The 288358-nt window shown below is 47.6% G+C and overlaps 1 protein-coding gene and 1 long non-coding RNA gene across 2 annotated transcripts; one reads left to right on the top strand and one right to left on the bottom strand.

Moving 5' to 3' along the window:
* Positions 1-28389: 28389 nt before the first annotated feature.
* Positions 28390-29562, bottom strand: LOC138521643 (uncharacterized). The gene is made up of 3 exons (XR_011283087.1): positions 29503-29562; positions 28968-29062; positions 28390-28788 (listed from the first exon to the last, which is right to left on the bottom strand). It is a non-coding gene; the product is annotated as an uncharacterized lncRNA (long non-coding RNA).
* A 26980-nt stretch (positions 29563-56542) lies between these two features.
* Positions 56543-272867, top strand: ERF (ETS2 repressor factor). The gene is made up of 4 exons (XM_069640954.1): positions 56543-56678; positions 172556-172790; positions 218180-218295; positions 269080-272867. Exons 1-4 carry the CDS (start codon positions 56657-56659, stop codon positions 270366-270368), a joined length of 1662 nt encoding a protein of 553 aa, XP_069497055.1. The 5' UTR covers positions 56543-56656; the 3' UTR covers positions 270369-272867.
* Positions 272868-288358: the final 15491 nt, after the last annotated feature.

Below are 288358 nucleotides of genomic sequence, written 5' to 3'. Positions count from 1 at the left end.
GATTGGCTCACAACACCCCAGTGGGTGGTGGGAGCTTGTTTCAGAGTGACAGGCCCGTAAAGGGCACAAGATTCTGAAATGTAAAAAAAGCATTTCCATCATGTTTCTATGGGCTAGAAATGCAAGTGTGATCGCAGCATTGTATATCACTGCTATAACACCTTAGAAAATGCATAATGGGGTCAGAAATTACCCCTTCGTGCATTGTGCATCCCTATGCAGCTGTTCCAAACAAGCGCACAGTGAATTTGTTTTCCCATTTGCGAATTCGGGATTTACGTTGAAATACACACTAGCACCCCCTTACTTGTGCAAATGTGACACAGATGTCAGGGCAGATGTGTATATTCAAATGCCCTTTCTGAATAGAGCAGATATTTCTGGTGCAAGTAATGCAATGCGCTAGGTTTAACAAACTGGCCCATTAAAGGCATGGTCTAGTAAAACATTGTATTGTCCCTACGGGTCGGCCATGTTTTTTTAAGCCTAAGTGGCTCGATTTTAGAAAACTTTCCTATGGACCTTACCCGAGTTTTCGTCCATTAAACGCACGGGAAAACAAGCACCACGGAGCCGCCTTTTTCTGATAATCCTATCTTTTCCCCGATCGCCGTGGCTGACCTGCTTTTGCGGCACTAAATCAATTCCCCCGCCCCTGAGCCTGTCATCAGCAGACTCGTACCGCCCATTTCCCAATGCCAAAGCACGTCTCGTGTCAACATTCGCTGCGCTTCAGGTAATGACGTGTCGCCATGGAAATGGCAGGACGCCTCTTTCCTCAATAAGTATAAACAGACTGTTTCACAACACACAGCAGCAGATTTTCGATTCCATTCCTCTCTCTGTGTTACTTTGAGTATTCTGTGACTCGTTTCAGTGCTCTGGTCAGCTACCTTCGCCGCTTGTAACCCGTGTGAACAGATACCAGTACCACCGCTATAAATTATTTTAGTTTGTTTAACACACAATGGCTACAATAATGCCCTACATGTACGAGCCCGAGTATACTGAGGAGGAACTACTGGAAAGGGAAGCACGCGAAAACGATGGGGATTCGGACGGCAGTTGGCAGGACGAATCAACAGATGAAGAGCCTGGGCCTGGTCGAATGGACGGCGTCTCCACCTGGTGCACATGCAATCGGTGCGAGCTAATGCCAACTGAGGACAAGAACTGCTGCTGCCGAGAAAACTCGGGATGCCTGGCCTACATTTCGGAAGGCGAGCCACGACCGCAATGCATCACCGAGCTGCCAGACTTCAGGGCAGCCTGCCTCACACGGGCTGTGTTGAGAATAATGATGGTGCTTATGCACGAACTTCGAGCAACTGTTCGTCCTCGTAATCCGAGTAACGAGTAAGTATACTCTGCTTGTCATGCCACTCCTATTTCATGTTCTTCTACTATATCCAAAATTACATCTACATATCATTGTAACGCATGTAAGTCGTTCAATAGTGTGCATTGTCTAGATAGCATTTGTCTGTGTAAAATGCCATTAGTTACAAGAATTGTCATTGACAACAAACGTTTATTAAACTTATCTTGGTCATTTAAAAACAGTTTGTTTCATTCCTTTTCACAGGTGGTACAGGCTGGTGGCCTATCGTTCCTTTACATGTTGGCTTCACGGGAGGCTTGGACACCGCGTTCGAAGAGTGATACCCGCCTGTGCCTTTCGTGCCATTAGAGAAACGTTCCCGAGTGACAGCGGTCAGTACAGGGGATTTTCTCTCGCTGTGCTGCAACCTGACCTGTATAATCTTTAAAGTCTTGTATTTTTGTGTCATGAAAATAAAATACAAAATAAAACACCACATATATTTTAACAACGGTTGTCTCGATTTTTTAAATGAATCAAGTGTGTCTCCATTCAAGGATGGACGTCAGACACCTGTGCTCCGAATGGGTGAAGGTCTGGTCGCTGTGAAGCAGGGTGGTCACTATCTATCTAAGCTAACATAACATATTCTCGATAATGCATGCACTAAATAACACTTGTTCAAAGTCTTTCAGTAGGTTATGTCTCTATAAAAGTCACACATATATCTATAATAACAATTACCATTGGATTATACAGGCCTTAGGGTCTTGACCAATATAATACACCGGTTGAAGTGTGGGTCTGTGCTCACAAGAATCTCCGGTATTTGGCATTTGTTATTGATAGGCAACGATATACTATCATTGATATAAAGACGATATACTGTATATTGATATAAAGGCGGTTCGCGCTGGTGGATGCGCGCTGGCATGGGGGGCTGTCAGGGGCGCGAAAGGCCAAGGTGCCAAACTACATGTACACTTCAAAAGGTGTCCCACGCCAAGGGGCCATCGGTCACATGGCCTCCTCAGACCCCGTGTCTCCAGCCAGGCCTCCCCTTGAAGCAGGCCGCCCCCCTGCTATCCACATAAGTGTGTCTCCATTCAGCAGTCTTCCTGTGCCTTATCTGCACGCCCCAGGGCCATCCATCCCAACCCCCTGTATCAAAGGCGGTTCGCACAGGTGGATGCGCACTGGCATGGGGGGCTATGACGGGCGCAAACGGCCAAGGTGCCAAACTACATGTACACTTCAAAAGGTGTCCCACGCCCAGGGGCCATCGGTCACATGGCCTCCTCAGACCCCGTGTCTCCAGCCAGGCCTCCCCTGAGGCAGGCCGCCCCCCTGCAATCCATATAAGTGTGTCTCCATTCAGCAGTCTTCCTGTGCCTTATCTGCACGCCCCAGGCCCATCCATCCCACCCCCCTGTATCAAAGGCGGTTCGCGCCGGTGGATGCGCGCTGGCATGGGGGGCTGTGACGGGCGCAAACGGCCAAGGTGCCAAACTACATGTACACTTCAAAAGGTGTCCCACACCCAGGGGCCATCGGTCACATGGCCTCCTCAGACCCCGTGTCTCCAGCCAGGCCTCCCCTGAGGCAGGCCGCCCCCTGCAATCCAGATAAGTGTGTCTCCATTCAGCAGTCTTCCTGTGCCTTATCTGCACGCCCCAGGCCCATCCATCCCACCCCCCTGTATCAAAGGCGGTTCGCGCCGGTGGATGCGCGCTGGCATGGGGGGCTGTGACGGGCGCAAACGGCCAAGGTGCCAAACTACATGTACACTTCAAAAGGTGTCCCACGCCAAGGGGCCATTGTTCACATGGTCTCCTCAGACCCCGTGTCTCCAGGCAGGCCTCCCCTGAGGCAGGCCGCCCCCCTGCAATCCACATAAGTGTGTCTCCTTTCAGCAGTCTTCCTGTGCCTTATCTGCACGCCCCAGGCACATCCATCCCCACCCCCCTGTATCAAAGGCGGTTCGCACCGGTGGATGCCCGCTGGCATAGGGGGCTGTCAGGGGCGCGAAAGGCCAAGGTGCCAAACTACATGTACACTTCAAAAGGTGTCCCACGCCCAGGGGCCATCGGTCACATGGCCTCCTCACACCACGTGTCTCCAGCCAGGCCTCCCCTAGAAGCAGGCCGCCCCCCTAAGACCACGACATACATATGCCATTCATTCACAAACACACCCCTGTTTCTAATACTTTATAAACCACTTGATATGTCTCATGAGAACATCTTTGTGCTTTGCAAGTCAACTCCTGAACGTGTTACCTGGCAACCACTGAGATCTATGCTAATCTGCTCGTCGTCGTGCTATCCGTGAACTTCTGTGACCGCTTAGAGCAAGCTCATCAGTGTGCTACCCGTGGCCACCCACCTATTCTCCTGCAACATACTGCTCTGCTTGCTGAATCCAACTGTTTGTTGGTCAAGGTAAGGCCATGTATCCTAGTCATATTTCGCAGATTTTTTAATTTCTATCTATTTACGAGTTGAGTACACAAAAGTGCTAGGTTCATTGGTCTCATTGCTATTGACTTGAGTTTCCATTGCTATGCTATCAATAGATCTATTTATTTTCATCTGTGTCTATTGTCATCGAATTGCACCCTTCGGGGGTCCAGTCTATAATGTAAGCATGTTTCCTTCTCGTGCAATACAGAACATCCAAGGGATGAGTCACATGTTCAGTTTTTAGTCACATCATTTATACATTTCTGCAACTTATGCAAATACTAAGCCGCACATAATGAACTGGTATAGTTCCTGCGACCAAAAACAAACCTTGCATTGATCATTGTATGATTCAATTACTTTTGTATCAAATCTTTATTCTTGAAGATTGTATAATAATGTTGATATTTACTTTTCAGATTTATCAACAATGCCTGCCTGTTCGATTAGCGGTTGCCCTTCGAAGACCCATGCTAAATCTGAAGGCACTACAATGCATGTATTCCCGAAAACTGTTGATCGAATAAGAGAATGGGTCAGACATTGCGGATATCCACTGGATGAGCTGGAAAGTAGAGTCCTACAAGTCTTACAGGACAAGAGGGGTGATCGATACCGCATCTGCAGCCGGCACTTTTCCTTGGACATGTACACAACTTCTTGGGTAACAAAGAAGAATAAACGGCGAACGACACGGAAATTGCGCGAAAACGCTATTCCCACTCTATTCGTCCACATTCCGCCACCAGTGAGTCAAGTGTCCGGATTTAGCTTTAGGCCTTGCGGTAGTGTGTAGGTAGCCGAATGGATTAATTGATATTATAGGTGTTCTATCCCTTGTAATAATTTCGATATTGATATGAGTGTATAGTTTTTTGAATAATGACATTTATCAATATATTCTTTTTCGATTTCATAACCCACAAACGCAATGTATATATATATATGGGGACAGGGAACTGTGCTGTATTGAGCATTTTTCAAGTGTTCTGTCGGCTTACATGGCTATTTTTAATATTGGCATTTTATTATCAATCATTAATTGACCTTTACAACTTCTTGACTATCCCTTCAATCTGAAGCAAGAACATTCTACATCCTTGACGTGGTCGCAGTTATCTTCTTCTAGCGCGCATCAGGTAATCTTACTAGGCTAATCCGCTACATACCTATTTTATGCATGTCAAGTAATAGTTTTATTCTATCATGTAATTACTTTACCGAATGTTTGGTTACTGCTTTCCAATTGATATACACCTTAGTTATCGTCCACTGGTGTTTGTTTTCAGTTCTAATTAGTGTTATCCATACTAATGCAAGTACTGTCTTTCAGGGAGATGCTGAAGCGTCCCCCACATCTACAACATTTCTAGATGTTCTTCAAAAGCAGGAGGTATGGATACTGACAGCTCCATCGAGCGTCATCATCAGAGCTGGAATTCTTGTCGTTTGATTGTTCTACACAATGTTTCATTCGTGGTTAGCCGTTGATATGTACCTGTGCTGTCGACCCCAGGTGTGTGTTATGTTTTCACAATTGTAATCCTCACTAATGCAAGTACTATGTTTCAGGCAGTTGATGGAGCGTCAACCCCTGCACTTGATGCAGAGCCTGACATTCAAGTATACGAATCGGCGCAACAGCTTTCGGAAGTGCGCACTACATTTGCAACATCCAAAGATATTCTTCAGCAGCACAAGGTATGGATAATGACAGCTCCATCATGCGTGATCATATAACGTGATTCCATTTGCTATACTTTCTTCCCTATTAGCGCAAGTGCTGTGTTTCAGGGAGACGACGAAGCTTCCACCACAATCACAACATCTCATTTAGATGATGCAGATGTAAAGGAATCGTTGAAAAAAGTCGATGAAATGTGATCATATTTAGATTTTCCTTGATTCTTTTGGACAATGCATCATTTGCGGTTATCTCTTTATATGTACCTGTGCCGTCGACCCCAAGTGTGTGTTATGTTTCCAATATTGAAAACCATACTAATCCAAGTACTGTGTTTCAGGGAGACGACAGAGCTTCCACCACAATCACAACATCTCATTTAGATGATGCAGATGTAAAGGAATCGTTGAAATAAGTTGATGAAATGTGATCATATTTGGATTTTCCTTGATTCTTTTGGACAATGCATCATTTGTGGTTATCTCTTTATATGTACCTGTGCCGTCGACCCCAAGTGTGTGTTGTGTTTCCAATATTGAAAAGCATACTAATGCAGGTACTGTGTTTCAGGGAGATGCGGATGCCTCCTCTCCAATACAACCATTCATGGCAGTCCATGCAGAGCCAGAGGTATGGATACTGACAGTTCCATTGAAATAGATCATCACTGGTCGAATACTTGTCGTTTGATTGTTGCACACAATGTTTAAATCGTGTTTGGCTATTGAGATGTACCTGTGTGTTCGTCCTCACGTGTGTTTTATGCTAACAATATTTTGATACATAGTAATGAAAGTACTATGTTTCAGGGAGACGATGGAGCCTCATTCCGTGCTGTCTATGCGGATACAGAAAATATAGTCGTTGCAGCGCAAGAGGAAGGGAGGACATGCGGAAACGAATCGGAGCTACAGCGTGCAGATGTTGAAAGTCGAGTCAAAAAAGTTGCAAAGAAAAAAAAACTAAAAAAGGTTAGTTACAAACAGTTCATAACTTTCAAAAAATGTTTGTGCTGGGGACTATTTTATGTTTTTTTCCAGTCAATTCTACTACACTCCATCTTGTGTTTAAACTGAACATTCCTTTTCGAATCTCTCCTCCAGTTACCCGTGGGTGTCAGAACTATACACACACAGACAGTGAAGCGAATGAGAGATGTGGCTTGCCAGACCGTGTACACTATGGAGGAACTATTAATTGAGGCGAGGCGTGTTCAGGCTCGAGATGCTCATGTCCAATGGCCAGAACATGAATTAACTGTGTTTGGAGACTACAGCAAAGTTGCATTGATTCATAGCTACAATGCGACCGCACCACCACAAGAAGATGTTATTGAATGTATTGAAGATAGCTCTGAAGTGGTTGCAGATCAATTTACACAATCTACACCCGCCAAAAATTTGCCACCAAGAAACCTGTCGACATTGTTGTGTTCTCCCATCAATGTTGAAGTAATAGATGTTGAAATGACAGAGAATGAACCAGCCGCAGCATCCATAGACGCATCAGAACTTGATATCAGCAATATTACTTTCCAATGTGTTGAAATCTCCACAACGTCAAAGGCTGAAACAACGTTGACGCAGGATGACAGTCTAATGAAAGAGAGCAAATACATTGTATTCGACAGTTGTTTGATGGAAATTATAAGTATGCTGAAATGTGTGCATTCCATTAGAGGGAAAGTATGTGGGAAGCCATTGATTAATGTGACTCGTCAAATAAAAGGCAGTAACGTCAAAATAAATGCCGCCTGTAGATTAAATCATAGGTTCTCATGGTCTGCACAACCGATGCTGGGGAAACTGCCAGCAGGCAATCTACTGTGTGCAGCTGCATCACTTTTTAGTGGCTCCAGTTTTAGAAAGTTAGAGGCTTTCTTTCAGTTTTGGGACTCCATTTCATTTCTAAAGCGCTGTAATACATATACCAACGTGATTACCTGTTTCCGGCCATTAGTGATGCTTGGAAAATTGAACAATTGTCTCTAGCAAGTACATTCGAAGGCAAACGATTCAGGCTAGCCGGCGATGGACAGTGCGACAGCCCTGGATTTTCTGCCAAGTACTGCACCTACCACTTTCAGGACATGGATAGTAAGAAAATTGTGAGTTCGGTGGTCGTGCAGGTAACACAATGTACATCCTCAGTGGCCATGGAGAAACTAGGTTTTATAAAATCAGTGGAATATCTACAATCGAGGGGAATGCACATCGACCTCATAGCCACGGATAGACACGTTTCAATTGCCAAGACAATGAGAGAGCAGTTCCCACATATTAAACATCAATTTGACGTATGGCATCTTGCTAAATCAATCAATAAGAAAATCTCGGCTGCAGGGAAAAAAAAAGGTTTTGAAAGTATTTTGCAGTGGTCACATTCTATCACCAACCATCTTTGGTGGAGCTCAAAAACTTGTGAGGGGTCAGTGGAAATACTACTTGAAAAATGGCGGTCACTGATGCACCACTGTACCAACGTTCACCGCTGGACAGCAAATGAACATTTCCACCAATGTAAACATGGCCCTTTGTCCCCAGAGGAGACACGGAAGAAGAAATGGTTGATTCCATCTTCACCGACACACAAAGCCATTGAGAAGATTGTTTCCGACAAAACTCTATCAAGAGATTTGAGAGGACTGACAGAATTCTGTCACACAGGAGATTTGGAGGTGTTCCACAATATGTGCCTAAAGTACAGGCCAAAGCGCTTGCATTTTAGCTTTCGGGGCATGAAAAATCGCACTCTACTAGCGGTCTTGGCCCATAACAGCAATGTCCGACGTGAGCAATCTAGGACTAGGGGTAAAGTAAGGATGCCTCGCTACACTAAGGTGTTTTCAAAACAAAGTAAGCAATGGGTGATCAAACCAGTCTATGATGAAATGCAGTTCGACTTTGTGAAAGGCCTTATTGTTGCTGTGTTAGAGAAGCACAGATATGGAATTTTGGACGTTTCTGTGCAGAGCAGTGATCCATTGCCACCGAACATTGCGACTGTGCCATGCATACCCGAAGCACAGCTGATTGTGAAGTACAAATCCTGGTTTAAATAATTGCAATACGATTGTCTTTTTGTAAATAAATGTTATTGTACAGTGTACCTGTAAACCTAACCCCTACCTTCACCATCATGGGTGGCGAACAAGCTGGGTGTCATCTTTGAATTCTCTCTATTCACCTCACATATGTGTATGTATATACTTTTCTCATGTCTCATCTCATGTAAATGTAAATGCTGCGCACTGTTAACGGAGGGGAGGCTTGCGTATTGTAAATGATAAAACAAACAAACAAACAATAAATCTCACTTTTAACGCAACTCCTGTGGTACTTTATACTTTCTCTGACCTTCCGCCAAAAATTAAATGTCTCAATTTGGTCTGCAAAGCTCGCAGACAACGGGGACAAAATTGGGGCACTTAGAACGCGCCAGCCAAGCGGGCCGTGGCATTTGGGAGAGAAGCCAGTTCGCATTTGCACATTGAGGCGCACTACATATACGGATTCTAAACTTCAAGTTCTCACAGATGCCTATACTACGTGATGTTGCAAATAAAGAATGCGAAGGACAGCGCCCAGATGAGGCCCACAAGTCGCACTGGAGTATAAGGGTCTATTGTTTTTTGACCTTGAGACAGGGACCATGCCGAAAGAACTACATTTGAAGGGAGTGCGCAATAACGTAAGAGACGATAAGGCAGAAAATTCAGAAACTAGACCGAGTTTCATTTTAGGTCAGTATACGAAAAATCGTTGTCAAGAGCACGGTCCGTTTTACAGACTGCTTTACGGAAGAGACACAATGGACATTTCAAATATAATGTAAGTAAATCTTTACACGCTTTTATACCGGAATGAAGATTTAATGAATGGATGCATGAATAAATGAATGAATGAAGAGCTAGGAAAAGCAAGTAAAACTGTTCGTAGTGGGCACATGGGCATGCAGGTCCACTGACCTTACCGATCTCGGTCCTTGGCCCAGCCACTTTTCCCTGCACTGCCTACCTGCACTACGGGACTGTCTCTGTATCCTTCAGCCCCTTCTCCCGGCATTTACCTTGCACTTGCCACCAGCTGGCCCTATTATTTAATTTGTATTCAACTAACCATGTACAGCCCTTCCCCATGCGCGATCAGAAAGACACCTGGCCTAGTAGGATCGTTGTCTGTCTGCCCTTGTTCCCCACCTGCCTCGTTACACCTAGAAACACTTGAGTATAGGCGTGTTACAAATGCCATATCATATATCATATAATTCCTCACGCATGTAGACTAACTGTCGTTTATCATTGTGTGTTGGACTCGATTTATCTCGTTACTTTTCACATTGATTTTAGAGACGAACATACTCCATTGAACTATCCTTGCAACCAAATAGTTGCTGATCGGCCGTAATAAATAAAATGAGTAATATTAATGCAGTTCGGCTAGCGAGACTAATTATCATTTTTTTGTTTTCGTAACAGGTATTTGATCCCATTCTGCCACTGCCATCTGTTTGAGACACCGGCGGATGGATTCTTCAGCAGACACCTGCAGCTTTGTGTCAACAACTGGAGCACGATCACCATATTATGGGACGATCGCCAAGGGCCCACATGCCCTTACGCTGTACTAGTGGCTAGAAGCAACATAACAACCTTTAGGCTGGACTAGTGCCTAGCTGATGGAACAGCTTTGCGGTTCACCGTGCTTCCAAAGTGATTCTTTTTACGAAAATGAACACCCTGTGTACCATAAAGGAACAGCGCGTGACTCAAGATGAAACGGAACAGTTATTGCGGATACAGATAAAAGAAAATAAATGGCTTCCGGAGTTCATATGGCAATTGCTGAATATTCTCTAAACATTTAATGTCAAATAAATGTACTTTACCAAATGTACCGTGTTGCTGTTTCATTTTAAAGTACAGTTTCATATTCAGAATTGTGGCGCGCTGTGTTGTGAGTTGATCTGTGTTGGTTTCCGGGTTCTGTGTGGAGTCGCGCAGAAGACGACTGGGCGCGTTTGCCTACGCAGCACAGTAACGTCACGGGGAGAGGCGGGGAATATGAATGTTTTGATAATGTCAGGCTCAGGGGCGGGGGAATTGATTTAGTGCCGTAAAAGCAGGTCAGCCAGGCCGATCGGGGAAAAGATAGGACTATCAGAAAATGGCGGCTCCCTGGTGCTTGTTTTCACGTGCGTTTAATGGACGAAAACTCGGGTAAGGTCCATAGGAAAAATTTCTAAAATCGAGCCACTTAGGCTTAAAAAACATGGCCGACCCGTAGGGACAATAAAAAATGTAACTAGACCATGCCTTTAAGTATATGTACGGGGGTCATTTTGTAAGTCCTGTGTATTGGGAGATAAAAGGTGTAAAGACAGGCGTCACACATTAATGCCTGTCGTAGCACCATTTTGTCCCAATTCAGGTGATTTTCTTTTTGTTTTCAGGCAGAGGGGACAATGAATGGACTAATTATGTCAGTCATGCATTCCTGCTCTGCCTCAAAGCAATACCTGGTTTAGATTTCTTTTTAACAAAAGTTTCGTTTTAAAAAAAAAAAAAGAGTAATTTAAGTTTAGCAAGCACATATTAAATGTATCAACATAATCTTATGACCCAGTACAGCTATTACATTACAGACCATTTGATTCACCTGTAGTAGTATGTATTTATGCCATTGATGTACACCTCCACTAGTCCTCAGCAAGGAATGCTTGGCATTCACCCCATATATCTCTAGGGCGCGACGAGAGCGGCTGCATTGTTACATACGTGTCTTCACAATCATTGACCCATGTTAATTCCCTCAACCAGTCACGTTCATCTGGTGGTTGCTGATCTTTCCATTTCCATAGGATACACCGCTTAGCTACCATATATCCAATATTTTAAAAAGTCCTCTGCTGCCGTTCTGGGACACCTCCTCACACTCCAAAAACTACACTTAAAGGGGGTTTCTCCAGTCGTTTCTCAACTATAGTGGCTAGTATTGTATACATCTGTTCCCAGAATCTCCCAAGCTCTGGGCAAGTCCATAGCATGGGTGCCTACCCTGCATCCTCACATCTACATCGTGGGCAACGACCATAATGATCGAGGTATATTTTCCTCAGTTAACGCAGTGTATAATGTAGCATAAGTAGGCTCTTAGTACACAGCCTTCCACTGCCCGTCCATTATATCGAACTCCAACTCTGCCGCCCACTTCCAACAAGTCTCATCTACCACTACCGGGGTCCCATCTAAAATCCCTTTATAAAGAGTAGCTAGTATTTTCCAACAACCATAGGAGTATATAAGGACAAGCGCATCATTTTCGGGAGGTTCTATCGGGTAGCATTCCCATCGCTTTTGCACCGCAGCACTAAATCTATAAAACTGAAGTAGCTCCGTGGGTGTACCCTTGTGCCCCTCCATCCAGGTGTGTGGCATCAACATCTTCCCTTCCAGGAACAAATACCCTATTTCCTAATACCCAAGCCGAAGCCAAATGGGCAATTATACTTATACTAATATCTAAGACCAGTGATTTTATGCCTTTTCCAACTTGCACCGTCTGACCCATACCAGTAGGTTGTGTACTGTGCCTTTGCAGCCACCCAGTATACCTCCATGTGTGGATTAGTAAAGCCTCCTCTGTTGTAGGGTTGTGCCATACCTTCCCATCTTTTCATATCAGCCCAGAGCGCCACAGAAATCTGCACGTCACTTTGTAGATCTCTTTTAAAAAAAACTGCCTACCCGGCCACATAGGTGCATTTACAAAAAGATACAGCAATTTGGGCATCAATACCATTTGAATCAGTGCTAACCAGCCTGCCAACGACATTGGCACGTATGACCAGTGGCTCGTTTGTGTGTGTACATATGATGCTGCGTGGGCGTAAAAATTATCAGTCATCAGTGTGTTTTTGCCCCTGGAGACCATGGGCCTCATTACACGGTAGGCGGTAAGGGTTTACCGGTACCGGTATTTTACCGGTACCGATAAATCCTTACCGCCTTTTACTACGAGGTCCCTTCGCGGGTTGGGGAATTTAACGCCTGCTTTTTGCAGGCGTTAAAAATGCAACCCGCAAAGGGACCTTGGTGCTAATTACGGTACCGCAATTTGCGGTACCATAATTAGCGCCTTCCCCATTCCCATTATGCCCTAAGGGGCAAAAATGGGAATGGGAATGGAGGAAGGAGGAATTACTGCCTTCCCAACCTTGGAATAGGGCGGTAATTCCCCTTTCCTCCAAGGCAGTACCAGTAAATTACCGGCATTAACCATGGCGCTACTAGCGCCATGGTTTACCGCCTACCGTGTAATGAGGCCCATTTCAACCATTTGGTTCAAATATTTAGGAGGTGCCCATTGCAGAGATCGGGATGTGTTGTTGGTCAAGGGGAAAGCTTCAGATTGATCATAATTCACAGTGAATCCAGAATATTTATCAATTTGGGTAATGTCTTCCATGATGGGGTGCAAGTTATTTTGGGGTTCTCTGACGTACAACAGCACGTCATCTACATACAACGAGATGATCTCTGACTGCCCCATTATCCGAATTCCCTGCCTCCGGTGATGTTACCTGATCAAACCTGACATGGGCTCAATCGCTAAGGCAAACAGTATAATTATGATTGTTCTTTTATAACGCGCTTAATACAGGGGACGGTTTCTCAGCACGAGATTGTCTTGCTTCCAAGACAAATGCATTGCCCCTGAGCTATCCTACCAGCCCAGTGGGCAGCCCTGAGGTGTCCTCCTGCTAAGCTCAGATGGTGTAGACTGTACTGCATTATCCTGAACAGTAGCAGTCAGGTTTAAGTATAAGAGTTTAATATATTGAATTTGTTGCTCCCCCAGGTTACATTTGCGCAGGACGGCAAACAGAAATGTTCATGACACCATACTTAATGCTTTTAAGCGTCCAATACTACCACCACCGCTTGAGCCGCAGGTGACATACGGGCCATAATATTAAACAGTCGTCTGAGGTTTAAAGACGTGGATCTTCCTGGAATAAAACCAGCCTGTTCATGGTGGATTGGAGATGGCATCAGGCACAGCAACCTATTAGCTATGACTTTAGCGTACACTTTGGTGTCTACGTTCATGAGAGACAATGTCCTGTACAAGCTGCATTCTTCACTAGGCTTCACAGCTTTCAGGAGTACTACAATAGTGGCTTCTTGAAGCGCATTCTGTACAGATTGCTCCCACACTTTCAACAGGTAAGGGGCACCACGCTCAATATAAAATTCTGCTGTAAATCCATCCGGGCTTGGGGACTTGTTTCTCGGATGGTTTTGTATTACCCTCAGTGTTTCTTCTACAGTAAAGGGGATATTTATTTGCCCTTTGGCAGCCTCTGAGGAACAGACATAGGCATAGTCTTCAACAGGGCCTGCAAACCCTCCTCGTCACTCACCCCCTGCACCTAACATAGCGCCTTATAGAATTGTACCAAAACATTATTGATACTCGGGGGGCGTGGCTAACTAGCCATGGAATAGGACGTGCTCCGGGATGAGCTCCTGATGATCCGACAACATTTTATCAATTTACGCTTCTGAAACCGGCACTCATTGCTTTGAATTTATAGGAATGTGCTTTGGAATGCATAGACTACAGGAATCCTGAAGGAGAAGGGAGCCGGGCTTGCGGATCAAGAGAAAAATGAACATTTCGATCGCTGCCAGAAGATACTTTCTCGCCAAAATGGCGGCGCACAAAGGAAATGCTGAGGTGAAACGAAACTGACTCTTTTCATTGTATCGAGCATTTGCAGGCGGCTGTCTGCGCCCGGAGATGGAGTGCTTCATTTTATTTCATTTCGGTTTGTGTGCCTCATGGACATTTTATGTTCTGGTGAAGTTATATGGCTTTTGCTGCAACAAGCTACCCTGGGGTGGCTAGGAGGCACACACGGTGTGGCCGGACCCCGTGACGTGTGAAATTGGAAAGCACCGCAGCGATCGTGGAGGGAAGACGATTGACGGGTCCTGGACCCCGCATTGCAGGGGCGGTGCACGGGTGCGCATCTGCCAAGGACGTCCTGCTGCCCATAGCCGGAGCGGCTGCCGGTAAGGAACGAACTCGGCGCCGGCCTTCGTGAAGAGGGACCACGCTCGCGAACGAAGGACAGTTGGCAGCACAGAAGAAAAGGGCCGCCCGTGGGATGGAATAGTGCTACATGGATACAGAATAGCACGGCAGTGCTGAGTGGCGAAGAAGGCACTGCAGACTGCGGAGGTCAGGCCCCGTTGCATAGTTCATGAGATAACTGTGACAAAGTGCTGCCGGATACGCATAAATAAGCCCGCATTCGCGTATCACCGAAGGTGGTGACCATCAAAAGCGTAATATTAGTTGCAGAAGTTGCTGCTAAGGCAGGACACGTATGCGGAATAACCTTATACGGAAAGACCTGTGCGATATAAGAGGTTGGTGCAGTGCACGTGGGCGCACCACTAATAAAATCACAGTGGAGCACCGAAATAAGCTGGGTGCTGATAGCTAAATGCAAGCGACATCATTCACTGAAGATACCCAACTCACATGGCACATGGGCCCAAGTAACTCGACCATGGAGGCCTAGGTCACTGTGAGGGAATACGTGGGAGGCCGCAACCCATTTGCATGGCGGTTGCATGATGCGCATGCAGACACAATCAGTGGATATGGACCCTAACATCGGGCAAAACCTGTGAAGCTTACAACAACACTGACCGGTACTACCCACGTACAGACGGTGACAACATGTCGGTGAAAACTGCTAAATCTAAGATCAAACAATCTACAATGGAAGTCTTCACAAAGACGCAAAAGACCCCTACTATGGTAGCGCAGAGCAAGGATGCGGCTTGCACAGAGGAAGCCCCGGAGGGAGACAAACAACAGATCCTTGAGGCTATAACGGAGCTGAGCACGAAATGGGGCCTGGCAATGGCAGACCTACGGGTAGCCCTGGAAACTAAGATTGATGCTGTGGGGACTGAACTCACTCTGTTAAGGCAAGATGTAAGAGCGCTCGCTGACAGAACCAGTGGCTTGGAAAGCGCAGTAAAGACCAACACGGAGGTTAGCACTGGCAATGCCAAAGAGGTCCACGTGCTGAAACAACAGGTTGCCAACCTTGAAAATAGAGCAGAAGAAGCGGAAGTGAGGGCGAGAAGAAACAACATACGGGTGGTTGGCCTGCCGGAGGGAGAAGAAGGCCAGGACCCTACGAACTACGTTGAGAACATGATCATTCAAGAGATTGGAGCAGACAAACTATCACAGGGGTTTACGGTGGAACGGGCGCATTGTGCATTGATGAGGAAACCACAACCTGGGGCTCCATGAGACCGATAATTGCTAGGATTTTGAATTATAGGGACAGGGAGAAGATCCTAGAATTTGTTCATAAAGGCAGAACAATCGGGAGAGCATCTGCTACCGTCACTGCATACCCAGATTATACGATGTTAGTACAGAGGCAGAGATACAACTATGTGACTGTCAAAAGGAGGCTCCGCGATGCAGGCATTAAATACATGCTCTTGTACCCGGCGAAACTTAAAGTGTTGCATAAGAACAAGGCTCTCTTCTTTGAAACTCCGGAAGATGCGACAACATGGTTGGATTTGCAGGGTTGCCCTGAGAAAGAGGCGGGCCGTGACCGGCGAGGTGGTGATTCTTGAAGGACTTAAGCCATTTGCACAGGGGGGTAAGTGGGTGGGCGATCCTGCTTACACTGGAAAATGAGACTGATTGAACATTGATTAATATGCGGGCCTTGGCTCGTTATGGACTAGAATATAGTGTAAATGTATTTATGGTTGTCTAAGCATTAACACAAAGCATAACATTTGTAGGAACAGGAGTAACGGAACTGGAGCAATCCTCCCCCAAACATTGTTAGTTAAGTGGCCACTAAGCCTATTTGGAAGAGCTAGAAAGTTGTGTCTGTATTGCGTGGGTGGGTGGGCGTGGATGAGAGGCAGGGAGATGAATATTAACGAACAATGGGAGATCTTAAGATAGGGACGTGGAATGTCAGGGGACTTAACAGTTATTTAAAGAGGAACAAGGTCATGCTGTACTGAAAAAAAAAAAATAGATATTGCACTGTTACAGGAGACGCATCTGACACGGGAAAAGATGGAGCTGGTTGGGAAGAAGTGGAAAGGCACTGTGGTGGGTTCCTCTTACTCTGCTTATGCCAAGGTAGTATTGGTTTGGGTGGCACAGCACGTCCCGTTCCAGCTCATCCAGGAAGTAAAGGACACTGAGGGGAGGTTGGTCATAGTGAGAGGGTTGGTCGAAAATAGAGAGATGTGCATTGCAAACACGTACGCCCCCAATCATAATACGGTGGCATACTTTAGGACACTCTGCACCAACCTAAGTATGTGTGTGGGTAGGAGGGTTATCTGGGGCGGGGATTTCAACTGTGTGCTAAACCCCAAAGTAGACAGGTCTGATAACAAAATAGACAGGCCTGCCCCAGCAGCTAGAACATTGCAGACGTTTCTGGACCATTTTGGGTTAGTAGACGTGTGGAGAATGAAGCACCCTAATGAAAGGCAATATTCGCATTACTCAGCCCCTCAGCAATTGCACACTAGACTAGACTATGTGTTTGCCACGTCATTTAATGATAGAGATTACTCAAGTAGAATATAAAGCGAGGGTCCTGTCGGATCACTCGCCCCTGGTCCTGGGGTGGCAGTACTGCCGCCCTAGGGCACGGATTTCGACGTGGTGCCTCCGCGCAGAGGCGCTTAAAGATCCAGTTTTTAAAGAGGATATCAGAGACGAGATTATCAACTATTTTGAGGTGAACACTGGCATTGTTGACTCGGCGGGCACGCTATGGGAAGCCTTTAAAGTGGTGATGCGGGGTGTGGCCATAGCTTAATCGAAAGGCCTGCAGGGCGGGGTTCTGGCAGACCTACAAAAAGCGGAAGAGGTACTAGAAACTGAATTAAATAAAGGGAAGTATAGACACGGAACGGGTACTTAACCTACAGCAGCAGTGTGCGGAACACTGGGAAAGGCTCTGTAACCTTAATTATAGAAAATATGTTGAGAGACAGCATGCGGGTGGGGATAAAACTGGGCGCCTCTTAGCGTGGCTGTACAAGAGTGAAACCCCTAGGCCCCCGATTAGGACAGTAACCAGTGAAGATGGTGAGATAGCGGACACCCAAGAGGAAGTCAATAGGAAATTTGCGCATTACTACAGGCTATTGTACGAGGATAAAGGGGAGGGCAGCCAGGAGGAGAAACTTGAAACTCTGGAAGATATAGGATTACCCAAAATCAGTGCAGAAGAAAGTGAAGAGCTGGATGAACCAATTACTTTAGAGGAGTTGGAGGAGGTGGTTAGGCAGATGCCTACTTGTAAGACCCCAGGAGCGGATGGGTTCCCTAGTGAATTTTACAAGGCATATAGGGAGGAAGTACTCCCCCCAATGCTAGACATGCTAAACGAGGCGTTTGAAATGGGACGGTTGCCGGAGTCGCTTAGGGAAGCAATCATAATACTGCTCCCAAAACCTAATAAACCAGGGCATAGCTGTGGCTCATACAGACCGCTGTCGATGCTGAACCAGGACAGCAAGATACTAACGACAGTCCTGGCAAACAGATTGCGGAAAGTGATTAGCAAATGAATACATCCAGACCAGACATGCTATGTCCCGAACAGGAATATAACCCACAATCACAGGCGACTCCATAGGATAGTTGAATGGAGGGGTGACAATGAAGGTGAAATGGCAGTTGTGTCTCTAGACGCAGTAAAGGCTTTTGACTCGGTTAGGTGGCCGTGGCTGCTGGCGGCCCTGGGAGAGTATGGGGTGGGGCCGGGGTACCTCAGGTGGGCGACGATGCTGTATAGTGAGACGCTAGCGAGGGTTCGAACAGGGGCGGTGATATCTGAGAGGTGGCAACTTAGTAGGGGCACTAGACAGGGGTGCCCCTGGTCCCCGATGTTGTACATTCTGGCTCTGGAGCCCCTGGCTGTATACCACAGACAACAATACAGCACGATAGGTATCGAAGTAGGAGGGGAGAGGCACCTGATATCCTTATATGCGGACGATTTGTTGTTATATTTAAGATACCCGGAAGAAAATCTTCGGTATATTTTGGAGGTAATGGAAAGGTATGCGAGGCTGTCCGGTATAGCTGTGAACCCTCAAAAATCCAGCATATTCCCGCTGGGTAGTTATAAGGGAATCCCCGTAGAAAGATTACCAGTGGTGCCAGTGCCATGGACTGTCGGCTCCTTTCGCTACCTTGGAATAGATGTGTATCACACAGTGGAAGAGGAACATAAACACAACACTGAGGTAGCCATTGGTAAAATCCGCAAGTGTATGGGGTTTTGGGAGAAGTTGCCCTTATCTATGATGGGACGAGGGGCGATGCTTAAGATGGTAGTTCTGCCTCGGCTCTTGCATTACTTTAGTAACATCCCTCATATGATTCCCAAGAGGTTTTTTGTTCAACTGAATGGTATGTGTAGAAGCTTCCTGTGGCATGGTACCCGGAATAGAGTGGCGCTATGGAAGTTGCAAAATTTTCACGAGAAAGGGGGTATCAAGATACCTAATTTTGAGGCTTATTATGTAGCGGGTCAATAACAATGGGCCTCATTCCGAGTACGGCGCTAACCAATGGCGCTATTAACGCCTTGGTTGATGCCGTACCAGGACCGGCAGCGCCTTGGTGGATGGCGGAATCACCGCCCCATTCCAAGGTTGGCGGGCGGTAATTCCCCATTCACCAAGGCTCTTCCCCATTCCCGAATGAGCCCCCATAGGGCTCAATGGGAATGGGGAAGATGCAAATAACGGTGACCGTTCATTACGGTCACCGTTATTGGCTTGGAGGCCCCTTTGCGCCCTCGACTTTAACACCTGCTCAAAGCAGGCGTTAAGGGCGAGGGCGCAGAGGGAACTCGGAGTATGGCGGTAAGGGATTACCGCCACCGGTCTCGTTACCGGTGGCCGCTATCCCTTACCGCCATACTCGGAATGAGGCCCAATATGTTGCCAAATGGCTTTCTGATGAAGAGACCCCTGAATTTAGGTTGTTTGGGCGAGACTGTACCCCGTTTTACCTGAAGGAAATTATCTGGCTGCCTGAGTCAGAAATGAAAGAATGGCCTGGGATGTTGTTGCTGGGGTGGAATATGTGGCGTCGAGCATGCCGGATGATGGGAGACCCGCACCCGTGGTCCCTGCAGGTACCGCTGGTTGCTTTGGCGGATGGAGACAGACAACTGAGGATGATAATCAGAACCTACTGGGAGTCGGTTGGGCTGGTAACAGTAGGGGACATCTGGCAAGAAGGGACCATCAGGGATTTTGAGGAAATGGGGGGAGAGGCAGGATTGCATGGGGGCCAATATGTTACATATCATAGGCTGGTGCAGAACATTCGGAAGAAGTGGCCTGAGACAGTATTGGCGGAGGAACCAGATGCCATTATAGGGACAATATATGACATAACGGAAGGGGGGCACAAGATCTCTAGACTGTATGAGATGGTGATGACTAAGGTTGGGAAAGAATTGACGCATTTGAGATTGGATTGGGAAGCAGAGGTGGGGGCCCAGATGGAGGATCGGGTATGGGAGCGTGCCCTGGGATACCACAAGAAAGTATCTAGGAATGCTAGATTGAAGCAAATACAGCTGTATGTAACGCATAGAGCGTACATGACCCCTTTGAGGATATCTAAACGCCACAGACGTGCCCTAAGTGTGATGAGGAAAATGCAGATATGACACATATGTTTTGGTCATGCCCAGTAATTGAGCGTTTCTGGAGAGAAGTGGCACAAAAACTGGCAGGGAAGGGGGTCACGCTCATCGTAGACACGGCCTGGGCCTGCCTGCTGGGAGGGTTTCCCAGGCCACGGAAGCTTAAACATGTTGGGAAACTGAAAGACCTGGCATATGTGCTTGCGAAACGGAGGATTGCTATGGGATGGAAAAGGTGTCACAGGCCAAGAGTGGAGGTGTGGTGGAGGGAATTGCAGAAATGGGCAGAGGTTGAAACGGTGGTATGGCAGGAGGCAAGTAGCATGAGTGGGGAGGAAGAAGTGGGTAACCTGATGGCGTGGAAATCACTTATAGCTAGATTGTTCAGAACAGTATTGGACTCAGCGGAATCCGAGGAAGGTGATGCCCTGCCACGAGTAACAGATACTGAGTGTGAAAGACAAACAGGCTCGTAACAGGGGGTGGTATTAGGGGGGCGGTGCTCAAGGACTAATTGATTCTAATGTAACTATTGTATAGTGCACTGCTTGTTTGGTTTGTGTTTTTGGTTGTGTTGTAAAATTAATAAAAATAGTTTTTAAAAAAAAAACAAAAAAACATTATTGATACTCTGGTCTGAATACTTCATATTCTGATGTTCATCACACATGCCGACTATATAATTCAGATCCCTTTCCATCTGAATGAAGTTGGAGAGTGCTCCACCAGGCCATCAGTTTGCTTCACAAAATATTTTACCTCCCTATCCGCATGCTGCTTAAACACCTCTAGTAGGGTCTTAATGTCTGCCAGTGTAGTGCGGTTTGGCGCAGCCACATATTTGCTTTTCAAAACTTTGAGTTTGTCTTCACTAAGGGCTATATACCTACGGATAGTCTGAAGCACGCCAAACTCCCTGGACATGGCCATCCCCCTAAAGAAAACCTTAAACGTTAGCCAAAGAGTACCTTGTGATACTGTATTGTTTTCATTAGTTTGAAAGAAAGTGCTAATGTCATCTTCAATACTCGTTTTGAACACCAAGTCTCTCAGTGCTAGCGTCCTTGAATCGCCATGTTGCACGGTTCTAAGGTTTGCCACCCCATCTCAAAGAAAGCACTATCGGCGAGTGGTCCGAGTATGTACAGGGAAATATTTCGGTCACCACTGTTTGTCCCACTAGGCACTCCGAGATTAGGAATAGGTCTATCCTAGATGAGATATCATGTGATGATAAGTAGTAAAAGAATCCCTGTGTCGCCCGGTGCAAAGCCCGCCATATTTCATAGTTTAAGCCTATTTATTCAGTTTAAAATACAGCCTTCTGCCTTCGAAAGTGATCTGGGCGTTTTACCCGTGCGGTCCAGGTCCAGATTCAGTATTCTATTCATACCCCTCCATATAATTGGTATCAAGGGATAAATCATGAGGTTATCTGCTAGGTTTGCATTGAACTCCGGGTCATCTATGAATTAGCCAGCACTATTCAACAACTTACAGTGTACGACAACGTAACGACTGACCGGGTCAACTCAATTTTCACATGTTTATAAATTAGGTCAGGACCTCCCTGGACTGCATCGAGAAATTAGTGTAAAATCTATTAGCCCCTATCCCTTAGCGAAAGCATAATTCACAGTCTCTTGCAAGAATAGTGTATGCAGATTATGCCAGTTTACATAGGACGTTATTCTCCTAGCTCTGGAGTAATTCCCGAGTGCCCTTACACTCCAGCTCAAAATGTTAACAGTCCCCATTGAGGCCTAAGATAGAATTGCATAGCACAGTCTCATTGCATGCTCCCAGCCACATCAAATATGAGCTACAATCACTAATGGCCTTTACATTGTGCCTGCCAAAACAATTTTAAAATAATTTTTTCCCAACAACCCCTTCACCCCCACTCCCTCATCACCCCTCCAACCAGGGCCATGTCAGTGCCCCCTGACCCCTCTAAGTAATCCCAACATTAGCGCAAGTACCATACCAGCAACCTTGCAAGGGAACATCGCTTCATCTTCCGTCTGCCAGTGTCCGTCTCCGATACTATCCCGCCCATCATTACCAAGGATGTATGAAAAATAAACCTGACTGTCCGCTATAGGTTTTTTCCCAGCACACTAATGAAAACTTCATTACCCAGTAAGGAGTGAATAAGTGAATGAATGAATGAAAAGTTTCTAGCCAGTATTCCCCAATGTTAGACACATCAAGCATGCCAGGTCCGCAGTATAATACAGTACATTCAACGTGTGGAAGAAGCCGCCATCTCCGACTCCCCACTGGTGTCTCGCAGGGGCTCGATGGGCATATTGGCCTCTATGAAGGCCATAGCTTCCTCCGGCATCGTGAAGAAGAGGACTTTGCCACAATGCTGTATTCACAGTCGTGCTGGGATGAGCATTGCATGTGGGATTGCTCTTACCCTAAGCAGTTTTTCTGACTCTCAAAAAAGATCTATGCTCCATTTACACAGCAGTAGAGAAATCCGTGTAGATATGTTTAGTGGTGTCTTCATAGTGCAGCAAGCCCTTTTCTCTCGCCAGCCCCAAGATTATGTCCCGGTAATTCAGGAGTTTCACAGTGACAGCCCTAGAAGGGGCACCCGGTTTAGGTTTCATCGACGGTGTTCTATGTGCCCATTCAATCACAAACGCAGACGAAAAGGCCAGGTCTCCAAGCAGTTCTTTTAGTATGTGTAGAAGAGGAGCTAGTGCCTCTACCGGAGGTCCGGCCCCTATTATGCCTATATATTGGAAACCGGAAATTGCGAAATGCACAACACCAATAATGGTTCCTATACCGCGAAGAATCCTTGAAACAAGGTATCCATTAACAAAGCCCTACATATGTACCCGCAGAGAAATTACAGTTTTTTAAGGAGGTTCCGGAAGAAGTGTGAAGATGAATGAAAGAGAGAAGTGGTGACATCACATGAAGCAGAAATTACGCACCCAGAAGAGATGCCAATAAAGAGACTATATGGACCTTATAGAATCTGATGGCAAAGTGAAGAATTGAGTAACATTTTATGTGCGGAATGAAGATTGCACGTGTGAAGGGCACTGAAGAAAATGCAAGCTGTTTTATAATTGTACAGATGCTGAAACGCAAGTAGACTGAGTAATCATGAAGGCTGGCTATACATAGTGAATAGACTGCAGGTGGTGCCACCTCTATACACCTATGTGTATAGAATCTGGATGTTCTACGATGTGTTTTAGCAAACTAGGACCCCATGAACAGAAGAGCTGAAAGTGTGGCGCAGTTGAAGAAAACAGCTGATAAAGGAAGATTTGAGAAAGGTTGTCTGGCTTAGTGTCAATAGTTGGGGCAGCCAAGAAACTGGTTATCTATTCGAGAAGATGCAATGAACGTGAGAAGCGAGGTGTGCTCCTGTTGAGGTGTAATGGAAAAACACTAGAAGTGCCAGGTTTTATTCATTTAATAGTGTTAAATGCAAATAAGGAGCTCAAAACACGGTCTCCTGCCACATGGTCAAGATGAAAATAGACTTTGGGCAAGCTACACTGAGACATGATGATAAGACCATGCTCATACTCTCTTCTATTCTCAGGCGCAGTGATACTTGCAAGGCCGAGGTCAAAGACTAATTCGAATGGCAGACAGCAGGAGTGATGATGGATGATGGGCTAATTTGGTGGGGAGATGTGGTCAAGCCCAAACCCTCGAGCACCTCGGGTACCAGCTTACGTGCTGCTATCGAGTGGAATATTCCAGAAGGTTACAAGTGTGTCAACCAATTGTAGAGGGTCACGTAGCAAAGATCCCTATAGTTTGAAAGCCAATGAAATGTGTATTTTATGACAGCGAAGATGACTTGCACTATGGGTGGGCATAGCACTCCACCTGACCTTAGAGACCAACCACAATCTCACGTAGGTTTTCTTATTTTGTCACATAGTATGATGTCACGTATGACGAATTTTCATTATAAAAGTGTTGTTTTTCATGAAATGCTTTGAGTGATATGCTGTGAGACGTCCGTTGATGTCCATTGTACTTCCTGTTTTAGATAATTGTTAATAAAACAGCAAAAAATTCAATCTTATCATTGATGTATGAGTAACGTCTGCATTCCCATAGAGTGCTATCTCACTTAAAAGGGCCTACGGGTTCAGATGGGTCCACGCCCAAATCCCTCAGGGAGTCCCACAATGCGGATGTTTTTTCTCCTCGACCTGGATTCCAAGTCATCACATTTTAGTAAGGCCCTCTTCAAGTCTTTGGCCAATCCAGACACTTGGTTTTTAAGCGTTAGTATGTCGTCCTCAGTCATGCTGATGCGCGCCTCTACCTCTGTCACCCTTGAACACACCTGTTCCATTTTGCCGTTCAGGGTACTAATATTAGTAGAAATACCATCTAGCTTATCCGTCATGGTGGCGAATCCCGCCTGCATACTCTCCATAAACTACCTGAGGTTCGTGGCATCTTGTTCTCCTTACCCCGGCTGCTAACTCAATACAGCAGATTGCTCAGCTCAGGGTCCAGGTTCCTCTGCTTCATTTAATTGCCCCCCCTGTTTGTCATGTTAGCAGTGGGGTACAGTTCAGCCATATTACACAGTAAGGAGGTTGCCCAGGGTAGAGCCTCAGAATATAGTTTACACTGCCTGGGCATCTGACCCACCAGGACCACACACTATTGCCACAGGTATCAAGGAGTATGCACACAACACAGCCAGCAGTCGCACCATGAGTGTTATCCAGGTGAGCACTGGCCAAAGACACCCCCAGTGTGTTATATAGAAGGCTCCTGGTCCGTACTCACTCGCAGGTGGTAGAGTGTGCCTCTCCTATTTAGTAGCAACTCCCCCTTATCAGCAGTATTTCCCGCTGGCAGCAAGAGCCATAGATTGTATCGCACAGGGCTTCAGCAATCTTGCAGTGCAAACATCCAGGCCATCGCCAGTCTCTCCAGTACCCCTACAATATCAGGGCTGCAGGTCGGCAGCAGGACGGACGCTGCCCACCAGCGCAGGCTTGCAAGGGTCACTCAATTATCACCAGGCTCCCAGTGCTCTCCCAGCGCAAGTCATTCTGCACTTATACCAGTGATCAAAGCTCAGGTCGCAAGAAGCCACCAGATCCGCAGCAGCTCCTCGCCGTCTAAGGCACTGCCATTCCCAGTACGGAGGTGTCATGGCCGACTCCGGCCTCCCCAACACTCATGCAGCATCCGTGCTGCCAGTGACACGCAGCTTGCCATGTGCAGTCTGCAGAACACACACAGTTGTTACCTGGCCCCCTGTCTGTATCCTGCTTGGGCACGTTCAGTGGTATGGTGACCAGGGCCCAGTCCTCAGGCACCACCACGACTCACCTGGCTCCTGTGGCCTCCGCAGCTCCTCCTCCCACTCCAGGCCTTCACAGCCCCGCACAGAGAAGGCACCAATACTCTTGTCAGGGAAGTGGACAGAATCTTCAGCCTTTGTCGGGAGGCACTCCAGCCTTTCCAGCAGTGAATAGTCCACTTCACACTGGGCAGTCAACCAGTTTAAGCAGCAAGCAGGCCAGATGATTGCGAGGCAGTCATGGAGGTTGAAGAAAGTGCAGCCGTTTTGCAGTCTGCTCTGCAGCGCCCCCATGGGCCTTATTTGCAGTACAAAAGACGCCCCTCCCCTACAAGATACTCTGGGATATTCTCTGTTTAAACATCTCTCTGGGAGGGAACCACGACACATGTTTGGATATGTTAAAGGAGGCGTGGGAAGAGAGGGAAGAGGCTATCCTACCAATCTCTCAAACCGCCCAGAAATATGATCTCATATGGCAGCGGTAAGAAATTGTGCGGAAACATCTGGGACAAGCCTGAGAACATCAGGCTAATTATAACAAACATGCCGTACCCCATACCTTCTCCATCAGACAAGCAGTACTAGTTCTGTTAGACACTTCAGAAAATAAGGTGTTCTCCAATTGGTTTGGACCCTATAAAATACTAGAAAGGAAAGGCCCTCTAAACTATTTTATATCAGTGTTATCAACAGTGGCCAAGGGATATTCTATCAAATTCCTGGAAACACCTTACCATCATCCACTGAGATCAAGAAGGATGACGCAAGAGCATCACTTGATTCTAAAAACAGAACTACTAACACTAATACAAAAGGGAGCGATAGAGCTGGTTCCACGCCTAGAGGTAAACAAAGGTATGTATTCAATATACTTCCTTGTCCCAAAAAAGGATTTGAGCATGCACCCTGTTTTAGAACTGTGTTCTGCAAACATGTATTTCAAACCACAAAAATTCAGCATGAGAATGCTGCAGGAAGTAATTCCACTTCTGAAGCAAGATGATTACATGGCAACATTGGACATGAAAGATAGACACTTTCATATTTCAATGTTGCCAGCGCATAGAAAATACCTAAGGTTCAAGCTAGGTAATACCCACTACCAGTTCACAGTATTTCCCTCCGGCATACGAAAACCTGGGCTGAGGTGGAGGAGGACAATGAGTTGCATTTTAATTATTTAGAGGTGGGCAATGCATCACTGTCAGATGCATTTGTGGGGAGAGTAGGCTAGATATTACACTTTATTTATTTTATTTATGGTATATTTATAAGGCGCCTATACAACAAATGGTGGTTCAAGGTGCCACAACACAAAAAGAGGGGACAAGGGAGAAAGATAACAATAATGGTCCTACTAGGCCTTGTGACATTCGAATTGTGAAAGTGCAGTAACAAGAAGTGTAGGGGGGGGTGCCGGTAGGGCAAAATGTGAAGTGCTAGGGTGGGCAGGGAAGTGCAGGGTAAAGTGGACAGTGTGCAAGAGAAAGGGGGATGTGGGGGAAGTGGGAAGAGGGCCACAGGGGCTAGGCGAGTGCTAAGGGGAGGTCAGGAGGGCAAGTGCAAGGGATTGCATGGGGTGTAGGGAGTGAGGGTCCACATGCTAAGAGCGAGGAGGGGGTAGACTGGTTGTGGGGGCTGGTGCTTATAGAACTGAGGAAACCAGGCAGCCAGTCACTGTGGCAGAAGGGGGTGTTAGCGGGGGAAGGGGAGAGGGGAGGAAGAAGAGAAAAGGAGGTTCTTGAGGAGCTTCCGGAATTTAAGGAGATCCTGCTCAAACCTGAGAGGGGCAGGGAGACCATTCCAAAGGGATGCTTATACGGAGGAGAGAGATATACCCCCCACTCTCTGCTTAGAGAAGCGTCTGATCTGCCAAGAGTTGCAGCTAGAAGACTGAAGGGCTCTAGCAGGGAGGAATTAAGGAAAAGAGAATCGGAGGTAGCTGGGTCCCAGGTCCCAGAAAGCCTTGTGGATGATGCAGAGGGTCTTGGACTTGATCTTAGCAACAACCGGGAGCCAGTGAGGAGAGTTTAGGGCCAGAAAGCTGTGGTCACTGGGCTTGTGGCCAAGGATAAGTTTTGCATTCCTACCCTGGATTAGTTGCAGGGGGCGAAGGGAGGATAGACAAAGATTGAGGAAGAGGCTGTTGAAGTAGTCCAGCCTAGAGAGGACCAGAGCTCTGGAGACATTGAGGTTCTGGGGGAAGGTGAGACAAGGGAGAATGTCTCTGATGAGGTGCAGCTGATAGTGGGCCTTCTTGGCAAGGTACGTGATGTGAGAAGAGAGAGGAGTCAAAGATAACACCAAGGGTTTTTTTGCCTCATAAAATGTGAGGGGAGGGAGCCCATAGGGGGCGGCCAGAGGGTAGGAGGGAGTTGGACTCCCAATGAGAAGGATCTCAGTCTTACTGGCATTACGGCAGAGATCATTGGCAGCACACCATGCCTGAATAAAAGTTAGCGATGAGAAAGGAGGCAGTAGAAGGAAGCTTGAAGGAGAGTTGTGTGTCATCTGCATAACACTGAAAGTGAGGAGAGAAGGAGGAGATCAGGTGGGCCAGAAGCCCTCCCCACTTCCCTCCAACCCACAACAACAACATTAATCCCCAACTTGAAACTCCCCCCACCCATTCCTCCCCCTGAGGAGGGCCCAGGTTCCTAGTACCGCTCGGATGAAGTGCCCCCCGCACCTGGCCCTCATACAATCCCAGAGATAACATTGTGGGGAATACTAAACCCCACTTAGGATTCCAAGCTCCACCCTCCCTGGGCCACAATCTTTATGATAAACATGTATGAGTCTTATGCAAGACAGAAGAATGAAGATCCAGGATTCTGCGCCCAATAGTATCAATACGTGTTTTATTGAATTGCCCATAGATAACACGTGTTTCGGCCTTCCTTGGCCTTTCTCAAAACGGGGCTATAATGTTATTACAGTTCACTACATTCGTCAATTGGTAAAATTATCATCATTAAACCAATATATTCGTTCACAGTATGCACCCAATCCAAGCAATAACAACAAGTAGAGAAAAAGCAGGTGAGCGTCCATTGAGAACCATTATAGAATCACAGAATAGAGAAATACATATAAAATGTATCGACAACAATGGGTTAAATTCACCATAGACAGAGAAATACGGGTTGGCGTTGGGAATGGATGCATAGGGTAAGAAAATCATCAGAAAAACAACATTATTGATATACAATGTATCAATGTCATATCAGTGGACATATGCAAACTAAAAATATTAAGAAACAATTGTTGTAGGGGGGAGAGGTCAGAGAAAAGGATGGAGACAAGGTCATCAAAAAACAACAAGGGAGAAAGAAAAAAAGAAAATATGGTAAGTATAGTGTCATGAATTCCCATTTCCGGTAAAGTATATGAAATTATATCGTAATGCTATCATGAACTTACCCAGTGTAGGGTTAGTTGGTTAATTCTTAGCCTAAATGCTTGCACTTTCGAATTACGGGTACAATCCCATGCTCATTTTTCTGGTGGGGTGTTGTCTAGAAAAAAAATCATTAGTTCCTATATTATAAAGTATTTTTGATCTAGTGTTCTGTGTCAAACACACTGATGCTAATTAGGTCCAGGTTAGGAAAGCAACAATCAAAGAAAGTGTGCCCAAATGCACAAATGCATCGATGTCCTACTTATATTAACAGTATGTAAGCCAAAATACCCATTCATTTGTCAAAATCGTATTTAACAGCCCAAAAAGAAATGCTAGCACTTAAAAGTGTCTTTGCACCGTTTCAAAAAGCAGAAAACAGAACCCCCGTATACTTAGATTCTGTGCATACTCGTACTATTCCCTCAAACTCCCGTGATGCTGTCATTCATCAATGTCAAAAGAAAACAAGCAAGAGCTGATGCTAATCTCCTTGCGAAAACACTTAGTTCCGTAACGTGTGTATTTCCAAAGTAAAGTTTGTATGTTACTTACTGGTGCTACAGTCATCTGCGTGAGCCGCCATTTTGGGACTATTTATGTGTTGTCATGGTGATACCATGCAACAGATTCCATCAACAAGAGAGAAAGGGGGAATAGTATTATTCTTCATTCTTTTAAATTGTGTCTAAAAGAGTAGGTGATATTATATATTAGCGATCAGACTCCTTACATGTGAAACAATTCTGTAATTTATTTTTAAGTTGCCCCTGACGTAAAATGCTTGCAATGCATTGTGGGCAACGTAGTTTAAGGTTTAGTCATATCTAATTTAAAAGGGCCCCTGACATAACTAGTTGGGGCAATGAATTGATGCAACTGCAGTTATGTTATTTATGTTTAAGTTGCCCCTGACGTAATACCCTGGAGCAATGCATTGTGGGCAATGTAGTTTAATCTTTTGTCATTAGTAAGTCCCTATCCTAAGTAGCTGGTGTAATGTATCGATGAAACCGTGGTTGTATCGGGACTCACATAAAGTCTCTATAATTCCTATTTTCAAAGTTTTGGGATAAATATGATACATGTAGACCATATTACCGGTGTACTTACAACCTTGACAGTCCATAACTGCTGCGTTGTTGTATACAAATACACACAAATTCTTTTGCAATGAAGTATTGGGCATCCCATTCACTATTCCATTATTCATCAAGCTTTATCATGTAGAATAGTTCTTCAGTATTCATCAAGAGACATCATATTGTTGTTGTTTAGCAAAGACACATTTTTTGAACTTGGCATTCAATTGCTATCATCTACTGATTCCAAGATAAGAAACGTCATACTATATTTGTCAATATTAGAGACACATAACAAAATTACATTATTACCACATTCTTAGACACATGTTCAACATCAAAATATATCTATCATTGCCTTCACATTCTGTCTTTCATCCAGAAAATGTTTTGTACATATACTGAAGTTTCCTATGATGGTGCTACAGGAACGACACCATTTCTGTATCAAAATTTAAACCTAACACTGTTGTGTTAAATAAATAAGCAGCAAATCAGTCTAGCTTCCGCTTGGCGTAGTGCTTTCACTCTATCGCCTCCTCTTTTGGATAATGCTACTTGTTTTAAGCCCACGAATCTAATGAGGCTCGTATCGTCCAATTGGTGATTATTCTGCCAATGCATGGCTAATGGTAACGTCGACTCTTGGCTGCCAATCTTCATTAGGTGCTCCCGAATCCTAGTTCTGAGCTCCCTTTTGGTGCTACCAATGTACATTCTTTTGCAGATGCAAATAATTCCATACACTACATACTTTGTTCTGCAATTAATAATTTGTTGTATTACAATGTTTTTACCATTTGGACCTACTACTCCCTTTGTTTTGTCCATTGCAAATCTGCACATTGTGCAAAAGCCGCATTTTCTGAAGCCTGGTTGTTTAGTATCCAGCCATGGGTGTTGGGATTTTCCTTTTGCGTCTGGTAACAGTGATGGGCAAATAATGGATTTCAAAGCGTTTGCTTTCTTGAAAGTAATAGCAGGTCTGTCCTCAATATAATGATGTAAGTGTTCATCCAAATGAAGTTTGTTCTGCAATTAATCATTTGTTGTATTACAATGTTTTTACCATTTGGACCTACTACTCCCTTTGTTTTGTCCATTGCAAATCTGCACATTGTGCAAAAGCCGCATTTTCTGAAGCCTGGTTGTTTAGTATCCAGCCATGGGTGTTGGGATTTTCCTTTTGCGTCTGGTAACAGTGATGGGCAAATAATGGATTTCAAAGTGCTTGCTTTCTTGAAAGTAATAGCAGGTCTGTCCTCAATATAATGATGTAAGTGTTCATCCAAATGAAGTAGATACCGATGTTTCTGCAGGATCTTCCTAAATCTTTGGTGGTCCTTGTTTTATTGGGTTATGAACACTGTTGTCCTGTGTTTCTCTTTTACTTGATTTTTTGGAGATAACTTGTCCTGTTGTTTGAGATTCTTAGTTTTTTAAAAAGCCTTCTGCAAACATTGATTTGGATATCCTCTTATTTTTAAAACAATTTCTGAGAAGATTACATTCCTGTTGGAATTTCAAGTCATCTTTACAATTACGTCTCGTTCTAATATATTCCCCAAGTGGGATGTTGCGAATGGTTGTGCGTTGGTGACAGCTGTTAGCATGCAAAATAGAATTGACTTCAGTTGGCTTCCTGAAGGTGTAAGTTTCCAAATGGTCATCTTTAACATGTATGGTGAGGTCCAAAAAGTTAATAATGTGGGCATTATTCTCTCCCGTGAAGGTTATGTCGTATGAATTCTGATTGAGTCTGTCTGTAAATTGGTGAAGTAATGAGTCTGGTCCATCCCAAATCAGAAATATATCATAGATATATCTGATCCATAATTTAACTCTCTCCTGAAAGCATGGATCTTGGTAAACTGTGAATTCCTCAAGCATGCCCATGAAGATGTTAGCTAGTGCAGGTGCATATTTCGTCCCCATTGCTACTCCTTTGAGTTGTTGGTATAAACTATTATCGAAGGTGAACAAATTAGAATCAAGTGTTATTTGTAACATCTCTTTGAGCATGTCAATTTGTAAATAATAAGAAGCAGAGTCGTTCCTGAAAGTAAAGTCGATGGAGGCAAGTGCCCATTTGTGTTGAATTGATGTATATAGGGCTTTGACATCTAGAGTAGCCAGTCTAAAAGAATCTTGCCAGACAAACGATTGAAGTATGTTAATAATACTGGATGAGTCCCGTAGGTAAGAATTCACTTGACTTGCTCTTGGTTTCAGAATAGAATCTAAATATTCAGATACATTTTCAGTCACCCATCCTATACCACTTAGGATATGGCGACCCTCCGGGATGTTTTGATAATCTTTATGAATTTTCGGTAGAAAATACATAGTTGGAGTCACTGGATTTTTAGTTATCAGATAAGATCTTTCTTCATCAGTGATTAAACCTTTTTTATGCCAACTCATTATCAATTCTTCAGTATTAGCCAGTATTGCTTGATGTACTACAAGGTTGATTAACCTGTAACATCCTGGTGTTGATAAATGATTTGTAGTCATGGTTAGGTAATCCTCTCTGTCCATAATAACAATATTGCCCCCTTTATCTGCCTCTTTGATAACTATAGGGGTATCCTCTGAAAGGTTCTTAAGTGCTATCCATTCTCCTTTGGTCAAGTTATCTGGTTCCGAAATGGGGCATCTTGTATCATATGTGATATGTTGTGAAAGGTTGTATAGATCTTGCGTAACTGCTCTATAAAATGTATCAATGATAATCTCATTCGATAACTGAGGGATGAATTTAGATTTGGTTTTCAACCCTTTGGTGGTCAAGAGATCTGGTTTGATTCGGAATTCATGTAATAATAAGTTCTGTATCTCAAAGTTCTCATCTTCTGTCAGTGATTGTAATACAAAGGTGTCTTCAATGTCTTGTATGGGTAGGTCACTAATTGGTGTCAGTATTTCTTTAGCTCGGTAATCTCCTGGAGCCTTCGTGGCGAAACATTTCTTGAGTTTATTTTTACATATAAACTTAAACAAGTCAATATGGATATCAATATCTTGCAAGTTTTTTGCTGGTGCGAATGACAATCCCTTGTTCAATAGTTTTCTCTCATCTATTGTAATAGGTCTTTTTGAGAGGTTCATAACCAAATCTTGGTTTATTTGTTCTTGCTGGTTTCCTTTGAACTGGCCCTCGCATGTCTTTTGTTTTCTGCTGTGATTTCTTGTCCTCCGCTGCCTGCGCCCCCCACTCCTTGGGGCACATTGGGGATATTCACTATTAGTGATAGCTAAAAATGGACTGTCTTCTGTGTCGAGTTTCTTTTCCCTTTTTTATAGCGTTTAATCTGGTTCATATATCCTTTATCCTGTTTACCTAGTGAGGTATCCACCTCCACAGTGTCAGATTCGGAGTCAACTTCTGAACTAGCCGAAGATGTGTTCGGTGTCGAACTTCTGGAAGATGTTTTAACATTACTATCGTATTCTGTATGGAAGGTGTAGACCCTATCCTCCCTGTAATCATGATCATCTCGATAGCTTTTTCTTAGTTTTCTAATTTTCACTTCATCCTGGTATATTTGTAAGATATCATACATTTTCTCATAATTTTTAACTTTGGTTTCTTCATTTGATTTCATCTCAGTGATTTCTTTTTTGATGTTTTCAATCCCCTCTACTGCTCTTTTATGTTCTCTTGTGGCATTTTTCGATTAATAAGTCCATCATTTTCATTGAGCTGTTGCAGAGGTTAGCTTCCCATGCTTCTGCCAAATCATTGTCCTCATTACTGTGGAAGTTAGGAAATATAAGTATTCTTAGGCCAGGTGGTACTTGGTAATTCTTAACATATTTCTCCAGGGAAACTTCCTCCCAGTATTTGTCTATTTCTTTCTTCGATAGTCTTTCTAGACGTATGAATTTAGAATGAAGGTCTTCTTGTCTTTTATTGAGGTTTGAGAATGCATGTGTTATGTCACCTTTTTTATTGAATAGATTCTTGGTTTCTTCTTCTTGATTCCTTAAATATGCTGCCATTGTTGTAAGGTACGTCCACCAGTCTGCCTGGTAGCCAAACTGTAATATTACAAAAAGTATACACTATGTCAGGCTTGGGGATACAGTTGGTCTGTATGGCGACTTTAGTGTCGAATCTTGGCGGTGGCACTACTTGTTTACTTAGGTAGAATATGTTCAACCAGGTCAAGGGGAGTAGGAGACCCTCACCTTCCCTGGGATTTAATATTTAATTAGGGTCGCAGTTCACTGAATTAACGGTAAGCCTCTGGAAACCCGTCATAAACTATGCAAAACAGAAGAATGAAGATCCAGGATTCTGCGCCCAATAGTATCAATATGTGTTTTATTGAATTGCTGATTAGATAACACGTGTTTCGGCCTTCCTTGGCCTTTCTCAAATCATTTCCTTAAGCATTTTACGTCAGGGGCAACTTAAAAATAAATTACAGAATTGTTTCACATGTAAGGAGTCTGATCGCTAATATATAATATCACCTACTCTTTTAGACACAATTTGAAAGAATGAAGAATAATACTATTCCCCCTTTCTCTCTTGTTGATGGAATCTGTTGCATGGTATCACCATGACAACACATAAATAGTCCCAAAATGGCGGCTCACGCAGTGTTCTCACAGTAAGCAGCCAACGCAGATGACTGTAGCACCAATAAGTAACATACAAAACTTTACTTTGGAAAAACACACGTTACGGAACTAAGTGTTTTCGCAAGGAGATTAGCATCAGCTCTTGCTTGTTTTCTTTTGACAATGATGAATGACAGCATAACGGGAGTTCGAGGGAATAGTACGAGTATGCACAGAATCTAAGTATACGGGGGTTCTGTTTTCTGCTTTTTGAAACGGTGCAAAGACACTTTTAAGTGCTAGCATTTCCTTTTGGGCTGTTAAATACGATTTTGACAAATGAATGGGTATTTTGGCTTACATACTGTTAATATAAGTAGGACACCAATGCATTTGTGCATTTGGGCACACGTTCTTTCATTGTTGCTTTCCTAACCTGGACCTAATTAGCATCAGTGTGTTTGATACAGAACACTAGATCAAAAATACTTTATAATATAGAAACTAATGATTTTTTATCTAAGCAACACCCCACCAGAAAAATGAGCATGGGATTGTACCCGTAATTCGAAGGTGCGAGCATTAAGGCTAAGAATTAACCAACTAACCCTACACTGGGTAAGTTCATGATAGCATTACAATATAATTTCATATACTTTACCGGAAATGGGAATTCATGACACTATACTTACCGTATTTTCTTTTTCTCTTTCTCCCTTGTTGTTTTTTGATGACCTTGTCTCCATCCTTTTCTCTGACCTCTCCCCCTACAACAATTGTTTCTTAATATTTTTATTTTGCATATGTCCACTGATATGACATTGATACATTGGGCCTCATTACACGGTAGGCGGTAAGGGCACCAGTAATCCCTTACCGTCCTACTACGAGGTCCCTCAGCGGGTCCCGTCCTTAACGTTCTACCTAGGTAAACAAGTAGTACCACCGCCAAGATTGGACACTAAAGTCGCCATACAGACCAGCTGTATCCCCAAGCCTGACATAGTGTATACTTTATGAATGAGTCTTACTCCTTTACTGGGGTTCATCTTCCATCCTCTTTTCCCCTTCTATACTTGTTCACCTTGCTAGAGTGCCTCCAAGCGGATCCGCCACTTCCTTCAGGTTTTATGTCCCCATTTCCCTTTCTTCAATACAGTTTTCCATTCCCACAGCTTCTTATAACCCTTGTCTCCTCTCGATTGTTCACTTTGACTGTCTGAATTTTCCCCTTGCAGGTTCAAAATCAATACACCTTCCTCACAGGTCGTAATTCTATGTTGGCATCCCTCCCAAGGAAAGAGTAGAGAAAAGGGAAATGTCCATTTATACCAGACTTGCTTGTTCTCTAAGAATTTCGACACCGGGCCCATTTGTCTCTGCTTTAGAAGTGTGGATTATGCAGGATCTTGATTCAACTGTACTTCTTCGTGTTAATTTGCACTTGTCCGACTGTCCTAGCCTTCTGCAGGGTCTGCTCTTTCTGGGCGTATGATCTTATTGCCACCAGGACGTTCCTTGTACATGAACCAGGCTCCACCACTCTTTGTGGGCCTACACGATGTAATTGATCTACCAGGATCAAGTCTTCGGAACTATCTTCAAATACTTCTGCAAACATTTGTGGAATTTTTCCCTTCAATTCCTTATCCTCCACTGACTTTGATAGATTCTTTATCCTGATATTCTAGCTCTGTGAGCGGTTTTCAAGATCCTCACACTGGATCGCCAAGTTATGTGACAGATGGGAGAGATGTTCCAGAGCTTCATCACTCTTCTGCGTATCCTCCTCCAAACTTTGAACAACCTTTTCCAATATGCCTGTCCTCTCTTCTAGCTTGTTCATATCAATTTTTAGCTCCTATACTGACTGTTTCATTTCCTCTTTCAGAGTCTCGAACTGAATTTGAAAGGAGGCCATGAACTGGTCTTGAAATTCTTTGAAACAACTTTGCATGTCCTCTTTATGTAGCACCATTTCCCCTTCTTCTCTGATCCCTTGCGGCGAAGGGGGTTTGACCGGCGCCTCCACTTCTAGCATGCGTAGATGTCCCTGAATCCCACAGCTATTTGATACACGTCTTTTGTCTCGTCTGGGGAGTTTGATGGGCAGCCGGTGTGGCCTTCCCGCTCATTTTAGACATGTGGATACTGCTGGATTCTCTCTGAGGTACACCAAATGTCAATTTCCACACGTATGTTCAGTATTGGGTGTTCAAGACCTTCCCTTGATTTCCCGCACCTCCTTTGACACCAACCCGTCTATTTCCGTCTTCAAGGGGGCTTTAATTGCCATTTCCTCTCTGCCAAACATAGAATGCTCTCACAGAGCTCACTATCTGTCACCAGGCACAGGTTTACCCTGTGGCGGGATCATCCTCATTGCTGCCTCAGCTCTTTCCTGATTACCACTGGCCTCTGTCACACTCCTGGTATCTTCACTATGGCAACAGGCCACATCCCCTTCTCCTCCGGGCTACGTCCTCCTACGCGCCCACCTGTGTGTTGGTTCACAGTCTTGTGCTTTTCTCACCTCACCTCCGGCCCTTTGTGCTCACCAGGCCTGGATTCTGGAATTGCTCTCCCGGCCCTTTTCGCCCCCACTCTGTTGTCAAACAGTTTCCACATTTTGAGGTATTTCAGATTCCACTTTGCCCTGTCTCAAGGTTATTCTCACAGGGCTTCTTTTAAGTCCCTGAACACTGTTTATGTTCTGTGGGTGGATATTCCTCTCCGCTCCCTCAGCTCTTTTTCCCGATTACCTCCTGGCCACTTTTATGCTACTGATATCTTCACTTGGGCTATCCAGCCTCTTCCCTGTCACCTCAGGGCGTTGTCCTCTTGGCTCCCCACCTGTGTAGTGGGGTGTGGTCCCGTTCTAGCAGTATCTCACCTCAGGCCCCTTTATGTACACCAAGCCTGTATACAGGAGCTGCTCCTGATCCTTCCTTGCCTCCTCTCTGGCGAGTCGCGCTGTCTCCCTTGTCTGTTTACTTTTACTTTATAACATTTATAACATGCAACCAAGGGAACCGGAGGCTTAAGGGCGCACAAGTAGGAGACAAACAAGTATATATAAGAAAGAAAAGATAAAACAATAACCTAAATCAGCGGGGGCCTAAATGTTTAGATCAATAGAAGAAGTCCTTAAAAGAATAGCAGCATTTAAAACAAAATTCTGAAGACTGCTGTTGATTTTGTTTCCTTAGGTCAAGTGGAAGGGCATTCCAAGCCCTCGGTGCATCCTTAACAAAAGCCCCTTTCATTGCCTTACTGGAGTTGCAGGTTGGTATCTTCAATTGATGTGTGTTATTAGATCTAAGAGACCTAGCATTGGATTTCTCAGACAGCAACTCCTTCAGGTAGACCGGCATAGGTCCGACACATTTGTGAGTAACCAAAAGCAAGCAATACTGTAACCTGGAATCCACAGGCAACCAATATTAACAAAAATCCTGTATGTCAGGATGGTGTATGGCCTAACTTGCCTTATGCTAAGGTGGGATTTTCCTACCTAAAGAAAATAAGGATTGTCTGTGTCAGTAAGTTCAACATACACAAAACAAACACTGGACGTTGCCGACCAGTAGCCCAAAGCTGCACTCCCAAGGGGATGAAATCCCTAATGTAATTTAACAACCAGGTGGGGTTAGTAAGCCCCTCAAAAAGAGCCAGTAAACCCAAGTAGTTGGTGGTGTTAGGATGTTTTTTAGGGCAAAAATATTTATGTTTTTGCTTTCATTTCATTCAGAATTCATAGTAAATAAAACATATCCATGTTTACAAATGCCTGTCCACCTGCTGGAATGTAGTAAGGGAAGAAACCAAACTGACTCGAGACAGGTAAAGAACAGTGTTTATATATCAGAGTCAATTGAAACCACACTGTTAAGCACACAGTGCGGGGTATAAATTATAGCAAACAATCTACAATATAGTGTTTCAAACAACAATAGCACAATTGAGCTGAGATAACGCTCAAATATACCTAAAGGAATATACAATAGTTGTGTCACAATTCCATCATTGAACATAACTCTTTTGTTCAGAGCAACATCGATCGCCTGCTCCAGCCTATGAGACCGGAATGAAGGTGTGGTTTAGTTACTGCCCTGGGATTCTCTGCGCAGGTGGCCAGGGAAAGGCCATCACATTTGGATCCTGACTTTAGGGGTGGACAAACGAGGGAGGATCACCTGGCTGGAGGATCCTTGGAAATTGGAAGTTGGGTACTGTGAGAAACCAGAGGGTGTCTCACTTACTAGTCCTTGGGGATCTTTCATCCAGGTGGCCAGGACACGGCCATCGCTATTGGATCCAGTTCCTGGAGGTAGATCAGCGGGGGAGGACCACCTGGGCAAGGGGTCTTCCGGAGTGGAAGTGGGAGACCGAGGGTTGAGACGTGGTATCTAATTTCCTGTAACACCTTTTCCCCATTCTACCCTGTAGGATATTTAGAAGCCATACCCCCTCTTTTCCCACACAAACACTTTCTTACACGATAACATACAACAAACTAACACCAGAGCCGTTTACCTGACATGTCCTAATACACGGGTCAGGAAGAGTCAGGCAATTGACAATAATCACGCACACCTGACGCCCCTTTACCTTCCCTGCAGGGATAAAGGGTGAAGCACGAAAGCACACTTTGAGCAAGGTCAACCGCACGAGGAAGCAGCTAATTCAGGACAGCAGTTTAAACGGAGACGCAAAGCAACAAAACCTGAAAGTACAAGAAGGAGGGAGATGCCCTTGCCCTTTTCACCCAAGACCCGCGAAGCCTCGGAAAGAGAAAACATAAGACCGGGATGTACAGCTGCTGTGTGGATTAGCAGATGTCAATGGTGCACGGGGCCTCCCGCATTGATAATCCAGGCCGGGAGGTACGCTGGCTACTGTGATACCGTCGTTGACTCCAGAGGCGAGACAGACCAATGGGTTCCGCATAGTCGGTGAGTCAGAAAGAGCTGATAGCGAACCAAACTGTGTCGAGCCAAAGGTTGCAATCAGCAACATAGTATGAACACAAGGAACTGATGAACAAAGAAAGCCCAGTTAAGATCCAGGTGCAGAGGGGTCCGGTACAACGTGGACACTCATTCGAAAGACTCTGACCGAGACCCGTTTTTGAAACTGCAAGTACCAGAAAGCCCTAGGAATGGATAGCGTGAGGCGTCAGAGTGGTCCTACAAGGGTTACGTCAAATTCCTTGTACAATCGAAAGTCTCTGACCCGTTGCCAGAGGAAAGCTAGGAGAAGGGAACCCTGCTTTCCGATAAGGTTGTGAATTGTGACAAGTGTGAACCGGACAGAGGGATACGGAGAGAAAGCTAGGAGAAGGAAAACCTTGCTTTCTGATGAAAATGAGCAATGCATGAACTATGTTAAAATACCTGAACTGTGTTAAAGAAAGGCCGTAGTGAATCCGACGGAGGGAGGCCCAAATTGAAAGAAGGATCTGAGCACAACGGAGGAAGATCATGGGGCAAAGAGCAATTACCCAAGGTGCAAGATCACCGAAAGAACTTTTTGTTCGTTTGTCATTGTGAAACGCCACATGCCTTTTAAGGCAAGAGTCTTTTGCAAAAAGAAGGCTTAGCCTCTGAAGGTATTTGATATCATTGAACTGAACTGTGAACCTCGTGCTGAGGAGGCCGTGGAGTGTGCTATGCTTGAGAGTCCCGCCTTGTTCCATGCTTCAAACATGAGGAAGGGAGACCCAGCCATAACATCCCGACTTATCATTTTGTGAACACTTCTTTCTTTTCTGGTGAACATTATCCCACACTATTTTCATAATTTAGAAGCAAGGCTTGGCAATAGGTTTTTTAGTATAGGCCCTTTTTATTTGATAAGACGCCACTAGGACTGCCTTATTAGTATTTGAGGGTAGTAGCTTGCTCCCATTTTAGACTTAGGTTTAGGCGTTTATCTCACCCATTCTAAAGTTCAATAAACACCTTTGACTTGTGCTCACTTGTGTCTGTCTTTACTGTTGCCACCATGAGTTCCTACAGGCTCCCCTCAGTCGGGGGCACAGCTTATTTCCAGTTTTCTCCATGTATTTCTTGTCTACACAATATCACAAAGACCTTCGATTGTACCGCTTCTTAGAGTATGACCACTTTGCTACTTGGTATCGCGTTGTGCCTTTAATCACGAACAAGAGTCTTTAATCGCTTTCCTAGCGCGCAACCTTTGCTTGCCACTTTGTTGCTGCTACAATCTTTGTTTCACACAGAACAGTCTTTCAGGGCATTCACTTCACTGGCTATGTGAACTCCTTGCGTTTGCTCGCAGCTCTGTTTCAGGAATCAAGGTTTGCAGTACACAGTTGGTGAGCGAGGGCCACAGAAGCCACGGAGCAGAGCCAGCAAACCCAAACAGAGGGAGTGGAATGCTGAAGAGCCGCTGCAGGCTTGCAACGGGAGAGCCAACGCACGTTATAGTGAGACGGTGAGTGCACCCGAGGAAGCAGGGATAACAGTGCATTTCGGCAACCCTACTGAAGGTAAATGAAAGTAAATGAAGCATATGAGGAAAAACGAGAGAGTGAATATTTCTTAAAGAGACAGAATGAAGTAAATACAAAAGACTGTCAAGTTTGTAAGTGTTGAGAGGTGTACCTATGAGAGAGGCCCTGGCAGGAGAGTATATTAGGCAGATCCAAGTTGTAAGTGTATTCTTATGAGAAGAGCCCTGGCAGGTGAGTATAGCAGGCAGGTACGAGTCGCAAGTGTGATCATATGTGAAAGTCTGGCAAGAAGTCATACCAGGCAGGGTCAAGTTGGACAGTGTGTAAAGTACATCACATGAGGAAGTCCTGATAATGTACATCAGGAATAGCCAAAGACTGGGTTGAAATATATTAAAGATGAGCAACCTGGCAGGAGAGTACACCAGGTATCCTACCCAGACTCAAACTAACAGACAATTTGTTTTGCATACCAGTTGTGTTATTGATCAAAAGAAACTCAAGGAACTGATATTCTTAAAAGTATGACTCATAGTGAAGAGAATCCAGGGGAAGGAAACTATCGTCTGGAAATGTGAACATTATCTTTCTAGACGTTTTGTGCTGGAGTTGTGCAGAATGTTTGTACACTACTCATGGCCAGAGACATTTCCTTTTTCACCTTGCAGTTAATTTTTAGAATGTGAGGGCCAGAATAGTGGTTTGGAAACAGGACATTTTGCTTTGGACATCTTTATTTTATGTATTTATTTAGTGCGTTTTTATAATGCGCCTATACACAATATGTTTCAAGGCGCAACACGACAAGGGGGGACAGGGATGACAAATCAAGTGCAGTAAACAGAAGTGCAGGGGGGAGAGGAGGAGGAAGTGCTGGAGGGTTAGGCGAGTGCCAGGGGAGGCCAGGTGGAAAGATCCCACGGAGAAGAGTGCAGGAGCAGAAGGTACATGTGCTAAGTGTGAGCAACGGGGCTGAAAGGGATCGGGGTGCAGTCCTAGCCAGGCTAGTGCAAGGGGAGGGTGTCCAGAAGGGCAAGTGCAGGTTTGGGGGGCAGAGGAGACAAAGTGCAGGGGTAGACTGGGCAGCGAGGGCCTGGTTCCCTGTAAGAATCTGAAGGAACTAGGCAGCCAGTCAAGAGTCAATGGGGGAACATTAGCAGGGGAGGGGGGAGAGGGAAGGGGGAAGAGAGAGACGTACCCCCCACTCTCTGCTTCGAGAAGCATCAGATCTGCAGAGAGTTGGAGCTAGAAGACTGAAGGGCTCTAGAAGGGGGGTATTTAGGGAGAGAGAATTGGATTTAGGGGGATCCCAGGCCCCAGAAAGTCTTATGGATGATGCAGAGGGTTTTGAACGTGATCCTCACAGCAAGGGAGTCAGTGGAGAGATTTTAGGGCTGAAGAGATGTGGTCCTTGGGCTTGGGGTCAAGGATATGCCTTGCAGTCCTATTCTCGATTAGTTGAAGGGGTGAAGGGAGGAGTTAGGTAGGTTGAGGTTGCAGTGAGTCTAGCCTGGAGAGGACCAGAGCTCTTGAGACATTGAGTTTCTGGGGGAAGGTGAGGAAAGGGATAATGGGAGGAGGTGCAGCTGAAGCTTGGCCTTCTTGGCAGGGGGAGGTTGAGGTTAGGCTGAGAGCCCCATTTAGATAGACATTAATGATGGCCCTAGAAGACAGGAAGGATGCCAAGAGTACTTCCGAAAAGGGGCCACCATTAATGGGAGGGGAAGAGAAAGGGGAGAGCACTGCAAATATCTTGACATTGGACGGACCCTTTGTTTTGTTTTAGGTAGGGAAATACCTCTTACAGTAGAGCAAAGGAGGCATTTTCCAACCACTTTTCTTTTCAATAAATGTTTATGGCAACACCATAAGTACCCTGTGCCTGCATCTCATTCCTGGCTCCTCACAACACACATACAAACCTTCAAATTCTTCTTCACTGCTGCTACAATGGGGCTGATCCATTCTGCTGATTCAATACTCTCAATTACTCCTTCATTCTTCAACCTGTACAATTCTGCTTCAACGTATTCTCTTAGGGCGATAGGTATGGTCTATGCTTATGCGCAATTGGTATTGCTCTCCGTTTCAACACAATTTTGTGTGCAAATCCTTTCAGTTTTCCAATGCTTTCTTCTTGAACCTTCGCAACACCCTCCTGCTGTAGAAAGTCACGGGAGACAAAGAAAAGCAAACCCTACTAATGCTGAACCTTGGCACGCTTGTGCTGCGGCTTTTCAACATGCTCCCAGACAGAGGCCTAGAGAATATTTACCAGGCGGCAAGGACCCCACTCAATGGGAAGTTCTGCCCCCAGCTTAACCCTGACTAGGAACGGTTTCAACTCAGCCTAGCCAGCGGCCGTCGGAATCCATTGACGATTCCCACTCGAGAATCTGTGAACTGGCCATAGTTATGTTATGTTACTTTGCATTTATATAGCGCCTTATGTACCGTTGGTATGGTCTGAAGGCGCTGGTAGGTTGAACGCCCTTGGGAACCGAAGTTCAAGTCAGTAGAGAGAGTAGAGAGAGTCAAAGGTGCGTGTGAGCACCGGATATGTGTGCAGCTGGTGTGGCATTAGTGTAATAGCTGCTTCTTAGCGGTAGGTGTGGTGCTTGAGAGATCAAGAGTATGTGTTCGTTCTGGCAGGATTTATCCAGACCGACTGTGGCTGCGTTAGGAGGAGAACGCCTGGAAGGGGGGGGGTGTAACCAGCAGTGTTTAGTTAGAGTGATGGGGAGTATGAGGTGGATGTTGGTATGAGAACAGCTATACCGAATGGTGTCATAGTATCTCTGTGTTCTATTTGAATGGTGGTGTAAAGAAGAGAGTAAGCGTGGTGATGTGATATGATGGGTTACATGCTCTTTCAAACATTCCATGCATTGCAGACCATTCTATGTAGATCGCGCAATTCCATGCACTCCGGTCCGCTCTGTGCACTCCAGTCTGCTCCATGCAATCCCGTCCGTTCCATGCACTCCCGTCCGCTCCATGCACTCCCGTCCGTTCCATGCAATCCAGTCTGCTCAATGTACTCTAGTCCGCGCCATGCACTCCAGTCTGCGCCATGCACTCCAGTCTGTTCCACGCACTCCAGTCTGTTCCACGCACTCCAGTCTGTTCCACTCCGATCCATGTCCAACGATCAGTTATGTGTATTTCTAAGTTGTTTTATGCACTCTATCCACGTATTTCACCCGTACCATCCACATATTTCCCTGTACCTTTCACTTATTACACCAGTATCTTCCACACTTCATCCATCCCATCCACATACGTCACCCGTTCCATCCACATACGTCACCTGTTCCATCCACATACGTCATTCGTTCTATCCACATACATCACCTATTCTATCCACATACTTCACCCGTTCCGTCCGCTCTACGCACTCAATGGATCTACGTACTCATCTGCTCTACGCACTCATCCGCTCTAGGCACTCATCCGCTCTACATGTTGTACGCACTCATCCGTTCTGCGCACTCATCTGCTCTGCGCACTCATCCGCCTTATGCACTCGTCAGCTCTACGCACTCGTCAGCTCTATGCACTCGTCCGCTTTATGCCATCTCGCGCTCTAAGCATTCATCCGCTCTACTCACTCACCTGCTCTACGCACTCACACGCTCTTATGCACCCCTCCGCTCTTACGCACTCATTCGCTCCATACACTCTTCCGATTTACCCCTATTGTGTTTTACCCATTCATCCACTCTACACACTCCTCCGTTCTTACACACTCCTCTGCTCTACACACTCCTCCGTTCTTGGTGCTCTTCCGCTCTGCGCACTCTTCCGCTCTGCACACCCATCACGCTCTGCGCATCATCCGCTCCATGCACTCATCCGTTCCACACACTCATCCGCTCTATGCACTCGTTCTTTCCACCCATTAATTGGCTATATGCACTCATCTGCTGTACAAAGTCGTTCGCTCGTACGCACTCATCCGCTCTATACACTCATCCGCTCTATACACTCCTCTGCTCTGCACATTCATCTTTTCTATGCACTCCTGTGTTCTACACATTCCTCCGCACTTACGCATTCATCCGCTCTACACACTCATCTGTTCTACAACTCATCCACTCTATACTCATCCCCTCTGCACCTTCATCTGCTCTGTGCTCTCCTGTGTTCTACACAGTCCTCCGCACTTACGCACTCATCAGCTCTACATACTTGTCCGCTCTACACGCTCATCCACTCTACACCCCATCCGCTCAACACACTCATCTGTTCAACGCATTCATCCGCTCAGCGCACTCATCTGTTCCACGTGCTTCATCCATTCTAACGATTTCATCCGCTCCATTCACTTCGTTCCTTCGTCATGCATTAGCGATTACAGGCCATGTCACTTGTCAACCGTTCCGTGTTCTCTATCTGTTTCATGCACTACACTCGTGTCATGTACTTGAATCGTCTATTCTGTACTTTCTATTTATGCCATGTACTCACACCGTCGGTGTCAACTGTCTGTGTATTCAATTAGTCTCTTGTATTCATCTTTCCATCCTCTTCTCTTTATTCTTTCGCCCGTTTTGTTCATTTTGTCCATTGCACTCATTACATTCATTTCATTAATTTAAACCTCATTACTGTTTTCGTACGATTTATTCTTTTTATCCGCTTCACTGCTTTGATCTTCCTTACTCGTTCTATTCTGTTTGTCCTTTTAGTTTACATTGGCGGCTATTAGTTGTCTCGCATGGATCTTGATGTTGTATTGTTATTTGTCTTATTGTTATTCAAGATCTAGTAGTTTGTTGGGTTGGTGTCATTGAGATACTGTTAATCAGTTTGGGTTAGTTTGCGTACGCGGTTGGTTTTTAGGGGAAGAGCCAAGTTTTCAGTAGTTTGCGGAAAGACATTAGATCTTCAGTTAGGCGGATGTGGGGTGGGAGTGCGTTCCACAGCGTGGGTGCCAGGCCGAGAATGATGATCCGCCTAACCAGACTGAGTTTGTTTTAGGTATGACTAGGAGGCCGGCTGAGCTTGATCTTAGAGTACGTGGAGGGTGATAGGGTTTTAGTTTGTCTTGAAGATATTGAGGTCCGGTTTTATGCAATGCTTGATGAGTGATGCATAGGGTTTTGAAGCTCACCCTTCAGGCCAATGGAAGCCAGTGTAGAGTTTTAAGGGCTAGGGAGATGTGGTCTCTCGGGCCGAGCGCTAGTAGCAGTTTGGCTGCGGCATTTTGTGCTCTTTGCAGTTTATTCAGTTGGTAAGCGTGGACTCCGAGGTAGAGGGGGTTAGCGTAGTCCAGTCTTGATATAACAATTGATTGGACCGCAGAGAGTCTGTTGGGAAAGGAGAGATAGGGAAAGATGCGCCTAAGAGTTTTAAGGTGGTAGTGGCAGGACTTTGAGAAGTTGTTGACTTAGCGCGAGAGTGTTAGGTCAGAGTCAAGGGTGCATCCAAGGTTTTTTACTGAGTTAGAGGGAGTCAGTGAGTTGCCCATGGCAGATGGCCATCGTAGTGGGTGTGGAAGAAGTTCAGAGTTGCCACATAGCATGATTTCAGTTTTGGAGGGGTTTAACAAGAGGTGGCTTTGGGTCATCCAGAGCTCTATGTCGAGGAGGCAGGAGGTGAGGTCAGGTCGGCGGTTGGGTTTTGAGTTCAAGAGTTTTAGAATTAGTTGAGTGTCATCAGCGTAGTTGTAACACAGGATGTTGTGTGAACGAATTATTGGTGGGAGGGTGATCAAGTAGAGATTGAACAGGAGGGCAGATAGGCATGCTACTTGAGGAACTCCTGTGTCAACTGGTCGGGCTTGGGAGGAATAGGTGGAGAGTATAGTTATTTGGTACCTATCTTTGAGGAAGGAAGCTATCCATTTGAGATCGGTTCCACAAATTCCTAGGGAGTGGAGGCGGTCAAGGAGGATTGAGTGATTGTGTCGAAGGCGGCGGATAGGTCAATAAGGATTAATGCGGCGCATCCCGCGGAGTCTGTAGTTATTTTAAGGTCATCCCAGATTGAGGTTAGGGTGGTTTCAGTTCCGTGTCGGGCTCTGAAACCTGATTGTGCAGGGTCTAGGAGTTGTAGGCTTCGACAAAGGCATTTAGTTGGGAGTGAGCGGTTCGGTCAATGAGTTTGGCAAGGAACCTGGTGTTTGAGATGGGTCGGTAGTTTTTGTGCTCAAGAGGGTCGAGGGAAGGTTTTTTTATTAGAGGTTTGACATGAACCGTTTTGAATGCGTCGGGAAAAATACCTGGGGAAAGGGAGTCATTTATGATGGATCTTGCGTGTTCTCCTGCGCAGGTAGAAGCGAAAATTTCTTTGAGGGTTGTGGCCGGGCAAGGGTCTAGCGGAGAGCCGGATGGTTTGCGGGCAGTGAGAAATTTAAGAAATTGGTCGGATGATATTGGACTAAAGGAGTCGAACGTTGGTTGCGCAGTGATCGCAGGCGGTGGGTTGGCCGGTATGAGGGGAGGGTTGCTTGGTGGATGTAAGAGAGCTAGTTTGGTGGTTAGCGCATTTGTTCTTTCGAGAGCCATGGCGTAAAGGTGGAGAGAGAGTGAGTCGCACAGTGATTGTGATGGGGTCGGGATGGTGGTAGTGCATGCCGGTTTGGTGAATTCAGTGATGATTTTGTGAAGTTCTTTGCTGGGGTTTTTGCAGTTTAGGATTCGGGAGTTGTAGTGGGCTTTTTTTGCTTTCCGGATTTCGGCCTTGTACTGATGGAGGTGTTGGGCCAAGGTGGTTCTGCTCTCTTGGGTTTTGTCTTTCTGCCATTTGCATTCTAGGAATTTATATAGTTGTTTAGTGGCCTTTAATTTAGGTGTGAACCATCTAGGGGACGGGCCACAGTGGCTGATGGTTTGCAAGAGGGTGTGAGCCGCATTAGTGAGGTGTTGAGCCATGAGTCAAAGGCGTCGGGGTTAGTTGTTTATTGAGTTGGCAGGTAGGTGGAGGAGACTGGAGGAGTGCATCGGCTAGGCCAAGAACGATTATTCGTTTTTTCCAGCATTTGCTTAGATTCAGGGGTTCAGGTTCGAGTACGGGAAGCGGGTCGGGTGAGCGAATGGTGAAAGAAACAATGAAGTGATCGGACCAGATGATAGGGGTGGGGGGGTTTAGATGTATCTGATTGTGGGAGCTAAAGATGGCATCAAGAGTGTGTCCTTTATAGTGAGTCAGGCCGTTTATGTGGGGTTGGAGGTTAATCACGTCTAGACCATCAACCAGAGAGTGTGTCATAGGGTTGGTGGGGATGTCGAGCCATATGTTGAAGTCTCCAAGAAGGGTGAGATGGTTTAGTTGAAGGGTGGCAATAGAGTCGCAGAGGTTGTTTGAGAATTGTCTATCGTAGCCAGGGGGTCTGTAGATTATTAGGAAACTGTGTGAGAAAGACGGGGAGAGGGATACGAGGAGTGATTCGCAGGAAGGAATGGAAAATTGAGTGTTGATGATTGAGGCGTGGAAGTGAGACTTGAAGACGAATGCTATTCCCCCTCCTCTAGAGGGACGGTTCAGTGGGATGAGGGAGTAGTCGGGGGGGGGGAGGCTTAATTGGCGATCGGGGCGAAGTCGTCAGAGAACCAAGTTTCGGTGATGAAAACCAGGTCAGGTTTGTCAGAGGCAAGGAGGTCAAAGATGCTGTGTCGGTTTTTTGCTACGGATCGGGCATTAAATTGGATGCAGTTCACTTTGGTGGGTGAGGTTGGTGCTGGAGCGGAGGGGGTGGGGGTAGAGGGTGGAAACTGGAGAGGGAGAGGGGTGGGGTGGTTGATGATCGATGGAAAAAGTGGGCAAGCAGAAAAGTTGGCGGGTTTCGGGTGGGAGTGGATGGATGCATGTGTTAGGGTGATTGGGTTTGGCACGAGGGGTTTGAAGGTGGGGTGTGTGCGGTTAGGAGTTTCAGTTGCGCTTGGTGAGAAATCGAGGGAGAGGGGTTTCAGGAAGGGTGAAGCAATGGGGGATGGTGGTGATTGGGGGAATGAGGTGGTGGGTCGAGATAGGGGAGGCGATGAGTGCTGAGGCGATGAGTGCTGAGAGATTGAGGGGGACCAGGTACGTTTCCTCTTTAGCGTCTGTTGCGATTGGTGTGTGCGTGAGGGTAGGGGGGTCAGAGGGGGAGAGGGATGAGGCTTCTGTTCTTGCTAGGGCTAGGCATGCGGTTTTTAGGGAGGGGAAGGGGTGTGGTCGGTGGGGATGATGGTGGGGGTTAATGGGAAAAGCGGGGGGTGCATGATTGCAGGGTGGGTGTGCCCGGGATGTTAGTGAGGTGAGCGGGCATGATCAACGTAGGCTGGTCGGTGGTGGGGTTGGGGGAGCAGTGGTTTTAGAGTGGTTGGCACGCCATCGGGCTCCTCTGGCTTGGTGTTTGGAAAGGGGATGGGTAGGGAATGTGAAGGAAGATGGGATGATTTGGGAAGGGTGGTAGGGGGAGCAAGGCTGACCGGACAGTGGTGGCGGTCCACGGTGGTCGTTTACGTCCGACCCTGGTGGATTTGGTGCACTCATGGTTAGTACGTGCCATTAGGTGTAGTTTCAGGTGCAACTTACACTTTATGTTGGACTTTATAAGTTTGGCTATTTCTCTGGGTGAGATTAGTCTTGGTTTCTGGGTTCCGCTAAGCAGGATGATATTATTCACTTATTCTAGGTTTTAGTGTACTAATTGTAACTAGGCCGCAGAATATTAGGCCGTTTTGAAGTGTAGCTACACCTTAGGATATGCTGTTAGACGGCCTATTTAGTTGCAGCTACAGCACAGTTACGCTGTTGGGTAGACTTTCTTCTAGAAAGCTGGAATACAGGTAAACTATTAGGGAGAAATTGAATGTAGCAACGCCAGATGTATGCTTTTAGGTGGACTTTTAAGTGAAGTTTAGGAGGACTTTATATTTGTAGTTCTAAATTCAATTGGGCCACGCTATTAGGCAAACTTCTAGATTCAAGCAGGGGCGCTATTAGGCTCACTTCTAAATTTGACAGATAGGATATTAGGGATGCTTCTATATTCAACTAATAACTCAATGCTAATGGGCACACTTGGACAGAGAGGGATATTATGTACACAGAGAGGATATTAGGTACAATTCCTAGTTCAATTTGCACAGAGAGGGTATTAGGGACACTTCTGAATTCAACTAGGGCACGCTATTAGTTACACGTCTAAATTTGGGCAAGGTGCGCTATTAAGTCTATTTCTAAATTTAGCTTTGCACAGAGAGGATATTAGGCACATTTCTAAATTCTACATTATACAGAGATGATATTAGGCACACTTCTAAATTAAACTTTGCACAGAAGGGATATTTAGGTACGCTTCAAACTTTAAATTTTGCACAGAGAGGGTATTAGGTACACTTTTAAATTCAACTTTACACAGAGCGGAAATTAGGCACTGTTCTAAATTCAGCCAGGTTGGTCTATTTGGGCGCCCTTCTAAATTCAACCAGGGCACGCTATTAGGGACACTTCTAGATTCAACTTTTTACAGAGAGGCTATTAGGGAATACTAGTCAGTTGGACTAGGACACGCTATTAGGTATGCTTCTAAATTAGACTTTGCACAGAGAGGATATTAACGACACGTTGTCAGTTCAACTAGGGCACGGTATTAGGCACACTTCTAACTTCAACTTTGCAGAGAGAGGATATTAGGCACAATTCTAAATTCATCAGGGCACGCTATTAGGCACACTTCTAAATTCAACTAGGACACGCTATAAACTCACTTCTAAATTCAACTTTGCACAGAGAGGCTATCGGGGAGACTAGTCAGTTCAACCAGGACAAGCTAATAGGCACAATTCTAAATTCGACTTTACACCCAGAGGATATTAGGCATAATTCTAAAACCAGCTTCACACAGAGAGGAAATTACGCAAAATTCTAAATTCGCACTTTTAACTTCAAATTTTGTACGTTTCTAAATTAACTTTGCATAGAGAGGATATTAGGGACAGTTTGTCAGTTCAGCTAGTGCATGCTATAAGGCACACGTCTAAATTCAACCAGGGCACTCTATCAGGCACACTTCTAAATTAGGGACATTAGACAGTTCAACTAGGTCACGTTATTAGGCACATTTCTAACTTCAACTTTGTACAGAGAGGCTATTAGGCACACTTCTAAGTTCAGCTTTACACAGAGCGGAAATTAGGTACAGTTCTAAATTCAAGTAGGGCATGCTATTAGGCACAGTTCTAAATTCAAGTAGGGCACGCTATTAGGCAACCTTCTAAATTCAACCAGGGTACGCTATTAGGCACACTTCCAAATTACACTATGCACAGAGAGACTATTAGGGACATTAGACATTTCAACTAGGGCACGTTATTAGGCACACTTCTAACTTCAACTTTGTACAGAGAGGCTATTAGGCACATTTCTAAGTTCAACTTTACATAGGATGTGAGTCCCCAATGAGGAGTTTTCTGTGAGACAGCAAGTCAAACACGCAATATTATCTGAGTAGCTCTGGAGGGACAATCTGTCTGAACATAACATTTCTCTAGACCACACTCTAGAGCTAGGGCACCACAGGGAGAGAACAGACTGCCAAGCAGCCGTGATGGAAGCAGCTGTCAGTTGGCTGCTGATCGATGCCGAACAGAACTCTGCCGCCGTTGCCGTAGTAGATACCATATGACGAGCAGCCAGACCGAACCCGGTCGTACCGCCCGACCACCACGGTCATGCAAATAGTGTTGAGGCACATGGCACAGCAATGAACGCTGCCCAGCCATTGGGGCCACGTGTGGAAAAGGTGGGAAGCTAACCCATTTTGACTCAGTCTGCCTCAGTTCTGGCAAGCGGCTGGAGACCTCAGAGTCCCACTCACGTGAACACACTATGCTGAAGGGAGGGCGACAACTGAGCTGAAAAGGCAAAGCGAGGACAGTTGAGCAAGGAGTGCGTGCAAGCAGCAGTGATAGCGATGCGTGTGTAGACTCAGCGGATGAGTCATCCCAAGAATGACATGCCTGTCGCCGCAAACGTCGTAGTGAAAGGGTGCATCTCATTTCTGTGGTGGAGTCACACGACAAGTCAAGAAAGAAGTCACGCAAATCCCAGCCAACCTGCACAGTACTCATGAACAACACCCCAACCAAGGTAGTCATCGAAACTGGAGCAACAGTGAATGTGATGCCACTCTACAAACTAGAAACAGTGTGCACCAAACCAACAATCCAGTGCAAAATTGTTTGCCTGTATGCATACGGGAGTGAAACACCCCTTCACGTGAAAGGGTCATTCAAGGCTGACATTGTATACAGTGGGGAGGCCTGCCGGACCAGGTTCTACGTAGTGGACCTACTGAGCTGCAGAACGGCAGAGAAGATGAAGATCATCCACTTAGTCCTCCAACTCGAGCAGCCAGAAGTCGACAAAATCCTTGCCGAACACCGAGATCTATTCAAAGGTATCGGCTGCTTTAAAAAAAAAAAAGGACAGTGACACTCCATATCGACTTGACTTGAACCCAAAGCTATCTGACATCGGAGGGTCCCTTTCCACCTCAGGGTAGCCATCGAGGAGGAATGCAACAAGCTGGAAGACCTCTGCATCATAAACAAAACATCTGGGTCTCGTCAGAAAAAAACCAAAGTAGTCAAACGCAGTCAGAACATGCATTGACATTAGGCTGCCGAACTAAGCAATTGGGCGTGAGTGTCCCATCACCCTGATGATTGATGAGCTAATTGTGGACTTGACCAGTGCAAAAGTGTGAAGTAAATTAGACCTCCAATCTGGCTACCACCAAATACGATTACCAAAGGCGTCCAGATACATAACATTTTCATCACAGCTGGGGCTCAGGAGGTACCGTTGGCTGAACTTGGCATCTCGTCTGCAGCAGGTTTTCAAAACGAAATTCGCAAAGTTCTGCAGGAACTGCCGGGCCCAACAAACATAAGCAACGTCATCCTGGTGTATGGCACGTCCACAGAGGAATACAACTCATGCCTATCAGCAGTCCCGAAGCACCTAGAAGACTCTGGCCTCATGTTACACGCTGAAAAATGTGAATTTGGTAAGGCTGAACTGTCTTTCTTTGGCTATGTTTTCAATGCCAAAGGAGTATCGCCAAACCAAGCAAAGTTCGCTGATGTGCAAATTGCCCGCCTCCCCAAAATGGGTAACAGAGATCCAGAGCTTCATGGGGATGGCTTCATACTGCAGCCACTCTATAGCAGACCTTACCACCATTGCAGCTCCACTCAGACACCTAACAAAAAAAAGAGGTTCCCTGGACGTGGAGGCCCAAACAAGAGGACGCATTTCAGAGAATCAAGTCGTCCCTGATAACCAACACCACCATGGCATTCTTCAACACAACACACAAGACAGGGCTACTAGTAGATGCCAGCCCAGTGGGACTCCGAGCTGTGCTCACACAAGTTGACCAAGAGGGGAACACACATCTATAGCGTTTGCCAGTCGAGTGCTGACCAGCACAGAATAGAACTACACTCACATTGAGTGGGAAGCTCTTACCATCCTGTGGGGCTGCTGCCACTTCCAGGTATACATACTGGGACACCATGTAACAATATTTACAGACCACAAACCCCTGGTACCCATCTTCAAGGGGTTGGCCCCACACCCACGGCCAGGCTTCAGTGCTGAATGCTCCAACTCCAACCATCTGACATCGAAGTAGTGTACCGCTCGGGAAGCGACAACCCAGCAGACTACCTGTCCCGACACCCCTGTCCAAACACACCAGAAGAACAAGACAGCACGCACAAAATAGTCTAACACGTTTGTCATGTAATTGCGTGCGCCAGGCCGAAACTGATGAAGTTGGAAACAGGGAAACAGATCAAGACCCTTGCCTCCAGTGAGTCAAGGAATCAATCTTGTCCGGAGACTGGAGAAACCTGTTGGCAGCAGCAACGAATCAAACCCCAACAGCTCAGGAACAGTTGCAACATCTAATAGGGATACAACATGAACTGTCAATCTCACCGGAGGGGATTATAGTGAAAGGACATTGGATTGTTCTACTCTTAACTTTAGAAGAGCGAGCACTGGGCCTAGCGCATGAAGGGCATCACTAAAACTCAAGCTTTCCTCAAGTCCAGGGTGTGGCTGCCCAACATCCAAACAAAAGTCACAGCCTTAGTAACCACATGTGCTGCCTGCCAAGCCACGCAGATACAAAGCCCTCCAGAGCCCACTGCGAGCCCTCCTCACAGTCAACAGAGGTGGGAAGCGATAAGCCTAGACTTCTGCTCAGAAGCCAATGAAGCGTACCTAATCGTCGCTATCGACGAGTTCAGCAGGTACCCAAAAGTGGAATAAGTCGGGTCCACAGATACAACCTCCATCATCACTGTCCTGGAAAAGATGTTTGCGATACACGGAATACCCACCAAAGTCAAAAGTGACAATGGCCCGCTGTTTAAAGGGCAAGACCACTGCAACTTCCTAGAAAACCTGGACATCCAACATCACTGCGTCACCCCATACTGACCACAAGCGAATGGAGATGCAGAACGCTTCATAGCATCGCCCAACAAAGTAATTTCCATCGCAAGGAGCAACAGACGTTGTGGCTTCCAGAGGTATACTGGTTCCTACGAACATTCCGGCAGACGCCTCATTCACCAACCCAAGTCTGTCCGTCCACCCTAATGTTCGGGCTCCTGATACAAGTAGGACTGCCTGTCCACCACAGCTGGTCTGCCCCATAGCCATACAGGGAACAAATCCAGAATCAAAGACATGCCCGAAACGACAGAGAAAGCCACAACCGACGTGCCGTCAACAGCAACCTGAACCCCCTTGTGACAAGAGTGCTAGTTAAAAACCGGGCACCACAAACCAAACTAGCCCTCCAATATGAACCAACCCTGTGGACAGTCACCCGCAAGGAACACTGTTTCTGCCCGGCGAGGACAAGAGTGTGTAACAAGAAATGCCTCGCACTTATGGAGGGTGCCGCTAGCAATGAGGAAGGAGATGCCCCATCAGCTGAGGCTCCACACGTTCTCCGACTTGACCTCCAGGAGATGTTGGACAGAGCGGGAGGAGACGAGAGGGACATGGCCACCACCAGCCCGCCAGGTGATGCAAGCGACTGCGAGCAGACGCAACAAGAGCCAGGCGCACCCCTGACAAATTGGCTGCAGCGCAATGGGTCACGCTACGTACTGCGGGAGAGATGCCCAACATCCATGAGACAGAGAGGGTTTGTTCTACACAGCGTCTACTGACGAACGCTAAGCTAACAAGGCACCCGATAACTGATATAATATACTCACATTATAGCACTGCACAAGCCTGTTAAAATTGTCATGCAAATTGGGGAGGGGTGTGGTATGTAGAGGAAAGATCCCTAGGGCGTTCTGACGGTGCTACGTCAGAACGCAGGAAAGATAATAAAAGGGACGGACGCCGCACCAAAACGGGACAGTCGGGAACGCACCACCATACTGACGTGCCTGTGTCTTATTCCTCCCTATCCCTAACGAACCATGCCAGGCCCTCCCTCCCGGAGTTGGGAAGGCAGGGCTTCCGGCAACACCACAACCTCCTCAACTCATTACAAGTGTGGCGGTCTGGAAACAAGGGTGCCGGTAAGCAGACCAGCACTATTGTTTCCTCATTGCCACAACAAGAAGTCTGCCTGCCAGGGCCGCAGCGCCCGGCAGGTCATTGCGCCCTAGTAGCCAGAGTTGTCATGGAAGCACTGTTAGCAACGGTGCTTCTGAGTCCCCATTGCCGTGGAGTCCTATGTGACTTCACGGGAATGGGACTTACCAAATCCCCTGCCTGACTCCATGCTCTGTCCAGACTTGTAATGTCCTGGTAACACTGGGAAGTCAGGCGACTGATTCAGTGTTTCGAGGTCGGCAGCAACCCACCGGTAGGACCGCCGGCTTACCGCCGACCATCGTAATGAGGCACATTGCCTCCTCTTTCCATATTCATTATGTTCTCCCCACTTCTCTACTTGCCATCTGTAAATTCTTTGCCCATATATTCCTTGTCACTCATCTCTTTATTCCTGCGTCTACTCTCCAATTCTGATTTCCTCTTTGCCATTATTCCATTGCCTTATTTTCCCATCTTCTTTGCCACCCTGTCATACCTTATCACCTCACTCCATATGCAGTGTGTTCTTTTTCTCTTCCATGTCTCCTCCCTCTTCCTTGCCACTATCACCATCCCTTCCTCGTCTGTCCCTATTGCTTGAGTCCTTTTCACCTTTGCTTGTCGCTTTCTTTTACCCTCTTCCCCTTCCTCGTTGCCCCTCTTCATACTCCTCGTCCTTGTCATCAAATCCTTGCTTGCCGTTCTCTTCCTTCCTTCCTGCCTCTCTATATTTCTTGTTTGTCTTCCTTGCTCCGCCGCTTCCGCTACTAGGGCACAGTTCCCCTTCCTTTGGGACAGTAGTTTGTTGCCCTATTGCCCCCAGTCCACGTCCCGGGGTAGATGGGGGCCGTAGGGGGTCTCCATAGCGACGCGGCGTTCTGCGGTGACGTCATGAGTGGGCGGCGCCCCGCGGCGTGGGCGGCCCGGGAGTGAAATACTAAACGGGAGGCGAGCGAGGAAGCGGCAGCAACGGCATGAGGAGCTGAGCGGGGCCGGAGGAGTCATGAAGACCCCGGGGGAGTCAGGTGCGCCTGGGGGGGGCTTGAGGGGAGCGGGTCACAAGCCCGGGGCGCCCGGGCGGGCTGTCTCTGGGGCTAGCGCATTCACTGTCCCGACACTGCTGCAGCCTGAGTTCACGGAGCCAAGCAACACGCGGACCACAAAGAAACTTCTCTGGGGTGGGGTATCCTGCTCCCGCCCAGTAGTGGCTATGTCGAGGGGCATAAGCAACACCTGCCCGCGCGCCCCTTCCAACAGCAGGAACTCCATAACGAAACTTTGTATCCGCAGAGCGCGGGCCCTAGGAGGGGAGGGGAGGGGGGGGGTTGTTTAAAGCAAAATACTAGTGGCCTTCCGTACAAGGGGTGTTCAGATTGTAGCGCAAACTACTCCATGCTACCCTGTACTTGAGATCGATATATTTGTGCACACAGAGAAGGGAGGAGAAGTGTTGACTTAATCCGCGGGGGGGAGGGGAGGGTATGATAACTTTTTAAGCCCCTCCCCAGGCGCTGTTTATGCACACTGTCTCATGTATGCACACTTGGGAGTTGGGGCAGATGAACTAAAAACACCCTGCTTTAATCCGCACGGAGGGGTGGTGTTGCGTGATAATCTGCCCCACCCCTTCCCTGTGGATGGGAGGACACTGGGACCGGGGAGCCGGTCTCCGGCCGCCTTGCTTTATTCGTCCCGTGGGAGGATGATAAGTTTCCCAGCCCCTCCCCCACTGCCTGATTTCCCCCTTTGGCGCCACCTTAGCCCCCGCCCGGAATCCTAGGCTCTGTGTCTGCTTCTGTTAAAACTTGTTTCCTCCTCTAATTAAAGCCGCGGCAGTCTGGGCAGAGCCTGAAACCTGATCGAAGCAGGCACGGCCCTGTAACTCTGGGCTGTCCCAGGAGTGCCTGTCGCGCTTTGCCTGCACAGCCTTGCCTGTCATTGCACAGCTCTGTCTGTCCATGCTGCCCTGTGCACCCCCGCCTGTTTCCACATCGCCGCCTGTGTCTTTAAGTGCTGCCCTCGGCAGTGATGTAATGTTAGTTTTTGAAGCTCGGATTGAATTCCAGCCTTTTAGCTTTTGGCTCGTGGGATTAGTCAGACAGGGTGGTGTGGGGGCTTTCGCGGGGAGGCAAGGGCTTTAGAGTCAGACGCCATTTACAGACCAGGCCCTCTCCAAGACCTGTCTGGAGAATTTTACAAACAAATGTTGTGTTTTTCTTACAGCTTTTCACTTACCGAATTTCCGTTTGGCTCACTGGACGACTTGTGTAGGTAAACTCCCTCCAGTCGCCTTGCACTGGATTCAGCTGTCCGTGAGCCTTTAGCACCGAAAAATGCTTTCTCCCTGTTTTTTAAAACTAGGTTAATACACGGCTTATTTAAGGTGCCCATGTTTCTTGGGGATGGGGTGCCAAAGGTCCCTGCATGATTTCGTGTCTCACGGCAACGGGAGCACTTTGTACTGTACAATTAAAGGCCTGGGGGCGCTGTTACTGTAGAGCAAGTGGTGGTGTCCTGGGTCCACGTTTTATAGCCTTGTGTGCCCCTATCTTGTATTTCCTAAACGGGGGGAGCTGAGCACTAGCGTCCACAACTGAAGATCTGACTCGCGCTTGTCAACTCCTTATTTTCCTCGCTCGACCCATTCTATGCTTTTCCCAATCTTAACCCTTGCTGTTTATTTCAGAGGCCCTCCACGTGTACATCGGTGTGGCAGAGCCTCTTCTAGGAGTTGAGTTTTGGTCTGGCCAGGAAGCGCCCCACACGTTGTCTGCCTGGGGTGTAGGGGCTTTTGTTTACTTGGGTGTACGGTGAACCCCTGCGTGTCAGTGTCCCCGCGTTATGCGCAATCGCCATGCGATGTGTGCCTCTAAGGGATTTACTTTGTACCCACCCTGGGTGGCCTGGCATCTTCACCAGGGATCGGCATGGTGGGGAGGGAGAGAGGGGGTGGAGGGGTCAGTGTTGCCTGGCTGACGTAGTTCAGACTCGTGCGTATTGCCCCCACGTGGTTAGGAGATGCGGGGGAGGTCTGCGGCTTTCACAGCTCGAGCCGCGGGGGTGCTTTTTGACAGGATGCGCTCTTGAGGGGGCTGAGGCGCGGGATCTCGAAAGACTGGGATAGGGTGGGTGGATTCGAGAACACTTTCCCACTCAGAACAAATGCGGCTGTTGGTTTCTGGTGCAAATCGGAGCCAGCGTGACATAAGAGGCTTCTGTAGAAACGGAACCTGCTCATGGCGTAGAAACGTGTTTTTGCGTGTGTACTACAGTGTTCGATAGGACCATGTGACGACTCCCTCCTGCAATACAATGGAGGGTTCTGTGCTTAATGTGCCGGGTAGTTTCACTTGAGTTCTATGACACAAACACAATTCCTTTAGTTGTACTTTTGGTTGACCACCCGATAACGATTTTTTCAGGGGCTAGAAAATGGGTTCCCTGAATGGTCATCTTCGTCTACTGCCCGCACTCTGCGTTTTACTGGAGTACATCTAATTCTCGGCTCACTTTGTAGATTGTGTGTTGGCATATAAGCGAACTATGGCATTGTTTCGAATCCCTCATTCGTTTCTTAGACTACTCACCAGATTTGGGACCAGAAACCAAATTAATGCCGTTCAGTCCCCGTGCCACCCACTATCCATTTCGACTGTGGAACGAGCTTGGGTGTTCGCCCGCGTGCAGTTGTTCCTAGTTTCCCACGGCCTGTTGAAACCGAGAGCTTCAAGCGTTGGATGAATTTGGCTCGGGATGTGCAGGGCCACATGTTGTGCGTTGTCTCAATGGCCTTTTGACTTGTTCTCGGTGGCATGGCTTGCCCCTCAGCTGGGTATGTCTGCCCAACAAGAAGTCGTGTTATGGTTCAGTCTCTCTCTTCGTACCAGATTCTTGGGGTAACATGGTTGACCTTTTATTTGTTGCCTACCGTGGCTAAACTCGAGTTATGCCTGGGAACGTCTTTTTCTCAACCTTTAGGTTTGTTTGTAGTGTATTCTATCTACATGGAGGTCGTTCAGACAGTGCAAATTCAATATATTCAGGCAGCCAATTGTTGATGCTCTAGCACTGATAGGACGGGGCTCTTGGCGTTTTCGTGCATCATGGATGGTCTTCACCTTAATTTTAATACCAGTTTCGCTTTGCACGTTTTAATGTTTAGTCCCCAATTAATCTGCAGCCTAGAATCCTCCACCACAGGGTATCTGGGACAGACTGACAAATAACCTCATCAAGCTCCTACCCTCAATTTAAAAAGTCGAGACCCACCTCTTCAAGGAGTCTCCTCAACACCTAGGCCACTGCGTCACTCCCTACGCCACCTGACTTTCTAGACTCCATCCACCCCCTCTCCTCCCTGCACAGCTGTACTCCCTCACACCCATGCTGTATATTCGTTCCGTTGTTACCTTTGAAAGAAGCTCTGTTGCTTCTGGAAGCTAGGTCTGCGCTCAATAAATACCATAATAATGATGTAACTCTGACTGCAGTACTGCGTGCTCGTTGGGCCTGTGGGTGTAAGGACCCAGTTGTTTTGCGAGTTATGGTCTTAGGCAGCGTAATGCTACATCTGGGCTAAAAGTTGCTTTTGTCGAAATTCTTACATGGAATATGTTTCTGGTGTGCACTGAGAAAATGGCAACAATCTGACTTAACACGGGTCTCTTTTCCCCAAATACATTTCACATGTCCAAAGATCTCTGCCGTCTAGGGAATGTGAAGGCTGGCGCCGGGCTGGTTCGCCACATAAGAAAACGCATTGGGTCCTCCTTCCTAGTGCCCTTTGATAAGGTCAGTGGGATGTGTCTTTGACGAGGAGGGTCATTGACACCTGGCTCTGTAATCACAGTGAACTTTTGAGATCAGATTGTGCCCCCTGTTATATAATTTAAAAAAAAAATGTAGTTTTTTTTGTAAAACTGTTGCGAAAGTTGGTACCCGTTAGTTCTCGTGCCTTGCAGAAATCCCATGGCATGCGGCTTCCAACTTGTACTTCGTGTAGGAATGATCTATGCTGGGTCTAGGATTTTTACAGTGACAAGGGTTTGGGGGGTCATCACTTGTAATCTCCTGTGGTCAAAGCTCGTCTGCTGGATTGGCCTCATCCCATAATGTTAAGAGAGGATGGATCTTCTTGAAGAGGGGCCCGTTCTTGCTGCACGCCTTTCCCGCCTATGGGTTGGGACTTGTCAGATGCACTTCACCTGTAGCTTCCTTCAGGCGCATTAGTCACTGTGTGACTGTGACTGGTCTTGAGGAATTGTAAGAGGTGTGTGCTTGGTATTTATCTTGGATACTTCTCTACTTGAGGTTCCAACATGAGATATCAACTTATAATAACCAGGCATTGTGACGTTTCTTGGTGGCCCCAGGTTTGGAAGCTATTGGAGGAAGATGTAAATGCTGTGCTTTCTCTAAGAATGGATATTACACTCGCTTGCACCACACCCACTGGGACACTTCTGGTTTCAGGCTCCTTACCCTCATCTCCCTGGGATACTTCTTTCACAGGTGGTTTTGTCACAAGCTGAGTGCGAACGGGGTATTGTGGTTCCCCCTCAATCTGATTTTGCGGGAGGGATTCGACAGGGGTCGTTTTTTCACTCGCCCTCCTTCACTAAGGTTTCCCCAGTTTGGGGACCTCATGCTTGGACACCCAACAAGCTTACATAACCTATTCTTAGCGCCCCCACCCTGATCTCGGCTATTGGGTGGTGTTTGAGCCACCTTAAAGCTGATGCTGTCGGATTAGATTACAGATGGGGAGACATTGCATATGAGGGACACAAACCTTGTATGTGGTGGTTATTTGCCCACTCACTGACTGCCCATGCTAAACCTTATGGCCATTCCCACCCAATTCTGCCCGAAACGCTGCCTCAAACCTTGCCATTAAAATGTGCACTTTAAAGTGCCTGTCACTGTTTTTCTAAGCCATCTTCTGAGAGTTATTTGATTGGACCTGTAGCTAGTTATTGTTATTGTTATTTTGCATTTATATAGCGCCTTATATACCATTGGTATGGTCTGAAGGCGCTGGTAGGTTGAACGCCCTTGGGAACCGAGGTTCGAGTCAGTAGAGAGGGTGGAGAGAGTCAAAAAGGTGCGTGTGCGCACAATGTATGTGTGCAGCTGGTGCGGGGTTAATGTGGTAGCTGCTTCTTAGCGGTAGGTGTGGTGGTTGAGAGGTCAGGAGAATGTGTACGCTCTGGCCGAATTTATCCAGTTCCAGAGTGGCTGCGTTAGGCCTGAGGAGAGACGCCAGGCTGGGGGTGTTAAACCAGCGGTGGTTACTTAGAGTGATGGGGAGTGAACGGGAGATGTTGATATGAGAACAGTTATACCGAATGGTGTCATAGTATCCCTGTGTTCTATTTGAGTGGTGGTGTAAAGAGGAGAGTAGGCGTGGGGTGTGGTATGATATATGTTGATTCAAATTTACGCACACCAATGCATATTATGTAGGTCATGCAATTTATGCGATCAGGAGCACACTCGCGCGTTCATAGTTCGTCTTGCGTGCTCTAGTTAATCCCTCATTTTCAGTGTGCTTCATGCATGCTCTCATGAATTCCAAATGCATGCATTCCCGTCGTCCCCGCGAATGCACTCCAGTCTGTCTATGCGTTCATCCGGTCTGCACGCTTATCTGGTCTGCTCTACAGAGGCGTCGGCTCCACGCAGGCGTCTGCTCCACACAGGCGTCTGCTCCACGCAGGCGTCTGCTCCACGCAGGCGTCTGCTCCACGCAGGCGTCTGCTCCACGCAGGCGTCTGCTCCACGCAGGCGTCTGCTCCACGCAGCTATCTGCTCCACACCGGCATCCGCATCACATGTTCTCGTCCGCTCTACATACGATCGACTGCTACATACAGTCGTCTGATCTAGACACTCGATCGCATCCACACCCGTCAACACCCTTGGTCAATCCGCATGCTCATTGGATCTTCACACTCATCTGGTTTATCGACTTATCGGCACAACTCGTACGCTCTGCTCCCAACACTCGGCCATTCTCCACACTCGGCCATTCTCCACACTCGGCCATTCTCCACACTCGGCCATTCTCCACACTCGGCCATTCCCCACATTCGGCCATTCTCTCCTCCGCCCTCTTATCATCCACATATTCCGCCCTCTTCATTCATCAGCACTCGACACTCATCCATTCTCGACACTCATCTGAATCCGCGTGCTCATGCGCTCTACAATCATTTGCTCTCCAGACTCATCCGCTCTCCACATATTCCGCCCTCTTCATTCATCAGCTCTCGACGCTCATCTGAATCCACGTGCTCATGCGCTCTACAATCATTTGCTCTCCAGGCCCATCCGCTCTCCAGGCCCATCCGCTCTCCAGGCCCATCCGCTCTCCAGGCCCATCCGCTCTCCAGGCCCATCCGCTCTCCAGGCCCATCCGCTCTCCAGGCCCATCCGCTCTCCAGGCCCATCCGCTCTCCAGGCCCATCCGCTCTCCAGGCCCATCCGCTACTCACACTCATATACTCCCCACACTCATATACTCCCCACACTCATATACTCCCCACACTCATATACTCCCCACACTCATATACTCCCCACACTCATATACTCCCCACACTCATATACTCCCCACACTCATATGTTCCGTACACTCATATGTTCCGTACACTCATACACTCCCCACACTCGGTCTGCACGATCATGCGCTCTGCACGTTCTCCAGGCTCATTTGCCGACAGAATTTTCCCTCACATTCGTCCATACTCATCTATACTCATCCATACTTAATCTTTCTTTCCAGTCATCCGGTCGTGTCCTCTATGCTCATCCGCTCTCCACGATCTCTTCTTTCCATTATTCAGTGGTTCTTTCTATTTAATCATTTCCCTGTTTAGATCTAGTTTATTCGTTTCAGTACTTTTTCTTAATGTCCGTTACAATCTAGTTCGGTTATTTATTTATTTTTTTTTTTTTGGTATGTTAGGTTGGTGTTATTGTGATGATGCTGGTTTGGGGCTGGTTGGTTTTAGGGAAAGAGCCAGGTTTTCAGTAGTTTGCGGAAGGCCGTTAAGTCCTGAGTTAGGCGGATGTGGGGTGGGAGCGAGTTCCACAGGGTTGGGGCCAGGGCTGAGAATGATGCTCCGCCTAACCTGACTGAGTTTGTTTTAGGAATTACTAGGAGGCCGGCTGAGCTTGATCTAAGGGTGCGGGTAGGGTGATAAGGTATTAGCTTTTTTTGAAGATAATGGGGTCCAGTTTTATGTAGAGCTCGATGGGTGAGGCATAGGGTTTTGAAAGCCACCCTACGGGCTACCGGAAGCCAGTGCAGTGTCTTAAGGGCTGGGGATGCGTGGTCCCTTGGACCGAGCGCAAGAAGCACTTTGGCTGCTGCGTTTTGTGCTCTTTGTAGTTTATTCAGTTGGTAGGCATGAATTCCGAGGTACAGGGGGGTTGCCATAGTCCAGTCGTGATAAGACGATTGATTGGACCGCGGAGACTCTGTTAGGGAATGAGAGATATGGAAAAATGCGCCTAAGGTTTTTGAGGTGGTAGTGGCAGGACTTTGAGACATTGTTGACTTGGCGCGAGAGTGTTAGGTCGGAGTCCAGGGTGCACCCAAGATTTTTTACTGTGTTAGAGGGGGTCGGTGAGTTGCCCATGGCGGGTGGCCAGGGCAGTGGGTGCGGAAGAAAGAGTTGCCGCAGATCATGATTTCTGTTTTGGAGGGGTTTAACGGGAGGTGGCTTTGTAATAATAATGTCAGAACCAGGTCGGTCTTAAACTACTCTATGAGCACCATGCATATCCTGTACTGAAGTCCTGTGAAAAATAATCCTTGGCAAAGCCAACAGTTTTGGGTTGTGTATAAATATTAGGCATTTATTTGCCAGGCACTGCTATTAGATTCCCGGGTACTCCCTCCATTTTTAGCACCTGCTACCACCAATGGCCAGTTAATAACCTTATGACGGTGCCTCGAAAGCCCAAACTTTTAACATTAACCATGCCTTTTTCACTCGTGTTAAACTGTTGCATTGTTTTCAGCACGGCCACTCAAGGTGAGCAACTTCCACAGTGATCCGTGGAATTTTGGTTTTCCCATGTGGGGATTTAGGGTTGGAAACTGTCAGTACGAAAAATCTTAGAAGACATGCCAGCTTTCTGGAGCTGACGCTGGTTTGGTACTGTCATTTTTACCACTCAACTCTGTATGCTCTCCACCAGGTACTTTCCGAGACAGTCTTCCTTCCAGTACTCCTCCACCTGTGCCCTGGAAGAGCCCAAGCCACGCGTTGCATGTCCTCCAGGGAGAGCTTGTTTATTTCTCTCGAGGTTTGGGGAGCAGTACACATGCAGCGATATCTGGCAACGCGCGAATCCCCGCTGGGGTCGGTGTGTCAGACCTTGTTTTGTTCCTCTGCACGGGTTGGCTGCTGCCTCCTTTTCTCCCCGGACGTGAGACATGGCAGGAATGCACCAACAGAGCGCATGTGTGCATTCCAGGAAGGGCGAAACAAGATGGGAATGTGCACTTTGGAACCGGTGGCCGGGTGGAGGCCAGTTGGGGGCATTGTCTATACTGACAGCAACGCTGTGTTGCTCGCACCTCCGCAAAACTTATTTGCCCCCTTTCATTCATGTTGGGCTCTGAAGTTTCATGTTGGTGTACTCTTTCAGACTGCGTTTGTTTGCAGAACAGAACTTGATTTGCTCGTTCAAACCTACATGCTAAAAGAACACCATTGTAGGAAGGTAAAACCGCGGCTGTTTTTTTATTTATTTTGCTTTTCTTTTGGTACTTCTCCAGTCTGCGCATTTTATGAATCGTCCTGCTAGTGCGCGTGCTCTATTCTACCGTCACAAGCCGAATCTTAGTCTGCAGGCCTCGCTGTTTTTGTGCCATTGTATTCAGCAGCATGTTTTGACATTCTTCCGTGTCAGAAATATGACCCTGCTAACTTTTGCTACGAAACTTGTTTTGATAAGTGTCTCAATGGTGTCTCTTGGTTGATATTTATGTGGTTGACAGTGAGTTTTAAAGTGGCCCCAAAGCAGATGGCTCATTGGCTACTTTTCTCCCCAGTGCGTACTTTCTTGCCTGGGTTCCTAATTTCCTTGGTGATTTTAGAGGTTCTTGTGATTTCCCCAGTTCGGATGATTGGTTTTGTTGCAACACCAAATACCTCATCACTGTGCTCCTTGGTGGAAACTGTTATGTGGCCATACCATGTTCCCTTTAGGGTCTGCCTCTGTGCAACACCTTATGTCTCGGTATTCAATGTTAGTGATAATCCAGCAGAGTGACAGTAACAAACTGGCTGTTAACCGAGTTGTTTGGGCTGCAAGATGACCATTGTACTAAGAATTGAACCTTGGCCCGGTGCAGGAAAGGAGGAGAGTGTTCTTAAATCAAGAGTTACAGTTCGCATTAACATCTCTGTGGTGGTGCTACTCCATTAAGCACTCATTCTACTACTTCACTTTCTTGGAGTGGCTGCACCAAACCAGCAGCAGCTTCTTGATGAATGTTGTACTCATCTAGGAATGTGTCCGTTGGGAGTGGAGGGGGAAGGGCTTGAGGAGGGCCGGTTGGTGGTCGTGTGTGTGTGTGTGGCTTGATTAACTGGAACAAATAATATACTAAATCTGTGTGAAAGGAAGCGTGCATGGACTTTATAACCAAGAGGCTCTCAGTTTGTCTATCTGGAGTACCACCTATCCTATTTCAGTTAATAAATTGGCAGGGTCTACAAGACGCAAAGAGTGCTGGGAGCTGGAGCAGCGGCCGGGTCGAATAAACTGACCATTGTTAGACGGAAAAGTATCATTTTAGTTAACGACTCTTTTGTAACTTAATTGGTGGTACCGGTAATCATGTGTCTGTATTACTTGTTTTCTCTTCACCTTTTCATTGTACTTATTCCCCTTTAGCTTGTTTCCACCATTAGAGGCCAAGCCGCCTTGGTGTTCCTGGGCAGCCGGGACCTAGAGCAAGGAGTGCTTTAAATACCAGCAATTTGTAGTAGTTATGACATCTGGGGCATGTGGAAGTCTGCTGCGGGGAGGGAGAGCTAAAATTGGTCTGTTATTTGGGAAGCTGAAACCAGTCTTCCTCAACGCTATGCCCATGTGTTGGGCGCAGGAAACTCTGGAATTAGATTGAGCTCATGGGCTATATTAAGGGGACAAGAATGCTCAGCCGCTCGTCAGACACGCAGAAGGAACAGCACTATCTCAAGTTCATCGTCCTGGGTGCGGTGATGGCTCCTGGTGGATGCAGAGCATACTGGGCTGCCCTGAGCCCATTGCAAGTAGACTGTTTCCAAAACGGAGTGCCAAAGGAAAGCGGGCATTGCCGGGTGCTTCAGCTGGTGAGAACTCCTGCTTGCATGGGCTGTGCTTCAGTTTGCAAGGCAGGAGCCCTGATTTTTGGGCCATTTCTCCGATTGGAGAAGGGGGGGTGTTGAATACATGTTGGCAAAGCTGTATCAAGTCATTGCAAGACTTGATGGTTGGGGTTCCACCTCCGTGTGAATCCGCCTCGTTTACATGGGACTATCAGGGCAGTGTTTCAGAAGTGGGTATTCATGTCTCTAAAGAATGTACAGAAGGGAGGGCCTACGACTGATTAAACACGGTACTAGCATATGTCCACACACATTGGGCAAACCACTGTGTGGATTTTTTTTTTGCAACACACCAAACCTACATCCAAAAGTGAAATGACAGAACAACATTTTGCTGTGAGGACTGTCGGTTCTAACAGGACAGGGATAGGATCTATCCTACGATCAGATGCTTATCACGTGTCCTTCCCGGATATTATCACGTTCCAAACGTGACGTGCATACACTAGTCATTTTCGGGCAACGCTGCTCTTGTCCCTATCTGACTACAAACGAAGTGCCGGATCTTCCATTATGTGTAGCCATCAGGCAGCTAATTAATCTGATGCATCATTGCTGCAACGTGGCATCTCTTTAAATTGGTCCTCTTTGTTCTAACACTTAGACCGGAGGTAGTAGTTTAAATATTCTAGCGAGGCCACTAGAACAATTGTGTAGGCTCGCCACTCCTTGGATTCCCCACTGTAACTTTTGTATAAAGGAGGTTCTGTGCCGGCAGTTATGTGCTAGTCATAACCTTTCTGGCCAATGCAGTAACACCTGTCTGAAATGGAATTGTCATAGGTTATGTCTCGGACTATGTGAAAGATGCTGTCTTTTAGGAAGGAAAATGGTTGCAGGGCATCTCATTCCCAAACATATCCACAAGAGAACCAGGATTGGTCAAACTGAGCAAGAACGCAAGCAAGGTGGGGGCCTCGTGGGAGCCATCGTGTTCATGAACACCTATCACCAGATTGTCTTTGCTGTAGAACAGCAACAACTATCGGTATCGGACATGTGACCCAACTGCTAATTGGGGTATAGTGGAAGAAGCCCTATGCGACTGGGATATATGCCCAAAAGAAGCCTTCTATGCCCTCCTGGAGATAGAGGGATATTTCCCTCCCCCACCACCTTCCAGGCTGTGCCATTGTGGCGGGCATCAATTGCATCTTGGAACTGTCCCAACTAGTATTTTCTTTCTCTCAATCCGGAGTTTAAAAAAAAATGCAATCTTAAGGACACCACTGGCTTACTCCATATGGTGAAAGAATTAAGCAGAACACCCACATTTTGACTACCCTTGATGTAGAGTCCCTCCATACACAAGCATATTGTCTGGGAGGATAGCTCAGCGTCAACGTGCTCACCTTGGAAGCAAGATGACACGAAGCAACACAGGTTCAATCCGCGCTTAAAAACCTCTTGCTATTTAAGCGCGTTTATAAATATGCAACTAAAACAAACAATTCCTGTAACACCTCAATGCCTGCTGGCAGTGTGAGAAATAAAAAAAAAAAATGATAGACCAAGTCTTGGATGAGCGAACACCAGCAATGGAAAATCCATGTTTTTATTCGTTCTCCAACTTGCTGCAATTGCCCTCACCAAGAATGTCTTTATGCATAAAGCAGAGATTTGCACACAAATGCTCGGGCACCTCTATCGATGCAACATTTGCACTTTCTTTAGCAGAGGTGTACATGGCAAACTTTGAGACCAGGAATATATTTGGGCAGGTGAATCGCTTTAAAGAACACATCACACTTTGGACTAGATGATTTTTATTTACTGGTGACCAGATAGCATTCAAGGAGTTTATTAACTGGCTGAATAGTAGAAACAGATGACTAAAATTCACTTGCACACTAAAGAGCTGATCCGCCGTGGGGATCCAGGCAAAAGATGGGATCCTGATGGCTTCCGTCTTTAGAAAAGAGACTGATCACAGTTCCCTCCTACAGTACAGCAGTTTTCATCTGAGAACCTTATGGGATAGTTTGCCCTTTGGGCAGTTCATTAGGTACAGAAATAACTGCTCCGAACTGAGAGAATATGACTCTCGGCTGAAGCCCTCACCACATGTCTCAGGAGGTACCCCAAGAAATTGATTAAACATGCAAAAAAACGAGCATGCCTCATCCCTCGGGATATGACTTTACAACAAGACAGATAACTCAAAGAAGAAGAACAGACAACAGCTGTTTTCGGTCACTCCAGTAAAATTTAATAGAATTATTTTTAAATATATATATATATATTTTTTTTAAGTCATTTACCAAATGTGGGTACTTCCAGTCTGCCCTATCCACGTTTTGCCATCAAAAGAAGAAAAAAAAAATGTACTAGACACATTAGTGCACTCTTATCAACCACTCCCAGTTGTTGAACATCGGGGTACGGATGGACCACAAGGACACTTGCCCTGCACCCAGTGCACTGGGTGCCCTGTAACATCATGCACAGATTCAATCTAATTAGTCCTTGAACATATGTCCTGAATCAGGTCTGGGTGAGACAACGCACCACTAGTAGAACGCTTTCAAAGACCCCACCACACGGTCATCTCTGCTGGACCATCATCGATAAAGTGATCTGTGCCCATGAAGTGGGGAGGAGGGGTCCCTATAACAGCAATGGATATTTAAGCTGAAAACAGATCGAGTTGGTCTAAATGAGTTGATCGCCTGGCGGGCATTAGTCGTGTTGTAATGATCTACGACATAGAGAATGCCTCTTTACAGAGTCTCTGATAAAACCATTATGGCCACTCCCTTGAGAGTCCCCTGCCGCCAAGGAAAAAAATTGTTCAAAGGGCAGCATCTTTCACACATTCACAAGACTTATAACAAATATGACCAATGCCGTTACAGATGGGTGTTACTACATTGCCCAGAATGCAACAGGTTGTGATTCAACTGCAGGCACAGAACCTCCTTTATTTAGTGTGGAATCCAAGGAGCGGCAAGCCTACACGATTGTTTTAGTGGCCTCGCTATAATATTTAAACTTCTACCTGCGGTTTAAGTGCTATAACAAAGGGGACCGATTTAAAGATATGCCACGTTGCAGCAATGATGCCTCTGATTAAGTAGCTGCTTGATGACTATACACATGGTCTGATGTAGGATCAGGCACTTAATTTGTAGTCCAATGGGGACAAGAGCAGCCATTACCTGACCATGACGAGTGTATGCACGTTGTGCATTTTGAAGGTCCTAATATCCTGGAAGGACGCGTGGTGAGCATCAGATGATGCTTTGTCTGTACCGGCAAGAGGCGCGCGAACAGGGAAGCGGCACCAGTAGCACGTTACTGGCAGCCATGGATAGAAGATCTTGCTACAATTGCAACCTGAGCGGTAGGTGTTTAAAATCAAACGGTAGATGATAAGTACAGGTGTAGCTGGGCAAAAGCATCAGTATTTACTGAGCGGCTACACAAACATGATTACTGTTGTAGGGCTGAGAAGGGCATGCCAGCCTTTACAAACCAGCTGAATTTCAAGCAGCGACTAACTGCGCAGGCCAGCACCTTTCAGAAGGTCCCACATGCAGCGCTAAGGTCGGTGTTAAAGAAATATGTAGTGTTACATTATGATGACTTAAGTTAATGCCATGAGAATGGAGTGCACCATGAGTAGCCAAATCAGTGGAACTAGTTTTCTAGGTATAATATACCCACAGAAAGTTATGGGCAATGCTGCATGGGCATCCCACAAGCGAGGCAGGGTAACTGCTGTTACCATCGGCAGCTGGGAGAGGGGCAGCCCCAACCCCCCGCGCCTGCTCCTCTCCTTCACTCCCTCCCCTCCCCCAGCTACGGAGACACGCAGTCTCGGCAGCACAAAAGCCATGGAAGGGCAAGGTGTGAACAGTCAGCGCACCCTTCCTCCAAACGGCAAGGTGCTAAGCGCCATAAGGAAACAACCATCAGGCAGGGCCCCGGTTCAAAGATCTGCCCCCACCAGGGGGTCAGAAGTCGGCTATCCGGCCGGGGGTTGCAACAACAGCGGCCCCCACCACATACACAACACACACCCAGGGCCTCCCTGGGTCCTATAAATGAGAGCAGCATGCTCAGAGTAAACGCAATCCGTTTGTGGACCCTGAACGGGGACCCAAGCAAACGGGAGGTTCACTGTTGACTCAGTGTCTTCCAAATCTTCTTGCTTCTTTACCACAGAACCCACCCACCCTACAAAGGGGTCGAAGAACAAGAAGTACAAGGCGCTGTACGGTGCCCACAACAAGTCGTGGGACACAAGAAGGCGGCACGGGTCCGAGGGGGTAACCTCAGGACCCGGTGCCCAAAAGTATACCATCATGATATGTGATATTGTCATAACCCATATCTGTACAATAAAATCCTACGGCCTTTTTATTGCCAACACTTGAAACAAGTTGTGAGTTTATCATTATGGGTGAGGGTTTGGGGTTCGGCCATTACTAATGCATGCATATGCTGTGTGCAAAGTACTTGATACCATGATTATGCTTTTTCAAAGTCGTGGGCCAAGAAAAACGAAACGCCTGATATTACCATCATGTGGCAGAACGAAAAATCCATAAGCCTCAGTAACAGGTAATGGTGAGTATACCATGCTGACATTAAAAATACCGTCCTGAAGAAAGTGGGTATAAGCAAAACTGAATCGGTGGACATTGACCATTACTGGATAGGCACCACAGTGTTAGCTGGGGATATTCCCAAGATAGGCAGGCGAAGTGTAGATCCTCACCCTGTCCTATGTTAGTACTGACAGTTGAGTAAGTACTGTCACTTCACTTTTGCATGTATTTGGTGTGTTGCAAAATATTATAACGTCATCCTGTCTCCGATATACTTTTTTTGCTATTGACTCTCCTGTTACCTGAAACACAACGTTGTGCGTGTGCCCAGAGAGCATGGAAGGAGATGGGAGGAAATGAACTGCCTGTTTGGGCTTCCATCACTAATAGATGGAAGGGTGGCACCCTGCCTCTTCCTTATTTTTTGGGCTCTGCCTGTAAGCCCCTCACGGAAGTTCATAGAAACTATTTTGGCGGGAAGGGGCTTCCATAAACAATTTGTCCAAGGATGTGGGCCGCCTGCACAGTCGGTATTCTGTGTTGCACTGCTGTTCTTCACAGACTTGTAGGAAAGGCCCATCACTTTTATTTTTTTTAATAGGTAATTATTTTGCTCTGTCTGTAACTGCGGGTTGCTTCCGGTGGGGTGGGTTGGTGACATAACCTTCTTCGAGGGCACGGTTGGAGATGTTTCTTTCTCCCTTTTTGGCTGTTGCCTGTTATTAATTTTGTCATTTCGGTCCAGAACGCGCCATTCATTACGTTGTACAATGTTACCATCGCAAATGATCGGGGGTTGTAAACGAGTTCCACCTAGGCTTTTGTTGTGGATTTGACTCCACTCGATGCCAGTGGCCTTTGCTTCTGACTGGATGGAGAGCGAGGATGGTTGCCAAATGATTAGCAAGCAGAAACTTAGCTGAGTTAATAAACTTCTGTACTTTAGCCAGGTTTAATATTTACCGAATTTCATCAGTTCTACATGCTGGGATGGGACTATGGCATGCCATCAGTGGGTATATTCAGATTCGTTCTTTGGGGCTACAATGTTCTGAGGTGCCAGGATTTCACGGCAAAAGCACTTGCTTGGTATGGGGCATAGTTAATGGCCAAATATCACCCAAGAGGGCTTAGGCGGCTTTCCTTCTGCTGCTCAGTATCGCCTGCTCCTTCCTGCATCCACTGCCTAAGCTGACGCCACTATAGATATGTTGCTCCGTCTTTTTTATTTTCTTTTATTTTTTTTATCTTTATTTTTTTACATTTTATTTTCTTGTAGCCTGCAGATTTGCCCGGTCTGGTAACATAGGTTCCTGGGCCATTGACAGCGGATGTAACCTGCATGCGCAGGATAGATTTTAGTGTTAGAGAGAAAATGACTGCTTACTGGAACAGCAAGAGGTAATGGTAACTTGCATTCCACACCAAGAAATTGTCTGTGGTATGTTTCAGTTAGCCTCTGACTAGCTGTACAGAGTGTGGGTAGCTGGCATTTGGGCAGCACAGTACTGTGAAGTGTGCGTTGGTATGTGTGTCCATGGGAATTGGTCCTTGTCAGGTGTGTGTATATAATCACCAGTAAAGTTATTGTGGACTTCAAAAAGCTTTGTGAAAACACTTCATGTGAGTAAAATATTTAATTTGAGCCAACTCACAAATGCGAACTAGTGCAGGTGAACTCCCAGCCAGCGATGGTTACTAGATGGCATTGTGGCTTAAATATTTCACATTTCAGGTGAAAAGTGTGCGCCCCCCCCCCCCCCCCCCCTCAAGCCTTTTTAAACCCACCATAACTTTGGAAATGCTGATCCACCATCCCATGTCAAGCTCTGGGACAAGGTCAACATAACCTCAGATCTGGCAGACTCCCTCCCCCTCCCTACCAAAGGAGGACCACTGTCAATTGACCTCTTCGACGCATGGCTCTCCAATGCCCTACTACCACTCGCGCCCACCCCCCAAGATCCACGCCTGTGCGATGTGGTTCAATTTCTCCACCCCCCCCCCCAAATCATGAAATCGCTTCCTAGAAAGTAGATGGCGACCCAAAATAAATCGCCCTATGCCCATCAACATCCGATCATCTACCAAGCTGAAATCCATAAGAATCCTTTGACCTGAATAGAATAGCCAAATCCCATAACAATACAGATCGTAACAAGATAACAGAGTTCATGCCCTCCCCCCTATGTGTCCCAATCCCTTGCAATGCCCTCTCTGATAATTTCCATAACACAGTGCTAGAAAGAACACACGCCATCAACGCACAACTGGCAGCACTCCCACCCTATACCCACTTTCCCCAACCACCTTACCCCACCTCTTATCTGTAGTCCTGAGTTCCTCAAACTACGGCTGCCCATCAGGATCCCTGAGTGACCCATGACCTCCCTCAAAGAAATCTTTGCCTTGACATGTGCAGGAAGCGTCGATTGGATGTATCCTCAAACACCTCCCTCACCTCAGGCATTTTCCCAGAAGACTTCAAAGCATCCCAAGTCAAACCCCTCCTTAATAAACAATCTCTTGGTCCCCTCCGACTGTCAAACTACAGACCGATTTTTAACACTTGTTTCCTAGCTAAACTCATGTACCACGCTGCCTACTCCCAACTCGCTGTTTTCATGGAAACCAACCACCCCTGAGACCTCCCACCCCCTCCTGCCCAGTCCGGTTTCAGACCCCCTTAACGGAACTAAATCATTCTCCCTACTACTTGACCTCTCTGCATCATTTGACACCACCAACCACGGTTTACTCATTGACGGGTTCCACTCCCTTGGCATTAGGGACACAGCACTGAAGTGGATCTTTTAATTCCCCGCAAATGGACACCAAATCACCTACCTCCATCCTTTCACATCCGCCGTTTGACCCGTCAGTAACTGAGTCCCCCAAGCCACCTGCCTAATCCCCCCCCCTCTTCAAACTCTACATGAGCCTTCTCCCTGCACTTATACGCACACACCTCACCAGCTACAACTACGCTGACAGTACCTAAATCATTTTCAGAATCCTTAAGTCAGTCTCCACCCTCCAACCAGACCTCGCATCCTGCCTCTCAGACCTTGATTGCTGGATGACCCCTCCTGCTCAATCCCGGGAAAACGCATCATCTGTGGGGAAAATGGCCCTCTTCCCACAACCTACCGCCTGGCCTCCCTCCTTGCACCCACCCACCAGTCAAAAACCCAGGGATGCACAATGGACACTGACCTGACCCAATCGCAACACAACACTGTCAAAATAACACATTTCCCCTTCTCCTATTCCCCCAACCCACGCAATCGTGTCCATTGTCCTCTCCTGGCTAAACTACGCAACCTGTCTATCTGGGCGCCCCCGCCTACCAACTCAAAAGCATCAGAGTCTGGAACTCTGCAGCCCTTCACTGGCTCCCAATCGAACGACGGGTCACTTTCAAAGTCATGTGCATCACTCACTGAGAACTACACAAGACGGGTCCCCAAATACTTGCAACAGAAAATCTCCAACTAGAAACCTGTGATCGGGCACTACACTCCTTCTGATTTCTTCCTTTCAAATCAACCATAATTGGAGGCACCACTGACTCTCTGGAATTCTTTGCTGCTTAACATTTGATGTATAGCGGACCACCTGACCTTCCAGAGGGCCTGCAAGACATGACTATTCTCATGGCTTTTCTCCTTTGCACCATGATTAACCCTGCCCTCTCCCCTGAACTAACTAGTTAATCCCAGGAGGACCAGAGAGTGAGCAAATCAGAACAGTGAGCCAGTGTGTTGTATTTGGAGGAGTTGTGAGGGTGACCTGTGTATTGCACTTGAATTAACGGTGGTGCATCTGGGTGAACTTTGGGGGGGTGGCTGGGAGATTGGATTCTGATAGATTTTCATGGGTGGCCCAGGTATTGCATCTATGAATTGTGAGGGTAGTTAATGTACTGTATTTAATTACAGTCCGATGAACTTTGAGGGTGTACAATGTTTTGCACTTGAGTCTGGGGGCAGCACATGTATGACACTGAAACACACTTGTAGGGTGGCCATTACGGAAGCCATGAAGATGACCAATACTGTATTATTCCAAGGGAATCGCCCCAACCATTAAAATGTATCTATACCCCACACCAGAATTCTCACATTGTCTTTCTTGCATACTGTCCTGATTACCCCCTATGCACTACCCAAGACATTTTGCACAGCACCTCTGCCACTACCCAAGACATTTTGCACAGCACCTCTGCCACTAGAATGCAGCCTGCGTCCTCCCCCCACCCCTTGATAACTTTGGCCTAGTTGCACACATAATAAAGATTGCCCATGCTTTCAGCGCAGGGTAGTCTTGATTCTAAAGACATGGAGGCGAGCATTATGCATATCTTTATTTGTTACTGCTCTCACAGCATTTCAAATTTCTTAAAACATTTAAAACTTTAAAAACTCATGTTTTTTGTTGCCCCCGAAGCTCTATATAAAAGGGGGTGGGGTGTAGAGTTTCAAAATAAATGTTCCATGAACTACAAATCCCCATAATACTCTGGTTCTGAGTAGTTCGGGGCTGCTCCTGCTGGCCCTTCAGGATCTGCCCTCACCTATAAATAAGCTGCCTACTCCTTTCTTTGGCAGCGAACTGCGCCTTAATCTGAAACGCAACAGTCAAACTGTAACCATAACTTAACTGTCTCTTGCCATAACCAATGCCCTGTCATGTTGACGACAAAGAGGTACTCTCAGAATTTCCACCAGTGATCTGTGCTCTGCTCACCGCTCAGGTCGCCTTCTGTTCATCTTCTGAAACAAACGAGATGCTATCATAAGGGTGGGAAATACGCAGACCTACAGCTCAATACATTTCACTATATGGACCCACCTGCGTATTCAGGGTGGGATATAATGCCTGCCTCTGTCTTTAATAGAATCAAGACTACCCTGCGCTGGAAGCATGGGCAATCTTCATTCTATGCAAAGACCGGAGGCGAGCATTATGCTTGTTCAAAGCCATCACCCTATTCGCTATCTGAGAAATAAGGCTTAAAATGGAGTGTCTTAATGTTGATTCGTTAAACCAATCTGCCGATTTCATGATCTCTTGTAAGGGTACCCCTGTCGTAAAGGTTGGGTGCCATTGCGCCCCTTGCAGAATGTGCGCCAAACTTCAATACGTCAATACCTGCCCAATGCATAACCTCTCTGACCCATCTAGCATATTGTGGCTGGTGCTACTGCATGATGGGGCTTACTGCATGCAAATCGGAGCTGTGTGACCCCTCTCTGCTTCACTTCTGCCGTGGCTAGCTCATAATCTTTTATACGCTACGCATAGCTTGCTATTGTTAGGGGAAATGCAGGCATGAAATAATTGTAGTCTGACTTCATTCTGTTGAAGGCCACCCCTGTCTATCTTTAGCGCTTGTCGTCCGAAACTCTTCTGCATGCTGTTAAACGGAGAACGATCGCTAATTTCCTCGAAAGTCGAGGGTGAAAATCTCCTTTTCTCCGGCCAAGTTAAGAACACCTGAAATACTACATGGACGTCGCAGAGAACGGCATATCTAAGCTCTGGCAGCTTCCACAATTTGATGACTTGGAGCAAACGCAGCACCACTGGGTGTTTTCCTACCGGTCTACCATAGCGTGCCCTGATGATATAGGTGACCTATAAACTGACTGTCCTGTAGGTGTAGCCATCACAAAATCTCTGCCAAAAAATTCAGTATGTGAACTAGAGGGGGCCGACACGGGATGAACACCAAAGCTCGCACAGTAGATTAACCAGCGTGTCCACACAGCACCATAGCTCCTAATGGTGGAAGGCGCCCATGAGTCTCTAACACAGTCGGCAGCGAGTTGTGAAATGCCTGGCAGTTCCCATCACTGCCTGAAACCCTGCATGCCATCAGGCGCAGGAGGGTGAAGTTGTCCACTCAGTCCCTGCTGGATGTTCTGCCTGTGAGGGAGTCTCCTTGGGGAAATTCGTGGAGTTCCATCACTACTGGAAATCATGGCTGGGACTTCCATAACGGTACTACTAGCACCAGATCTGCCCAGTCCCTGCAGACTTTCGCTAGCAGTACACGATGAACGGAGGGAACGCGTAGTGAACTACTCCCGTCCACTGTTGCAAGAACGTGTCTGTCCCCACTGCTCCTGTGTCTATCCTCCAGCTGAAGTACCTGGGAGTCTGCGCGGTGAGCCTGAATGCTGATAGATCAATGTCTAGAGGACAACAGATCTCCTGGATTATTGCAAATACCCCTAGGTGTAGCCCCATTCGCTGGAGTCTATACCCCTGGCAAATATTCTACAGACACTGATATCTGATGTTGTAGGCAGTGATGCCAAAAGTCATTCGCCAGTTCTGCTAGCATCCTGGAGGAGGTCCCTCCCAACTTGTTTTATATATCGAACGGCCGAAATAGCATCCATCTTGAGAAGGATGCAACTATTGGCTCGGCCTTTGGTAAAGGCGTGTACGGCGAAGGAACCCGCCAGGAGCTCTAGAGGTGGAGCTCTTCTTCGGACCATTTCCCTCCTGTTTCTAACATTCCGCGCTGCACTCCCCAGCTGGCTCTGCTCGTGTCTGATTCTGTGACTAGGTGTGGGAGTCTCTGAAAATTGACCGGCTGGTGTAAGTTTCCATGTTCTGGAACCACCAATGCAGCTCCGTAAGATCTAGTGCAACGAACTGATGGTAGCCTAGGCCCCCTCTGAGTTGACTGATCTTCAGTCTCTGAAGAGCCCTGTAATGAAGCGCCCCCTGAAAGATTGCTTGGATCGAAGCTGCGAGTAGACCCACTATCTGAGCTAGATTGCGAAGCAAAATAACTAACTTTCCTCACAATCAGTCTGCAGCTTTTATTTTTTTGGGAGAGGGAGAGGGACACAGACACTCTGACACTGACTTTTGAAAATTGTCCAGGTAGACGATCATATTTCCCACCCCCTCCCGAATGGCTGCTGCCACTGGTCGCATAATCTTGGTAAAGGTCCACGGGGCTGATGGGAGGCAAGTGAACCTCCAGATCTTTGCCCCACCAAAAGCGAAGGTATCTCCGGTGTTCTACTGCTTTCGGAATGGTAAGATATGCGTCTTTGAGATCTAAGCCGATGAGGAACATCCCCTGTCCTGAGGAGGTCTCATAAAAGTTGAATCCTTTCCATTGTCAAGTGTCAGTACGTAATCCATTTGTTCAGACTCGGTTGATCACGGGTCTCACCTGTTCTCTCTTCACCCCCTTCACCCCTCACAGCCCCCCCCCTGTGTACCAGGAACATGTTGCTGAGGAAACCCAGGACCACTTGCACTTCTGGATCCATCCCTGGTTTGCTCGCTAGCCTGCGCAATTTGCTGAAGAGCTGTTCTTGGTCCACTAGGGTCACTTGCATTGCTGGGGCCTCTCATACTTGGGATGGAAATCCGACGAACTCTAGTTGCATGCCTTATCGCTTACAGCAATCCTGCATCGCTGGATTGCTTGCGCCATTTGGCAAGAACAAGAGCGCCCCCCCTCCACTCTCTCGGGGTAACTGTTCTCTGGGTACTCGCCGGCAGGTGCACTTTGTTGTCTGTACGCCCCTCTTCCTCTACGGTTCCTGGGGAAGTGGGCTCCATCAGGGAAGAATGTATCTAGTTGCCTACTCTCCCAGTACTGTGCTTTGGGCCATTGGGGTCTCCGATGCATTCCTAAATGACAGGATGACCGACGACCGACAAATTCCCCCCACCCTCCACCGCCACCCCCCCAACCCCCTGTCCTGGGAATATTTTTTTGGATGGAGCTCTTGAGCCTTCTCTAGGGCTGAGTAAGTTCCCACACTGCACCATTCCTTGTTTCCCCGAAGAGCAAGCCCTTTGCGCCCTCTCCTGCTTGGTATGAAGCTTAATCACTGAGCTTGTTAACTATCTTCAGCAACACTCCTCTCCTCCGATGAAAGAGCGCGCCTGATGGGCAGACTGCTCATTGTGCCCAGCTACCTAGGGCAGGCGTGTCTACGGGCGCTCCTGTATCTATGGCCCTCTCAGCCAGGTCCATAATCTTCATGTACCCGCCAGATCTAGGAGTTTACCCTGGCATCCTCGACATCCCGGTCCACTCCTTTTCAAATATCCTTGGCTGCTTTGGTGACAAAGGTTACCACCATCTTCGGATCTAAGTCTGGGGTATCCGTCGCCTTGCCTGGAAGGTCTGGCCTAGGGCACTCCGCCCTCATTTTGGATCAGATTTCACTGTCCCTCGCCTACACAAGTAATTGGAAGATCTGATTCCCTTGCGCTGACCATGTGCTAATATATTGTATTGTGCGTTGCCAACAACCAATTCCACACACATACATTACTATACGCTATACAAACATTGAAAATGCCACAGGGAAGATTACTTATCTCTTGAGGCAGCAACAAAGAAAGAGGAGTAGGCTCTGGGAGGAGGCTTACTTGTAGGCGAGGGGAGATCTTGATAGGCCAGCAGGAGCAGCCGAGGACTACTCGGAACCAGAGGATTATGGGTATTTATAGTTCATGGAACATTTCTATTGAAACTCTATAACCCCCAACCAAGATATTGCCCGTACTTGGGTCCCCAAGGGCATTCAACCTAAAGCGTGTTGAGACCATACAGCGCTATACACCTGCCCATTATATTACATTAAAGCAGTGTTTGAAGCTACGCCTCCTGAACTCTTCCCTTGTTGCGAAGCCCATGAGAATGCGGTTGATGGACAGAGTGCATCATGGGGGTGAGGGGTGAGGGAGAAATGCTGGTCACAGTAAACAAACTTCACTTGGTGTAGTTCAAAGACACAACAAACGTTTCATAGTTATGTTTTAACAGAAATGTAATATACGTGTGATTGGTGGGGGTGAAGTGGCCAATGGTCCTTAACGCGTGCCAGGCCCTTTGACTGCTTTAGCTGGCTTGGCAGGTTTTGGGGCATTGCCCTAGCCCATGCAGCGTCCTTGGTCATGGCCAGTGATCCATGGACCCTTTTTATGGGGGTTGTGGCCAAACCCATTGGCTTCTTAGGATGGCTTTGCGTCGCCATCTGGTAATGGGCCATGGCGTCATCCGTTTGATCTAGTTTTCAGTGATGTCTTTAATATGCTCATGAAGTGCACAATGTGGGCGGGAGGTGGGGGGGCTCTGCATTATGGTTGCATAGCTTCCAACACTTGCCGAGTGGTAAAGGTTGTTAGCATAACACCATCACCTTCACTTAAACTAAAATGTTTCACTGCATATAGTTACTTGATTGTTATGAGCTCAAAGAGATGTGGGGTAAACGGCAGATTAGTCTGAACAAACCTGGAAATGGGAGCGTTGCATTATCCGTGAATGGTTTTTGGCCAGTGTTAAGTTACTTGGAGATTACTAGTTTAGAGACGCTGTATTAGCCATGCAGTGTTGTGTCCAGGCGCAGAGCACTGCTATGTAAATGACAGCTGGACCGGATTTTTCATGGGACTTGGCCCAATTCAGTGGGTTGCCGTGCTAACTCCAGCCCCCGGAAAGGGTTTGGGGGGGGGGGGGCGGGTGAGAGGTCTGTGTGTATGGGAAACTTGTTAATTGAAAAACTGATTATGTTTTGTGAAAAATGCCTTGACTGGGTAAACCTTCCTTCAATGAAACGATATGCTGCTGAAAATTACCTAGCTGTGTACAAAGAAGACTATAAAGAATCTGCTTATTCTACTAATGTACCCTGGGGAAAATGTATGTTTATAAAAACCCGAATATGGTGCAAATGCCCATGTTCTGTGTGGCTTTGCAATTTTCTGTTCTGTATAAGCCTGCCCCCCTGATGGCAGCGGATTCTGGAATTAAATGCTATGACATCACAGGGGATGCAGTATGTGTATTTTATTTTTTGGGTGTCTCATTTTTTTGGATTGTTGACCCTAGGATTCATTTTTCCTTTCGTACATAGCCCTCCCACACCCCTCCATATTGATCTCAGAGGTTGGGGGGCAGCACACTGGGGTGGAAAGAGATTGGGGGGAGGGGCAGGGGCATCTACAACAGTTATGAATAGGGAGCTTTCAACTGTGTGGATATCTTCACTCTTGGAGTTTGAATGACATCCTACGTAATTTGTGCTTTGCTCCTATTGTCATTTGGATGTCAGTGAATCATTGTGCAGTGGCACCCCCCAGACATTTTTCATAGGGGTGGCCTGATGGGTCACTGGGGCGGCTCACCAAAACAGAGGCAGCTGAGCTGGTGGTGGGGGCAAAGTTTTAATAAGGGGGGCCGGCACTGCTGCCCTTCTGTAGAATATTCTCTTGAGTTGTTGCCAAGTTTTTGTACATTACATGATGTGACGAGGCATCTTTTACCTGGACTTTCTACTATCTGTATTTGATGCCGTAGACCTGCATTCCTTTACTTGCTCCTGAGGACCAGTATTGCTTCTGCAGTATTGCTTCTGTGCTGTGAAAATGTATTCCTTCCCACCGCTTCATTTTTCTCTGCGGTTTATGAAAGATTTGCCATTGGAGTATAACCCTTTGAACTCCTCATCCCTGGAGCTTCTGCCTGTTTTACGAAATGGATGATGTTTTGTTTGCTATTGTGATGCAGGACTTTCTTCTCTTCCCTGTCTTGACTCTTGTGCCATGACCTTTTCGTGACGCAAAGCAACTGCTTCTTGGGAAATTGTATAATTGGAAGGGTCCTTTGCTTGATTGGCATAGCTCTGTGTTTTGCCAAAGGTGGCTAGAAGTTCCACTCCACATGCAGCAAGACCACTTAAGCAGAAGGGAGCTGCTGTACAAAAGCACTAAAATAACAAGGCAGTGGGCGGTGGGGGGGATCCTGGGAGTGTCTCTGCCAGACATTAGTCCTGGTTACGAGAGCCTTACCCAGATTCTTTAGCTCACTACCTTTCACAGAGGAGAAACATATCAGTCTTTGTCGTGCCCAGGGGCAGTCCAGCACCGAAATGCTAGGCAATTCTCCTCTACACAAGAGTACCAACAGCAACCCCCAGACACCTGATTCGGTTTGACCTCATATTAAGTAGCTTTGGGTTTTCACCCTAGGTTACGAGGGTAATCCAGATGTGGAACCCTTGCTCCCTGTTCTTGAAGAGGCACAGCTCCACCTCATTGACCAGGCTGAAACATGTGTTTGGGGTTGCTGTTGGTACTCTAGTTCAGAAGAGAATTGCCAGGCATTTCAATGCTGGACTGCCCTTTGTAGTGGAAATGTCTCTTCTGTGAAAGGATGCTGATCTAAAGACTCTGGTTGAGACTCTAACCCAGGATATAGGCCGGTAGTAGAGAAACTCCCAGAACACCCCCATTGTTTGTACAAAAGTACTAACCTTGCATATTTTGTTTTACAACTGTAAACGGTGCCTCATTGGCGAACTTTCCATTTTCTCAAGGAGGAGCTAGACTAACATTGCTTCCTGCATCCCTGTTTGTAACCTACTGGTGTCCATGTGATGCCTGGAGGCAATTTGGAAAGCCTTTTTGATGTGGGGTTTATCCTCTGGTTTGTGGCAGGTTTTCTACCACCCCATTTTTTTAAGTTGCCTCGACAACTTTTTGTTTGTGTCATCTCCTCTGGGTCACATGCCTGAGAGCCCAGGTCCGAGCAGCTCCTTTTTCGTTATATTTAAAAAAAAAAAAAAGAGAACATTTGAATGACCAGTCTGGCTTCTGAATTCTCCCAGCTATTTGGCCGCTCTAATCCAGGGTGAGGAATGTATAGGGGTGTTGCGGTATTGGTTTTATGGTAGTATGATAACCTTCTTGCCAAATGACGGTATAACATGGTTATCGCCGTATAGCAGGTGGAGTTAACTAATCTTTAATAATTTCTTATAGGTCATAAATTGTTAGAATTTTGAAACTTGTCTCTGCACATTTTTAGCTGATCCTCCAAGAATCTAAAGTGGCTGCAGATTTGGTATTTCATGGCGCTCACTTGAGCGCCTTGTATGAAAGACTGACTAGTGGAAGTGTTAAAATGCACAATTTGAGCAATGAGATTGCTGCTCAGTCACATGTCATCTGCTTCAACCTGCATTGTTTTGGAACCACATGGCATGGGCATCATGACCCCTCGCTGCGATCAGTCATGAAAGTTTGTTTTGATAACGCTTAATCCTATTAAAGGGAGTGAAGTCACTCGTGTGAGGTCTGAAAGCCCATGTCATTGTGTTTCTATTGTCAAAATGTCATAGCCAACACACACACACACACACACACACACTCAATGAAAGGTTGCATAATGATCAAGTTACTATAGCTAGTTTACCATCTGCCGCTAGTGTACTATAAAGGTCTGATGTAGGAGTCACCACTGACCATGTAATCCTAACAGGACAGTGTTCATTGGGCGCTGTTGATTTCTGATTCTTGCAATACATGTTCATTTACCACCTTAAAGATAGTGGCACAAACATTTTGAAAAAGACCAAGTTAAAATGCATATCGGCACAAATATGGCCTAGACCACTACATCCCCACAGCCCCATTACCATTTTTTTTTCTTCAGGTCTGAGTGAATTAGGACCCTTGAAATGTGAGTTGCGACAGAGGAATGGTTTCATGGGTGGTGTCACAAATCGAGGCTAGTCCTGAGAAATGTCTTGCCCCATTGCTCTGGATACTTAAATAGAATGTAGAATCTGTCATGCCTGCTTGAGACCAGTGCCATATGCAGAAGGCGGTGAAGATCAAGCAAAGCAACAACTCTCTACACAGAGGACGGGTGGGGGGAGGGCAGTTTGTATACTAGCACAAAGCACTGAGGACCAGTGTTCATACAGTATACAGAGCTAACCTGTTTTTGTGTGCATCAGAAGAGCATACAGTTAATTTCACCCTTTGAATTCTGGGATGTGTAGGTCCTCATCTTTCAAATTGGTGGGAAAACTACAAATCAGCTGATCTTTAACTCTACTGATCACAGAGAAAGTGGTCACAGCATCAAAGCTGCATTTACTAACGTGGCCTCCCTTTCCCTATGCTCTTGTCTGCCAAAAGCCACATCCCACAGTGCAAGATCCAGAATGTGCAGCACTTGCTTACTGCATGCTTTCCAAATCAGATTGAAAAGCTCACTTAATAGCTGCAGGCCCTAAAACGGTATAGCGGTATAAACAACGTGATGGTTATTATAGTTCAGTTAAGCTGTTTATGGTATCTGGTATAACGGTATACCGTTATACCAGAGAGAGCGAGAGATTTTTTCCTCCGTTCGTTGTGGGATAGGGTAAGAAACTGATCAAGAACAACCCTCGGTGACACATGGAAGCAATTATCCTTAAAGTAAAGAAGAATTGGTGAATTTCCTTGCACAAAGCAAGTTCCACCGCCCAGGCAGAGGGGAACGGGTTGTTGCTCTATGTCCAGCTCCTCTGGGCCCTCTAATCTTCTGTTTCCTGTAGGTGACTCACTGTGCTTGGTCTGACTGTTTGGGTAGGTGCACAGGCTTGTTCAATTACTTGAAACCAGTTTTCCATTGGTATGAGATAATCCATTGTCGCTGGTAGCCTCTTGGTTTTACTGCCAGCAGGTGTTTTTCTCTCTGGTCTTGATGTAGCCCCTGGACCTTTTTGCTTTGGGAGGGGAGAAAGCTGGGGCATGGGGGGGGGGGTGCTTTCTTTGTGGGTGACTCTAATGCAGCTGCTATGTGTTTTTCATTGTTTGCCCCAGATCTGTTGGTTGACAAGCCCTACCTGTGTGTTTACATTTATTGCTTTAGCCCAGATGTCCACTGTATGCTACCCCAGCCCTTTTGACGAAGGGACTGCTTCTGGGGAATCATGTAGTCCGATGGGTGCCCGCATGGCATGCATAGAGGTCTGCTTTTCTAGTGCGGCTCTCTTTACCTCCATTTGCTCTTTGTTGCATAGAAGCGGAGTGACTTGAGGGCTGATTATCATTTAATTGAGCAGGTTTTTCTTTAAAATAATGTAAATACTTATGGGAGAATCAAGTCTTGGTGGTAGCAGTCGTGTTGAACTGCCAGAATTAGGTGTCCTTGCTTACTTTTCTGAATTGCGCTTTTTCAAGCTCATGACCTTGCGAGCAGACCTAAAGCTGTGCACTTCTCAAGTTTCCTGGTTCGTCTTAATCGATTTTTGTATGTGGTTGGATGCAACCAGCTTGCATGTTGGAGCAGCACAGGCTGTCTGAGCCTGTATCGCTATTTTACTTGGCACACACTAAAATGTTAAGAGAGCTCATTGGTGGACCAACAGTGTTCTTACCCCATGCCATTTAGGAACTGCATCCCAGTGCCCTTCCCTAATTGGTTATCTATGTAATGACCATTGATGTTTGTGTGGTGTGCTTTTTCTTTCCTTATATCGCATACGTTCACCTAGTTAGGGTGGTACTGTAATGAATAGCTCAATGTGTCATTGTACTGTTGCGTTACTCTTCGAGAAAGTATGATCTTTAACCTTCTTGGGGTGGAGGGGTGTAAGTAAATGGTCTTTCTAGCTCAGATAAATTTGGAGATGAAAGCCAATCTCCTAGAGGCTACTGCAGGCAGTGCTTTAAGTGGACTGGGACCTGCCGGGGCCGGGCCCTGGCAGTCTCCAAAAAGTGGGGCTGAGCCGGGGCCCCTCGGTCCCACACAACATTGGCGGGACGCATTATCCCGCCGTGGCCGCAGCCACAACTGGAGATGCGCCCGCCAGTGTAACGTCAGGCGAGCTGAAAGGTGCCAGCTAAGCACAGCATCTCTGAGGCTGGCTGCCACTTCGGTCAGTCACTGTAACTTCCTGATGACCCCTCATGTGAGGGGTCATCAGAGGAAGTTACTGTCCCTTTGTTTACCCTCCCCAGGTCTCTGACCCTCGCAGGCTCTGTGATATAATATGCAGACTAGATCATGGAGCCTGCGGGTTCGCAGAGGCTGAAAGACTCTTCAGGCTCTATGATCTATGAGCTCTGAGCAGAGAGCCTGAGGCACCTTTCTCTGTCGGCAAAGCTTTATAAAAGATGCCTTGAATTGTGTACATTTCAAGCCATCTTTTATAAACGTAGAAATATTTTTGTTTATAAAACGGCTTAAAACACACACAATTCAAGGCATCTTTTATAAAGCTTTGTCGACGGACAAAGCCACCTTGTGTTTTGCCCGTCCTCAACGCTTTATAAAAGATTCCTTGAATTGTTTACGTTTCAAGCCATCTTTTATAAACATAGACATGTTACAAATGTCTATGTTTAGAAAAGGTGGCTTAAAAAGTACACAAACCATAGTAGTACGCATACAAATATATAAATGCTCACATACATTTATATATTTGTGCACGATTGAGGCCACGCCCACAATGTAAGCCACACCCCCAAAATGAGGGTGGGCCCCCCCCTCAATTTCTTACCACACTCCACTTAAAGCACTGACTGCAGGTAAGCGCTGGCACACCTCAATCCTAGCCTTTGTGCTTGGGCACCACAGAAGATAGGTTGGCTTGTGAACTAAGTATTTTGGCAGAAGGTTTAGTCTGCCAGGAAGAATGGTAGATTTATTACTGTAAATGACTTTGTGGATGAGGCACATAGATTTGGATGTTCTGCCAGTGAAGACGCGTGATCAAGCCTGTGGGGAGGCCCAACAGCTGGCTACTGTGTTTTGAAGCAGTTGTAATGTGGTCATCCGTTTCCTTCTCCGTCCAAGGGAAATGCTACGACCAGCCCTAAAGATAAGGGGTGGTGTATTGACCTCTTTTACTCCCTATAAATGGGGAGTAAAAAATACTGAAGGGGGTGGGGGTAGGGCATGTAGTATAGTGCACCGCCTGCTTTCGCCTTCACGGCTCCATTGATAGGTTTCCACCAGTAGTGCATGTAGCATCAAAGGAAGAAACTACTATTTTAGTTGACTGTCCTGTATCTTTTAATGTGCATGAATAACTGGGTACAAAGAAATGTCAAACCTTTCTGTTTTTCAGTTCAAACATAAATGTATTCGCTGATAGAATACTCATTGAGAATTTGACTTACATTTTTCTTCCCTTAAAAAAAGTTACTCCCAGAATCATTTTACTTCCAACTTAAAAAGATGGGGAGTAAAATACTCCCACTTTCAAATGTTATCAGGAGCTCGGGCTGCCACCATCGTTAGGCCCATAGGGATAGGAGATAGTCTTTAGGTGTCAGTGCCACCCCCCCTACCATCCCAAAAAACCCTTTGTAAGTTCAGATCTAACAATTGACCCCCCCACACCCCCCAACGCCATGGTCACCCTGCATATAGACCATCATAATAACCATTGTCCCCACAAACACAATTCCCCTGTGAAAACATACCGTACCCAAACTGCATTAAAACCTTTATACCCCCACATTAATAGACACCCTCCCTAGAGCAACCAGTCCCTTATTATCTTCAGAACCCCACCTCTGCCGCATCTGTGAAAGAAAAGACAAAATAAGCACCTGACGAAAGTGAACCTAACCCACCTTAATGCACTCTGCTCCTCCTCCTTCCATACACGCTCATCACTATAATTCTCACTCCTTCATTCCTTTCCAGTACTGCAATGCCTGCTCCTTCTCCCTGCTCATACCCATTTACTTGTTTCCCCGGGACAGCCTGCCCAACAGCCCTCTGCTGTCGCCAAACATATTTGTTCTGATCCAGAGTCCCCACTGATGCTCCCCTACTTATTGTCACTCCTAGACTCACTAAGATCACTAACGTAATTTGGTGTCAAGGTAATGAGCACAAATGAAGACCTTACCCTCAGGTCTACTCTACCAACGGTATGGTCCCCCCCCCCCCATATCCCCAATGACCCCCAAACGTTGCAGTGACCAGCCGCTGTACTTTTCCCATATTCATCACTCCAACCATAACCTGTCTCCACTCCTCTCCCTTGCCATTCACTGTAACCCCAGACCTTCCCAGTCACCTTTGCGTAGGAGCCAGCATATACAACTGCCTCTCATGGTCATCTACAAACCAACGAACGTACGTCTGCATGGGTGCACCCCTCGTTATTGCTCCCCCATTGCACCAGGGGCCGTACCTGCAACCTCCATCCATGCAGTTTAATTCCCTCTCCATACCCCACGCACTAACTGCACCACCCTCCTTTGCCAATGCCCCCCCGTGATCACCCTAGTAAATACCTGCACTGTTGCCTGCACCACTGCACCAGGGGCCGTAGCTCTGCCCTCTGTCTCTGCAGTTTAATTTCCACTGCACGCAGCAGCAAAACATTCCTCCTCCTTGAATGCTCCATGCAATCTCTGTTCCCAACTGCACCAGGGGCCGTCCGTGCACCCTCTATCCATGCAGTTCAATCCGCACACCCTGCTACTTCACTTAGCACCAGTGCATCGCTCATCCACCTGGTATGCCGCTCTGTTTCCACCCCTTAACCATCGCTCACACTCTCTGATATAGACCCCTCTGCACTCCACCACATTTCCCACACTACAGATCCTTAAATCCTTTCCTTTTTTGTTTTTTAATCCAGCATCTGTCAAATGTATAACTCCACGCTTACCTGTGCCATCGACAACTGTGACTGTAGTGCCCCGCCCCTGCTGAATTATGCCCTTAATCCCCCACGATCTGCCGTGCCGGACCCCAACCGAACTCTGCACCAGGAGCCGTCCTATCCCCTCTGTCCATGCACTTCCCTTAGCACTGCCAAATAACTCATTGTTGGCAGCCATGCTGCTGCAACCTGCTCTTAATCCATCTTTGGCTGTCCTTCCGCACCCTTTTAAATCCAATGCCAGACCCCCACTTCTTCCTTCTTGGGTGTCATCCCTGCACCCTTTCCAACCCTTTCTTGCTGCATGACCTCTTTGCCATGTGCTAGCATAACTTCTTCCATGCAGTGCCCTATTGGTCACCACTTGGAGTATTTCTTTTTTTAATTATAAAAGCATTCATTTATTCACCTTCTCCAACCATACCGAACACCCCTTCACAACCTAGCCCCCTTCATCCTGTCGCCTCTCCTACCCTCATTGCAACACAGAGTGCTCTTCTGCACCCCTCATCCGTTGTCTCTACTATTCCCTTCCTTTGGTACTCTTACAATGCTAGTCTTCTCCCATTCACCTTGCCCTTCTCCCCATTAGTCATTTCCCAGTTAAATGGCATGCTCTGCATCCCTCAACATCAGAGTAACCCGTTATTCTAAACTGCTTTGTTTTCCTGTATTCACCCATCTTAACGGTCACCCACTCAACCTTTCACAAGCCAAACCTCCCAATAGAGCCGACAAAAACATATTACTTTGTTGCCGTTCACCCAAACCCACAACTTTCTGACTCGATATGTACCTATCCCAATATTCTTTCTTTGTTAGTGCCCCTTACACCAGATCACCGCTACCCCCTCCTGCTGCAACCCCTCCCCAGAGGATTGCTGGCTGCCCTCTGCCTCCTGTCCCCCAAACCCTCTGCCTGGGTGGGGCGACCATTAATGGGCCGGAAAAGGCGCAGGCTGGGGATCTGCAGTATCAACTAGCTTTTAGACTGAAGGGACCATACAACCAAACCTGGTGCCCCCTGCTGCGCTTGGCTGATTGTTCTATGTGGGGTCTGGGCCGAATACCTCATGCCCCCCCCAACACTAGAGCAGGCCACAGCCCGTTTTTTTTTTTTTACCTTAACTACAGCACGCTGTTCTCACTCACACCTCACCAATCTATTCTATCATAACGTTGAAACCAAATCCCTGTCTTCACTTTAAAATAGAACCCAAAACTATACGCCCACTCCCTGGCTCACCCCCAAATCTCACTCTCCTTCGTCCTTTTCATCCGCTTTATTTAAAATGTATGTATTTTTATTTTTTTGCATCCTTTAACCACAAAGTACCTCCAACATCACCTTCACGGCACCAGCCTTAGCATTTTCCCCTTCCCCCAAACACCAATGCACCTTCAGTTCAAATCTTTGCTCACCTCATCGCCCACTGGAGCACCCTTCTGACAGTTTCCTACACTAGACTTGGAACTGCCTTGGAGCACTCTGGCTGAACGTCATGACCATGGCGGTGGTTCTACTTTCTGCAGAGGCGTTGCTAGGGGGGCGGGGGCTAAGGGGGTTAAAGCCCCTGGTCTTTTGGTTGTAGCCCCGGATGGAATCTCAGGAGCTACAACCAGAAGGCTAGCTAGCCCCCAGTCCCGACCTTTCCGACATCAGCGTAGCCCCGGGTCCTTTCCAGACCTAGCAACACCCCTGTGCTTTAGGTTAAGGGGAGGGCGTTTTTTTGCATGCATTTTTCTTGTTCTGTGCTGCCTTAGCCACCACCTCCTAATTTCCTAGGTGTGAGCCGTTGGGAGGAGTCCTCTTGCGTTGAGATGGCTGTGAGTAGGGTGTGCACTGTGCTTGTCTTCAGGCTGGTGTAAGGCAGCACCACCAGGCCATACAGAGGGGCCTATTCAGCAGCACTGTGTAAGTTTCACTGGGACTGTGATGTCAGACTCGGCAGCGTTGCAGCTTCGCTTACCCTCTTCAATTATGGAGAACAAGTGGCTGTGTGTGTGTGTGTGTGTGTGTGTGCGCGCGCGCGCGCGCGCTCCCGACTCCACACCTGAGGAAGGCGCCTCTCCAGTCACATTACTGGAGGAGTGACGCGATGGCCAGTTCAGTGATATGGTCATAACAGTGTCTGGTGCATGCGCTGTCATCCTTTGACGACCCCCCCCCCCCTCGCCTTATTTAATGTTTACAGCCAGTTGGTGGAATGCTTTGGAATTACTCTTGGGCAGAATTCGTACACCATCAGCTAATCGGCCAGTGCGTGCCCGTCTAATACCTCAGCCCGTCATTCTCTGCTCTTGCCCTTCAATTGGCTTCAAAAGTGCCGTCTGCGGTTTTGTGCCTTCTGTGAGTGGGTGACAGCCCAACTTTGCTTGCTGCTAGCCATGCTATATTTTAAATGCTTCCGCGGGGTTCTGTGACTTTTAACAATGTTTCGGTTAAGTTAGCCTTCCTTAACAGCCGTTGGTAGATCTCCTGGATGCACTGGTCTCATCAGTATTTGGGTACTTCCTTAAGCGATATAGTTTGGGACCCTCCTCTGATGCGTGTTACAGTTTCAAACCTCCACTAAAGTAGGCCGAGTTGTGCAAGAAAACACCAGTTGCTAAAAAAAATTAGCCCCCAAAACACGATGGGGAATGTGGGTGTGGCGTTCTAGACCCCGTTGGGCATACAGATTTGGTGCTAAAAGAAGCGTCCAAGTGTTTCCTTTAAATGTAAGTGCCCTTTTTTTTCACACTCCGTAGGCTGTGTACCGTTAACTCCACAGCGTGTGGCCTCTGCTTTAGACCCTGCCAACGGGCGGTATTCCCAGTGGGTTTGTTCTGTAGATAGTCGGCTTGTTTTTACCCATTTCCTAGCAGGTGATTGGCTTGCGTCGGCCAATGGATCGTGCTTCCTGGATGTACTTGCTGGGCCAGGCCCGTCCAGGGTTGGGGATGGGTAGTGGGCACGCCATGTGTTTGGTGGTCATGGAGCCTTCTCGCTGCTGGGGGTGGAACAGTGATCATGTGATGTTCTGAAGTGGAAAGTGTTATTTTCACGTGTGACCTTCGGATGCCTTTTTGGCCTCTGCCAAAAAAGCACCCAAGTTTTAAAAAAAAAACACCCATCGGCATCCTTTCTCCGAGTCCTGACCTGTACTTGCTCCTGCCCCTGCCCCAGCCCCTTGCTGGGTGGCTGTCACTGCTTGGCCAGCAGCACTATTTTGGCAAATCTTTCAGAACTTTCTAGCTAGAAATTGGCTTTTGCATGCAGTGGGTGGATATTTAGCGCATGTGCTGTTACTTTTTCATGGCCAAGCCCTGTCCTTCAAGTGTCTTTTTATTTTGTATTACTTCTATTTTTGTTAGATGTGTTGTGATGGTAGGATGCGTTGTTTGCACAAAGTTGTTTTTTTTTAATTTCCTTTTATTTTTAATAACTCTTTTAGTGGGTCTGTTGCAGATTGGATTCGTGTATTGTAGTACGTTTATTTTTTTTATTTTTAAGACTGATTTGTAAATTCAGATGTCTATTTGGTTTTGTCCGATTTTTGATTATAGTGGTTTCTCCGTTGTTTTTACTTCAGGAACTGTGCTGCAATTTTCTTTGGGGTGGGTTTGAAGAATGTGGCAGGTGCCGATTTGTGTTCGAGGGAATCTGTGTTCCAGGTTCTCTTCTGTCGAGTCTGGAGTCATTCTATTTAGCTGAGAGGTGCTTGGTTGATTCTGGTAGCTCTCTTAGCATTTCCAGGTCAAGACTCCCTTCCAGTTTCTTTTGTCGTAGGGAGTTTTATGTTTGTGGGCATTGTGTGATTTGGGATTTTGACATCAAATGGGATCATATGGTGATGGCTTCATATGATTGCTACTGTTGGGGTGGTGGTCGAGAGTCCATTCCTGCAGAATTGGGTCTACGGTGTGTCCAGTACTGTGTGTGTGGGCTTGCTTATTTGTTTGAAGTGGAGGGTTTCCAGTAGGCCACTGATGGAGTTTGCTGTTGCTTCATTTTCTCTTTCAAACCAGATGATAAAGTACCCCAGAACAATTGTCATAAGTGGAGAGGTTGGTAATGGTGCCAGTGAAATTTGTGGCAAAGTTGGAGGTTGTAGGATGGCAGTCTGTAGGTCAGGAGGAATGGTAGTTTGTATTGGTGGTTGAGCTTGATTGATAGTGATTCACAGTCTAGTTGAAGGGAGTGGTGTGCAGTAGATGTAGTTTTTGTGCGCTAATGCAATTCCTGCTCCTTTCCAGTTTTCTCTGTTCGGATGTTTTCATTTGAAGTTGTCGGGTATGGCTTTGTGGGCAATTTTTGTTTTGTGATTGTCCAATAGCATTGTTTCTGTGAGGAGTGTGTCGGTGCTACCTTGCTTAGGCATACATTCTGTATTGTGCTTAGCCATAGTTCTTATGTTGAGTGCACTGTAGGATGTACATTTTGCTTTGTTGCGCTTCATTTCTTGTCTTCATTAGGGGTGGCGCCTGTTGGATTTTCATTTCGCTCTTCGGTGAGGCTGTTATTTGTTGGTTATGTAGTTGGGGCCTCTATCCCTTCGTTGAGCAGTTGAGTGATGTGTTTTTTCTGTTCTGGCTCATGATAGTCGGGTGTTTGGTTTTCCATGTGGCTTTCTGGTTATGTGAGGGATGTGATGGTTAAGAATTCTAGCTTGCCTTTGATTCTTGTTGGGGGAGGAGTGATGGGGTCTTTGGAGTCGCTGGGTTCTGTGTGGACCACTCTAGGATGGTGAAATTGTGTGCTGCTTGGGAGCATTGAGTGCTTGACAACAGTGGCTGGGCTGTTCCACCATTGTTTGTAGCTTCTTTGATATTTGATTACTGTACTTGACACCTTATACCTTCTGTTGCTTTTGCATGGCGTTTGTGGAGTACTTGCCAGCCATTGATATTTGCTGCGTAGTGCTTTGGGCAGCCAAGGCATGACTGGGTTTCCAGAGAGTGCTGCCCCCCACCCCTCCCCCCTTTAAAGCATGGAGTATAGTTGTAACACTGCGATTGAGCATACATGGCCCATAGATTAGCCCCTACTGACCCTGCCTGGTAATGCTGCTGTTATTTGTGTCTGGTTATGTCTGCATGCATATGGTACACGTTCGGTCATGTCATGTTGTGTCGTGATTCGTAGCCCTATGCAAGGTTGAATGGTACTGAAATGTCTAAGGTGAGGGGCTGTCTATTGACTACAAACGGTGGCCCCTTGGTTCATAGGGGAACTTGGTATTGGCTTACAATGTAGCCTTATTTTGCATAACTTCATCCTGTTTTCTGCAGTTGTAGCCCATGTTTTGGTTGATGCAGTCCTGTTAGTGGTTCTAGGATTCGCGACAGGCCCCTTTCTCGCTGCACGCAATGCACTGGCTAGGATTCAGAATGTGGGGTGTTCCTCGATTCTTTTTGGAGTAGCTTGCCAGGTGTTGCCATCTACTCGTGGATTACTCTTCTTTAATACGTTAATGCATCTCTGTGGGGCACATGGCCCATGTGTTGTACAATGTAGTGAGATCAATAAATATCTTCCTTCCCGAGCCCTACGCTCATCCGTCTCCAACTCCCCCAGGGTCAGCCGCTTCTCGAAGCAACGAGCTGGGGGTAGATCTCGCTCCGCGGCAGGGGCCTCCCTCTGGAACAGCCTTCCTGCCTCCCTGAAACTTGAGGAGAACCATCTCCGGTTCCGGAAGCACCTCAAAACCTTCCTCTTTGCTTCTGCTTTCTCTCTCCCCTGCTAAATTCTTCACCTAAACTGCACTGATTCTGCAACTGGGCCACTCTCGCCGACCTTGGTCCTGGGCCCAGTCACTCGTCACTTGCACTGCCTCCCTGGCAACCCCTGCACTGCGGGACTGTCTCTGTATCCCTACACCCCCCCCCCCCCAGCACTTGTCTGCACTTACCTTGCACTTGCCACCAGCTGGCCCTATTTATTTATTATTTTATCCCCCCACCCCCCCCCCCCCCTTGCACTTTTCCCTTCACCCTACCCCTGCACTTGCGGGGTCTGAATGACACCTGGCCTAGTAGGATCGTTGTCTGTCTTCCCCTTGTTCCCCCCTCCCTGCCTCGTCACGCCTTGAAACACTTGTGTATAGGCGCGTTACAAATGCTATATCATATCATATAATTGGGTAGGCTAGTCATTAGCAGCGAGAGCCAGTTTTTGGATCGCTTGGAATCGGCTTTAACAAACGGTCACTGTCGCTTTTGCTTGCACAGGCCGCTCTCTGGATCCTTAACGTTAGACGGGGTTTGGGGGGGGGGGGGGTTGACTCTTGCCTAACGAGGAATACATCGAATTTCGCTTACTTAATTTCCACCGGCTCCAAATGTGATTCTCCATAAACTTGTTAAAGAAAATATAGAAGCCACTGTTAATGCAGTTAGTGCCATCGACTCTCACCACGTCGGAATTGCAAAGTCCTTGAGCAGCAATCCTGACACCCAGCCCTGCCTGTGAACTGTTCTATGCCAAACACGCTGCAGCCAACACACGATGTGATCGCCTACCTTCTATAGAATCCGTCCCCCCCCATTATTTTGTTTTAATTTGTATTGTTGTGCTGCCGTTCCCGGTCCGCCTCGGACTGAGCGCAGCAGAAGGCGCGTTGTAGATGTGCGGGAAACCTGGCATTGCCTGGCTCACGACACGCGCTGCAAGTGGGAGTGCAACTTTAAATGCAACCTGATGTTGTGCAAGCTAGACCTGGCTCCGGGAGAACCAGTGGAGTTTAAGGATGATATCGACCATGCTTTCTGCACTACACTGTTGGGGGAAAGTTGCATCTTGTAGCATGGCTGTATTCCCTGGGGTGGGGAAGTCGCCAATTTTCTAGACGGGGAATCTTGAGATCGCCCGGTCCAGTCGTGGGAAGTCGACACCCCGCTTTTTTTCAGCTGTGTACCAGGACACGGGTGGCTGCATGGTCTGGGGACGAGTGAACTCGCGTGGTTATGGCTCGAGGAGTGACCCTGTGATCAGACATCCCTCCGTAGTAAAAGGCGAACAGAATATCCATGCTTTCCATATAAATCCATAGCGCTGGAGTGTGCTCATACAGTACACAGTTTCCGACCAGTACTGCGCCCCCCCCCCACCGCCAAGGTCTCTAGGGTGGGAATGCGTTTTGTGTACTATATTGGAGACCCCCCCCCCCCCCCCCATGCGGTAAACCTTTGATCCCTGCACTCTTGCCCTCTGCCCTCGGTTATCTGAGGCTCGGTGGGGGGGGGGTTAAGGGGGAGGAGTAGGAGAGAGTGAAAGTGGCCAGGCCCTTGAGCTCATCACATGCTTTGCCAAGGAAGGACTTGCGGGGGGCGGGGGTGATTGTAGATGTTTCTCCTGATGGGTCCGCCCCACCCTGTTTAGGCCAGAGTGGGGGGGGGGGGCTTAGATTCAGCGTGCAATCAACTGCTTGCCGTGGGATCTCTCCATATTGTGCACTTTAATTCGAGTGGGCAACTATTTGTTTTATTTGTATAATCTCTGATTTGAAGTTCCCTTATTTCTTTCCCTCCCCTCAGAAGTTTTATTTTTAGCCGTGCCTTTCAATTTCTTTCTCTGTATTCCCTGTTGCTTGGATACTGGTACACTGTTAGCAGAATTTCTCTCTAAATGCCACATGTATCTACAAGTTCACAAAAACGCAGTCTTGTTAGTTATACGCACCGCCCCCCCCAACACACGCGCACAATGGATTGCAAAATCGAATCCCCTTGGCTACTTTCTGGAGCACTATCATAGCAGGCTCCCCGTGTGAACCTGTGGGCCCTGGTTGCTGCATCTTCTGGGTGCGGAGTTTGCATTTCCTCCCAGCACGGTCAGCCTCAGGCCCGCAGCACGTCATTGTTTTCCCTCCCTCGGAGCAATTGTAACCTTGATTTGTTGAAGGGCGGTATTGGGTTTTGCTCTGGCGTGGAGGGGCGCTGCTGGTGTCCCTGGAGTCGGTGTGTACACCCTGAAGGCGATGGAGGGCGTTTTTAGACTTCTCCCCTCCCCCTTTCACAGCAGTCCCCATATCTGGACACTTGTTTTCGTGCATCTCTCCGGGTAGGAATGACTTCATCCTCTAATGTCTTTGTAAACGTCCTTGGAAAGCCTGAAGCTCCATCCCAGGCGTCCATTACAGGACCGTTAAATTATTGATGGCTCCTGATGGCTGGTATTTGGGAAATGGTAGACCACAATCGTCCCAGCCCCCACGCTACCACACTAGGTAAAGAATAGCACGGCGTTTCAAAGAAGCGACTTAATTAATGGAATTGAGAGGCAGGGGTAAATATAAAAGAACCTGGACCAGCCCTTGACTGTGGTGTGCTTCACCTTGGATGAGGAGGACCTGGCTGTGATACTTCCTGGCCAACTTCTGTTCGTTCTCCGTTTAAACGTGCCCTGTACGTCACTGGCTATGAACCAGAGCTTTGCAGTTTGAAATCATAAAAAATCTACGGGGAGTGGCCAGAGAGCAGATGAGTGTCTATGTGCTTGGTAATGGGGAAATTGTTTTGTAAAGACCTAAATTCCCTGACCAATGGGTTTTACTAAGGGCAAGCAGGCCGCCATGTGGGGGGGGTGGGGAGGTGCAGTTGGTTTGGTGCTGGAGGACCGTGTAAAGCGGTTGCCCCAGTGGTACTGTGCAAGGGTGATGAACTCCCTAGATTTTGCAGGACTCCAGACAGTTCGGCCATACATTCTTTTACAGACAATGTGCTGTACATTCATTGCTCTTGCCCAGTGCTTTTTGGTGGGGATTTGGAGACTGCTACAACGTTTCCAAGTGTGTTTGGAGATTGGTCAGTCCAGAATCCTTACCCTGCACTCGAGGGGTGTTCAGACCCTGGGATACTCCGATCGCAATTAATATGACGGGGAGACACCAACTGCTTTGTATTTGGGATCGCACATGCACATTAAAGAAATTGCTTTTTAATGGAGCCATCAGCTTCTATTAAGGTGTGTGTGTGTGTCTGGAGAAGTGAGGGGCGTGGGGGTTCAATGGAATTAAGTGAAATCACCCCGGCTATTGGTAACCCTTCTGGGTGGCCCCTGCTACCTTTTCTTGAGTCTGTAACGGTGCAGATGACCGACCAAATGGAAATCTGTTCTGTGTGGGCCCTGTTTCCTCTGCAGACGAATACTAACGACCCCCAGACATGGTGGCTCTACCGGCAGCCCACTGCAGCTTTTCAGGAAGGACTCCTCCGTGCTTGAGTACCAGCAGTGCACTGTATTTACAGTGAACTCTGGAGGTTGCACGAAGGAGGGAGGGGAGGGGCTGTCCTGCACCATTGACCAGGAGTGGGCACCCTGTTTTTGCTTTTTTTATCTCGCGTACCTCGACTTCAATCTCCCCTCAACCCCACACCCCTTTTTGAAGCAAAGAATGTGTTGCCCGAAACCCGATTTTGCTTAGTCTGATGCTTAATGGCCTGGCACAGACTGGCTGGAATGAAAGGCATAGAGTGGAATGCCCGGTCCTACGGCCTCAGCTTGGCTTCCTCCGCCTCGGGCCCCTGTTTTCATTGAAGTACTGCTGTTTGCTGAAGTCTCAAACGGCGGGAAAGCAAAGATTGTGAATGCGTAGTAAGGGAGGGGTGACTCAGTGCGTGCTCACACGAGTGGGGTTTGCACAGGACACGACTTAGTTTCTTGTTCCCGCCTTGCTGGGAAATGTTCCCCTTAAAAACAGACCGGCTTCTTCCTGCCGCTGGGACAGCAAGCCTCCAGCCTCGTGGGTGAACGTGGAGGCGGGTTTGGCGACGGACAGCAGTGCGCGGATTTCTCCCAGGCTGCAATATCGGCACAATGCCGGGATTGAATTCCTACGCCTGCAGCCACCCCGTCCACACACTGCCACGCCGCCTGCAAAGAATAATACACCCTCTTCTTAGGGCGGGAGGGGGAGGGGGAGCCTTGATAAGCTAGCGTAGATGCGCTGCGCCCGTCGGTGGCACAGCATACTCTTGAGCGTGGGGCCGGGTAGGGGAGGTGTAGTTTAAGTTGTTTCCGTTTTGTAGCTGAAATTTTGTGTATAACCTATTGGTATAGTGGAATCCTGGATTCGCCCCATAACCCCTCGATTTAGCACTTGCAGTACCATTATGCCCTGTGCCAGGTCGTACACGTATTTAGTTTACATTACTGGTGGAGGTCTATTGTTATCAGATTGAAATTGGAAATGCTATGTAATGTATCTCCTGCAAATATCTATTGCGCTCTCTGACCCTTCAGTCCTTCGTGACATGGTTTTTCAGAGTAATGCGGCACTTGTTTCGGTTCTGTTAATGTATGCATCCGATCTTTCTCACCACCATCTCGTTAGTTTGCATTTTTTAAAAATATATTTTGAGAATTTCTATGGCGAACTTGTGTGTCTAACGCTGCACCGTTTCCACTAGCGTGTTAAGGATGTTGTTCCACAGTGCTCCACATATGAGGTAGCAGTATTTTACTCCCCATTTTTAAACTTTGAGTAAATGTGATTTCAAGCATAAAAACTAAAGAGTAAAATGTTGCCGACTTGTGCAACGACTGTATGGAAATCCTTATCATGGAGCAGATGTCTGCATTATGTTATTTTGCATTTATATAGCGCCTTATATACCATTGGTATGGTCTGAAGGCGCTAGTAGGTTGAACGCCCTTGGGAACCGAAGTTCAGATCAGTAGTCAACGGTGCATGTGAGCACCGGGTATGTGTGCAGCTGGTCCGGTATTCATGTAATAGCTGCTTCTTGGCGGTAGGTGTGGTGGTTGAGAGATCGGGAGTATGTGTTCCTTCTGGCATGATTTATCCAGACCGAATGTGGCTGCGTTAGGCCTGAGGAAAACGCCTGGCTGGGGGGTGTGTAACCAGCAGTGTTTACTTAGAATGATGGGGGGGGTGGGGTATGCGGCGGATGTTGGTATGAGAACAGTTATACCGAATGGTGTCATAGTATCTGTGTTCTAGTTGAGTTGTGGTGTAAAGGAGAGAGTAAGTGTGGTGGTGTGATATGATGGGTTATATGCTCTTTCAAACATTCTCTGCATTGCAAACCATACTATATACGTCACGCAATTCTATGCGCTGCAGTCCGTTCCATGCACTCCTATCCACTCCATGCACCCCAGTCTACTCCACACACTCGGGCACTCCAGTCCGCCTCGCGCGCTCTTGTCTGCCCCACGCATGCGCTCTTGTCTGCCCCATGCACTCAACTGCGCTCTATTTACTCCGATCCGTGTATTCTAAGTTTTATGCACTCCATCCACATATTTCACACTTCTAAGTTCAATTTTTCACAGAGATGCTATTGGGTCCACTTCTAAACTCGACTTCTAAATGTACTTCTAAATTCAACTTTAACAAGGAGGCTATTGGGCACACTTCTAAATTCAACTTTCACATAGCACACTGGGGAGCAGGTGTAAGTGGATCTAGGCCACCTGGCCTAAGCAGCATCCACTTTCTAGCCCTGCCTCTTCCTTCCTGCTCTGAACTCTTAGATCAAGGGCGTCTCTCGCCGAGGCATCTAAAGGGAAGGGCAATTCCTGTTTGGACCAGGAGGGTCCAGGGCCCGAACCCCTGCTAAGTCAGCAGGTAAGCATGCACCAACATGTGTTTACACCCTCTGTCCCCACAGGACATCCCCACCCTATCTGGTCCCCCCCGTGTTGTTCCCTTGTGCCCCCCCCCCCCACTTCCCACACACAGGAGTCTGTCCTGCTACATTCTGGTTTCACCATCTTGTGGCCAATGCTGGATTTTACTTTTATGTACTTTGATTCACGGTGCGTTACCCTTAATCAACTCTCATGCTGTACTTCCTTTGCATCTTGTACTTATGGTGACCCTGGATCATGTGGTTCCCATCTTCATCTTGTATCCTGGCTTGCAACATTATGTTACTACTGACTTCTGCAGTTGTATTCGCTCTCCCTTCTTGCTTCTCCACTCTTTTTGACTACTTACTCTCTGTTCTCTCCTCCTCTTCCTTTCTCCCTTGCTCCCTTTTCATATCTCCTTTCCCCCCCCTCCCCTTACTTTCTTCTCTGCACTTACTCTATCAGAATTGTCCCTGGACCTAGTATGATAGCAACCTCGTCTGTCGCTTCCCCTTACTGTTCCCCCCGCCCCCTCCCTCCAGCACTATCTGAAACGTTGTCAGGCCTAGTACGATAGTCGCTTGTTTTGTTCCTCCCCTCCCTTTCTGCACCCCTCTCCCTCACCTTTTTGCTTTTCTCCGGCTCTACCAGAAATGTTGTCAGGCCTAGTACTGCATTCGCCTGTCTGTTTCCATTTCCTTCCCACTCTCCCCCCCTCCCTTCCTTATCTATGTCTTAGCTCTTGCACTACCGAGTACGGTAGTTCATTTCACATCCTTACTGTTCATGGCCTGTAAGAATGTAATTGTATTTTCCCTTGTTCCCTCCCTTGCCTTGAAGCGCTTTGAAACACTTGTGTATAGGCGCTATATAAATAAACAATCATACCATACTTCTAAATTCAAGTTTCACAAGGAGGCTATTGGGCACACTTCTGAATTCAACTGTCCCATACACGTGAAAGAGTTTCCAAATGCAAATATATTACAGATATAAGGAATTTACAGTGGTGATGCTTTGTTAGATGAGTGGTGGGGTGGTATGCCGTGAAGTAATTGCTTCTGGCCCCGCCCTTTCCACACTTACTTCGTGTTGGCTTCTTGCTTCTCCTGTGGATACCTGCAGATACAATCTGGTGCCGTCTTTGTGGGAGCCGTCCTTTGCCTCTGGTCCTTAGCCGATGGGCTGCCGGGCAGAGGGCTGCCCTGGGTGGACTAGCAATGAGAGGTGGGGGGACCTTCTCGTTGGGACCATTAGGGGTGGGGGGCGGGATGGGAGGCGGGAATCGGGAAGCCCGGCGATGCTGGGGGCCGGGGACATTATATTTTACATTAAAGGATTTGGGGCTAATGGAGCTCTGGGCCACACACTTACCTGCAAGCACACCAAATACACCTTTCATTATTTCTTTAAGGTCTGGCCATTTGATCTGTCTTGTATATATTTCAGTATTGAAAACGCACAAACCTAGCCAATTACATAGTCAAGCAAGCATGAATTGTATTGTGTTTGCAGTTCATTGGCAGAATTGTATTTTGATGTAAGTCCTCATTTCCTGGAGCGATTACTACCTAATGGTATGCCAGTGTTATGATGCAACAGTGCACAGAGGCAAGGACTACATGCTAAATTCTAAACCTAATCTCATGGTCAAATGGTTATTTATATAGCGCTTTTGGGCAAAGCGCTGTACATAAAACATTTATCACAATTTTCGCCAAACCAAAGTTGACACTCCTACATCGACCTCGAAAGGCTGAGTTGGCTTTTCTGGGATCCGAACCGGCAAACTACATATCGCAGCAATGAACGCTCAGCTGGTTGAGCTATCTTATTGGCTTATATCCTCCAGAGGTTGGAAAACCATATCGACTGAGGTATAATAATCACAGTGCGTAGATGTTGGACGAACCATTCATGAAGGGCTACATGGCTACATTAAGTTAAATACCTATGGGGATTATCAAAGGGACAGGTTTCAATGTGGATTACAAATGTAACTTTGCATTTCCTGGAGATCAGGTTTTGGATGTTTTAATTGTAGTCTTGAAGGTTTGAGAGGCTGACCCGTGATTGATCTAATGACAACTCACCCTTGAGCAAAGACGACTGCCACTGACCATTTATAGTAATGTACCCCACTGACTGCAAGATTGAATGGATGTAAGCTAGACCGTGCATACTCGTCACTTTATACACTGTGTTTGAAAATTTAAATTGTGTAAAAATGATCTGCCTCGGCATGATTATGCGCATAGCACGGGAATTGCGCAATACTGGTTTAATTCTCAATTGCAACTTAGTTTCCATTTTATCAATTATACAATCCTAAAATGCTAGGAGAATAAATATGCACAGCACCTCTGTTTGCTCCTTGAGCATCAACACACAACATTGAAAGAAACCATTCCTTTTATTGCAGTGTGCAATTTCTTTTTTTGAAAAGCTTCGGAGCAATATTCTGTTGTCGGAGGTTTTTCTTGGTTGCTTGCAATTACATCCATGTACATTAAAATCAAAAGAAGCTTTCTGGTTTCTGTCAAGTAAACAGACCTTTTTTTATTTTATTTTTTGTTTGTTTTTTTTTTTCTGCTCTCGGCTCCAAACTTGTGTGAATGTACACTAGAAAAAAAATAAAGCCGTCATATTTGCCAGATGTATATGCATAAAAAGGCCTGGTACTAACCTTATCTGGAGGCCTAGTTTTATACATAGCCTCTCAGTACTGATTGCCCCCACCTTCTCTTGCTTGATATTTGTGCAACCTATGCCCTACCGACCATGCAGCAGTTGCTTAATTGTGTTGATGCTGTCAAGACACGCCTCCCCACCCACCACGCATCCTTTTGGGGTCAATTTTTACTGGATTATTGTTTGTTGCCTCTTGTGCAACGTAGGCCTAGAGCTGCATTTTTCTTGGAGCTGACCTTGCCCCGCCCCAACCACCACCAATCCACTATGTATCCGTTTTGGTGTCCATATCTTTAGTGTTGCTGTGGAAAGAGAAGCAATGATATCTGACTGAAGTGTGGTATGTTTAAAAACTTTTTTGTTGTAATTGTGTTACTCTTTGTATTGCTGACCAAGTTCTCCCTCTTTACTAGTGCTGTCAAAATTTGACTACCCTTGGAAGCCACGCTGCTGCTGAACACCCCTCTCGGGACATAGCTTTGCTTAGTCGTCATTTTTGGCAGGGTCTGCACCATAGCATATCTTTCAAGTTTGAGAAATTGATTGCTATTGTCGCAAGTAGTGCCCTGATGACTGGCTTGCCAAACTATGGGCCGGGGGAGTGGAATTTTTATACGTTTTAGAATTGTCAGATTCTGACTTGCATCGTGCCTCGCTCGATTAAATGAGTAAAGCAAATTTCTTGGACTACAGAAAATTGCCATTCGACTGCCCTTTCATATCCTTGGAAGTGAATGTCCAGTGTACTGCGTCTCATGCATGTGATTCTTGACCAGGCTAGAATGAAAGGAATGGTGTGCTCAAATATGCCCCAATGGTTCGGGCATGTGTTTTTAAGCATACGTTGATCGATTGTACAAACATTTCCTATGCACCTTACCGTAGTTTTTCCTCTTTTGTACACATGCGAAATCAGACAGCAGGGCGTGGCCATCTTGTGGTGATCTTATGCGTTGCCGCATCTCCCAAGCAGGACTGCCCTGGCGGCACTAAATCATATTCCCCCGCCTCTGAGGGTGACCTCACCAAACCTAGTGTTAGTCTCTGCCTTTCTCCAGGACGTAGCTAAACGCGCCCAGTCATCACCTACATGATGTGACGCAGAACCCGGCGCGTCACAATTTTGAATATAAAACTATACCTTTAAAGGAAATAGCAAGACTGTACAATTTGTAAAGTACTTTTATTTCACAATAAATGCTCCGAGAACATCCGGCGATTGTCATATTCAATGAAATGGGTAATTTTTTTTCTTCAATCTCGATCCGCAAATGTTTATCGTGAGTCACGCAGTGTTCCTTTTGGGTAAAAGCACCGCTTTGGACGCACTGTGAATCGCAAGGCTTGTGCATCAGCTTGGTGCTAGGCCACCGTAAACTGTTATGTTGCTCCTTATCGCTGGTACAGCGTAGGGGCATATCTGCCCGTGGCGATTGTCCCCAAAAAGAGTAGTCTATATCCAGCTATTGACATGTATCATAATAATTCTTTAATGTGGTACAGAATGAAAATAAATTCAAACTTTACACATACCATGTTTTTACATATTTCAGATCACAAAGCTTTATACTCAATTCAAGGATATACATAAACATACAAATAAAATCATGAGTGAATATCAATATTAAAAACTACAACTGATAAGAACCATTGCATAGACTACATAGCTTACTAATTTCCATCTCCACTGAGGAACTCTATATGTTCTCATATATTCCTCAAACTTGGGATAATTCCACCCCACCCTTCAGTCCAAGTTCCACTTGTTGCCAGATGTTGTAGAGTGCAATAAATACGTGCATGTTGCTGGTATTGGTGCAATAGAGCCAAAAAGTCATATCACGTATTGTTGCACAATCATGTACAAAGTCGCCCAAATGGCGAAAGATTGTGTCTCTCAATGACTGGCATTCAGTGAGAAGGTGTCTAGCTGTCTCAAGACAATCTGGGGATTTACAGAGACGACATATGCGCTTATCCACCGGAATTTTCTCCCAAGCCCCTCTACTATACAAGGTGGGCAATTGCTCTAATCTAAACGGGATGATAAAGCGTCTAGGTCTTCTGGAGGGGCAGAGAGATAAGTAAGCTTGAGGCTTCATAAAGTTATACAATCGATATTTTACAAAGTGATGTGTCTCAAGATTACTTATGTGGGCGAAATTCTCTAGCCAGTCCCATATGTCTACTTTTTTACCTAATGCATGTAAGGTTTCCTTTGTGACCATAGTCCCTCTATGTATCCATCCAATGTCAATGAAAAATTTAACCATGTCTTTATAGAGGGGTGAGGTAGAATATTTTTTGGTCACCTCCTGGTGAATCACGGATAGTAGGGGGTTGGCAGGGGGTTGGCAGAGTCACCTATCATCTTAAGGTGAAAGCCAGCTCTTTTCCTCAGTACCATAGCTTTGAAAGAGGCAAGACCCAGTTCTAGTCTAATCAGTGCCATCGGTACCCCCTGGGGTAACCCCAAGATCCGTCGCCAGAATTTGCCCTCCAGCACTTGTAACCACCCTAGATCCATAGTATGCAGTGACTCAAGACCATATACAATCATGGGTGCAAACACTTGGATATAAAGATGACGCGTCCCCCACAAGGTGAAACCGCCCTGCTTATTTGTAAATGAGGAAATATAGCTCTTGTGATTCGCCCCTGTCTACAGAGTAAATAATCGCCTAGGGGCTCAATGTCAACTCCCAAATAGCGGTAGGATGGAGCGTAGGGTATGGAATTTCCATGTACCATCAGATTCACACGTGTTGCTCTTCTTCTCGTGAATCTTAGTACTTTTGTCTTGTCCAGGTTGATGGTTAAGCCATTTATTCTGGCATAATCCCATAGAGAGGTAGCAGAGCGCCTTAAGCCACCTATGGTATTATCAAAGGCAACCAAATCATCCGCATATGCCAGTACTGTACATGATGCTTCGCCAACTTTAGGCGGGCAATTGTCAACCTCGGCCAGGGCTGCAGGGATGTCGTACACATACAGATTGTAAATGAGGGGCGCTGTGACGCATCCCTGCTTTACCCCACTGTCTTGGATCACATTGCAAGTTAAATTTCCTTCCTGATTCAATCTAAGGCACGCCGTAGTATTGTGATGGAGTAGTTTTAAATAATATAACAAGCCTGTCGGGCATCCCAATTTCTCTAGCTTGGACCATAGTCTCCCTCGGGGGGATGTAGTCAAATGCAGCCTTGAAGTCGATATATAGAGCGTACAATGGGGGGCTGCCCCTTGCTAAGTGCCCGTGTACGAAGTATATCCATAACCAGAAGGTTATGTGAGGTGGAGAAATCCCGCCTAAACCCGCCTTGAAATCTGCTGAGTATTTTGGAATGGCCTACCCATTTCTGCAGCTCACTGAGTAACAGTGAGGCAAACCGCTTACCAGAGATATCTAACATGGATAAAAGCCTGTAATTGTTAGGATCCAAGCGGCTACCTTTTTTGTATACAGGAATAAGGATGGCAGTTTGCCATGAGCGGGGAATTACCCCCTGCTCTAAGATTTTATTGAAAAGTAAGGAGAACAGATCGGCCCAGAATGGAGGATAGCTCTTAATCACTACATTGACTAACCAGTTAGGTCCAGGGGATCTGGAGGACTTGAGGGCAACTATTTTGTTCAATATATCTGCAGCTGCCGTTTGAAGAACCTGTCAGTTGGTATCTGGACTCGATGACAATCGCAGACAGGCAGGATGTAGCTGTTTTGAAAACATAAAGTCTCAGTAGCCGATCTTTATTAGAATTTCTTTTTACCCATTAATTTGGCCCGTGTTAAAACTAACGATTAACACAGACGTGAAACCATGGCAAAACAGAAAACAACAAGGAAAGTAGCCTACAATTTGCTTCGGAGGATAGTGCTATGGAGTATGTTCAGCTCGAAATGGATGCGAAAGCTGATGCTACAATTCTAGTAACAGACGGCATTTTAATGAAATATTAGCGTTGAACCTTGGGGAACCAAGTGCTGGTCTACATGCATCTTGATGCTGGACTGCCCATGAGCCCGGTAGAAAGAGCAGTACACATAAAGGTTGTACTTGCGTTTCATTGCAGTATACCACCCGAACAAAGGAGTACAGTGTAACCCAGTAAAAACGGTTGGAGAATGAAGTACACCGGGTCTATAAAATCGTCGAAAGTCACTTTGGTTTTACTGTGAAAGTTCTGCCTTTAAACATTTGTTGTTTCAAAAGTATAGTTCTTGCATTGACTATGTGAAGCTTGCCTGCCAACTTGTGGGGATTGGCCCTTCCAGGACAGGAAATTACATATTCCTTCTGTTTAACTCAAGGCAGTTTTCATTGTCTTGAAGTTGTCTAGGTCTTACAGATCATTTAACGCTGTCCTGCCCTTCCTATGACGGGGCTCTCTTCTACATGGAGTTTAGAGCCGGAAGACTGCCTCTGCTTTATTTCGGAAATACGCAGCATCTCCACCTGCATTGCATTTTCATGCAGGCTGGAATGCTTTTTTGGCTTGCCAAAACCAGACAATTTCAATAGAAATGCACTTAAATGTTGTTGGTATTACTTGATTTAATTGCATTACAATTGTTATAAGCCCATTAAAAGAATAATTTGTGTGGATCATGTCCCTACATTTCTCACCTTGGACCAAAGGGAGTTCCAACATCGCTAAAATCTGATATCCGGAAAAAGAGAACGAATTGAGATCAAAAGGGGATATAGAGAAGTAAATTGGAACATCCCCCCCCCCCTTACACAATCTGATTTGTTTTCTCTATCCCGTCTACCGCTTGTTTTTGAAAGCTCACTTTTTTGAAAAACTGTGCCACTGGTATCACATGGAGTTTTTTTTTTCTCCTTCTGTTAAACCATGCCACCAGTCCATCATAGATTCGCTGGTCTTGGAAAATGTCACCCATATAAGTGTTCCTTACTTTTGTCAAACCTGTGCAGGATAGTAACAGATGTCCAACTGTCTCCACTTGTTGAACATTTTTACAGAAGTGGCAGTTATTTGTAGGCGAGAGTCCTCTTATGGCCCTGATTTCCTAGGTCGGAAGCAGGTTCAAACATGCTCTCATGAAGATGTTTTGTTAGGAAACTTTTGCATATATGCCGGTGGTTGATGTATTTGCTTCATTTTTACCGGTAGATGGGACGTCAGTTTGTATCGAGATGCCTTAGCTCATGTCTGTATCCAATTCCGTTCCTCTCGATTCATGGCATCTAGCAAAATGGCAGAGCACTATCAATATTGAGGAGCCCCTTCATAACATTTATGGATGATTTCAATTATTTCTTTTTTTTTTTCGAACTAATGGAACTTCAACACGTTGGTGGTGCCCTACTCTCCAAAACCCCACGTTTGTAGATTAACTTAGTGTTGGCTTCCCTTATGAACAGGCCTTTTGAGGCAATGACTTATTGTGGTTTGTGCTTTTGTGCAAAACTGCTTTCCTGGTAACTTAACGTTGCAAGGAGCATGAGCTTTGCCAGCAATTGGTTGGGTTGGCCCTTTTTTAAAAACCAAATCGTGCCCAAATGACTGTAGGTTCGGCCTAGATCACAGGTGTATGTGATCTTTCACTTAAACATAGCTCTAGTCGGTGTTTTCAAAACCTCTCACCCCCTTAAAAAAAAAAATATATATATTTTTTTCATTCCCTGTAAACATCTGGGCATATTCATGTTCTAAAACTGGATAATTGCACCATCAGTTACTAGTTTACTGATGAGCCGTTTTAATTTTGTGCTTGGAGTTGGACAAATGTGGATGGGGTTGCGATTCCTAAAGGGCCAGTGCCTATTTTACTTTTGCAAATGTAGCCATCGATGTTTGGGGCCAACTCAACTAAGATGACAGCTTGACGCCTGGGGTCAAGCTAATTAGGCTTTTCTAGGCCGTAAATGGATCACGCGCCTAGCAATTTCGAAGCCTGTTCAATATTGAATTATATGGCTGGAAATAATTGACAAATCTGGGTAGTGTGAGGAGTATGCACAAATACGATCCGCATGCATATTATATTGTCTGTTAGTTTGCAAAGTTTTTCAGACCCTGCTGGCAGTTGACGCCATTATTCTTTAGTTGTGAAGACCTGGGAACGAGTCATGGGCGCACACCTCCCGAGGTGTTCTTGGAATCACAACCACACTCCTGCCTCCCCTTTGGCTAGCTGCGTGAGATGGTAGCCTAATCCATGCAATCTGTGAATCTGAGCTGCCCGGCTGCAGTTACCTTATTGCTGTTTTTGAGCATTCGGTCGTCTGTACATCTCAATTTCACAGCCAAATTGAGTGCTCCGTGTTTGCCTGCATGCTGAAACTCAAACTGAAGAAAAATACCCTTCAAAAGCGCTCATCATTTTTGTTTGACATAAGAAAACGTAATGTTGCCAACCAGCTGCACATTTGTCAAATTACTAAAAGCAGGTGACGTCATCGCAGCCTCTTAGGCATCCACCTTTTTAGAATGCGCATCAGATTGGATCTCAGTTGCCTCTCCATGTGTAGGGTCTTTCTCCTCCAGCCATGGATGTTCACTTTAAATCACTTTGCCAAATCATTGCCTTCTGGTACCTATAGTGCTACATCTGGAAGGAAAACATGCCTATAATATTACAGGAGTAAGTGGGCAGTGGATTGTTTACATTGGGTTTATTGCAACTCAGAATTTTCTCCTCCAGAAGTTGGTTTGCATGCAGATTCCTACTGTGGCAGAGAAGAAAACCTTTTTTGTACTGCCAATTTGTTCAAGTAGCACCACCACCCTGCTCCCCTTAACTGAAATAGCTGACATAGACTGACTAAATCATCTGATGTCCCGTCAGGTCGTGATGCGCATTTGGTTTGCCTTTAAGTTCAATTATTTTATTTTTTTGTTTTCTTGCTACCTACATATGGGCAATACAGCACTGTGAGTTATGGTTCCTGCCTTGTTGCTTATTGTTTTACCTTGGATGTTGATCTGCTGGCCGTTGAGTAACAATGATGAGTTTTGGGTTTTTGGGTAGGTTCAAACAGTAGCTTGGGAAGGTTTAGAATCTGTGCTCCATGTTTAAAGTGTGTTTTATTTTTTTTATTTAGGGAGTCTCATTCCCAACAGTATATTCATAAGCGAGTCATCAGATGGCTTGTTTATTTCTTTTAAAGATTAAATGTCTGATTTACCTACTGTTAATCTTCATTGCTATTAATAAACATTCATCGTGTTTTACTTGCTCATGAAGTAAAATCGCCTTTAAGGGAATCCTTTCACAAAGTCTTCTATCCCCGACCCCTTTATAGCCGCCCCTCAGCATTGTGGTACAAAGCACCTGACCTCTACCATAACCTCCTGCCTACACCAAGCACCCGCGACAATCTTGCCACCATGCAGGGAGTGGTGGAGGGTCTCAGTACTGTGAGGAACAGTAGGACTAGAAGTAATGGACTTCCGGTTAAGAAATCCTGGCCTGATCTCCGTGCCCCTCTTCACAGTCGGCACAATTGTGTCTGCGCAATCGTTGTTAGAATTCATGAGGGACAGAGGCAATCCTATGGAGAGTCGGAAGCAACCCCTCACATGAATTTTGTGGACATCCCTCCAAGAGAAGAGACCAACTGAGGAGTGGCAAAAACCCTGCTGGCTAGGGTAGAGGCGTATGCCGCCTGCTCAACCGAATTACTTCAGGTAAGCCAAAGGCCCTTTACCTGGATAATTTAGTAACCCCCAGGCCTCCTCATGAGGTTTGGTACCCCTAACTGCTGGCCTGCAGTAGTTGTGTGGGCCCGCTAGAAGCGCCATTTGGCTTTCACTTTATAAAAATATGTGCTGATGATTGACACTAGGACAGACACCCTTCAAAGAGGCTGGAAAATGAGTGTGGGGCTACTAAGAGCCTGACTCCCCAAAAGATTGCTAGGGGGTTCTACCGAAAAACTTCTACCCAGAGACCAATGCCTCAAAAATAACCAACAAGCAATCCTACCCTAGTGCCACATCTCTGGTACCTAATGCATGAACCACCAGGTGCCAAAGCGCCCCGATTAAGATCCACATCCTCTAACATTTTCCCCAAGCAAGACCCTACTGGCTACGAATGGCCCCAAAGGACCAAGGTTTCTGGGAGGACATAAGCTAATTAATAACGGGCACCCCAAATCCATCGAAGTAATGCAGGAAACTACCATCCACTGTAAAATAATCCCCAATAGGGCCCTGAAAGATCTAGTCAGTTTGTGTTCAGATTAAAACCTCCAAAGCACACCAGCAGAACTACATCAAACAAAATGTGTGGGACAAATCCACAGCCTAGAGCAGGCAATCTGAAACACTTGTGTATAGGCGCGTTATAAATGCCATATATCACACATGAGGCCTCATTACAAGCAATGGTGCCTGGAGGTGTGACACTGAGGCTCCCTCTCCACCACACTAACATTTCAAACCTGACTAGCCACAACATTGCAAAAAAACGGCAACCTGTTTGTTCTCCAACGCAAACTCCCCCATCAAAAGGCAACAGCCCACTGAGCCCCCTAATGGCCTCCCGTAAACCCATGCAAGTTCGGTGTCGCCTAGGAAAGGTAAGCTGGGCCTTTACTCCAGCACTTCTAGCAGAGGGACCATGCCGCTCGCCCCATGACCTACTAACTGGAGAAACTTGCACCGTGCATCATAGCTGGTGGTTGTGAATCTGAGTACTGTATATGGCGGTACACCCCCTTTCCATCCAACTTGAGTCTGGTGAAGGTGGGTCCCCATTCACTGACGCATCTGCAGGAGGAAATGGGCAGTGCATTAGTCATCGCAACACTGCCTTGAGCAGGTTGAAGGTAGAACCCTAATGGTCAGTAGCCCCTTTGTTCTCACAACGCGGGGGCAAGGCTCAGCGTCTCTCCTATTAAGGTGCTAGAGCCCAAAATAGGCTATACCTTAACAAGGGCACAACCTACTGCCAACATACCACCCACGCCTTTAATGGGACTACTATAGCAGTGTCTCCGAGGCACAGTGCCACTGTTAGCAAAACTTGGTGCAAATCTACATCAAGCACTCTTGGCTATGCCTATGAGCAGTTCCATTCATTCTGTTTTGACGCAGTACAAGTAGAAATTAATTGCTTTTGTCTCAGAAGCTCTGGGAGTAGTGTAGGCCACCCCAAACGATGCACATGAATAGAATAGAAGTCCAGTTCCTCCCACTGGGAACAAAGGCCCTTACCACTAGCTGCTAGGGCGCACTGCCCAAGCTTCACAACCCACTGGTCCAGATGGTGGCAGCTCTCGTCACTCCAACCGGTGGCCTCCCAAGCCAGAGAGGAGGCAAATGTCCCTATCACCGAGGACTGCTGTGAGCAACTGGTGAAGGGCTGGAGGCGCAGTGTTTGTCGGCCCACTCTATTACCTTGTTGCAACTCCCTACGGCAGGGGATCCTACCTGCTTGTGCTGCCATGCCTAACGGAGAAGGCACATCTGAACCCCATAAGAGGAATGCAGCAAAGCACTGTGCCAAAACCCGGCAGCAGCTAAAATAAAACGAAGTGGAAAATAAATCTCATCACTCGGCCTCGTGTCATTTCCCGCCCTGTGCCACAAAGGTCTGGGAGGACAAGGTAATACATGGAGTGGTAATGGGGCTTGCAGAACAAAAAAATCTCAGCCTTGATGCAACAGGAAGCCTGTGAGAACCCAGACTACTGTGTGGTGAGGGATGGGGGTGGGGTTTTGGACGGGGGGGGGGGAGACTATAGCCACACACCTGGACATATAGCCAAACGCTGAACAAATCTGCAAGACGTGTGTCCCTTGAGGGGCAGGATACAGTAGAAAATGAGGACTGTCCTGCCAAACATCTTTGGCGCTGTTTCACCAGGCATGCCATTAAACGACCCGTAATATCCTTACCCGTTTCCTTTCCAAGGAGATTCCACCATCTCTTAGCTGAAGCTACAAAGTTCCTCCCCCACATCCAGAGCGTGGTGGCCTTGTATTGTTTTATATAGCGCCTATACACAATGAGTTTCAAAGTACTTTTAAAAAAAAAAAATGTTAGGGTCTTTGTTCGCTCATATGATGGGCAGGAACCAAAACACTGATCCGGACCAGAACTGCTAAAGCCCTGCTCTCAGCAGGGACTTCTGAGAACAGGGTGAACGCACCCAAACAGCCCATCTACAGAGCTGTGAGGAATTGCAACCAAAGTGTTTCTTGCCCTCGGTCCTGGTCAGTTGTTAAGCCGCTACTATGCAACATGAGGCAGCTTCAAACCTATACCTGCGCCAAGAGACTCCAAAGCCCAGCAGTTGTTACAAGGCCTTGTCGGTTGCAGACCTTGGTGTGAAGAACCGCCATACATACGGGATAAGTGTGCTACCCTGCCCTACTCGCCGAGACCTCCAGGCTCCTTGGAGGGGCATCTGTAATGCAAACCTCCCCAGGCAGTGATTCTTGCTCGACAGTCAAAGCAATGGCTCCAGTGCCCACGGTTGCTGTAGACCTGTTCTACTGAATACGGTGCAATTCCCTCTGTAGATCTTGGGAGGGTAATGGGCAGCCTCCCACAAGCCTGAGCATTCCTGGCGGACCTCTAGGGATGCCACTTCCTCGCCAAACCTAGGTCTGCCCACCCTTTGCTCCACGCCCTGCGGGGACTGCAAGTGGGTGGCATAGGAGTATGTATACTTAGACCCACAACGTATGGGGGAGGGAGGTACAAGAGACCAGCCCTTCAGCCTCTCTAGGATTCACTGTATGGAAGAACAGAGCAAAACCGGATTATGGGAAAGGGCACACGATTTGCACCCACGCTGTGGGGCAAGGGGTCCTTTTTGGCAAAGACCTCAGTTGGCAGATGATTCCTAACTTTGTCTTGATACGAGGCCCTGAGCTATGGTCCGTCTTACTTTCCAAATTATTTCAACACATCTTGACAAATGACCATCCCTGCCTCATGAAATGTATCCATACTTTTCCCTGTGCACAGGAAGGGCCTTCCCTACTAATTACAGGATGCTTGCCATGCCCAATGTGAGCTGTTTTATAACTTCTTGGAGGCGGTTTCCAAATGTGTGCAGCAAAGACAGTTGCTATCCCCCCTAGCAGACTGGCATTGGAAGGGAGGGGAGTATGACTTTCAATACATAGATGGTGCACTGATTTATGTGCAATGCAAGGGATTCCAAGACCCCATTGTACCCGGCTTTTATTGACTACATTTACGCATCTGATAAAGTAGATTGGAGCAGGTTGGGTGATAAGCTCTAGGCATCGATCCTGATTTGCTCCATTTAATTATGCTGTTTCATGCAAATAAGTTAGTAGCTGTTTGACTCAACGAACGAGGGCTTCTGACACTTATGCTAAATTAAAGCAGGGTTGAGCTCCCCTACTCTAATTTGTACGTGGCTGATATTGGCATTGCACTGGAGGGGTCCTAACTACCCTTAACCCCAAGCTTGACAATTGTAGAACATCATGGCTGTCCTATACGGACAGCGCCATCCTTCTCGACAAGGCCCTGTTGGGTTTACAGCATTCCCTAATGGCATTGCTTGAATATTCTGTACGGAACAATATACAAATCAATCTGGCCAAGTCTAAGATTATGGTTGTTGCTAGTGGATGACTTGACATAGTTTTGTTTGGAAGCTAGAAGGCTTGCCCATAGAGGTGTGGAGTTGTACACCTTTCTTGGTACTTTAATTACTTTACTCTTTCTTCCGTGGGGGGGGGTGTTTCTCAGGGAAGCAAGCGAATGCTGTACATATATAAAATAAGCATAGTCCCTGGTATTGCATATAGATTAAAAATTCTCACTTGAGTTTAGCTGGCTGAAACTTCAGTTGTGGAGACGCAATTTGGGTCTTCTGCGATCCTTGCCAGTGGATGCTAGCCGCAAGGAGCTTGGTTTGGTCTCATTGGTAACCATGCTTAAGATTAAAATTGGCCCTTTTCTACTCAAGATTTTGATGGATAACGGTGACTCGCTTGTGGGTTGGCATGCTGAAGCTTGCGCTGCTCCTCTACCAAACTCCAAGAAATGGTGGAACTCCCGTGCAGAGGATTGGCTGGGATTTGGATACTTTAATGAATGGCACATTGCCAAGAATTATTTAGTTAAAGCCCTACTTCTAGGATAGGGTTAGTGACATTGAATACTTCAGGTAAAAAGGTCGTTAGTTGAATATGCTAGCTTATTTCCCTACCTTATTCCTATGGAATACATTAAGCCTACAGTGGATCCGAATCTGAAGATTTATGACGCTTCTCCATTTTAACCTGGTTCCTTCCTGTATAGTGCTCTCCTCCTAAAGAATGCACCCCTGAATGGGAAAGGGGGTGCAGAATTTTAAATATTGGTATAGAGACCAACAGGCATTTACTCACGCAATGCCTTACTGTTGACAGTTTATGGCTTACATTACCAAAAACAGGTAAGCCGCTTGCAGGATATGGTTGATCAATTTTAAGCTAATGTCTGCCCAATAGAGTATAATGTAGAATTCAGTATACTTGGTCTGGAAGTAGGCTTGTCTGGTAATGGAAACCAAGCGGAATGTTACTTGTAAATTTTACTTTGCCCATTTGCGTTTTTGACACTGATGGGCGTGAATCCTCGATCTTTGATCTTTTTGATAACCTTGATCTTGTATTGATTTTATTGTAGCCCATGTTATAGATGAATCTAGGTGTGATTTAAATAATACTTCACTAAAAGTAAGGTACAGGCAAGAGGGGTATAAGCAGAGTTGTTGGTTAGGGGACAAGATGCGTGTGCAGTGTTGATGGTGTTGGTGAGTTTGCTGTAGTTGGTATTTCTGAGAATGGTGGGTTTTGAGATTGGTATTGGGTGTGCTTGTTGTACATGCTTTTTGCTGAGCCAATTATTAGGTCTTTACTATTTTAAGTGTTGAGAGCTGCTGAGCGATCACATTAAGTGTTGCCCCGTGGATGTCAATGGAGTCTGGGTAAATCTTTGTGCACAAACAGAACGAGTGTGCTTATGGGTGCACTATTTGCATGTCCCAATACTTTGCATCTACGGCTACTGTTAAGTCTGCCTACAGTGTACTTGTTCATGTGCCGGCGGACTGATATTGTCCTAAATTGGCTTTGCTGACCTCGTTTGTGGCATGCATCCGGGTATACAGTGTTTGTTCCCTTGGTGTGCTGGAGTACAGATCTTTTATGTGGTAATTCCGGTATACTGATGGGATTTGTTACTGGTGTGCTGGGTCTCGGATTGTATGGTGTTTGTGAGCGAGTCTGTGTACAGTGTCGGAGTCTGCTGAGGCATGGGCTTGTATTATTCATGTGCTATGTTCGCACACAGTTCACGGGGCGCGCTCAAGTACAGAACGGTATTGTTCACGTGGTGCTGCTGAATACATGGATTGTTCTGTTGTCTCTTTGCTGACCTCATCTTGTGATGGCAGCAAAGACCCCCCCCCCCACACACCCCGCCCCCTTCTTGTCCATTCTGCTCGCTATCTCCTCCTTGGAGACTGTTTACAGCCAGCTGAGATTGGAGACTGTTGCTATTGTCAGTAGTTAGTATTTGTTTCTGGGCTGTTCACGGTTACCACTTTTAGCATCTCATATGCGCCCTCCCCATGGCAATGCCATGTCCATCTGTTTTTATAAAATATTTGACTAATACTTTATATTCGCAACGCTGAAGCAAATTCATATTTTTGAGATTTGTTTTATATGCATAGATACTAATTTAGTCAAGAGCAAGATGCCGATTAAGTTTATTTATTTTTTCTTGATGGTACCCGTCACTTGTTTCAAACATGTAAAAGTATCATCAGTTAATGAAGTATTGACAAGCCCCACGTTGTAAAAATTGCATAGTTAAGATTTAAATTCAGTTATATTTTAAATTCCTGGTGTATGTGAAATTGGTAAATATGTATAGATTAATATGTAGGGGTAGTGCCAGAAATTATCAGGAGGAGGTCTCAGTTAAAGGCTAGAAAATGGTGCTTGTCGCTGCTTTAGTCTCGTGTAGGATTTGTTGGTGCTGCTCTCCTTAACATTAAACTGGCACCCTTGCTCTCAAAGTAGGTTTGGGACATTCAAAATTCACGTCTCCAAGAAGACTTGGTATCGGCTTGTGCTCCTCCGAAAGTTGTATTTCATCGCTGCCTCATGCTGCCGAACAGTTGCCTAAGGCCATGTCATCTTCCACTGCAACAAGTCCCAGATGCCACCTTGGCCAATCAAAGTTGCAGCGTTCTGCAACATCATAGGACAAAGGTTCAACTATATCCCCCTCAAGGAGCGGAGTTGGCTACCCCTCCAAGCATGCCTCCTTTTCAAGATTGCCTGTATGAACACCTACAAAGCAGTGTCAACCAGAACGCTACGCTACTGAACAAAAACTTAACCATCTCTGGTGGCCAGTGCACCGCCAGAATCCATGTGGAACAAGTTACTAATGCCGATGAGACTGCCCACCCCACCGTACTCTTCAAAGGACATCTTCCCAGTCACTCATCTCTTGACGACATGCCACACCCCTCCTACCACCCCAGCTTCCTTACCCATCCCAACTCCTCTGCTACCCCCCCCTGCACCCTACTTGTAACTGCTGATTGCAGCCCGTTTGTACAGTGCTGTTTTCCAGCGTGGGCTGCACGTCATATATCGCAGACATACACCATTGCCTAAGCTTATGTTTCATACACCAACACATCGCACGCAAAACAACCACTTGCACACTTATTTTAAAAGGTCCTTTTGCCCAGTCTTCGAACGCAAAATGTACACCTCTAACCGTGCATGGCCACACTACAAGCACGAGGCTGCCTCTGTGGACGCAACTCCCAAGGCCTCCTATACTTTTCACCTAGAAAGCTTGCTCTCCTGCAGAGCTCATGGTTCTTCAGGTTTGCAACCTCAACACATCGCACTGCGTTCTTGCCTTCGCTTCTTACTAAACCCACTGACCTCCAGATCCGCCAGTGAGCCTGGAGACGATGCAAATAGCATCTTTGGGGTGGTACAATCCCAACAACATAACCATTAGCCAGACCTTTTGCGAACAGGTAGTAATTAGCCATTTTCTCTTGAGATTGTCTTTCTCATGAAGTGTTTGCTATGTGGCGCCCTCCATGGGGAGGCTGTCGTCACACAGATCTTGTGCCACCACCTTACTTCACTTGTGATAATTTTTCATCCTCCTTAGTACGCCCCATATAATTACAGTATAGCAAACTAGTTCTGCTCCTCCTGGCTCCCATGTCTTCATCCCATTGTGCCATGAGGTATTCTCTACTTTACTGATCTTGTTACATGTCCCGAGCTGTAAAGCTTACTAGCTGGACCCAAGCATCCTAGGTTTTCGTGACCCTGGTGTTGAATGCATGACGATTATTTGTCTCTTCAATGTGTTACAGTTGTCGACTGTGCTGTTGGGTGCCTTGCCTTTGCTGCAGGGTCATGCTGTAGGAATACTGGAACTGCTAGCACTCCTCCAGTTTCCTCTTTTGTCTGTGCCGGCTCTCAATTTGAGCCTCTACCCGCCCCTCCCCTTTGCTGCATGCCCTCTTCCAAACCGTGTCGAGTTCACGAGTTCTAGAGCAAACCCGAGCCCCACCGAATCTATTATGGTCTCCCGTATGGCTTGTGCATTTACAACTTGTGCTACTTTCCCCATACGAGTGGAACTTGCTCATTAAGCTGTTAACTGAGTGCAGCTGAACCGTATTTCAAGCTAACCTTAAGCAGCACCCAGAAACGTCTTTCCTGTCTTGAGTACAACAAAGTGCTGCATTCAAGGGAGGTGGGTTTCACTCGCCAATAAGGTTGTAGGTTTTTTCTGCTTGCCTGTCTTTTAGCATTTTTTTCTTCTTTTTTTTTTTTTTTGCACCCCCATGTTTTACTCACCACGTTTATGCATAACCTATGCTATTGCCAGCTACTGATGCATTCGGCTTTGGTACAAGTTGTGTGGAGGGACACCCAAACCCACTGCCAAGTAATGCATGTTAAAGATATGAAGGAACTTGTCCTCTGATTGCTAGTCTAGTCCAGGCCTGGCTGTACAAAACTGTGGCATAATCGGTAACGCAAGTGTCTGCGAACGAAAGGGTTGCTGGTTCAAGCCCACCCAGGGATGCTAGCGATCTAGTTCATACATTATGTTGGATTGTGCGTTACTTGGCAAACCGGGCACACGTCCAACTCGCTGCAGTCCTAAATTGATTTCTGCGAGGTCACCCTACCCTCTCGAAAACCAGGTGTGTATTTCTCCCATTAAAAAAAAGTGACTGAGGGTCCAATTCCTGCAGTCTCTTTAAACTGGGATGTCTCAATCATTCGTACTATGTTGGTAGCTCAGCCTGCTCCCAATCCCTCTACTTTCCACTCTAGCGAGAGTTCTGTTTCTCTGTCCACCATCTTTGTGTGTGCGTTTCTGGGGCTACTTGATTCACATACTATGCTTAGTCCGCCATCTAGTGGTTGACTCGAAGTATTAGTTTCTTGTTCGAAATCGGGGAAAAAAACTGGGCATAGACGTGGCACGTTAACATCACACGTGCTCGCACCCCACAATCTTGATGCTGTGACATCCTGAGATTTTTTTCCCCACTCTACTTTTTCGCTCTCAGATGGCAGAAACTTTGAGACACTATTTTAGACACGAGATTGTAATTTTCGAGGTAGAGCGATGGTGATGAGGGCGTTGGTTAGTGTCAAGGCTTACACAATATGGAGAGTGGGGGGGGGGGGGGGGGGGGGGAATGTGCATATAAATCATTGATACCCTAATGGAGAATGCACTATTTCAGTTCTTCTATGATGAAATTCCAAGTTCCCATTAGGGCTGGTTGATTTGGGCCAAAAGTCATCTCAATATTTTTGGGCTGAATGACCTATATACGTTTGTGGGTTGAATGCTCAGTTGTAAGCTGGCAAATGTGGCGAGATGTCACAAACCTCTTTATTTATAAGACCTTGATCAAAATAAAGTGCAAATGCAGGTTTCCTTTTACTGTAATACAGTGGAAATATCAAAGTAAAAAATGGCAAATGTATTGTGTGTGATCTGTTGACGATATTGTCTCCTAGATCGATATTGAAAAAAATCGAGCTCAAACTTGATATATTGCCCCACCCTAACGCCCATGCATCCCCAGAAGGATGACTCCTAAAACACTTCACCCTGCCGTAGGACATAACCTCAGACAAGTGGGTTTCCACAAAGTAGGTAGGGGGTATTGCATCAGGTTACCTGAACTACCACGAGATGGGGGTGGGGCGGGGGAATGCCAAAATTACACTAGGAACTGCAGAAGAAGGAAGTCGAGGCCTTACTACTAAAGAAAACCTCGAACCTGCTGTACTTCAGCACCAGTTAAACCAACAAATACTCTATTTTCCCGTCCCAAAAAAGGACAGGGCTGAAAGACTAAACTGTCAGCAAACCAGTATGTAAAAATCTAGAAGTACAGAATAACAACCCTTCATGTGGTAATTCTTGTACGGAAAAGCGATATACATAACACTCGTTCTGAAAAATGCCTACTTTCATAATACCATGATCCCAAGACGAAGAAGAGTCCTAATATTGAAGGGACAATCGCAACATTTACAGTTTAGTTTAAGGTGTTCACTTTTTGGAATAGCTTCAGTTCGACGTGTGTTCGCCAAGTTCCCTGCAGTACTGGCATCCCACTTCCAGTCTATCCATCTAGACTGGCTCATAAGTGGTGAAACACTGAAACGCACAAATAACGGTAAACCTGATATGCACACACTGGTTTTAGCTATTAACGAGACCAAGCCTAGTACCAGCTCAGAAAAAGCAGTTCCTAGGAGCTATAGTAGACTCTGAACAGGCTCTTAGCATACTAGAAGGGGTACAGCCATTTGTACTGTAGATTCCTTCCTATCGGGAGGGGGAGATGTCTGTATGAAAGGTAATTAAAGTGCCAGGCATGATGTCCTCTTGAATTTACATCTTCACACATGCAAGACTAGCAGGTGATTGGATTCATGTAGCTGGAGATTGTGACAATTTACTGGTTATGACGAAAGTTTGTAAGTGCTCTGCAGTGGTGAATAAAACCTCTTTCAGACAACCACCAGTACAAATAACTCTGGACTACAGATGCATCACTGCTAGAATGGGAACCGGGGGTCTCCCTGTCAAACTTGCAGCCCAGGGTGTGTGGTCATGTAAGAGAATCAGAAATGTCTTATGACTTAGCTTGTCGGACCAGAATAACCAACAAAAGTGTTTGTCGACAACAATCACACAACTGCAATGTCGTATATAAACAAACAAGGGAGAACACACTCAGTTACATCCCTTCCGACACAGAACCTAAGGAATTGGTGCATCAAAAGAGGTATTTATGTCCAAGAAAGACATGTTTCAGGGGAGAACTATCTAGCAGACAACCTGTTGCAGTGGAGTGCTGCAACAAGACGAAGGGCCCTGTGTGCACGACAGACCTGGTCTTTTTGAAAATGGCTATTCAACCACTGATCAAGATGCAGAACAAACGCAACATGCTAGCACAGGCAGTTAACATACTCATGCCCGCAAGCTCTGAACTTGGCAGCTTGATTCCTGAAATCCTAGTTTGATGGTTTGGATTTTCCTAAATCTTTCTGGGAGTTTTGTTACGGGAGGCTAAGAAAAAACAAACACTAGACACTGCTACTCTAACAAGGGGCAGCAATTCGTCATGTGGTGTAAAACCAAACTGATGGACCCCCTTTACCTGCACATCCTCCAGTATTGTAATATACCCATTACACTCTGGGTTGCCCTAGAACTCTTCCGTCATAGCAGCCTATTCTACTTCACATCATAAAGTCTCCTGGTGGAAGATGTAGAGATACCCCCGTCATTGTACTACTTTGGCACAGCACGAAAGTCCCAGCAGGCAATTGCAGAATATTACCAATACGATCACTACAACCAACATCTACATGATGGCCCCCATCCAGGATGGTGCCCAAGAAAACAGGTCTTCAAATCATTGCGCAGCAGCATTTTTCTGTATTTTTGGAGGTAGGTTTGTTTCAGAACTTTTTAAAGAAAACAAAAGTTTAACATTCAGGAACGTAACCTCAGTACCTCTGCAGCTACACGATTTCCTTTAGAACTATTAGCAGGGGGACAGTATTTACGTGCAGCACTTGACCTGTACTATAAGTACTTTGCTGAGTTTGGGCAGTGTATGTGGCCTGTGGTGCCTTGCGAACATCAGATAAATGTACCCAGTACTGTATCTCACAAACTTTTACTGCAAGAGAAGTAGCCTAGACTACCTCAAAGGGGCCATTGTACCTAGGCTTGCTCCATCGGCGGACAAAGTTCTACCAGGCAACAGCTGGAGAGGGGCTTGCATGTTTAGAGAGTTGGATGCAGCGCTGATCATCTCCTCGGTGCGATCTGTTGACGGAGAGATAAATGCTATGGCCTTTAAGGCATGCAAATAACTCACAAATTCTTCTCCTAGAATAGGTCCGGACCTGTGAGCATCAGATGCTCTCCTGATGGGGGGGGGGGGTTGTGTGTGTGTGTGTGTGTGTGTGTGTCTGTAACCATCTTGTGGGCCGGCAAGTGATCCTTGCAGAGCTGCATGCACATGCTAAACGAAGCAAGAAGAAAGCTGTGCACCCAGTTCTTTTTCAATGTGGTGCAAAGCTTTGACAATTTACATTCGAAGACAATTTATCATCCCCACAAGCCCGTTGGCTTGGGGTTGGTAAATTGTACACATCCGAAACTTAATGCCCAACAGACCTTCCAGAGGTGGTGGCGTAGCAATCCTCTATAAATCTCACTCCTCCGTTAAAACTCACTGAAAGCCAACCATGCAATGCGAACTGTGAATCCCTTCTAGTAAAACTCTGTAATATCAACACTCACCCACAGCTTCCTACTCGTATATAGACCCCCCCTGGATTTGACAACTATCTGTGACTCACTAGCTACCAGGTAAACCTGGTAGGCCTGTTGGACTAAGGGCCACTTGCAAAATCCTATGCAGTGCCCACCGAGCAGTGCACAAAACCTGCCCAGCATACCTACAAGAGAAGACCATCACACACCCTAAGGTCAAGTACTGCCCTCTTACTAGTGATTCCAGTCTCCAATTCAACCACGATTGGAGGGTCCACCTACTCGTCCCTGGCTCCAACTCTGTAGAACTCACTCCCGCCTCACATCTGATACACCAAAGACTACATGGCCTTTCATAAAGCTCTAAAAAACCTGGCTTTTTCCATAAACCATGACTAAGCCCGCCGAAACTCACTGTTATATAGAGTTCAATGACATTAAATTGGAAAGTGTTCGTAGGGGATACCAAGGGTAGGGACCAATAAGACATCAAGGTGGATTTGGGAACTGAGACCACAGTTGGCACCCATACTGTCCTGCAGACTCTAAAATATGCATCTACCGACTCTCCGCTTCCTCATAGTCCTACACAGGCTTGGCAGCCTCTCGTGCCATCAGGTTGATCATACCCATTCACCCCCTACCTTGCTCGACTGATGCCTGGGAGGGTTCCCATCTTCAGTATGTAAACAACCGGGCTCTACAATGTCTGTCCTCCCTGTCCTTTAGCACCACTGCCTCAGTAGGACTATGCTGCAGTGAGATATATCCTGACCTATAACCAGTACCCTGCCAATACCTACCCTGTAAACCACTTCCAGGGACCTGGAAAATGGGCCCTGACGCGTAGTGCTTAGCCTAAGAATAATGACACTCTGATCGTGCAAATCATCCGGTCCAACTTGTGAATCTACCTACAAGCATTTCAACCGTGAAACATGAGGACGATCACTGCCAGCTCATCCTGACCCAGGTGTAACCAGGAACCGTGGGCTCCTAAGAGTACACCAGACACTCATCTTACCACTATGGTCCCGCTCCATTTTACACCAACTACAATAAAGCACAGCTATACCCCCCTGATCAATCTTAGCCTAGCTGTACACATAGGAACAATTCTCCATGAACACCAACAACCTGCCAGAATGCACCCATAAACTTCCTCCACAGGCCTAATGCTGCCAGAATGCAGTCTCGGAGACCAACCTCCTGACTGCACACATTTGACTGATCTCACTACCACTGCACCTAGTGTTATACAGACACCATAACGCAAATCACACAGACTGCACACATTGAGTGCACTCTATCCTACCCTTTCTCTCTCGACTGACCTGGACTACGGTCCCTAAGGGCGTTTTAACCTACAAGCGCTTTGAGATCCTACCAATGATATATAGGGCGCTATATAAATGCCAAATAATAACAATGCAGTGATCTCTATGAAGAGCTAATTGAAAAAAAGTGCGTGCTGTTTTCGGACCTTTAAAACTTTGCATATGCCCCATCGAGGAAAGACCAAATATTTGGCTTCACATTTGGCATCGGGGTGTGCACAAGGACCGGCCTCCACCTATCGTGAGAAGACACACGACTATTAGGTAGTGGGATCTGTTACACCTTTCACCCATGTCTGCATAGTCTATACTCGCAGAATGGCCTAGTTGGGTGGGGCAGTGTGCCTCGGATAGTTCTTAGGGTAAGACCAGCACTGTAAGTCTGACATTTGATAACAATCATATTAGCTACTGCCTCCCGCAGATTTGGGATAACCAAGTCCTCCTGTATATCAACAGCAAATATGTTGTCTTGGGATGGATGATGCAGCTGGTCGAATGCGACCTGCAGCAACTCTTGTGGCATAACTGCTTTGCCCGATGTCTCTTGTTGCCACAATAAATCCATAGGGGACTGCTTGCATCCCCACTTTATCCACAAGTCTTTCTCCTCCTGTGGGGCTCTTCCATGCAATGCGATTATTGTGCAATCGGTAATGAATTGAGTTTGGCAGTTTCCTACTCTCCGCTACCACTGGGAATTCAGCACCAGTAAATACACTGCTTGCCTGGCCGCTGCATCCGCAGCAGCGTTAACTAGTGATGGGTGGTGCATGTCACAACCGCTGTCAAGGAGGGTTGGGGTAGTGCGTCAATCAGTTTATCTAGCGGTGCTGCATGCTGTACCGTGGACCAGTCAGCCCTCCTGAATCCCTTCCACCATGCCAGGCCTGCGTACCCCGTGATGATGACGTAAGCTGAATCATAATAGATGGTGACGCGGCACCCCTGAGATGCCAGTAGTGCCTCAATGCACACTAAGAGTTCTGTTGACTGGGCTCAATAGTGCAGGGGTAACCTCTTGCACCAACACCTCATGCTACCCCAGTGTGCCTCAAACCGTGTCCTGGGCGGTAATTGCTGACCCGGCAACGTGTCTTCGCCCCTCTCGAGTGGGCTGTCATTTGCTTTCAGGATGTTGACCCCCCAACCCCCCATCTCAGTCATGCATGGCCATGTTTTCCTTCGTACTTTGCTGTGTCACAAAGATGGCAACATTCAGTTTTGCACCTTACTATATGGATAGTCTGGCTAGACGGGATGATCTCCGAGCCGGATGCTCCATGTGTAGTTCACGTTGTTTTGGAGCGCTCCAAGATGGCTAACAGTGCATACTCCACGTACAGTTTTACAGAGCACCCCATGACAATTGTGGAGTGCTTCTCAAATGCAGCTACAGCAAGCGCTTGTTCGCATTGGAACTGGCTCTGCATCACAGTCCACTGTTGTAGGCGAGTGGCTTGTGGCCAGTGATGCTTTTTATGTCAGTACAGAGGTCATCAATTTGCCATTGGAGTGGGAAAATGGATAATCGGGGGGGGGGGGGGGGCGAGGTAGCTAGCACTGGGCAGTGGAGATTACATCTTTCAGGGCATTAAAGCTGGTGAGCAGGTCCTCCATCCATGCAATCTTTCAGTCATTCTTTTGAGCCTATTTAAGCCCCTGTAACAGGGGCCTAGTGTATGCTGCATAGTCTAGAATCCATGCCCTACAGTAATTGCACAACCCTAGAAATGTCTGCTTCTCTGACCGTTTTGGGCTGGAGAGTGCTGCACACCTAGGCGGCATGATCTGGTATAATTTTCTTCCCATGATATCAGCTGCCCTAAATGGTGCACTTTTTGGAGACAATATTGCAACTTCCCCTTGCATACCTTGTACCCTTAGTACGCCAGCAGCTGCAGGAAGGTGATGAATCCTTCTTGCACTGCTGTTCGCTGTTGCTACACACCATCAAATCGTCAACCTACCGAATTATGGTACTTGGATATTCCTGAAGTCTGCATGTAAGATCCTGTTAAAGATGCTGGGAGACTCTCGGTACTCCCGAGGCAATCTTGTGTGGTTGAAACGCATTCCCCCCACATGTGTAAACGCAGCGAGGTACTGTGAATTGGGGTGCAGGGGAATGCAGAAGGCGTTTTAAGATCCACCACAGTGAAGTGGGTCGCCTCCTTATGGGATGCTGCATTGTATTGTTGTAGGATTTGTAACTACAGGAAATTCTGCCTGGACAATGTCGTTTAGAGAATGAAGGTCCTGCATCATCCTGCAACTCCACCCTCCCTTGTCTGTTTTTTTTTTTTTTTTTATTTTTTTTTTGCATGGGGAGGTAGAGGGCCCTATTATTCCCCGAGTCGGGAGTGCCACAATGGTGTCCCATATGCCCTCCTCTGCCGCTTTGCACAGCGGTTACTGTTTAGTTCGGGGCAGCACTGTGCCTGGCTTGAGTGTTCTTCGGACCGGTGCCCCCCCACCTGCAAGAGCCCTACATTGTGGACATTAGTTGTCCATAACCCCTCTGGTACTTGCTACAAGACACTGTGAAATGGGGAGGGCCGACAAGGGCCATCGAGGAACATTGTACCTTCCAGTATTGTACCATAATGTCACAAGGGATACAGATTGTGAGCACAATTTCTACATTGTCATCCCTATACTAACAATTCTCATCTGTCACTTCCTTGAGGGGCACCGTAGGATCAAAGCACAATAAGTGTGCCACTCGGACACACCCATTAGAGTCTGTGCCTGCCACAAAAATCCTTTTAGCTGACACAAGACCCTGTAAATCTAGGCAAAGTATTGTACCTGCTACAAGCTCTGCGGGTTACCACGGGTCGGAAGATGAAATCTGATGGTACCGGCCTTGCCAATATGGGCAACTGTATCAAACAATACTTTAATCCTGTACACAAACCTGGTCCACGGGAATGCCGCAAACCACCACCTCCCTCCACTGGCCTGTATGATGACGTGGCCCTTAGGGCACACATGCCTGGGGTGGCACATACCACCCCACGGTCCATGAAGAAAATGGTCCTGTTCAACTTGCTCAACAAATCGCGTCCCAACAAATTAACTGGGTAAGACTCTGAATACAGTAAGCGTGCATGCACCACTTTTCCTCCTATTTTGATAGCTATCTAGTCTGTGTAGGGGACCGTTGTGACAGCCCCAGAGAATCTGTGTGTCAAGTTTCACCCGATAATGGAAAGTCTCCCTCACTGATGCATGATTTAGTAGCACCAGTGTCGAGCATAAAGATTGATTGCTTATTGCCTATCTAAGCACCCACCAAGGGTTCCTCGTTTGGGTGGGTAGTCATGGACAGGACTGGGTATGCAAGAGCTTTCTGTTGGCTGTCCTAATCGGGGTACGTATTCGTACCTGGGAAAGTGAGGGGGGGGTGGAGGGGGCACGGACTCCTCAGTAAGGTGCTACCGTTCCATGTGGTACTGCATTGGGTGTGGGTATTTGGCCTCTGCAACCTGCGGTTGCATATTAGGTGGTGCTAGGGCCTGCATGTGTTGGGAGGCAGGGGGGGGGGGGTTTGGTGGCAACTGGGTGTAGGCCTGTATTTCATATGGTATGGAGGTGAATCTGGCTGGCTGTGGTAGTGCCAGGGATTCCCACTTCCCACAGCTTCAACACTGAGAGAATCCCATACCACCTCTGGGTCCCATTCAACTCGGCCCCCTTTGTCCCCTTGAAACCCTCCTCTCCCCTGCTGCTGACCTCCTTGGCGCCATTCGGGATACTGATTCGTGGGTTCGCTGCCCCTGGCCGCCACCTGGCCAAAACACTGCTATCCTTGTATTTGCGCGAGCTGCAGCCTGCTCCACCCCTCTTAATAACAAAATAGAAAAGAGGAACTGATCGGTCCCACTGGTCAACCATCCCTGCGCGCTACATCTCCTGCACTTTTAAAATGTACTGAGTGGCATCTTAATCGTCCCCCTTGGTGTGCTGCCTTATGGCTGCAAGTCTGGTGTGTCGGGGTATGCCCCGCTTGTGCCCTAATATTATTGAATGGAGCCCCATCGTGTGCATAGTCCTCTAACTTCACCTCTGGGTACCTGGGCTCAACCCACGTCACTCGCCTGAATCCTCCACCCACCCCCCTCCCCCACACAATTGTGACCAGTAACTTCATGTCTCCCACCCCCAAGGGAATTCCTGCTGTCTGCTTTTCAAAGGCGTATATCCACTTCCCAGCCCTGGCAGTAAGGGGCGGGAGCATTTTCATCAAATTATTCTTATCCATCTGTGCCCACGGTGCATAATGCACCCTTCGAGGTCCCTTGTGCAATAACGGCAGGGGTGCCCACTCGCCGCCTTGCTTTCTTTCCATCCCTTTCCCTTTTCTTTTTCCTTGCTACTGATACCCACCCAAACCTGCTTTGCAATCGCTCGCCCCACAAGCTGTGTCTACCTTTGGTGTAATTTCTGGAGCCCCTTGTGCCTCACCTTCCTCGTCCTCCATTCTTCCACACTGTCCCAGTCTCCTTCCTGTACCTCTTGGTATGCCTCCTTGTCTGACCTCACTGTCCCATAACCAGAGCTTTCTGCCGCTATAACTCCACTCCTATGATTCTCAACACGCACACCCTTCATAGCAGTGCTATCCAGTCTAAACAAAATGTCTCCAGCCCTCCACTCGTTCAACCCACACCTCGGTTTGCTCTCCCCTTTTATTGCCCCAACCTAGCAAACGCCACTTTTGTCTCCTCCAATGCCTCCAACTCTCCCGCTGTGTAATGCTGCTTGGGGTTGGTCGATATGGGGGTGGGGCAATGGCAGATGGGGACACATAGGTTGGGTTGGTATAGCCTGTGGCTGGGTGTTGAGTGGATAAAGCTCCTCCCTAAGCATGGGCTGCGGTGCTTCCTCTGGTGCTGTTGTGGCTACTATAACTGGCACTATCTTCGCACCAGGGCATTTACCAGGTGGTATCCTCTACCGTTTTCCACAAGTCTAATTGCTCCTGCAGTTATTTACCTTTATACTTCGCAGTTAGGAACGTGCCTGTGTGCTCTAATATCTGTTATTACTGTGTTCTAGCCAGGAGCGGGGCGTTTCCCCTTTACCGCCCACTGCTTGTGGTACTTCTGTCTTATCCTTGTACATTGGCAATGCACTACAAATATACTCCAGCGGAGTCATTACCACCACGATTAATGATGATATATTCAAAAGAAACTTATAGTTGTACGCCACTTGCAGTGTCACTACCAGTCCTCTGTTCCCACATCCTTTTTTCCCCCAGTCCACGGCCCTAAACTCAATTTTCTCGCTCACATCCACACTCCTCACACAATTTTCCCAGGCCCTCCCTTGGAATCCTAGGGGTCTTGGGATGGGGGCATCTGAGTGCTATTACTTAGAACTGGAATGTGGAAGGTCGGAGGCTCATGCCCTCCTTCTCATGGTATTGCTTTTCGCAGAGAGCTCTCAACCCCCTCATGGCCTTGCAGGGCGCATTCCTTTTTGGAAACGAAATGTTGGCAACATGAGACCATGAAGGGTCCTTGAATCTCAGCAGCTCTGGCCTGTCTCACTGGTGCCCACGATACAAACTATCCTGCATGTATATGGTTTATTTCTGTGTGGGGCTCCGGCCCTGGCTGCAGAGCAAAACTTGGCCTTGATTCCAATATGGCTGCTACTATATAAAATGGTGTTCGATTTTCCATCATACCAGAGGAAAAACATAACATCCCGGAACCCCTACTGCACACTTCCAGGCCTCTGCGCTGGGGGGCCTTGGACGATATCCCTCCCCTCCCCCCCACATACCCCCCACTCCCCTATGTACGCTTGGGATAGGGACAGGAACGCCCCAGCTGATCAGTTTTCAATAAAAATAAAATATATATAATACTCCGAGCTAACCACTAGATGGCAGACTATGTATAACATGTGATTCTAAGCAGATACAAGGTATAGACCGACTAGTACGGGTAAAGAAATATAGTCTTTTTTTTTTTTTTTTTTTTTAGAGAAGGGCTTGCTCTCTTACAGCACACTTCTATATTTGTTTTCATCAGGTGGACAACTAATTCAGGGTTACTTTCCACCCATCCCAATTCAGGCAACACAATTTCTTTAGTTCTTTTTATGAACCTGAGCCTGCCAGACTCCCTCCTCGTTCTGGACAAGGTTGCACAGAAGGGATATGTATTAACCAAAAAGAAATTATATATAAATTATGTCTCCATGAAATTCCAATGCCAAAAATAATCAATACACTGTAGAGACTCTTGTAATCTACATCACTATAGGTATCTATACCTTTTCATTTACCCAGAGTGTGCGTGCACCATAGATTGAAAATTTAGTCTTGGAGGAATCTCAAAACAAAAAAACAAACCAGTTCACAGTCTACCTGCTTATCCAATTTTTCCTTTTCCCCAATTCAGAATAGACTCAGCCCCCGCATGCAGTGGACATTTCAGAAGCATTCTAAAAACTAAATTGCAACAAACTATTAGACATTCCTGTATGTAAATGGCTTGCAGAAAATAATTTGTTTTGCATGCTTGTAGGCTATATTCCCTTCAGTGATGTTTCTCGTTGATTCCCTTGCAAAAGTGTACCTTTCTCACTTCATTGGGTAACTTGAAAAAACAGGAAAAAGGTTAATCACCTTCTCCCTTTACTGTTGAGCCACTCGGCATTCATAACAATATTCTTCTTGATGATGTATCCAGGAAGTGGCCACAATTACTTTGTCTAGGTATGCACACAGTGCGATGTTCTTTGCACGTCTGTGCTTGTAAATTGCACAAAATAGGGGATCCCTGGATACACACCATAGAATTGATGTCAACCTATAATTCCAGAAGCACATACGCTAATGAACTATGTACAGTCCCCCAGCCCATCAGTACTTAAAAATAACAGGGGCCAGGATTTAATCTAATTCCCTTTTTATAGTATCACTCCTGCTCCGATTGCTTCCCTTTTTAGATCACACACTCGTACATCTTACTTGAGCGGTCTGACAAGTGGACACCCTCTTAGGGACTGGTTCAAATCTCTTCCTCAAGGACCAGGTGAGCATCAGTCAGCAAGATGGGTTCCGCTTTCCTCCACAGCCTGGGTAGCTGTCTTTCTTTGAATGCGGCCTTGGATTTTAACTCCTGGTAGGCCTCCCTTAGTGTATGATAATAATCCATCACTGTGTTCAAAGGAGAACAGTCTATTCCTTCTCACTTTCCTCCTTCTTCCCCACCAGTCGGTGAGTGAGCTAGTGAGTCCTCAAGTTTGTGTTATATAGAACGTCTCCTTTTTTGAGGTGTGTAATTTCTTCCATCTAATTGTATGATTAGACAGTGTTCCAAAAGTGACATCACAGTTGGCCAAGTCCTCGGTGATTATTGGGCGTATTAATCAAGTGGGCTGCTGATCGGAGTAACTTCTGCACTGTTTGATGTAATCTTGGGGGATCTCTTGCATTAAACATGGCAACGTTATGAAATTGTAAATTTCATACATATGACCACTTTACTGATCGGCTCACCAGATTTCTCTGGCATGAATCAAATGCAATTTTTATCATTGGACAAATGGTTAATGACAAAGATTTTGCCTTAACTTCTGCTTTCATGCACCTTATTTTTCCATCTCGGCGTAACTGGCTCATCACTGCGACATATATGGATCACTAGCATGTGCTGTGCCTGTGCATCAAGCTACAATTTCACCCAATTTACGTAATCTGCTGATTCTTATTTTTAAAAAGAAGATGAAATACATTTCTACGAGCTGTGTCCCCCAACGCAGTATATAATATATAATTTATTTGCAGTTTGGTCGAAAAATAACCAAGCATCTGGTGTTTTTGCTGTTAGTTCAGGGCTAAAGGTATTCATGACTTGCTGGCAGTGTTGCATTCTTTTGTAGTTGAAGTTTCTGGCATTTTATGACTTCAGTCCGCCCTGCGTAGTATCTGTTTTCTGAGGTATCTTATTCCTTCCTTCAGGAAAGGTCTGGGAGATTGAATTATCAGATTAGACAGTCCGCTGGAAGAGGTGTATTCCTTTGAACACAATTTACATATCACACCAGCCAGCCATTCATTCAATACTAATTTAAGGATCTGCCTCCCTGTGACCTAGTCGCAGGACAGTCTTTATTCAGCTTCACACAAATTTCTGTTCTCTGACACGTGTACAGTTGTGTTATAAATGATTATCATTGAGAAGGGGGGAACAATAGGTTTTCCCACCTTGTTGGTTGGCGGAGCAGGTCAGAGTTCGGTCCTGGCTTCATTCAAGTTAGTCTCGTTCACGGTTTCAGCTGTTAAAATTACATTCTTCTGTCCCACTCCCCCCCCCCCCCCCTTAGCTTTTACCTCTTCATAACATGGCAGGCTTATCAACTCCTGTCAAAGGACCACCTTTTCATCATCTGTAGGTTTCCTAATCCTAACTTCATTTTTGTAAACTAAAAAGAAAACCGCAGCAGAAAATGCAAGTTAATTTTTCTGTTGCATTAGTGCTATGATTGTTCTCCTCCGGATTAAGCAGTTCCCCATTTTAATAAATGTTGCAGAATACTTCCTTGGAAATATTTCTCGCAGGCCTGGTCACTATACTTTTGATTTGAGGGCAGCTGATAATATTGCACACTTCTTGCATGTTTGTTTTTCAACTGCTGTGCGCAAGCTTACATGTGCACTTTTTTACCATGGCGTGTTTCCTTTTGAATTGGACTGCAAAGTTCACACTGGTAATTATACCAGGGTCCCCATGGGAAGAATCCCCATATTGGTGGGGACTGACCTGAGGTGGTTAAGTCCCCTCTACCTTTTTTTAAAGGCCCATGCTATGTCGAGGCCTGTTACCTCATGAATCATCTGCTGCCACCTGGAACATAGTCAATAATGCCTTCAATGGCCAACGTGTTACTTTGCTTTTATATTGCACTTGTCGCCACTGCAGTGGTCTTGTGCCACACTTCTAACAAAGGCATATTATGCATATGCTAGGGTTTTCCTTCAAAGCAGTGGAAGGGGTAATTTAGAGTGGTGGGAGTCATGAAGAAACAGAGATGGTGGTAGCTTGAATGTGTCTTCTCTCGGTGCAGCATGAACAGCATGTAGCTGATCCACACTTATGAGAACTGCGAGCAAGCCTACGCCCATGAGAACAGATTGTAGTACTTTCTGAGTACGAAGATTAGTCCGTGAACTTGTGTATAGGCGCGTTATAAATGATATATCATGTCAATCATGTCATATCAAAGTGGTCTTGAGTTGATCTCCAGCATACCGTTTAAGTATGGAGGCTTGATTTGTTAGATCTACTCTTAACCTGCTCGAGATTGGTTGGAAACATGTGCAGTTGCCTAGCTTGGTAGCAGAAGTGAGAGTCCAGAGTGGACTGTATGCTGTCAGAATGGGATCTGCGTGATTTTTCCGCTGCGGAAAAGTCAGCGATGGAAATGTTTGCATGAGAAATATGCGAACCACAAAAGGTTTGCACATTTCCCATGCGAACACGCATCTACAAACCCATACCCCTACCCTACTTGCATTTCCTTCACGCTGTCTCCTTGCGGCACCAGTTCCCTTTTCACTTCTGTGATCGGGAACCGGCGCAGCAGGGTCCTTTTCTTTTTAATTTTGTTTTCCTTTTCGGAAGCTGCAGGGGTTGTCCCTCTTCACTGTAGCAAGCTGGGTGTTGCGGGGGACAACACCTCCAGACCAAGTCGGACCCCACCGACGCACCTAAACGCACGCCACGAAAGGTTCAGACTTTTGGTAGTGCGAACTTTTCGTGGTATTTGTTTTAGGTCTTTTGGTGGGGTCAGACTTTTTTTATATGGTAAAATCGTACAATACCTCAGAATGCGGTGCGCACAAAGGGATGAATTGGGAATGCAGACTTTCTCCCCAGGTGTTGAGTTAACCTGGAGGTAATTGTGTGCAGTGTTTGTGGTATTTTTATTTGTTTCCTTCCTTTCTTTCCTTTTTAAATCGTCATGCATGGCAAGCAGGCTAGTTAAGCCCAGGGAAATATTCACTTTGGGACAGAACTGTAGGTGGACAACTAAAAGCCCTGCATGCAATGTCTGTTCCACTCTGTGAAATGTTGTAGTGATGCCTCTGGCGTGATTAGGCATTGAGGCAGGTATGTGCCTCCGTGTTAACCCAATGTGCGAGGTGGGAAGGGGGGGGTGGGTCCTTACTCCTTAGACCCACAAAGCCATTGTAAATGGGGTCGCTCCTTTTTGGAGAACAATTCTCTAGGCTGGGTGTTTTGTTTTAAGGGTGGGAGGGGTCTTTCTTTTTTACTAAATGTGTACTGCATCATGAGCCATGTGGATTGTAGGCAGTTTTGTGCCGAGACTGAAATCTTGCACTGCAGATGAGCCCAGGAGCCCCTGGAACCACTCGCCACATCAAAATAACCTGGAAGCGGGAAGAAAATAAATTCCTTTGGCTAGAGCTAATGATTTGCCTGATAATCGCAGTATTTGGATTACTTGGCAGTATTCAAGGGAGGAACTTGCATCACTGGTGCCGGAAATCGCCTGTTTCCTTTAGGGTTTTTTGCCTGACTGCTCAGGCTTGGCAGCCCACCCTGTTAGCCCATTGGTGGTGGAAAAAATGTAATTTCACTGCATAATGATCTTGTGGTTAGCTCTACGTCCCCACCAGTTCTAGATCTGCTGGGGCCCATCAAGATGATATGCACACTTTACTAACAGCTTTAAAGTCTGACATTTTGTTTTACGGAAACTTGGTTTTCAAACACATCTGATCCTGATATTAATCATCTTTTACCGCCAAATTATATGATCAAGTGGATTGATCACCCGAATTCTGGTTTGACAGGAGGCATTGCCTTGGTTCATTTAGTTTTCTTTAACTGCCGGATTATTCCATTATCTCCTAATCTGTCATGAGAAGATTAATCTCCAGCTTTCTTCTAATTTCTCAGTTCATGCAAGCACTGTAAAGGCTGTTGGAATATCAAGCACATTTGCCACATGCTACCCTGAACCTGTCGCCGGAGCTTGCCCTCCCCAATATGAGTGTTGCCACATGTATTTTGACGCCTACTGTCCCTTTCTTGTGTGTTGCCACGGGCATCTTGGAGTTCACTATCCCTACTATGGTCTGTGCCTCACACACCCAGAGCCTATCGCACCCCCTCACTCCTGCCACCTCTTGTGCCAGAGTATCCACTGCCCCTGCAGATGAATCGCCACCCCAGCACTCAGCAATGCATCTAGTAGACGCGGCACAACTGCCCCTGCCTTCCACCCCTACGCACGGACCAAGCCTAACTCTGCCAACAAGGAGACTGAAACAGATCCACCCACAACGTACCTTTAAAGGTGTGCTTATCAATACCAGATCCCTCCTGGCACATGCCCTCAACATATCCGATCTCATCGCAACAAGCAACTGAGGAGTAATGGCAATCACACAGCCCTGGTTGCATGCAGCTGCGGGACGATCCCTCTCCCTTGCCATCCCGGACAACTGCTCGCATCTTCCAGAAAGGCGGACTGCAATAGCCAAGAAATCGAGCTATCAGAGAAATACCTAACCAAGCATTCCAGTCGGTAGAACTGCTATCTATCAAACTATCCCTCTCTAACACCACCACACTAACCATCCACACGATCTACCGCCCGGCCCCATGCTATCCTTTGAAGAGGACACTGCACTGCTCCTCTCTAAGGACACTGAGCCTTCCTCGAGAAATATATTCATGGCTGACAACCTTGGCCTTAACAATCCTACCAATGACATTGCATTAACCCTAGCCAACGCTCTGGGTTCCTTCCACTGCATCAAATACCCTACTCATGTCAAAGGTTGCATGTTGGCTTGGCTGATCTGAACTGAAATACCAACATGAAAGCCAACACCTCATGCCCTTGGTCTGACCATAATGTCATATCTTTTACCATCCTGAAAGAGAACCACATTTGCGCTACGCAGCAATCAGCTTGAGACTCCCTTTCAAGAAATCCACGCAATATCACTCCTGCAAACATGCTCCTGTTGCTGCAACCTGTATTGAACTTCTAGCACTCAATTAGCGAACCCCCCCCAAATCCATGGTAGAACTACCCCCCACCCCCTAACCAGGACTTGCTGACCCAAACCACGAGCCCACCTAAACTCCTGGTACACCCCTAAGCTCAAAACCATACGTTCCACTAAGCAAGCTGCTGAGGCAATGTGGAGAAGTCATGTCCATCACCAATAAAGAACACTTCATCTCTTCAGACAAATACTGCAAACCAGCCAAAAGCTCAACCTATGATGAGCGAATACAAAATGCCAATTCTGGCCCCAGAGAGCTTTTCACCGCCCTGCGAGAATTAAGTCCCCGGTCGCCCCCCCCAGATAGCTGCCACAAAGACACCATATGCTGCTACAATATTCAAAAGGCACCATCACCCTACTCAACTAAAATTGAGACCAAAATAAAACCAGCTATCACAAACGGAAATACCACTGACCACCTGGCCACCACCCGACAATCCCTCGAACCATTTGAATTTAACCCAGTCTCCACTGAAGAAGTCAGGAAAATGTATCAAAGGCCTAATGACATCTAGATGCCAAGGGGACATCTGCCCAGCATCTCTTATTAAAGACTGTGCAGATGAATTTGCCCCTTCACCTTCATTGTATCTCTTAACAATCCCCGCCAACCTGAAGGATGCATGGGTCATTCCACTCCTAAAGAAGTCTACTCTAGATCCGAATATCCCCACTAATTACCGCCCCACCACACCAGTGACCTTCCTACTGAATAGAACCGAATTCCTACAAATACAAAAATGCTTGGAAATCAGTAACCTCCTGGGCTGAAGCCAATCGGGCTTCCGACCGGGTCATGGAACTGAGTCCGCACTACTGGATTTAAAAGATCAAAATGGATGAAATCCTAGACATCAGGAATCTGGCCATCCTACTTGACCTCTTGGCAGCCTTCGACTTGACCACAAAATCCTATGCCGACACCTTCTGCAGCCTACTTCTTGCCCAAAGCCACAGCCTGGATAGAATCTTTACTCTCTAACAGAACAATGACTTTTTTTTTCTAATATTATTCCCCCCCCCTCCTAGCCCCAGTCACTTGCGGAGTACCCCAAGGCTCTAGTCTCTCCCAAGGCTACGGTCTCTCCCCGATGCTGTATATCTTCACCAAACCCTCTTCAACCTATTGGACGAGCAGGGTGTCTCTTACACTGACTATGTGGATGAGACCCAGATCCTCCTCCCTATCTCCGGCAAATATAATTCTGATACCACCGAACTGAACAAAAGATACCAAATCATCCAAGCCTGGATGACCCATGTTTAAATGATGAAAAAAAAACAGGGATAATTCCTGTGGGAACGCGCGCACACGACTAAACAAGCTAAAGCACAGCTACAAGTCCTTTGTCGTAAACGGTAACCATATCCTATTCTCCGCTGGTAGTCTATTTGGACTCCTCGCTCTCTCTAACAAGGCATGTGAATGCGATCACATCTACAACCAAACTCATTAATGCCTGCAGATCCTTCCTCGCCTCTGAGAGCTGTATCCCGATAACCAGAGCACTGATTTTGTCCATGATGGTTTACTGTAATGCCCTCTTTGCAGGCTCAACCACTTGCAACATCTCAAAACTCCAGGTAATCCAAAAAAAAAAACCCCTCTCCCGGCTGCTAGAAAAAACGCCCACTGGCTGCCAGTTCGCGTTCACATCATGGTCCAGTCTCTCTCACTAACGCATAAATGCCTGGCTAACACCGCCCCTCCTTACCTGTAGAGTAAATTCACCAAATCGCAAACTACCAGACCTACCCGAGCTGCCCATTCACACTGCCTCTTGGTCCCCAGATTCATGCACAAAAGGCAGGGGGCCGCAGCTTCCCAGTTGTAGCAGCTAAACACTGTAATGCACTAATCCTCCCTTCTGTAAAAGTCTCAAGGATCGTGCGTGAACAGCCAAGTTGTGAATCCTGGGCTGCCGCCAGGCTATGCACAAAATCATCTTTGGATTGTAAATGTTAGCACTCGTGGTCATGCTCCCATGTAACAGCAACCTGATTCCGGGGCTTTCAACTTTACTGTTTATCGTCTTGTTTTCTATGCAACTAGCGCGCAGAGTTCGGAGCGATCTACAAATGTCTTAATGGTAAATTGTCCCCTCCCACATTTATATTTAAGGATTTTATTCAACTGCTGTCAGAAGTAAAATGTGTCCACTCCAGCCTGATTCTGCTGGGGGGTTTTCAGTGTCTGGCTAAACTATGGCTCTGACTCTCATGCTAGGAGTTTACGACTGCTTCGGCAGATCATCTAAATCTTTATAATTATCTTCTATGCATAGGAAAGGTAATACTTTGGATGGAACACTTTGCTGGCAGCTACTTTCAACCTGTTACCCGTCATGTGGTCCGATCATTTTGACTCTTCCGTCTCCCCCCCCCCCCAGTCAAATTGATCCTGTTGACACGACTGATGTGCTAGCTACTCCCACAGCTGTCGCAAGTATTGATCAGAACACCTCGGAAACTTTAATTTGAGCCTCTTGCTGATGAGGTTGTTTTAGCATTAGGCATACTCCAATTTTAATCTCCATTGGACCCAATTTCTCTTTACAGCTCTTTATGGAGGCCCTATGTTCTTTTTCTAATGGCCTGCTTCCTCCTCTTCCTTCGAAGCACGCATTAGTTAACTCTCTCTGAAGAAATCTCATCCTGATTCTTCAAACCCAGTTAACTATCTGCCCATTTCACTTCTCCCGATGTTAATAAAACTTGTTACCCCTCAAATGTCACCGTATCTGGAATCTAAACTACTCCTTCACCCTTCTCAAGCAGGTTTCAGACCCCTTGGATGTATAGTCCGTGATCTCATCAGAGTGTTCTCCTTGACCTCTCTCCGGCTTTCGATATGATCGACCATCATGATCTTTTTAAGTGTGTGGAACTGGCTGGTATTAAGGGCCTCCCTCCTCCTAGTTTCTCTTATGTTTTTTTTTAAGTTATTTGGTGCAAATCCAAACATTGTCCCTCTTCTTGCGATCCGTACCAGTATTTATCGCGTCTGGTGTCCCTCGGGGCTCTAATCCCCCCCCCCCCCTCTCCCCTTCTCTTTAATGTTTATGTAGTCCTTTGGCAGATCTTATTTCATCCCACAGGGCATGATTTTATACCTACGTGGACGATACCAACTGATTTTCCAACTTAACCTATCCGGAGGGGTCAGAAGTAATGGATTTAAGAGCCTGTTTAGCATCCATTAGTGATTGGATGTCCTGGTTGAAACTTAATGGAGCCAAGACTGAGATCCTGGTGGTGGTTCTTCCTTGCTCATGCCAATTGTGGAACTCTGATGTCTGGCCGTGTCTCTTGGCCCTTGTAAGACCCAAGTGCCTGTCAAGAGTCTTGGGGTCTATATGCTACCTACTGGCTCAAGAGAAGTACAGGTTGTATCAGTATGCATTTCTGGCTTGAATAAGAGCTTTCCCTTCATCCCTCTGCACCTGCGTTCTACAGTAGCCGCTTCCTCCACTATGGGCTCCCTTGGCTACTGTAATGGTAGGTCAACCAGACTTTTTAGTACCTAGTCTCCCAAGTTTTGCAAAACTCAACTGCTTGTGTAGCTACCAATGCCACGAGTACGGAGGCTCACGCATATGCTTCCTTTGCTCAGTCAGCGTCACTGGATTCCGATTGAATGTAAGATCTTATGCATTGTGCGCCATGCATTCCACCATTCTGGCCCTTCATTTCTTACTTATTCAATATCTAGACTCCAGAGCTCTGTTCATGTTCTCAAATTTTGTTGGTTATTCTCAGGTTTCGTAGAGTTGGTCGGTCCTTGCTCTGAAGTAATGGAATTCCTTCCCCTGCCATTTGCAAGGCATACCTGATCATCTTCATTTCCTCAAGTCTTTGAAGACGCGTTTTTCTTTAGTAGCGTTCGGGGTGGGGAGTTTATTTCTACAACCTTTTAGCGCCCAAATGCCTTTGGAACGTGGTTTTGACCTTCATACATAAAAATACAATAAATTGTGTTTTCCATATGTCAGATGGAGTGAGCTCATGCTGGGGTGTTGATGCTTGAGTGGGTGGGGCGTGACATTTACACTGCCATCTTGCCTGTGGTCTCCCTGTTTTTGTGTGAAATATTTTGAGGTGTTGAAAAGGAACAAACATTTCAACATAGACTTTGTTTTACCCAAGATATAATGGGAATAGACGTATAATCAGGTGATCGGAGAGGGCGTTGGACAGCTGGTATGCAAGGGTACGACAATTTCAGGCTGCAGTTCAATGGACGCATATATGAATAATCGTTATGAACCAGTTATGAAATAGTTCTCTATTCCGTTTTGCTTGGTAGATGTTATGGATTCCTGGTTATAAACCTTGCTAATCACCTATCAACAATGACTCTGTAATCTGGGAGTTCATTCTTCAGTGAAGAATTGGTTGTAGCCCGTTTTTTTTAACATTCTTTTTAATTTATTTTTTACGTATGTTGTATTTCTTGTGCACCCATTGTGCTTTGCCATTAACATATTGGTGTTGTGACGGACGTAGGTTGTCTGAGTAAGGGTGTTTTGGGTGGAGCAATCTTGAAAGTGGCTTTTTAGTAAAACCTCTCCAGAAGGGATGCCTCTCGATGATCAAGTGCTAAAACTTTGTATTCTGTCACGTGGCAAACAGTTACCTTCCTAATCACGTTTTGAGGGGTTCTGGAAGGGGCAGGATTTTCTTTAAGCTTTTAATCGCTGATGTGTAAACCCGGCCTCGTGAGTCTCCATGGGCTCTTTTCTCGATGGGGCGAGAACATCGCCGTAGTTTAAGAGATTTCGTAGTTACAGGAATGTTGCAGAGGATTGTTCTGCTCATGCACTTGTAAGAAAGGGCTTTTGTGCGGAACGCTCTGACCTCAGCTTTTAAGTATGCCATTGGTCAAAGTTTGCCTTTCCTCCAATTGTGGAACATGCAACTAGGCTACTCGTTGTGGGCCACTAAGCCTGCATTTTGTCTCCCGTCCCATAACTCGCCCTTATTTTGAGGAATTGGGAGGTAGAGCTGGCTGGAGAATGAGGGTGAGGGTTGGGGGGGGGGGGCGGGGGTGGAGGGGTCGGGTTGCCAATTTTGTGCTTGATCTGCTAGTGCGGTGACCAAATGTGTGCCCTTATTTCACGGCAGAAATATAATTGGTGAAGAGATTGTTTTCTGAAGTCCCACATGTTTGCCGGGCATAGGGTTGTCTGTATATTACCCATTGAACCTTTGTTCCGCGCTATATTGTAGGAAAGTGCTTACACACTCGGACCCCCTGGACTGACCACCACCTTATTCATTTCCTCATCCCAACAAGCTCCAACACACCGAAAACACGCATGCCTGTCCCACCTGCTCTAGCCAGAAGTGCACGGAACCTTACCAAAGAGGATCCTTCCTTACTTAGATACTCGGGTGCGTCCTTCTGTGCTGGCTGAGATCTACAATACCACGCTCAAAACAGCTATTGACCGCATTGCACTGCTAGAGAACAAAAAAGCAAAAAAATTAAAACGTTCCAATTTTTGGTTCTCCCCCGAACAGAAAGAATTACATGTACTCTAAAGCAAAAAGCCCTTAGCAAATGGCAAGGATCCCCACAGGACTCCACGCAAACCATCTACAGAACCTTAGCTACTCAATATAAGAAAAGCCATAATGCTAGTAGAAGCCTCCTCTTTCAACAGGATTACTAACGCTACCCCAGAATCCAAGAACTCTTCGCCATCTTTAAGGAACTGTCCACACCAGTCACCAAATAACAGGAAGTCATTTAAAGACTAAGCCTGGTGCACCAGTCTACAAACAGCACTGATTAACAAAATTGAACTCTTACTGAAAAAGATCAATGATCATCACAAGGACCTCTCCAAATACAATATTAAGGCCCCTCACACTACTATCAATGATACAAGACAAAACACTATTCTCGTTTAGGGATGTAACTGAGTGTGAAGTATTTGACATCGTACAGAAAATCGGACCATCCAATTGCAAAGGCGATGCCTGCCCTGCCAAGTTGGTCAAAGATTGTGCAGGCACATTAGCCCATTCATTAAAAATGTCATTGATGCTTTATTCAAATCTAACTCTGATCCTGCATGCCTAAAGGCGGCATAGGTCCGCCCACTTCTGAAAAACCCTCACTAGACCCTGAGATGGCCAAAAACTATAGACCTATCACCACCGTCCCATTCCTGATAAACAACCTGAACAAAGTGGCCAACAGCCAAATCCAGCAGTCTTTGGAAGCCAACAGCATCCTTGGCAAGAGGCAATCTGGCTTCCGCCCAGGCTATGGGACAGAATCTGCCTTCATTGATCTCAAGATACAACTCGTGACATTATGGTTAAAGGCAAGCCGGCACTTCTCCTCCTCTTGGATCTATCGGCCGCATTTGATCTCATTAACACCCTTTGTAAACAACTCGAAAATACTGCCCACTTGTCCCCTGATGCCACAGCCTGGATCTTGTCTTTCCTCAATGGGAGACTTGGAGTCTTCTCGGAAACTGCTTGCGCAACACCCACTAACATACAATGTGGAGTCCCGCTGGGTTCCTGCACTGTACCAACTCTTTATATTCACTTTACCACGCTCCAATGACTGACAATCACGGCATAGCATACACAAACTATGCCAACACCCAAGTCATACCCCCTCTGCCCTCCCCCCTCACCCCTCCCAACCGGCTCCTATGAAAGACTCAGCTGCCCAAGCTAGCATCTATGCAGCCATCCAGACATGGTAGCATACGGTCTTTGTCTCAATGGAGATAAAACAGAGACCCTCTTGGTAGGCACCAATGAGACGCTTAAACTCGACCCCCAAATGCACTACCCTCAACATTCACAATATGCCTATCACTATATCACCGTCAGTTAAAACCCTAGGGGTGTTCCTTGATTCTTTCCTGTCCATGACACACCAAGTCAGTGCCATTGCGCTCTCTACAGCACTCGCCACCAAAATCATCAACACAGTCAAACCTTACTTGTCTACTAAAAACTGCCTTGCAATAGCCAGGGCTACAGTCCATGCCAACTAAACTACTGTAATGCCCCTTTCCTGGGAACCTCTGCCAAAAACCTTCATAGGCTACAAGTCACGCAAACAACGACACCCTCAGGGCAGCACTGAGCATATCTAAAAGGGAACACCTCTCTCAGGCGAGAAAAGAGGTGCACTGGCTGCCAGGCAAAGAGCACATCTTATTCAAAACCATGGCCATCACACACGTGCCTCTCACGCACTGGCTCCCCCTCCCACCCCCATCTGAAAAGATTACCCCTATCGTATCATCCAGACCCATTCGGACACACCACTAGATCTACGTCCCCTCCTTCAAAAGAACTAAAGCCGAGCAGGAGGCTCTAGTTTCCAATATCTCGCACCAAAAAACTGGAATGCCCTGCCCACAGCACTCTGAAATAAAACCTCCTATACGGTCTTCTGCAAAGCGCTGAAAACCACTCTTCAATACGAATAACTGCCTCTATTGGTTGTCCCGGCTCCACTGTAACTTTGGGTCCTGTCATGTTTCCGTGTTCCACTATAACCAAGGAACCTTATTCTTCACTGTATCATTACTGTCTGCATTATCATCTAATTGTACCCATCCTGCAACTAACTAAGCTTTCTGTAACAGTGCCACGATGGCCAAGGGCCGCTGTGCGCTTTTATAAATTGGGTCCTAAGTACGAAGCGAAGGGTTAACGCCCAGCTGGAATTTGATTTTCCTGGGATGGTCCCGTTGGTGGTTGGCTGCTGTTTTCATTGTTTGGCTACATAAAGACTTTCAGCCCATCAAGCATAATAACACTTTGAAACAGCCAAGTAATATACACAAGTAGAACAATATACAATTTTATTGGGCCTTTACACTTGCATGCAAAACTGAAGAATGCCAGGCACTCTAAAACACATGTACAGTTTGTAAAGTCAAATTGAGTGCACAACGCTTCCCGCTACAAAACAGTAGAAAGCAAATCAATGAAGGAATGAAAAAAGGGTACCAAGTAAAGTTGTACCACAACACATCAATTTGTTTTCAAAAACTGATTAGCAGAGATTGGTCATTAAAATCTTCATAGCAGCTGAAACCCATTTGATTTTATTGCAACATTGCCAATCTCATATTTGTACCCACAACATAAAAGGAACCACAATGTGCCATTTTTGTGTACCACTATAGTGAAATGAGTCTGGCCTTGCAAATTCTTTAAAATTCTGCTAGACCTGCAGGTCTAGTAACTTAGTTTACCTGCTTGACGTAAGAGAAATGCACACGACCCATGGTAAAAAATGCAAATGCACTTTAGTAAAATGGTGCACGTCACCACAAACCCACTTTCTCGGCACACTGCTGCTACCTAGACACCAGCCATGCACAGTAACTTATTTACTGCAAATGTTAACATTTTCAAACATCCCCTGTAAATGGTACCCTTTCCAAAAATATACTGAACTATGCGAGTGGTGAGTAGGCTTTAGATAAGTGCATGTGAAAGGTTAGCTGCATGAATGAACACACATATTGTAAAAAGGGCTCTGAAAACAGTTTGGCCAGCTGTCTCCCGCAGGTGCTAATATATTATACAATCCTAAAGCGAAGCAAGCTCTGGAGGCTTACTACAGTGCATTGCCTTGCAGTATATCTGGTAGATCTACAGACTGGATGGAACATTAATCACTACTTTATGTGAACATCTAATTGGGTCTGCATTTGTTTATATAAGAGGAAAGCAAGTAATACAAAGCAGAATGGATGGCATAGCAGGCACAAATGACCTAACTAGGTGGAATATTATTTTGGCCACCTCACTTTCAGGATAGGTGGTGTAATGCAACAAGAGGTTGAGCGAATGTCAAGAAGTATAGATCAGCTCATGGGTTGAACATCAGTTGCACAGATGCATGCAACTAGCAGGTCACAGGACCAGGTTTGCAATTAAAAGCATTTGGCTGTGACATTTTCAAGAGTGTTCACTTGTCAATGTGATACATCGTCCCCAACAAAATGAATAGTTGACACTTTAAGATTTAGATACACTAACCCAGTGCTCCAGATAACATTTTAAAGTGGGAGCATTTTACACTCTCTATTTTTTTTTTCCCCCGAGTTGGGAGTAAAATTATTTTTTTAGGAAGTAATGTAAGCCCAATTCCCAATAGAAGTATTTTATAAAAGTAAAAATGTTGTTACCTGGAAAATTGAGTTTTTGTAGTAAATATTCCTTGCACCTAGTTATTCATGCACATTAAAAGATAGATTTTTTTACTACTTTGGATTAGGCAGAGATGATAGTTTCTGCCTGTGCTGCTATGTGCACTACTGGTCCAAACATATCCATGTAGCTGTATGGGTGAAAGCAGGGGCACAAGGTCTTAAGTTTCAATTTTTTTCTGAGTATTCTTACTACTTATTTACCTATTTTTGGGGAGTAAAAGAAGGCGAGGCACCCCTTTTCTGTAGGGCTGCACAAACCTAAATACTGCATTGTCTTCATGCTTTACAGTAATGTAGCAATACTAAAATTATGCATTATGTAACTGCTTACATTTGTAGGAATGAAATTGTGTGACTGTCTTTAAAAAATTATTACAATACTGTTTGCCAGACAGTTGGCTTAACAAGTATCCTCCCAATTTACTTCTGGTTTGCAATATATTTAAAAAGAAAACCTTTGTTTAGCACTCACACACAGGCCTTTGTATTTGAGTGGAGATGATTAGCCCCTTAGAACTTGCACAGAGACGAGAGGGTGGAGAGGGAGTACTGAGGCCAAGGGACGAATGCTGGGTGAGCAGTGCTTTCATCGAACAGGGTAACTTAAATAGCTAGTTTTGCTACACAAGTGTCAATTTAATTAGTAAACATACAGAATTGCATCGCAAATTGCTATGCAACGCTGCTAATTTTGTGCTTTGAACTATCCCCTGTTATGCTACCACAACCAACACTGTGGGGGCAGGCTAAAACATCCGACAAGCGAAATCCAAGCGTCTTGGATGTGTGTAGCGTGGTAGGGGCAGTAGGCTGACGGAGGTACAATTAGTCCCTACACACCTAAAAAATACTAAATAAAAAAAAATATATATAAATATATATATATCTTTGTAACATCCACGTTTCACACTGTAAGGCTATACGCTCACTGTAACCCTGAGCAAAGCTTCCTTGTAACTAAAACACTTTCTTGCAACAGTACCTCGAGGCCCCTCTGCTAGTGCGCTTTACAAATCTGAAAAAATAAATATCGTATAATTAGTGTTTCAAGTACATACCACAGCAGAAATGTACAGGTGTTTATAAATGCTGCATCATATTAATAGTTAATCTTAGTCCAGAGCTCACTGAACCCCTAGGGGGTTCAGTAAACCTGTCCAGGAGCTGGTAAATTCCCCAGTCACTCGAAGCGGAGTTCCATAGGAGATGATGGTGAGTTAAAGGCACCTCCAAAGTGGCAGTGGAAAGTATAGTTCTACCTCCAGGTGCAGATGCTGTAACAATCTCCAAGGGAAGACCGCAGGTGACCCACCGGAAGTGTTCCATTGGTCGGAAGAAGGACCCTAGCTGAAGTTGCAGAACTGGAGGTCACCCCTCAAAAAGTCCACAGGGAGTCGTGTTTGAGACTCTCCATCCAGGAATCTCTACCAGGGGAAGACGTAGTGAATATCTGGGGAAATATCCCATCCTAGGACCTCGAGGTAAGTACTTGTGACAGTAGTTTTGGCAGAAAGGACTCCAGGGGCCAGAACCAACCTGGTAAAATAAATGGCACTAGTCAACATGTGGTTTGCAGTAATTGCCTCTCTAGGGCGTGAACTTCCGGCCAGCCACAATAATCTAGAAACAGCAGCTCTTCCCTGGGGCTTTAACTTCCAGCCAGGAGTCAACAATTTGGTGAGGGAGTCTCCCAGGAGAAAAGGAAGTCCAAACCAACTGCTCCCAGCTGAATGGAAAACCAAAGGCCGCAGCATATGGTCCCAGGGTTAAGACTATAGTGGCACCTGCAGAAGGTCCAGAATGATGACCAAGTGCAGAAATGGCTTTGCAGATAAACTCTGGACGCCTGCAGCAGCCCACAGCCAAGCAGAAGATACTGCCAGTAAACTTCAGTATGTGGCAGTAAAATGGTCCCGAGATGGTTAAGGCGTGGAGGGAATGATTGAGGAGACGTGGTGAGTCGCATGGAGTCTCCAGGAAATGCAGTCTGGACTTCTGTAGCAAAAACCCAACTGGAATAAGGGCTGGGGCAGAGGCTCAGATGACCAACCATAAAGGTTGATCACTGGGACTGCCACTCGCCAAAGCCCACCCCCTGAAAGTGAGGGGGCTAGTTCAGGGGCCTCGACTAGCCCAAATCAATTAGGACCAGTATGGAGGCAGCTATGATGTGCTCACAAAGAGCCCACATGGACAGAATGGCCCTTCTGATGCCACCTCGTGGTCACCCAGAGAACGGGAAGCCTTAGAAAACAAAACGGCAGAATTAAAAAAAAATACACATTGGTACCACTGGCTATGAAAGGTGCATTGAGCTACCAACCCATTACCTAAAAACCAAATTACAGTGGCCCAATCATTCTAGGGCAGAAATGGGGTGCCTGAGAGGAACCCCTGGAACGTGGCACTTTAGGGATGACACAGTACCATCTACCTTATAACCAGTAAAAAGTGACATAATGGCAGGGGGGGCTTCAGGAGAGGGGAGACTGGCCACAAAAAATGATATTCTGGAACCAAAAAAAGAAACACAGAAAAAGTTCACGGGTGTCAGAGTGGCTCAAAATCCCAACATAGAAATTCTGCCTTAAAGAGGTAAAACACCCTAGCTTTTTATTATAAGGGCAGGAATATAACTTACTCGTAAACGGTCATTTCCTTCCAGGGAAATATTTCCAGTCTGGAGTTTGATACACATGCACGCATACCACCACTTTCCGGTACTTTCCTAAGAATGCTCAAAGTTCTCCTGCACACATTTTGGCTACAGTCCACAGATAACTTAGTTGCAAAAGGTTTTCAAACATAATAGAATTGGTGGTGCGCTCCCAATTCCACCAAACAATAGGGGTTACTGGAGTTGGGGCGTGTGTGGCTAGAACGTAAAGGGTAGTGTTAGGGAAGGGACTTTACACACATGTAATCAAAATGGGAGAAGCGGCACGGAGCGTTGGGTGTAACTTTGGGGCCTAAACTTCCGTTTCCCAAGTATCCACACATGGGGTACTCAATCGCAAAACAGTGGTCCAGTGCCATGCGCTCAGGGTATTCATTGCCTCTGAAATTATGAATTGCTACTATCCCTTCTCCAATGCAGCTGTTTGGTTCCAGATTATGACTGGGTCCTTTTTCTCTCTCAAGGATCACCCTTGTTACTGGGAACGCTGCTTCCACCCCAAACGGAGCTGTAGGGTGTCCTGCATATATTTGCTTCCCTCTGCACGGAAGCAGACACTGAGCAGACTCCCCATCGTCACAAGTTTGTACTTTGCAACCTTGCCTTATCGGAAGCGCCTCTTTAGTGCATGCTTAAACCTTCCTCGTGTGTGAGATCTAAAATGGCACTAATTTGAAAAACCGGAGAGGGTCCACCATGTATCATGTTCCTAGTCTTACCCAGTGCAGGAAGGTGTGCGCATAAAGGTTAAGTATACAAAGCCTACTATAATACCTTCACTTAACCAGGATTGGAGTTGGCCGGTGGCTCCTCGATACAGTCGCTGCCGTTTTTAAGAGAACTAAACCTCTGTTCAAATGAATTTAAGTGGTCTTTCCTTACAAGGCATGGATTTGGTACTGGACCTCGTACAATAAACGTTTACCAACTCTATTATCCATGCAGTTGCTTCATAATTAATGGTTTGGTTAAATGAAGTGCATTTTTTTTAACCCACCTATCTGTTCAGCATTTAAATAACCCTTACTATAGCGCAATATACATGGAAAATATTATTTGGTTTGCAACTTTTCTCTAGAACAATCCTGCCTGATGACAGCAGGTTTTACTTGGAGATACCAGAGAATGCTCGTTTTCCCAGAATGATTCCCAGGATAAGCGCCCTGACCTTCTGGCAGTGCGTCTTGGCATATTCGGGAGGGGATAGGGTGGAGGAACGCTCCCAGCATTGGTTGGAGTCGCCTTGTGTTCACCTTTCCTAGGGATGCACAGGTATTAAGACAACCAAGCATCAGTTCGTAGTATGTTATGGGGTACTTACTGTGGCGCTCGTGGATGATCATTTGAACTGTACTACGTGCGACATTCCACTCCCACCGGCACCACTCCTGAGGCAGACATAAAGAGCAGAACTCTAAGGCAGCCAAACATCACGCAGTGACTGGCACTAGCGAAGTCACCGGGAACACGGAATACTCAAATGGGCTTATTGTAGCAGTGGGTTTTGATGAAACTGCTGGCAAGCAGTAGAAATAAACAGTTCACTTCTAACTTAACCTTTCCTAGTACATCCATAGTCACTTGTCAGTCGTGTTATGTCTATGAACTTGCTCGCCATCCAAAGCTTGCCAAAGGCCTGCCCTGCCTGTTGCAAAGACTCCCATCACTTGAGACTGTTGTCTGAGCCAAACAAAACGCATTCAAATACGAGTATTTGAATGTGGCCCTGCCCCTTCTGGAGCTCTGGGAAGGGGAGTACCTGGAGTTTTGATATGGAAAGTTCTTTTCATGCAACTTGTAGTGCATGGACTTGCCTATGCATCCCACTGCACTTATTTTATAATCCTCATAGTGCCACTATTCCCATAGGCATGACACCCCACAACTATGAAGGAAAGGGGAGGACCATTTAAAATACAGTAGTCCCTTGTAACGTTCTTTAGTGGCTGTTTGTAGTATGGATCGTTTGCTTGAGCAGAAGCGTTATGAAACGTGCTTTTGCTTTTTTGCCACTTATTATGTTTTGAGAATTGCTCCAGGAAGTTCTGACCAAGGCCTGATTGCGGGAAAAAAAGTAGTTATCCAATTTGCTCAGATCATGGTTAGCAAGGTAAGCAATGCATTGTTTGTGTTATAGCTGGGGACCGGCTTACTAATTTCTGCTTTTTATAGAAGTATCCATTCTCCGAACGCGTTCTGTGGACGGACATCACGCTCATCAATTGTTGAAAATTAAAGATCCTGTAGGCCTCTGTTCCGCGTCCTGGTGTGGTGCTGTTGGGTGCAAATTTCTTGAACGCAGTTTTCGAGTTGCTATATGTACCTCGAGTTTTGTTCCTTGTGTCGGGACCGGGTAAACTTTTTAAAACTTTTTTTTTTTTAATTTTCCCTTCCCGGTCAACATGGTTTATCGCTTCTTTGGCAGGCACCAACTCGCAAAAATCCTATGGAAAAGTAATTTCACTTGATGCAGCAAAAATTTAGGAAACTTCTAGAATGCTACCTGCCTTCAACTTTGCCTCTCGGATTCATTCGCCTCCCATACATTTTTTGTTTCCCTTACCTTTTCCAGTTTTGTCGGCAGGCCAGAAACCTACAAACAAGTTACTTTTGCTGAAGGGGAAAGGAGTGGGGTATCCAAATGTCAAGGAGACAGTATTGTCCAGATGGTCCTAACGGGTAACTAAGCAAAATGTGGTGCATGTTGGTGAAACGGTAAGGAATTGCATAAGGAACACCACCTTGCCATGCCACAAACCACAAACATTTTGACATGTATAATAACAACTTTCTGCCATAGTTCTTCACAACAGTTAAGTAACGTTTGGTGCCATCAAATTCTGCACCACATGCGTTGGTACATTCAAACACTTTTCTGATAGGTCACATTGCAGTAGCAAACTGTACACACCAGGCCCTCTCAGGATGAGGCACACATCCTCTTGGAGGGGTGGGTGTTCTGTGCATAAAAATCGTAGTGGATGGCTGCTTTGGTCTTTCTGGTTGTGAGCCTGTGAACAACATTGGGAGTGTATAAAGAAATTGGGTGATTTCCAGATAGAACTGTGCCTCTGAAGGATTAACGGAGTGGACAGTCTGGCAAATATCAGGCTAGCTGGTATGAGTCTCCTTGATCTGGGACTGACTCTGGATCTCTACTGACCTTTTGAGTCACTGGTACGAGACCTAGTTTTGATCTTCCCCTGCTCGGTTCTGGAGTCCAGATGAGTCCTGTACTGCTTTTGTCTTTACTCCTACACACCTCCCAACACTAAAGACTGAGTTTGGTACTCCCTGCCTCAGTTGCTGTAAGAGCGGAACAAAAGCACAGGCCAGCCCTTATAGCCACTGCACATTTTTTGTCTGTTTCAGTAACTTGTTGGCTACGTTTTTAATGAATAAGAAAGTGGGGAAATAGAGGATGGATTCCAAGATGCATCAAGCTATTAGGGCAAAAACAAATCAAATTAATTGGCCAATGTGTGCCGAACTCATGGGCGTCGAAGGCACGAAGTTGGATCTCTAGTGATGGTTTGTTGGAGTAGGTAGGCTTGCGTTGCAGAGTCACGTCTTTAACTTTTTGGACACTCACTGCAGATTGATACCAAGTATACTTGGACTGTTGGAAGTGAGCTTTAAGAATGAGGCAGTGCAGTGGCAGGATTATTTAAAGTGTATGTATGTGATTGAGCTATATATTACACCCTGCGTAGTGGAGACTTGAGTTGTTGACTGTAGTACTGTGGCATCACTGTTGGAGGTGAAAATTACTTGACAGGCTCAAATTTATCCAGTTTTCCTTGCACTGTTCATCTTGGTTTCCATGTTAACAGTCCACCTTACTGCGATGTCCCTTGCAATGCAAAAATGGAAATTGAAAAGGTGCTGGCATGCCTCGGGTGTTAGACATCTGCACCCTTGCCCATGCCCTCCAATACCATCCCTCTTAATGCAGTGTCTTGAATGTTCTCTGCACACCCCATCTACTTGCATCCAGTTCAATTGATGCTGCTGGAGATCAAGTGTTTGATTCTAGTTGAGGTTAATGGAACCTATGCTTTATGGCCAGTTTGCTGTGGACAGGGCTAGTTGGCTATCTCCATAACATGTCTCTCATTTTGCAGAGAAGCAACCGTCAAGGGACCGGGCTGGCACCGTCTTATCTTTGGTTTGGTCTTATACTTCAGAGACTACAGAACGGTCTACGACGCTCTTAACTGTTTCAGAAGTTTGTTGCGGGGAAAGGCAAGACCAACCTCTTGGTTAATCTGTAGCTATTTTTTTCTTCAAGCAGTGTGTACCATTCAACGCCTAAATTCTCCCTCATTCCAATCCTTTGATCAGGGCTGAACATTTAGCACAAGAGTTCGTATTTACGAATAGCAGGGATTAGAATTCCACCCTCCCCAATCATGGATACCACATTTAACAGGAACCAGTCTGGAGCCAAATGGCTGGCTGCTATTCAAACCAGCGCTATCTTATTTAATCTCGAAACTGGTTTTATCCGTTGTTACTCACCTAAATGACTGATATTTCAGTTGCTTGAGCTTTCCAAATTCTGTTTTGAGTGGAAAAATATAAAATCTCTCCCATTACAGTAGAATTTTGGTTTCTTGTTCCTTTATTTTTTTTTGTAATTGTGAGCATCTAGAAAAGCTTACTATTGGTATTTCTGTTGTTAACCCAATTAATGTTCATAAAAATTCCTACGCTTGTAGCTTTAGTCCTTCTTTATGAAGGCAATATTCTGTTTTGTCATGGTTAACGGCCGTACACGGAGCTTTGCCAGGGTTTAGCAATTTTCACTGCATGGTCGTCTTCCATTGTTGCATTGGGAAATTATTTAAAATTCTTTGCTGTAACAAATTCAAGATCCTACCCAAAGCCCTGTTTCATCCCCCTACAACGCTGCCCCCGATAGACCCTTAACTGTCGACTCCTGGCTTAGACTCACTAATGCCTCGCGCCCCACATCCTTGCGCAATGGACCGTCCCCTAATTGGTATTACCCCACCTGAAGAATGCCAAAAAACAAAATCGCACTCTTGAACGCAAATGGCGAGCATCTAAAGCCAATCTCAGCAGATCCATGTGTGCCCTCCACCACCGTAACTACAAATCTGAGATTGGAAAGGCCAAAAAAGCCTTTTGCAATAAACTTATTCTCAATCGCAGCAAAGAACTCCACATGATCCTATCAGAATTCCTCAAACCCACTTGCACCTTTACCCTTTCTACCCCCACACAATCACTCTGCGACTCCCTCTCCCTACACTTCTACAACACTGCACTTGACAGGATGACTCCGACCCCTCCTGATCCCACTGCCCCGATGCCCAATTTCCTTACTTTCGACTCCTTCAAACCCATCTCCAGAGAAGAGAAGAGTTCCTTGACCTATCAGCCAGCAAACCCTCTGGATCGCCCATCGACCCTTGCCCAGCCTCTCATGAAAAAAAATATTTGTCTACCTGCGCAGGAGAACATGCAAGAGCCATACTAAACGACTCCCTCTCCTCCTGCATCTTCCCATATGCCTTCAAAGTGGCGCATGTCCAGCCACTTCAAAAAAAAAAGGTATCCCTTGACCCGCTTGACCCCAAAAATTACAGACCAATCTCCAACAGACTTCTTGCGAAACTCATTGACCATACAGCATATACTCCTAGCTCAACTCATTTGTAGGAGCCAACTGTCTCCAAGACCCTGCACAATCGGGGCTTCATACTGTGTTCTGATCTCGCTCTGGAATGATCTCAAGGTCATTGCTGAGTCGAAAGGCTGGGCAACACTGACTCTCCTCGATCTCTCTGCTGACTGACACGGTAGACCACTCAATCCTGCTTGACCGCTTTCACTCCCTAGGAATCCGTGGCACTGCTCTCAAATCGATCGCCGCCTTCCTCAGCAATAGAAAACAAATAACCCTCCTCTCCCCTTTTTGTCTCAACTGCTCACTCGGTGAACACTGGAGTACCCCAAGGCTCATGTCTATTTGCTCTCCTGTTCAACCTCTATATGACCACACTACCAGGAATCATCCATACGCACATTCTTCTGTTACAACTACGCTGCCGATACCCTATCCTAAGAAATCTCAAGTCCGGCACCAACCCCCATCCCCGACCTTGAAGCTTGCCTGTGATATTGACAGATGGATGACTATAAGCCACCTCCTTTTAAACCCTGATAAAACAGAAATCATGGTGTGTGGCAATGCTTCCCTTCTGTCACATCCGCTCCTATGGCCACCATTACTCCCCAACCCCCCTCCCCCCGACATTGTCGAAAAACCTAGGCTGTACTGTGGATTCGGGCCTTACCCTCTTCTGTCTAGTGTGTCAAAATGCTTACTACTACCTCGGATGCATATTTCCCTACCTCTCCTACCCGAACAGACTTTCCCCAGTTATGTCTTTTTTAATTTTGGACTATGTCAAGTCCCCTAGGAGCACCGGCATACCAACTCAAAACGCTGCTGTGAAACTGCTCCTTGCCCTGTGTCAGAGACCACGTCACCAGCCCTCGAACCCTCCACTGGCTCCAAGTCGGACGAAGGGCCACTTTCAAGACCCTATGTATCACTCACCAAGTAGTGCACAAGACTGGCCCATTGTACCTACACAAAAAGATGACACCTTTAACTCCCATCTCACACCCTAAGATCAAGCACTGCCCTCCTTCTAGTGATTCCACCCTCTAACTCATTCAGGATCGGAGGAGCTGCCTTCTCAACCATGGCTCAAACTCTGTGGAACTCGCTCCCCCACAAATCTGACTCACTCAAGACTGGAGTTCCGCAAAGTTCTAAAAATGTGGCCCTTAATAGACCACAACCATCTGAAGCGATGGAACCCTTGCAACCGGATGCCAAATGCTCTGAGGCCCAAGCAATGTCTCAACTGAACAAGCTTATTAAGTCACAATTAAGCAAACGTGTGCCTGAAATCTGGAATAAGCAAATTCCTTAGATCATATCTCCACCCAAAAACGCACTGCACATATCACCATGCTTACGCTCTAGTGTAGGGGGTGGGGTGATGTACATGGCCACTGTGGGGTGTTTTCTTTTAAACTGTTTGGAGACTTCAAAGGGCTTTCAAGTCGCCCACATCAAACCCGCGCTGTGCTCTGTCCCATGGGCACTTCTGTGCTCTTAACTTCGCGTACAAAGAATGATTGTTCTTTAGAGCCAGAATAAACGGAAGCGGCACGCTAATCGTAGGAGAGCAGAAAACGGCTGCCTATAGTAGTAATGCTCACGTTTTGATGCAGACACCCGATCATCGTAAAGGTGCTTTATCGGGTGATAACGGCAGTGCATGAGTGAATCAGATACGGTTCTAGGGCTGTTCTGAACCCCTACTACCTTTGCCCCTAACTTTCGCGGTGTCTGCATCTGGCCCTACTCGTCCAGAGAAAGCGCTGCCCCAGGCCAGGCTACCTTTTGAAATCCACCCTCGTGGATGAGGTAGACTTTGAACTGTCACAGAGCAAGGCTGCCTGAATGACTGGACGTATCTTGCACGAAGTTCAAAGGATCTTGATGGTTCTCCGATTTGCCTGCAGGGTGGACCCTGACTTCATCAAGGACAATGCCATAGATGAGGTCTCTGTGGCACTGAGCTTTTTTTTTTATAGCTCTTGTAACTTTGTCTATGTATAGGCTCGAACGCCCAATAAATAAAAACTAAAGATGCAACCATATTCCTCCCTCTTCTTTGTTAGCAAACCAAGCTACTTGAAACAAAATGGTTCCAACAGGTGCTTGCAACATCAACCTCTATTCACCAGCCTAAATTGGTTCTTCAGACTTGGAAACAAAATCCTAGTAGTCACTGACACGAACCATTTAACAGGGATCAAACGTTCAAGTTGCAATCTATTAGCCACCATAGTCACTCGCCACCTCAATTCCATCCATAGCCTCAGCACACCATTTCTTTCTCGCCAAGAGTCCAATACAACTAGCCAGTGGCGAGTGAGAATGTTGCACCCTGCAGTTAATGTCAACATGTCATCATTGGTCGGCTCATTACACAACTACTGCCACTTACCTGGGGCAAAACACTTCAAATTGCAAGCAACTAGGCAGCCATAACCAATTGTACACACAATAACATTTCTTAATTGCCAATGTGAATTGTCACGAATCCATGACTAGTCGAAACGTTGCAACCATCATGATACCTGACCTGAGCAGAACCGGAAGTAGCAGTGTGAGGTAGCATAAACTGCTACCTTGACAGCCAACTCTGCTTCGGTCTACCCGAGCATTAAATCACCGGCCTCTAGTGAGCAAGAACATGCTAGCCATACGAGTCACTTGTACGTAGTAACTCTACACATGGTTTAGTATTTTGTGAGGCAGACTATCCAAATATGCTGCACTAAAGGTGGGGGCGTTTTGCAGTCAAAGGACCCCCAGCAGTACGCTTTCATTGACCAACGTGAAATGAAGCCACCTCGTGCACTGGTGGTGTGGCATGGAAGGCAGACCGACTCCTTTGCCTGAACTTTGTGCACCTTTCCCTTCACTTAAGGGTGCACTTCTGCTTTTGCTCAACGCTTTTTCCATTCTCTACTTTCTTACTTCCTATCCCATCTCCTCTAATGCTTGATCTTGTGTGCACCGCATCTGTTATCAGAACGCCAGACAGTGACACCTCTTGGTGATTATTAGGGTGTCTAGTGAGTGCTGACGTTGCTTCAGAGAGCAATGGAGAGCTTTACAATCCAAGGGTGGTGGGGGGGGGGGGGAGAACAAGTTTAGGAAGTGGGCAAACAAGGGAGTGCGGGAGCTAACTGCGGATGGCAATTGTCAGCAATGGATCTATTGGTAACCATCGGGGGAATCCAATAGGGGCACAAGTATAGTGCAGTTGTCCCATTCTAGGACCAGGCGGTAATACAGTGCAACACAGCACTTAGTCTGTGGCCGTTTCGCTTGGCCTGCTGCATCCAAGGGACTGCTCATATAACCACTTTTCCTGTTCTTGAAGAAGCCATTGCTCCGACGTTAGGAGGGCTCTTGGAGCAGGGGGTCTGGTGGAAGAGTTTGTGGCTAACTGGCACATTGATGCAGGACTACAGTTAACTTTTCGTCGTGTGACACTTATTTGAGGTTTCATAACCATAGTCTGTGAATGCTGGGTAAGTTGAATTGAACCCTTTGAGCACAATGCGGTAGAGCACTTTAAATAAAAAAAATCCATCTCCGAAATAGGACTGCGTTTTTTTTCAGGAAGGTCCTGATCATATTCCTTTTTGGGCTTCATTTAGATGCAACTGTGTAATGCGGATTCGCCCGCATCTGTGTGCTATTCGAGAGTGGCTGACAAGGTGACTGGGGAGTGGAGACTTCACAAGTGGCAGCACGCCTGAGACGGGAACCCAAGGCCGTCGGCGGGCCTGCATTCCCTGTGGTCCTGTGCCGACGGAAGCCGCTGCTCTCAACCCTTCCCACTCTGGTTTCGGGGGCCGGTGCCAGCAGGAATCGGCAATGCTGGGAAGTCAGAGGCTTGGACAGACTCCCGGGGGCTCTGCTGAGCATCGACTCGGAGGTTTTCCTGTTTGTCTCCAAGCTTCAAGGTTAAAGTCTGCCGCCACGTTCGTGCGCCACGCCTCCCGTAGGTAGAGGCCATTAAAAGCACACCACTTGACCGTTTTTTTTTTATTTTAAAATGGGGCGTGGGGGGCGGGGATTCTGTGGGAAAGTCCCTTGCTGTGTTGGTGCATGAGCTTCATCCATGCTGTGGAAACGATTGAGCGTGGTGTCAGCAAAGATGCAACTGGCACAACGGTCATGATTTGCAGCCCTATTCTAACTGGTTTTTATTTTAGCAGAGCTGTACTTCATCTTTTCATTAGACATTTTCCTGCTGGGAAGGTCTGTGTTTCTCTAACTAGGTTAGGTGTACACAATGCGTGTGTAGAAAAGGCCGAGCGTTAAGGAAGTAGAGGCTTGGCCCACTCCGCGCTTGGTCCTTGAGCGATTATTATTATTATTTTTTTTTAACTTGGTGATGAGGCTGCTGCTGATTGTTTACCGACAGTACCTGTGGATATGGGAGTGGTGCAGTTTAGTTAAGAAATCTCTCTCCAGGTGTACACGTCTGTGTGTGGGCGGTGTTTGGGCGTCTTTCTTTTTGTGGTTTTGAGGTGGGTGCCTGGGTTGCCAGAGGCAGAGCTGGCGACGGGGCCGTGTGCAAGAGATAAGGGTGCTTGTGACTGCCTTTGTTTTGCTCTCTGCAGTTGCTTGCAGGTGGGCGGAGTTGAGTCACCCTTTTTCTTTGATGTACGTGTTGAATTTCTGAAGGGTTGGGGCACAGATTAACCCTATTAGCTCAGTTGTACTTGCTTGCACCCGACACCACCCCCCCCTCCACTTTTTTTTTGTACGGTGCAAAGATATTGTGGCAGGTTCGGCCCTTGACTCTTTATGGCGCAATCGCTGTACAGGTCGAGGGCGCGCCTTTCTTGTATCTTTTTTCCCTTTGTCACCCGTGTGCAGCCTCCAGCTTTTTACAGCACGTGAACTAGTGGTGTGCACAGATTATACATTAACCCTTCCATTGCCCTTAAGATGTGAATGTGCACACTGCATTTTATGGTGAAGTGCAACCCTTGGCCCAGTTAGGGTGTGCTTTGGTTGGAGTTGCTGTCCTTCTGGAACGAAATAAATGCACACCACTCACGATTGTTGCCTTTTTTAATTATTATTATTTTTTTATTTCATGTAGTGCTTATGGCATGAAAAGCCAGATTTATTTATTCGTCGTGATGTTTGGATACTGGTAAGAGCTCTCGGTAGTTTTTGACATAACTCAGTGCTTGGGCCGGAATCGCTGAGGTGTGGTGTGTGGGGGAGACCAAGGATGAATGATGTAACCATTCTTACTCCTGGGTGCACCGCTCCCTGGTGTGCCCTTTCAATTCAAGAAGAGTAAGCGTGTCTGCAGTATTCATTCTTTGTGGGGGTTGGGCTTGTGTGCCGCCACTCCAGAGGTTTGACGCTGGGGTGGCCTGTATTGATTGCCTGTCACAAGGACAGAGGGACATTGTGCTGGTTCTACACAGAAGGTTGGGTTTGGATTGACCTCCCTCTCTCGCCTCCTATTGCCACACCTCTCTCTTGGTCAGATCACACACTTCTCTTTTCCAGCCTGGGTCCCTATGGCCCTGTGACCTCATCTCCAGAAGCCGTGCCAACCTCATTCATGAACATTCGCCCAATGTAATATTTCAGCTGCTGCCTTCACTTCCGCCTTTATCCCCTTGCCCCCCCAACTCTGAGTCTACCACCGACATTGCTCTCAGCAACCTCCACCTGTCCACCTCCAATTGCCCCTGTCATGAGGATCTGCGTGAAACCTGCCTCTAAGCGCAACACCTTGTACGACTCCAAACTTGCAACACAAGGTTCAGAGGGCTGCGGATTGGATGTGGCAAACCTCGGGTGCACCCTCTGACGCCTGCCGCCTGCTCCAAAGGCAATACAGACTCTCTATCTGTGCCAAGAAAAGGCCCACATTAAGGCATGGGTATCTGGCGCATCCAACAACACGGCTGTACTTTTCAAAATTTGCAGGGAACTAGCCAACCCTTCCGCAGTATCCTCCCCCCCCAGACTCCCTCTCCGGCCCTCTGCAATGCACTTGCCACTCACTTCACCGCTAAAACACAGGACATCCTGAACATCCTTGTTACACACATCCTCCCATCCCTCACCGCTACGCTGCCCCTTCTTCCTTCGCCCTTGTCTCACCTGATAGTCGCCAGAGTTGTCTGCTCATGAAGATCTCTTCCAAACAGGTTTCCCCCTTGCTCTTTGAGAACCAAGGACAACATTGGCTCTCTTGCCTCTGCACTTGCTGATCTCTGTAACCACTAGTTTGCTACTGGTTCTTTCCCCTCTGCCCTCAAGCACTCCCTTGTGCGCCCCTCCTTTAAAAATGTCAGCAGACCCTACCTATCCAGCCAACTACTGCCCTATCTCCATCACCCCCTTCTTGGTCAAACTGCTGGAGAAGTTGTCCCTGCCACAACTTGACTCTCTCGCACTGAACTTGTTGGTGGTCTCTCATCTGGATTCCGAGTATCCAGCGGCACAAACTGCTCTTCTGAACACCCGTGAAGAACTGCTCTCATCCCTGGATTTCAACTCCCCAGCTGTCCTCATCCTTCTTGATCTCTCCTCTGCATTTGACTGTCAACCACTCCATCCGCCTACAAAGGCTCCATGACACCCTTGGTATCTCGGGGTGGGGACTGGCTGACCTCTTTCCTTTCTGACTGCTCCTCTTAAGTCATCCTTAGCACCTTTTTCTCTCCTCGTGGTGTCCCCAAGGGCTTAATACTCTCCCTCTGGCGCTCTAACATCTACTTTTCTCAGCTGGCACTCCTCTCCTCATCCCTCTCCCCCCCAACCTCTAGTGTTATTCAGTCTACAGACAACTCTTCTTCAAACTTCCTGCTGACCCTCTTGCACCTTCCATCATCCATGACTGCCTTTCTGCCATCCATGCCTGGTGCACTTCCAATGATCTCTGCCTCAATGCCGATGCTTCCCATTGGGACCCCCCTACTCCCAACTTCTTCCCTTCACTCTGGCCTTCCTCCATGGGCTCTTCCACCCCCCCCCCGCTCCCTCATCTGAAACCAGAAACCTTAGTTATCTTCCACTCCCCTCTCTCCTTCCTCCCTCACACTTGGGACATTGAGACAAAAGAGCACAAAGTGGCAAAGGAATTCTAGCTTTTCTCACCTTCCCCCAGAAGCTCCATGTTTCCCGAGCCCTGGTTCTCTCTAGCCTTGACTATTGCAATAGTCTCCTCTTGAATCTTCCTTCTTCCACTCTGTCTTCTCCAGCTAATCCAGAATAGGGCAGCAAGACTTATCCTTGTCCTCAAGCCCAGAGACCACATATCTCCTGCCCTAAAGTCTTCACTGGCTCCAGGTTGCTTCAGATCAAATTCAAATCCCTTTATCATCCACAAGGCTTTCTGGGGACCACACTATCTGCAACTCTTACTAAATATTTCCCCTCTAGACCCCTCTGGCACCAACTTTGTGTGTAAAATGTTTCGCTAAATCGAGGGCAGTAGGTCGATCTTTCCTCAGCTGGCTCCCTTCTTTGGAACAGCCCCCCCCCTTACGTCTTGAGCATGAAGCTCAAGACTTTCCTCTTTACTGCCAAACTACCCCCACCCCCAATCTCAGTTGGTTGTTTGGTGTTCAGGGCCCTTATGCATCTCCAGGGCCCTGACCTCCCGCACTGAACCCCCGCCTACCCCCGAACCCCAGCTTCAGTCTATCCCCAGCATCTGCCTTGGCTCTCCCTTACCTTACATTGCACTTCACTTGTTGCTCACCCGTGAGCACCACAGCACCTATCCCATTTCCCCCTCCCTTGTGCACTTGCACGTTCTGAACACTCAGTAGGTATAGTAGGTTAGTGTCCACCCCCACTGTATTTCATATTTCTATGTATTTTAAAATATATATTTTAACCCCACCCTCCTCTACTGCAATAAACCCCCCACCTTGGCAAATTCTTTTGGGGGGGGCACACTGTTAAAACCTCTATCTGCCAGATTCTGGGAGAAGTCCCTCTAGGCCAAGATGGGGTGGAAGGTGATGGGGACCATGCAGTCTAGCAACTCAATTCCATGACTCTATCTGTGCATTCATAATGGGTTTTTGTGATAACTTGGGAGCTTGCAGGTGTCTTGGCATTCAGTTCTGCGTTCTGATGCACCTACACACTATGCACTGTTGGATAAACTAGTGTTTCTCAAATTATTTACCGCCTGGAGACATTCCGACTTAGTCGGGTGTATTAAATACTGGTCCAAATTAAGGCCAACTAGGCATAGTTTGCTTTTAGGTGCAACAGTCCCTTGTCTGCCGTTAGCCCAAAGCCATTTCACAATGGCTCCCACTCATCACCCAAGGAAAATGTATTGTGACAAAATGAAAGAAATAAAGTAGTTTTAGTTGAGGTTAATCTTTGCAACCAAACCCCTTCCCACCCACCACATAGAGATCCCCCCCTCCAATTGTGGTGATAAGGCAAAAGAGAGCCTAATTCTGTGTCTTGGACAGTAATATTCTAAATTTAGAAAATCCAGCAAAAATCTAATTAATTAAATTTCTTGGTTGGTGAGATCATGGAGGTTTGTAGGTTACCTAGCAGTTTTGTAGAGGGGGGGAATATAAAATCTATTCTGGAAAATGAATGATGTACATGAGTGGTATGCCAGACATTAACCAGAGCTAATGAATGATCTATTTCAATTTGCGAGAATCCCCTTTACCCCCCCCCCCCCCCCACCACCCTCCTTACCCGATCGCACACTGAAATTTGGATTGCTTGACTCAAACATGTGTACAATCAATAATCAGGTTCATATCGCTCATTAGTATACTTTACATTTCTAAAACCTCCCCCAATTGATCCAAGAACTGCAGCATAAAATTGTCTTGGTCATAGTTGTGGGCATACAATGATGGCTGAGTCAGACTTGCCTGTTTCCATCTATCCAAGGCAAGCCTACCTACTTTATCCTTCCCAAAAGCTTTCACTGAAATAGGAAATGCCTATGAATTGGCAGTGCCAATCAAGCTCTGATGCTCATGTGATGTGTGGTCAGAATCAGGAGGCTAACTGGATTTATTGAAGTATGAACCCCTTCCTTGTCCCTACAGCTAAAGTCCATATGCTAAATGAAAAGAGTTCAAAAACATGTTCGCCAGGATGTCTCACAAGAGTCTGTCCGCAGTCTAGAAACCTGTCCTAGCCGGACTTCTAGCCCTACCGCTATAAAGGAAAAGAAAGAACTTAAAAGGACCTTCTACCCAAATGATTGGAAGGGTGGCTGGTTTCTGACCCACACATGAGCAAATCGTATCAACAAAATGTCTTGAGGGCCTCCTGCCCCACATACAGTTTGAATCGAGGCTAAACTAAAGTTCTGTCTTTAAACGTGCAGTGCTAAATATCATCCAAGAGGGTCACACCCTAGAATTCAAAGAGGAATGCCCTACCATTCCTCCCGTCGCACGGAAGGCACACATTGCTCCACTACTAAAGGAAGTTGAAGCTCTGCCCCTATTTATTTTTAAGAAGGGCAATCGAACCAGTTCCTCTCCGCCTCCGGGGTGTATGCTAGGTATTTCCTAAAATCCCAAAAATTCAGGATGGTCAAGTTGCAGCACGTGCTTGGCCAGCTGGAGGAGGGCATTTCATGTAAACTTTTGACTTGGAGGATGCATGTCCGCCCCCCTTCCGCGCCCCCACTATTCATCGCAAACACAAATGTTCCTGCATTTTGTTGTTCAAGGCTGACACTACCAGTTGAAGGCTCTACCTTTCGGCCTGAAGTCTGCAACAAATGGGTTTTCACACAGTGGTTGGCCCCAGTGGCAGCTCATCTCCATTGCACAGGCGTCTGCCCCCATCTAGACGGTTGGCTGATCTGCTCAATTTCTTCTGCTCTGGCAGTGCAGCACACCACAGAAACCATTTAGGTCCTGACTTCACTAGGATTCTCAATCAACTATCTAAAATTCTGTGTGGTGCCATCTCAGAATGCCCTGTTCTTGGGGTCCCGTCTAAACACATGTCGGGCGACCCCCCCCCCCCCCCCCCCCCCCCCCCCCTCGGAGGAAAGGATAAACACCATCTTGGGGAAGGTGCAGCGGCAATCCACAGCTGCTGGGGGATGATGTCCTCTTGTATCCATCTGGTTCCTCATTGCAGACTACAAATGAGACCTTCAGGAGATCCTGGATGCCAGGTGGAAGCAGATGGCGGGTTCCTAGAATGACAAGATCACCCTCAGTCAAGCGTTCCATTCATCTACACACCACAATTGGTGCTCCTTCTTTTCGACCCCATGGTTCATCAGGCGATAGTTAATGACACCTCAATGGAAGGTTTGGGTGCCCACACAGGCCACCTCTATGCCATAGGCATCTGACTGTCAAAGGAGAAGACTTGCATATCAACATCCTAGACCTGTAAGCGTTGTTCTGTGCGCTGAAGTCCTTTAAAGCCTTGGCTCCAGGGTAAGGTGGTACACATTTTCACAGACAACACAACCACCATGTTTTACATCGGGTAGGAGGGCGGGGACACGCTCGTCCCTTTTCTCTTTGGAGGCGCAAAACCCATGCAACTGGGTCGCTGCTCGCATGTTTCTCATCCTGTTAAACCTAGCAGGCTTTCACAAACCCATCGTAGACTCGAGCGGGGCTGCCTTCACATCTGTCTCTTTGCCATAGCGGCCAACACCAAATGAAACAAATCTGCTAGTAGGGATCCCCAATTGAGGGGTCTAGGACACCTTCTCATTTGCCTGAGGGAGCCTGTTCCTCTATGCATTTCCTTCAATTTCAATGTTACTACGTGTACTAAATCCACTCAGACAGTACGTTGCAGGATGATCTTCGTTCCCCCGGCATGGCCTATGCAGAAAACAACCTACTCTTGTGGACCTACTTTCCAGAGAAGGATCGATCCTACAACACAACCTTGTGTCTTTGAGCTTAACAGCTTAGAAATTGAACACCAAGCACTGCCTTTTAGAATCCAAAAACATCCTAGCCAAGGCTAGAGCTCAGCCAAGCCCTTCCTGCTACTTTATTTATTGGACATTTGTATGGTGCCTCCAGGTGCCACAAGACAAGGTGGGGGGGGGGGGGCACAAAGGAAAACGACAAACTGTTATATTGGCCGTGCGACAATCCTACCGTGCAAAGGTGATAAGTGCATGGGGGGGGGGGGGATATAAGCACACATGCAGGCGCTTTACTGTATGGTGTAATTCGCAAAGGGATGTTTCTGCTGCGCATCGCAGCTCCACAATTGCTGTCGTACTTGCACTCGTCTGGCCTTGTCCATGCATCTATTAAGGTACATCTGGACGCCATTTCCTGTTATACTCTGGCACTCGGCAAGCTCTCCCTGTGGTCGAAGGTTCTGTTCAGAAGGAAAGCACAAGACCTTCCCTGGGAACTCAACGTGGTTTTGTTAAAACAAATGGGTCCTCCATTGGAACCCCTGCATCGTGCATCTTTGAAGTTCCTATCCTACAAGACTGCCTTTCTAGTGGCCATCACTTCTGCCAAAAGTGTTGGAGAGATTCAAGCTCTCTCTCATACAAGCCACCATATGTATCATTTTAACATACTCTTATGTCCCGTCCCCTTTCCTCCATACTTGTGGTACATTCTGTCCTTCGGGATGGGCCGGAGCACTTTTGGAAGCATCAAAAAATGTATTGTCCTTTTTATTTTTACGCAGGGCCAGTGCGCGTAGCTTTACCTCTGCCTTACTGAGCCCCGCCCAGCGCATCGCCCTTCAGTCTATTTTTCTGTGCGGTCGGGATTGGTCACGCTTCAAGTAGGCAAAACATTTAAATCCCAACAATTTGTCTTCATTCTCCGGTTCCGCGGTCAACTTTTCTTCCACCGGAGCATAAGGGATTTGCCTCGTGTACCTCCTCTGGGCGTTACCACATGGCAGCAAATCCTCACGTTTGCCTGGGCCCAGACCATTGTTGGGACACGTGCTTCTACTGCAACGACTCCTCGGTCTGTGCACTTGAAAGAAGGCTCGTCGGGTGGGAGGAGGTCTTTTGCACCTTGCCTCCGGCTCACCTACAGGGCTTCATCAGAGAAAAATGAAGTTGCCTCGTAAGTACTCTGTTTTTAGGGCATCCTGCCCAGGTGACTCCTTCCCGGGGGTCATCTGGTGTTCCCTGAGGTGCCCCAAGTGGGGTCTAATATGGATACTGGTGTTTACCCCGAGGTTTCCCTGGCAGGGGGCAAAAAGTACTGGGCTTAACTCCTAAGGTTCACCAGTCTGGGGCTAAGGTAGAAGAGTTTCATCTGAGGTTCCCCTCAAGTGGCTAAGCACAATACTGACTTAGCTGAGGGAGTGAAAAAGGTCAGACAGGTGTCCAAAGTCTTTAATTACGGGCTCTGCCGAGGAACCCTGGATCCCCTGAAGGGTGCTAAAGTTCCAGTGGAGACGACGATGTCTTCTGACGGATCTGTGGCGCATGTCACTTCAAAGGTTCTCAAAATGGTGCCTCCGCCTGTGTCAACTGTCATTTTGTCAGGGGCTTTAGCTCTAGAGGCCAGGCCCAAGTCTTTGATGCCTGTGCCTTTTGGGGAAAAAACCCTTTCAATCTCCCCTTGGACTGTAATACAAGAATGCCTTTCTGCAAACAATATCCCTTCCTCTGAAATCAGCTCTGCTACATTGTTAGTCCGTCATGGAAGCCAGTTTATTGTCTGCTGGATTGCCAGATTCCTACGCCACAGCCTAAGCTGTCTTCAGAGGAGGCATTCTTCAGTCTCTTCCAAAACCTGAGGCACTCTGCTCCCATGAAATCTTACTTTAAGGACCTATTCAGGGGCATTTTCCCTAAGCCTCTAGCCCCTAAGGCGATCTCTCCTCCACTGCCTCACCTAGATCCATTGGAAGTGCTCCATACAGACCCTCACATAAACGAGATCGACATCTGGTACAAGCTTCAGGCATCCGAGGAAATCCCTTTGGCTACATGTCTGCTTCCCTCTGCTGCGGTGACTCTCCAGTCTAAATCTTCCTTTTCTTCCTCCACCGCCTCACAGGTGTTGTCCTAAGGAGGAAAAAGTTCTAGAAGGGTTAGGAAATAAAGTCTTTGTTAATGCAGGGCTTCAGCTGCGTCTGGCAAATACAGAGGCGGTCTTAGTGGTTGCTAACTTTAAGTTATGGAGAGAGTTGTCCGAGCAAATCATTTATCAGGACAAACTTGAGGGTTTCAAGACAAGCTTGTCCGACACGAGGCCCAAGATTTGCTGTATGCCGCTGCGCATTATGTATCTCTGCGTGCGGCCTTAAAATTGGCATGGATAGCGCCCGCCAAGCATGGCTTCATGCGACCAAGTTTGCAAGAGGTTGAGCGGAAGGTCCTGGACCTCTTGTTTGAGGGCAAGGAGCTCTTTCACAGGCGAAGAGCTGGCATGGCTACAGCTAGTACCTTAACAGCCAGATCTTTTTCAGTTCTCGCAATCCTCCAGCCCCATGATCAGACTTCTGGAGAAAAGACTATTTCCTTTCGGGATCCTTCTCAGTATTCTGGGGTTTTCAGGACGGGAGGGGTGCCGGCCAGACCGTACTCCAAGTGGTCCTCTGCAAAAGCCGCAAAAGCAGTGTGGTCGGTTTTTCTCACACTCCTCGGCCTCATCTGCCAGGCCAGTACACCTTCCGCTGATAAATCCATCAAATTGAGATTTCCTGTGGTCCCATGTTATTCTGTTGGACGGGGGATCAAGGGGGGAGGATTTATCACCTTGCACCTGAGACCTGAAGGACCATCACAAAGGACTGATGGGTCCCGTCAGTCACCTGTTTGGGTTTCTGCCCCCCCCCCTTCTTTTTTTCAATCCAGTCCCCCCTATCCGCGCTGAAGTTCACAAGCTTCTGGGCCTGAGGGCGGTAGAGAGTTCTTCTGGTAGAAGAGGGCATGGGATTTTATTCCTGCATTTTTTTTTTTTTAAAGGGCCAAAACCCAACCAGGCTGGCCTGCGCACTGCGCGATCTTGGACATGTCCAATTTCAATATGTATATTCCCCAAAAAAAAACAAGATTACCACCCACCCCACCTCCCTCCCCCCCGAAGGACAATTGGTTCTGTGTGGTGGATCTTCAAGATGTGTACATGCATATACCAATTTGGCCCCAACACTGATTTTCAATAAGGGCTGAGCAGTTCGCATAGTCCTCCCTTTCGAGTTGAGCTTGGCGCAGCAAGTCTTTACGAAGACGATGGCTGTAATAGCAGCGTTCCTCAGGCTCCAAGGAGCTCATGTCTATCGGTATTTGGATGACTGCCTCCTTTGGAGTCACTGCCCAGTACAGCAATATCACACTTGCAGTTGAGTCTCCAACTGCTGCTCCGGCTGAGATTGTTGGTAATTTGGAGAATGTCTTCAATGAGTCTCAAAGGACCTGTTTTTTTATTTAATATGGGGGGGGCGCATCAGGGGGGTTGATGCAACACAGTCACTGCCAGAGTTTTTCTGACCAGCTGGGTGAGGGACTTTTTGCAAACATGCTTGGGTTTACTCAAATCCACTCTGTTAGACATGGTGGTTTCAGAGGCTCTTAGGGCTGATGGCCTCATGTTTCCCCATCTGGTGAGCTTGATAATTTACTCACTAGATTAACGCACGCACAGAGCTGGTCTCAATAAACCGATCTGGACTTTGGCTTAATTCCAGTGATCCCAGACATGATACCTGATCTCCACTGGAGAAATATGGAGCCTTTGCAGATCTGGTCCGCCACCCGATTCGGGGGCTCAAGGACAGGAGGAGTGTTTCAGAATGTGATTAATTGTATTAAAAGGATGAGTAGGGGAGAAAATGTCCACGCAGCCCTCCCACTTCTAACTTCTTGAGGTGTGCATGTGATTCAGTAGCGACCCAAACCGCAAAGTATAACCGTGCAAAATAAAAATAATGTCCAATAAGCAAAATAAAAATAATGTCCAATAAAGATTATATAAAGAGATGCACTTAAATAAAATGCACATCTGCAAAATACCTAAATAGAAAAACACTACACCCAATGCACCCCTGAGAAAGAGAATGGGCAAAGAGGGCACTCTGTGGTTTTTACTTGCCTTACACCCCAGATGATAAGTTACTCAATTAATGTCTCTTGGAAGCAAAAGGGAATTCTTTGCATAACCAGCCTCTAGGGCCAAGAACTGGTCTAAAGGGACAGTTAAAATTAACTTATTTTTTTAAAGCAGTTCTTGGTGTTCCGACTGGGTCGAATCCAGCTTCTCGCAGTGATGCAAGCGGATAGTTCAGTTCGGATATGTTGGATCAGCAAGCTGTTATGTAGCAAGTGCAAATGCGGTAGCTTGGTGTAGTTTAGATGCAGCATTCGGTGAAGCAGGTATGGGTGCTCACCACGATCTCTTCGAACTAGAGTGAAGTAGAGTAACTGCTGGGAAGGGTCTACTAGTGACGCTCCAGCGGTTTGAGTCAGCAGACAGCAATTCGTATCAGTGATTTCAGTGATCCTGTTGCCTCTGTGTGGCTCTGCGAAGCGGCAGGTCAAAGACCAGTCGTGATGTAACATGTTTCGAATCTGCAAGTGACTCTCCAGAGTCTCGAGTCTGGTACTGGTGACGAGCGGGTGATTAAAGCCTTGTAGGTGCAGCGTCTATCTAGTTAGAGATCCAGGTAATGCGTTTTGAATGGTTGAGCGTGCCAAAGGCCGCACCAGTGGGATCCCTCTGGTTTGATCCGTGGTGAAGGCAGTTGACCGGTTTGGTGCAGCAGAAGAGGTATCCTAGGCTCATATTGTCCTCCAGATGCGGTGAGACCTGCTCTAGGACAGGATGAGTCCTTTCAGGGTCTGCCCTCCCAGTCTTGGTAGATTCTGGTGCAGAAAGGCAGGCCCTGGTACATAGCAAGTTTCCCCCATTGTGCCCCTAGAGTCAGTAGGGGGTGCTGCTCCTACAGGGGTTGGGGGCTTTTGAAAGTACAAGTGTCCCCAGAGAGGCCCATGGAATTCTTATCAGGAGTTCGTAGTGAATCAAGGAAGTGGTGGGCAAATCTTTTAAGCTAGCCTACCTTAGTGGGCCAATCTGTTTTCTTAATGTCTCTTTTCTAAAAATAAGTCGACTTTGCCCTTCTGACGTGAAGCTCGTAGTGCTTTGCTCCAGAGGAAGTGGAAGGGGAGAGGAAGGCAGAAACAAAATGGTCCAAGTCTCCTTCCACTGTACAGAGCTATCCTGATGACTCTAACCCCACCCCTTCCTTACTCACTAGGATGAAAGGTCTTTAGAAATGCAGCACCTGGTTGTGTCCCTTTGATTTCTGGACCCAGGGCAGCTGCCTGGCGTGTAGCTGGCTCTGGCAGAGTCCGTTAATTGCCCTCATGAAGAGATCAAAGAGGTCTGGCCATTCAGGTTTGTGTCCAGTCATTGGTCAGGCTCAACCTGTCTGGCCTGAATACACATCACTTTCGTATAGGGGAGCATATCTTGAATGCAGCACCTCAGAGATGTGGCTGTCCCTGCAGCTGTCAAATGGGCAACTGTGACCTCAACCTGCTCTGTGGCACTGGTAGAGCAGGCACTGCAAATTGGGATACTGATGAAGCAGGACTAGATGCACCCTATGCTTTTGGCATGGCGTTTATGAAAGTGGAATCTAATTGGCACAGTACCCTTTCAGAGATGGAATTTCCCACATAATTTTATTAAAAACTCAAAGCGAGGGCGTGCACTCATTTGCCAAATGAATCCATACACAGCTACCGCTAAAATATTCTGTTGTCCTCGAGTGGTGGGTAGTAATTGAACACCCCTTGTCAGGCCACACTAGAGCATGTGGGCTACCATGTTTTTCATGACGTTACCTGGGGGCAATCTGTTTAACCATCCTGAGAAACTTCACTTGCGTTTCGAGTGTTCCCTGGTCCCTCCCCACCCCACCCACTAGATCAATGCCCCAGGCCAGGGTGGGATTAGAGGACTAGGTAATGTATTGCATTGTCCTCGGGGAGCGAAGGACTGAAGTATAGCAAAAAGCATCTTCTGCTTGTGCACATGTCCATCTTGGGCACGCCTCAAAAGACCTAGTTTGTCATACTGTGGGCAACATTCCCCGAAGTGGTGGTCGGACCCTGCCGGTAACGGCTGCTGCCCTAGTTAACGGCCCGAGTGAAAAGTGTGCCTTAACAAGTGCGACAGTGCAGTTGCCAACAGCCTCTGCCTGCTGCTTAAGGACATATCGCCATTAGCACCCGGATAGAACCGTAGTTCTGAAGAGTTTTCCATGTTGAGGACTGTGACGTCATTAACATTGAAAACTAACTTCAGGAAAGCACTGGGAGGCCAGGCGTTGCGCAGCAAAGTTAGGTTTTCGTTTTATAAAAAGAAAATACTTTAGCACCTGTGTAGGAAACTGCACAGGTTCTAAGAGGGGGAACGGGACACTGGCTAGCAGCACCCAGGCTGCTCGGAACGCTGGCTTGTACCCTATAATTCAGCCCATGTTCCGAGCCTCCTGATGGCCAGTGCCCCCTTCCATGGTGCTAATGTGCTTGCCAAGTCTCATTTTAAATCTCAACTGGGGAAAGTGCATTTTAATTTAATAAGTTACCTCGATCAGTACATCCAACAGTAGATCACAACACTGAATAACAATCCGAGGCAATACATCTTACATGTATGACAACAAACTGAAATTTAGCAGTGCAGGTTGCAGTAAATTCCAAATTACCAGGGGGAGGGATGACCGTGAGAACCAGTAGGTTGTATAGACTATGTGACTGTTGGACAGAGAAATCAAAAAATGTAGGCCTCTAACCCCGTACTTTTTAGGGGAGGTAGCAGCGTTCAGTCTGACAGCCAGACCTATTTCCCCCTCCCCAGTTTTCTTTCATGACGCAACTACTCCATGGAGATCTCCCATATCCTTTTTCTGTTATACGTAAGCCTACGTAAGCCTCTTTGAGACTAACATAGCTGATATCAGACCCCATTTAATGGCTGAGGGTTACGATCATGTTATTACTCGAAGTATCGGGCTTTTTGTCAGTCGTTCACATGAGTTCACAAGGAAGATGGGCAGGAGGTATAAAACTGATTACTTACTGGTAATTTTCTTTGTATAGTCGTAGGAGGTAATGTAAGGCGTTCATTTTGTTAACCTCAATTATCACTTGAATTTTTACTAATCTTGCGCACTCCCTCGTTCAGAGCCCTTTGAGATCATGCAAATCTGAACATTCCTCCCATTTCCTTTGCCAAACATTTTTTTTTTTTTTACTACAAAAAGCAGGGGGACACTTCACACACCCACCCTGCATGCTTCCACTTCTATATACCTAACCCAACTTTTTCTGAGTTAAATGGTGGATAACAAATGGGCAAACATATATTCTGTGAATATACCGTTTGGCTAAAGTGGGTAGTACCAAATGGAAATGGTGTTCTGTATCAATTCCAATAACCGATGGGGTTCTCAAACTAATCTTTTTTTTTTTTTTTTTCTTTTTTAGGGTTTGCATTCCCTGACTGGGCCTACAAGCCAGAGTCCAGCCCCGGCTCGCGTCAAATCCAGCTCTGGCACTTCATTTTAGAACTTCTACGGAAGGAGGAGTACCATGATGTGATAGCTTGGCAAGGGGACTATGGCGAGTTTGTTATAAAGGATCCAGATGAAGTTGCCCGTCTTTGGGGGGTCCGGAAGTGCAAACCCCAAATGAACTATGACAAACTCAGCAGAGCTTTGCGGTGAGTGGAGTCTGGAGCTGAACAGCAATCTACACAATTTGAACTCTGATGGCGTTTGGCGAGCGATGATGCATACTTTGCCACCATGTACTCTTAAACTGCCATTTAGGCAGGAGGGGTGGGCGAGGGATGGGCAGCTGCGCCTAGGACGACTTTGCCTGGCTAGTCACTTTCAACTTAATTGTTTACCCTATTAGTGAGTTTCAATCTGATTCATAAATGTTATACTAATGTCTGTGCTAATCATTAGTATCTGCTCTTATAGCTTGTTAGGGGAGGTTTAATCATTATTTTCCCCTATTGTGTTAATCCGATTTTTCTTTCTTAATTGAAAATTTATTTTCTGTATGTAGTCTTGTAACTAATTGATTTGAAGTGTGCTTGTAATTCTTCTTCTTTTACAAGATTTAGCCTTCTCGGGGTCTAAAACCTGGATACCACATCTCTTTTCAAAGAAGGTGGGTTGGGGCTGGGGAATCCTCTACCCTAAGGGGGGGGCTTATTTTAGCCTGCTTTGTACCGAATTGGCAACATCATTCTCGTCTTTAAACATTGTAAGGGTGTCAAAGGGGGAAGCTGACACAAAGGTGGCATAGTTTTGGTTATGCTCCTTTTTTCTCAAATGGAAAACCTCACTGTCCTTATCTCTAAAATGGGGTTCCCTACCTCGAACTAAAACTAAAGTAATAGTCGGAATGTCAGTCAAATCAAAGTTCCATCACCCTGTTTCAAATTCTGCTCTAACCCTCCCACTATAACTAAAGGATACACTAACATTGTTCTTTCTTCGGGAGAATGTCTCCTGCTTCTTGAACAATGTCCAACAAAGGTTCGGTTTCAGCCGAAAATATCGGGGGGGGGGGGATGACTCCCTTCCCCTGGCTTACAGGCTTCACCCAATCTTGATGCAATGGCCAGGAGAATTACTGTATTCTCCTGCTATTGCTTGATGCAGTTCTTTCTCGCTGATTCGGTTCCAGACCCTTCTCTAGTGGTTTCCTCACTACCACTGCGCTTCACGCTTGGGGGTCCAGACCCTTGTCCTGGTGGTCGTTGGTTTCCACGTTACCACTGCACCAAGGAAGTTTTCCTCTGATGCTAGGGTCTCAGACCCTTCTTTCGTTATGCCCATTAACATCCTTGCTAAAACTGGGCTCAGGAAAAACCACTGTAGCCTCTGTTAGCCCTTGGGCCCTCTTTGGTTCTCATGTACCTCCTCTTACAGGGCTAGGTATCAACTGTGGCAGAGTAAATAATAGAATACATTAATGGCATGCACTCAAAATGTCTAGTTCATGCATTCCTCCACGGGTGTCGCCTCCTTCAAAGCATTTGCTAGTGATTGGTGTTGCTTGGAAATCTTTTGGGAACGAGGGTTTTGGGGATTAATGTTTAATATGGTTGTAATGAGTTTTTCATACAGTGTACTAGCGTTTCTTAGATGCATAGGACACCCTTTTAATTTGCTCAATCCTGTAATCGCAGGTGCCATGGATTTAGCAAGTGTAATGCTTATGTTTTATATAGGGAGACGCTGAACACATAAAAGGAAAGGTTGTAGATTGTGCCAGGATATCTCTGGTGTGTGGGCTAGAGGCCAAAATGGAATGGGAACCGGAAGTACATTTTGGGGGGGATATATAATTTTTTTTTTTTTTTTACTCTGGGGGAGGGTCTCAGTATAAAGTTTGAATACCCCTGCTATAAGTAGTGTAAGGGATCAGGTGTAATACACTGACGCACATTATGGTGATTGTTAAAGACTTTATTGATAAAATGAAGGATGGCTGGGGAAATCCTACCTATCCCTAATTTGAGTACGGTGTTCCCTGCCTCAACAAAATCTAAGGAACGTCTATTTCAGAATGTCCAAAACAAGAAGTTCCTACTCCTGTGTCCAAAATCCTAATCTGACCCTCCTACACAAAACTCAATATAACGTGAAGGGGGGAAAAAAATCACCTGCAACGTGAAAAAGAAACCAACAAAGTACTACCCATTAAACAGGGTCTTTCCTTGCCCTGGATGTGAACTGCACTGCACTGAAACCGCCATGCTGTACATAAGGGCTAATCTGGTTGAGATTGTTGATGGTGGCCGGCTTGCTGTGCTCATCCTCCTTGACCTCTCGGTAGCATTCATCCTTGTTGATCATTCATTGCTGCTCTAGAGGTTAAAGGAAATTGTTAACTGTTCCGAGTCCTTGTGTTTCTTTGATGTCCTTTTTTCTTGGACCTCGGTCCGCTAGGGTAGCTGTTGGCGCTTCAAAGGCGCCACCTGGGCTATTGAACTGTGTTGTTCCCCCACGGTGCCTGTCTTTCTCCCACCCTTTTCAACATATACACTGTCCCCTTTTTTTTATCTGCTGGATTCTGTCTGCGTCAAATATACTAAAAACACTGACGACGCCCAGCTGATCTTTGAGCTGATTGGAAATTATGATTTGGACACCACGAAGATCAATCACACCTATATGATCCAAGACTGGATGGCCACCAAGTCTCTGGCATTAAATAAGAAGACAGAATTGATTGTGTGCTTGGCCCAATGTATGAAAAAACTGGACTCCCAACAATCGCCAGATTAAAATCTCGTACTGTCATTTAAGTCACCCTGTTCGTGAAAACTCTTCGAGTTTACCTGGACATGCGTGTTGGCTTCCTGCACGTATATCACCAAATAGGCTTAGACAGATTTACCCCCTATTTGTCCAGTGCTAATGTGTTGTCAGTCGCCTGTGCCCCGGTCAATGCTAGAATTGATTACAGTAACAGCCTACGTGTGGGCACCTCCAAAGCTAATCTTAAAACCCTGCAGGTGGTCCAAAATGGAGCAGTGAGGGCCGTATGTGGGTTGGGCAGAATCAACCATGTCACTGAGGCAAGATCTTCACTGGCCGCCTCATTGGATTTTGCATGACTATACTCCCACGTCCCGTCACCTATACTATATGGTCGTCCCTCGTGAGGGATGGGAGATGGAACCTTTTTTCACCCGAAAAAAATCTTCTTCCCCTTTAAATTTAGAGGCATGCGGGGCCACGGCCCTGGGAGCATGCACTCGCCTGACTTCGCTAAACGGCGCCACTCCTCAGTCCCCTTTTCTGCATCCACTGGAGCGGGCCGAATTCACTAGCGTCCCTGGGTTTGGCTTCGGCCATGTTTTCCACGCATGGATACTTCTCTACTGTCTTTTGTCGTTTTATCATTCAGGTACTCGGTCCTCGCACTCCTCCCCGGCGCATGTCGACTTCTACAGGGTTCAGCAGGTGTCCATCCTGTGACCGGCACTTTCCAACTTCAAATGCCCTCTGCCTATCACTTCACCTGCACATTACATGCACGCAATGAACAGGGTACGCTAACAGTGTTCATCGCGAACGCCCGTAGTTCCTTTTAACTAATCAACTCCTCATAATTCAAGTGCTGCTCATGCTTCAGCATGGGGCATTTTACACGGAAGACTTCCGTTTTACACGTCAAACAATGCCTCTTCCCCTTGTTACCCCAACTTGCATCAACTTTCGTTTTCATAAGTCTTACATACCCGTTCTACTCATGGGACACCTCCACCTTATGTGCCCGGCTCCACCACCGAGCTTCCCTTCAACTGATGGCCGCTACTCGTCCCTTAAACCCCCAGACTCTGCACTCCCAAGACCTATGGGCAGCTGGTCCTTAGTGCTAGGGGCTCTCCTCCAATGACCTGCCCTGGGTGATGGGTGTTCTTACTTGTGTTTGGGGGCGTGGTTGGATGTGCTTGATTGGCTGAGTCTGTGTGTTTTTATGTATGATTGAGATGCATGTAGCAATTGTGTAGGTATGGCGCTGTAGATCGCGTTGATGGTGATGATGCATCCTGGTGTTTTTCTTTGAGTTCTCTTCTCAGTTGTGGTGATTCGATACTAATGAACTCATCCAGAACTTTCTGGGGCTTGGGACCTACCTACCTGCAACGCTGCCTACCTAAATACTGTCTCTCACCAGCCCTCCACTCATCTACCTCCAACCTTCTGCCGGCGAGTTGGTTCTCCAAGCACAGATTCGGAGGGAGATCCTTATCCTCAGCAGGTGCCTCCCTCTGGAATAGCCTCCCTGCCGGCATCCGTCTTGAGCCGGATCTCCATAAATTTTGTAAACTCCTCAACTTTCCTCTTCTCTTTCTTCTCACGTCCTCTACTCTGCTAACCCAGTTTTGTCCCCCCCCCCCAACCTCCCTTCCCCCTCTCCCGACTCTTCCTTACAGCATGCCGACCGGCTGCCAGGTGTGCCGAGTCTCACTGGCCCCGGCACCCCCACCAGTCCTCTCGCACACTTGCCCCAGGCCCTACACCCTATCCACACTCAATGCACTGGAGAAATGAATCCAAGAGTGGAAAGTCTCAACCGACTGGGTGCACTTGCTTTCCGCCCCTGCCCCCACCTACCCCACCCCAGCGACCCTTTTGTACATGGCCGATCTGTATGTAATGCATGTGAAGATAGTCTGCGTGTTCTACCTTGTCTTTGCTCCTAAATTACACTGTTAAAACTGCAGAATCGCTGTCAGGCTGTTTTGCTGTCTCCCAAACTATGTATTTTTACGCATGTACTCTGCTTGTGCAGACTATTATCGTATCAGAATTTCAAGGGCTATGAGTAACTCGGCCCTCCCCCAAATCCTCGAGCGCTTTGAAACGCTTGCCTGTGAGTAGGCGCTATATAAATAAACAATACCATACCATTATTGGCAACTAAGCAGCACCACCACCAATCCTTGGAGCTGCACTTGAAGCAGTTCTATAATAAAATGCATATCATTGATGACTTTGTGTTTTGGAGTTTGGGAATCCACTTGGATTACCATACTTTGCTTAGTCCATCTAGTGGTTGGCTCGGAGTATAACAGTTTGTTTTGTTTGTTTTAAAGTAAAAAAAAGGGGGACGTCAACAGGTGCCGTCCTGTTACTATCTCTATCCTACTTGTATAGGTGCCCATAATCCCTCGCGCGTCACCGACTGTTCTACTTCACCCCCTCTCCATTCAAGAAAAACTCTTAGGGAGCACTTTTCGAAGTGCTGGGCCTATGATGCAGTGCACGATATTTCGGAAATGAGTCCGGCAATCATGCTTCTGAATGCAGTATTTGGATTGGACACAAGGGTTGAGACTGACTCTTACAAATAAGCAACTGTGCTTTTGAAAGAAGCACAAACAAACATTGGTAGACCTCTCATTCAGAGGAAGACTACTAGGAAGACCTGGCCGCCATCCATGGCGCTGCCATTTTAGGTGAAACTTCAAGAAGTTCTACTCCATCGGAACAGACCCCAAAACTCGAACGGTCAATGCAGGAACTTGAAAAAACTATGCCAAAAATTATGGTTTATATGGAAAACCAGGTAACTCGGAGGAAAAGAGGTACAAAAAGACAGAAGAGGTATACTCTATGGTAGACTCCATCCGGGATCCTCGCTAAACGGGAGGAATTTGAGGGCACTGCTACGGACATATCAGGACATATACCCTGACCAATGTTAATGCATTTCCTCAGATGTGGCAGAAGACCCCCAGTATCATTCACCAAAAGAGGACAACTTCCTTTATTCAGGCGTCTTCAAAGAGCTGCAGAAAGAACCCATGAAGACCTGGACTTCACAGAGAATGTCTTAAAAGAGGGATGCAATGTGCTACCAACCTTTTCTTTTTTTGATGGCTGAAAGAAGAGGGTCAATCCATCGCTTGCGAAACCACTCCATAAAACATGTGAACCCAAGGGTGGAGAAAAGCCAAACCTTCCAATTCAACCAATTCTTCATCAATAATCAACTGGCACCTGATTCACTTGTGGTCACTACCACTCGAAAGAAGACTAATCTGCCCATGACCAAAACTAAATATCCCCCAGATATAAGAGTAGTTGGATATATAATTTTGGAAGGAAGGCGGCAACAAATGCTGCTTGCATTTCTAAGAAACGTCAATGCATCAGCAATACATTTAAATTACAACCTTGCAAGAAGTCATCCCCCTTCTAAAAAGGGGACTTGTCATGACAACACTGCACATGAAAGCTGCCTACTCTCATATTTTTCCATGTTCCTTGTGCACAGAAAAGTCATTATATTGCAAAAAGTAGGAAAGATAAAGTTAAACTTATTTCTTTTTGGGAAGGCATCCGCACCTCGTGTATTCACAAAGGTGCTGGTGGCAGCTCACCTATGCAGTTAACACATTCCAGTCTACCCATTGGCTGGACAACTGGCTCATAACAGCGGAGCACAGTGAGCGTGAGCCCCTCTTGGCGTGGCTTTTTGCTTTTTTTAATTTTATTTTTTTTGTTGGGGATATCTAGCAGGCCCAGAGACCCTCTGAAAGCCCCCGCTCCCACCCCAAACCCTCTTCCTGCTTTTCCCCTCCCTTCCGACCAACCCACCCCCGCTCTCATTGGTCCTCTCGGCCTTTATCACCAGTCTTCCAAGGGTAGCCCTCTGCCCGGCAGCCCATCAGCTAGGGGCACAAGGCCAAGGGCAGCTCCAACAGAGGCAGCTCCAGGAAGTGTCAGCAGGGGAGGCCAGTGGCCAGCCGTCAACCATCAACTACAGGGACCAGTAAGGCAGGAGTGGCCTGGGTTAGGGGAGAGATGCAACTCTACCCTGGAATCCTAGCCACTTGGCAAACCAACGTTAAACAGTGTGATTATTCCCCATTGCACCTCTCCCTCCCACACCCTCAAGGCACTGCCGGATATTTGGACGGCATTTATAGGCCTCCCTTCCACTAATACAGGTCTCTCAAATTTAGCTTGTGCTCTGTGTCCAAATTGCATTGTGTGGCATTTGGATTACATTGATAGGCCTCTCTCCCACCATACAGGTCTCTCAAATTTTGCTGACCAACTCACTCTAAAGTGAGACCGAATCCGTCAGTGAATTGCTGTGGCATGACACTCCTATTAGGGGCTCATGCCTCATAGGGCCGAAGTCCTAGCTGCGCCCCTCAAAATCACTCTTTAACTAATAGATCTCATTCTTAAACCCACATAGCTAGTTCACAGCAGTGAACCACGTTCAGGGAGACGGACACTAAAGAGAGCCACCGATAACACCCAACTATATAACCCTTAACCATCTCCCCACCCCTCAAGACAGCGACTGAATGAGTTGGCAACAGCCGGAAATGCCACCTACAGACAGAGCCCAAACAGATAGCGGACCACATCGAGCAATACACCACAAGAAAACCCGACTAAAGGAGAACCAACTGGACACCAGCAAACAAAGACTAAACTCTCAATCTTATAATACCGCGCAAACGACCCATTCCGAGGGGAAAGGAAAAGAGAAGAACAAACACTCGAACAGCAACAAAGAGCCACAACTACAGAATGCACCCCACAGACGGGAACAAAAACCGAACCAACACTAAGAGAAGAGACAAATCCCTCTACTTAACTCCATACCTCCCTGACAACTGTCAGGAGAGCAAACCAACCCAACGCTAGAAGCGCAACATCAAACAACCCAACAGAAGCATGCAGAAGGATGAACAACGCCAGAAACAACAAACACCCAACCAATGTGATAACACCTTACATCACCAAAGCAAGAGGAACTTCCAATCGATAACCACAACCCCTGGAAGAATGAACCCGATCAACAAAAGCCCAAGTCAGAACCTAGAAGAACTCTTTGAAGCAGACACCCTGAAACCTACACCCCAACAAGAGACCGACCAGGAAGGAAATTCCAACACCGATGAGAAGACGACTTCAACAAGAAGTCCAAACCAAACTCCATTGCAATCTAATAAACGCAAGATCCATGTCAAAACACTCAACCGAGATCTTCGACCTACTCCATGACAACAGCATTGACATCCTGTTCATCACAGAAACATGGCTGGACGACAACTACAAAATCACACTCCAAAGCTGCCTTCCAACAAACTTCAAAAGCCTTCAAATAAACAGGAAACACAACAAAAGGAGGCATCGCAATCGAACACCTGAATATAAGAACAGACTAACCGCTCAACATCCTCAACTGCGAAACCATGGTAATGGACCCAAAGGCGACCCCCAAAAACCAACATCACATCCTGGTGTACACACCACCGATATATGATGCAACCTTCGCCTACCGCTTCATAGAAGCCATCACCAACATAGCCATCAATCACAAACACCTAATCATCCTGGAGGATTTCAACATCTGGTTTGAAGACAGTCACGCCAACTCCCAAAACTCACTGATAGAACAACTCACTACCATGAAACTACGACAACTAGTCAAAGGGGCAACACTCGGCAGGACGCACCCTTGACGCATTTTTTGCCAAGGAAAAACTCACCACCACGGCACTGCCAATACAAATACTGTGGAGCGACCATCTCAAAATCCCATTCGTGATCACTTTGCCTCCTCAAGTCTGTATCCAACCGCCTAAACTCCCAACCATCACAAAGAAACTGGAAACGTGTCAAAGAAAGCAACCCATTCAAACCACTGGAATTAACCAAACCAACTACAGAACTAGAGCAAGCTGACCTAGACGGGAAAGTGGAGCTACTACACAATGGATTGCAGATACAATTGACAAGATCGCCCCAGAAAAACCATTCACCCCATTAAAAAAAAAGAGCTATGGCAAAATGGTTCACACCGCTATTAAGCGCTATGAAAAAGGAAAACAAAAAGATGGAGATGGAATGGAGGAAAGAATACAACCCAGACAAACACTGTTCCAGAAACAAATCCGCGCATACAAGAAGGAAATTCAAAAGGTGAAGAGAAGGCATTATGATGACAGAAACACCAATGCCACCAACACACAAAGAAATGTTTAACATCATTAAAGAAATGAGAAACCCCCGAGGCTGCGACAACACCCCAACCCCCTCAGAGAAACTATGTAACGACCTGGCAGAGCACTTAAAGAAAAAAATCAATGACATCCGACAAACTATTCAAAACAAACCAATCAACCACAACATACAACCAAACGAACCATAGCTGAAATCTCAGCAGAGGCATTTGCCTTCCTAGTAAAACACAGCAAGAAAGCTAGATCACCCATGGATCCCTGTCCCCCGAACATCTACAAATGAATCCTTGCACAAGGAACGCCAGCAGAATATTACAGAAACCTTCTAAATCTATCACTAGCAACAGGAACTGTACCGAGGACCTCCAAATTGGCATACATCAAACCACTTCTGAAAAACACAAGTGGCGATGTAGAAGACCTCCGACTACAGGCAGATTTCAAACATCCCCTACCTGGCAAAACTCCTGGAAACCTATGTATATACCCAAGAAAACGTAGAAAAATACCACCTGCTAGACCACGCTCCAGTCGGTTTCAGACCCACAAGAGGAACGGAAACCGCACTACTATCCATCTGGGACGACCTAAAAACGAACACAACCTCCGCCCTTATTCTGCTCGACCTCTCCGCAGACTTCGACAGTTAGCCATGACACCCTAACCAAAAGACTGGAAGACATAGACCTAACAAACACAGCACTACTCTGGACTAAATCTTTCCTAGCAGACCGAACAGAAACCGCATGGATTAAACCCTTCAAATCCACTCCACGTTAACTGCGGAGTACAACACAGATCCTCACTATCACCACTTTACTTCAACACCTACCAGACTCCAGTTATCAGAATCTTCAAAAAATACAACTTTACATGCTACAACTACGCAGATGATACTCACATCATTCACAAAATCAAAGACACCCAAGCTGATCATTCAACCCTAATCGAATGTCTAAAAGAAGTCTTCAACTGGATGAATGCAAACAACCTGAAACTCAACCCAGGAAAGGCAGAAATCATGATCATATCCAAAGACCAAGAGAACGTAACCGTCATCTGGTGGCCAACGGAAATGGGAACCGCACCATCACCATCTAAGGTAGTAGAAAATCTGGGAGTCCTGATGGACAACACCCTAACCTTAGAACCACAGATAAATGTAACAGTCAAATGTTTCTTCCTCCTCCACACGGCAAGAAGAATCCTACCTTTCTTCTCCTCCACGCACACAACGCTCACCATCGTTGCCCTCATGTCAAGAATCGACTATGCTAACAGCCTCTACCTCGGAATACCTCCTGAAGAAACTACAGATTCAAAATACAGCAGCCAGACTACTGCTCAAACTATCCAGAAGAGACCCCATCACTCCTGCCCTAAAAACACTACACTGGCTCCCAGTAAAACATTGCACTGTGAGTTATGCACATGGTTTTGAAGGTGATGCAATCAGTGGACAAGGAGCAGAATTCCTACAAAAGAAAATAACGATCTACAAGCCAACGAGGTCAAGCAACAAAATCCGCCTGGAACTAAAACCATACCTTAAGAAAAAACTTGGAGGCACCGCCTTCTAACACTTAGCCGCAAAAACCTGGAACAACATTCCAAAAGAAATGAGAAATTCCAAAGATCACCTAAAATTCAAGAAATTACTAAAAAACCTGGCTCTTCAACACCACAGACCCAAACTGAAAACCGAAAAAGGATGACTAAACTTAAAAGGACACTGACAAATCCCAGAACGGACTAAAACTCCCACAACACCTAGACCGGTGGCGCCAAGGAATATGGAACACAAGCAAAACCCATAAAGACAAATCAACAACCCCAGCCAATCCCGCCCAACTTCCTCACTCGCCCCTTAGCTGCTACCAGATACCACAATGTTATAGACTTGTCAAATATTAGTAATCGCCACACTGAGTAGTGGACATTAGCAGGTACACTGGCCACATGAGTGGGGAAGGCAGACAGGTAAGGTTATGGAGGAAGTTGATGGAAGTGGAGGCCAGATGTGAAAGGGGCCGTGAATGCCTGAGAAGCCCAGATCAGGGCAGAGGCGCAGAAATGCTCCCACACCCCATCTAGGGAGATTACTCAAACCCAGCACCTCAATCCATGAGAAATGCCAACTAATCAAGTCCCCTAACAATTTACCCCTCTGCATACACCTCTCAAACTCTAAACCAAGCACAACCATAAACCTACAGCCCAACAATATTCTCTGTTGGCTACTATTGTACCTGCTATGTGCCGCAGACCTTTAGGCCCTTGCCTATCACCTTTAGCTAGTATAGTTTACAGCTACAGCTTAGTACTCACTTGACCCCCCATAGTATTAAAAGCATATGTTGACGCTGCCCTGACAATATTTGGCTTGCCTAAGTATCTTGTACTCTGCTCACTCTGACGGTCAACTATAAATCCAATCTGCCCTGTGTTCTGTGCTTGAGTGCCTGTGTACTTGCATACTGTGTTTTAGGCATTCCCAGCTAAAATCGAATCTGCCTACTGTGTTCCGTGCTTATGGTCGCTTAGAAACCACTGTGCTATTGTGTTGTGCGCTATGGTCGCTTAGAGACCACTGTGAAATAGGGTTATGTTTTAAGGTCGCTCCCAGTCCAGCTGTTACTTTTCACTAGCTTGCTGATCGATCCATTTACAAGTCTCTGCCAAACTGCACAAAACCTTGAATCTAGCTGTTGCCGTTACTAGCCTGTTGGCTGTCCTATCCATAGGCGATTTTTGTAAGTCTACACAAAACTCCTGAACCTAGCTGGTGTACATAGCCAATGTACCACTGGAAAAAATCTGCAAAACAGCGACACAGAGGTCAGTTCCCACTTTCACACAACACTACTGTGTTCGACAGGCAAGGTCAAACTCACTGGTTGGACAGGCAGTATGTCAACAATCCCAAATTGCCCAACTACTGCTTCAGGTACTGCTGGCTAATCCATGCAAAGCATGTGAATCTAAGCAGATTCATAAACTCCAGAAGACAAATGGTACTGTCTTTCTGAAGCTTGCCATCTGCTCAGAATCGCATGCACTGACCCTTCCTCCCCACCAGCCCTATAAGGGGTGTATTGGGTAGTTTTACTGCCTTTAAAAAAAAGAATAGGCGAATACTCCCAAAAAATAAAATTAGGGAGTACAAATACTCAAAAAAATAAATAAAATAATATGGAAGATCAACATGAGATCCTTTCCCTGGTTTTCATCGACACAGCTCCATGGATCTGTTTGGACCAGTAGTACACTTCGTGCCACGGGAAATTGCTGCCCAATCTGAAGAGGTAAAGATATATATTTTTAATGTGCATGAATAATTTGGTGCAAAGAAATATATTTCTTTCAAAACATTTCTATTTTACTTGCTTATAAAATACTACTGATCGGAATGGGACTTATCTCTTTACTCTTCAACAAATCATTTTACTCCCAATTTTCAAAAGTAGGGCGTAAAATACTCTTGCTTCAAAATCCTATCTGGATCACTGCTCCACACAGTAAAACAGGAATAATCTTTTTACTCAGAAGCGTTAAGAAGAAAAAGAAACCATTTGAGAAGTTGAGGGATTATGTTATTGTTCATTTGTATACCTCCTTTATATACCATTGCTATGATCTCCAACCACTGTGGGTTGAACGCCCTGGGGTACCGTAGTCCAGGTCAGTGGAAAGAGTAGGGTAGCAAATCTTGCTTAGGTGCACTCTGTATGTGTGCAGCCATTGTGGTTTACGTGGCGTGTAGCTGCATTCTAATGCTATGCATGGAGAGGTGGTTGTTTGAGATCAGTAGAATGTGAGCCGCAAGGCTGTTTACCTCCGAGTCTGCATCCTTACAGTGGTGGAGCGTGTGTATGAGATTGTATGCAGTAGGCCAATTTTGTAGAGTTTTTTTTTTTTTTTTTTTTTTTTTGGTGTGTATAGCTGTGCTCAAAAGAATGTAGGTATGTGTGCAGCTAGACCAAAATTGATCGCTCGGTATAGCTGCATTCTATTGTTGGTGTAGAGGAGTGAGCATATCGGTATGCGCAAGTGTCTGTGCGGATTGGTGGTAGACCCCTATGTAACGCTCACCTGACTCCCACGGGGGCGCTGGCCTGGTTCGCGCTGCTGTGACCTCGTCTAAGGTGATGCGCAGGGTTCAGAAGACGGACTGGACCGGGCCCCAGATCTGGCTTGTCTGACTCGCAGAAGTATCCTTCTTAGGGTCTGGAAGGACGAGCTCTCCATCCTGCTTCTGATGCAGGGGGGCGTTGGTATCCAGTTATGTCACTGGATTTTCGGATGGGTGAGAACCAAACTTGCTTGGCTTCCAGGTAAGTTTTTCTATAAGTGGTTCCCCTTGTGTCCATGCATTAATGTTCTAATGCTAGTGTCTTTTTCCCCATAGGGGCCGGGGTACGGAATGCCGGGGAACAGGCACCGACCCGAGGTGAGCGGTGAAATCCTTGTGGAAATCAGGTAAGTCTTTAATGAGTGTTTTGGTAATGTCTCTTCATTCACTCATTAACGCTGATGTCTTTTTCCCCTTAGAGCCCGGTGTCCGAAAATGCCTGGATGCGGCGCGGACCCGAAATGAAAAGGGAATGACCCAACAGGTAAGTCTTGACATGGAGTTTTAGCTTCCCTTTTCCCTTCTTTCTCTCACCTTTTTTTCTTGTCTTTTTCTCCCTAGGCGCGGGGGCGCGACTGCAAATCCGGATGGTGGCTGTTGAACCTCGAGGCGCCCTGTAAAGGTGAGTAGAATGTGGCGCTGCAGCGATCGATGTGCTTTTAAAAATAAATGTCTTCCTTTTCAGGATTGTCTGTGAAATGTCTCTGGGATGCAGATTTAGCAAGTGAGGCCTTTTCCTTCTGTTCTCTTGTTCCCTTCCTTTGCAGGTGATTCAGGATGCTGGCAAGTGTGGCAGAAGTCAAGATGCAGGAGCAGACGCGGTGAGCGTCCAGCTGCTAGATGCAGAACAACGCGAAGCATGTGTGGCTGATCGGGTGTGGTTTAAATAGCCTTGGAAGAAGTTCCTAGAATGTGTCCTTCCTCCAATCAGGTATGTATCCTTCCCCGACCACGCCCGGGTGGTAAATGAGTCCCACAGGTAAAGTAGTTCCTTTCAGGCCTCAAGGAGGCCGGGGTTCTGCAGCATGGTCTGCATCAGGTAAGTGCACCCAAACACTTTCATAATGAGCCTGGCGCCTATGGCGCCAGGACTGACGTCTACTATGAGCCTGGCGCCATAGGCGCCAGGACGCTGTCCAAAGGGCCCCTATAAGGGGTTGCTGGGACCTTCCCCGGGGACTTGATGTCCGCTTATGGGGACGTAGGGCCTGAGCCGGCTCCCCGGGAGCGGGCATCGTGACACCCTATTCCTGTTGCTTTCAGTGTCTGCTTAGCTGACAGTATCTATTCTAGAGGTTCAGGGAATTGGTTCTCCGAGATAAATTCTCGGTCTAGTGCAGAGTTTGTTCTGATTACCAGGCTTGAGGTGGTCATTCCCTGCTTGGCAGTGTCATCTGTGTCGAGCAGCCCTATTACTAATCTATTGTGTTAAGCCAATTGCAGGTTGTCTATGGTCGTTCCTGTGTCTCGTGGAGTCTGCCATTGTTTAGTGGATGATACTTTCTCATTATGCAGTTACACTTTATCAGACCTATGAATACTAACTAGATTTGAAGACTGGCGTTCAGAGGACCAAGGAACAGCTAGTATGGTCATCCCTATGTTTCGTTGGGTCTGCAGATTGCTTATTGGATGACGACACCTCCGTGGGCATTTCAGTTCTGTCCCATCGGACATAAGGGTACATCCTAGGAATGAAGACTGGTACTCGGTGAGTCTGAAGTTGAGGCAGCCGATCAGGCTGTGATTTTAGTGGTGTCTTGCGCTGGCATTGTTATATGCAGAGAGGGTTTGAGTGTTTCTGATCTGGTGTGCGATTAGAGTATTGATGTCTGCCGGCAGCACCTCGATGTCACTTGCAGGAGCTTGCCATGCCGGATTCCTTGCCTGTTTGTGGGTTCGGGGGGTAGTATTCCATTGCTGTGGAACAGTCAGTTAATTTCTGAAGCTCGGTTAGAAGTGCTAGTGGGCCAGTTTTCCGGGTCCTAGGTAATTGATTGTAGCAGGTGGCTGGGTATTGCTGTTTATCCTGTGAATTGTGGAATTATATTGCACCATAGTCCCTTCCACAAGATAAAGAGTGCTAGAGAGCTCATCTGGAACAGATTTGTGCTGCACCCCAGGTGAAGGAGTTCATGGCATCAATTTTATTTATTTTTTTTCATTTATACAGCGCACAAACAGCCCGGAGGCATTGAGGCACTGTTACAGAACCAGTTACTTTCAATATAGAAATAAGCAAAGACCGTAAGGAGCAGTAAGCGGTAGACAAAACATAAAAGTGAGACTAGCTAGTCAAACGGCCAGGTTTTGAGTGGTCTTCTGAATACCCAGTAGGACGTTCTACTGCTTGGTTGCAATGTAAGGGAAGCTCTGGCCCCCCAACTTTGGACAGTTTGAATTTCGGTTAGGGGAGGCGGTGCGCATAAGGAGTCCTTGTTGACCTCCATGACTGGGATCGGATGATTTTCTGAGAGGGGTATGGGGAGCAGTTTTGGATAGGCACTAATGTGTGATGGACATAGTTTTGAAGATAATCTGTTCTGGATTGGGAGCCAGTATACTGCCCTTCTTGCAGCCGATATGTGCTCCTGTTTAGGAATATTGAGGGCTGCTCTAAGGGCATTATTTTGAATGACTAATTTTCTGTAGGTTATCAACAGAGGTGCCAGCGAAGAGGACCTTACTATTATCTGGTCTGAACCCGTTGACTGCCTGTGCTATAGTCGAGCAACTGTCCGTGGATAGGAAGTATCTTGAGGCGTTTATGAGTTTTCTGGTGTATGCTGCCAAGGACGCAATGGCCTTCACCTGGCGGGATAAGGAGAGGGTGGCGTCTTCACTGTGGAGGATAACGGGACCTGGATATCGTCAAGGCTGAATATTGGTAGTTTGGTTAAGAACCTCAGATTGGCCTACTAGGAGGACCGGTTTTAACCCCATTCAAGCAAAGACGGCTCTCCACCATCCAGGCCTGAATGGTGGAAAAGACAGCGTTGAGAGTGTTGGAATCTTCATCAAAGTTGCCAGGCAGGAGGATTTGGGTGTAGTGGTGTATGCTATGGCGATGGTATTCAGGATGTTTGAGGAGTCTGGTAACGATGTTAGAGCGTGGGGGAGATGGAGAAGCCTTGTGGTACATCACTTGATGGGTGTGGAAGGTGCACTGGCGTTCTTCGCAAACTCTCTCATAACGCTCCCCTCTAGAAAGGAGGCCATCCAATAGGTAGCTTCTGGGGCGAAGTTGGCCGCAGAGTTGAGGTGATGGCACAGAATTTTATGATCCTCCAGATCAAAGGCGCAGATGGATGGAGCCAGCTTTCCCTCATACCTGATCTCATCCATTTGATTCAAGTCTAGCAACATCGAGTCGGTGCCCTGTCCTGGGCTGAAACCAGATTGCCGGATTCGCAGGACCTGTTTGGATTCGAGGTATGCCTGAACCTGCAAGTATGCAGCTTGGTCCAGAATTATAAACAGGAAGGGAACAGTCCAGATGGGCCTATAGTTGCTGGGTCCTTCAGTGTCTAGTAAGTGTTTTTTTTAATAGAGCAATTGCCCACGCTTGTTAGAGGGTACTATTGCTGTAGCGGAAGCGGCATTGATGAAGACAAGGAAGGTTCTCAGTTTCCAAGCGGTCTTTAAAGATGGTGGCGTGACAGAAATCCCTGGTGACCACTGTCCAAAACTGCATACCTGCCTCATTCCTGTCTTGAGTGTCCCTGCATCGAGTTCTGCTGCATTCTTTAACTGGGGAGACCTTGCACCAGCATTCGACAACGACCGAAGAGGTGCTCAAACTTACAACCCCTGGGAATCCAGGGCTGAAGGTGACAGCGTGAAAAACGACCTTGGACCCACTTCAATCGACCTGCCAAGTCCTGTGAAGAATCTGAGGGTGGGGGTGAGTTATAGCGATACTAACTTGCTCCCCTAACGCACTTTTAAAAGTTTGGTAACTTTTAGAAACATATATATTACTTTTACTTTGCCACTGATTGTTTACACAAGTACTCTGAAAAGTTGGTAGCATGGTTGTTAGCTAGTTTCACTCGCCAGTTGACACTTGGAACTGTTCACTGGATCCCTGAGACCCTGCCTTCATTTTTTTTCCAGTTTCACAAACTGTATGGAATTTTTGGGCCGAAGGCCCTGTGTGAAATTGGGATTGAATCTCTGTGGACCAGTAGCGCTAATACTAATCAGTACCTTCTTTTTCAGGGGTTAGGTATGTATTTTGCCCTACTCCAGTAATAGTATTTCTGATGTTTGTTAATCTGCTTAGAATCACATGCTGTGCATAGGTCCGACATCCAGTGGTCACTGCGGAGTATTGCATTTTGTTTTTCGTAGTCGAAAAGGGGACGTCGACAAGGCGTGTCTAACACTATCCCACTATCCCTATAGTGACGTGCGTCGTACCCACAATCCCTCACGCGTCGAGGTCCCTCTGTTTGTATTTTTCTGCCCTGAGGGAGCCTTCTAGACGTGAGTGAGTACAGAAAAGAGAGAAATATAGAAAGGGATGTCTATGTTCCTTCCATCCGAGCGGGGAGGAAGGGTGGGCGCATGTGAATCTAAGCAGATACAACCATCAGAAATGCTTTTACGGTAAGTAATGCATTGTCTTCTGATGTTTGTTAATCTGCTTAGAATCACATGCTGTGCATAGACTAGCGAGCAGTACCTGGAGTTGGCGGTGGGTTAAGAGAAGGAACAGTAGAGAAAAGATGTCTTAATACTGCCTGTCCCACCTGGGAGTCAGATCTAGAGTGTGCATCTAGACAGTAGTGTTTTGTAAAGGTGTGCACAGAACTCCAGGTAGCCGCTTTGCAGATGGACTCAAGGGGAACATTTGCAATGAACGCTATGGAAGCCCCAGTGCCTCGAGTGGAATGTGCTCTTGGCTTGAAGGGTAGTTCTCTCTTAGCAAGAGTGTAACAGAGAGTGATGCATTGAACAATCCATCTAGATATAGTGGACTTTGAAACAGCATCTCCTTCTCTTCCTGCTGCCACCAAGACAAAGAACTGATTAGTCTTTCTCAGTGGTCTGGTTCTTTCCATGTAGAACATGACGGCTCTGCGTACATCTAGTGTATGCAGACTTTTTTCTCCCAAGCTGGAAGGGTTTTGAAAGAACGTTGGTAGTTCTATTGACTGGTTTACATGAAATTTCGAGATGAATTTTGGTGCAAACCTTGGGTGTGTGCGTAGAACCACCTTATCCTTGTGAACTGTTACAAAGGGGTCTAGTACAGAAAGAGCCTGTAGTTCACTTACTCTCCTAATGGAGGTGATAGCTATTAGGAAAGCAGTCTTAAGAGTGAGGTCTTTAAGAGTTGCCTTGTGCATGGGTTCGAAAGGAGGGCCCATGAGTCTAGAAAGTACCACGTTTAAGTCCCATCCGGGAGCTGGGTTAGCTATCGGAGGGTGTATTCTCTTTACCCCCTCCATGAATGCCTTGATAACTGGTATCTTCCACCACGACACTAAGTTGGGAAGTGGTGTATGCTGAAAGTGCCGCTAGGTGGACTTTAATGGAATTGAACACTAGACCTGAATCCAGTAAATGGGTCAAGTACAGAACAATGTTAGTGGGAGAGCAGTCAACCGGGTTGATGCTCTTACCTTTACACCAGATGACAAATCTTTTCCACTTGCTAGAATAGCAGTGGCGAGTATTAGGTTTTCTGGCTTCCCTGAGGATGTCCATACATCTCTGCGGGAGTTGTAAATGTCCAAATTCTATGATCTCAGGAGCCAGGCTGCTAAGTTCATGGTCTGAGGGCATGGATGCAGAGTCCTGCCCTTGTCCTGTGACAGCATGTTGTACGGGCAGGGAAGTTTCACTGGGGGAGATAGGGACATCTCCATCAAGTGAGCGAACCTTGGCTGCCGGGCCCACATTGGGCTCTAGTATCATGGTAACCTGCTCCTGGTGCATCTTGTGCACCACTTTGTTGAGAAGGGGAGTCGGGGGGGGGGGGGGGGGGGGGGGGGTGTGTAAGGCATAAACAAATTTCCCTGACCATTGAATCGACAGACCGTTCCCCTTGGACTGGTTCTGGGGGTACCTGGAGGCGTAACATTGGCATTGTGAGTTCTGCATAGTTGCGAACAGGTCTATTTCTGGGAATCCCCATTGCGTGAAGACGTCTAAGACGATGTCTTCGTGCAATTGCCATTCATACTCTTCGGGCAGGGGGAAGTCTCTGCTGAGTTTGTCTGCTAGCAGATTGAGTTCCCCTGGTACATGTTGTGATAGTAGGAACATGTTGTGTTTGAGATCCCACTTCCATATATTCTGGGACAGCTTGGACAGTCCTGGAGAGTGAGTGCCCCCTTGCTTGTTGAGGTAGTACATGGCTGTGGTGCTGTCTGTGAGGACCATCACTGTCTTTCCTTGTAGGTGTTCCTGAAAGGCTTTCAGTGCTTTGAACACCGCTAGTAGTTCCAGCAGGTTTATATGCTTGGATGCTAAGCTCGGAGTCCACGCTCCGTGAGCAGTCTGATGGGATAGGTAAGCCCCCCATCCTGTGAGGGATGCGTCTGTGGTTAGAGTGGCTTCCACTGCGGGTGTGGCAAAAGTTTTCCCTAATAACAGGTTTTCTTTTGTCCACCACCGTAGCGAGAGAACCAAGGCTTGCGAGACCACCACTAGATCGTCCCATTGTCCGCTGGACTGACACCACTGGCTGTAGAGCCACTCTTGCATTGGGCGCATGCGCGCGTGAGGTACCAAATAAATACATGACGCCATCATCCCTAGCAAGCGCATTGCCTTGCGTACCGTCACCTCTCGACCTGCCACATAATGGGGGATCTGAAACAGCATGTTTTGGACCCTCTCGTTGGAGGGGAAGACGAGGCCGTCCTTTGTTTGAATTAGAGCCCCAAGGAATTGTTTGATTTGGCTGGGGTCTAAGCTGGACTTTTTTTCGTTTATGGAGAAGCCCAGTTGGGACAAAAGGTCTACACTCTTTTGGGTATTGGAGAAGCATGTTTCGTAAGAATCCCCTGTTATGAGCCAGTCGTCGAGGTAAGGGTATACTGGGATGGATAACCTGCGTAGGTGGGCCACTGCCAGTACTTTCGTGAATACCCTTGGTGCAAATGCTATCCCGAAGGGTAGTACTCTGAACTGATAGTGCTTGTTCTCTATCTTGAACCTGAGGTATTTTCTGTGCGCTGGCAACATTAAAATATGAAAGTATGCATCTTTCATGTCTAGTGTTGTCCCCTTGTGATAACAGTGGGATTACTTCCTGCAAGGTCCCCATACGAAACTTTTGGGGTTTGACAAACCTGTTCGCTGGGCGCAGATCTAATACAGGGCGCATGGTTAAGTCCTTTTTGGGTACAAGGAAGTACACTGAATAAATAGCTTCTGTTACCGGAGATAGGGGGACAGCCTCTATAGCTTCTTTTTTCAGTAGCTCTTCTAATTCTTGAAGAAGAATGGTGAGGTGTTCCGGTGTCATGCGTCGGTTTCTGTGGGGGTCTGTACTTCGGGGAACCCAGCGGTCTGACGATATTTCCTCCCATGCTGATAGGAACGATGTTAGCCGGCCCCCGACCGGTGATGCATGGGAGGGGACCCGAATCTTCGGGTCATTTGTTGGTATTGGGCGTGGAACCTTTGGGGCTGGAGCCGCGACCTCTTCCTTTGCCACGGCGTTGGCCTCTTTGACTGAATTGGTTGTTACCCTGGTTAGAGGGCCAGTTGGTAGCAGAGTAAAATTGCTGTTGGTTTTGCTGGTGTTGGCCACGAAAGGAGCGTCTATTGCCATAGCTGCGTCTGTTAGGGGGCCTAGAAATTTGGTCAAGAGTCTTGATGGTATCAAATTCCTTCTTTGCATGTTCTAGGGCCTCAACTGCTTTCCCAAGGTGTGCTTGTTCTATTCGCTTATTTTTCAGGGAAGCCTGGGTTTCCGGCTTAAATCCCGAATTGCGCAGCCAGACATGGCGTTTGAGAAGTATTCCCTGAACCAGGGAACGGCCAGCCGTCTCTGCGGCATCTAAGGAGTTATTTACGATGCCCTGGTTTACAAGAGTTCCCTCTGAGATGATATCTAACAGGCGTGTACGCAGGGGTTCTGGTGCGTCCTCTGCTTCGCTGCGCAGCTTGCTCCACTGTGCATCTGCGTAGCTAGCTAGTAGGGAATTGTTATTCGCAATCCTAGTTGAGAAGGCTGCGGAGGTCGTGATTCTCTTCCCAAGTGCATAGAGCTTCTTGCCCTCTTTGTCAGGTGGTGCCTCACTAGTGGATAGTGGTACCCCCGCTCTTTTTCTTGTATTAGTAACTACAAGGGAGTCCGGAATAGAATGTCCTCTGATGTACAAGGGGTCAGAGGACGAAGGGCTGAAGAGCTTTTCTATCCGAGGGTTGACCCCTCTGACTAATGCAGGATTGGAAAGGGAAGGAGTTATTCTTCTCTTTATGGAAGCCAGGAGCGGAATAGACTGACTAACGGGGGCTTTTTCTTTAATAACTTTTTCTACAAAGTCTATGTCAGGAAGAGTTTCCCCTGTGTCTATTTCAAAATGCGCTGCTGCCTTGCGCAATAGTGCATTAAGGGAAGGTTGGTCATCTATGGGAGAGGTGTTCCAATAGGTGAATCCTTGGGAGGAGAAGGGTGAAAGGCATCAGGGTCTGAGTGCACAGATGGGGATTGCCAAGGCTGCACTGATGGGGATTGCCAGGGCTGCGAGGTGGCTGTATCTTCTTCAAAAACTCCTGCACTAGTGTAAGGATCTTCTTCAAACCCCTCTTCCTCATGTTCTTCCTCTCCACCCAAACCCTCCACATCTTCTTGGAGGTATTGCTCCTCTTGAGTGAGGTTATATACGTCTGTAGACAGGGGAAACAGTCTAGGGATCTTGACCCTAGGGTCATCCAGGGGCCATTCTCCTGGTCTTTTGTGTGTGGGTGGGTTTTGGCTTCCCAAAAACCTTTCCATTTTCTCCATTCAAGAATGGAGTCTTTCAAGGGTCTCATGGGGGACCCCTGAATAGTCTAGAGGGGGGAAATCAGTGTTTTCGCCTTCCAAATGCTTAGAATGCTCCCACAACGTCGACGAAAGGTTTCCCTCGCCCTCAGAAAAGCCCTCCGGTAGTTCAGAAGGGCCCTTAGATGAAGGGGGCAGTTCTTGGCTACTCTTGTGCTTTTTCGGCGTTTCTATAGCTTTTGGTGCGGTATTCGACATCTGTTTCGTCGTCCGCTTATGTTTGTCTTCGGAAACAATTCTCGCCAAGCTCTCGACAATGAGTTCGTCGGTAGAGGGCTCTGGTATCGACGTTGCCTGCGTTATGCGTTGTTTCTCGACGGTCGCTCTATGGAGCGTTACGTCGGATGTTTTTGAGGTTTAAGGTATATATGTTTCTAAAAGTTAACAAACTTTTAAAAGTGCGTTAGGGGAGCAAGTTAGTATCGCTATAACTCACCTCCACCCTCAGATTCTTCGCAGGTCGATTGAAGTGGGTCCGAGGTGGTTTTTCACGCTGTCACCTTCAGCCCTGGATTCCCAGGGTTGTAGGTTTGAGCTCCTCTCCGGTCGTTGTCGAATGCTGGTGCAAGGTCTCCCCAGTTAAAGAATGCAGCAGAACTCGATGCAGGGACACTCGAGACAGGAATGAGGCAGGTATGCAGTTTTGGACAGTGGTCACCAGGGATTTCTGTCCCGCCACCATCGTTAAAGACCGCTTGGAAACTGTGAACCTTCCTTGTCTTCATCAATGCCGCTTCCGCTACAGCAATAGTACCCTGTAACAAGCGTGGGCAATTGCTCTATTAAAAAAAACACTTACTAGACACTGAAGGACCCAGCAACTATAGGCCCATCTGGACTGTTCCCTTCCTGTTATAATTCTGGACCAAGCTGCATACTTGCAGGTTCAGGCATACCTCGAATCCAAACAGCTCCTGCGAATGCGGCAATCTGGTTTCAGCCCAGGACAGGGCACCGACTCGATGTTGCTAGACTTGAATTAAATTGATGAGACCACTGGATGTCGGACCTATGCACAGCATGTGAATCTAAGCAGATACAACCATCAAAAATGCTTTTACGGTAAGTAATGCATTGTCATATGTATCTAATGTTTAGTATTGAGTGAGAAATATACCTTCATTTTTCACTGTTATTTGGCCATAAGTAAAGAAGTATTTTTTTTTTATACCAGTTTGTCTAAGTTTGTTCCTTGACTATTTCACTGTGTGCTCCATTGTGTAACCCCCCCCCCCCCCACCACCCCTTACAGGGAGGGGGCTTTGGTAGAGGTTAACAATCTGGGGTGATGGAGGGGCGCCCTGAGGCACTCCGTTGGTGACAGAGCGTGGAGTTGAGGACACGGGAGGCATGTATGGAATTTGAGATCTGGGAAGAAGGATATCCACGTCAATGCTGCATCCCAGATGTTGAGTGAGTGGAGTCTGTCCGTGAGGGTGTGGTGGTCAATGGTGTCAAAGGCTGTTGAGAAGAGTAAGAGCGGCACAACCATCCAAGTCTAAGGTTCTTTTGAGATCATCCGAGATGGAGACTAGGAATGATTCAGTTCCTCATTCAGTGAAAATACATAGCTGGGAGTAGGCTGTTCAGTCTATTAGTTTGGCTATGATGTGATTGTTTGAGAAGTCTCTTGTTGGCTGGTAAAAGGGTATCAAGGAAGGTGTTTTTTAAAAAAAATTTCATTTGTTTTTTTGTTGCATGGGTTTGATGTGCCGTGTCTTAAATGCTGGGAACGGCCTGAAGTGAGGAATGTGTTATTGATAGATCTTGCAATGCTGCCAGCACCGGTTGAGGAAAGGATATCTTTTAGGAGGGAAGGAAGGGTCTCCAGGTGATACTGAGGGACGACTGCTGGCTGGTAGCGTAAGGAATTCAGGCTGGGAGAGCAAAAGTAGAGAAAAGTCGGACAGTGCATGGAGGGTCTGAGGCTGGTCGTAGGTGCAAGGGGGTGGGAGTGTTGCTTATTTAGCGCAATTGTGCAGTTTCTTTACACAGCTATGTTGGAGGAAGTGGTCAGAGCGTCGGAGTGCATGGGTGTGGGATGGGGGCAGGATGAGCAAAGAGGGTCCTTGACTTCTGAGATTATCCTGCTGATGAACGGGTGTTGGAGAATTCTGTTCAGTAGAAGGATTGCTTTTGGCTTTTGCCTTTGGAATTTCTGCCCTGTAGCCTTTGATCGTTTTGGTGTGCGCAGTTCTATTCTGAGGTGCTGGGTCAGACCCACCATCTGTGTTCCAGCATGTGCTTTTGGGTTTTGAGGGTATTGAGTGAACCATCTGGGGGAGGGTCTACTCTGTTTGAGGGGGATCTGATGGGGGGGGGGAGGAGGGGTGTAGGGGCTTTGGAGGGCTGACCTGCCTGGGGTAGGAAGGAGAAGTAGGGTGGCAAGCAGGGAAAGTCTCGAGTTACTTTCGACTTGTTTCATAGTCTGAAGTTGGTTGACGGTCCTGGTCAGTCCAGGGGTTAAGGAGGGTCTGGTGTCACGAGCGTGAAGATGATTGCAGCATGGTCCATCCAGATGAGTGGTCAGGGGAGATGGCGTAGAGATCAATTCCAAAGAACTGAAGATTGTCTAGGGTGTGTCCTGCAGAGTAAGTGGGGCCTGATACCAGTTGAGCCAGGAGGAAGGCTTCACGATTGTCTATGATTGGTCGTGTCTTGGAGATATGAGCGACATCTAGCCACAGATCCCCTAGCATGGAAAGGGAGAGTTGAGTAACCAGGATGGCCGCTAAGGAGTCAGAGGGATTCGCAACATTTCTATTGTACCCTGAGGTTTTGTATGCGAGTAAGAGTGGGGGGTAATGAGAAACTTCACAAGGAGAAATTTGCAGTCTTTGTTGCAGACCTGTTCCTCTGAGTGGGAAATGGTGAGGTGGGATTTATACAGTTATGCCTGTCCTGATGGTTCTGCTGTGCACGGTAATGGTGTAACCTGGGGAAAAGACTGTGTGCAATGGGTCAGAAGCCCTGGGAGAACCTCTTCATCACAGAAAACCTGGAAGCCCGGCCTTTAGAGGATATTAAGTCGTATATGTGGTGCCTTGTTTTTGGTGACAGATCTGGCTTTGATTAAGATTGGGAAGCTCCTTTTGGCTTTCCTCGGGCAAGCCACTTCGGTCACTGTTGACCAATGAAAGTGTGAACAGTGTGGCAACAATAGTATTCTTCACATCCTTTTCTCAAGAGAACTAAACGTTGACACCATCTTACTGTTTTCACCCTTCTGCTGAACCAGCAGTGTAATATTGCAACTTCTTATAGGAAACATGAAACGTGTAACTCCTCGCCGTCCTTTCCCATGGTTGGTGTGTGTGACCTCCTGTGATGTGCCCCTCGGCCTCTTGCTCGGAGACCATGCATCGGTCTATGAGTCTAGATAATGTATTTTCTGACTGTGTATAAATGTGTGGTCTCGCTACTGAACACATTTCTATAATTCATACAGTCATCATTTATGTACAATCTTTATTGCATCTTTTTGGAATGAGCTAGGGTCTTTGGATTTCTTAGTCCTGAATGCTGAGTTCTCTATGGGCTGAGGGCCTACATTATCCAGTGTATGTGTCTCCACTCCTAGGTGGACGTTTTCCTACTGGGGCGGGGTAGGGGAGGGGGGGGGGTTCAAAGTGGGGAATGCTGGCACGCACACACTACTGAAATTTGCCATAGGGGTTTTCTCGAGCACAACCGTGAATATGGTTCTAGCAGTTGGGTTTTCTGTTGCGGACTGATCGTTTTGGTTACACAGTGAGGATTGCTGTTGCACATTGGGGTACTGCCAGGCCTCCACATAAGGTGCGTACTAGGCCTTTTTACGTATGAAAAAATCTTGTAAATACGACAGCTTTATTTTCCTGTGTACATTTACACACGTTTAGAGCAGAGGGCAGTGCAAAGGTCAGGTTACTTGACACAAACTAGAATGCTTATTTTGATTTTGCTGTACGTGGATGTAATTGCAAGCCATGAATAAAAGCATATGAAACTGTGCAGTTTTTTTTAAAGGCTTCAGAGAAATACAATGTGATTAAAGGAATGGTTTATTTCCATTGAGTTTCTGCTGTATTGCTGCTCATGGAGCAAACGGAAGCACTGTGCGGTTATTTTCCTAGCATTTTAGGATTGTGTAATTAATAACCTAGAAAAATAAGTTGCAGTTGAGAATCCACCTTTTGTGACAAATTATAATTTTTTTTTCCCCCCACTGAAAGCAAACCAGTATTTCATAATTGTTTTTCAGAGTTCGTGCTGTGTGCATAATCATGAGGCAGATCATTTTTACACTTGTAATTTAATTTAAACTCTAATTATAAAAACTGTGTAAAATGATGACTATGCACAGTCTAGTTTACATCCATTCAACCTTGCAGTTAATGGGGTACATTACTATAAATCGTCAGTAGCAGCACAGTCTTTGCTCAAGGGTGATTGGTGTAATGACAATCACAGGTGTTCTAGCCTCTCATCTTCAAGACTACAAACAAAACATTCAAAACCGACTCTCCAGTAAGGCAAGCCTGTTCAAAAACAAATTAAAGTTACATTTGTAATTGAAATAGAAACTCAGTAAAACCTGTCCCTGTGATAATCCAGATAGGTATTTAACTTTATATAGCCCATCATACATGGTTCGTCCAACATCTAGGCACTGTGATTATACCTCAGTCGATACTCCGTTAACCAACCTCTGAAGGATGTTAGCCAATTAGACGGCTCAGCAAGTTGAGCACTCATTGCTGCGATCTGTAGGTTGCAGTTTCGAATACCGGCAAGGTCTTTCATCCTTTCGAGGTCGATAAAGGAGTACCGACTTCGGTTTGGTGAGAATTGTGATCAATATCTTTTATGTACAGCACTTTGCCAAAAGCGCTATATATTTGACCATGAGATTAGATATAGAATTTAGTATGAAGTCCTTGCCTCCCTGCACTGTTGTATCATAGCATTGGCATACCATTTGGTAGCAATAGCTCCAGGAAATGAGTCTTTCACTAAACAGCAAAAGACAAATCTGCTATTGAACCTCAAAACACACAATACAATTAATATTTGCTTTACTATGTAATTGGATGTGTTTTCAACATTTGAATATATACAGGAGAGATCAAATGGCCAAACCTTAATAAATAATGAAAGGTGTATTCTGTCACAATGCAGAAAGCTGCCGCATAGTAATGATTTCCATATAGTTGCACAAGTCTGCTGGATGTCGCATACATTTTACTCTCTTGCAAATGATAGAAGTCCTTTTTACTCTCTTAAAATCACATTTCCTCTCAAAGTTTAAAAAGAGGTAGTAAAATACTCTGGAGCGCTGGCGTGCTGCACATTGCTGGGGTGTGTTTCTGTTGCAGTGCCGTTTGTTGTTGCACATCCCTTAAGCAATCTAGCTAGGGCCAGGTCAGCGGGTACTGGATGGAATTGGGAATCGCACTAATTGGCACAGACACTCGCACATACCGATATGCTCACTCTCTCCTCTTCACCAACAAACTATAGATTGCAACTATACCCCCTCAATCAATTCGGCCTAGATGCGCACATATCTGCACACCTCCATGAACACCTCAACAGACTTTAGAATCCAACAATACCCCATGTAAAAATCATTGGTCTAGCTGCACACAGCTCATATACCAGCTCCATCGCCGCCAGAATGCAGACTGAGGTCAATGCAGCCATTCTACTGATCTCGCACACGCTTAGTATTGGCTCCACACATATGGAGTGCACCCAAGCACTATGTACTACCCTACTGACCTGGACTACGGGAACGGCGGGTGTTCAACCCACAGCGATTTGAGATCCTACCATTGATAAGGCGCTATACAAATGCACAATAACATAAATGCATGATAGTCGGATGCTAAGATGGGTGTTTGCTGTGATGGCCAGAGGATTGAGAGAAGTGGGGTCTGGGGGGAGAACGCACACATAGTTGGCTGCCCACGTGGATGCCCTGCATCTTGTCCCACCGGGCTAGTGTCATAGACCTGTAATTGATTGTAGCCTCGACATGGGTGTCTTGACATTTGTGGGCGACGTTCTCCTATTAGCGATGGTCTATGACACTGCTACTCCTGTATTACAACTGCCAAATAACTTCCATGAACTTTCCGGGTTCAAAATAAATCAGTATAATCTTTTCCAGTGAGAGCAAGTATTGTATCCCTGGATATCATACTCTCCTCTGGAGTTCAGTATTTTACATGGCACATTATCCTGCCACCCTTACTTCCATCAATTACTACTACTCTTGGAATAATTGATCCCTCCGTACAGCAGGATCACAACTGTTAACAAACACTGTTTATTCATTCCAGTTACACTCTAGAGATTCTGCAAAGGTGGATCCTCTTTTTATTTGGAAAAGCTTAATTCACAAGCACCCCCAGTTCCACTCTGTGGGGGTGGAGGAAGCCTTTCCTGCAGCATCTGTGAAGGTAGATGGTGCTGAAATTGTGGGTCATGGGACTGTCATAAGCAGTTTTCTTCAAATGCCTGGAATCATACTGAGTATGTGGTGTGATGCCTGCTTAAATATATGCTGGGGCTGCCTAAAGACTGCTCACAATCTACGAATTCGGCTCAACTCTTAAAGTAATTCAAATCTGGCATGGGATCTCTTGGATAAAGGTGCCAGATACCCCTGATGTACTAGAACACTGATTTCACGCCAACATATGCTAGATGCAAAGTCAGTTGAGGCGGCTGCAAGTTGGCTCTTCTCTGAGGGAAAACATTAGACCTTTTAAAGTTTGTAAACTCGATTTGCGTTGGGAGGGGGAGGGTGGTGTTCCTCCAATAATGTTCCCATTGAGAATTCATACACAAACGCACATATGGGGCATTACTTTATCGCGGAAGCTTTGAAAAATTGTATTAGTCTAATTTTCTAAGGGATTAATCTTTTGGTACCTTTTTTGTTTTGTGCTTGATCTCACATATTGAAAAGGGGCTCCCTGTGTACACTGGGTGACATAAATGCCAAAATAAATATTTCAGAGGTCTAGAAGCTTAACAGCTGCATTAACCTAGATCCTCTGGCCACTGCTGGAGCAGGAGTGGTGTAGCAAGCAAGTTTCTGTATGTGTCTGTCCTGTCCCAAATTCTAATGATATTGGGAGGGTTGGGCTGCTATACAGCAATACAGTGCCTTTTTGGGAGGTATAATCTCCTACGAGTCCCAGAAATGAGTAATTAATCGCCTTACTTTATTTTGTTTAAAGCGCAGATCTAGCTCGAGCAGCGGAGTGCTGTACAGGGTTTGGGCAGCCAGTGTTGGCGCTGGCATTTAACAGTCGCGTTGCATTACTTGCAGTCTTGAACAGTATCCTGGATTGTAGGACTGGGATGATGCAGTAAAATGTCTGCACACCCATAATGAGGAATGCTGCTGTCTGGTCTGCTTTTAGGGGAGTCGGGAGGGAATATGCCCCAATCTATGTTGGAGACCAAAAGAGCCAGCTCTACCGTATGGACGACTTTGGTGGGATGAAGTGTTCGAATTTTTGTCAAGTGTGGATTTTAGGAGCCAGGAAGTTTGGGCCTTTGCTGGTGAAGCTTAAGGATTTTGCTGAATCCGAGAGTTGCGGATCATATCCTTCTTGTTGTATATCATTCAAGGGGGAATGGGAGGGGGGCAATGCAAACTAATTTGTTCTTGGAGGGCTTGGGTTTGAGGTAGGCAGTCTAAATTCAGGACAGTATGCTAGGTAGACCATTGCAGAGATGACGGTGTCCTGTGGACATTTAGCGTGCTCTGTGTATTGGTGGGCAGTTATATCTGGATCTTTGTGGGTGCCCAGAGGCTCTATGTAAATATTCAAGGCTCTGTGAGGATGGGGCCTTTGCTCTCTGCAGGAGACTGAGTCAGTTAGAACGCAACCTGTTAATCTGGATGTCTTGGTGTCTGCCCGCGGGCAGTGGGGTTTAGGGGGGTAGACCAGAACAGGACTGCTGCCTCAGTGAATCTTATCCTTTAGCAATAATTGTAGTGATTGAAGCTGTTGATAGAAGCCGACAGTTAACGGAGGATGAGGAGGCTCGAGTAATGCTCTGTGATCTGGAGGGCATCGCGCACTACCTGGACGAGTTGCAGTCACGGTGCTGCAGTTGGAGGGAACCATGACTGAAACTCGTGTGTGAGGTGTAGATGTTTGATGCTGGCAAGCACTTGTGTAGGGGCTACCTTTTCCAAGATTTTGCTGATAAATGGGCAGTTCCTAATAGGCTCGTATTTGGCCTGACCATCTGGATCTAGGGTTTTTATTTTTTCTTCAAATTATGTTGGAGACAGACTTGTGTCTGGAAATGACCTTTCAATGAGCGAGTTGTTGGTGTTGAGGAGTGGATTCAGTGATGTGCTGCATGTTAATTATTCGATGGAGGCCCTGATGCTATCATTCGAGTAGCACAGGCTTGTAGAAGGTGTGTATTTCGGGGTGGGGGGAGATTTGGTCCAGAGTGGCACTGTCAGTGTTGAACAGGGTGGGGGCAATGCTTGAGGGGTCGTGGGGGAGGGAAATTTGATCCATCTTCTTTTGTTTTTCTTTTTCAATGGAAATGTTGAAGGCACATTTTCTGGGAGTTACTGGCACCTCTGGGTGGGCAGTGCTTTACCAATTAATGGAGGGTTTTGCTCTATGTAGTTTTATGTAGCTTCTTACGGCTGATGCAGAGAGATTTGGTGTTGGTGGGATATCTGGGGTTTTGGTGCCACAGTTTCTCTGGGGCTCAGAGTACTTGTTGGAGTTGGGCTCTGGGTTGTACCAAGGACCAGATGGTTTGGTCTTCATGCTGCTGGTTTTTAGGGCACTGGTGGCTTGATTGTCCACCAGTTTCATAGTGGAGTTGCTGAATATTCTAGGACGACCAAGGTATTCCTTGTGGCAGTGAAGTCTGCGATTTGCTACCAGTATTTTTGAATTTGTGGCACTCGGTAAAGGGGGTGTTTAGCTTGAACCGTAAATTGGTATTGTGGTCAAGCCAGTCGAGTGGGATGGGTATCGCGCTGGTGATGAGGGGTAAGGAGGTGATGTAAAGACTAGGTTTTGGGCGTTTCCTTTGTGCGTGGGGAGAGCTCCACTTGCTTCGAAAGTTCATTTTATTAATGAATCTGTCTAGCATTCCAATCTGAAATGTGGTGGTCTGACAACAGCCGCCCATCTTTTGTCGGAACCTCCATCGATGTGAAGATTCATACCCTAAGCTTTGTATGCAATGCTGCAGAATGCCTTGAAAGAGATGTACAGCTTCCACTGGGGCATTTCCTGTTCCAGAGAGGACGGCTGGTGCAGACACTGACTAAATTGATCTGGCTCATGAACTGATGACTGTTTAGGCATGCACCGATAAAGTAGAAGGGACCATTCTGGGATTACTTTCTAATCTTTGCCTCGTCAAATTCACATAAATGTTTCATTCTATGTGAACATTAAACTAGCAGCTGGCAGGTGAGGTCCTGAGCCATGGCCGTGCTTTTAACTGACTGTTTGATGAGAAATGACACATTGATATGTTTTTGATACTTGCAAACCCACAGGAATAAACCTAGTTGTGGTTATCCTTCCGTTATACATTTTATTTTCAATTATTAGGTTCAAGGGATGGTATGGTTACAATGTTGTTAAAGGTATTTCTACTGTGCACCGTCTCCACCAAAGTGGTCCCAGGTGCTCTGGCTGATATGAAAAGCAGATTGTGAAAAACAGTCGGGGGGGGGTGAGGGGGGGTAAGTTGGGAATAGGAAAGAGAAATTGTGATGTGTTGGCAGCTTTGGTTCGGTTTGCACTGTTAGCTGAGCTGAAGCATGGTTTACCACCACAACACGGGCGAGTTCGCACAGACACGTAGTCTATTGCAATGTGGTGAAGTGCATCTGGATTGCTTTGCAAAGAGGTGATTGTCTGGTTTTCTGTATTACGGATGTATAAGGAAACGAGTTGTGTGATATTTGTTTCTAATTCTCTTTTTTTTCTCCCCACCCTCTTATATCCTTGCCTTTTTGTGCTCCCTCATCCTGGGCCGGAGATTTTCATTGAGGCCTGTGGTCCCATCCTGCCCGTCCCATGCAGGGTTTTCACTTACCTAGGTTTTGCCTGTGGGTTAGTCACGTGGGGTGTGTGGTCAGGGTTGGGGGGTGGGGAAGAGAGGAATGCCTCCGCCTTAGGGTTAGGTGAGGAATTGATTTAGGGTAATGGTTTCCTCCCTGGGTATCTTGTTCCTGAAGGGTTCTAATCTTTCGCAGTTGTTTCATCCTGTTTCCGGTGCAAAAAGCCAAATTTCGAGCAGTTTTCAGAATTTCAGATTACCCTTTGTGTTACGTATCTTTTTGGGTAGGTGATTCCAGGATATTGCTGCCAGGTGAGAGCGAAGATCCCGACCCCTGCCCCCCCGCCCCCTTTTTCTATAGTTGTATGGTTTTGGTTCTACACGTATGTCGTTGCGTTGCTTGATCTTAGTGGACTTGTCGGATGGTAGACGGTTATTGTCTCCTTTAGGAACTCTGCTCCTTGGCCATGGATTGCCCTGTGGTATGCACATCGTTTTGAACTTCATTTGCTGTTTTATTGGTAGCCAGTGTAGCAGTTATACCGCTGTAGTTTGAGCAATAGTCTGACAGCAGTGTTTTGGAATCGCTGGAGTTTTTTTTTTCCAAGTCATTCTGGCATTCCAAGGTATAGGATGTTGGCGTAGTGTACTCTCGAAATGAGTGCGATGATGGTGAGTATTTTGTGGGGGAAAGAAGAATGGCGAGATCCTCTTGCACGCAGTAAATGGGAAGAAACATTTCCTGACTATAGCGTTTACTTGTGGTCCATTAAGACTCCCAGGTTCTTCACTATCATTGTAGGAATCTGTGCTGTTCTAGTGATGATCCCATTTCTGTCGGCCATGGGATTTAGTGATTGTTTTCCCACTTTTTGGGTATGATCATTCTTTCTTTTAGGTCTGGATTGAGTTTGAAGCTGTTGGTGTTCATCCAGCTTTAGAGTTCTTGTAGGCATTTTTCTAGTGTTTCCTTCCTGTGTGTTATGTAGACTGTCATCAGCGTATTTATAGCAAGTGAAGCTGTGTTTTTTTTTTTTTTTTTTTTTTTTTTTAAATTACCTTGATTAGAGGCATCAGGTATATGTTGAATGGTGGCGAGAAGGAGGATCCTTGCAGTACTCCACAGGAGGATTCCTTTGTGGATTTGAAAGGCTGAATCCATACGGTTTCTGTTCTTTGTTAAGGATTTAATCCATAGTAGTGCTACATCAGTGATTCCCGTTTCTTCCAAATTCCTGATGAGGATTTCACGGTTGACTCTACTACTGCAGAGAGATCCAGGAGTATTGGCGCTGTGTTTTTGTCAGAGTCTGCATTAGCCTTAAGATCATCCCAGATTGAAAGCAGTGCTGTTTCTGTTATTCATCGGTCTGAAGCCTACTTGTGCTTGGTCCTGCAGTTGGTGGTCTTCTATGAATTCCTGTTATTTTATAGACTTTCGTTTCAGGTATTTTTGCTGGTTAGGAGATGTTGGAGATGGGTTTGTAGTTAGCGAGATCCTCCACGTTCCCGGCTGGTTCCTTTAGCAGTGGTTTGATGTATGCTGATTTGAATGATCATGGTACTCTTCCTTTTTGAAAGTGATTGGTTGAAGAGGTTGCTGTAGTATTCTATGGGCGTTCCTTTATGTCCGGAGGGCACAGATCGATGGGGGACCCTGACATTTGGGACGAAGGTTTGTCTCTAATGAAGAACCCTTCCACGGCCCTGGCGAAGAGGGATCGCCTTGATAAGTACAGGGTGCCTGGCTCTGTGCTCAAGTGCCCAGCCTACTCCGGATTCTGGTGTGTCCGGCAGACAGGTAGAAGTCCTCGGGGGAGGTGGGCAGGCTCTGCCTCAGCGACATGCTTCCCACCGGAGAGCAAGAAGTTAGATGCCATGAGACGACCGGTCATCTATTCTGCAGCGACTGCCTGGCCATCGTGGCTTGTTGCGATCGGGAGTTGTGGTTGGAGATCGCTCCCATCCTGGACTTCCTGACGACAAGAGGTCAGAAGTGCTGGAAATTCTACAGGAATCCAAGGTGGCGTCGGATCACCCCATCACGGTGGCCACAGACATTGCCGACACAGGGTTCCGCCAAATGGGCAACAGCGTTTGCCTTTGTTTCGGCAGGATGTTCAGTCGAAGGTGCTGGACATGCCCTTCAACAGGGATAATTTTTTTGGGAAGGCTGTGGATGAGTCTCTCAAAGCCATGAAGATGGACACTGAGACGGCACGTGCTTTGGGCACTCTTCAAGGGAAGCCGTCCTTTCGGACCTCAGACGGCAAGTCCCCAGGATCCTCCAAGCGGTTTGGCGGGGGCTCCTCTTTCTACCGTCAACCTTCCTGCTCTTCAACCCAGGAGACCAACAGGGGCCGCTCCAAGGCCGTCAGAGGAAGACTTTGTCATTGCCAAGGTCCCCAAGGCGGCCCTTTGACATCCAAGCAGGATTGAACTGGCTGTGGCGTCGGGCACCCCGGTGGTAGGCCGGCTGGCGAACTTCATCAGCGTGTGGAAGACCATCTCCACTGACCATTGGGTGCTGGACGCTCTTGCCCATGACACACCCTTGAATTTCAACTGAAGCGTTCCCAAATGCCACCGGTGGGACGGCAAGATAACCACGTCCATCAGCTGCTGCTGGAGGTTTGCCATGTTAAGGAAAGGCGCGATGGAACTCGCCCAAAGAGGCTCCGGGGCTCCTGAGTGTACTCAAGGTACTTCCTCGTCAAAAAGACCGGGGGCTGGAGGCCCATTCTCGACCTTCATCGACTAAACTACATAAAGTCCCAGAAGTTCCGGATGGTCACTCTTCAGCACGTGCTCGGACAGCTGGAAGAGGGGACCTCTCGTCGCTGGACTTGGAGGATGCATACTTCCACATCCCCATTTACAAGGGGCACCACAGGTTCCTGCGTTTCGTGGTTCAAGGGAAGCACTACCAATTCAAGGCCCTTCCCTTCGGATTGAAGTCGGCGCCAAGGGTCTTCACCAAGTTCCTGACGCCAGTGGTGGCGCAGCGGTGACTACAGGGGATTCACGTCTGTTGGCCCTGGAGATCGCCAAGGTGAGGTCCATCAAGTTCTGCTCGGCATGAAGTCATCATGCATCTACCTCATTCGGCTGTGCAGGCTACGGATGTTTCCCCTACAGGAGTTCCTCGAAACCCGTTGGATACAAGTGTCAGGAAGCTTCGAGGACAAGATCACACCCGACAAGAGTTTCCGTCGAACGATAGTGGTGGGGAGTTTTCGCTCATCTGTCCGGAGGTGCAGATTTCCAGACCCCACTGCATCAGGAGACGGTCACAACGAACGCCTCCCTGGTAGGATGGGTAGCTCACAACCGAAATCTTCACGCAAGAAGCCTGTGGCTACCGGAGGAGAAAATGTTTCACATCGTGTTGGATCTGCGGGCAGTGTTTTGGGCCCTCAAGTCTTTCCTTCCGTCCCGCAAGGGCATTGTGGTGCGGGTCTTCATGGACAATACCACCATGATGTTTTACATCAGGAAGCGGGGGGGGGGCACCAGACCCCCGGCACTCTCAGCGCAGGCCCTATGGCACTGGGCCGTCGCCCAGGGGATGTTTCTCATCCCGTTTCATCTAGCAGGAGTGAAGAACACTGTCACTGATTCGCTCTTGCCATGAATGGGAGTTTCGGCAGGACCAAGTGGATCACCTGTTCCGCAGAGGGGCAATCCCCAGATCGATCTATTTACGACAGCGATGAATAGCAAGTGTTGGAGTTTCACCAGCGGGTTTCCCCAGCCGCGGATCATGGGGGCGCATTCTCAATCCCCTGGGAAGGCCTGTTTCTGTATGCGTTCCCTCCGTTGCCGTTGCTTCTTCGACTAGTCCCATCAACCAAGACGGTCCTGGTGCAGGATGATCCTCGTTGCACCGGCGTGGCTGAGGCAGATCTGGTAACCAGACCTTCTGGACATGTCGGTGTCCCCTCCAGTCAAGCTTCCGATGGTTGCAGATCTTTTGGCCAGAGAAGGAGGCGCAATTCTGCACCACGACCCAGGATCGCTGAACCTGAAGGCCTGGCTCCTGTAGCGTTGGAGTTCAGGGGTTACGACCTCCCAGCAGATTGCAACGAGGCGCTTGCCAAGGCCAGCGCATCATCTACTCTTAAATGCTACAGACATAGGTGGAAGAGGTTCGCCATTTGGTGCTGTGCACAGATCGACCCTCTGTGAGTCACGGCTCTGCAGGTGCTACTGTATTTGCAGTTGTTGGCCAAAGCAGGACTGGCCCATGCTTCCATCAAAGTTCATCTGGTGGCAATCTCCTGCTACACCAGATCTCCGGGACTATTGTCATTGTGGTCACACTGTCTGGGTAAGGAGTTTGTCAAGGGACTGCTTCGTTCCCACCGGTGAAGGCTCCAGCCCCGGCGTGGGAATTACATGTGGTGCTGACTAGGCTCATAGGCCCTCCGTTCGAACCTATGCAGACAGTTCCACTGAAGTTCTTGTCGTGGAAGGCGGCCATCACATCTGCAAGACGAGTGGGTGAGATGTAGGCCCTGTCCTGTAAGCCACCTTATTTGACTTTTCAGGACACAAGGGTGGTGCTGCAGACGCACCCCTCCTTCATGGCCAAGGTGCCGTCTGACTTTCATCTAAACGAGCCCTTGGTGATGCCTGTGTTTTTTGCGACGCCTTTGTCGCCAGCCGAGAGGACTTTGCACTCGCTGGATGTGGCTAGAGCGCTGAATTTCTACGTGGACTGCACAAAGTTTCCAGAAGACGTCACAACTTTTCGTGAACGTTGGCCTTGTGAACTATGGGACTGCCCTCTCCAAGGCTTCCATTTCCAGGTGGCTCTTCGGCTGCATTAACCATTGTCACCAGTTGGCAACAACCGTTGCCTGGCCGTCCGAGAGCCCATTCAACCAGAGCTATTGCTGCACCTACGGTGTTCCTGTCTGGTGTGCCCCTGCTGGACATCTGCAGAAACTGCTACATGGAGGACGATGCACACCTCAACGAGATTCTACTGCATCGACAGGGATTCCACGAAGGAGTCTAGAGTCAGCCAAGCAGTGCTGCGCAACCTGTTCTCTTGAAGGTGAGCTTGGTGAGGATGCAAGAGATGCTTATGTTCAGCCTTTGCCATCTCCCATGGTTGTGCACGTGTACTGCTATGTATTCTTTATTCATGAGCATGAGAGTCCATGCCAGAGAAGGAACAAGGTACTTGCCTGTAACTGTTCTTCTCCAGCATGGGTCTGGCATGGATTCACATTCGAACCCTCCCGCCTACCCCTCTGCGGCTCGTCTCTTGGTCCTACTGTCACTTTACGTGTTGCCAAATCTGAAGATGGCTGCCAGAGGAGGGGTTTGGGTAGAGGGCAGTCATTGGCTGGGGGCAGTATGACCCAGAGCTCTGTGATTGGTTGTTAGGGGAAAGACAGTTCAGAAATGAAATTGATCTTTCTTTACCGAGGATTTCCAGCCTGATGGGGAATATTCATAAGCATGTGAATCCATGCAGACCCATGCTGGAGAACAGTTACAGGTAAATAACTTGTTCCTTTCCTTCATTCTAGTTCAAGTTCCCTCTTCTTTCTTTTCATGACGTTGAGTAGTGGTGTAAACCATTTAGCTGCAACTCTTTTGCACAATGGGGTGAACTGTCTTTCCTTAAGGATTTGGATGATCGTTCCAGTAATCCAGTTATTTTATCTAATTTGTTTGTAAGGTGCCGAAAGCCCGAAGGCATTGGGGCGCCACAGTAAGACGGTTACTGACATTAAGTGGACATGCTGGACAGACAGGCACAAGACACTTGACAAGTCAAGAACTGGAGAAGGGCAGGTACTATTCAAGGTTGTTTAGTTCATTTGAATAAAAAAGTTTTCAATTGCTTACGGAATCTGAGGAGGTTGGATTCAACTCTCAGACTCGGTGGAAGTTTGTTCCGTGGAGAGCAGCCCCATTTGGAAAGCTTTGCCCAACCCATTAGCTTTCCTGTGGAGGTTAGTAGAAATGAGGCTATGTGCCTCAGATCTGAGTGAGCGGGTTGGAGTGTAGCCCACCATCTTAGCCTTAAGGTATGCAGGGGCTTTCCCGTATAGGCACTTGTGTGTGAGTGTCATAGATTTAGATATTACACGGTCTTCAACCTTAAGCCAGTGTAATTCCTTCCTTGCCTCACTAATATGATCAGATTTCCTGTGCTTGATTATACACATGGCACGATTCTGAATTTGAGTTAGGCAGTGTTTGCTTGCACCCAATAATGGAGCGTTGCCATAGGCCAGTCTGGAAAGTATGGTCGCTCTAGCTATGGTAGCACAGTTGGATTTGTGAAGTACGGGTCTGATGGCATTAAGTAATCTGAAGTAGTAGGCACAATTTTTGCTCACATAGGCGGCTTGAGCATCTGAGCTCAAAGAGGCCTCTAGTGTCATGCCCAAGGTTTTGACACTAGTCGCTTCTTGGATCAGGGACTCTTTTATAAGACTCATAGCTGGATGGCAGTTTTGCCCTGGCTTGATTGGACCCAAAAAAATCATCGGCTCCGTTTTTTCCCCAGTTAAACACATCCAGTTGTGATCCATCCATTGTTCGATAGCATTGTAAAGTTTGTTCACCATTTTGTTGTCTTTTGTGTAGTCACCACTCTGTTCTTCCACCAGCTGCGTGTCGTCAGCATAATTAGTAAAAAAGGTGTTTATGTTTAGAGCTTCACACAAGAGGCGCAAGTATAAGTTTAAGAGAAGTGGAGAGAGACTAGCTCCCTGGAAGACGCCACAGAAGATGTCAGACTCACTAGAGAACTTATCGCCCTAGTGTACTCTAGAGAGTCGGTCTGCTAAGCCAACCTATGGCTTCCTTGGAACAGTTGGCAATTTTCTCTAGTGCTTCTTGTAAGAGCTGATGGTCTAGTAAATCTAAAGCGGCACTCCGGTCTAGCAGGATGAGCAGACCGGTATTGCCCCTTTCAATGATACTCGTCATTTTTGTCTGTAAATCCAGCATCCTTGTTTCAGTGCTATGGGCAGCACGGAAGCCCGCTTGCTGGTGATGTAATATACCATTGGTCTCAACATACGCCTGCAATTGTGCAGTAGCAATTTTGGCCATTATTTTCAAAATGAAGTTGCAGTTGGTTATAGGTCTTGGGTTCCCTGGCTCCAGTTGGTCTAGGTTAGGCTTTTTGACCAAAGGGGGGGGGGTTGTCACCTTTTTTATTTGCTTGTGTACCATTTGAGCTCTGAAGGAAGCGTTAACCATTTTCGTGAACAATGGTGCAAAAATATCCTTGTTGGGTATGATTTTTGGGAGGGAGAATATTTTCTGCGCGTGATGGTTTCATTGATGCCAAGGTGTTGAGCATTTCGCCAGTTGAGATGTCTTGAAAGCATAATTTCTCAAGATGGTCTAGTGACTTGCTCATGTGAGGTTAGTGGTACTTAGATTTGTTAATTTGGGCACTCGCTATAATTTCTCTAGCTTGAGTGTTTTCACATTCTGTTTGGGGTATTTCAAATGCTGGGTCAGCGATTCGGGTTTGTCAAAGGAGTTAAGTATCTCGAACAGTTTTACAAAGGTAGCGGGCGCCCCTCTCTCGCAAGAACAGACATGATAACCTGTTCAGTGGTTATTAACCACTTGAGAGTTCGCAGCCACTGCTTTTACTCACTGTGCCTTTCACAGATGGGAAATATCCATTTGCATATCAGTCTTTGTCCTGCCCAGGGGCAGTCCAGCACCGAAATACAATGGCAACTCCAATCTGAACGAGAGTACCACCAGCAACCCCATACACGTGTTTCACCCTTGTTGGGGATCATCAGTGAGGTGAAGCTGATGCCTCTCTAAGCACAGTGAGAGGGAGACCACGTCTGGTTGCCCCCAGGAGACCTAGGGTTACCAATTTTACGGAACCTGCAATTGGTAACCCTAGGTCTCCTGGGGGCAACCAGACGTGGTCTCCCTCTCACTGTGCTTAGAGAGGCATCAGCTTCACCTCACTGATGATCCCCAACAAGGGTGAAACACGTGTATGGGGTTGCTGGTGGTACTCTCGTTCAGATTGGAGTTGCCATTGTATTTCGGTGCTGGACTGCCCCTGGGCAGGACAAAGACTGATATGCAAATGGATATTTCCCATCTGTGAAAGGCACAGTGAGTAAAAGCAGTGGCTGCGAACTCTCAAGTGGTTAATAACCACTGAACAGGTTATCAGGCCTTGTTCTGTCTAGAGAGGGGCGCCCGCTACCTTTTCAAACTAAATCTCGAACAGTTTAGCTGAGGTATTGTCAGCATTCTGGATTTGAGTGTTGAAGTAGTTCTTTTTTACTTCTAAAAGGTTCCTTTTGTAGGACCGCTCAAATTCCTTCCAGCTGTTTTTGTTGCTAGAATTGGGATTCTTCAGCCATCTGGTTTCAAGCTATCTTTTTTTACTTCTCTTCTTTTTTTTTTGGATTGCTGTCCAGGGTGTACCATTTCTGATGGCTGTTAAGTCTGACTAGTTTTGGGCTGATGGGGGGGGGTGTTGGGGGGCTCTTGCTTATCAATGAGGTTTAAAGTGTGTTGATCATGTTTTCGCACGTCATCGTCTTTGAGATCTGCTAGGATGTTATTGGTGCAGGATACAGGTGTGCTTTCATTTTTTTTTTTCCTACAAGATGTCTTTTTGGGTTCATTTGGACTTTTCTTAAGTGGAGTGGGCATGGTCCAAGTGAAGGATATTTTATGATGGACGGACCAGATGCATGGAGTAGTCCCGTAGGTTTTAGTTTCGAGATGTTCCAGTCTAGCTGGTGGCCATTGTCCATTGTGGGGATCAGAGTTTTTTTACTTGAAAATCAAGGTCAGGGTTTTCTCTAGGTCGAACTCCTTTTTGTCTTTAGTGTCACCCCGCCAGCGATTTAGGTCACCTAGGACCAGTGAAGATGAGTTGGGACTTTTAAGCAGGTTGAGTAGTCCTGTGAGTTCCTCATTGAACTCTGACTAGAGGGATGGGGCTCTATAGATGAGGACGAAATTCAGGCAGTTGGTGTCGGTGGGGCAGTGTTTCAGATGTAGAATTTCGCAGCCTTAACATGTCTAGGTAGATGGAAACGTAAGAAGCGAGTCACGGATTATCATTGCTACTCCACCTGCTTTCCTTGTATCTCTATTAGAGTAGTGTATGGTGTAACCTGTTGGGACTGCGGTGTTGCAGGTAGGGCCCATAAGGTCTTGCAACCATGTTTCAGTGAGACACATGATGTCAATATTATCCTCCTGAATAAAATCATGTACGCTTTGGGCGTGTTGACTTAAGGAGCGCGTGTTTAGCAGACATACCTTTTTAGGTTTTTGTTGGGTATAGTCTTGGTTGCGGTACTAATAGTCTTGTTTGCTTTACGTTTGTGTGTCTGTGCTTGGGAGCGTTTGCGTTTTAGTAGCGAACACTGTATTACTTTCTGAGGCTGTCCTGCCCCGCTCCATGACGAGCATTGCGTGTTGGATTGCCTCCAAATGCTGCATGGTATGAAGTTCGACCAATAGATTGCCCATGGCTTTAATGCCCATTCTTACTGTGTGCTGTGGATGAGGCTAGGGTGAAAGAACCAGAGTTCTGTGCCGAGGACCGGTGCAAGACCGGCTTGTCCCTAGAAGCGCCAGGGCTGAAGCGCCTGACGTATCTAGATGAAGGGTACCGGTGCTTCTGGGACTTGTAGTCCTGAATACTCAAAGTAGCCTAATTAGGCTCAGGTATGTTAATTTTCTGCACTAGGTGAGGAGTTGGTTGAGACAAGCACCTGACACTGATCACTTGCGCAGTTAGTCCGTAAAACAGAATCAGCAAAACAAAGCTCAACAGAAATATCACGAAGCATGCGCTGCTTTATAAGATCACAGCACGTGACTTCACACAGTTTAAATTCAGAGAGAGGGTATAATTGTTTGCAGAAGTTTAAGTTGGTAATTGGTTGCAGCAGTGTCCTTGGTAACTAGGCACAATTCCAGCAAAGGAGATCTCCTAAATGTGGGCTCTGTGCTTGGTAGAACCACCCACCTTGAAGTAGTTATGCTTTGCTGTCAGTCAGCTTCATCCAGGGTCATTGTTGGTGGTTTGATTTTTAGTTCTGCTAAGTTGCTTGCTTTGATGGCCCTCCAGTGTCTTTTCATGGTAATCAGCAGTTTGTCAGGTTGTTTGTCGTTGTGGGCAGCGTGATTACGAAGGGGATGATGAGGTGGTCGCTCCAGAGGATCTGTAGTGGTGGCAGTGTTGTGGTGATGTGGTTTTTGTTGGCGAAGATTGCGTCTGGTATATGTCCCGCCTTGTGGGTTGCCCTGTTGATTTAGTTCAATTGTCTTCAGTTGTTTGGCTGATTTTTGTGAGTTAGCAGATTCTTCATCAAACTAGCTGTTCATTGGACACCAGGATTAGCATGTGTACTTCATCGATGGCTAGGTTGGTGATGGCTTCAGTGAAGGCATTGACGAAGGTTGCAGCATATGTCGGTCTGTATACCAGAACAAATTTGAGATTTGTTTTTGGGTTTGCTGTTAGATGAAGGATTAAGGATTGTTTTTGATAAGTTGTTCAGCCGTTATTGATTTTCAGGTCTTCCATGTAGGCTAGCTCCTCCTGTTTTTGGTTTTTCTGCATTGTGTTTTTTAAAAAAAAATGTTGTTAATCTAGCCATGTTTCGGTTATGAATAAGCTATCAATACGCCTGTCGGACAGGAGGTCGAAGATCTCTGGCATGTTTGGACATTGAATGAGCGTTGATTAGGTTGCAATGGATCTTTGTTGCGCAGTTGGGTTTGTTTATTTTCTGTTTTGTCTTGCGATTGTTCTTTTTTAGTTCTTCTGTGATATTACAAATTGGTTGGTGGTCTGTGTAGTGTACTTCCTTGCTGAAGCGATCTGTTTGATGGGATGATTAATTCTTCTGATTCTTCATCTTCAGTGTTTTGATGTGGTTGCTGGAGTTGTCCATGTGTTTTTGTGATACAAGGGGTGAGGGCCTTGGTTTCGTTCCTTTCTTTTCTTTGGTCTTCCCTATTTTTTTTCCAGGGTTCTATTAAGTTCTTGGCATGCCTGGCCATTTCTTTAGTGTTGAGGGGGTGGGGAAGTTGGAAAGTACAGTGTCGGTTATAGGGATTTCTCTCTTCTTGTTGTGTTTGCTCTATTTGCTGGGGTGTTTTTTGCGATGTGTTCTGTATTTGTGGCAGTTTCTGCTGGTGGATGGCCTGTATCCGCTTGGATTGCTCCTTGTTTCTCTTTGGCGGCATCCAGCTCTGTGTCGGGGCATCTTGGGGTTCTTTGTGTTTGGACGGTTTCACATTTGGGTTACAGGGGCTTTAGTACACCTGTAGGACCTTGTTTGCATTTGGATGGTATCGATGCGTATCCTCTTCTCACTTATGTTGGTTATGGTCCGGTTGTGGTGGTGAATATTGACCTTGTATGCTTTGGAAGGTGTTGATTCTTATCCTTGTGCTGTGATAGAGGTATGCCCTCTTTGGGCTTCTGTCTTGTAAGTTGTGATCTGGAGGTGGTGGTGAATATTTAGGCTGCTGATGTGGGTTGGATGAATGTCTGTGTAAGAATGAGTTGCAGATGCTGGAGGGTGGTGGGGGTCTGGGTTTGGGTTGTTCATTGCTGCGGGTAGTTGGCTCAGGGTTCCAGGTGGTAGGGCAGGTAGTGGATTACGGTCCTGGCTTTCTTCCTTCTGTGGGTGGAGGGACTGACCCGCACAATTCTGTCGATGTCACACCTAGCTAAACATCAGAATTCTATCTATGTATGACACAAGCAAGTATTACAATTCAGTTTAGATGCTACTCAGTGCTGTCCGTCACAATTCTGTCTAGATGTCACGCAGGCTAATCTACACAATTATGTTCATCTATGACACAAGCTAGTATTACAATTCTATCCAGATGTGATGTGAGCTAGTCTTTACAGTTCTATCTAAATATCACAGCAAGCTAAACTTCAGTTCTCTCTAGATTCGATGCAGTGCTAATCTTAATATTCAGGCCGAGTGTGAAATGGGGCTATCTAGCGTAGTCCAGCCAAATGCGAAATCGCTTAACTTGATGCAATATATGGTATGGGGGGGCATAAATCTACCTAGATGCAGGTGGGCTACCTAGATGCAATATATAGATAAGGGGTACAATCTATCTGGATGCAATATAAGGCCTGGGGCAGTATATAGGTGCAGTCAGACCCGACAATATGAAAATGGGATAATTTAGATGGGTTGGACAGTTTAGCGGGGAGCAGTATTTGCTGCCCCCATACAGTGTTCAGATCGCACCTACCTTGTCAGTTGCTGCCAGTTGACGGCTGTAGGCGTCACAGGCCAACAGTCTGTAGTTGTCTCAGCAGACGCTGTCCTTTGCCTCGGGTACTTCTCTGCAGGGGCTGCAACGCGCTGCTATAGCACAATGATTGTTCTGAGGGTTATGGACCAATCGCGATTGTGGTTGGGATTACGCCTTGGCTACCAATTGGGCCTCCGGGAAGGGATGGCAGGTGGGGAGGGTTAGGGAAGTGGCAACCTGGCTCGGGGGGGGGTGGGGAGGGCTGCAAAATGGAGCCCTTGGAAGGGGCTGGGGCCTCCACCACTCGCCTGAGCTGGGAAACAAAGAGGTGAGTGGTGAATGCAAAACCTAAGCCACTGATTTTCCAGTTATGGTTAGAAACCCACCATGACTGCCATTATTCCATAACTTCACTTGATTGTGACACATTGTAAACCTCTCCGACACCATATATGATCTCGTCAACCTGTGAGTCCCTGACAAAATGGCTAATGTGTTATGTTTACGTAATGCAGCTCGTACTAGGCATGACCTTTAGAACATGACTAATGTGTGGAAGCTGTGTGCGACATGGACGTAGTACACACAGCAATATGTGCTGCCATACACGGAGTGTGGTGCCTTCAGATTTATGGGTGGGTTATGAATCAAGTTCTATGCCACACATAATGGTTTTGTGTATCCTCTGCACATACTGTTTGTAGTCATTGAGGCTATGGGTATTTGGTGTAGGTAAAACCACACGGTAAAACTGCCTAGTAGTCCTGCATTATGACCTTCTTTTTCCTATGCAATATCATGACGGTACATGGTGTGGGTGGCAGAGGATGAATTCTAGTGGCATTGCTAATCCTAACTGCACAACTGGTGAATTTCATGAAGGATTGTATTGGAACCATGTATAATTTTTGTTGCAATAACTGCCCCTATGGTGTAAGGCCGCCCCCTCCCCCTCCAACTAGTCCCTGCGTACCAAAGGGATTGCGTTTTAATTAACAATTGAGAGGATAGATGTTTGGGTTGACCAGTGCTAATTTGATGCGTGCTTTAGTGTAAGCTGTATTTTTCTTCCAGTTGCGTTTCATTTTGTCATTCCTTTCTCTTTAACAGGTATTACTACAACAAGCGAATCCTGCATAAAACCAAAGGCAAACGTTTTACATACAAGTTTAATTTCAACAAACTGGTGCTGGTCAACTATCCATTCATTGATATGGGCCTGGGAGGTGAGTTAATTCGGAGTGCTGGATGTGTGAAGTGGTGTCTTTGGCTTGATCAGTGGAGATGACTTTGATGGGTCTGCTTTCTGAAAGTATCTTTCTGGTGGTTATTGGGGTTGATGAGGTTGGCATAAAACCTTTTAAATAAATAGTTACCATTGCTTTGGCAAGTTTGGGTGTACTTGTTTTTCTGGTGACGTCTCAATGAAGTCTTTCTCTGCACATCTTTCATCCTACAAATATTCCCAGCAGCCTGGTCTGGGATACTGAACATTTTACTAACCCTGGCAGCAGGGTGTAGGACATTTTGTGTGCCCAATAATGTCACAGGGATGAATATATATGCATTTGCAGGCACATCGTGTCCTTATCTGGTTTACCAATTTGTGCTCTGCCCAGAAAAACCTTGCCTCTGAATCTCTTGCTGTTCTAGAGGCCAGCTACCACCCACAAGTTGATATACAAGGAATAACTAATGGAACAGTCCTGTATAGTGCAGTGTCTGTGATTTTGGTGACCCCTTGGTGCATGGTTCGGCCAGAGGTGTACTCTGGGGAGGATTAATGGGAACAGATGGAAGGCAAGCGAACATACTGTTTTATTTCCTTATATGAACTCGTTTTCCCCCCTGTAGGCATGGGTGTGCCTAGGGTTGATTGAAGGGAGTGGTAGAGAAATGTTCATGCCGCCTAGCCACAGCTGCGTGCAGGTCTGATGTATGAATGTAGTGAACTGTGGAAAAGAGGTAGTGCTGTGGAATGCTTAGGTTGGGTATTACCGCATTGTCAGTGGATGCCTGGGTCCTGGTGTCCAGAGTTCAGATGACCCATAGAATATTGTATCTTTGTGGTTATGATAGTTTGTACTTATGAGATAATATGCGCAGTGACTGTACAGTTAAGTGATAGACTAGCGTTGGCTTTGTTCTGATGCTTGTGAATCTGCTTAGAATCTCATGCTGTGCATATAGTCCGACATCCAATGGTAAACGCCTAGTATTGCATCTTCCTTTTAAAAATCGGAAAGGGAGGTTGACCTGGGTGTGACGGTAACACTATCTCCAACGATATCCCTAATGTGACGTGTAGTGTACCCAAAATCCTTCATGCGCCGAGGGCCCACATGATTGTTTTTCTGCTTAATGCGGCACTTGTTAACAAGTTTATATTGTTGTTAGTTTTGCTTGAAGCATTATCGCCAAGCTTCAATGGTTATCTTGACCACTACTTGACAACCTGCTCGCTGACACTACAACTCCGGCTGATTTCTTCTCAGCTTTGGACCCAGTAATGTTATTTTTGATAAATTGTAAAGTTCAATTCATTTGGTATTCAATCTACTTTTGTAGGAGCGCCCTGGTATGCATGCGTCCTGACAGTCGCAGGCTTGTGGCATCTTCGTTCAGTGGTTCCCTGTGCTGCTTCTCACCAGCAGAGGTCGGGGAACAGGTCTGCCGCGTGTCTTCCTTTACACAGTATGCTGCTCTATGGATGGGGACAACGTCCTCCTCTGATTGCGCTCAGACTGACGCAACTTACACGGCCCACCAGCTACGGGCTGCGCAGGACTTCTGGATAGTTTGCCGGCTCCTGACTCTTCGTCCAGTACCCCCCCTCCCCTCCCCTCCCCCAGCTGCCTCCTCTTAAGCCCGGTCCCCTGCTGGTTTCCTCCACGCAGGCCTTCTTGCTCTCTGCTCCGGTTTCACCAGTCCCTCTTTATACACCAGAATCCCCTTGACAGGCTGCAGGTGTGTATTTCCAATGAGACCTGTCTGACAAGAATTAAAGGGTCATGCCTGACCCTTGGAGCTCCCAGCAGGCATCTTCCCTGTTCCAGTACCGAGTGGTGCAATTGTGTAGTCTTCATTGCTCTTAGTTTTTTCTTCGTCTCAGTACCACAGGGTTGAAGAGATATATTTTTTAGTACTCTTAGTTATTCATTCTTCGTCCCAGTACTGTCAAATGTCACATGGGGAAATGAGGGGATCTGCCTTATACAAACCTAGAAAGGTCGGGGGAGGGTTTGGTCGAGTCTCAACAGGATCAAGGGGATAGTGCCTCTCCTAAGGGTACCCCACTCCCAGTTCCCAAGGACCCTCCACCCAGGTGATCCTCCCTTGCTTCTCCACCCCCCAGGGTTGGGATCCAAGATCGATGGCCTTTCCCTGGCTACCTAAAGAGGATCCAGGGGTCCTGGAAGTGAGAATACCCTCAGGTTTCTCACAATACATACAATCACTGCAGTAGGGCAAAACACACACGTATGAATACTCTCCTTCCTTTACAGGTTTTTTATAAGCACTACGGGTCCAGAGAGATGCAATACTAGCTTCAGAAGTCCATTTCTAAGATGTTATGGGGCCTTGTGCCCAGAAGTTCACCAAAGTTCCATACAGTTTTGTTAGGCTGGAAAGAATGAAGGTATGGTTTTGGGGGTCCAATGAACCGTTCCAGGTGGTAGGGGACAAGTTTTTTTTGCTCAGAGTTGGGGACACTTTTGTGAGTGCTTTTGTGGACAAGCAGTGGCCAAGCCAACTATTTAAAACGTGTATGTTATCGAAACCTTTAAGAGTGATTTCGGGGTTCAGGTAAGTATTGTTACAACTCACCCCCGTACTCCGATGGAACTTGGCAGGTCTGCTGAACGTACGTGGTCCATTTTCCCACCATCTGCTTCAGCCCTTCATACCCAGGTGCTGCAGGTTCAAGCACTTCTCTGGTTGGTGATAATGCTGGTGCAAGGTCTTCAGGTTGGAAAATGCAAAATAACTCGATGCAAGGCCACGCTCAGGACGGGACTGGGCGCAGAGCAGTTTTGGATGACAGCCTCCGATGCACAGTGACGCAAAAGGATTCACTTGCCTCAGTCAGACTTTGCCTCCTATCTCTGGTCTCCTTGATGCTAGGACCATGAAGGATCCCACTTCCCAATCCCTGTAGTGCAACACTCTTTATCGAACAGCCTCATGGAGTGCATTCAGAAATAGAAGCTGGATGCAGTACAACAGATCACTTGAACACACCTGGCATGATTAGCACTCTTTCACCCTGCCAAGAAGCGCAAGTCTGGCTGGAAAACCATTCCTGATGGCTCCACTTTCAAGCTCCTTCTAAGGTAGATGTTTTACATTAGTCAGAGGGCAGATTCTGCCCGCCTCCCTGCCCTCCATGGAGGAGGATTGGTTATGTGGTCTAGATTTGCAAGACTCCTACAAGCACATATGGAGAAACCTCTCAAAAAAATGCCCCGGTCTCTCAATCCAAGTTTCTCCAGAGAAGTTAAAGGTTCAGCCCTTCGCATCTTTTTTTTCAAAATATTTTTATTCGCATTTCTTTAAACATAACACTTTGGGACTCAACATGGCCCCTTCCCTTTCCCCCTCCCTCCCCACCGGTGCTATCCTTGCTGTTCTTCTGCGTTCCGTAGATGGATGGTTCTTAGCCTGTGAACATGTCCAGTATTCGTATGTTTTGGGGGCACCATTGTTGCATGTAGTCGCTTTGCAGATATTCTATGACGTCTCCCCAGTCCGTTGCAAAGCGTTTTGTCCCCTTGGAGGATATACATGATTCTCTCTCCATTGCTACATAGGTCCAAATCCTGTGGAGCCATGCTTATGTGGATGGAGGTGTCATTTGCTTCCATTTCTGCGCGATTGCTAGCCCCGCTGCTATTAGTAGGCCCATAAAGTTCAGTTTTTGCATTTTAGTGAGGGATTTATCTCGGGTGGGGCACATGCCACACATCCATATTTCTTCTCCTAGACTATCCATGCTTACAGTGCTTGCATTTGTTTCCTCACTTCCGTCCAGAATTGTTGTAGTTCTTTACAATCCCACCAAATGTGTCTCCATGTTCCCGTTGTGTCACATCCTCTCCAGCATTTCCCTTGTACTGTCAGGAACATTTTCTCCAGCATGGGGTCTGGCATGGATTCACATGCTCATGAATATTCCCCGTCGTCAGGCTGGGAATCCTCGGTAAAGAAAAAACCAGTATCAGTTTCGTTTCTGATCTGTCTTTCGTAGTAATAACCAATCACTGGTCTCTGCGTCATACTGACCACAGCCAATGACTGCCCTCTACCTAAGCACCGCCTCTGGCAGCCATCTTCAGATTTTTACCGCACGTTCATGTGTTGGGATCCTCGTGCTATTGCTCTCGAGCGTTAGTGCTATTTTTCGCGCTTTTTCACAAAAAACTTCGATTCTTTCGGTCAAAAGAGCCTCAAGCTCCACCGATCCTACATCCGATCAACGGGGACCCGTGTCGGATTCGTCTGTGCCCCTCAAGGGTGAAGATTTCGTCGAGCTACACTTCGGAGGACTCCAGAAGCTTCTCAGGCCCGGTCTCGGAGATGGCCCAGGAGAAGGGAAGCTCGACGCCCGGAAAGCTGTTCAGGGTCTGCCCTGGATGCCAGCTGCAGAACGTCTTTAAGGAGGACGAACACTCTTTCTGCCTTTACTGCCTTCATGAGGACAAGGCGCACGTGGAGAAGGACTGTGCGTTTTGCGGCAACATGTCGGAACGGACCATGAAGGACCGCCATCAACGTCTCGCCAACTGGCTGGAGGGTAAGAGCCCGTCTGGCGAGAAGAAGAAGAAATCCGAGCGGTCTTCTAAGACCTTTGAGGGCGCCCCGGCGACGGGGGCCCAACATAAGGCCAAGCACCGCGAGTCCGCTGGCACCGGGAGCGCCGAACGGTCGGGCTCTACGGGCGCCAGGCAGGGCGCACCCTCCCCGGCACCATCAACCACGAGCCAACGCTCTGGGTCGGGTAAGAGGAAGGCCGAGCACCCGGCGAAGCTCCTGGAGAGGCCCCGGTCGAGCTCTAAGGCAGAGGAGGAGCGTGGCAGTGCCCCCTCCCTCAAGGATAAGGCGGTGAGCGCACCTAAGGTGGTGAAGGCCTTGATCCATCCGACCAAGCCCTCTATCGAAACGGTCGCGGCGGCCCTGGCTCAGCCTGTGGCGGCTGCACCAGTGGTGGCGACCTCAGGGCCCAGAATCTCCCTGCCTCCTCGGAGGGAGTCTTCTTTTGTGCCCATCGATAGGACCCCCGTGAAACCCTCCGTGGGGAAGAAGGGGGGCAGGGCGTCGTCGTAGATTCGGCCTCAACCTCAGAAGAGGAGCTGATCGAGGTCTTAAGCCACGGCCTAGGCGTGGAAGAAGGCCAGCCCGTCGGAATGGACCCCGACGCAGGTGACGAGGATACCGACGGGGCCCCTGCTCGCCCGTCGGATTCCCCTCTGCCAGCGCCGCAAGACAACTCGGCGGCCATTTTGTTGGCCATACAGTCCTTATGCTCCGAGATAAGGACGAGGCTACCGTTACCGACGGAGGAACCTCTCCCGTCGGGGGATCCAGAACCGGGACCTTCTGGTGTTCCCCCTACCAAGAAAAGAAGGATCCATCCACCACCTCCTTTTCAACCGTCGCGCCCCGTCCAGCCCTCCTCCCCGTCCACCCGAGGGGATGATACGGGGACTGACACGGCAGCGACGGGTACGGACGACGAGGATATTCCGTCGTCGCCTCCCACCAGGGCTTCTCCGCCCGACGAGATCGGATCTTTCCACTCCATGATCTCCAGGGCTTCCGAGCTTTTCCAACTCTGCCCTGAGGAGAAGAAAAAGGAAGGCTTCCTTTATCAGCGGCGCGAGGCCAAGAGGAAGACGGTCCTCGCAGTGCCTCTGTTGGACGACATTTGGGATGAGGGCCTTTCCCTCCTCAAGAACCCTTCCACGACGCCAGCTAGAAGAGACCGGTACGAGAAAAAGTACCGGGTCCCGGACACGGCCCCCCTATGCCTCCGGGCGCAGCCTACCCCGGATTCCGTCGTCTCCGCGGCAGCCAGGAAGAAAGCGGGGGGGGGGTGCAGCCTCCACATCGACTTCCCCGCCGGACGGCGAGGGAAAGAAATTGGATGCTATGGGACGTAGAGTCATCTCGTCGGCAGCGACGACGATTAAAGCGGCCAACGCCTTGGCTATCGTGGCCCGCTACGACAGGGAGCTCTGGTACAAGATAGCTCCCCTGCTGGATTTTCTGCCGGACGACAAGAGGGCGGAGGCCCTGGAGATCCTGCAGGAAGGTGAGGTGGCCTCGGACCACGCCATCACCGTGGCGACGGACATCGCCGACACTGGGTTCCGCCAGCTGGGCAACGGCGTTTGCCTTCGACGTCGTGGATGGCTCAAAGCTACGGACTTCAGGCAGGACGTCCAGACCAGAGTCCTGGACATGCCCTTCGACGGGAACAACCTGTTTGGGAAGACAGTGGACGATTCCCTTCAGGCCATCAAGGCGGATACTGAGACTGCCCGGGCCCTTGGAGTCCTGCAGCAACGACGGACGCCCTTTCGGAGCGGCGGAGGCAAGGGCGCCTCCAAAGGTTCCGGCGGCGGTTTCGCTTCCTACCGTCAAGCGGCCCGCTCGTCGTCGCAAGAGGCCTACAGAGGACGAGGCAAGTCTAGCGGACCCCGCCGTCGTCGCCAAGGAGGTCAAGGCGGCAAGGCCGCGTCCAAGCAGGATTGAACCGGCCGTGGGGTCGGGCCCCCACCGAAGCACCCCGGTGGGAGGCCGGCTGGCGGGCTTCGTCAGCGTGTGGGAGTCCATCTCCACCGACCGTTGGGTGCTGGACGCCGTGGCCCGGGGCCACGCGCTCGAGTTTCAAAGAAGGTGCCCGCGCGTCCCCCCCGTGGCCAGGAAAGAACTTCACGTCCCTCAACTTCTCCTGGAGGTAAAGGCGATGCTCAGAAAGGGCGCCATCGAACTCGTCCCAAAGAGGCTTCGGGGCTCCGGAGTCTACTCGCGATACTTCCTCGTGAAGAAGAAGACGGGAGGATGGCGCCCCATCCTAGACCTGCGACGTCTGAACAAGTTCATCAAGGCGCAGAAGTTCCGGATGGTCACCCTCCAGCACGTCCTGGGTCAGCTGGAGGAAGGAGACTTCCTATCGTCGTTGGATTTGGAGGATGCCTACTTCCACATTCCCATCCTAAAGGGGCACCGAAAATTCCTCAGATTCGTGGTCCAAGGGCGTCATTACCAGTTCAAAGCCCTTCCCTTCGGACTACGGTCGGCACCCAGGGTATTCACCAAGTGCCTCGCACCGGTGGCGGCGCAGCTGCGCCGCGAGGGGATTCACGTCTACCCCTACCTGGACGACTGTCTCATCCGCGCCAAGACGAGGGAGCTCGCCGTGGTCCACACGGCAAGGACCGTCCAACTCCTCACGGACCTGGGATTCTCCGTGAACTACGCCAAATCCCACCTGGTGCCCGCGCAAGTCGCACTGTTTCTGGGAGCGAGGCTCGACACAGTGTCCCTTCTGGCCTCCCCGTCGGAGGAGAGGACCAGGACCATCTTGGGCAAGGTGCAACGGATGTTGGTGGCCGACGCGGCCAAAGTGAGGTCCATCAAGTCCCTCCTCGGGATGATGTCTTCCTGCATCTACCTCATTCCCATGTGCAGGCTCCGGATGCGCCCGTTGCAAGAATTCCTGGATGCGCGCTGGATCCAGACGACGGGCAGCTTCGAGGAAAGGATCAAGCTCGACGAGAGTTTCCGACGAGCGATACGGTGGTGGGGCACCCGCGCGCATCTGACGGCGGGCATGGACTTCCAGACCCCAGCCCACCAGGAGACTGTGACCACGGATGCCTCCCTGGAAGGGTGGGGAGCGCACACCGAAAATCTGCACGCAAGGGGACTCTGGCTCCCGACGGAGAAGTCCCTGCATATCAACGTCCTGGAGCTCCGTGCAGTGTTTTGGGCCCTCAGGTCCTTCCTTCCGTCCCTCAAGGGCAAGGTGGTGAGGATCTTCACCGACAACACCACCACCATGTTTTACATCAGGAAACAGGGCGGAACCAGGTCCCCAGCGCTGTCCAAGGAGGCGCAGGACCTGTGGCATTGGGCCGTCGCCCAAGGGATTTTTCTGGTGCCGTTTCATCTGGCAGGGATAAAAAACACCATCGCCGACTCACTCAGCAGGGAGCTGCGCTCGTGCCACGAGTGGGAACTACGGCAGGATCTGGTGGATCGCCTCTTCCGACGGTGGGGCACACCCCAGATCGACCTGTTCGCGACGGCGACGAACACCAAGTGCCGGAGGTTCGCCAGCAGGTTTCCCCAGACGAGGAGCATGGGCGATGCTTTCTCGTTCCCCTGGGAGGGCCTGTTCCTCTACGCGTTCCCTCCCTTGCCTCTGCTAATCCGGCTCGTCAACCAGCTCAAGAGGTCACGGTGCAGGATGATCCTCGTCGCACCTGCGTGGCCGAGGCAGATATGGTTCCCGGACCTTCTGGACTTGTCAGCGTCCCCGCCGATCAAGCTGCCAGCGGACGCGGATCTACTCTCCAGGGAAGGAGGCGCCATCCTCCACCACGACCCGAAGTCGCTGAACTTGCAGGCCTGGCTCCTGCAGCGCTAGAGTTTGGAGGATACGACATACCGGCCGATTGCAGAGAGGTTCTTGCAAAGGCCAGGGCGTCCTCGACTCTTAAATGCTACGGACACAAATGGAAGAGGTTCTCTGTCTGGTGCCACGCACAGAAGATTAACCCTCTACGGATTACGGCTCCCCAAGTACTGCCGTACCTGCTGACGCTGGCCAAAGCTGGTCTGGCACACGCGTCCATCAAGATTCATCTTGCTGCGATCTCCCGATACACCAGAACCACGGGGCGGGCGTCCTTGTGGTCTCATCGTCTGGTGAAAGAGTTCATGAAGGGACTGTTCAGATCGTTCCCGCCGGTGAAGGCTCCGGCCCCGGTGTGGGAGCTCAACGTGGTGCTGACCAAGCTCATGGGGCCTCCGTTCGAGCCTCTGCACTCGGCCCCGTTGAAGTTTCTATCGTGGAAAACAGCTTTTCTTGTGGCCATCACCTCCGCACAACGAGTGGGAGAGATCCAGGCCCTTTCCTGCAAGGCCCCGTACTTGACTTTCCACGACACGAGGGTAGTGCTCAGGACGCACCCCTCCTTCATGCCCAAGGTACCGTCGGACTTCCATCTCAACGAACCCTTGGTGTTACCTGTGTTCTTCCCGTCGCCTTCGTCGCCGGCTGAGAGGACTTTGCACTCGCTGGATGTAGCTAGAGCGCTGAAGTTCTACGTGGACCGCACAAAGGGTTTTCGGAAGACGTCACAACTCTTTGTGAACTTTGGACCTGTCAATCAGGGGAAGGCTCTCTCGAAGGCTTCCATCTCCAGATGGCTCTCCGGCTGTATCATGTGCTGTCACCGGTTGGCAAACCGACCGCTGCCTGGCCGTCCGAGAGCCCATTCCACCAGAGCGATCGCAGCTACCACGGCGTTCCTATCTGGTGTGCCCCTGCTGGACATATGCAGGGCTGCTACGTGGAGGTCGACGCACACCTTCACGAAATTCTACTGCGTCGACCGGGATTCCAGGGAGGAGTCCAGGGTCGGCCAAGCAGTGCTGCGCAACCTGTTCGCCTGAGGTGAGCCTGGTGAGGAGGTAAGATGCTTAATGTTGAGTTGATGTGATGCTTAATGTTGAGCCTTTGCCACCTCCCGTGGTTGTGCATGTGTGTACTGCTATGTATTCTTTATTCATGAGCATGTGAATCCATGCCAGACCCCATGCTGGAGAAGGAACAAGTTACTTACCTGTAACTGTTGTTCTCCAGCATGGGTCTGGCATGGATTCACATGCGAACCCTCCCGCCTACCCCTCTGCGGCTCTTCACTTGGTCATACTGCCACTTCACGTGCTTCCAAATCTGAAGATGGCTGCCAGAGGCGGTGCTTAGGTAGAGGGCAGTCATTGGCTGTGGTCAGTATGACGCAGAGACCAGTGATTGGTTATTACTACGAAAGACAGATCAGAAACGAAGCTGATACTGGTTTTTTCTTTACCGAGGATTCCCAGCCTGACGACGGGGAATATTCATGAGCATGTGAATCCATGCCAGACCCATGCTGGAGAACAACAGTTACAGGTAAGTAACTTGTTCCTTATGCATTCTTTCCGGGGTGTAATGCCATTGGATCATTACTTTGGTCCATGCTTCTCTCGTTTGTATCGCTCTTGTCCATTTTGGGATTATATGCCAGAGGTAAATCCATTGTTCGCTCTCGATTTGTTTTCCTAGCGTGGTTTCCCATTTTTTCATGTAGTGCCAAGTTATGTTTTCTTCCTGGACGTTTATAAATTTGTATAAGGTTGATACGAATTTCCTTTCCCCCGTTTGGGTCAAGATATATGACTCAAACGGGGTGAGCTCCCTTGTCATTGCCTTAGAGATTCTTGGGGTCGTGAGCAAGTGGAGTATTTGTTCACATTGGAACCTGTCCTTATCCGTGAGGCCCAGCAACTCCTGACATTCTGGGAATGTTCTGACCTGATGTCCCTCGAACATATCGCCCACTTTTGTACAGCCCGCATCTCGCCATTTCTGGAACGTTGCTTTTTCCACGCCTGGGGGAAAGTCTGGGTTATCAAACATTGGTATGAATGGGACCGGGTCAATTGAGAGCGTTTCTTTTTTGGTTGCTTCGTCCCATATTTCCATGGTGGTACTCATTACGTCGCTTATTTTGATGTTTTGGTGTCTGTGCTCGGGTTTTCTCCATAGGAGGTGTCTCAAATTTGACCGCGCTACTGCCCTATCCTGCGCTTCCCACCGTCTGTCTGAGGAGTCTGTGATCCATTCCTGTAGGACCCATAGTTGTGCCGCCTCGTAATATTTCCTAAAGTGGGGGAGCGCCATCCCTCCATCCGCTTTATGCGCCGTGAGAGCCTGCTGTGACAATCTCAAAGCTTTGCCCTGCCAGATATAATTGGTTATTGATTTGGTGAGAGTCTTGAAGGTCTTCGGTATACGAATGGGAAGGGCTTGGAAATAATACAACAGTCTGGGAAGGATCGTCATTTTAATGACCGTTATTCTGCCCCACCAGGAGATTGACAGCGGGTTCCATCTGTCCAGATCTCTTTTGACGTCGTCTAGTAGTTTTGTGTAATTTCCCTTGGAGATTTTTTATGGCTGGAGTCAACGTCACTCCCAGATATCTCACGCCTTCATCTGCTGTTTGCAATCGTAGGTCTTTTGGGGTCTCGCATATCTTGTCCTTGTCTCCCGCCAAGGCCATCACCAACTATTTTTGTTTGTTTATTTGTAGCCCTGCGATTGTTCCATATTCTTCTATTTGTTGAATAAGTAGGGGCAGGGTCTTGGTTGGTTGTGTAAGGGTCATCATCATGTCATCTGCGTAGGCCGCTGTTTTATGCATATGACCGCCCATTTCTATGCCCTTTATGTCCGGGGCCGCTCTGATCTTTGCCAGAAATGGTTCGAGGAAAATTGCGTAGAGCAGGGGCGACAGGGGGCACCCCTGTTTCGTGCCCCTTCCTATTTTGATGGGGTTCGATAATTCCCCGTTGACTGCGATCCTGGCCGTTGGCGAGATGTAATTGGCCCTGATCATTTTTATGAACTCCTTGCCTATTCCCATTTTGTGTAGGATGGCAAACAACATGGACCATTCAACCCGATCAAATGCTTTTTCCGCATCTATCGCGATGATTGCTGAGGGAATTTCCATGATTTCTGCTTTCTCTGAGATGCACAATACGCCTGATGTTGTCGTGAGTTTTTCTGTTGGGGATAAACCCTGATTGTTCCTGGTGGATCAGTTTGGGGAGCAGGGGGGCTATCCTGTTGGCTATTACTTTAGTGTAGAGTTTTGCGTCCACATTTATTAAGGCTATTGGGCGGTATGAACTCGGGTTTTCCGGATCTTTTCCTTTTTTGTGGAAGACGAGAATTTTAGCTTCATTCATGGATGGTGCGATGTTATTCGCGTTCTTGAAAGTGTTGAAAAGGTTTGTAAGATAGGGCGTTAGTATGTCCGCATATGTATTGTAGAACGTCGCCGTAAAGCCGTCCGGTCCGGGAGCTTTATTTTTGGGAAGGTCCCTTATAGCTTTTGTGACCTCTTCTGTTGTTATCGGTTGGTCAAGGGCCTCTTTTTCAGCTGGCGTTACTGTTGGAAGTGATATATCTTTTAAGTAGGCCTCCTGTTCCTTTTCCTGTGGGCGCTGTGAGGTATATAGGTCCTGGTAATAGTCCCGGAATATTTCATTTATGTATTCGGATTGTGTTTGTATTCACCCTGTCTGTTTTTTAGGGAGTGGACCATTTGTTCTTGTCTTTTCCCTTTTAGTTGTCTTGCCAGTAATTTGTCAGCTTTGTTTGATTTCATTGCGTACCAGTGTTTCGTGTGGAGTAGTTGGTTTTCTGCTCTTTTCGTCCTGATTAGGTCAAGCTGGCTCTGGATGTGGCTGTATGACCTCTTTATTTTCCTGGAGGTATTCTTTGTCATTTCTTCTCTTATGTCTTCTCATTTTTTTTCCAGTTCGTATTCCCATTTGTACGCTATCTTATCTTTTTGCGCTTTCAGCGCTATTATCTGTCCCCTGATCACTGCTTTGAAGGCGTCCCACATACAGCTCTGGGAGACATCCGTGGTATTGTTTTGCTCAAAATATTCCTCTATCTTCCCTCTAATTGTTTCTTTAGAGGCTGGGTCTTGTATGATGTCTCTGGGGAGCGTCCATCTCCATAGGCCTGATCGCTTCCTGAGTTTGGGGAGTGTAATCCAGAGGGGGGCATGGTCTGAGAGTGATATCCGACCTTTTTCAATGTCTTGTATTTCCCCCACTAGGGGTCCGGTGGCCCATATCTAGTCTATTCTGGAGCTTGAGTCATGTACTTGTGAGTGATACATGTATCCTTTTGCGGTGCCTCTGAGTCTCCGCCAGACATCTTCGAGTGCCATGTTCTGCATTGTTTAAGCGCTGGTGAGGGTATTCCCTGTTGGGTGGTTCTGGGATTCGAGCGGTCTTCTGCTTGGTTCCACGCTATGTTGAAGTCCCCTGTCAGGATCACTTCCCCTTCCGCGAAGAGTTCCAGTTTGTTGATCGTATCTTTTATAAAGCCCTCCTGGCACGTGTTTGGCGCGTAAAGGGTCGCTAGAGTTAGGTGGCGATTGTCTATCTGCACCTTCGCAAAGGCGTATCGGCCATTTTTGTCTGCCATAGTCGCTTTAATTTGCACTTTCAAGTAGTTTGCGAATGCGATGAGTACTCCTTTCTTTTTCTCTTCATCATTGGATTGGATGATTTGATTGTATCCCCTTATCCTAGTGAGGCCTTTCCTTTTTCTCTGTATGTGTTTCTTGGAGGGTTATTATGTCCAACTTCTCTCTGTGTAGGAAGTGTTCCGTCTTTTTCCTTTTCACTGGTGTGTTCAAGCCTCTAATATTGAGCGTTAGAATTTTCAGCCCCATTCTTTGGTGTGTGGCTTGTGTTTCCTCCTGTATTCATCCGGTGAATCGCCCTTGTATGCATATGTTCCGGTGGGTATCTCAATCGCCCTCCCTCCCTTTTTCCCAACTCCCCTTCCTCCCCCCTTACTGCCCCAACTTTGGACCTGAGGAGGGCCCTGGGCCCTATGGTTGCTCCGGCGTGGTGCCTTTGCTCCATGCCCTCTAACGTCTCAGGTATGGAAGTTTGCAGGGGTTCCTAAACCCAGCCTGTTGTGCTGCTTCCTGGGTCATCCCCGGCTCAGCCGCACTTTCCTGTGAGCACCTGCCCTGTCTGTGGCATCATAATGTTCGTCACCTCACCCTCCATCTGTTCTTGCGTGGAGGTTCCAATTCAAATTCTATTCGTTTCCCACTGTTTTCCGGGATTGGAGTCTCGTTCTTCGCTTTTGTTTGCCACCCCCTCGGTGCTCTCTTGTCTCGGGAGCTCGCTTTTGTTTGGGGGCTCTGTCTCTTGTTCCTGTGCTCCCAGTATTTTGAGGCCCTCCTCGCACGTGGCAATTCGGTATTGTCTTTCCTCCCAATTGAAGAGGAGTCCAAAGGGGAATGTCCATTTATATCGAATTTGTTTTTCTGTTAGGAGTTTAGTAACCTGGCCCATCTCTCTTCTCTTTCTAAGCGTTGATTGCGCAAGGTCTTGGAACAGGAGAATTTCTTTTCCGTTCATTCTTATTTGATATAGAGACCTGGCCTTCCTTAAGATTTGTTCCTTTTGTGAGTATTGAGTCATTGCCACTAGGACGTCTCTTGGGCGTGCTCCGGGTTCCCCTGCTCTTCGGGGGCCTACTCTGTGTATCCTGTCAATAGGGATTTCTTTTCTGGAGCCATCCTTTAGTATGTCCTGGAAAACCTGTTGTACTGCATTACGAAGGTCTCTATCCTCCACTGTTTCCAGCATATTTTTAATTCTTATGTTCGACCTTCTAGATCTGTTTTCTAGGTCTTTACATTGTGATTCGAGCTCGATTGCCACTCTGGCTGGGCGGTCTTGTGCTTCTGTGTATTGAAGAACCTCCTCATCTAAATTCTGGACCGTCCTTTCCAGATTGTCTGTCCTTTCCTCGAGATTTTCCATGTCCTTCTTCAGGCCCTGGACCGCTTGTTTCAGCTCCCCCTTCATGTTCTTGAATTGTGTCTGGGTAGAGGAAATGAATTGGTCATGGAGTTTCTTGAACCAGGTTTTCATGTCATCCTTCGTGGCCATGTCTGCCTGTATTTCCTGTGTTGTGGGCGCTTCCCCCTTGGTTTCCTGGGTGTTTTGCTGCTTATTGTCTGTTTCCAAGTCTCCAGATTTGTGTTAGATCCCGGGCCTGTTTGGGACCGCCTTTGTGTATTGCTGCTGCCTGTACTCGTGGTCTAGCCCTGGGTTTTGACATGTGTGTGCGTCTCTTTCCTGACCGGGCCTGTATTATTGTTAATTCGCCGCCGGTCTTAGGTTTTCCTCGGGTGTTCCTGGTGGACCGGATGACTTGTGCGTGTAGTGGAGTCTTTCCGGTTGCGCCGTGGTCGGTTTGTCGTGTTCTCCCTCCCTAACCTCGCACGATGGGAGTTCCCCTTTTCTTTTTGACTCTCTCTTTCCCCGGGGGGCGCCGGCTCTTCCGGGCCCACGTTTCGTGTGTGGGCGTTTTCGTTTCCCCTCGTGGGGTCCTCCTTGCTGGGGGGGGAGCAGGTCCGGCTTCTTGTCTTGCCCCCGTTGCCTTTCTGTTTTTCCCGGGGGGCGGGTGCGGGGTCCCCTGTATGGGCTTTCCCTGTGCCTGCGGGCCGCTATTCTCTTCTCCCCTTTTTTATTTATTTATTTTTTTTAGTTTATTTATATTTTTTTTGTTTTTGGTTTTTCCCCCCTGTGTTGTGGCCTGGGGTCCGTGGCGCTTCTCGTGAGGGGCTGTGGGGGCTCCTCCCGCCGCTCCCGATAGTTTTCCCCCAGCTCGTACCTGAGTTCTGTCGTCCCCGTTGCGACTTTCCTTGTATTCCTTTCGCTCTCCGACCGGGGGTTTGTTGGGGCGCTTCCGCTTGTGCCTGGGCTGATGCCTCTCTCGTCTCCGGGCCTCCGCTCTGCTTGTCCCTCTCCGCGGGCTCAGCTCTCGTTCCAGGGCCGACCTTCAGGACTTTCGCTCGATCCGACTGGATGGCGCTGGCTCACTGCGACTGTTCGCCGCCTTCTCCCGCCGGGGGGGGGGGGATTCTTGGTGTTTGGGAGCGAGGCCGCCGTTCTCTCGGCTCCGATCCTTTCTCTCTCCCTTACTCGGCCCAGCTGGCGTTTCGGGATGTAGGGTGGGTCTGCGACATCCTCCGCGGGTCTGTGCGGCTGCGGGTAGCCTTGCTGACGAGCGGGCTGCTCTGAAGAGGGTTGGCGGGGCCGGACCTTCACCTCTTCTTCCTTTCTTCACCTCGTCGAGTGAGGGTGAGTGCGCTCTGCTGGGCTCGGTGTTCGTGTTATTTGTATGCTTCTTTTGGTGCGGCCCGAGCTGGGTGACGGAGCTACGCTCACGCACGTCTACCCGGCTCAGCCGCCATCTTGGAATTCCCCAGCCCTTCGCATCTTAACAAAGATAATGGACTCTCCATATTGAATTTTCATCGTCATGGTATCCACTTTGAACTGTACCTGGACAACTATCACCCTTGAGAGGAGGTGGCAGCCTGGATACACATTTTACAGTCTCCAACTGGGACTCCAGTACAATCTACTCTCTTGTACCCAGAGACTGCAATGCATTGGGTTGACCTGGGACTTTGCTGTCCGCAGGGTCTACCTCCTATTGAGTATATTGGGTGTTGGCCTGATCTGCGAGGATTTCCAACACTTACTAGGTCTGATGGCCACGTGTATCTTGGTGTCCCCGTGCCAGGTGCACATGAGTTTTAATGGACTGCAGGATTCACACACTGAACTGATGCTGATCCTGACAGCTAAGAACACAGAATTTCAGTGTTCTACTGAGAAAAATGTTGAAAAGCAATTGAATCACATTGCAACTAACCCCCACAACATAAAATAAAGTTTTTATTTAATCTTTATATTCAATGTTATAGTATTGTGAGACTTTTTTGTTTTATTTGTAGGAATACAGTGTTTCTAGGTCCAAACCTTTGTTTGGACCATTATATGCCCTATTTAACTATGGAATAAGAATAGAGTGTACTGTGAAATAGAAGTGTAGGTGAGGTAGAGGGGTAACCAGTTATTTCTTTATCGTCTCAGACCTTCACTGGTGGATGGATGAAGCCAATCTTGTGGCTGTTGTGCTCTTCCCCATAGCCTCACAGCTTTTTCCACAAAGCTAGTCACAGGTGGTTGTTTGCGTATTATACATTTTATGATGCTTGTCATGGTTAAGGCCTGCATATTATGAGTCTCAATGTGCTTGCCAGGTTTTCTGATTGCTGGTTAACTACTGAAAACAATCAGTTTTCTCGGGCCAACTTTGACCTGAGGCTGGGCAATTGCTCGGCGTGGGTACACCAATGAAGTATAAAGTACTTGTCTTTAATATTCCACAACCAGTGCTAAAGGATCCCATAATGAGTAAGTCAGGCAAACTACTGCTACATTATCTGATGGGCCTGTAGTCTGTTAATGGGAGGTTTCATTCAGATCAGCCATGTTGGAGCACTTTTCGGAATAGATTTGTTTCTACAATTGTGTGTATTTTGTAGCCCTGGTTTATGATTGGCGTTTCCCGATTGACTTTGTAGATTGTCTTCATGAAAGTGATCACGAGTCGTTAATTGTTGTTTTTCAAACCTCTTTGTAAGTGACAACAAGGAACAAGGGTGCAATCACTCGGCATGTACTGTTCTACAGCAGTTAAAATGGGACATTCTAGACAAAAATAGTTTTAAAATGTTTTATGCTGAATTGCCAAATATTGATTTTTGATCTTTCTAATTCTCCCGCATGGGGGTCTGGCATGGATTCACAGGCTCATGAATATTCCCCGTCAGGCTGGGAATCCTCGGTAAAAGAAAAACATCAGGGTTTCATTTCTGAACTGTCTTTCTCCTAACAACCAATAACTGAACTCCGGATCATACTGCCCTAAGCCAACGACTGCCCTCTGCCTAAGCCCCTCGTCGGGCAGCCATCTTCAGATTTTTACAGCACGTTCAAGTGTTGGGAGTCCTGTGCTTAGCTCAAGGTTTTACTGTGTATTTCTTTTTTTTTGTGGATAGTTTACTATTTTTCGGTCAATCAAGCCCATGTGCTCCATTGATCTTCCTTCTGATTAACGAGGACCAGTTTCGGATTCTTCAGAGCCCCTCAAGGGCGGATGTCGTCTAACTTGCCGTGAACACGCATGCTGAAGGATCGGCTTAAACAGCTGGAAGAGTGGCTGCAGGCCAAGGCCTCAGTACCGGGTGGTTCCCAGGAGCATGCCTCTCCCGGATCCAGGAATGTTGAGCGGGCTTCGAAGTCCTTTGAGGGCGCCCCACCCGTGGGGGTCCAACAAAAGGTAAAGCACAGCGAGTCTGCTACCGTCTGGGGCGTTGCTGCAGTGGGCTCCTCAATGGGCAGGGCACATAGGATCTGCCTAGGATGTGTCAGTCAACCCTCTTGGATGAAGATCCAGAGCAAGTTGGATGACCCGGGCAAGCTTAAAGTGGCCAAGGAGAAGACCAAACAAGGTATGGCGTCCGGCCTACACACGGCAGAGAAGGCTAAGGGGGCAGCGAGGGCCCAACCCCCACCCCTAAGAAGGCCAAGGAAAAGGTGTCCAGAGTAACCGTAAAGGCCAAGCAGGACAAAGGGTCCGGCCTGACCGTGAAGGCCCAGATGCACCAGACTAAAGCGGCGCCTTCCATCGAGGTGGTGGTTGTCCCTTTCAAAGGCCGCAGGGGTGGACCTGCAGGGCGTCCCTCCAACGGCAAGGGTGTCCCTTCCTCCCAGGAGGGAGACTTTGTTTAAGCCCATTGAGAAGACCACGGAGAAGAGGATGCCGATCATCTCCCCAAGACTGTCCCTTCTGGATGCAAAGCAAGGGGGGGGGGGGGGTTGAGGTCCTCCAGGGCACAGACATCTCCTCTGCCGAGGACGAAGAACTTGTTTACCTCCAGACCATCCAGGAAGGCGCTGGCGATGAGGGAGATGTTGAGTCGCGCCCTACAATGAGGGTGACTACGAGGATACCGTAGTGGAGCCTCAGGACGGTTACAGCCTTAGCCCAGCTCGTTCACCCGAGCTGCCTATCCCTGCTCCTCAGCTGCCACCTAGAGACCTTTCTATGGACATTCTCTCTACCCTGCATATGTTGGTATCCGAAATACAGAGAATGATGACGACGATGCCATCCGCTCTCCCTCCCCGCCCCCCACTGCGGTGCCGGCTGCCCCACTGACAGGGGAACCACCAGCAAAGAAGAAGAGGCACCTGCTGCCGCCTTGCCACTCTTCGCCGCCTGGGTCGGACATGGGTGATGATGATGATGATGATGGTGGGATGGGAGATCTCCCATCGCCGCCCGATGAGATAGGATTGTTCCATGCGATAGCTTCAGAGCATTGGAGCTTTTCTAGCTCAGGCCGGAGAAGGAGGGTCTCTTTTATACCAGCGCAGCGAAGAGGAAGACCATCCTTTCAGTTCCGCTCCTGGATGACATTTGGGATGAAGGACTGACAACTTAAAGAACCCTTCTACAGCCTCAGCAAAGAGGGACCGCCTAGTGAAAAGTACAGGGTGCCGGACTCTGTGCCTAAGTGCTTGCGAGCCCAACTGTCACTGGACTCGGTTTCTGCAGCGGCCAAGAAGTCGTTGGGCTCGGCGTCTTCCGCAACGTCCACTCCTCCTTACAATGAGGGGAAGAAGTTGGATGCAATGGGTAGGAGAGTCCTCTACTCTGCGACGACCATCGAGGCCGCCAACGCCCTCGCTATCGTGGCACGCTACGACCGGGAGCTGTGGTTCAAGCTTGCACCTCTACTGGACTTTCTTCCTGACGATAAGAGGGCAGGCTTTGGAGATTCTTCAAGAGGGCGAGGTGATCGTCAGAACACGCCATCACGTGGCCACGGACATCGCCGACGCGGGGTTCTGCCAGATCGGCAATGGCATTTGCCTTCGCCATCGTGGCTGGCTCAAGGCCTCCAGTTTCCAACAGGAGGTCAAGACCAGAGTCTTGGACATGCCCTTCGACGGGGATAATCTTTTTGGGAAAGCGGTGGATGAGTCCCTATAGGCCATCAAGGCAGACACTGAAGACGGCACGTGCTCTGGGCATGCTACAGCAGTGGCCGCTGTCCTTTTGGTCCTCAGGAGACAAGTCTACCTGATCTTCAAGGAGTTTTGGTGGGGGGCTCCTCTTCCTACTTTCAACCCGTCTGCTCCTCGGCCCAGGAAACCAACAGTGGCCGCTCCAAGGCCTTCGGAGGAGGACCCACTCATGCACCCTGGTGGAAGGCTGGCTGGCAAACTTAATCGGCTTGTGGAAGACCGTCTCTACTGACAGTTGGGTGCTGGACGCTCTCTCCCTCGGACACTCTAGAGTTCCAACAAGTGTCCCCAAATACCACCGGTGGCCCAGCGGGAAAACCACGTCCCTCAGCTGCTGCTGGAGGTTCGGCCCATGTTAAGGAAAGGGGCGATAGAGCTGGTCCCCAAGCGGCTTCAGGGCTTCGGAGTTTACTCAACGTACTTCCTCGTATGAAAGAACACCGGGGGCTTGAGGCGCATCTTCCACCTGCTACGACTGAACAAATGCATAAAGTCCCAGGAGTTCCAAATGGTCACTCTTCAACACTTGCTCGGACAGCTGGAAGAGGGAGACTTCTCCAGCACGGGGTCTGGCATGGATTCATATGCTCATGAATATTCCCCTTCAGGCTGGGAATCCTTGGTAAAGGAAAAAATCAGTTTCAGTTTCGTTTCTGAACTGTCTTTCTACTAATAACCAATCGCTGGTTTCTGGGTCATACGGTCCCCAGCCAATGACAGCCCTCTACCTAAGCCCCTCCTCTGGCAGCCATCTTAAGATTTTTACCAACACGTTCAAGTGTTGGGGAGTCCTCGTGCTTTAGCTCTTGAGCTTTTACTGCATGTTGCGTTTTTCCAGAGAGTTTACTGTTTATTTTTTGGTTAATCGAGCCTCAAGCTCCATCGTTTTATCTTCTGATAACGGGGACCCGTTTCGGAAATTTCTATGCCCCGCAAGGGCTATTTTTCATCGAATGTCCCTTCTTGGAGGATTCCGGAAGATCTTTGAGGCTTACCCCGCGTGGACATGGCCCAGGGCAAAGACTCGACACCAACTGGATCCAAGCTGTTTAGGATCTGCCTAGGATGTGGACTACAGAACGTCTTCAAGGAAGAGGAGCACTCCCGGTGCCTCTACTGCCGACAATTTGCACGTGGAGGACTGTGCCTTCTGCAAGAACATGTCCGTCCGGACCATGAAGGACCGTCGTACTCGACTCGCTAACTGGCTGGAGGCGAAGAGCCCAGCAGCAGGTGAGAAGTCAAAGCGGTCTTCTAAAACCTTTGAGGGTGCTCTGGCGACGGGGGCCCAATAGAAGGCAAAGCACTGCAGTTCCGCGGGCACCGGGAGCGCCGTTGGTACGGGTGCCTCAGCTGCTAGGCAGGTCGTCGCTATGTCACGGACACCATCAAACACGATGAAACTTCGGTGAAACAGAAGTCTGAGAACCCGGGTAAGCTTCGGAAGAAGCCCCGGCAGGTCCCGATGGAGAAAGCCAAGGGGGAGCAAGGCGGTGACCAACACTTCCTCCCCTCTTATGTCCCCCTCCCCCCCTCTGTAACGGTGAAGGCCTCAGACGCGCCCAAGGGTGTGAAGGCCCAGATTCACCCGGCTAAGGCCTCGATTGAGGGAGTCATGGTGGACCTGGTGGAGGCGACCCCAGTGGAGACTACCTCCAAGCCTAGAGTTTCCCTGCCAATACAGAGGGAATGGTCTTTCCAGCCTATCAAAGACCCCCATGAAACCCCAGGATGAGGGAGTGGGGGGTGTGAGGTAGTCCTAATGGACTCGGATACCTCTTCCGAGGACAAACTCATCAAGGCGACCCTGGACAGGAGGTTCGAAGAGAGGGCCTGCAGGAAGGATCCCGACGAGGCAGACGTAGGGCACGAGGGGATCGGCAGATCATCGAACCGGACACCACAACGCTGCCAGCGCTCACATCGCAACCACTGACACCTCCTACGGACAGGCAGGATGACATTTTGCTGGCAATGCCAATCCTGTGCACCGAGATAAGGACGAGGCTACCCTTACCTCCGGTGAATGATCCAGGTGTGCCTGGACCGTCGGGAGTCCTGCACCCAAACAGAGGCGAGTCATCACCCCCCCCCCCCCCCCCCCCCACCCTTCCATCCTTCACCTCCATCCCCTCCACCGAGGGATGAGACGGTGACGGACGACGTCGGTGGTGACGACGGAACGGATCTCCCATCACCCCTTCCCCGGGCTTCCCCTCCCAACGAAATTTGCTCCTTTCACACCATGATCGCCAGGGCATCGGAGCTGTTCCAGCTATGCCCCTAAGAGCAGAAGAAAGGGGGGTTCCTCTACCAACGACGGGAGGCCAAGAGGAAGACGGTCCACTCGGTCCCGTTACTGGACGACATCTGGGATGAAGTACTGTCCCTTCTGAAGAACCCGTTCACAGCCCCTGCGAACAGGGACCGGTACGAGAAGTACCAGGTCTCAGACTCCGCACCCATGTGCTTCAGGGCACAGCCGTCCACTGATTTGTGGTCTCTGCAGGGGCGACGGCATCAACTTCCACTTCCACGCCGGACGGCGAGGGGAAGAAGCTGGACGCCATGGGACGACGGGTGATCTGCCGACTACCATTAAGGCGGCCAATGCCCTCGCGATGGTGGCCCACTACGACAGGGAGCTGTGGTTTAAGATCACTCCCCTCCTGGACTTCCTCCCAGATGAAGGGAGGGCGGAAGCCCATGAAATCCTGCAGGAAAGCGAAGTGGCTTTGGATCATGCCATCACGGTGGCCACGGACATCGCTGACGCCGGTTTTCGCCAGGTGGGCAACAACGTTTGCCTTCGCCGGCGCGGTTGGCTCAGGACCAATGACTTCCGTCAAGAAGTGCATACCAGGGCACTGGACATGCCCTTCGATGGGAACAACCTGTTCAGCAAGGCAGCGGACAAGTCACTGCAGGCCATCAAAGCAGACAACAAGACGGCCTGGGCCTTGGGCGCTCTCCATCGACGGCCGTCCTTTCAGACCTCCGGAGGCAAGTCCCAAGGTGCCTCCAAAGGATTTGGCGGCAGCTCCTCGTACCACGAGGCAGCCTGCTCTTCGTCGCAGGAAGCGTACAGGGGCCGGTGGACACAGTCGTCGCCAAGGGGCCCAGGGCAGCAAGGCCTCGTGAAAGCAAGACTGAACCGGCCGTGACGTAAGGCCTCCACCCAAGCACCCTGGTGGGAGGCAGGCTGGCGAACTTCATCGGCGCATGGAAGTCCATCTCCGACCGTTGGGTGCTGGATGCGCTGGCCCATGGGCATGCTCTGGTGTCCCATTTTGCACCAGTGGCCAGGAAGGAAAACCACATTCCACAGCTGCTTCTGGAGGTGCGAGCAATGCTGAAGAAGGCTGCAACTCCTCCCAAGAGGCTCTGGAGTATACTTGCAGTACTTCCTCGTCTGAAAGACCAGCGGCTGGCGGCCCATTCTAGACTTCCAGCGGCTGGCGGCCCATTCTAGACTTCCAGCGGCTGGCAGCCCATTCTAGACTTCCGCCGCCTCAACAAATTCATAAAATCCCAGAAGTTCCGGATGGTCACCCTTCAGCACGTACTGGGACAACTGGAGGAAGGCGACGTCCTGTTGTCGCTGGACTTCGATGCCTACCTCCACATCCCCATACACAAAGCACATCGAAAGTTTCTGTGCTTCGTGGTCCAAGTGCGGCACTATCAGTTCAAGGCGCTACCTTTTGGTTTGAAGTCGAGGTTCTTCACCAGGTGTCTGGCACCAGTGGCGGTGCGCCTGCAGAGGATCCAAGTCTACCCCTATTTGGACGATTGTCAGTCAAGAGAACTCGCCGTAGACCACACAGCGAGGACCATCTGCCTACTCACGAAACTGGGTGTCTCGATAAACTTTGCGAAGTACTGCTTGGTGCCATCACAGGACGCCCTGTTCCTGCGAGCCAGACTCAACACAGTGGCACAGCTGGCGTCACCATCTGAGGAGAGGATGATGGCCATCCTGGGCAAGGTACAATGGCTGTTGACCACGGAGGTTGCCAGGGTGAGGTCCATAAAGTTCCTGCTCGGCATGATGTCGTCGTGCATCTACCTCATGCGACTGTGCAGGTTGCGGATGCGGCAGCTGCAGCAGTCCCTCGATGTCTGTTGGGTAAAAGTGACGGGAAGTTTCGAAGACCAGATCTCCCTCAACGAGACCTTCCGGCAGGCGATCCAGTGGTGGGGCATCCACGCGCATCTCACGGCGGGGTGGGGCACCCACGCGCATCTCACGGCGGGCATGGACTTCCAGACCCCAGTGCATCGGGAAACTGACTGACGCCTCCCTGGAGGGATGGGGCGCACACTGGAGATCTCCACGCAAGAGGCCTTTGGCTCCCGGAGGAGAGGTCCCTACACATCAACATCCTGGAGCTCCGGGCCGTGTTCTGGGCCCTCAGGGTCTTCCTCCCGTCCCTCAAGGGCAAAGTGGTATGGGTCTTCACCGACAATACCACCACAATGTTCTACACCCGGAAGCAGGGGGGGGCACATATCCCCAGCTCTATCCAAGGAAGCGCAGGACCTGTGGCACTGGGCCGTCGTCCAGGGGATGTTCCTGGTACCCTTCCAGCTGGCAGGAGTAATAAACACTGTCGCAGACTCACTCAGCAGGGAGCTGCGCTCGTGCCACGAGTGGGAGCTCTGGCAGGATCAAGTGGATCTCCTATTCCGCCGATGGGGCAATCCCCAGATAGATCTGTTTGTGACGAACACCAAGTGCCTGAGGTTCGCCAGCAGGTTTGCCCAGCCGGGGAGCATGGGCGATGCATTCTCCTTCCCCTGGGACGACCTGTTCCTCTACGCATTCCCACTGTTGCTGTTGCTTCTGCGACTCATCCGTCAACTCGGACACTCTCGGTGCAGGATGATCCTCGTTGCACCAGCGTGGCCGAGGCAGATATGGTACCCGGACCTTCTGTCAGCGTCCCCTCCGCCAGGCTTCCGATGGACGCAGATCTTCTCGCCAGGGAAGGAGGCGCGATCCTGCACCACGACCCATTGTCGCTGAACCTGCAGGCCTGCTCCTGCAGCACTAGAATTCAGTGGCTACGATATCCCGGCAGACTGCAAGGAGGTACTTGTCAAGGCCAGGGCTTCCTCGACTCTTAAGTGCTATGGACATGAATGGAAGAGGTTCTCTGTCTAGTGGCGTGCACAGAAGATCAACCCCCAATGAATTACGGCCCCTCAAGTGCTGCCGTACTTGCTGTCACTGGCCAAGGCGGGGCTGGCGCATGCATCCATCAAAATTCATCTGGTGGCTATCTTCCGCTACACCAGAACTCTGGGGGGGGCTGTTGCTGTGGTCGCACCGCCTGGTGAAAGAGTTCATGAAAGGACTGTTCCGTTTGTTCCCGCCGGTGAAGGCTCCCTCCCCGGCGTGGGAGCTCTATGTGGTGCTGACCAGGCTCATGGGCCCTCCATTCGAGCCTTTGCATTCGGCGCTGCTGAAGTTCCTATCATGGAAGACAGCGTTTCTTGTGGCCATCACCTCCACACGACGAGTGGGAGAGATCCAGGCCCTCTCCTGTAAACCTCCATGCCTGACATTCCATGAGATGAGGCTAGTGCGGAGGACGCACCCCCCCCATGCCCAAAGTGCCATCGGACTTCCATCTCAACAAGCCCTTGGTGTTACCTGTTTGCTTCCCGTCGCCGGCTGAGAGGACTTTGCACTCACTGGATGTAGCTAAGTTCTACGTGGACCGCACAAAGAGTTTTCGGAAGCCATCACAGCTGTTTGCCAAAGTGCACACTGTGAACCAAGGGAAGGCCCTCTCCAAGGCTTCCATTTCCAGATTGCTCTCTGGCTGCATCATGCACTGTCACCGGTCGGAAAACCGACCGGTGCCCGGCACATTTGACCAGAGCGATCGCTGCTACTACGGCGTTCTGTCTGGTGTGCCCCTGCTGGACATCTGCAGGGCTGCTACATGGAGGTCGACATACACCTTCACAAGATTTTTCTGCGTTGACCGAGATTCCAGGGAGGAGCCCAGAGTCAGCCAGGCAGTGCTGCGCAACCTGTTCGCTTGAAGGGGAGCCTGGTGATGAGGTAAGAGATGCTTAATGTTGAGTTGTCGAACTGCTTAATATTGAGCCTCGCCACCTCGCGTGGTTGTGCATGTGTGTACTGCTATGTATTCTTGTATTCATGAGCATGTGAATCCATGCCAGACCCCATGCTGGAGAAGGAACAAGTTACTTACCTGTAACTGTTCTCCAGCAAGGGTCTGGCATGGATTCACATGTAAACCCTCCCTCCAACTCCTCTGCGGCTCTTCTCTTGGTCCTACTGCCACTTTACCTGCTACCAAATCTGAAGATGGCGGCCAGAGGTGGGGCTTAGGTATAGGGCAGTCTTGTCTGGGGGCAGTATGACCCAGAGACCAGTGATGGATTATTAGTAGAAAGACAGTTCCGAAACTGATTTTTTTTCCTTTACTGAGGATTCCCAGCCTGACGACATGGAATCATGAGCATGTGAATCCATGCCAGACCCACGCTGGTGAGCAGTTACAGGTAAGTAACGTGTTCCTTTCTGTCGTCGTTGGACCTGGAAGATGCGTACTTCCACATCCCCATTCAGACATCGCAAGTTTCTGCGCTTCGTCATTCAGGTGAAGCACTACCAGTTCAAGGCTCTTCCCTTCGGACTGAAGTTGGCACCCAGAGTCTTCACCAAGTACCTGGCGCCTGTGGTGGCCCATCTATGACTACAAGCATTTCACGTCTAACCTTACTTGGATGACTTGCTCATCCAGGCCAGCTCAAGAGAAATCGCTGTCGACCGCACAGCGAGGACCGTCCACCTTCTGATGGATCTGGGCTTCTCAGTGCATTAGCAGACGCGCTGTTCATGGGGTCCCAACTCAACACGGTGACATTGCTGTCGGAAGGGAGGATGGCCGCTATCCTGGACGAGGTGTAGCAGCTGCTAGCACTGAAGTTTGCCACGGCCCACACCGGAAGTCTTCACGCCAAGTGCCGGAGGTTTGCCAGCTTGTTTCCCCAGCACGGGAGCATGAGGGGTGCATTCTCATTCCCTTGGGAATGCCTCTTTCTGTACGTGTTCCTTCAGTTGCCGTTTTTACTTGAGTCATCAGTCAACACAGATGGTGCCGGTGTTGGATGATCTCGTCGCACCGGCGTGGGTGCAGCAGATCTGTTGCCCGGACCTTCTCCGCATGTCAGCGTCCCCACCAGTCCATCTGCCAGTGATCGCAGATCTTCTTGCCAGGGAAGGAGGTGCCATTCTTCACCACGATCCATGGCCTCTGAACCTGAAGGCCTGGCTCCTGCAGCGCTAGAATTTTGTGGCTACGATCTCCCAGCGGACTGCAAGAAAGTTCTCACCAAGGCTAGAGCATAGTCTAATCTGAAATGGTATGGCCACAAATGGAAGCGTCAGAAGATTAACCCCTTGCGGGTGTCAGATCCTCGAGTACTTCCATATTTTTTGTCGTTGGCCAAATCGGGACTGGCCTATTCCTACATTAAGGTACATCTGGCGGCCATCTCCCGCTACACCAGATCTCCAGGACGGTCTTTCTGGTCGCACCGTCTGATTGTCAAGGGACTGTTCCACTCGTTCCCGCCGGTGAAGGATCTGGCCCCGGCTTGGGAACTCTGTGGTGCTGACCAGGCTCATGGGGCTCCATTCAAGCCTATGTATTCAGCTCTGCTTAAGTTTCTATTGTGGAAGACTGCTTTTCTCGTGGCCCTCACCTCTGCACCGCGAGAGGGTGAGATCCAGGCCCTATCCTGTGTAAATCTCTATACTTGACTTTGCAAGAGACTAGGGTGGTGCTGTGGACGCATCCCTCCTTCATGCCCAAGGTTCCGTCTAAACGACCCCTTGGTGTTACTGTCTTTTTTCTGACGCCTTTGTGGCCGGCTGAACAGACTTTGTACTTACTGGATGTTTTGTGGCCAGCACAAAGAGTTTCTGGAAAACTTCTCAGCTTTTTGTGAACTTTGGTCCTGTGAACCATGTCCAAGACTTCCATTTCCAGATGGCTCTCAGGCTGGATCATCCACTGTCACCGGTTGGCCAACCGACCGATTTCTGGCCATCCGAGAGCCCATTCCACCAGGGTGATCGGTGCTTCAACGGCGTTCCTGTTTGGTGTGCCCCTGTTGGACATCTGCAGGGCTGCTACATGGAGGTCGAAGCACACCTTCACGAAATTCTGCTGCGCAACATGGATTCCAGGGAGGAGTCCAGAGTCGCCAAGCAGTGCTGCGCAACCTGTTCGCTTGAAGGTGAGCCGAGGTGGTGAGATGCTTATGTTGAGCCTTCCTACCTCCTGTGCTTGTGCATGTGTGTACTGCTATGTATTCTTTATTCATGAGCATGTGAATCCATGCCAGACCCCAGACCCCATGGTGGAGATTACTTGGCTGTAACTGTTGTTCTCCAGCATGGGTCTGGCATGGATTCACATGCGAACCCTCCCGACTACCCCTCTGCGGCTCTTCTCTTGGTCCTACTGTCACTTTACGTGCTACCAAATATGAAGATGGTTGCCTGAGGAGGGGCTTGGGGATAGGGCAGTCATTGGTTTAGGGCAGTATGACCCAGAGCTCAGTGATTGGTTGTTAGAAGAAAGACAGTTCAGAAATGAAGCTGATTTTATTTCTTCTTTTACTGAGGATTCTTAGCCTGATGACTTAATATTCATGAGCATGTGAATCCATGCCAGACCCATGCTGGAGAACAGTTACAGTTAAGTAACTTGTTCCTTCCTGAACTATTGCTGAGCATTCTCACATATCGATTGCTACAGTTTTTCTGACAATTAGTCGCATACATAACTTTCTGGAACATCTTCCCGGCTGGTATGCAAACAAATGTAGAAATTTGAAGGTCAATCTTTCAAAAGCTTTGAAGAACCCATCCAGGAAAAGATTGTCTCGTAGGCCAGGCAAAAAGGATAAGATCAATCGTAGATGCGAAAAGGGCGTTGGCGCCTTCAGCCTAGTCCCAGCTTGAATGTGCAGCTGGAAGCATCCCCACTCGATTTTTGCAAAATCTTCTTGCGTGGCCTTGGGTCATAGCAATTGCATAATACACACAATGTATTCTTGTTTAACGGAGTGAAATATATGTTACCCTGCTGTACAGCTACTCCCTACAAGTTGATGCCATTGCTTCTATGAGGCAATTGGACATTGAACGAATGGGTACTGAATAAAAAACCAACCTTCAGGTTTACTTTGGCTGAAGTTCAGAAAACTGTTCTTTTCACTGAATGGAAAAGAACTCATTTGCAATATGATGCTTTGGGTTCTACCCTAAAGTACGAGGAGTAGAGGCTAAAATGTTCACTCAGCCCTCGCACAGCTACAAACCAAGAGCAAACCCAATCAGAAATGTAAAGAGGGCACAGTTGTCTCGGGAGGGATAGCTCAAGGGTAACGTGCTCACCTTGGAAGCAAGACGAAACGGATCCCCACAGGTTCGATGCCTGGGTCTGCGCTTAGAAACCTCTGGGCATTAAGCGCGTTATAAATAACCTATAATTATATCGTACTTCATTTTGTCGTTTGTGGGAATGTGGGCTGAGGGAAGGCTATGCTCTTAAGAGGGGCATGAATGTCCTTCAGTTGCGAACCAAGCAGCAAAGTAGAACAGTCCAAAATGAAGGAAATATTCAATCAAGGTTCTATATAAAGAGATTTATGTTAATAAAACACATTGTCTGCAAATGTAAACCCACCCCTGCAGAGAGAACCGAGAATAAGCAAAGATGGCACAATTGAGTAATTTATTCTTGGTGTAAGGCAAGTAAACCACAATGTTCTTAAACTGGATGTTTGTTGGATGCAAAAAAAGTAATTTGTGACCTAACCAGTTTCTAGAGCCCAGAACTGGACCAAGGGCCAGTTAGTCAATAGTACCTTTTTTTCTTTACAGTTCGGCAGTGCCGACCATGACTTCCTGGCACTCCATAAGTAATTTGAAGACTGGGAGAGTTTAAAGGGCAGCACCGTGGGTCCTGGTGGGTCGAAGCATTGAACAGTTCAACTGTGAATACACTATGATCTTAGCTGTCTTAGCTCTGTGGGTGCTGTGAGTCCCAGTTTAGGGGCTCTGGGCAAGGTGAGTCCTTTTCTTGTGCTCTCTAACACTGGCACATAACTGCAGGGGGTCATTCAACACGGTGAGGTTCTGGGTGCTGCTGTGGCTGGCATAGAGGCATGTCTTGTTTGAGCAGCCGTTCATACACACCATCCCTGGGGATGGTTAAGGAATAGAGCTTTCCCTTGCCCTGGACTCTGTCTTCACCTCACTAGCAGAGGACTTTGGAAAGATCCACTCCCAAATGAGGTCCAATGAAATCTTCTTGAAAGGTTGCAGTCCAAAAGATGATGGAAGACTCCTTTTTTTTAAAGACAAAGTCCAGAGGTGATTAGACTAAAGCTAGCCTCCCTTAGTGGTCCAATCGCTGGTCTTGAAAGAAATGGACTTTGCCGTGCTGAAATTACACCCAAAGTGCTTTAGGTTGGGGGGTGGGAGGGCAGGGGAGCAGGAAGGAGAGGCAGAGAGAGAGAGAAGCTGGGGGCGTATTGGGGGGGTTGAGGGGGGAGTCTTGTTCTTGGTCGCAGGTATTCCATCTTTCTTCGATATATGGTTTGAAGGTCCACCTTAGATTATGTCCACTACCAAAAATTATAGTAATCATTATCTAGGTTATGGGGACCAAAGTCTGTACTTACCATGTTGACAGCCCTCCATTATAACTTCACTGTTGGGGTTAATCTTCACTAGTCTGGTAATCTTTCTCCAGTTTTTAGGCTGAAATGAGGGGCTACAGCCTGTGCCTTAGCCCCCTTGGAACATCCTAATGAATTATGTAATATAACCTCCAACATGCTGAATATATGTTCATTGGTCTACGCAGATGATGTCTTAATGACTTGGACACCAAGTGCGCTACAGTTATTTGTTAGCAGCTTAGTGAAATCTATGGATGCACAAGACATTTGATTTGTGTTATGGCAAACTTAATATGTGTAGGTTGTTGGGCAACAAACTAGAGTGGGTTGACACATTTATAGGTTTGTGAATCGCCAATAGAAAATACCATAGTGGGGTGCCCAGGTGTCTAATTGTTCCATTAAAATGGCACAAGTTAATGAAGCAATTATCAAGTTTTACAAGAATCTTGGTGGTTGTACCTTGGACTCGATCTTATAATTTTATCAAGCAAATCTCTGTGGCCAGTTACGGCACAGAAGCAGGAGGATAAAAAACAGGTATTCCAATTCAATCTACGGAACATTATTTTGTGCAATGTCTATTCAGTGTGTGTCAAGCTACTTTACTAAATCTAGATGGCAGCTTGGGTTATGTTAGCAGTTTGCTCAATTTCAAACCGCTGAAATTTTGGGTTAGATTATGGAAAATGGTAATCAATATTTTACTGGGCTATAGATGACCTGATAGCGTCTGATACTGACCGCTGTGATCCTTGGTTGCAGTTCTTGAAGTAAATGATTGCTTTACTGGGTCTCGCTGAGAGTCTCTGAACCATCTTTGACAGCCTCAAAAATATGGCGAGACCTCCGTAAAATATCGTTTTGAGCATCATTTTCACTTCTATAAGGACAACTATCCAAGTTTTTTCCATGCTCCCCCCCCGCCCCCCCATAAGAGGAGCATCTTTTGTTTAATCAAATGGCAGGAGTAGTCCCTAGCTAGCTTCAGTAGTGTACAGCTTGAATGGTAGCACATTCTAGTATTTTAACAACTTGTGTATGATGCACCCCTTCTCCTCGCCCCCCCCCCTCCCCAATACCAGTGCAGAGAGGGTCCAAAGACACCTTGGAAGAAGATTTGGCCATTGCCACATCCAAGGTTAATGCCAGAGGAGCAGAAAAGCATTTTGGCTCAGAGTTCCCACACCATTCTCCAGCATTGGATCTTTCATGGATTCACATGCTTAGAATATTCCCCGTCGTCAGACTGGGACCCCTCGGTACACATATATAGCCTTTTCCAATAGGAAAACTTCCAACACTTTTGTGTCCTATCTACGTCCTTTTAGGACCCGCCTACGCATGCTCCGTAGGCCGTCCCCATATAAGAGGCCCGCCCCTGCGGTTCCCCTTCAGATTTCAACCGTCTCCAAAGTAGTGGCATCTCCTCGCGTTGTCTTACTATTTTGTACAAGGTTGCATTACTGGAATTTGAGTACAAAAAATGTCCTCCGTGTCAGAAAAAGCGCTGTTCCGCCCATGCGCGACATGCGTCTTGAAAAAAGTTTACGAGGGGGACGGACATATGGATTGTATATATTGCCTCCACCCTCATCATTCGGCGGATAACTGCGACATATGCAAAGGGTTTTCTCAAAAAACCCTCAAAGACCGCAGTCGACGACTGGTGGCATGGCTGAATGATGGAGCGGGGGCACACCCCCCTTCGGAGGTAGGCTCCACACAATCGGCAAAAACATCACGCCGCGCTACCTTGTCGGAACCACTGGCGAAGAAATCTCGACCGACGGAAAAAGAGTCGTCTGGAAGTCGCTCAACTAGAGACTCCTCGTCAAAGAAATCATCTTCATCAAAGGAAAGGAAATCCTCCTCGGGCGATCATCATAGATCGACCACGAGCCGAGAGTCGAGTAAAAGCAAGCCAAGTGTGGAAAAGGCGGGACCGCCAAAACCACCTGCTAAGTCACCGTCGTCGACGGCGGCCCAGTCATCGGCCTCCACCCTGCCACAGGTGGCATCCACCGTCCCACCGACGACGTCGACGATGGCCTCGTCGACTGGGGTTCTACAGGAGGCCTGGAGGCCTGAAGTTTTTGATCTGACCCCCCCCCCCCCCCCCGGATACTTTACTACAAGAACAGGCTGTGTTGCTGTCCTCGGGGGACGAGAATGAAAGAATAGCTGGCCCAGCAGACCTAGGGCTACGAGTGGCTGACAAGTCGTCGACGAGGGGATCCGTTATACCGGTATCTGCCCCTCTTCTCAATCCTCAATCTGTTTTGTCGTTGGAAATTCTGTCCACGCTTCAGTCGTTGTTAGTCGTTGGACCAGAGACTACCTCAGGCAAACCTGCCACAGTCACCCGTCGACGAGCCGGGCCCGTCCAGTCAACCGACGCACCTACGCACGCCAATCTCAGCACTGGCACAAGAGGAAGGTGAGCTGCCAGATTCGGAGTCTGACAGGGGAGCCATGTCTGATATCTCATCCCCCTCCAGGGATCCAACCTGGGAGTCAGAGGTGGAGTTGGAAACCCCTAGAAGCCCAGCTCAACCGTCCCCTCCGGACGACATTGCGTCATTCCATTCTATGATGGAGAAGGCATGCAAAGAATTTGGTTTGTCCCAGGAAGAACAGAAAAAGGACTTTTTTTTTTGTTCGACCACATGGGTAAGAGAAGGTCTGTGTTCTCGATACCAATACTAGACCATGTATGGAAGGAGGGGTTGCAGACAATGCGTCACCCGTTTTCAGAGCCGGCAGTGAAAGGACGTCTGGAAAAAAAGTTTAAGGCTCCAGAGTCTACCCCCAAGTGTTTATCCTCCCAACCAACGCCAGACTCGGTCAGCGGCGAGGAAGGCGAAGGCCCAGCACAAGTGCACGGCGACTCCTGAGAATGAAGCGAGACGCCAAGATGCCTTTGGCAAAAAAGTGCTATCCATGGGAGCGACCACAGTAAAGGCCGCAAACTCTCTGGCAATTGTTGCCAGATACGATAGGGAGATGTGGCACAGGCTAGCTCCGTTGCTTGATCATCTTCCGGAAGAGCATAGGAAGGCAGCGATGTTACTCGTCCGAGAAGGTGAGGAAGCCTCAAATCACGCAATAAACATTGCGGTGGACCTCGCTGAGTCAGGCTTCAAGCAAGTCAATAATGGGGTCGTATTACGTCGACAGTCATGGCTTAAGTGTACCTACTTCAGGCCGGAAGTACAATACAAAGTTTTAGATATGCCCTTTGAGGGAGACCTTCTTTTCGTTGAGAAGGTGGACGAAGCCCTAAAGGGAATGAAAGAGGACTCGGACATGGCACGTTCATTGGGTGCCCTCCAGAGTGGCAGAAACTACAAGTCTTTTCGTCCCTTTAGAGGGGCTTCAGGTAATTTGAGATTCTCTGCATCTGGAGACAGATCCTTTGGCAGATCTGCTTACCCCTCCCAGGGATACAGACTTGCCTCCCAAACAGCAAACCGTCGCCGGAACTTCCAGACTTCCAGAAAAAGACCATCATATCCGTCGTCGTCGAGAGACCAGCAAAATAAAGATCAGCAGTGACATACAACACACCGTTCTGGGGGGGAAGGGTTTCAGCATATGTCGACGAATGGGAACGAATAACGACGGATCAATGGGTGCTGGATACTATAAGAAACGGACACTCTCTACAATTCAAACACAGCCCTCCGCAAATTTCACCTGCGTTCACCGCTCATTCCCATCTGAAGATACTGCAACAAGAGGTAACATTCATGTTAGCAAAGGGCGTGATAGAATTAGTTCCAACATCACAGAGAGGTCAAGGAGTCTACTCAAGATATTTCGTCGCAAAAAAGCCGAACGGCAAATGGCGTCCCATTTTAGACTTACGCGATCTCAACAAATCTTTGAAGAGCCTAAAATTCAAGATGCTCACTCTGCAGGAAGTGATCCGCGCCGTTCAAGAGGGGGATTTTCTAGCGTCCCTGGATTTACAGGACGCGTATTTCCTGTGTTTCCGACACATTGGAATATGGAAATGCCTAAGATTTGTAATAGGGCGGACTCGCACGGTTCTTCCTTTTGGGCTCAAGACCTCCCCCAGAACGTTCACGAAATGCCTGGCTCCAGTAGCGGCCTGGCTAAGGAAGCAAGGCCACCATGTATACCCATACCTTGACGACTGGCTGGTAAGGGGATCCTCCCCAGCGTCGACCAACACAAGTTTACAAGCCACCATGCAGCTTCTACAACAGCTGGGATTCGCCATAAACTTCGAAAAATCCTCTCTGCAGCCATCGAGATCGCTGGTATTCCTGGGGGCACAGTTCGAGACCCAGTTAGGGCTAGTGAAACCTTCTCTCGACAGAACCTCAAGACTCAATCAACAAGCATGCCGACTACGGCAAACACCAAGATCTCAGTGAGAAAATATGTTTCGGTCCTAGGGGCCATGGCATCCTGCATCCATCTGGTGGAAAACTGTCGCCTATTCATGAGGCCAGTCCAGGAATTCCTCGCGGACCGATGGACGCAGGCTCAAGGATCGTGGTCAGACAAGATAACCATCGACGACGACAAGCTGCTTCGGACCCTTCAGTGGTGGCAGAGTTTCCACAATCTGAACAACGGCGTACCCCTACAGGAGCCGGTGTTTCAGCGAACCATAGTCACGGATGCGTCCCTAACCGGATGGGGAGCTCACATGGGTGCTCTCCAAACGCAGGGTCGCTGGTCTCCAACGGAGTCACTCCTACACATAAACGTGTTAGAACTCAGAGCAGTATGATGGGCCTTGAAGGCATTCCTACCACACATCAAGGGCTCGCGAATACGAATACTGACCGACAATACAACGGCCATGTTTTATCTGAGGAAACAAGGAGGGACGCGATCAAGAACTCTTTCCATAGAAGCCCAGAAAACATGGCATTGGGCATTAAAGCACGAAATTTCCATCGTGGCTCATCACGTTCCAGGAGTGAGGAACTCCCAAGCAGACTCCCTCAGCAGAAGCATGGCCCAGATACACGAGTGGGAAATGGACACAGTTCACCTGATGATGAAAGTGTTCGAGAAATGGGGTCACCCCCCTCTGGACGCCTTCGCGACCAAAGACAACAAGAAATGCGAGCAATTCGCAAGCAGATGGCCTCAAGAGGGCTCCAGGGGGGGAGGCATTCTCCTTCCCATGGACGAACATGTTCCTCTATGCTTTTCCCCCGTTCCCCCTCATACGGAGGACAATACAGTGGATACGCAGATACAATTGCCGGCTAATTCTAGTGACACCATACTGGCCAAGGCAACCGTGGTTCTCCGACCTGCTTCACCTGTCGCTGGAACATCCCATAGGGTTTCCGAAAGCCCCGAACCTACTATCCCGGGACAAAGGCACGGTGTGGCATCACGACCCGGACAGTCTCAACCTTACAGCCTGGCTCCCGACTTTTCGGAGTTCGGTGCTTTAGACGTTTCGGAGGATTGTCAAAAAATTCTGCAGGCGGCTAGAGCCCCTTCTACAAACTAATCCTACTCCTATAAGTGTTGGGAGGTTCTGCGAATGGTGTAGGGGACAACAAGGCCTACAACCGTTGTCGGTAATGCCGGAACAAGTTCTACCTTACCTGCTCCTCTTGACGGAGAGGGGATTATCCTTCGCATCGATAAAGGTGCACCTGGCGGCCATCTCGAGGTTCATAAGGAAAAGGCAGTCGTCTCCTCTATTTAGCGACAGACTTGTAAAACACTTCATGAGGGGTTTATTTTGAGCTTTTCCCCCGGAAAAACGTTTCCCCCCCGACTTGGAGTCTCAACACAGTGTTGGCAGGCTTAATGAAACCGCCTTTTGAGCCTATGGCCACGTCTGACATAAAATTCATTTCGTGGAAGTTGGCATTCTTGATTGCTATCACATCAGCTAGAAGAATCTCGCAACTGCAAGCGCTGGTTGTAGACCCGCCATACCTAAGATTCTATAAGGACAAAGTAGTCCTGGCAACTAATCCTATGTTCGTCCCAAAAGTTCTGACAGTGTATCACAAACACTCGTCCATTGTTCTCCCTACTTTCTTCGCCACATCATCGGCAGCAGAAAAAGCTCTTAATACCCTGGACGTTAAGAGGGCTCTGAAATTTTACCTACATCGTACACAGGAATTCAGGTCTACTAGACAACTGTTCGTCGCATATGGTCCGTCGACGAGAGGAAAAGCAATCTCTAAACAAGGATTGGCTCGATGGGTCTCATCGACGATGCGTTTTGTCACTCTAAGGCCGGAAGGCCACTGCAAGGACATCTTGGAGCCCATTCTACAAGATCGATGTCCTCCTCAACAGCTTTATGGGCAGGAATTCCGTTGACGGACATATGCCAAGCTGCGGCATGGTCAGTGCCCCACACGTTTACCCGCCACTACTGCCTTGCCAGGCAGCATGCGGACGAGGTGCAGATGGGAAGAGCTGTCCTGCGCCATCTGTTTCAGTAAGGTAAGCTCCACGCCGTGGAGAATCTGTTGTCTACCTTTTTAATGACAGTTTATTTTAGGTGGGTAAGGTTATATGCAGTAACTTATTCCTACTGTACATATGCATTGTGTAGTATGTTGAGGGTATATTACATTACATTCTCACCGCCGTCTCAAGTGTTACTGCTATACAATCTATTCTAAGCATGTGAATCCATGAAAGATCCAATGCTGGAGAAGGGAATAGTTTCTTACCTGTAACTCCATTTCTCAAGCATTGGTATCTTTCATGGATTCACATGCGCCCGCCAACCTCCCCGGAATGTAATGTATTTAATTGATAAATTTAACCCTTCCTACTTTGGAGGGGCCGAAATCTGAAGGGGAACCGCGGGGGCGGGCCTCTTATACGGGGACGGCCTACGGAGCATGCGTAGGCGGGTCCTAAAAGGACGTAGATAGGACACGAAAGTGTTGGAAGTTTTCCTATTGGAAAAGGCTATATATGTGTACCGAGGGGTCCCAGTCTGAAGACGGGGAATATTCTAAGCATGTGAATCCATGAAAGATACCAATGCTGGAGAAATGGAGTTACAGGTAAACTATTCCCTTCTCTAGCACAAGGTTTGGCTTTTGAGTATGGGCTGGGCTTGGCGAATGCCCCAACGGAAGCACTAATATCAACAAAAAGGACATCTCCCTGGAGAGAATACAGCCATGGAGGAGTTGGTCGTGCAGTTGCAGGATCTCGGGCAGTGTAGGCTCCTGGAGCTTCCCAGTCAGAGGAGATAAAATGAAGTGCTTGGCTGATTTTTTTTTTTCTTTTTTTTTTTTTTTCCATTTTTTCAGGGATCAAGATTCCTTGTTCAGTTATGTAGAGTCTTAAGAGTCCTGGCAGTGAAGAGGGGCGTGCTTCTAGGTCGGGTGATGCAGGCACTCTCTGGAGCATCAGGGAAACGGGGATTTCTCATAGAAGCTGTGATCTGGTGGGGAAAAAGGGACTGTGTTCTTTCTGGTTCTCTGGAGAGGCCGAACTGTACAGTCTGTTTCAAAGGATGCTGGTGCAGAGCGTCAGTCCTCCTTTGGGCAGCAGGCCTTCCAGGAAAGCAGCTGATGTCCATCAGCAGATTAGGTGAGCAGTTGTTGGCGGAGGGTGGTCTCCTTTTATCCCCCATCGGTAGACTGTGATAGTGAACACAGCAATTGCACCCACAAAAATCATCAAAACGGAGTGCTAGTATCTATTGGACCATCCTTCAATGCACACCTTCCATTTTGGAAGGATCTCTCGCAAAGAAATGAATCTACGTTATCCCAGGCCAGCATCTGCATACAAGTCGGAACTGGTTTGTCTCCTAGTCCTGGATACAGGCCTCCAGTGGCCGGAGATGGATTCCCATGCACACACCCCCCATCCCTTCCCCTGACCTTTAATGCAAACCAAGACAGCCTCCATTTTGGTGAAATGGATGGGGGTAAAAAAAGGACCCGGTCAAATGTAATCGATTATTCCATATGGTGGAACCCTGTTACACAGGTGAAAAAGCCTCCACCAGTCTAGCTACATGGCTTTAGAAGATGCTCTATCTGGGACACAATGGGTACCCATGCTTCAAATCATACCTATTCTTTAGTCGATACGGTAGCTCGGTGGGTTATGGTCTCTCTGCCAAGAGGTGTGTGTTTGTAATCGATCCATGGGTTGCAGGTTCGTATCCTGTCCAGGCCAATCGAGCCTTTCATCCATCCGTCGTTAAGAGTACCAACTTTGGCTGGGTGGTGATTGTATGTAAATGTTCCATGCACAGCACTTTGACATAATATTTGATTCACTCTGTCAGGCTTTGGATTGAGCCCTGCTGGAAGGAGATCCAAAACCCAGAAAGATTTCCAAAGGGCTAACTGGCAAAAAGTTGACATTCTGCCTAACGTCAAAATTAAGATGCCTTCCTCATGCCTTGGGGGTGGGGGGGAGGCGGGAGGAGCTTTGAATTTCAGGTGCTTCACTAGCTTGAGTGGTGTGCTGGTATCTCATTCTGACTGCACCAAATTGGCTGAAAAGAATATGGAACTCTGACCTCCATAATCTGAAGTGTTTGCCTCTGTGGCCCCTTGTGAGCTGACCATACTAGATGAAATGTGGAGAGTATAGTTTTGCGCCAATCGCTCTCCTTAGGAGCCTGATTCCCCTGACGACTTAGTTTATGGTCATAAAGGGTCTCTCAGCATAACATGTAAATAATTGCGTGTCTACCAGATTCCAGTAAATGGACTCACTTCTGCTACTGGTGCCTTGACAATGAAGCCGTTCCTTTAAGCGTGCTCTAATTCTTAACACATTTGTCAAAAGGGTGTCTGTCGAATAGGTGTCTGTCGACTCCTCCAGAACTTGACGGAAATCGGCATTTACCACAAGCGCAATTACTACTGATGTTCCCAGGCAAGCTAAGTTAAGCGACATTTTATTAGTCTGACGAGAAGACCACCTACTTGGGATCGAAATGTGGTGCTCTCTACTCTTATGCAGAAGCCATTTGGACCAGTGGCTTCTACTAAGCTACGTTGGAGGACTGGTAAGACCTCAATCCAAGTAGCCATAACCTCTGCCGGCAGAAAAAGTGGCTCTCTGCAACAAGGACCCTTCTACTCTCTTCCATAGAGCTAGGGAGGCTGGGCTGGTCCTGACAATGTCCCCCATCAAAGATTGCAGGACATTCATCTCAATGAAGACCTCTCACTACCCTATTCTTTTCATTTCAAAAGCTGCATCGGCGGCTGAATGTGCCTGGCTCGGTGTGAATTTGGAAGGGGCTCTAAAGTTCTACCCTGGAAGAACCAATGCCATTAGAAACGCTAAACTATTTATTTGTGACATTTTGTGGGGGTGACGCTGGGTTAAGCAGTATCCAAGGCGCGTTGGCTGTTTTCTGTAATTGTGAGGCCTAGAAGTTGAGGTGCAAGAAGCCCCAGAGGGACTCCATGCTCCTCTTCTGTAAGAAAGTAAACCTCCTGCCTCTCGGCCTATTCTGATAAGTATTTGCACGGCATCTACCCATGACCCCACTCATTCTGCAAACATTACTAGCTTGATTGGCGTTCTTGGCATGGTACTGACTTTGGTCAGGCCTTATCGAGAAATCTTTGTTACTGGTGAATAGCTATCCCCTTTTCTTTAGCGATGCTTTGGAACTGCCAAAATGTATAGAGGAAAGGGGACAGGAAGCAAGTACGACTGTTACTCACCGTAGTGCATTTCTTCAAATGCCCTCCTGCCTTCCCCTGTTAAAATTGCAGGCCCGACTGGAAAAATTGACTGACAGTTGGCTGGGTGTGCACTGGCCATGTGCCTTCACTGGTACACACTAGAAGCGTCTTTTGCGGTACCTTGGGATGTCCCAGAACGTATAGTGGAAAGGGGACGTTGGATTTACAGTACCTTTTTATCACTATGGTGAGTAACACGTGTGCTATTCTCCACTAGAGGCCGTTTTTGTCTTGTATTGAGGCCCGATTTCCTTTTTTAGTGTGGTTAAATCTTGTCCCTCGCACTTCCATTAACTTTCTGGCAACACCTTCCCAGTCGCTTCCAGACCCCACTACTTTCAAAGAACTGGCTACTCCTTGAGGGTTAGGTCGGGCGCTGCTGAGTAATGGGGGAAACTTGTTACCCCTCAGCAAGTCTTAACCATATAAAACCTCACTCCTTATATTGCAATGTCTTGCAACTGCTTATGTTCTCATCTAAGGCGGGTAAACATCTCCTCAACGGTAGGCTTGCTACGTCTCTGCCCCAATCCCCCAAACAATCCAGATGTGCGGGAAATAATCAGTATTTTAACCTTTTCTCAAAGTGCTTCACTGAATTTTTCTTCAACTCCAGCTGGTGCCACACGGCACTGCAGCTCCAGCCACTCCTGTGGAACCGGTTTTCTGCAGGACATGTACCACGAATACTGACTACAATAGTGTGCACCTGATGCTGGGCTCCCAGGCTGGCAGCATTTTCAAAGTGGGCGGAAGCTGCCATGTCAGGTTTCCCCCACTTCGAAGGTAAGCAACTGATGAAACTTTGCCCCCTTTTCGTAACCACTCGATGGCGTTGCATGCCTAGCATGGGAACTAAGCAGATGTAAGCCATTGAAAGATTACTGGGTGAGTAATATTTGCTGTACATTACACACTCACTCCACACCAAATCACTCCCTTGCAAGATTACTGTAATCCACTTCAATCTCTTAACCTAATCTGTAATAATGTTGCAGGTTTATAACGGAACCCTGCTTGGGAAGGTCATTTAATAGCTGCTCTGAAAAGACTATGCGCGACCGGCCATTAAATGCCTTGGGCTCTTTCTCCGACCACAACACAATGATGTAGGCCAGCCACTCAGTCCATCGCTCCCTGGTGCAATGCATAACCTCTGTTTAGCTATCTGAATTTCCTGCTTCAAATCTCACCGTACTTTTCTTTCCACAGCGCCAAACTATTACAAAACTGGGTAGACCTTAGCCAATTAAGAATCTGGCTTCCAGCCAGGCATGGGAATGAAACCGCTGTAAATTAATCTATCTGAAGCTCTACACAACACAACACAACATACTAATGTTCTGAATTGTATTTTATTTTAAATCTGCAACCTTTTAGTGGAATGCCCTTTGGGTCCGTTGTAAACTGGCTTGCTTGAAAACTTGTTCAACAATAAACTGATCATACATGCTGCAACCCGGGCTGTGGCTGGGAGGAAAAGGAATACACCAAGGCTCCTTCCTGTCACTCTTGTTTTTTTTTTATTGCTTTTATTCACCACCTCCACTAGAATGCAGCTCGCCCCACGAAAAATACGATCTAGCTGCACCCATACAGAGTGCACACATATGGCGCGGTTGGCTGTTCTGACTATCTCGACTTACCTGGACTCCGGTCCCCAAGGGTATACAGAGCGATGAGACCATACCAATAGTGAAAGGCGCTATACAAATGCCAATTAACATAACACACTTCAACTTCCAGGAAGTGTTGTTTAAATGGAAAGTGTTTTGATAATTTGTGGCCCAGTGACATGGAGTCATCTAGCCCCCCTATTCGTAAATAACTGTCACTTTGAGGGTGTTGCACAATGCAAGTATTTGGGCTTTACCAACTAGTATTTGCAACAGTTGGCAGTTGGTTACAGCAACAACCACGGCCACAATTGGCATGGTTGCAAACTACCAATTTGAAGGAGAATAAGGGGGTGGGCTCTTGGGAGTTGACCTATCCAGTAGAAGATTACCCATCTTCTACCTGGCAAAGGAACCTCACTCCTGCAAAGCGTTTGCAACATTGGGGGGAGGTAGGGGGGCTAGGGGAGGAGGAGAGCAGGCTCCCCCTTTTGGCAGAACTCCCAGGTTTGTTGAAAGCATGCTCTAGGCAGAAATACTTTACTGGTGCTTTTTGGATGCAGCCACTCCAAACACCTAAACATTAACCTCTTTACCACATGCTCAAGATTTACAAAACTACAAAGCAACTTGCTCCCTTTGAAAGATTTATGGGTTCACAAAATGGCTGTTGAACAAGCTGGCCCCTGGCTGCTTAATAACTTGTATGACCTTGTGAACACTGGTCCTAGTGTAACATTGCAGTATCTAACACCACATATCGTTCTGGGAAACTGGTGTTACACTAGTCTTCACCCCACTGGAAACATTGCATACCTGGTGGCACATCTGCCTTCCAGAACCCATCTTGCCGAGCATGTCTCTATCTTCATGCTGCCTTAATTAGCACTTATCAAAGGACACTCCTATCACTGCTGTGCATGCTTGTTAAACAGTGGCTTCCTGAATGAGACCACCTAATCGACTTCATGTGCACCCACAAAGTTCTTCTGTTGCACATTTGTATTCATCCTTCACAATAACTGGAAACCTTACTGTGTTAACGGATCAGTTGTAGGGATAGTCGATATTTCTAGTAAGAAGTGCTACTCCACAAAGGATTAGGTTTAGTGACCTATCCCTTTTTTAGATGAAACTGAGCATGTTGCATGTGTGAGCATGTTGCATGTGTAATCATGCAGCTTGCACTAGCCCAACGCAGGTTGCCATCTGACAGTTTTAGGAGGGAATTGCCACTTCCTAATTTTAGCCTCTACAGGTTTGTAACGTTTGTTTAGTGTAAAGATCAAAACTCTAGAAGAAAGTTGGCAGCAGTCGAGTAACTTCTGTGTGTGTCTTTAGGTGGGGTTGGTTGGTGGGTGGATCTATAACCAACTTTGTGACCGATGATGCGATTATGTGCTAGGAAGGGTCTGTTAGGCCATGGGCACAACCGTTCTGTGATCAAACGGAATTGTACCAGATGAAACGAAACGTTATTTTCCAGTTTTGTTTTAAAAACCCCTAATTTTGGGAGTAATGCATTTTAATCTCTGGATTACAGGCCTAAAAATATAGATTTGATGAGCATAAATTAAAAGCAGCGCCTCAGTAACAATTGGCCATTAAACACAAACGACTACTGAAGAACAAGGAGAAAGTAAACTGCATGCTGAAAAACTAATGTCCACAGAAGATGCAAACTAAAACTTTATCTTTTGTATTCATTTGTACATTGATTTTATGGAGGTACACCAATTATTTATACATGCTCCACAAAATGTTAATGTTTGCATGGCACCCATTAGCCTGGGGACTCAAATCTAGCTGTAAGCCCCAAACTAACCATGTTCTTCTAGTCTACAAGCGAAATGGCACAGAGAACATTCATTCGAGGGGATTGGGTCCTCCGACGTATTCCATATCTATGACAGTAATCACCACAGCTGTGCTGCTTCGGAAACTTTTTCGGCGTCTGCGTCCTGCGTCGATGACGTCGATGCGCCGCCGTCGAGGACCTCCTCCGACGTCATCCGATGTGATAAGTAGGACGCACGACGCCAGTAGCCTCAGTTCCGTTTTTTCCGCGAACGTGTTGCTTCGTGTTTCTCGGTTCTAGCCTCGACTCTTTGGAGTTCTGTTCTTTCTGGTTCTTCGAGCCTGTTCGTTTGTGAATATTCCTTCGCAGCGATGTCTTCCACTTCGTCTTCAACCCCGCGTCCGGACTTCAAGAAGTGCGGGGTGTGTGGGTCCAAGATGTCGGTGACTGACTCGCACGACGCCTGCCTCTGGTGCCTCGGGGAGGCCCACGACACGGATGACTGTGTCGACTGCCTGTCGCTCACTTCCAAGGCCTTACGCGAACGTAAGAAGAAATTGTCGGTAGGTCGGGTGTCCAAGCCCCGGAAGTCGAAGTCGGCGGGGCTTTCGACGGATGATTCGAGGGGTGACTCTCCGCGTCATCGTCGGAGGTCTCGTCGGTCTTCTTCTAGGAGTCGGTCTCGCCACTCCTCTGCCTCTTCGAGGCGTTCTCGGAAGCGCCGTCACCGGTCGCCTTCCAGGTCCTCTTCCGAGGACTCTGCCCGGCACGTCGGTTATCCCACCAGCCGTGCGACGCCGGAGGAATGGGCTTCCTTCGGGAAGAAAATGTTGGCGATTCTTGAGTCGCAGGGTACTCAACCGTCCACGCCCCCGAGTGGGGTCGGCCGTGTGAGGTCGAGAGACGCCGTTCGCAAGAGTGGTCGGCACGAGTCACGGGAGAGGTCCCGTTCGGACAAGGAGGCTCGTTCTCGCCGTACCCGTTCCAGGTCCCGGTCCTCGACGCGATCGAGACCGTGTGCACCTGTGATGTCTTCGAGGAAGACATCGACGTCTGAGGCGTCGAGGGCGTCGACAGGCTTTCTCGAAGCTCCGGCTCCGAGGAAGTCGTCGAAGCCGTCGACGTTCAGGTCGTCGAGGGACACGCTCGGGGCTCCGGCTTCGAGGGCTGTGTCGACGCCGCCGATATTGGAGGCGCTGCATCTGACGTCGACGCCGATTTCCTCGACGCCGATCCTCTCGGCGCCGTTGCCGATCCTCTCGGCGCCGTTGCCGGTTTTCTCGACGGCGGCGCCGATTCGCTCGACGCCATCGACGCCTTTCGTGTCGGAGGTGCCCCGTGTCTCGGGTGTACCCCCTAGGAAGGCTCTGGCTAAGAGCAGGCACTCTCAGGTGCCTTTCCACCACTTGGATTATATTTCGGAGGCGGATGAGGATTCGGTTGGCCTGGTTCCTGATCAGGTGCCGGATGACATTGTCTCGGGCCATAGTCAATTTGACGATTTGAGGCAGTCGCTGCATGATGCTAGTGGTCTGGACACCTCTCCGGAGGTGGAATTTGGTCGGCCTGAGCCTGGCTCCCATGCCGATTCCTCATACCGGCGCCTTATGGCTAGGGTGTCTGAGTATCTGGGATGGTCTGCTCCCCCAGGGGAGTTTGTGCAGGATGATCTGACGGACATCCTTGATGTTGGTCCCCCATCTGACCCGGTTCTGCCATTCCATATGGCTTTACAGCGTAGGGTGGCGGCGGCTTGGACTGCTCCGGAGAGTCTCCCGGCAGTGGGCAGATCCTTGTCGCGGAAATACCGTCCAGCCAGTGGCGACCCCTGCTACTTGACCAGGCACCCCACTCCGGAAAGTTTGGTGGTGCAGGCGGCCACGGCCCCGGCAAAGCAGGCGTCGTACCCTACCATCCCTCCTGATAGGGACGACAAACGTTTTGATGGCTGGGCGAAGAAGGTGTTTTCTTCTGGTGGTATGGCGCTTCAGGCGGCCAACTCCATTTGTGCCTTGTCACGTTTCACGCACACTCTGTGGAACTGTGTTGCGTTAGCGGCTGAACATATTCCCGAAGGGGACGAACGGGATGGTTTCCTTGCTTTGGTCCAGGATGGTAAGGATGCCATGTGTGAGTCCGTTCAGTCGGGTTTGGACTTAGCTGAATGCGTCAGTAGGTCCATGGCGGCGAGCACCGTGATACGCAGGTTTGCGTGGTTGCGGAAGTCGGGGTTTGCTCCTGATGTGCAGTCCCGGCTCCTCAACATGCCCTTTGATGGTGAACATCTTTTTGGCAGCAAGGCTGACGAGAGCCTTGAGAGTTTGCAGACCTCAAAAGCTGCAGCGAAGTCGTTGGGCGCTGCAGTTCGCCAACCTCCTCCTTTTCGTCCTAGGGGACAGCAGTGGAGGGGTGGCTCCTTTCGCTATTACTCGTCCTTTGGTAGAGCGAGAGGAGCTGGCAGTCAAAGGGGCCAACGCAGGGGTACCAGAGGTGGACGACAGGGTACCCGTGGTGCCAAGGCCGCTCGGGCAGTTGCCTCTTTGCCCTCAGGTAACGCCGCAGCCGCTCCTACTCAGTCATGAGGCCTTGTCCCATGGTTCGCCGGTTGGGGGAAGGCTGGCGCAGCATCTTGTAGAGTGGCGTGCCATTACTTCGGATGTGTGGGTTCTGGAGATCATAACCCACGGCTACTGTCTTCCCTTTCGGCACAGGCCTCGCGACAATCCACCGGGGAACCTCTCTTTGAAGTGTCCGGATCCGCTCCTTGCGCAGGAAATTCAAGCCCTGCTGGAGAAAGGCGCCATAGAACTGGTGCCTGTAGCGGAGAGGAACAAGGGATGGTATTCCCCTTATTTTTTGATTTCCAAGAAAGACGGGGGATTGAGACCCATCATGGACTTGCGCGGTTTGAACAAACTCCTCAGGAAGGACAAGTTCAAGATGGTTACTCTCTCTCAAGTCCTCCAGGCCCTTCAGCTTCAGGACTGGTTGGTGTCACTCGACCTCAAGGATGCTTACTTCCATGTGCCGATCCATCCCAAGCACAAGAAGTACCTGAGGTTCGCGGTTGGCGACTCGCACTTTCAGTTTCGGGTCCTGCCGTTCGGTTTGACCTCCGCCCCGAGGGTTTTCACCAAGCTCATGGTGGTGGTGGCAGCGCATCTCAGGCAAGGGGGGATTCACGTCTACCCCTACCTGGACGATTGGTTGATCAGGGGGAGCTCTCCCGAGCAGGTCCTGGATCATCTGTCCGTCGCCTGCCACTCCCTTCACAGGCTGGGCTTCTCCCTCAATTTAAAGAAGTCCCATTTGACGCCAACGCAGAGGCTCCAGTACATCGGAGCAGTGCTCGACACTTCCCTGGGGCAGTGTTTTCCTCCCCAGGTGAGGGCTCTTCACATTCAGCAGATGGTGCGCAAGTTTCAGCATGCCCAGACGCTCCCAGCGTTCGAGTTCTTGAGGTTGCTCGGCCTCATGGCATCCTGCATTCTTCTGGTGCCAGAGGCTCGCCTGCGAATGAGATCTTTGCAGTGGGCACTCAAGATGCAATGGTCGCAGTCCTCCGGCAGGATGTCGGACCCGATTCAGGTGCCGCCCTCGGTCGCCCGGGACCTTCTGTGGTGGGCCGTCGAAGGCAACTTGATGAAGGGGGCTCCGTTTTGGCTTCCCTGGCCGGAGGTGACGATCGTGTCGGATGCATCCCTCACGGGATGGGGAGCTCATGCCAACGGGCTGACAGTCAGCGGTCGTTGGTCTCCGTCGGAGTCCAGACTCCATATCAATCTGTTGGAGCTGAGGGCCGTCAGGCTAGCCCTGAGGGCTTTTCTGCCGACTGTGCGAGGGAAGAATGTCCTGATCCTGACGGACAACACAGTGGCCATGCACTACCTCAACAAAAAGGGGGGGGCAGGGTCACTTCCTCTGTGCAGGGAGGCGATGCAGCTCGAGTTCTTGGCCATCCAGCAGGAAGTTTCGATCTCGGCAGTTCATCTGGCCGGAGTCGAGAACGTGACGGCGGACGCTCTGAGCAGGCAGAGCACGATCTCTCACGAGTGGGAGTTGGCTCAGGAGATTCTCCTGGAGATCTTCGCCCTTTGGGGGACCCCTCAAGTGGATCTCTTTGCCTCCAGTGTCAACCGGAAGTGCGAAAGGTTTTGCTCGCGGGAATTTCCTCCAAAAGGAGCCTTAGGAGACGCGTTCGTGGTGGAGTGGTCGTTCCCGCTGCTGTACGCGTTTCCTCCGGTCCCCGTCATCCCGCAAGTGCTGCGGAGGTTACGGAAGTTCGGTTCCCGGATGATCCTCATTGCTCCGGCGTGGGCTCGGAGGACGTGGTACCCGGACCTTCTCGACTTGTCCATCTGCCCTCCACGTCGTCTTCCCTACCGAGACGATCTGCTCTCACGGGAGGGGGGTCAGGTTCTCCATCCAGAGGTCGGATCCCTCAACCTTCACGCTTGGCTTCTGAAAGGTTGAGGTATAAGGATTGGGACCTCCCTGAAGACGTGATGGAGGTGTTGCTTTCGGCCCGAAGGCCCGCAACTAAGTCTCTGTACCGTTGGCGTAAGTTCTGCGACTGGTGCAGAGTTCAGAATGTGGATCCTTTTGCATGTGACATCCCCATGGTTCTGTCCTTTTTGCTTTCTTTGGCCCACAGGGGCTTGCAAGTGGGTACCGTTAAGGGTTACCTGGCGGCGCTGTCCATCTTTAAGCGCTCATCTGAAGTATGTTCTTACTTTAAAATCCCTTTAATTTCACAGTTTCTGAAAGGGCTCACTAATGTGTTCCCTCCGTCGCCTTTCCTGGTGCCCGGTTGGGATTTGAACCTTGTTCTTAGGTTTCTTATGGGTGCTCCGTTTGAGCCGTTACATTCTTGCCCTTTGAGGCTGTTGACTTTGAAAACTGTGTTTTTAGTTGCGGTTACTTCCGCTCGCAGAGTGAGTGAGTTACAGGCACTTTCTGTTAAGCCACCCTTCACTGTATTTCACAAGGACAGGGTTGTCCTTCGAGTTCGTCCTTCTTTTCTTCCGAAGGTAGTGACGGAATTTCATTTGGCCCAGAAGATTGTTCTTCCGGCATTCTATCCTCCTCCGCATCCTGGTAAGGAAGAGGAGAGGCTCCATAGGCTTGATCCTAGGAGAGCTTTGAGCTTTTATGTTTCTCGCATGTCCCGGGTCAGAGTGGACGATCAACTCTTTATTGGTTACGCTGGTAAGCGCTTGGGGCAAGCTGTGACGAAACAGACTTTGTCCCGCTGGATTGTTTTGGCCATCTCGGAGTGTTACCGCTTGGCGGGCAAGGACCCTCCGGCTGGCTTGCGGGCCCATTCTACCAGGGGCTTGGCTGCATCTACTGCCCTGCAGAGGGGTGTTCCTATTCGCAACATCTGTGATGCTGCCACCTGGGCTTCAGTGCATACATTTGTGCGGCATTATTCCCTCGATTCCATCAGAGGGCAGGATCTGGCCTTTGGCAAGGCGGTCCTTTGCTCTGCTATTTGATTGGCTATTCTAAATTTTGTTTCTAAATTCTTTCCCTCCTCCTTGATTTGGTACTGCTTTGGGAGTCTGTCATAGATATGGAATACGTCGGAGGACCCAATCCCCTCGAAGAACAAGTTACTTTCTTACCTGGTAACGTTCTTTCGATGGGATGGTCCGACGACGTATTCCATATCGCTCCCGCCCTGCCTTCACCGCTGCAGAATTTCTGTTGCGTTTGCAGCTTACGTTCCGCAAGGCTTTGTGTCGGACTGGCAGTTGACTATTGTCACACGTTCTGGGGGAAAAAACTACAACTGAGGCTACTGGCGTCGTGCGTCCTACTTATCACATCGGATGACGTCGGACGTCGGAGGAGGTCCTCGACGGCGGCGCATCGACGTCATCGACGCAGGACGCAGACGCCGAAAAAGTTTCCGAAGCAGCACAGCTGTGGTGATTACTGTCATAGATATGGAATACGTCGTCGGACCATCCCATCGAAAGAACGTTACCAGGTAAGAAAGTAACTTGTTCTTCTCTGTGCTTGTAACCTGGTGTGCACAGCTACAAACCGGAAGGGAAGAGTGTTTTACTAATCTAGTTTTGGAAGTGATGGGGTTGGGGGGGGGGGGCAGGGTGGCCCGGTTGGCACTGCATAGCCCTCTGCTCAAAGAGTAGAATGTTGACCAAGCAACCTTTCATTGGGGTTTGTGGTATCCTGTGCCCTGCTTAAGTTTAATCCATTGAGGGGATGTTTCTCGTGGTCTTTTGATACTTGGGGCCAGATTACAGAAACTTTGGACTGGTGCAAGTGCAAAGTTGCACGGTATTGGCACTAGGGCAAAGCTTGCCCTATTTCTGAAAACACTTGTACATATTAGAAAACCATTGCACCATGACAAGTGCAGTCTGGCATCTTATAAGCACCAAGGCAAAAATTGTCTTAGTGCAAGAAAGATACATTTTCGACGCATTATTGCACTGAAGCAAAGTTTGCCCTAGTGCTGATACCATTCCGTATGGCACTAGGGCACACTTTGCCCTGGTGCAAAAATACAGTGAAAATGTATCTTTTTTTGCAGTAGGGCAATTTTTGCTTTGGTGCTTAGACCATGTCAGACTGCACTTGTCATGGTGCAATGGTTTTCTAATACGTACATGGGTTTTCAGAAATGGGGCAAACTTTGCTCTAGTGCTAATACCATGCAAGCCTTGCACTTGCACCAGTGCAAAGCTTCTGTAATCTGGCCCTTGGTTTCTCTGTGGGAGGTGTTGAGCAACTGGCTGTCGTTTTGTGCTCTTAACTCCACCAAGTGTTTGAGGGGGTGGTGCATGCTATCAAGCTTCTTGAGATCCAGAGTTGTAAACTCTGCAATAAAATGTTCCATAGAGGAAATACAATGGTCTACAGTATCTGCTACAAGTGTGATCTGCCAATCCCCTTCAGTCCCAACATTGTATTCCTGTCGCCATACTGCAAGCACAGTGTCAAGGTGCATACATTTCTCAAAATATAACTGATTAAACAATTAATTGAAGTACGCTACACTTGATTTGACTAACACTTTTCCTCAATCTTACTGAATCACTGAGATGGCATGTTTGTTCACTATTCATGAATGCTTTAAGCAAATTTGGGTTTCATTAATTCCAGGGTGGCCCACATTTGAACTAACACTTTGTACAGTTTGGTATGAAGTTTTACATGCGACATGTCAACGTTTAACTTTTGTGAAATACAGTGAAACTACTAGGCCAACAACTTTAAGGGTCCACCCTGCACATAGGATGTTTTCTGCGACAAATGTTTAGTTTTGACAAAGGACAAAAATGTAACTGGCTGTTTGATCTAAACCTTTCCTGTTTTTTTTTTCTTCAGGTGGACCTATCCCACAGAGTGCTCCACCAGTGCCTTCTGGAGGGACCCATTTCCGTTTTCCACCTTCCACACCCTCCGATATCATGTCTCCCAATGAAGATCTGCGCTCGCCAATGTTCTCATCTGTGGCCCGGCGTCTAGGGCGCGGTTCCGTTAGTGACTGCAGCGATGGAACATCAGCCAACTCTGAAGTGGAGGAGGGCATAGCCGAAGAGCAGAGGAGAAGTGTTGAAATGAACTCTTTCCGGGGACCGCCGCTCCCATCTCATGCTCGCATGGCACATGAGAACATCTTCAGGATGTATCCCCGTTCCAGAGTCCCTGATCCATTAAGCCCTTTCCCTGTCTCACCAATGGGTGCTCCAGGTGGTCTCCTCCCACCCCAGCTTTCCCCAGCTCTTCCAATGACACCCACCCACATGAACTATACACCATCGCCAACCTTGAGTCCTATGTATCCTGGTGGCAGCCATTTCTCCTTCAACGCAGACGACATGAAACGATACCTCCAAGCTCACCATCAAAGTGTCTACAACTACCACCTAAGCCCCCGAGCCTTCTTGCATTATCCCAGCATTGTGGTGCCCCAACCTCAGCGCCCAGAGAAACCCCTACCCCTGCAACTGCCTGCTGAAGACAATGCTCCATTCAAATTTAAATTGCAACCTCCGCCACTCGGTAGACGAAACCGGGATAAGCAAGGAATGAGCCAAATGGACGGCGCTGGTAGTAGCAGTTGTTTCCACTCATCTGAGTTTGCCAGCACCAGTCTGTCCTCTGGTCTACCGCAGATCAAGGTGGAGCCTATATCAGACATTGACTCAGATGAGGAGCTCACTGTGGAGGTGACTGATATTAGTGACAGTGATGAGGAGGTGTTCAAGACTCCTCCACCTCCCTTGCCGGCGGTTCTTGATCAAAGACCTCCCTTGTTAAAGAGGGAAGATGAGTCTCATGCTGGCACATGGGAAAAGGGAGGGGCTGAGGCTCTCCGTGAGACAGAGGAGAAAGTGGAGAGTGGCAAGTGCATCCCTCTGAAACTGCGTTTCAAGAGGCGCTGGAGTGAGGATCAGCGGATGGAGGCCTGTGCTGAGGAATCAGACGATAAGAAAGTGAGAGGTGGAGATGGTGCAGAGGTCAGACCATGCTCTCCTGCCCGGAAGCAGTCTCTGAGTAATGCTGTTCAGGCAGAGCGCGAAGCGGCTCAGGAGAATGCCCCAGTCCGACGTGTCAGCACAGACCTCCAGAGAGCTACAGCCGAACTCTCCCTGGAAAACAGGGATTCATAATCCAGGCGCCTTAAGCCCATGTGGCCTTAAAACTGTCTGTCTGGTCTTTGGCAAAATATGGTTTAGGTTTATTGCTGACAAATGGAGGTTGAAAGAGACTGAAGGAGAATTAACACATTTTGCTGCCTTATAATCTCAGATGGGATGAAGGGAGGGTGGGTGCTGTGGGATTTTTAAACCTTGCTGTTTTACACCTCTGGCTTTGTGGTCCTGGCCAGGCCTCCACCCCCGCCCCCAGTCTCCCCTTCCCTTTGCTGTCCTCGTTTATATATGTTGCCCATACCTTTTTTATATTCCATGTATGAAATCTCTACAGTTTAGTTTTTGTCTTTTTTTTTTTCTCCTTTGTTCCCTCACTTCCCCAATTTTGTTGGAGACTGTATTCAGGTATATACATTTTTGTAAAAGTTTTAAAGGGTTGTTTTTTAAAAAAAAGAATACTTGGCTTGTAAAAAAAAATGTAATTTGAGATGAATTTGATTCTTGTGACTAGGTGTTTTTGTTGTTTTTTAAATTGACCTAATTAAGGAAGGTTACTTTTATAATGAAATGAGTCATTGTCTGAATGGGGTGGAAAGATTGATCGTTTTTCGTGTTGGCTTAAGCCAAGATTTAAAAAAAAAAAGCGAGATCAACTCTGTACCCCTGAGTAAGCAGGAGGAATAAACCAGTATTAAGTTGGTCTTGTTATGTTCTCCTAAGAGTTGGCATGGAGTTGCAACACTACTATTGAGATGTTGCTGGAAGGCTCTTGGAAAGGGTGTGCGTGCATCACACCGTGTATCTTGAGGTGGAAACTGAACACTTCTTTTGTGATTTAAGTTGTGCGTCTTTGCAATCTTAGCCCATTCTTGTACAAACCATGTATCTGCACATTGTGATGCTCCTCTGTCCGTTTGCCAGGCATCGCCCTGAAGGTAATAGTGCCATATGGGTTTACAAGCAGCTTCTCGCGATTTCTATATGGTTGGGCAGCCTTCAGATGGTACAGTGACAACATTAAGTAACTCGGGGCGCGGAGGTTCATACTGTCCTGTTTGCATTCCATAACGCACCGTGACATGACCAGGGCTGGTTTGGAACTGAATCTGTCCCTTCAGACATGAAGTGCTATGGTACTTCTGTTGATTGACATTCCAGAGAAGTTCTACTTGGGAAGGTGCAGGGTAGGATGGAGCATGTCCTAGACTGTGACCATGCCTCATTTACTAGATGAATATGCATAAAGGTTCACCCCAGGCTAGTTATCACCCCCCATATTTCCCCACCCCTTCCACACACAATTATCTAAACTAAGGGTGCACATTTAACAGTCCTCCCTGACTTTGGGTTCTGTCCTCTCCTAATCAAGTGCTTATATAAGTTGTGTAGATTGTTGCTTGAAACTAATTACCTCAAAGGTCCAATAGGGTTATTTGGTAATGGGTGGAGAAACACTGGTGCCTAATGAGCAGCGAGTGTGTAATGTGTGCAATAGATCCCTTTTTAACTTGCCATTTCTTGGTTGGGAGGATTAGGAATGGTTGTCTACTCGGTTGACTCTTGGCGGCGACATTCTCACACTGAAGCCATTTCAGTGTGATTAGCAGTTTACCGTAAGCTCAATCTTACCAATTTCTTTAGATTTTTTTTTTTTAAAACCCTTTGAAGTAGTTCATGAACGCCAAATGTTGATCGCCAAATTCTGCACTTTTGGTGCAGACTTTGCCCCCTTTCCTTTGGACCCCCACCCCAGACTGATCATACACCAGCTTTTGTTTTTTTAAAAAAAATAAACAAATCTTATGGTGCTTACTCCTGCACTTTGTAGGTTTGTGGGCACCCAAATAGATTTTTTTCCTGTTAGTATTACCCTTCAGGATAGAGCATGTGGGTAAGAAGTCTTGAGCGCTCGCTAATCCTCCTTCACTTCAACTTTGAGCTTTTAGGTTGTCACCAGAATAATCTGTAAACTTGCAGTCACATTTTACTAAAGATGTTATTCCACAACCAATTATGAATTGGAAAATCAGACTTTGGGCTTCATATTTAATGCAGTAAGTGCTGCAGTGATCTGTTCTACAAACAGCTCTGTTCTTGGACCCAAATCTTCCCACCGTTTTAACTATTTAGTTTGCTAAGGGGGAAGTAAAAGTTGGACCTGCTCATCAAACAAACTGGAAAAGATATCTTTCAAGGAAAGCAATCTTGGTGTAAATACATTTATTCTCAGTGGCCTAATACAATCCTAGGAAAACTGGCCACGTTGGCACTGGTTGGGGACAGCACTGCAAGGTGGAGGGGGCAGCGGGAGGATTGTGATAATTTATGCAGAATCTTTTCTTGAGGACAATAAAAATAGGAACGGAGTGGATGCTCTGGTCTAATGAGTTCTTGCTCCAGTGATTTGATTTTTTAAATATACGCCTTACTTAAAATATTGTAAATATACATAGGAGTCATCTGCATTTTACAAATGTATTATAAACAATAAAAACATTTTTTAAATGTTCCAACTAATTCAGTGTGGCTATTGAGTGATGTTTCTTTGAAAGACCGATCTAACAAAGCTGTTATGTGGTTGCCTCTTGAAGTGGAGGAGGCTTTGAAGACCAATAGAAGACTTGGTTGGAGTAAAGAACATGGTCTTTTGTTCTCGTGGCCCCTCAATTGCCAGTGCTTGTCCTTGGATTGTAAATGCTCTGCAGCAGCCCTTTACTCGCGCACTTTTTATTTTATGCTGAACCTCTAACTTGAACATGTAATTTGCAAATTGTGCATGCAATCTTAAACCTAAGCTCATGCTGCAACTAGCCATGTGCCTACAGTGTCTTAGTTGACCTTTTTCTTGTAGTTGGGAGGTCTGTTATTTAGCTTCAGGTTTTTGAAAGATGCATGTGGTTATTTTTTTCTAACAAATCTTATTTATTTTAGCACTCCTTCCTCTTGCATTTGTGGACCCTTGGCACTGACAATCTACCAAGCCCTATTTATTTTTGGAAAAGGGGGTGGGGGTGGGGGCAGGGGATGGATGAGGGGAAACAGCGGTTGTATTTTGATATTATAATGTAGGTTTGGCTGAAAGTTGGCAACCCAACTTCCTGTGTATTGGCTTTTTGTTTAGTGCAAGGATACATTTGTTAGCCCCCAACCCCCATTTTTATCCTTCCTGTTAGTTTTGGTTTGCCACATCAGCACCACCTTGTGGCCAAATCCATGCTACAGAGAAGAGGGGAGAAAAGGTGTTCAGAAGCAGCTAACATTTAGGGCACGATTCATGGAAGTGTTTTATAATGGCGCAATCCCATAGAAAAACGTTCCATCAGGCCCTTAGTTGGGTCACAATCCTTACTATTTAATCAGTCTCCCTGCCTCTGTGCCTCATACTGCTACATTCATCTAAACCTCTCCAGATGTCGCAAACCGTTATGCTTGACTTCTTTAGCCCAGCACCCATTATCACTTCATTGTGTAGCAAAATCCATTACAGTATAACGCAATACAATAGCTGTCGAGAAATACACACAAAATATAATGGGTAGTCCCCAATCAATTAAAAAAAACTAATGCTACTACTGAGCAATACCAGTTGCAAATTCAATAAACCCTTCCACCACTGCCCAAGGCGGCCTTTTCTCATCTCAACTGTTTTAGCAAGGCTCATCAATCTAGAGAGCAAGAGCTTTGCTTATTTCGTGCCATGCCTTATTTAAATATATTTATATTGCGCATAAGACAGGCCCGCAGGTATAGTAGCACACACATGACAAATGCACATAAATAACAGCCACCTATCAATCTCAGAAGAAACCAGTAAATTCAGGCAAGTAAAAAATGTCTTCAGCATTTGTTTAAACTTGGGGGCGAGACCGACCGCCTTAGGTAAAGTGGAAAGTCATTCCAGCTCTGAGGCAGCACAGTTGAAAGACCCTTGGGAGGGGGCCAGTATTGTTGGACCTCAATGATCTGCAAGCCGTTCAGATAAATATCCTGGGCTAGTCCCAAATAAGCACGTGTGTGTGTGTGTGAGGCACAGTACGCAAAAGGATATCCTGCTGGTCACAGGGAGCCAGTGCAGCGTGCTCCGGGCTTCCAAGACATGTTTTCTACTCGGACCCTCCGCTACTCTCACCGCATTGTTTTGGACAGTTTGTAGGTGCCTATTTCTCCAGCATTGGATCTTTCATGGATTCACATGCTTAGAATATTCCCCGTCGTCAGACTGGGACCCCTCGGTACACATAGCCTTTTCCAATAGGAAAACTTCCGACACTTTTGTGTCCCATCTACGTCCTTTTAGGACCCGCCTACGCATGCTCCGTAGGCCGTCCCCGTATAAGAGGCCCGCCCCGCGGTTCCCCTTCAGATTTCAACCGTCTCCAAAGTAGTGGGATCTCCTCGCATTGTCTTACTATTTTGTACAAGGTTGCATTACTGGAATTTGAGTACAGAAAATGTCCTCCGTGTCAGGAAAAGCGCTGTTCCGCCCAAGCGCGACGTGCGGCTTGAAAAAAGTTTACGAGGGGGACGGACATATGGATTATATATATTGCCTCCACCCTCATCATTCGGCGGATAACTGCGACATATGCAAAGGGTTTTCTCAAAAAACCCTCAAAGACCGCAGTTGACGACTGGTGGCATGGCTGAATGATGGAGCGGGGGCATATCCCCCTTCAGAGGTAGGCTCCACACAATCGGCGAAAACATCACACCGCGCTACCTCGTCGGAACCACCAGCGAAGAAATCTCGACCGACGGAAAACGAGTCGTCTGGAAGAGACTCCTCGTCAAAGAAATCATCTTCATCAAAAAAGCATGAAAAGGAAAGGAAATCCTCCTCGGGCGATCATCATAGATAGACCACGAGTCGAGTAAAAGCAAGTCAAGTGTGGAAAAGGCGGGACCGCCAAAACCACCAGCTAAGTCACCGTCGTCGACGGCGGCCCAGTCATCGGCCTCCACCCTGCCACTTACGCAGGTGGCATCCACCGTGCCACCGACGTCGACGGTGGCCTCGTCGACGGGGGTTCTACAGGAGGCCTGGAGGCCTGAAGTTTTTGATCCGACCCCCCCCGGATACTTTACTACAAGAACAGGCTGTGTTGCTGTCCTCGGGGGACGAGAATGAAAGAATAGCTGGCCCAGCAGACCTAGGGCTACGAGTGGCTGACAAGTCGTCGACGAGGGGATCCGTTATACCGGTATCTGCCCCTCTTCTCAATCCTCAATCTGTTTTGTCGTTGGAAATTCTGTCCACGCTTCAGTCGTTGTTAGTCGTTGGACCAGAGACTACCTCAGGCAAACCTGCCACAGTCACCAGTCGACGAGCCGGGCCCGTCCCATCAACCTACGCACGCCAATCTCAGCACTGGCACAAGAGGAAGGTGAGCTGCCAGATTCGGAGTCTGACAGGGGAGCCATGTCGGAAATCTCATCATCCCCCTCCAGGGATCCAACCTGGGAGTCAGAGGTGGAGTTGGAAACCCCTAGAAGCCCAGCTCACCCGTCCCCTCCGGACGACATTGCGTCATTCCATTCTATGATGGAGAGGGCATGCAAAGAATTTGGTTTGTCCCAGGAAGAACAGAAAAAGGACTGTTTTTTGTTCGACCACATGGGTAAGAGAAGGAGGTCTGTGTTCTCGATACCAATACTAGACCATGTATGGAAGGAGGGGTTGCAGACAATGCGTCACCCGTTTTCAGAGCCGGCAGTGAAGGGACGCCTGGAAAAAAAGTTTAAGGCTCCAGAGTCTACCCCCAAGTGTTTATCCTCCCAATCAACGCCTTACTCGGTGGTGTCGGCGGCAGCGGCGAGGAAGGCGAAGGCCCAGCACAAGTGCACGACGACTCCTGAGAACGAAGCGAGACGACAAGATGCCTTTGGCAAAAAAGTGCTATCGGTGGGAGCGACCACAGTAAAGGCCGCAAACTCTCTGGCAATTGTTGCCAGATACGATAGGGAGATGTGGCACAGGCTAGCTCCGTTGCTTGATCATCTTCCGGAAGAGCATAGGAAGGCAGCGATGCTACTCGTCCGAGAAGGTGAGGAAGCCTCAAATCACGCAATAAACATCGCGGTGGACCTCGCTAAGTCAGGCTTCAAGCAAGTCAATAATGGTGTCGAATTACGTCGACAGTCATGGCTTAAGTGTACCTACTTCAGGCCAGAAGTACAATACAAAGTTGTAGATATGCCCTTTGAGGGAGACCTTCTTTTCGGTGAGAAGGTGGACGAAGCCCTAAAGGGAATGAAAGAGGACTCGGACACGGCACGTTCATTGGGTGCCCTCCAGAGTGGCAGAAACTACAAGTCTTTTCGTCCCTTTAGAGGGGCTTCAGGTAATTCAAGATTCTCTGCATCTGGAGACAGATCCTTTGGCAGATCAGCTTACCCCTCCCAGGGATAGACTGGCCTCCCAAACGGCGAACCGTCGACGGAACTTCCAGACTTCCAGGAAAAGACCATCATATCCATCGTCGAGAGGCGAGCAGAATAAAGATCAGCAGTGACATACAACACACCGTTCTGGGGGGAAGAGTTTCAGCATATGTCGATGAATGGGAACGAATAACGACGGATCAATGGGTGCTGGATACTATAAGAAACGGACACTCTCTACAATTCAAACACAGCCCTCCGCAAATTCCACCTGCGTTCACCGCTCATTCCCATCTGAAGATACTGCAACAAGAGGTAACACTCATGTTAACAAAGGGCGTGATAGAATTAGTTCCAACATCACAGAGAGGTCAAGGAGTCTACTCCAAGATATTTTGTCGTAAAAAAGCCGAACGGCAAATGACGTCCCATTTTAGGCTTACGCGATCTCAACAAGTCTTTAAAGAGCCTAAAATTCAAGATGCTCACCCTGCAGGAAGTGATCCGCGCCGTTCAAGAGGGGGAATTTCTAGCGTCCCTGGATTTACAGGACGCATATTTCCATATTCCAATGTGTCGGAAACACAGGAAATTCCTAAGATTTGTAATACGGCGGACTCACTACCAATTCACGGTTCTTCCTTTTGGGCTCAAGACCTCCCCCAGAACGTTCACGAAATGCCTGGCTCCAGTAGCGGCCTGGCTAAGGAAGCAAGGCCACCATGTATACCCATACCTTGATGACTGGCTGGTAAGGGGATCCTCCCGAGCGTCGACCAACACAAGTTTACAAGCCACCATGCAGCTTCTACAACAGCTGGGATTCGCCATAAACTTCGAAAAATCCTCTCTGCAGCCATTGAGATCGCTGGTATTCCTGGGGGCACAGTTCGAGACCCAGTAAGGGCTAGTGAAACCTTCTCTCGACAGAACCTCAAGACTCCATCAACAAGCATGCCGACTACGGCGAAACACCAAGATCTCAGTGAGAAAATACCTTTCGGTCCTAGGGGCCATGGCATCCAGCATCCATCTGGTGGAAAACTGTCGCCTATTCATGAGGCCAGTCCAGAATTCCTCGCGGACCGGTGGACGCAGGCTCAAGGATCGTGGTCAGACAAGATAACCATCGACGACGACAAGCTACTTCGGACCCTTCAGTGGTGGCAGAGTTTCCACAATCTGAACAACGGCGTACCCCTACGGGAGCCAGAGATTCAGCGAACCATAGTCACGGATGCGTCCCTAACCGGATGGGGAGCTCACATGGGTGCTCTCCAAACGCAAGGTCGCTGGTCTCCAACGGAGTCACTCCTACACATAAACGTGTTAGAGCTCAGAGCAGTACGATGGGCCTTGAAGGCATTCCTACCACACATCAAGGGCTCGCGAGTACGAATACTGACCGACAATACAACGGCCATGTTTTATCTGAGGAAACCAGGAGGGAAGCGATCAAGAACTCTTTCCATAGAAGCCCAGAAAACATGTCATTGGGCATTAAAGCACGACATTTCCATCGTGGCTCATTACCTTCCAGGAGTGAGGAACTCCCAAGCAGACTCCCTCAGCAGAAGCATGGCCCAGATACACGAGTGGGAAATGGACACAGTTCACCTGATGAAAGTGTTCGAGAAATGGGGTCACCCCCCTCTGGACGCCTTCGCAACCAAAGACAACAAGAAATGCGAGCAATTCGCAAGCAGGTGGCCTCAAGAGGGCTCCAGGGGGGAGGCATTCTCCTTCCCATGGACGGACATGTTCCTCTATGCTTTTCCCCCGTTCCCCCTCATACGGAGGACAATACAGTGGATACGCAGATAATTGCCGGGTAATTCTAGTGACACCATACTGGCCAAGGCAACCGCGGTTCTCCGATCTGCTTCACCTGTCGCTGGAACATCCCATAGGGTTTCCGAAAGCCCCGAACCTACTATCCCGGGACAAAGGCACGGTGTGGCATCACGACCCGGACAGTCTCAACCTTACAGCCTGGCTCCTGACTTCTCGGGAGTTCGGTGCCTTAGACGTTTCGGAGGATTGTCAAAAAATTCTGCAGGCGGCTAGAGCCTCTTCTACAAACAAATCCTACTCCTATAATTGGCGGAGGTTCTGTGAATGGTGTAGGGGACAACAGGGCCTACAACCGTTGTCGGTGACGCCGGAACAAGTTCTACCTTACCTGCTCCTCTTGGCGGAGAGGGGATTATCCTTCACATCGATAAAGGTTCACCTGGCGGCCATCTCGAGGTTCACAAGGAAAAGGCAGTCGTCTCCTCTATTTCGCAACAGACTTGTAAACACTTCATGGGGGGTTTATTTCGAGCTTTTCCCCCGGAAAAACGTTTCCCCCCCGACTTGGAGTCTCAACACAGTGTTGGCAGGCTTAATGAAACCGCCTTTTGAGCCTATGGCCACGTCAGACATAAAATTCATTTCGTGGTAGTTGGCATTCTTGATTGCTATCACATCAGCTAGAAGAATCTCTGAACTGCAAGCGGTGGTCGTAGACCCGCCATACCTAAGATTCTATAAGGACAAAGTAGTCCTGGCAACTAATCCTATGTTCGTCCCAAAAGTTCCGACAGTGTATCACAAACACTCGTCCATTGTTCTCCCTACTTTCTTCGCCACACCATCATCGGCAGCAGAAAAAGCTCTTAATACCCTGGACGTTAAGAGGGCTCTGAAATTTTACCTACATCGTACACAGGAATTCAGGTCTACTAGACAACTTTTTGTCGCATATGGTCCGTCGACGAGAGGAAAAGCAATCTCTAAACAAGGATTGGCTCGATGGGTCTCATCGACGATTGCGTTTTGTCACTGTGCATTGTGTAGTATGTTGAGGGTATATTACATTACATTCTCACCGCCGTCTCAAGTGTTACTGCTATACAATCTATTCTAAGCATGTGAATCCATGAAAGATCCAATGCTGGAGAAGGGAATAGTTTCTTACCTGTAACTCCATTTCTCCAGCATTGGTATCTTTCATGGATTCACATGCGCCCGCCAACCTCCCCGGAATGTAATGTATTTGATAAATTTAACCCTTCCTACTTTGGAGGGGCCGAAATCTGAAGGGGAACCGCGGGGGCGGGCCTCTTATACGGGGACGGCCTACGGAGCATGCGTAGGCGGGTCCTAAAAGGACGCAGATGGGACACAAAAGTGTCGGAAGTTTTCCTATTGGAAAAGGCTATATATGTGTACCGAGGGGTCCCAGTCTGACGACGGGGAATATTCTAAGCATGTGAATCCATGAAAGATACCAATGCTGGAGAAATGGAGTTACAGGTAAGAAACTATTCCCTTCACCTATGTTGATGCCCTACAGCAAGCTGGAACCATAGTCCAGCTTGGCGCCAATCACTGCCCTAGCAATGGTAGTGCAGTACTCCCATGACAGGCCTTAACTGTGTCAGAAGTTTCAGGTAGTAGGATGAGATGCCGCTAGACTGATTCACCCTCCTGCTCAGTGGCTACACAGTCTTAAACTTGGGGCGAGTGGGAATACTGCAGCCAGCTATCTGAAACGCACGTTTATTCAGCCACGCTGCTGTGCCAACGGTCATCGGCTCTGTTTTTGCATCATTAAGCAGCAGATCCAAGATAGTATAATGGAGTTTCTGAGGCTTGTGTAATCTGCTTAGATCACATGCTGTGCATAAGCCGACATCTAGTGGAAGCTGCGGAGTATTCGTTTTTCGAAACTAGAAAATGGGCTTCGACCTAGGGCATGCCAGTAATACTATCCCCAGTGTGACGTCCACTGTACCCATGATCTCACACGCGTGTAGGACCCTCAGATTGTTTTTTTCAGCCATACTTGTCGGAAGCATAGTTGTGGAGTTCCCTGGCTTTCAGCCATTTGTTATTATTCAAAATTTCCCGTTCCTCTTATCTCACGTCGAGACTCTGAAGATTGACGCCGGTACTGAAGAACGAACAGCCGTCTAGACTGCACAACAGACTTTGGGCCTCGGAAGGCCTCTGGCCTCGGCCCTGCAAGTAGGGAGAGTGCGGGGTGGACATACACACTCGTTTATTTCCTACATACTCACCCGCTGCCATACTTAACATATGGAGAGTACTCCATTTAAATTCTGCCCCAAGTCCAATCGTAAGGTCCCTTGGGTAGATGAGCATAACACCCGTAATCTGTTTGCCTAGGGACCACCCCGAAGCCAATTGCAGAGCGTGTAAGCTCTTTAAAGCTAAAACACTTAAGGACCGCTCCACCAAACGTTGGGCCCATCACGCCAGGCAACTCGAGGCCATGGGCGCTGTGGGTTCCTTCAGTGATGGCAGCAACACCGCAGTTTTGGTCGGCGAGGGCACTGGAGTGTCGGGCACCCAAGCGCGAGCCCCTGACCTTGGAGGACTGTCCGACGGGGCAGTTATGGGGACCACACCCGGCGGCATGAGCGCTACCCATACACCTACATCTAAACACACTAACCCCTCCCGAGACTTGACACGTGTGTCGAGCGATCGGCAGAAAAAGGCACAAGGAGAGCGGTCCGCAGAATCTGTCCTCTGAGCGTTCCAGGTCTCGATAGCAATCGTAGATGGTTGCTGCGTGTCATGAGGCTAAGGGTGCCACGCTTCCTAAAGTCAGAGGTATGGTCGTCGGAAGACGAATCCGACCACCACCCCCAAGCAGCACGTTCAAAGTCAACTCCGGCAGTTCGTTCCACGTCTGCCTCCAAGTCTCGACGTCCCCCCTCTAAATCTCTAGACCCTACGGAACACACATCCGAATCTCGACGCCAGGCGTCAAAGGATTCAGGGAAGACCAAGGAGTCAGGGAAACATGCCTCCACACATGGTAAGGGGGACAAATGACAGAAAAAACAATCTGAACACCAGGTTCAGAAGGAAAAACATCGATCTTATGAAAGAACCAAGACCCCTGACCCTGTCACTAGGCCTAAGGTTGTCCCTCCCACTCCAGAGGATATGGGAATGGAAGATGAACCTCAACAAGAGATGGTCATTCCCAGTTCCAAGGAACAGATCTTGGAAGACATTGACAGGGTCATGAGGAGAATGTCTTTCTTGGTTAACTTTTACGAGAAGAATTTTGAGCTATCAATACCTCTACTCCTTCTGGATCCAAAGGCCCTCAACCTCCTAGTAAGAGCCCTCGCACTGAGACTCCAGCTCAGGGCCTGATTTCAGACCCACTCACTATTCAACCTTATCTTCAGTATGTTGAAGATCCAGACATACAGAAACTGGACGACCAGGCAGGGGCCAAATATTATGGGGACGATGAGGACCAGGATGAGGAAGACGAGGCAGAGGCCTATAGTCTCGACTCCCCTATTCCCAAGGACCCACATGTGAATGACTCACCTGTGGATTATCAGCCATTATTGAATGAGGTCTTAGCTAAAGCTGCAGAGCACTTTTAGGTAGACACTCAAGGGGCTCAAGAGGAGAGGGACTTTGCAGAGGAAATTATGGGGGATAAGAAATCCGTTGCCCAAGCCATACCAATTCTGGAATCCATTCAACGCAGAATTGACCCCTCCCTCCTCACCCCTAACCTTAAATTATTCAGGGCCGCCCCCTCCGGCCCACTTTATATAAGTGGTCAACTTAAACCCGACTCATTGGTGGTCGCAACCACCAGAAAAAGGGCGGCCATGAGGACAAGACACACAGAGAAGGACTGTGCGTTTTGTGGGAACATGTCGGAGCGGACCATGAAGGATCGCCACCTCCGTCTCGCCAACTGGCTGGAAGGGAAGAGCCCGTCAGGCGAGAAGAAGAAAAAGAAGTCCGAGCGGTCTTCTAAGTCCTGTGAGGGCGCCCCGGCGACAGGGGCCCAACAAAAGGCTAAGCACTGCGAGTCCGCAGGCACCGGGAGCGCCGAACGGTCGGGCTCCTTGGCTGCCAGGCAGGGCGCATCCTCCCCGGCGCCATCAACCACGAGCCTATGCATTCAGCGCCTTTGAAGTTCCTGTCATGGAAGACAGCTTTCCTCGTGGCCATCACCTCCGCACGACGAGTGGGAGAGATCCAGGCCCTATCTTGCAAGCCTCCATACTTGACTTTTCATGACACAAGGGTGGTGCTGAGGACACACCCCTCCTTTATGCCCAAGGTGCCGACGGACTTCCACCTCAACGAGCCCTTGCTGGATGGAGCTAGAGCGCTGAAGTTCTACGTGGACCGCACAAAGAGTTTTCGGAAGATGTCACAGCTGTTTATGAACTTTGGCACTGTGAATCAAGGGAAGGCTCTCTCGAAGACTTCCATTTCCAGATGGCTCTCCGGCTGCATCATGCACTGTCACCCGTTGGCAAACCGACCGCTGCCCGGCCATCCGAGAGCCCATTCGGCCAGAGCGATCGCTGCTACCACAGCGTTCCTGTCTGGTGTGCCCCTGCTGGACATCTGCAGGGCTGCGATGTGGAGGTCGACGCACACCTTCACAACATTCTACTACGTCGATCGGGACTCCAGGGAGGAGTCCAGGGTCGGCCAAGCAGTGCTGCGCAACCTGTTCGCCTAAGGTGAGGAGGTAAGAGATGCTTAATGTTGAGTTGTTGTATTGCTTAATGTTGAGCCTGTTGCCACCTCCCATGGTTGTGCATGTGTGTACTGCTATGTATTCTCTTATTCATGAGCATGTGAATCCATGCCAGACCCCATGCTGGAGAAGGAACAAGTTACTTACCTGTAACTGTTGTTCCCCAGCATGGGTCTGGCATGGATTCACATGTGAACCCTCCCGCCTACCCCTCTGCGGCTCTTCACTTGGTCATACTGCCACTTTACGTGCTACCAAATCTGAGGTTGGCTGCCAGAGGCGGGGCTTAGGGAGAGGGCAGTCATTGGCTGGGGGCAGTATGACCCAGAGACCAGTGATTGCTTACTACTAAAAGACAGATCAGAAACGAAACAGATTTTTTATTTTATTTATTTATTTATTTTTTTTTCTCTCTATACCGAGGATTCCCAGCCTGACGACGGGGAATATTCACGAGCATGTGAATCCATGCCAGACCCATGCCAGACCCATGCTGGAGAAGAACAGTTACAGGTAAATAACTTGTTCCTTATTTGTTGCCAGAATAAAGAAATCATCCCAGTTGATTGCACTCCTTCCAATATTGTTACCTACATGCTCCACCTGCTGGATGCAGGATTGGTATTTAATTTACTCAAAGTACACCTCGCGGCACTGTCGGCATACACCACCTCCCATAACAAGGTGTCATGGTGGAAGGTGCCAGTTGTCAAAGCCTTTATGGAAGGGGTGAAGAGTCTCCACCATCCAATTTCCAACCCACCACCAGGGTGGGACCTTAATGTGGTGCTTGCTAAACCCATGCCCGCCCGCCCCCGAACCCATGCATAAAGCTAGTCTCAAACACCTGACCTATAAAACTGCCTTCTTAGTATCCATTACATACATAAGACGGGTCAGTGATATTCAGCCTCTGTCAGTGCAGGATCCTTTCTTTACTGTTCATAAGGATAAACTGGTTCTAAGAACTCACCCTAGTTTCTCACCTAAGTTCATTTCAAAATTCCATGTTAACCAGTCCATTGAGCTACTGGCCTTCTAAGAACCAAAAAGCTCTGCTGAGGTGAAACTACACAATCTAGATGTGCGAAGAGCGGCCCTCTACTACATAGACCAGACCAGACCGCTAAGAAAGACAGATCAACTGTTTGTCTCCGTAGCAACAGGCAGAGAAGGAGATCGCATCTCTAAAGGTGCCATCTCTAAATGGATAGTCAAATGTATCCAGCTGTGTTACTCCCTTTCAGAAAACACTGCCTTTTACGCCAAGGGCCCACTCTACAAGAGGCACCGTGGCCCCTGGGGCTTTTATTGCAAATGTACCCCTTGACACCATTTGCAAAGCAGCTACATGGAGCTCTATTCACACCTTTACTCAGCACTACTGCATTGACACTCATTCCAAGACAGATACTCAAGTGGGACAAGCGGTTCTAAGACTTTATTTGCTCATGACCCTTCTCACATCCCACCTCCTAACAATGCTTGCTAATCTATGCACAGCATGTGATCTAAGCAGATTCCACAAGCCTCAGAAGGGATACATTACTCACTGTAATCGTATTTCTGATGCTTATATCTGCTTAGATTCACATGCGCCCACCCTTCCTCCCTCCTCTGAGAGAATGCGCATGGATGCTTGTAGTCTTACCTTTATATCTGCTTGGATACTCTGTACTCGTGCTACCTCATGTCAGAAAAAATATAATCTGAGGGTCCTACATGCGTGAGGGATCATGGGTACAGTGGACGTCACACTAGGGATAGTATTACTGGCACGCCCTAGTTCGACGCCCTTTTTCGAGTTTCGAAAAACAAACTAATACTCCGCAGCTTCCACTAGATGTCGGCCTATGCGCAGCACGTGAATCTAAGCAGATACAAGCATCAGAAATACAATTACGGTGAGTAATGTATCAAATACAGGGTTGATTGCCTAAGTGTTCCTACTATAGTCACTAGAAAGCGGGATGAGACACGGAGTGTTGTCAGCATAGTCGGTGTACGGCACTTTGCTGGCATAGAGCAGTTCAAAGAGCGACATAATGAAGATTTTAAAAAGAATGCCCGATGGACAAAAGATCTGAGGACCTATAAAATCTGGCCTGTGGAAATCGGAGAAAACCCTTGCAGTGAAGGCTGATAGAAAGGATTGCACCCACTTCGCCGCAGAGTCGGAGAAACCAGCTGACTGGACGAGCGTGGTGATCAGCTTGGAGTGATCGACCAGGTCGAAGGCGGTTGAAAGATGAACCAGCATCAAGAGCTGTACTTCCTTTGTCTATAACAGCTGGTATATTTGCATTGAGGTCCAATAAGGTGGTCTCAGTACTGTGGACTTTGTGAAACCCTGATTTCCTGTGCCCCAAAATCTGGTGACTATCAAGAAAGCTTTGAGCCTGCAGATATGCAGCTTTATCCAGCATTTTAGTAAGAAAGGTACTTTTCGTAATTGGCCTGTAGTTAAGCTAGAACATTAGGGTCTAAAGAGGGCTTTTTTTATTGGGAGCGTTATCCAGGCTTGTTTTATGCTGGTAGGCACCACACATTCTTGGAAGCACAAGTTTGTACATTTCGTGACCATTGGTGATTACTTGTTTAGCGCAGGCTTAACCACTTTTGCAGGGCACACATCGCCTTTACAAAATGTTGGTTTAAGTCCGTCCAGCAAAACATAAGCCTCCGACTCTGTTCAGGGAGAGAACTCAAACAGTGGGACCTCTCACTGTGGGGCATTTTCCTCCCTAGTATACTCTGCTAGTGGTGCCATATTCTGGGATTCTTGTTTTAATGTTTCCCTGAATTATCTTGATTTCTTTTTTTAATTTTTTTTTTATTGTTCATGGCTTTCTGAATGGCAGATAACAAGGGGGGTCCTTGGAGACTCTCTGCCAGACATTAGTCCTGGTTACAAGAGCCTTACCCAGAGTCTTTAGCTCACCATCTTTCACAGAGGAGAAATATCCCAAATATATCAGTCATTGTCCTGCCCTGGGGCAGACTAGCACCAAACTGCTAGACAATTCTCTGAACAAGAGTACCAACAGCAACCCCAGACATGTGTTTCGGTCTGGTTGAACCTCATCAGTAGGGTGTAGTTGTGCCTCCCGACCTGGACCCCTTGCTCACTATTACTTGGGCAATCCATTACACTCCTACAGGGTTGCAAAGGCCAATGTACACAAGGTTCCTTTCACCCAGGCCAGCCACGGATCATCATTCAAAAATCCAACCCTACATTCTTTGTGTGCCTGGTAGAATTCCAGCCTGTAGGTTACTCCATAGGCCAATCCAATATGCAGTTTGTAAGAGGGTGATATGAGCGATGGGACACAGCCTGGTGTCTCTGAACACGGGGGTGGGGGGGCGTTGTGGGGATCTGATCAGTGTTCTCTTCCCCTCACTCCCCTCTTAACAAGGAAGAGCATTCTAAGGAAGATATGTTCTGCTACAGTCACTGCAGCACATAATGCATAGGCCCCCCGCACCGTTTTTTTTATTAGCAAAGTGGATGCTCCGTTGAGATACTAACTCTAAACATCTACCATTCACACCCAAAATCTTATAGGCATTTAGCTGGGGCCATCACCATTGCAAGACTAGAGCAAACAGTTATTCTAAAAGGTGCCCCGTAATTTAGATTGCCATTTGCTTTTCAGTGTTGTCCCAAATAACAGGATTGAAAGGATAAGGCCTCCCATCCTGCATATGTCCAGTTGCTGGCCAACTAAAAACAACTCCATCATTCCGGAACAAGTTAAATTGGGTGTTAACCTAGCTCACACCCATTGACAGCCATTCCCTACAGAAAAATGCACAATCAGTTCCCCGTTCAGGCTGCAACTAACTATTGCCCCATCACCATTGTGAAGTGCATCTATTTCTGTAGCCTACCCTCAGTTTTCAGATCTACACATCACACAGCCCTGGGGAGTGTGGTGTTGGTCGTGATAGAAATGGGGGAAAGTGGAGGCTATGAAAGAATTAAAGGCTGAAGGGGGCTGGAGTCTGTATACAATTTGGTAATGTACAAGAATGTTCCTCCATTTGTTCAAAAGCCTTTTCTCGTGCTTGAGAATCTGCTTAGATTAACATGCGTTTGCATAGTCTTTTCTAGTGGTTAGCTTGGCGTATGATGCTTAAAGTAGCGCATCGACCGGGATGGTCCTGTGTAACTAACTCTACTTATATGTACAGGAAACCATGATCCCGCATGCATTGACATCCTCCTAGGTTTTTTCGCCTCATCGCAAGATAGAAACGTTTTTGCCATATGTGGTCGAAGACTAAGATATAGAAGCACGGTCGGAAAGGAGATTATCTCGACCCAATTGTAGCGTACAGTAGTGATGGGGTGTAGGGGGTTATTGCTCAAGGCCTAGAGGATGACTATCCTTTACAATAATATACTCTTTACACTATGGCATCTTCGTTTCCCTAGCGCCCACATGCAGAATACACCATTTATCTTTTGACCAAGGTTTAATTCCAAGTTTCCTTGGAGAGGCCCCACAAGGTGTGCAATTGCGATCACCCACAGGCCGATGCTGAGGATCGCTTTTGGGCATGCGTAAAAATCACTCATCGGAGCACTGTCAAAAGGTTTGGGCCTCGCATGCCATGTAGGTGGAATCTGAAGCGGCACAGTTCTATGTTCAGGCGCTGGAACTATAGGTTGGGGTATCGGATCTGGGGTTCAAAACACCTACCCCTCCCTCCAGCAGTTTACCAAGGAGGTGCCTTCTGGGAACGCCTTGCGGACGATCTCCATAACTCTCCCTCAGATCGAGCCATTGGAGCTGGAGGAGTCCCCTCGCAATTGTGAGGCAGCAAACTCAAACCTAGGCACAAAGTAACTATGGTAACTGAGAGGGGACCATAAAGGGGTCTACCTCAAATTGAGAGATGTTGGGTAATAACTCGGATTCTGAAGAGGAGTGGAGGTTGAAACAAGGATTTCGGCATCAATATCTTGTTAGACGTCCAGCTTGTCCTCTTCCTCCTAGACATGTCTCCACCCCACTATGCCAAAGAATGGCCGATGCAGGATTTTTGAGAAACCATGACAAAGTTTTTTGTC

The sequence above is a fragment of the Ambystoma mexicanum genome, chromosome 1q, assembly GCF_040938575.1.
Source record: "Ambystoma mexicanum isolate Mex_15411 chromosome 1q, UKY_AmexF1_1, whole genome shotgun sequence".
Lineage (NCBI taxonomy): Eukaryota > Metazoa > Chordata > Amphibia > Caudata > Ambystomatidae > Ambystoma > Ambystoma mexicanum.
Note: the sequence above shows the minus strand (reverse complement) of the source record. Positions and strands in the feature narration are given on the sequence as shown.

Coding starts and splice junctions, on each gene's coding strand:
- ERF (XM_069640954.1), top strand. CDS start 56,657: ATGAAGACCCCGGGGGAGTCAG. Junction 56,679..172,555: donor GAAGACCCCGGGGGAGTCAG/GTGCGCCTGGGG, acceptor TTTCTTTTTTAG/GGTTTGCATTCCCTGACTGG. Junction 172,791..218,179: donor AAACTCAGCAGAGCTTTGCG/GTGAGTGGAGTC, acceptor TCTCTTTAACAG/GTATTACTACAACAAGCGAA.